General features: G+C 44.5%; 4 protein-coding genes and 1 long non-coding RNA gene across 8 annotated transcripts in view; 2 read left to right on the top strand and 3 right to left on the bottom strand.

Moving 5' to 3' along the window:
• Nucleotides 1–26,467: 26,467 nt before the first annotated feature.
• On the bottom strand, nucleotides 26,468–28,417 carry CCDC177 (coiled-coil domain containing 177). The gene has a single exon (XM_077818427.1). The coding sequence runs from the start codon at nucleotides 28,415–28,417 to the stop codon at nucleotides 26,468–26,470; it is 1,950 nt and encodes a 649-aa protein (XP_077674553.1).
• A 35,069-nt stretch (nucleotides 28,418–63,486) lies between these two features.
• SUSD6 (sushi domain containing 6) lies at nucleotides 63,487–174,613 on the top strand. Its single transcript, XM_077818737.1, has 6 exons — nucleotides 63,487–63,805; nucleotides 111,601–111,757; nucleotides 161,554–161,751; nucleotides 164,523–164,661; nucleotides 166,457–166,881; nucleotides 168,460–174,613. Exons 2-6 carry the CDS (start codon nucleotides 111,637–111,639, stop codon nucleotides 168,483–168,485), a joined length of 909 nt encoding a protein of 302 aa, XP_077674863.1. The 5' UTR covers nucleotides 63,487–63,805; nucleotides 111,601–111,636; the 3' UTR covers nucleotides 168,486–174,613.
• An 18,057-nt stretch (nucleotides 174,614–192,670) lies between these two features.
• LOC144265770 (uncharacterized) lies at nucleotides 192,671–197,718 on the bottom strand. 3 transcript variants are annotated; one of them, XR_013346356.1, is made up of 2 exons: nucleotides 195,679–197,718; nucleotides 192,671–193,894 (listed from the first exon to the last, which is right to left on the bottom strand). It is a non-coding gene; the product is annotated as an uncharacterized LOC144265770 (long non-coding RNA). The 3 variants fall into 3 exon arrangements; XR_013346355.1 differs by having other exon boundaries at nucleotides 192,671–194,209; XR_013346354.1 differs by having other exon boundaries at nucleotides 192,671–194,213.
• A 62-nt stretch (nucleotides 197,719–197,780) lies between these two features.
• Nucleotides 197,781–202,860, top strand: SRSF5 (serine and arginine rich splicing factor 5). 2 transcript variants are annotated; one of them, XM_077818738.1, is made up of 8 exons: nucleotides 197,785–197,934; nucleotides 198,621–198,772; nucleotides 199,533–199,603; nucleotides 199,798–199,896; nucleotides 200,185–200,254; nucleotides 201,445–201,518; nucleotides 201,823–201,933; nucleotides 202,094–202,860. In XM_077818738.1, exons 2-8 carry the CDS (start codon nucleotides 198,647–198,649, stop codon nucleotides 202,341–202,343), a joined length of 801 nt encoding a protein of 266 aa, XP_077674864.1. In that variant the 5' UTR covers nucleotides 197,785–197,934; nucleotides 198,621–198,646; the 3' UTR covers nucleotides 202,344–202,860. The 2 variants fall into 2 exon arrangements, with proteins under 2 accessions (XP_077674866.1, XP_077674864.1); XM_077818740.1 differs by lacking the exons at nucleotides 201,823–201,933; nucleotides 202,094–202,860 and having other exon boundaries at nucleotides 197,781–197,934; nucleotides 200,521–201,461.
• A 6,471-nt stretch (nucleotides 202,861–209,331) lies between these two features.
• SLC10A1 (solute carrier family 10 member 1) overlaps nucleotides 209,332–214,750 on the bottom strand; it is a 7,243-nt gene continuing 1,824 nt past the window's right edge. Inside the window, exons 2-4 of the mRNA XM_077819971.1 lie at nucleotides 212,392–212,602; nucleotides 212,118–212,296; nucleotides 209,332–209,650 (exon numbers count right to left, since the gene is read on the bottom strand). Coding sequence (XP_077676097.1) covers nucleotides 209,332–209,650; nucleotides 212,118–212,296; nucleotides 212,392–212,602 — 709 coding nt within the window. The remainder of the gene's footprint in view (nucleotides 209,651–212,117; nucleotides 212,297–212,391; nucleotides 212,603–214,750) is intronic.

The raw sequence follows: 214,750 nt of genomic DNA on the forward strand, positions 1-214,750 counted from the left end.
CTCACAGAGCTGGGCCCTGCAGGTTGGGGTTATGGCACATTGGCAAGCCAGCATGAAGGAACCATGATCTGTCACTCTCTGTACTGTACCTGTTTTGCAGTGGTTTACCCAGGTGCCACAAGGCTTTTCTGCACATGCGCAAAGTCGGGGAGGGAGGGACACATGGACCAATCACTTTCAAGCAGGGATCCTGTGCCCAGTCATTATAGCTGATGCTGGAGTTGTCTGGAGCATTGCTCTGGCTGCATGGTCACAACACCACTGAAATTTGACCCATCCTCCCCTTTGTCCAGATGGAGGGGGTGGCTGGGCCAAATAGCGCTGTGACCTGGTGCACAGAGAATCTGTTAAGAACATAAGAACAGCCATACTGCATCAGACCAAAGGTCCCTCTAGCGCAGTATCCTGTCTTCCGACAGCGACCAGTGCCAGGTGCCCCAGAGGGAATGAACAGAACAGGTAGTCATCAAGTGATCCAACCCCTGTCGCCTATTCCCAGCTTCTGGCAAACAGAGGCTAGGGACACCATCTCTGCCCATCCTGGCTAATAGCCGTTGATGGACCCATCCTGCATGAACTTATCTAGCTCTTTTTTGTTCCTGTACAGCAGACCTCAGGGGAGACATCAAGAACTCAACTACTGGTGGCATCAGTTCATGTGTGGCATGGTAAGAGAGACGGGAGACATTCTGGCTGAGGGAGACCTGGCATCCCTCTGTGTGTGTGGTGGTGGGGGGGGAATAGCGGGGACCACAATGGAGTCCCTGCTGGTGAGGATGGGGAAGGACCAGAATTTACCCCTCCCCCTACTCAAGAGATATGTGATTGGTGCCACTGCTGTTCTGTGGATAAATAGAACGTGAATCTCCAGGGCTTGTCAAGCCAGCATCTTTCACCAGCAATAATTTCACATAAATAAGACTAGTAAAAAGACCTGTTGTCAGGATTTCCACTTCCTGTAACTGATTTCTTTTTTGTATGCACATGGAGTTAAAAAAAACAACCACCACCCTTCGTATTAAAACACTGGAAAATTTTTGCCTCACACATGCATCAAGGGTGTTTTAGCATCTCTGAGTGTTACTTGGAACAAAATACAAGATAATTGGTTCCCTTCAGAATGTGTGTGAAGGGCTAGGAGACTCTGTATACGTATGTGGGGGGGTAGAGTTGGGTTTCTATGGCAACAACGCTGAGGGGAACAGGATTGGGTGTTGAAGGAAGATTTCATGCTTTTGAGGTGCTGAGTAGGCTGGGGCAGTTTTGCAAAGGTATTTGGGTTTGGCCTATTAAGGTTGCAGTGCAGTATCTACCAAAGTACAACTACTGGCTGCTTGTTCAGAAGGAGGGAAAGACATTATTCGGTGCATTCTGGTTAATTAACTCAGAAGGGCAGTAGGGGAGAGGATCTATAGGACCATATGCTGCTTTTTACTATGTGTCCCAAATATTTGGAAGCAGCAAATCAGTTGCACTCCTAATAATCTGTGGGGCCCCAGAGAACAATAAAATGAATCCTGTCTTCTTTCTAAGGGAAAATGGGTCAGCTTTTGCCATGCCTGTAGTCCTGGTCCACCCCCATTCCCCACGACAGACACTAAATATAATGGCAGAGCTGATTTCATGGCCCCATCTTTCCTGAATAAAGCATTTGATGCAGTTCAATATGAAGCAGCCCTAGACATATAGCTGCGGGGTCCAGGAGGAGACAATAGGAAGGAAGTAGGGAGTGAATCATCTTTGGATGAAATGCTATATCTGAAGATGATTCAGATTCTGCTTTCATTTCAATCAATCTATCTAATCTTTATAGATTTTTTTCATAGCGTTTAAGGCCAGAAGCAACCACTAGATCACCTAGTCTGACCTCTTGCATAAACACAGGCCATTAAATTTCACTCATTTATCCCTGTGTTGAGCCCAATAATCTTATACTGATTTATAACTAGGTTCTTTAAAGTCAATGGGATTGTGTGGATGAAATGGAGAGCAGCATTGGACTCCACTTCTGGGTGGCAGGAATGGAAATCAGGTGGATCCTGCCCAGGATATGGAAGCAGAGAGGGCTGCCTCTGCTGCGTTGTTCCCTTTTCACCCTCACCTTGAGAAGCCACTGCCCAGCTGGTCTGTGGGGAATGGGAGCCATAACTTGGAAGAGGGTGGGCAAGGGGCTGGAGCTGCACTGTCAGGAATTGTCTCCTGGACTCAGTGGGATTCCTCATGTAATTTAATGCTGACTGGACTGGCATGATCCTAGACAGGTTCCCAGTAGCAGCAGAACTAAGGGTCAGTGGGGGCAAGTGCCCCTGCAATGGAAAGATCATGGGAGATGATCTATGTTTTCATCCCCAGCCCACCCCCATGTTAATGTTCTTAAACAAGCTGTTCCATCACACATTCTGGAGACCAGCGTTCTCTGTCAACTGCGTGCACATACCGGGGGTAGAAGCAAGAACAGGCCCCAGAGGAGCTGGAGAGGCTGCCACAGAACCTGGGATCAGGCCAGGGGAGTGGGTAAGAACTGAGGTGATGGGAGCAGCTACCCCAGGGAGAGAGCAGATGCTAAAACCACTTTCCAGCCTGGAACTGACTTCTCCTTCCCCCATGTCTCACTAGCTTCCCTTGCTCCCATACAGAGTAGCAACCCTACTCCCTCTCCTATCTCTGACACCCCAACCTCCCTGCCCCCATTTGAGGAGTGGTTTGGTGGGCACAGGTTTGGGGAGTGCAGAGTGGGATGCATTGTATATAGAAGGAAATGGGCTTTGAGTGGCATACAGGCTTGGTAGCTTAGTATGGTGCTTAGTACATTTAGGTTTCAGTGGGCACCTCCCCCCACATTCAAAGTGAGCTTCTGTCATCTATGCACGTTCCTCATCTGCAACAGGAGCCCCCACAGCAGGGATTGAGGGGTGGCAGCCAACAGAAGAACCCAGGGGTTTATCATTAATGATTTGTAAAAAAAATTTGGTGGGCTAGGCTCTGTATAGACAGGCTAGAAGACACAGTCCCTACCCTGAAGATCTTACAAATTAAGCAGACAACACGTTGACAGAAACAAGGTGCTAGAAAGTAATAAAAGCACTATGTTTGACTGCAGGTATCCAGTATAGGTATTGGAAAAGTTTTTGGCTCTGCCCTTACTCAAAGTTTTAACATCGCTGGCTCCATGTACAGAGATGAGAAGGAAATGAATAAGCTGTTTGCTGATTTGCATAAGCAGCGCATAGGCTGAGCTCCTGATTTTCAGTGGCAGTAATGTTGTTTTCACTTTGTAATCGGCTTGTTCAGCTTTAAGCTGCTATGGGCTATTGATTCAGGGAGAGCGTGCTCTTGTCCAGACTTGTCACCCTCACATGTTAAGGTCTGCAGGAGAGTGAAGCCCACCCGGTAAAAGCCAACAAAAGAGATTTTTCTTTAAGGTAGTCATGGGCTTAATGTACTGGGGAGCCAGTTCTTGTGTCAGGAATGCTGTCCTGAAAGAAGTTATCTGGAGCTGTCCTTAGGAGAAGCTGGGCTGGAAAAGACCAGTTTTGCCCAGGGGCATGTAGCTGAAATAGGCCAGACCTGCCTAAAGGATGTAAGGCCAGGCTGGACCGAACCCCAACTGCTCAGAGGGAGGTACTCAGGTTGGATAAAACTGGAGCTACCCAGAGAGAGGCAGCTAGCTCAGCCCAGAGCACTGTAGTGGAGAGCTCAGTCATGTAACTGTGAGTTTGTGTTGCCAAACCTCACCAACTGAACACCTCCTGTCAGAGGGGAATTACCCTGGCTTATAGCGTGAACTCTATCCAATTTTGAGGTGTGAAGCTTGGGAGTTTCTGGTCTATTTTGTTGCTGTACATATCCAAACAGGTGTGTCTAGGTAACGAGGACAGCGTACAGTGTAGTGCCAATGTTTTCACATTGCTTCTGAAGCGTGTGAGTGGTGTTTGGCTGAGAGTCACTGGGGCGATACTGATGGATTCCTGAATGGCTTTGGAGTAAAAGTCATTGTGTTTGCCTAGGAAGAGACTGGCCAACTCAGACAAGTAGAGGAAAATGGAGGAGGGGAAGCACAAGAGAAACCTGGCTGCCCACTCCCAAGGGGACAGGACTAACTGAGCAAGGACCGACCGCAGGAGTTTACCCGCATGGAGAGATGGGACAGGAGAGTGGTCCCAGCATGGTCCAAGGTGCTCCACACAGAAACACCATTGAGCGTGGGAGCCCAAACAATTGAAGCACCTCTCCCATCAGGCAACTGTTTTGCAGGAGGACAGCCAGGCCACTTCAGACAAAATTGTCCCTATATGGACTGTCTGCAGTTACAGACAGTTCTGGGTAGCCAAATCCAGAGCCCACAAAAGGGGACTAGGGAGACAGGTGGTCCCAGTACAGGTTAATGGAGTCAGAATCCAAGACTTGGTATACTTGGGCTGTAGTTGGACAATGGTCAGAGAACACCTGGCTAGGAGCGAGGGAGAACCTTTGGGTCCTATATTCCTTCAACACATCTGTGGGGATTTACATCCATACACCATGAGGCAAGTCCAGCTAATGCTGCAGAATCACACAGACAGAACTCATGGCCCTCAATTTAGCCTCCCCTGTAATAACTGTGCAAGACTGGAAGTTCTCCCAGGAACTGATGGGATTAGGATGAGGAGATTCCCCACAGGGGAAAGAGGTGAAAAGCAGACAATGCAATGAGAGGAGACACCCCCAAGGGCTCGTTGTGTTTGGTGGAGATGATGATCCCAGAGAAAGGAACATTGACATCATCAGGTAATGGTCCCAACACTAGTCATGACAACTTCCATGGCCTCCAGCACAGCCACCATCTTGCACTTCATGCACAGGAAGTCCCTTCTGGCTTCTGGAAAGAAAACATTGCACAGTCATTGCAGATCATCAGCACTGTTCCATTTTGACATTTCACATGGAGCTGAACATGGAAGGAAACTCTCACGCTCACTCGGAAACTCTCCTGCTACCTGCCCCTGATTGCAGCCCTCAAGTTCTCCTAGCAAGTGACCTTTTATAGCAAGTCTCCCTGCTTAGCTCAGCTCAGCTCAGCTCCACCCCCTCACCACCAGACAGTGATTAACCACTTAGATAGTTCAGACAAAGCTCCAAGCGTCAGAGCCTTGTGGCCTTTACCAAGGTACTAACAAACAGACCTGTCTCAGCTTCCTGCTCACGGGCTGGGGCCTAAGCTTAGACCTACAGCCTGTACACAGGGAACAAACAAACAGTCAAACAAATGGACCAAAAAGCAGATGGACCGAAAGCATAAGGTAAGTGGTGCACTCAGCCTGAGACTCACATTTTTGAGGGATTTGTCAAGCTTCTAGTTCGGTGAAAATATCTGAGGAGTTTGGTCTGTGCCATGGCAGTGTGTGCTGCAGAGGCTGGGGCTGCAGGTGCACCGACTGTGCAAGGGACATTGAATAGAGGAGTCATAAAGACTCAAGGCCTGCTGCAAGGGAGACAGTCCTTGAACTCGAGCCCGGGCATTGTCCAGATGTACTTCAAGGAGGAGATAATTAGGACAAAAAAAAAATCCCAAGAACAATATTGAAATGTATTAAGTGTCTCTTATTTCCCCTAAAGTAAGCTGGGAAAGGGAAGGGAATCAGGAGAGGAGTAGCCAAGTGGAAAACATGAAGCTTTCAGTTTTCTACTGGAGGGAGCTATGGCTCTTTATCCTCCTTGTAAGACATGAGAGACCAGAGAAAAGAGCTTTTGTTTGCAACAACCACATCAGTCCCATTCCAAGCTCCATGCAGCCTGTTCAAGCTGCCCTGCAATGTTCCCTCTAATTTTTTGTTTAAATATCTAAATCTTATTCCTATTGCCCAAGAGAGCTAAAGGGCAGCAGCCTTGGACCTGTGTAATCTTACAGGGCCCTGCTGTTTCAGGATTCTTTTGCCCCCCCCCCCCCCCCCCACACACACACTGCCCCAACATGCCAACTAGAGAACTAGCCCCAATTCCCCCTTTGCAGTTCTGTCTTCAGTGGACTAGGTGACTGAATTCCTCAACTGTCTTTTCAGGCAGCCTGCTTAGAAAGCTGGGCTTCCAACTCTTCTTCCTGGAATCCTGGGCCCATGTATAAGTCTGTGGATGTGAGTGGCATCAACTGAAGCCACTGAGAATTGCACACATGTGGGGGAAAGGGGCAATTGTTGCAGTCAGGAGGCATCTAGAGAGTAGGGGTCTTTGGTAAGTAGAGCAAGGGAGAGCTGGATGAGGGTGCCATAGATATTATTTTACATAGGTCCCCACAAAACGTAGTAGATGGCTCTCCAAAGCACTAAAACAGAATGAGTTTAAAGAACAACAGAAGGGAGATGTGTGATGAAGGGCAGGCTGGATTGATTTAAACCAAAGCCATTTAAATCAGCAAGCAGGAAACCTTGATTTTAATAATTAATTTTAATCTTGTTTTGCATTTGTACTTTTTAGTTATTTTCCTAAAGAAAGGTTGATTCTCATTGGTTGGTAACTTTTAAAACACATTGATTTGCAACTAAGTTCAGCCTTTACACCAAATGTGCTGCTTTCTCCAGGTGGATATACGATACACATTTATTTAAGCAATCATATAGCCTAACTTTATTCAGATTCTTAATATTTACATTTTTTATTACGTTAGAAAATGGTCAGTCGTGCATTTCTTACTTAATAGACCAGGATTAATTTGTTACTTGTGACTTGTGTCAAGCTCTGTTTGGATGGACATTTGAATTCAGTTACAAATACACAAGGATATCTTTCTTTTTTTTTAATTAGTTAAAGCTATCTTAAATCAGTCGGCTATATAAGGGAAAAAAACATTTATCACAAAATGTATCTAAACTAACTGATGTATTAAACAAAGGAAGTATTCTCTGTAGGGAGTGAATTGACTGTTCCTGGTTACCATGGTGTTCAAGATTTTAGAACTAGTAGATTTCATTCTTTCACACCTACTTTTTATTCATAGGCTGGGAATGGAAAACAGGGTTATCTGCTTTTTCAACTCACAATTGGTTTCTTAACTTTGAATGAATTAGTCATTAAACTGAACTAGTTGAATAAACAGAAATGAAGAAAATATTCTCATTGCACCTGCAGAAGCGGCTATTGCTTCAAAAGCTGGTTTAGCACTTCAACAAACTCAGGTTCCTGATGCTTAGCTAGTAACTTCCACCAGTTCAATGGTTTCATTTGCTTTAAAACTTGGCAGCAAATATGTACTGTTTAATATTTATTTAAAATGTAACTTTTAAATGTTTTTAATAGATTTATAAGTTTAGGCCAGGGGTAGGCAAACTTTTTGGCCCGAGGGCCACATCTGGATGGGGAAATTGCTTGCAGGGCTGGGGCAGGGGGTTGGGGTGCGGGGGCGGGGTGTGGGAGGGGCTGCGGTGTGCAGGAAATGGCTCAGGGAAAGGGGTTGGGGTAGAGGAGGGTTGCAGGGTGTATGAGGGGGCTCAGGGAAGGGGGTGAGGGTGCAGGAGGGGTGTGGAGTGCAAGAGTGGGCTCAGGTTAGGGGGTTGAGGTGCAGGAGGGGTGCGGGGTACAGGAGGGGGTTCAGGGAAGGGAGCTGGGGTGCAGGAGGGGTGCGGGGTACATGCAGGGGGCTTAGGGCAGGGAGTTGGGGGGTGCGGTGCAGGAGGGGTTCTGGCTCCGGGGTGACAGCAGTGTGCACCAGGGCCAGGGCAGGCTCCCTCCTGGTCCCGGCCGCGCGCCACACCACTCTGGGAAGCGGCTGGCACCACGTCCCTGCAGCCCGTGGGGATGGGGATGGGCGCAGAGGGCTCCACGTGTTTCCCTCACCTGTGGGTACCTCCCCCAAAGCTCCCATTGGCCGCACTAACCTGTTCCTGGCCAATGGGAGCTTTGGGGGAGGTACCCACAGGCAAGAGCAGTGTGCAGAGCTCTCTGCCACCTCACTCCCACTCCCACCCCCACCCCCAGGGGCTGCAGGGACGTGGTGTCGCCGCTTCCAGGAGCAGCGCGGAGCCCGCGGCAGTGGCAATCCCGCGGGCCGGATCCAAAGCCCCGAGGGGCCGGATGTGGCCCCCGGGCCGTAGTTTGCCCACCCCTGGTTTAGGCCTTAACATTGGCTGTCATAGCTTCAAATAGGTTTATTTGTAAGAATTAACCTGCATTTAATTTAAATGTTTAAAAATCTGATTCTTTTGATTTTAAAAAAATCAATTCAGATTTTTATCATCTACCCTGATTGATGGCTAAACCTCTTCTTGGGGGAAACCTGATGAGAAGAGATGAAGCATCTCATTTTAAAAGAATATTACCTGAAGAAGCAGAAAAAGGCTGGAGGGGATTCTCCTGGTAGCACCTCCGTACCTACGACTGAATTGACTTTGCCCATAAAGCAGGGACCAAACCTCAGTCAGTGCATCTTCTCCAAAATTGCAGCACTTAAGAGCACTCCATGAGCACCAAATGAATTTACTGAGCATTGACAAGTAATTCTGTCAACGAGTTTGAGGTTCAAATTGTTTTTAAAGGACCCTGTTCTCTCGCCCTAACTGAGTGCTTGGTTAATACCTCATGACCCTCTTCCTGTGTAATGTTATCCTTTACAACACAGTGCCAAATACACTTAGCTGCCCAAGACTGGCAGTCTTGCAAGGTGGAGCTGGGTGTGCCAGGCTGGATTCCTGCTTATCGCAGGCTATCCTCAGGGAGGATGCTGAGGGCAGGTGGGGAAAGCCAAACTGTGCATTTCAATTGGATCTTACTGTGCATTGGGCTTCTAGCAACAGTGATAAGCCTAGAGATTGTTGGCTGACATTGAGAGTTTAGCTTTTCAATCATGTTCCAAACACTGGCTGAGTTATTTGTCAAGAGATAAATCCGTGACCGCGAGGTCAAGGGATAAACAGGGGATTTTGCTTAGTAATTAAGTCAATGCACTGGTTAATGTAACATATTACATCCCTCCAGTATCCATTTTCTGGGGGCTGCAAAAACAAGAGTCTAGCAATAGCTTTGTTACTCTGGAGGCTGCAGAAGGCTGTATTAACCCTTTGGAAATGGTTCCTATATGTGCTCGTCCTCTTAAGCTCATTGGTTGCTGTCTGCAATATCTAGGGCATTTTTTTTTTTTTTAGTGGATGTAGCCATATGGTGCATTTGAAGATTTAGGAACATCAGGAATCAAACAGTCCCTTTGTGCCTTGATCCTCAGTGCTAGCTGGCATATATAAAATGCATGTTCTGATTATTTTTCCTCCCTTTTTTTATTTATTGATTGAGTGAATATATTGCTCCTGAAAGTGAATGACCGATCAGACTCACTTGAGCTGGGAATAATGAAGGCAGCTGTTGTGCAAGCGTCCTATGCTGCTGACAATGGACCTCAATCATGACATATGGCACTCTTGCTGTCTCAGTCCTGGGCCTCCACGCAGCTGTCTGTATGTACCAAGTGCTAATCTGAATTCTCTCTCACTTGGTATCGCACTCATATTTGTGTGTGTGTACGCATGCACAGACTGACGAAGGGTGACTTCAATGGGAGTTAGGCGCCTAAAAGTAGCGTTGAGGATCTGGGCTAAAGTGCCCAGTCCGCCAGTGTGTCCTGTATGCCCAGTACAGTGATCGTTCCACTCAGTGACTCAAACAACAGACCAAATGCTAAAACATTTACACAAAGTCCACCATGAAATTTAATTCAGAAAAGTTTGTACAAGCTCATTCCTTTGTATCTTTATTTACAGCGTGAGGATTTTCTTACTAATCAGGGACACTTTACTGCAGTGGTGCAAGTAGAAATCATTTCTTGCCCGTACGCTGCACTCGTAGGAGGGACACAAAGGGAGTGGGGGCATGTGAGCTCCCCACATCACTCCGCCCCGCCCCGCCCCCATGCTCTGTCCTCCTTCTGCTGTGCCGGAGACTTCTGCTGTACAAACCCCAGGCAGGAGGACTCAGGAGAGGCAGCTGCGTGGAAGGGCTGGGGCCCAGGCTGGGGGCAGTACAGCCGTGCTGGAGGAGCTCCTGGCCTGGGGCCGCCCTTTCGCTGCTGTGGTTCCTGGGAGATCAGGGCTCTTTGGAACCGCAGTGGCGAAACGAGCAGAAGGACATGGGGCTGCCGGGTGGCCCCACGCCAGCAGCTCCTCTGACACGGCTGTACCGCCCCCAGCCCAGCCCCCAGCCCTTCCACGCAGCTGCTCCTGAGTCATCCTGCCTGGGGTCTGTACAGCAGCCCGGCCTGGGGGCAGTACACCTGCCCCTTTCCCCACTGCGGTTCCCAGTAGGAGCAGAACGCTGGCAGCTTCTCCAGCGGCGGGTACCACCCTCTGCCCCGCCTCCCCAGTCCTGTTCTCCGGCGGGGCTGCTGCTGTACAGATGGAGGGGACGCAGCCCATGGAAGAGCAGGGGGTGGGGCTGAGGGCGGGCTCCTCCTCTGTCTTTTCAGGATGCTGAACTGGTTATAAATATCGTACTGGTACAGCGTACTGGACCCAGTGGCGTAGCCAGGTGGAGAAAACAGGGGGAGTGGAGGTAAAAAAGGCACCACCCGCTTGACCGTACCACCTTACTTGCACTATTGCTTTACCGTGGTTAGGCCATCCACAGCCTCAGGATGGTGGGATGCTGTAGGAGTTGGGGCGAGGATGGTTCGGTGGCAGTTGTCATTTCAAAATAGCGCCAGGCTACTAAAATAGACAGATATGTCTGCAAAATAAGAGAATGGTGCTCAGGATGGAGCGGTCTTTCATAAAACTGATTCACACTTAGCGGGTGTTACACAATGGGGATCACTTGAAAGCTTGACCATCACATAGGGTCTTTACCTTGGAAATGCCAAGTATACAATGCAGGTCTATCGGTGGTGATACTGTACCTTGCTCCTAGGATGGTCACGTTTTTGGTCTGTCTTTGTTTAAAAGTAATTTCCCCCTTCTCTGCCCTCTGGTGTTCCTTACCCCTTTAGTTTCTTGGCATCCATAGAAAGCACGCCAGCTGAAGGAGGCCAGCTAGCCCTGGCACCCCCTCAGGTTTCGCACAGAGCAGCAGGACACTTCTCACCATGGGCGTCTCTCATGGCATCTTTGTATTCATGACCCCACCTGTGATAAACTCAGACCTAGGCAAACGGTTTGTTCACAAAATCTGAATTACTGTATGTACTGTGTCTAGGGTCCAGGCTACACTGGAAATTGGCTTAACAGAGAGACGCTCTGCCCCCACTCCAAACTAACAAAAATCAACGAATCCTGTATCGGCCCCAGTTTGCCACCCGTCGATTACAGTTCAATGTACAGTGTTAATAGCAGCAGGGAAAACAGCGGTGACATGAATCCCCAAACTCATAATTTTCATAATTGTTTTACCAAAACTGACTTTTCTAAACAAATGTGTATAAGCTGGCCCTGCATGTAACTGGTTAAACTTCAACCCCACATTATATGCCTTATGCACAGCATTTGACATGCAGGAGACAGGCACCTTAGAAGTAAGATGGCTAAAGCACCAGAATCTGCAGTAGCCCCATAGGCCTGGTTGGTGCAACTCACAGGATGGGAGTTTGGTCCCTTGCTCCCTACTCTAGCAGAGGCTGGAAGTAACACTAATGTGCACAGCCCCTGTCAGGGCTAGGGAACACCTGGTGTCACTCTCTATTGCCCCTGCTGGTGTACAATGGGAGATGGAGGGAGTAATGAGGGAAGGGGAAGCAGATCAAAGGGAAGTTGGACTTTATTTTAAAAATAAAATCTTAAATCAGCTGAACAAGCAAAACTAACAAGGCAAGCCTAGCAACAGCAGGGAGTGCTGCACGCGTGAAGGCTTGTCAGTGGGGTGGAAGTCCTCTGATCACAGAGCTGGGAGGTTCCAAAGGGCATTCTGTGAACTCTCACCTCTTCCAAACAAAACACCCAAGGAAACAATCACGATCCTGTAATAATTAAATAGAATTCCAGTCTAATATTTGTCAAATGAAGAAAGGGCAAGGAGTTAACTGCAAGGTTCAACATTCTCCTTTGTTTAGATCCTTCAGGGTTTTGTTCCAGCAACCCTATGCACCTTGCTTCCCTGTAGTCCCCGTTCCCATCACTCCCCTAGAATTTTCTTCTTCACAGGGTTAGTGTGAGAGCTGCCTTCTCTGCAGCTGTCTGGAATAGCTTTTCTGTATCTCTCCACTCCATTCCATCTAGTCACAAATCCCATCAGAAAACCTCTCTTCTCCATCACCTGCGCCTCTTGATTTCTCCTTTGACTTTTTATTTATTAATTCTATGAAGCGTTCTGGGATGGAAATTGTATGAAAGACACTCTGGGGAGAGCTCATTCCGAACCTGCTTACAACACTTAGGAGCTGCTGTGTATTGTATAGCTCTGGTACTTGGCAAAAACACACAACTTTCATTCGCTGTAATTTCAAGCCGATTTAAATATCCCACTTTATGGCTTCTCATTCTTCTCCCAGATGCTCAGCAATTCTTTTTCTTTTTCTCGGAATGCATTTCTTCACTTTGCACTTTCTACGTCTGGCTCCCTAGTGAAAAAGGGCTTGAGCTAAAACCATGCCCTGTATGTTCAACAGAGTGTTTTCCCAACAAAACTTCCCTGAACACAGCATGCCACAAGGCATTCTACGCCTGGGACACCACAATGTGCAGGGCTGGCCTTACCATGAGGTGAACAAAGTGTAGAAAATTGTGTCTGCTGCTGGTGCATATGTATTCCCTCTGCTCTAGATGCACGGAGATCGTGGAGTGCTGTGCTGGAGGAAGGAGGGCACAAGAGACGTAACAGACAGGCAGGAGAAAAGGTGAGAGGCACTAACAGAAAGCAGCAGGAGCTGCAGGGAGAGAGAGAGGAGGAGCCTCTTATGTACCTCTCTAGCACCCCCAGGAGCCTGGACTGATTAACACCAACTTCTCAGGGAGCTTCCTATTTCCTGCTGCTTCCCTGAACCCACTTGAGGAGAACAGGCAATCGACTGAAGTAGTAGGAGCCAGTTAGGCCCTTAAGACGCTGATATCTTCCCTCAGTCAGGCCCTGCTACCAGGCTGCTTATTTGTCCCCTTCAACTGAGTGTTGAGAGCCACTATAGCTGGCACAGAACAGCAGTCATGAGTGAAAGAAGAAAACGCCCCTCTGGGGCGGCATTCAGAAAAAGAGAGAAAGCAAAGGAAGCTTTTCTATCTAAGCAGGAAGGAGCTTTCCTGAGATACATAGACACAAATGTTCACGGTGAACCTTCTGGCCCCAGTGGGGATGTGAGTGGTGAGGAGATGCCGGATCTTCCAATTAGTCAGAGTGCAGATGACCTGGCAACTACTGCAGCGTCCATATCTTCATCTCAAATGGATCTAACCGGGCACATTCCTGAAGAAAAGTGTAGATCAGAGAAGAGTGTGGTGGAGGCTCAAACAGCTGCTGCTGAGTTTAGTTCCTTAAGTCTAGATGATCCAGGACTGTGGACCCACTTGAGCAGTAGCCTGAGGGACTTCCTTGTACTGCATGGGCCACAGCAAGTGAAAAACTTCATGTTCCCCAAAGACAATGAAAATAGAAGTGTCCATCCAACACATTACTGGTGTGAAATCCCCAATGGTGACAAAGTGGAGAGGCCATGGCTTATGTGCTCAAAAACCCAGAATGCTGCATACAGTTTTTGTTGCAAACTCTTCCAGTCTCATGTTCCAGCCACACTGGGTTCTACAGGAACAAAGGACTGGAAAAATCTGGCTAGAAATCTGGCATGCCATGAGAAGGCAGCAAATCACCAGAGAGCATTCCATAGGTGGAAAGAGCTTGAGATGAGACCAAGGTTAAAGGCCACCATAGATGATCAGCACCAAGAGAAGAGTGCATCAGAGTCTTTCATTGCCATTGTGAGAGTGCTTGCTACCCAAAACCTAGCACTGTGTGGCACTTCAGATCAACTGTATGTGCCAAACAATGGAAACTTCCTTAACATTGTGCAGCTGATGGCTGAGTTTGATGCTGTACTCCAGGAGCATCTAAGAAGAGTCACCACCCAAGAAATGTACGCCCACCACTACCTTGGAAAAACAATTCAAAATGAGATGATACAGTTCTGGCAACAAAAGTCAAACAGAAGATTGTGGCAGATCTGAAGTCAGCAAGATATTACTCAGTTATTCTAGACTGCACACCTGACATCAGCCATACGGAACAAATTACTTTAATGGTGCATTTTGCAGCAATAACAGAACCTAATGAAAATGTCCCTGCATTTTCTAGAATTTATTGACATTGATGATACTGCAGGAGCTGGTATGACAAATGTACTTCTTAAAAAGCCAGAAGATACAGGAATTGCAATAGCTGACATGAGAGGTCAGGGCTACGATAATGCTGCCAACATGAAAGGAAAGAACAGAGGAGTGCAGACACAGATCCGAGAGTTCAACCCTCGAGATTTTTTTGTCCCACACAGTTCTCATTCATTGAACTTGGTGTCAGTGATGCAGCATCAGCTTCTAGTGAGGCTGCTGAATTTTTTAATGTAATTCAAAGAATCTATGTATTTTTCTCTGCATCAACTCATCGATGGCAAATTTTGAAGCAACATCTGGGAACATCCTCTCTGACACTGAAACCACTGAGTGCCACACGATGGGAAAGTCGAGTGGAGGTGATAAAGTCTATCAAACACCGAATTGGGAAGATAGATGATGTCCTAGTTGCCATTATGGAGGACAATGCTATGACAGGAACTGTTCATGGGAGAACAGTGGCAGAGGGAAATGGAATCACCAGAAACATGCATCATTTCAAATTTCTGTGTGGCTTAGTGTTGTGGCATGACATACTGTTTTTGAAATAAATGTTGTAAGCAAGAAACGCCAAGGTGTTGACCTTGATATATCTGGAGCAATGGAAGAATTGGACAAAGCAAAGTCATACCTACAGTCTTTCCGGTCAGATGAGGGATTTCAAAACTTTCTGAAGAGTGCACAGAAGTTGGCAGAGGAACTTCACACTGAAGCTATTTTCCCACCCATTCAAGAGTCACCAAAGAAGAAGACATTTTGATTATGAGGCATGGGATAATCCCATAAGAGACCCCAAACAACAATTCCAAGTTGAATTCTTTAACCAAGTGCTAGGTTGTGCAATGCAGTCAGTTGAAGAGCGTTTCATGCAGCTCAAGGAACACAGCAATATATTTGGGATGTTGTAGGATATTCCAAAACTCCTCACTATACCTGAAGACGACCTACACCAGCAATGCAGGGCACTAAGACACTGTTGACACATGATGACATGTGCGATATTGATGCGAGTGATTTAGGTGATGAACTGAAAGCCCTTTCAAGATACATTTCAGCAGGATCAACTCCAAAGGCTGTTCTGGAATATATGTGCATAAATAAGATGACCGCCCTCTTTCCAAATGCTTTTGTTGCTCTGTGCATACTTCTAACACTTCCTGTAACAGTTGCCAGTGGAGAACGCAGCTTCTCCAAGCTGAAGTTAATAAAAACACATCTATGCTCCACAGTGACATAGGAGAGGCTGGTCGGCCTTGCAACCATCTCAATAGAGCATGAGCTGGCCCAGACTGTGGACCTTCAGCAGGAAGCAGTTCCAATCTTTGCAACCAAGAAGGCACAGAAAGCACCACTTTGATTATTCGAACAGATAAAAATGCCAGTGTTTACTGTGCAGACAAGAAAAGTTACATTTGCTGTTCCGGCCTTTGAAAGTTACGTGTTACTTAAAATTTTTGAACAAGGCATTTTAAGTTGTTAGTTTTCCTTTATTGGGGTAGGTAGCAGAGCAGTACCATGAGGTGTAGAACAGGAAGAAGGCAGAATTGAGACCTTTCAAAGTTTTGGCCCAAGCGAGGGGGCATGGGGGCGTCATTTGAGCTCCCCGCCTCAGGTGCCAAAATGTTGTGGGCCAACCCTGACAATGTGTTGTCATGAAGAGGAAGATTCAGAATGTAGTGATGATTCACAATGTATTTTACACAGGAGGGATTGAGCAGCTTTCCATGACCTCTATCAGAACGATCTGAAAAGAAGCAGAAGGGCTTGCAGATACCATGAGATGCTGCAGGAATCCCTTGGTAGCTGTATGACAGGCCAATGTCCTTGCAGTTGTGGATCTGTGATTCCTGCAGGATCTGACAGAATCTGCATTGCAACGCAATGTCCATACAGAGAGAGTTTTACAGATTTGATGAGATCCTGCAGGAAATATCTGCATTATAAGTAGAGTGTCTCCAGCAGGGAAAGTTTTTTTTAATATCATGAGACTGTGGGCACCACAAGAAATCTGTGGTATGGACATTGTCCCTTAAAGAGAGGAGCTTGCAAATTCCATCATATCAGTAGGAAGGTGTCTGCATTACAGCGCAGTGTCCCTGCACACAGACAGCTGCAGATTCTAGGAGATTCTAGTGGAATCAGAGCAAATCAGTGTTACCATGTTGTACTGAGCCAAGAGGAATGCACAGATTCTGGGAGCTCCTGCAGGGGTCACAGAGAGTCTCTATTACAAGACGGTTTCAGAATAGCAGCCGTGTTAGTCTGTATTCGCAAAAAGAAAAGGAGTGCTTGTGGCACCTTAGAGACTAACAGATTTATTTGAGCATAAGCTTTCGTGACCTACATTTGTTAGTCTGTAAGGTGCCACAAGTACTCCTTTTCTTATTACAAGACGATGTCTCTCCTGCACAGAAAGTGTCCCATACCTTGCAGCATTTAGCAGACTCTGTGAATCAGAGCATCAGCTACTGTGCATTCTCATGTTGAATGCATCCTTTTATTTAACACAAAGGCAAGTAAATACCAGCAGCTCCCATTAGTATTGCATAAAATTCTGAATTAATTTCTCAGTCTCTTTATGGGTGGAAAGACCACCTCTATCTCACTTCCATGCAAGAATCTTCTCTGGCCTCAATCCCAGATACCCATGTCTCATAGAAAGAAAAATCCTTTCCCTAGTTCCATTGGGTCAGCACACAATCCAATCCTCAGGAATCCTGTCCCCGAACTGGAGCTCTTAGATGTGTATGGGGAGAGAGTTGGATCTCTGAGGCTTCAAACATCCTGTGACTTCATGATCAGAAGACTTTCACTTCACAGTGTTCATAACTGCACTGTGATCTGAACACCACTTATGCTGTAGAGAAAAGGGCCTGGTCCTTCTCTGTGGCTGGACCAGAAGAACCCCTACTCTGGGAGCCTATTCTTGAGTCACACAGAAGATGTGGCATTTTGGGTACAAGTTTGCCTAGTGGTGTGAGCAGTGTTTGAACCTGTGCTTCTTTGGATACACCCTCCCGTTGCAGTTCTGATCCACACACAGCAAAACTCACCATCTTTAATTTATAAGAGCTGCTGCACGCTCTAGGGATTTGTGCAGGGCCACTTGTGTATTTCTCCTGTGCTGGAGGCTCCAGAACCACACTCTTAAGCATGTTCATATGACCCACTCCACACACCCCCTGGCTGAAATCCTGGCTCCACTGAGTCAGTGGGGCCTGGGGTTTCACCTCGTGTTTTGTATTCTGCCTTACATCAACATAAAATCTTGGCCTAAATGAATGGAGGCTAGAGAAGGGTCTGCACAGTAAACTTTTAACGGGGCAGAGCATGAGCTCCCCCTGAACTGGCTCAATTCTGCTGGTTGCTGTGGACAGGCTGTTTCCCCATGCTCACCCTACACTACTGATAAATCTAGTGCTACTGGTTGCGCTGGATCCCCAATTCTTGTGCTCTGGGAGCACAAAGATTGTGACTGCGGTTGGCCCCTATCCAGACACAAAGTAAGTGGAGCTCCTCTTGCACGCTCGTCTCCCATCCTCTGGGCACCTAGGGCCTAATCCACAGCCCACTGAAGTCTGTGGAAAGGTTCTCATTGACGTCAGTGGTCTTTTGTCAGTCCCCTACTCAGGGCCAAGGTGTTGTAAAAAGTTCCAGATTGTGGGGCTCACACTGGAAGGTCTTTGTATTCTAACTCTTGAGGGGCGATTTTTGGTGCTATAGAGTGGAATACCTTCATTGTGCACTTATTGGGAATTCCATTAATGTGGGTAATAAAACTAACCACTTGCTACTATTTAAAAGCAAACCCAAAGGACAGCATTGCTTTTCTACTCCACTTCTAATTCTCACTAAGGTGCTGATTTGAGCATAGATGCCACCAGATCTTTCCCAGTATGACTCCACTGTAAGGGCAGGGGGTAGATAAGGACAAAGTGACCGTCAGAGGGTGAGCTAGTTGGGGCTCAGCTGCACCCTGGGCTGGGGCCATAGGGTGGGATTTTGTGACTGAGAAGCAGGCCTGCAGACATAAAGAGCAGCCTGAGCGCAGGGAGACATAAAGGAGCAGAGAGACTCTCCTTAGCTCCCAGGCAGTGCACTTGGATAGGGGCCAGGACGTAGTTTATATGGTGCACTGTTCTAAGATGGAGAAACAAATCTCACCCTGAAGCAAGGGACTGGAGTCCTGACACTGCTGGGAGTAGCTGGTTGATGCACAGGCCAGTCCATTGGTCTACCACTTCCCATTGACCTTCACGTTGCCACGGCAAATGGCAGGCTCAGGCTGGGAATAACAAGTTTTTAAAGGACTTTTTTCCACTCTGTTTTTGCACACAAAAATTGTTGCTTTTTTTTGTTTTGGGTGATCTTGCTCGTGCCTCATCCAGTTCGCTTTTTTCCTCAAGCTGCAAGAAAACGGCTGGTTTTTGAATTGTAAACATGCGAGAATTCACATTTTGCAGCTGCTTGCATTCAGAATGGGCATTTTTGAGCAGGAAACTTGCAAATCGTAGTAAAGTTTTTTCAGTTAAGTGGGCCCATCTTTCAGTTTGTAGCAAAATGCAATCATCCAACCCCTGCTACTCAAAATAACACGGTTAGGATTTGTTTTGAGGGGAAAGAGAAGAGTGTCTTCTGGCTAAAGCCAGATGTCAAAAATTCAAGGCCCTGGCCTCCCTGCCGCCGCGCCCCCGCCCCCCCCAGGTTAACTTGAGGTTGATTAAGGATGTGGAGAAACAAATCCCCCAATCCTTCCCCCTCCAAAAAACCCAAAACATTCCCACCATTTCTACTAGCATCTGACAGAGTTTAATCTTTTGTCCCCTAGTTTCAGAGTAGCAGCCGTGTTAGTCTGTATTTGCAAAAAGAAAAGGAGGACTTGTGGCACCTTAGAGACTAACAAATTTATTTGAGCATAAGCTTTCGTGAGCTACAGCTCACTTCATCGGATGCATGCCATGGAAAATACAGTGGGGAGATTTATATACATAGAAAACATGAAACATGTTACCCATTGTTTCATGTTCTCTATGTATATAAATCTCCCCACTGTATTTTCCACTTGATTCATCCAATGAAGTGAGCTGTAGCTCACGAAAGCTTACGCTTAAATAAATGTGTTAGTCTCTAAGGAGCCACGCGTACTCCTTTTCTTTTTATCCTCTAGTGTTTCTCTCTCTGCTGTGTAAGGCACCTGTATACTGGTCCATCCTGCCCAGCTCAGCAGTGCTGCAACTGTTCGGTCAGAATGTCTGCCTTCCACACACAGCTCAGAAGGCAGCATGGAGCACATAGTATTGACAAACCCACCACTGCACCTAAAAATAAAAAGGCAGATATGCGACCCTCCCATCCCACTCCGTGGATAGAGTGCAGAGGTTGGAGAATGATTCCCCCTGGCGCTCCTGGAAAGTCTATCCGATAAGAACTAAATCAATGATTCACAGCAATACTCACAAACACGTCAGAGGTTAGACTGTGTGAGTCACACTGATCTGTGGTGGAACTCCACGGATGTCAGTGTGCTTACTTCTGGGATGAATTGGGTCCTGCACATTTAACAATTTAAACCCCACAAGGAGTGTTACTGTCTATGTTCATGAAAGTGGTGGCCTACTCAGACTTGGACAGGTGTTGGGCAATTGTCCTCCCCTTCGCCCTCCAAGCACTGCCAATGGACCTCAGTCCTGATTTGCTGCACCATTTCAGTCCAAGCCCCCACTCCCCTGCTAATGCATCTCACTCCTGAGGTGCAGTGGCCCTGCTCTTCTAGTCCAGGGCTCCCCACAGGGCTTTGCCCATGCAACTACATCTTATGGTCATAGAATCTCAGGGTTGGAAGGGACCTCAGGAGGTCATCTAGTCCAACCCCCTGCTCAAAGCAGGACCAATCCCCAATTTTTGCCCCACATCCCTAAATGGCCCCCTCAAGGATTGAACTCACAACCCTGGGTTTAGCAGGCCAATGCTCAAACCACTGAGCTATCCCTCCCCCACCAAATGGTCCCTCCTATATGGTCTTCCATATAGGAGTAGGGAAATCTTATATGCACCACAGGTGTTGCTGGACTTTGGCACAATGCAGGAGAGTGAACGATGGGAGCTTCACTCTAAATCCTTGATTCTCTAAGACAGTGCCACCTGGAAAGTAGGGTTCAGAACTGCGGCTATCATGTGGAGCCAGGCCTCCCTTAACAATTGGGAAAGTCATCAGTTAGAACACGGGTTGGGGAGGTCAGGAACTCCCAGGGTGATAATCCCAGCTGTACCACTAACGTCTAATAGCACCTTAGGCAAGTGCAGTAATTTAATTCTCTCTGCTTCAGTTTCCCCATCTGTAAAATGGGGACAATAATACTTACCTACCTCACAGGAGGTAGAGATTTGCTCTAGGAAAGTCTGTAAAGTGCTATAAGAATACTATGCATAGTATTAGTGGTATTATATCCTACTACAGTGATATTTGCCACTGAACACAGCTCTACAAGGGAGACAGGAGATGTATGCAAAATTACCTGGCAACTGGTATGGATCCTTTTGGGCTAGAAGCTGGCACAAACACAATCATGTTGCACAGAAAAGCTACTATCCTCTAAAGGAATAACAATTTACATGGGAATCAATTCAAGATGCAAAATTCAGATCCAGACCTGGCTTTTTAGCACCTTTCAAGGTTTAGGGGAATTTGGCATTTTAGGTCATCCTGTTATAAATGTTGCGACCCAGAGTCCTTACCTAGGCAAAAATCCCATTAACGTCAATAGGAGTTTTGCTGGGTAAGATCTTAGTGGTTTGGCCCAAAGAGGCTAACTGTGAATTTCACATCTGGATTTGTGTTTTGAACATCCCCTAGGTTAGGTGTGTTTGGATCTGGGTTGTTGGTTGAGGCCTATTTTGACACTATTTTAAATAGGGCTGGGTGAACTGGGCTGGGTGAAATATGAACAGCATACGCACACCCATTCTCACATACCCCTTTGGACCTGATTCGCCACCCACCCAGTTTGACACTGGTATCCGTTTGGTCCTGAACCTTAAACCAAACCCTGAACCTCTTTGGAAGGGGAAACCCGTTCCATTACCTTTTTTCCTGGTATTCATTTCTCTTTCTGATGTGCTACCTTCACACTCGCAGGTTCTGACCCGGTCCAGAAGGGCTGGAGTAGCATTAGGGCGATTTTCTTGACACTTCCACTCTGACCAAAACCAGGATGTGCTGGAAATATCAGGAGTAAGCCTGTTGGGGTAGATTTGCAGCCCAGTTTTCCACACTCCAGAGGTTGGGCTAAAGAGCCAACCCTTTGGGTATTGCCTGAACTGGCCTTGCTGAGATTCCCCCGTCAGTGGTTGTATGGCACACTCAGTCACATCCTGCTTCCACTGAAATCAGTGGGAGTTCAGTCATTTATTTCAGTGGGAGCAGGTTTAGACCCTATGTTCTTCCTTTATCTGGTTCTCTCAACCACTTGAAAAATGGGTTGCAATATATAAGCAGCAACTTTATTTCCTAAGTGTTTTGGGGACTATCCACTACCGAGGAGCCTCCCTTTTCTTGCCTCCCCGCTGTGTTTTCCCTTGGCTGCCCCTCCCCTTCAAAACCCCATGCCAGGGTAATCTGCTTTCAATCAAGGGAGGTGGACGGTTGCTGCCTGCCTCAGGAATTGCAGAATCGTTCTAATTTTTGCATGATGACTCAACATGCCGTATGTGGCATGTGCTACTTGTAAGGGGTCTGAGCATCCTGCAGCGACTTTCATAGCCTACAAATGCAGCAGGCTGTGAGGCTGCATTGCAACACAATGACATTTGTATGAAAGGTAACGATGTTGCACTAAAACGTCATCAGGTTGTACTGATGTAATGTGCCCGTGCAATGTAAATATCACGGGGCAATTTTCAAAGGAACTACAGGGGAGCTGGACACCTATCTGCCCTTTGTGCTTATGACAATCTCCCCCCACAAAACTGTGATGGCTGAATTTCTTTCCAGTCGACTAGCTCCCAAAGGCCTTGATTCAGCAAGTCACTTGAACATATGCTTAAAGTTACATACGTTGTTGAGTTGGGGGCCAAAGCTCGCAACAGTTTGCAGTCCCCTTCAGAACTCATGTGCACGTCTCCTAGGTGGGGGAGCCCTACCAGCCATGGGACATGCTGCTCGTGCCTCACCAGGGGAGCACTGCCTGCTGCCTCCACAGCATATCCAGCCTGCGCAAACTCCTGAAACCAGTGACTGAAGGCGTGCAGGAGAGTCTGCCATACTAGAGAGAAGAGAACTAGCCACAGGGCCGCAAAGCTGTATTCTGTATGGAAACTGGCATGGTTATTGGCTTTATAGCTTGGAGTGACATGATTCATCACTCTCAGGTAGTTACAGCTCTCTGCACCACAGAGATGGATATTTCATTGTTTTACTTTGTTGTTTCCCCCTTCTCTCCTGCTTTTTAAAAGGCTATTAAACACAGCATCACAAAATAGTGTTAGAACACTTACTTTCTGACAACCAACACAAGCAAGAAAATTCACAGACAAGTGGAAACTACCAAAATCAAATCTCCTGGCTGCAGGTGCAATCACTGGCAGGGGTCAGGGAGGATGGTCTTTCCCTATGTTCAGCACTGCTCCCACTGAAATCAACAAGAAGCAGGAGCAGGCTCTAGTAGCCTCTCTCAGGCCTCTGCCAAGCTTGCTGACATGGCCTTTGATGCCACAAGTTTGAGTACTTCTGAATTTGTACTATTTGGGGCCTTGTTTAAAGCCCATTGAAATCAATGGAAAGATTCCCACTGACTCCAACGGGCTTTGGATCAGGGCCACTACATTTAGAAAGTATATACATGCAGAGTAGAATGTGACCTTTTTGGACTGATTACATTTTCAGCTATTATTATGTATTTGTTCATTTTACTGTCACATTCAGCATCACTCACTTCCCCCATTATATCTGCTAAAATGATCAGCAATGGCCTTTAAAATTGACCCCCCCCACCCCCCACTGAGCTGAATAGGGGTAGAGGAGTTCCTACCTCTCAGTCATTGTTTTTTCTGGGACTGCAGGGAGCCTGAAACAACAGTGCATTAGATAGACTCACATCACATTTGGAAGATTTTCTTCTCAGCCCAGAGGGCTAGAAACAAGGCTGAAATCCTGGCCCCATTGAAATCAATGGACATTTTGTCATTGACTTCATTGGGGCCGGATTTCACCTTTGCTCTTTTTTTGTAATGAAAGCTTAGATTGTGCCCAGTTTGTATATGTCACTCGGTCCATATCAGCACATCAAGTGGGCTACATCGGGCTCCTATGTTTGAAACCCCTGCTTTAGACCTTTGCGGCCACTAGGGCATTGGTGGAGAACTTAAGTACAAAAAATAGGGTGCCTTGCTGGCCTGTATATGCTTGCACAGGAGAAATTCGGCCTATTTTCATGTTCAGACTTACACATGTACCAAGCAGTGGGGGTGAGGGAAGAGAACCCTTTCTGGGCGTGGCCATCCAGCAGCGTCCTCCCTACATTTCTGAATATTCTTGCCATTTGGTATAAGCTGGTGCTTTCCAAAGGCAAAAATAATTCCTGGCAAGTATGTTTTACTTTACTTTCGAACTAAAACAAAGACATGAAATAAATACATATAATTATAAATAAACATTAGTAATACTTTGCATTTCTTTAGCACCTTTCATCTAAACCTCTCAAAGTGATTTACAAAGTTTGGTGTTATCCCCATTTTATAGATGGGTAAACTGAGGTATAGCAAGGCTTACGAGCCTGATTCTGTTTCCTTTTAAATCAGTGCCATTCATTTCCATGGGAGCAGAATCAGGCTCTAAGGATACATCTACACAGCAAAAAAACAACAACAAAAAACAAAACCAAAAAACCCACAGCAGCGAGTCTCAGGCCAACTGACTTGGGGTCATGTTGCAGGCCTACAAATGGCCACGTAGACTTGGGCCTTGCGCTCTGAAACCCAATGGGGGAGCGGGGGTCTTGGACCCTGGACTTCAGCACAAACCTGAATGTCAACACTTCTACTTTTAGCCCCACAGTGCGAGCCCTGCAAGCCCGAGTCAGCTGACCTGGGCCAGCCTCGGGGTTTTTATTGAAATGTAGATGTACCATAAGCAACTTGCCCAGTGTTACACAGCGAGTCAGTGGCAGAGCTGGGAATAAAATCCACATCTCCTGACTCCTAATACCCTTCTGTTTATGCTAGACACTACTGTCTTTCTTCCCAGTGAGCCAGAGGGAGCAAATACCATCAGACTCGGTATAAACCACCAGCCTGTTCACTTCCATCACTGGTTTTTACACTATTTCCATGGTTCATACCCTGGTAACACTGGTCTAACATTATCATTGCCACTAACCTAACATCCTCTTTAAAATCTTTTAAGATCTGCTACCATCTCAAGGAAAACTTTGAAGAGCAATCTATTTAGAAATGAATCTGTGAAACGTAACACACATTTTGTCTTTCTCTTCCCCTGTATTTTGTATTATTAGAGCTATTTGTATGAACACAGGAGCTTTGCTGCTCCTGCAGCCTCTCCCCCATCTGAAGTGATCATGTTCTGTTTGTGACATCACCATTTCCACAGCAACCTGATATGATATCACAGACAGTGGATTATACCTCCCATTTGTGAACAAGCTACTGGTGCACCACAAACTTGTAAGAAACATGGCAACGCTTTCTGTATTGGAGCAGCTATGTTTTCATAACAATAACTAAGGAGAAAATAAATGCAGAAAATCTGAGCAGAATTATCTCTATATATAGATTGTTTTCCATGAGGTGTGAGCAGGCTTTTCACAGTCCCAGTTCCTTAACAGCAGGGCTCATTCCTCTGTACAAGATACCTAGTTAGAGTTGTGAAAATGCCACATTCCTCTGCTGAGTGAATCCACAACAAAACACAATTTGTCCCCGAATGTGCGTTTGTTGTTTTCTGTGCCATAAAGAACAGAACATAATTGTTAGCACCAATGGACAAATAAATATTGTAATGTTTAGTAAGTCATGATTAGAGCTGGGTGAACTATTCATTGCAAATAATTTACTTGACAAATTTAATCCCCTTTTCTTTTCACAAATGATTGTAAACAGGCAGGTTTTCAGAAGTTTGTTCATTTTCTGACATTATTCAGTGAATGGTTTGTGCAATCATATTTCAGTCTATGGATTGCTCATGAACCTTTCACCATAGCTATCATGTCAAGTAGTAGTTCGTAATATGCTATTAAAGCTGTGTGATTGGTCACCTAAGTCACATGGTATTATTTCTGCTCCCTGATTGGATAACTCTATAACACATATACAGAGCTTTCAAGAAGGCCACACAATCACTTCCTGTGCAAATAACCCAGGAATGCATATTTGCAATCGTATTTGTGATAATTTCCCTTTCTGCAAACATTCTTGCAAACAAAAATTCCTTTGTGCGATCATCTGCGGAAAGTGAATAAAAGGGGTTGTGAATACCATCATCAAAACGAACTTTGGGGGGTTATTTGAGTAAATGTTGATTTGCGGCAAATGCCCAGCTGTGGTTATGATATCTTCTTGCATGGTGTTAAAAAATCTTGTAATAGGCACCTCTCTTTCCACACTTTACATCAGTAGTGGATAAAGTGCAAACCATGGGCCAAATGCAACCTATGGAGTTCTATAATGGGGCCATCCTCATCTTTAGTATGGAAGCATGACACAAGGAGAAGACAGTTCCCAACCTCTTGATCCAAGCTGAAAGTCACTCAAATCAAAATGAAGTGTTACATGCTGAGATATGTACTCTCTATTGTGTGCCCTTGTCATAATAAAGATGAGGGTGACTGCAAATTGCTCCATTTTAGGCAAATTTGAGGTGGCCCACAGGTTTCTGGGAAGTTGCCTTTGGAACCCTCAGTTGAGTAAATTTGTGTGCTTCTGCTTTAATCCTTGCACACATCTTTGTGTAGAGTGGGGACAGGGTAACTTCTCTTCTGGTAGGGATAACAAAGGTCAGTCTCATAAAATAACCCTCAAAACAAAAGCATTTTTAGAAGTTATGTGAAATAGCTGCCACGGGGTTTGTGCTGTACCCTACTCCCAAAAATAATAAATCAGGGTTAAAACCTGAAATTTTCTAATATGAAAGGGCTTTCTAATGTTTTCTGATGGGCACCAGATGATGTATTCCCCATTTATCCACAGAAAGAGAAGGCCTTTCATTTTTTATCCAGGCTGGCGTGCAATTCTGCCTCAGAGACCATCTTGTCAAAGGTGCGCATGTTCGTTTCCTCCCGCACCTTTTCCCGGACGTGGAAGGATGCCCGGGCGACCGACCTGGCATTTTCCAGTACAGTCTTCTTCTCCTTGAAGATCTGCTCGCTCCTCTCCAGCTTCCTCTCAATGGACAGGAGGATCTCCCTGCGTCGGAAGTCCTCGTACTGCTCCACCTTCTGCTTGTTTACCTTCTGCATCTTCTCCTTCTCCAGGCGGCTTAGGACCACCTTGCGTGCTTTCTGTTGGACCACCTCCTCAGCCACCTGGGCAGCATGCTGGAGCTTCCTCTCTGTCGCTTTGGCCAGGGCCTCCAAGTGCTCCTTCTGCTCCCTCTCCTTCCTCTCAGCTGCCAGCTTGGCTCTCTGGATTTGCATCTCCTCCCGCTTAGCTTTCTCCCTTAGCTCTTGATTCCTCTTCTCAATTAGCTGCTCATAGTTCTCCTGGGCCTTGTGTAGGTTAACCTCCACAGAGGCCTTTAGCATCTCCTTCTCCTCTGCCTCTTGCCTGGCCAGTTCCTTGAGCAGGGCCTCATGCTTCAGCTTCTCAGCTTGGTTGAGCAACTTCTTTTCCTTCTGCAGCTGTAGCTCCTTCTTCAGCTTCTTCTGTGCAGCAGTGGACATCTTCTCCTGCAAAAGATGTTCTTCACGTTCCAGGAATTCTTTCTTGTCTTCTTCCTTTACCTTCAGGTTGTGCTCTTGATGGAGCTTCTTCTGCTTGTCTTCCAGGACGGCCCTCTCTAGCTTATCCCTTTTCATTCTGTCTTGCTTCTCTGCCTGCTCCCTCCACTTCTCTTCATACATCAGGCACTGCCTCTGCTTCATCATGGTAGCCTCCTTCTGCCCTTGGGTCAGCTTCCCACGGCGCTTCTCGACCTGGGACTCCCACATCTTCTGGCACTGCAGCAGAGCCCTCTGCTTCTCTTTCTCTTCCTGCTCCTTCAGCTGCTCGGCCCTTCGCCGCTGGCTGTCCCACTGGAGGTGGGCGGCATACCTCTGCTCATTCAGGATGTTCTCCTCCTGGTGCTTGGCTATCATCAGGGCAGCTATCTTTCTGTCCCTCTTGGGCACCTCCTTGAGACCCTTCTTCTTCACCTCCTTGACGATCTTCTCCACTTTCTTTGTGGTCTGTGGGGAGTGGCTCAGATCCCCCAGGCTGAAGCTTCTGCCTGCCAGGGAGTTCATGGCAGCCACTGTCCTAGTCCGAGGGGTCCCTTTGGTCCATCTGTCCCTAAAACTTTCTCCGCTGTAGGACGAGGATGCCCCTGATTCAGAGGATGTTTTGGTGGAGAACCCCTCTCTCCGTTTCTGCAGCGAGTCCAGGGAGTGGCTCTTGGTCTTGGTCCCAGTCGGAGCCCCTGCCCCTGGGGCTAGGGCGCAGCCCCCATTGGTGGTGGGTTTGAAGGAGATCCTGGCAGCTGGGGAGGAGGGGAGGCTGCTTAGCATGAGGGGAGTGAAAATCCTTCTCTTCTCCTCCCGGATAATCCTTTCTCTTTCCTCCCGGCACTGCTGCAGCTTCCTCTGCCGGTCCATCTCGTAGACCTCGTACAGGCCGGCCGCCACCCGCATGGACCTGCCCGGGGCCTCCCTCACCAGCTCGCTCAGGGCCCTGGGCAGCAGCTCCACCGGCTTGACGGCGCAGCGGGCGCAGGCTTCCAGGGAGCGGGGGCTGGTGAGCACGTAGCGGCTGCCCTCGGCCTCCGGGCAGTCGAAGTTGAAGAGGTCCAAGTGCAGCAGCGGGGACTGCTCCCGGCGCCTCCCCGGCTCCCCCGCGGGCGTTGGCGGCGGCGGACGCGGGGGCCCTTCGCCCGCTGCTGCCGTGGGCGCCCCATCTCCAGCTGCGCCGCCTGGGTCTGTGCATTTCTCCTCGCCCGGCTCCGCCGCCGGATCCACCATGCCTGACCCGCCGGAGACTCTGCAGTGAGAAAAAAACCCACAAAACCCACCGGGGGATCAATCGTACAATAAATACCCCGGCCAGCCGATGTACTCTACGCGGGGATTAACCGGGCTCTGCTCTCGCAAGCACACAAATCTGATGCAACCCTGAGAGGAAAACAGTCCGCGGTCCCTGGAGGCACAGCCCAGCCTGTGTGAATTTCATGCAGTCACATTTCTCCCGGGAGTTGCAAAGTCATAGCTAGAGGCGCGTGAAAGGACCTGCTGCCCAGACAGCATGTGGGAGGCAGGCGTCCCAGGCTGGGCAGGTTTATTTGGGCCGGGACCAAAGGCCCTGGCTTTCAAGTGGCATCCCCCCTCTCCGACATTAACCTTGGGCAGGGGGGCAGTGAGGAGGGCGGAGAGGAGCCAAGCTGCCCCTCCGTTTGTTCCCAAAGGAGCGGGCGGCTGCCCGCCGGATCGAACAGCCAGCGCCAGCCGAGCAAACGCCCCTTCGCTTTCTCAGCGCCACAGCTCCGCGGGGTACTCCGCGGCCGGGATGCAGCGCGAGGACCCTGGCCGTGCAGAGCCCCTGCTGAGAGACTGCCTGGCAAAAAGCCCCCGCGCTTTCTCCGCCGAGCTCAGAAGCATCATCCTGCGACGCGGAGAACCTCCCGCCCCATGCCTGTGAGCCTGGGACTCCCGGCTGATGCCCCTGCCTCCCCCCGCCCTAAAAAAAACAACCACCCCCAAACAAACGTGCATCAGCCTCCGCCTGCAGACAACATCCTGAGGCTTAAACGTCCTTCCTGGATCGTTCAGGATCGAGCGGAATCGTGGACGTCATTCACTTACTGCACTTTGCTTTGGCTCTTTCGGCGGCAGGCGGAACCGTGGGCTTTTGTCCCCTCGCCGCCTCCTCTTCAGTAGATGTAACAAGCTGTTTAGTGCTGGATCAGGTTACTGGTGCTAACAGCAGCAGCTGCCCCTCCATGGCTCCCAGCAAACCCTGCGCAGACACTTCACCTAAACACAGGAGGAGGGTGCAATCTCAGGCATTCTGTTAAGGAGACAGAGAGTTACACCGCTGACCTCTCTTCTCTGCAGCCTCCAAAATCTTGCAGTTTACCTCTGTCTCCTTCCCCCTCCCCTCACGCCCACCAGAGCTATCCTTGGTAGAGACTGGGATTTGATGAGAGGAAGGGTTGGCTGAAGAAGGGGGGGGGAAACAAACTACCCATAACCCCAAACTGCTTCTCTTTTCATGGGGGGAGGGGGGGTCAAAAAGAAGGGACTATGAATAAATGATGAGCAGTTCTCCAAGTAACACTGGGGTCATCCTGTCTGGCGGTTTTAGTGTGGGGTGTTTTAGGTGGAGGAGGTGACAAATTTCACAAACAAATTAATTAGCTTCCCCAGGTTTTCCCTCCCTCTTGTTTTAACCCTTTGGAATACTCTGAAATAAAAGGGCCAGGTGAATTCTTCCTCTAAGGTGCCACAAGTACTCCTTTTCTTCTTCCTGGAGAGAGTCTTTACCCTGATGGTAAAGCCCCAGATGCTATCCTGCCAATTCCATGAAGTGTATGTCTGTTTTTCCCTATGAATGTTATTATTTTTTTAATTGTATTACTGTAGTGCATACAGGTCCCAGTGGAGGTCTGGGCGCCATTATGCCAAGCTCTGTATATATACCTAAAAAGAGACAGTCCCCACCCCCAAGAGTTTATAGACTATACAGAAAAGACAGTAGAAAGTGTGGAGGAAAGGAAGGATTAGTAACCTTATTTTACAGATGGGGAACTGAGACACAAGGAGATTAAGTGACTTGCCCAAGCTGGAAATTAAACCAACATCTTCTGAGTCCCAGTCCAGTGCCTTGACCACAAGACCTTACTTCCCCTACTAAGAATGTTATCTACTGTTACTTTTATTCCATTTTTGCTTGCTGGGGAGAGAATTAAGGGGAAATAGCTCACTATGTGAATATATTGTAATAAATCTGCAGCCTCCTTGGACTTAATCTTTATCACTATTCAGCTTGTCTTGGCTATTCCACGCTTCACTGTCACCTCTGAGATAAAGAGTTTCCTGCTGTAAAAGCACAGTTGAATGTATGGGGAATCTCTGCTAGCTGTCAGCAGTATACTGTCTCTGACACATAGCTAAGCAGTTCTGGCTCTATCCAACAGAGTGCAGTAGTAAACATACTAGCCAGTTCATTACAACCATTAATGCTGTTAATCAACTTGCCATTTAATTGATACATTTACAGTTTAGGGTTACTTGAAAAAGAACACGTGACCGGTCAAATGACCTCTAGGACAGCCCCAGGTAAAGTGTAAGAGTAAAATGTAGCTTAAGGATCAAATATGGCCCACAAAGGCCTAAAATGCAGTCCGGGACTGCCCTCTCCTTGTAACAGCAAGGTAAGGACTAGTGGCCAACTGCAGGTTGTTATTGCTTATGCACTCAGATAACAAACACTTTTGACCTGTCTGCGTAGGGATTTCTAGCACACCCATACCGGAATATCAAGTAGATAGGTGGCAAACTCTACCAAGAAACAATCCTGATTTATCAAATTGAATGGATTTATCGTCATAGTATCTAGGTGACAATTGTAAAGGTCAGCAACCAGTCTCATGCGTCAATTGTCAATTCGTCAGGACACGGCGGTGTGCTCAATGCCTCGCCCACTGAGGATTGGGCCTGTAGGCGCTACCATAATGCAAATAACCAGTAAAACTAATAATAATAGACACCGATACTGCCTAACTAGAACTATAGTCTCTGCCTCATGGAAAATATTAGAGTTGCGTGTGTTTGTGTTTTGTTATAAACCTTATGTACATTGATATGCAAATGTATATGTGGTCCTTTGGCTCTTTGAAAGTTGCTATTGCAGCCTTCACTGTTGCCTAGTTTGGGTCTTGTTCCTTCTGGTTTACTTATGGACCTTCTTTACACAAGGAATACTAAAAGCAGCCTTCTGTGTCGTTATGAGGTATTAATATGCACAGTCTGATCACAGGGCTATATTAATCTCTCCCTAGCGGACTGATGCAGACCAGAGGCTGAATGTCCAAAGGCACTCTGGAGGGATTGAAGAGACACGGTTCTGTCACTGATCCTTATTTATTTATTTATTTATTTACAGAATCATAGGGTCTATTTCTCTTTTTCCCCTGCACCTTGAGGAGTCATTGATACACTAATCCAAAGAGGAGATAAAATGCTACTAATCTGCTCTGGTAGCATTTTACAGCACTTTGGCACTGGGATAAATCACAGCTCAAGGTGCAGGGAAATGCAGAATCAGTCCCATAGAAGCCAGTGTTGGAAAAAGATGTATTAACACAGCTAGTCCATCTCCCTGCCAGTGTACAGCTGCTCTTTATTGCACATCTATAAGCATTTTGTCCAGTCTAGTTTTAAATTTGCCAGCACATGGGGCTTCGACCATTTCCCTTAGGAAACCATTCCACAGAGATCTCCTTGTCAGGATGTTTTCTATTATATTCTGCTTAAATTTTCCCTAAATAAGTGCCCCTGTCCCTTTTTATTATGCTCAAGTCAGTCCTCGCCTCCTTTGTGTTTACACCTTTCACATATTTGTAAATTGCTTTCATGTTCCCTCTTAGTTGGCCCTTAGCCAAGCTAACCGTGTTAGCCTCATAAATCAATCCCTCCAGCCCCATATTTATCAGCTTTTTCTCTGAACTCCCTCCAATTTGTCAATATCTTTCGGATAATTAGATGGCCAGAACTGAGCATGGTATTCTATGTGTTGTCACACCAGAGCCACCTGGAGAAGGATGGTTACCTCCCTGCTCTGTGGCATGGTGCCTCTGAATGTAGAGCCCGCCGTTGCATTGGCCTTTTTCTCTCCGACATCACCCTCCAACTCAGATCTCATTTGCTGTGACTCTTACATTTTCTTTCAATGTTCCTGCCTCTCAGGTCTCTCCCTTCCAATGAATATTTGGTTTATGGTTATTTCCCCATTAATGTAACTCCTTATGTTTTCCGAGATGAATCACGTCTCAGTATTGTCTGGATTTTCTACTCCCCCTGGGTCTCTCTGTACTGACTGGGGTTCACAATTCCTCCCATCTTAGGCCCAGACTATTCCTGTCCCTTTCATGGGTATGTGGGGAAGGGTAGAAGGAGCCCCCTTGCCCCCTTATGCAGGGTCTAGTATGATTGCGCTCCTTGCAGTCTCCTTATACCCCCACAGGGACTAGGCTTCGCAACGGGGGAAGGGAGTACGCAGAGTCATTCCCCCATCCCTGCCTGGGCCAGCAGAACATCCTGCGTCTTCCTAAGGGGTAGTAGAGTGTGCACAATCCAGCAGAATCCCTCCTAGAGCTTCCCACGGGTGATACAACTGCACCCCACTCCCAGATGATCTATCAAACACAATCTAGCACTGTGTATCATAGGCAAGTTTGATTAAAACGATGCTTGCTCCCTTTTTTCTAGATCTTTAATGAAGATATTAAATAAGACGGGACCTCAGGCCTATCCCTGTGATACGTCAGCGCATGCGTGTGCCCACACACACACACACCACCCCCCCCCCTTCCAGTTCAATCAGTTGCTACATCTCATAACCCCTTGTTTACTGTTGTGCTGTCAGTTTTCAGTCCACGTAAGCTGCTTTGGGCTAATGTTGGGAGTGAGATTCGGTCAGACACCCCATGCATTGCTTTTCGGTCACAGAGGGGGGAAACTCAGCACACGAGAACACTGGGGTAGCCAGACTACAAAAAGGAAAGGGATAAGCTGCCAGGTTCCAGTTCGAGAGAATTTGGCTATGGTGTCTCCTTTTATTTACTTCTTTGGTTTGCCCTTTGTTTTTCTCTCTTCCCACTTTACATTCTGGCTCCAGTCCTGGCCGTCTTTTGCGTCCTCACTCAATGCTGGCAGTCTTGTGGCTGCTCACTACCAGTATACACTTCTGCCTCAGATAAATATGCACCGAGCTGGTTGGTCCCCTTTCCCTCCTCCCCTATGTCCCTTCCCCTTTGTCTGTTTCTCAACCCCCAGGCCAGTTTTCCCTATTCAGAAAGAGTCCATGTAATTGTGTCTGCAGGCTATGCCTGACTTCAAAGAGAAATTGACCAGCTGTGGTAACTGCTCTGTTCCCCTGCGCTCACAGCAGAGCGACTCCACATAGCAAGCATAAGCTGCGGGTGGCTAGGGCTCGAGGGGGCTCAGCTCCCTCAAATCTATCAATTCAGCTCACCCGCTGCCCTTCTGTGTGCTTGCCCATCTTGAAGCAAAGCCCCAACACTCATGAAGCTGACATCATGGGTGCTGCTGCATCCCCTGACTTGAAGTGGTTTCCATTATATACAGGGTTTACAGTTTGCTTCAATGGCTCTCAGCGCCCTCATTATAAAAATAGTCCAGCTCCCCAGCTGAGGTGTTACTGGAAAGTGTTGTTTGAAACAAATGACCGCTCCTCCCACAGTGCTTGCAGCTGTAACACTGCAGTACTGTATTACTGCTGGAGAACCTGAATGTGAAATGAGGAAGAGACAGTGAAAATGAGCAGTCTGGTTGTACTGTCCAAAGTGAGTGAAATGCAGAATGTAACCAAGCAGAATAAATAGTGTGATGGAGATTAGAGTTTAAGATTATTTTAGTTTTCAGTAATCTAAAGTGTTATTTATAAAACAAGAGGGGAGATTTTTTTCTTTCTTTTTTTTTTTTTCTTTCGAAATGATTTTAACCTGATTGGTCCATTGATTTTCCCATTAAAGGGACACCAAGAACCTATGGAGCTTTTGAAACTGAGCGGACACAACCTTCCTGCCTTCCACCTTTCATCATAGTTGTGAGGAACAGTACTAAAACTACATTTCGAGGAGGAGTCCCCAGCCAACAAGCCAGAATCCTTAGCCAGGGTCTTTGACTATTAACCTGCTCCTGAATGAGCAATGTAAGTCTGCCTTAATAAAAATAAAATAAATCATCCCTCCAACACACACTTTCCAGGAATGTAATCTGCTCTTTCTGCCTAACTCAGAGTTCTCTTTCATTTATGGATTCTAATTGCTCTGTCCTAGTAATCCGCACCCTCTTTGGCTGCATGCAGCTTCTCATATGTGTGGGGAAGAGGGCAGATACACACCTCAGTTCTCATGTTGGAGTGAGGGGTAGTGGTGGGGGGGGGGGGTTGATGACAATATAGGGCCTGATTCTTCACTGCTTTATATTGTGTGTCATCACTTCCATTTGTGTGAGTGTAAAATGCATGTAAACATGACCATATCACACAGGTAGCATTTTGCATAGCTGTAGATTACTGCATAACGTGAAAGACAATGAAGAATCAGGACCATGGTGCTTGCCTCAGGCATTCATGGGAATTTGAAGAAAAAAATGTAAAACCACACTCCCATGGGAGGAGTGATCCCCAGCAGGTATACTCACATCACACACACTCACCTCACACTGACACAAAAGGCCCATCTGCACTGCTTAATCGACTTGCTGCTGGAGACGGGGGTCTCACTTTTTCCAGTCCTGTCTAGCATCCATATGGACTAGAGAAGAATTGTGATGATTGGTTGAGTTACCCCTGCTGTCACAATGACACTGTTTAACAATTACCTGACCTACTGACTTGGCCCTCACTACAGGCATAATAACCATTACATACAACAACCATTCTTAATAACTTTGCTTAGGCACAATATGTATCTTCAAATGTAATCTGTGAGTAGTAATGATAGTAGTAAATATTTTCATTATGATAGCACTCACAGACCTGAATTGGGATTGGAGCTCTGGGCCGCTGGTGCTGTACAAACACAGAAGATGCCTGAGTTTCAAATGAGTTTTAACTGTATGTAAAGTTTGAGAGGCGAACACCAAATCTATCTCCTAGCTAGAAGAAAAGAAAAAAGAGATGACTCTCAGAAAAAAATGTTAAATGGCCCATTTTACATTAATTTTGACTAGAATTAGTGGATTTACTTGTTCATTCCCAGAAAATTCGTTCTGTCCAAGTGCCCTGAGCTTGGCAAGAATACGCTATGTTATTCATGCACAGCTAAGAGGTAGAATTCCTGTTTTAAGAATAAGTCAACTAATCCTAAACTATGAAGGTGCTACAAGAATTAATTCTGCCTTCATGCTACCATTTCCCCCCAACCTTTGAAGAACAGTGGAGCAATTCTACCTGAGCAATGAAAGACTATGGCTGGAGGAGATGCCAAACCGATGTTACGTCTCTTTTAAACTGACATCTGGGAATACTGCCAAATTGAAGATTGCTGGAGGGAAATCTTCCTAATTCTGATAATATTTGGAACAAAACTCTATGCCAGATGTTATCTCAGAAAACATGAAAGCCACTGGACAGGGGTTTTAATATGCTGCCCTTGCAATTAGCTTGTGCTGAGTTCTTATTGCAAAACTGATGATTTACTAATTCCTTGAGGCTCACGGAGTCATTGCATGTAGCAGCTCAGTACCAAAGGATCCAGCATCACATATATATATATATATATGTATATATATAACAGACTAGGTACCAAAGGGTTAACTGATGTAACCTAAAGAAAAATTGCTGTGTAATATAAAAGAGTCTAATAGCTACATTTAATTACAAAGCAGAGTAAATCTATACTATACATAAATGACTTTCTTAAATATAATTTTAAAACATAATCAAATGGGAAGCTGAAAGTTTGTCACTCTATTGATGTAAACTAGGACAGAGGGAATACAGCTCATGCCTGAGAGGAAGGATAGTCCAATGGTTAGGGTGCTAGCCTGGGGCTTGAGAGACTCAGGTATAATTCCCAGCTCTCTGACAGCCTTGCTGTGTAAGCCTGGATGAGTCAGTTATGCCCAGATAGCTCAAGGTATTTAGGTACCTAGTTCCCATTAACATCAACAGGAGCTTGGTCCCTAAATACTTTGAGGGTTGGACCATGGGCCTTGGTTGCTCTGTGCCTCAGTTCTGCATCTCTAGGGGACTATAGCACTTCCCTGTAATGAGGAATACCTTAAAGATTGTGAGCTGCTCAGATATGATGGTGATGGGACCTATATAAGTACAGTAGATAAATTTGAATGCAGGAGACTCTCAAAGTGGTTGGAAGGGAACTTCTGTTATTTATAGGTATTTAAAGAGAACTAGAACTTGCCTTCCAACCACTTTGAGAGTTCACCTCGTAGAAGCAGGAGCCACATAACATGTACACCTCCAGTCTAAAGTACATGCTGTGAAATATCAGTAAAATAGCAGCTTCCATTGCAGAATATCCCAGTGCTATTCATAGTTATGTAGTGCAGGGAAGAGTGACAGGGATTTCTCAAATCAGTTTTGTAGAATTCCATTTTAATATATATGTTTATATATGACACAGTTCAGCAACCCTGACTTGCTTACTCATGTAGCCCATTGGACTCAGTGGCCCTGCCTCTGTGTTCTGTTGCAGCCCTTTTCTAGAAGCTCTATTGTCTGTTGAGACACCTAAGGGTCTTCAAATGGCCAGCTGAAAACTGGAGCACTAAAATTAGGGTATGCTTTTGAAAATGTAGGTCCAAGTAACTTGCTCAGGGTAACACTATCAGACTGAAGCGGAGCTGAGGCTAAAACCCAGGTCTCCTGACCCAAAGGTCCATGTTTTCACCACTAGAATACTCTGTCTTAGACTGACAAATGAACCAGACAGGACCATAGATAAAATGTTGCCATCATTCACACCTGTGAAACCCATCTGAAGCAAGTTCTTTTTTCAGAACTTCTTAACTCCATTGACTGTTCAGATCAGTGTGGCTCAGATCAGAGTGTGGCTACTGTGTGTAACTGGGTGGGTGGCTGTTTTATTGTTAGAAATCAAGTTACTAGAAATTTCTCTTTTGCAATTCCAAGATTCAGGCCTGGATCCTGCAGGGTGACAATGAGTACTCCAGGAGTTGCTCAGCACCTTGCATAATCCAGCTATTATTGTGCATGTGACAGGTGAACAAATGCTTTGGGACCCCCCATGTCCTGGTTTACTTTATAAAATCAGGCAATGCCTCTCTCTGAGGGTGGAACCTAGGACCCAGAGGAATAGTTCCCAGTAGGAAGGAAAGCGATTTAGAAGCTGGAGTCTGGATCCAATTACTAGGAGGCAAAGGGGCCAGGTGTGGAGGCAGTGATTGTTACTCTAGGGGGAAATCACTCTCCGCAGTTTGGGTTTCTCACTGTGGGTATTTTATCCGGTGAGTTTGTTTTCTGTTGTGAGTCTTGTCTTTTGAGTAAGCTGCCCAAGAGGCTAAGGATTTTTTTTATAAAGTGTTTCCTGGCTATTGGCTTTCTGAGGTTAAACTGGCCTTTTTGCAGAAGAGGGCTTTTCCCCAAGCAGGCTGTTTCTTGCTAGGGTTCTGGAACTGGGCCCTACTGTAGAACAAGAGTGCCTGTTTGATGTTTAAGTGCTATGAGGTCTTTGGGAGTGGGTGTCCTATAGCAAAGGGCTAAGTTGTCTTCCTTTCTCATGGAGGAATCTATGGATGGAGCTCGACAGGCAGGTGGGTCCTCATGGCTAGCCTTGGAATTTCCAAGTAATTATCGCCACAGGTTGGGGTTGAGGGTGCAGTGGGGATAGCAGAACCTAGTTTTCTAGAGGCAAAAATATCTTTGAAAGGTGGGTGCCCCTCCACATTTTCCTTCCTCTACTGGAAGCAACATTAACTCCCACTTAGCCTTCTGACTGGGATATGGAGCACTCAGCATGGAACAGTTCCACAGAGAGTAGCTAGTACCTTGGGGTGCCCCTCTGTCATCTGTCTTGCCCCCAGATCCTCATGGAACCCTGGAGAGTGGGCTTCTGTGGGGCTCCATTGTGGGAGAGAAGAGAGATGGTGGAGAATGGAGGAGCCACCCCTTCCTGCTCCCTAAGAGAGGCTCATTCTCTTCTGCCTACAGAAACAGGGAAGGAGCTAGCCCTATATTGGTCTGTTTATTACATACTGAGTCAAATTCTCCTGGTTTCTATTCAGGTGCTCATACAGCTCTCATCACCATAGTACCTGAGTGCCGGGCCAACAATGCAGTTCCACCTGTGTCACTGAATGGGCAGTTTGGCCCTTGGAGTAAGTTATGCAGTTTCACATGTGATATCTTTAATTCCTGTTCATTACTGTATATAGCACTTGCTAAGATGCTGCCTATAAGTTGGGGCCCCATTTGGCTGTATTAACCTCATGATGTGCAGCACCATTTAGTATCATAGAGTTACATGGTACTTTATAAATACAGGCTCTGAAGAAACTTGCTCCCATTAGAGCCAATGATAGTTCTGTCATTGATTTAAATAGGTGAAGGCCTGTGGGTAAGTTCATGTTTCCTGCCCTGAACAGCTTAGCAGGGGTAGTCAGCTATTTTTTGTCAAGGTCCAGACTCCAGATAAAATAATGATAACAATAAGTAAATAGAAATATTTTGGGGTCCATTCAAAAGCATCTGGTGGTCCAGATTTTGCCCACGGTCTGCCTATTGACTACCCCGGCTTACAGTCTAGGTGACAGTCTAAGGTGAAGCATAATTCCTGCTGTTGCAGTATGGGCTTGAATCCTGGATTACTGGGGTAAAAATCAAATTGCTGTAATTATGGAAAAAATAATTTAAGGCCCACATTGCTCCCAGGTGGGACTGGCTCATGTAGCTGATAGGAGACTGCAAGATTTTTCTGAGGTCCTTTGGATTATTCCTGCAGGGAATTTTGCCTACTTGTTCAGAGCACATGGTGTGTGGTCCCACTCCTGCAAATCCCATGCGTTTCAGTGCTGTCCGCAGGGCCCCTTGGTTCCCTTTGTGTTTCTGGTAGCACAGTTCCTGCAGTGTCTGCTCGAGTGCCACAGCAGGGGACTTCATATCATGGAAGAGGAAATTGACTATTAATTTAGATAACGTGTCAGTGTTAATCGAGGAAGCAAATGCTCATGGACGTGGTGATCCACACAGCCTTATGCTTCTTCCCACCTGATGACCTGTGCTGGGGGTCCTGCCACATCCCCTGGCTTGAAGTAGTAGCAATGACCCAAATACATGGTTTCTGCCTTCAGCACCCCCGCTATAAAACTGTTCCTGCACCTCACCGCCATCAGCCGATCCCCAGCTCTGTAGAGAGAGGGGAGGGAAGGGGAGAAGAGGCTGCTGCTGCAGAGGAAAGGCTCTCTCCCCTCTGGTGTTCACTGGATAGTCATCCTCTCTGCCTCTGGAGCTATCCAGATAATCTAGGCCTCACAAATTACAATTCAGGAGATGGTGCCAATTTTCCCCAAGTTACTTTACTTTGGGGCCCTTTGGGGGATGAGTCTTCATATTTACATCTTCCCTGAATAATCTTTAATTAATGATTTATGCTGCACCAGTAAACATGTAACAACTCCCCATGTGTAAATTAATAACTCAGGAAGCGCAACAGTAAGTACTCAGGCTGAAAAGGATGTGTTGGGAGAACAGTTTGTGCACAGAAGAGAACTGGAAAGATTAGAGTGGAGTGAAGAGAGTGCCTGAGTGTAGAAAGGGAGATGTCTGAAGAAGCTAACAGGAACAAGAAGACTTTGTTCAAGCATGAAAGGAACAGGAAGGAAGTCGTGAAGTGAGGCCCCAGGGCCTATAAAAGATGGCGGGGATCCAAAAATATTGGCAAAAAGATTGTAATCATTTGACTACTTCTCAGTGCTCTGTGTACATGTGGGTAGCATTTACCTGCTGCCTTGTTAGGCATACTTAGGCCTCAGTCCTGCTGTAGTTCAAACACAAGTCCAATGGACTTCCATGGGCAAGGACTGCAGGATTAGGCCATTGCTGTGCTACTAAATCTACAAAGTATAGGCCTGATCCTAAGACGTGGTGAATGACTTCGACCCCCATTGGAAAGGAATGGCAGCTGCAGTGTCAGGTGTAACTGAGGTTGAAAACAACTCGCCATTAAGCACGCCACACAAAAAGACCCAGAACATGTGTGAGAACTGAACTTGGGAATGTCCTAGTGACCAGCCCTCTGACAGGGGTCCAAGTGCTGTACAAACAATAAGTCTCTCACTACCCGGGGCAGGTCGGCAAGTGCTGTGCTGTGGGTAAAGAATATCTGTTGCTAGGGCTGCTGTCCTGAATAGCCTGAGTGGTCTCTTGCTGCATTTAGGTCAGGGTCAACGGGCCGCTTTGGCTCTCTTGAACCTCTCATGAACTTTTGATAACACTGGCCGGGGCTTGGTGTTGCACTGATGGTGGGTGGCCATGTCTACAACTGAACCAGTGCTGACAACAGGGACAGCCAAACTGCTACGTGAATGAGGCTGCTGCGGTTGTGGGCTCAGAGGTTGGGAGACCTGGATCCTTCTCTCAGTTCTGTTACTGACTGTGTGACCGTGGGGAAGTTGTTAACCTCTGTCTCAGTTTCCACACCTAGGATAATGCTTGCCGTACTTCATAAAAGGGTTAGAGAACCTCCAGTGAAAGATGCTAAGGAAGTGCTAAGTAAGATAAGGCTATGGGGACTCCAGGGTCTGTGCCATTGGCAGTAGGTGAGCTAAGCCAGGCCCTTATTTCTAGTTTAGAAAAACTGAAGTGGGGGCCTTTGGAATTTTGAGGATCCTTAAAAAGCTGTCTGGCAGGAGCATGTTCTGGGCCTGAGCTACAGCTGCTGTCATGAATCTCACTTCAAACAGGCTGAAGACCGATGCGTCACATAACTGCTATCTGCAAGAGGACAGTGGAGAGAGCTGGGGCACCGGGGTCATGTACAAGCAAGACAGGAGAGGCTGGAGCCCAGATAAACTACAATCCCAAGAATGAGTAGCAGAAAGCATCTCTAGTGCTGCCCTGTGTATGTTCCCATTGAAGCGCTGGCTAGAACAATCCACTGGGGAGAAAGGAAACTGATGGGGGGGGCAGCAAACGGTGGGGTGAGGGGCTTCAGGCTGTATGAGTGAGGCTGTTAGTTGTGAGAGGGAGCCCTGTGAGGTTGTAAATTCCTCATTGTCAGCTCAGTGCTGAAGGATTTTTGTGTAAGCTTGTGACTAGAGTAAAGTTGTTTCCTTCTTTTTCCTTAAACACCTTGTCAGGCTGACTCTGTTTTGTGCAGGAGGAAGTAAATGCAATAATGGCATATAAAGAACTCCATCGCCACTCCTAGGAGCACACACTACGCTAGCTACCAGAACCAAGAGACTAAAATCAGTGGGTTGGGAGGGGGAAGATGATGTGGCACAGACCACTGACGTTGCAGACTCCAAGGACAGGAATAAGTTTGCATCTGCAGTGAGGTAACATTACTTCTGATGTTGGTTTTGCTCTCTGCCAGTGGTTAGACTGCTGTGAGATCCACTCCCTGCTGAGCTCTCCATCCAGTGTTGTCTATTTGTTCCTCCTTGGGAAGGAGATTACCCTGAAATTGGTGTCATGTTAACCTGCATAGCACCTCTTGTGGTGGAAGGTTTGACGTGGGTGCGTGTGTGTGCTTGTGTAAGCTTGAAAGCTTGTCTCTCTCACCAACAGAAGTTGGTCCAAGAAAAGATATTTCCTCACCCACCTTGTCTCGCTAAGAATTTACCTAACAGGCAGGGAGTGGGGAGGACAAAATCCCAGAAGGCTGTTGTTTGTAGTGGATATGTTTCTTTTCAGATGTCTTATTAAATGGAAGATGTTGCTGTGTCACGTGTAAAGGCATTCACTTTTGTAACCTAGGCCCAGCTCAGGTGACTGTAGTCAGGAAATAAAGCTGAGTGGTGGGAAGAGACTCCTGTGTCTCACCTTTTCTTCGCTTTCCCAGCACATAGAGAGTTCTCAGACCTTCTTTGATGGAAACTTAATTTTTTCTAAGAGAGAGGCCCAAACCAAAAAGCTTTGATCTGAACTCTTATGCACATTAGCAGAGGTGCGGGAACTATGTGCTGCAGCACCTCCAGGTTTTACACGGGGCGCTGCTCCCAGCCCCAAATGCGGGATATCGGCTCTCGGCCCTGTGCCCAGGGTCCAGGCGCCCAGCCCCGCCCCCAGCTGTGGCCCCAGCCTCAACCCCCTCTACACCTGTCCGTATCCCCCTCTCCCAGAGACACGGCCCTGCTCCCAACCACAGCTCGGGGGGAGGGGGTACGGACCAGGGTAAAGGGGCTGGTTTTCAGCATCCCCACTATTAAGTGTTCCAGCCCACTGCACATTAGTAACGTATGGGTCCTGATGGGCCCAAACCACAAAGCTTCTACCCCTAACATAGAAGGGCAAGAATCAGAGCTTGCATCTACAGGCTACCTTTTTATCTTGCGCACATTGAGAATACACACTTGGGTTTTGCACACACAGGTAGGTCCAGGTCCCAATTTTGCGTGCATATAAAGGGAAGGGCTTTGAAAATGTATCCCATTGGTGTGCCCATGTCCAGACTAGAGTGAAAGGATTTTTTTAAATGTGCCACCAGAGGGCACTCACTGATCAGCTCATGTTGTTCAGATTGTGCCATTGGTTTTACTGAGATCTGTCTCAGTCCTGGGGTTCTAGAAGTGGGGGAGCAGGGCTCAGTGTCATGTTGCCCATCTAAAACAGAGATGGAGACGCTACAGCTGTGCTAAGTAAAGTAAAAAGAACAGGAGGACTTGTGGCACCTTAGAGACTAACCAATTTATTTGAGCATGAGCTTTCGTGAGCTACAGCGCCTCTCACCCACAGAGCAGAGACTCTTGTCCACTGCTTTCCATCCTGGCCTGATTGGTTCTGATGCTGCAGTCCTTGCTCAGGTAAAACTCCCATTGATTTCAGTGCCCACTGAGCATGGCCCAGCAAGTGGAGGAGCCAAAGGTTTGCCACTCAGGGTGAGGGGGTGGTAGGAGCTGGAGCTGGACTTGGTGCCTTTGCCTCACTGCAGGGAATGAATACAGTGTAGGCCCCAGTGAAAGTAAGTTTGGGCTGATCCTAGCTCCTAATGGACATTTGTTTCCATAACACCCACCATAACCAAGTCAGTCCAACTGGCAGACTCTCCTCAGGAGAGGCCCAGGACTGATGTGACTGTATGTGCTTCAGGCCAAGCTTGAGGTGCATTGGCAGAGCTGTGTAGGATATGAGTCTGAAATAGTGGGGATGGGGAGACTGCCCATCAGGAGTGAGATGGCTGGCTCCTCAGTGATGCTGGCTAAATCGTACAGATTCACCTAGTTGCAAAGCACCTAGTTGCACCATGTTTAGCCCTAGGATGAGACTCTCACACCCAGAAGTTGACAGGGTGAAAGAAACTGCACATACATGGAAAGTATCGGTGCTCTTGGTATTGACTCTAATATGGCAGCTGTCACTGAGCACATCAGGCTCTCAGCCCTCTCTTGGTGGTTTGACTTCCCTTTGAATAAGAGGGTCACAAGCTCATAAATGGGTTAATAGGAAAATAATTCCCTGCATAGTACCAAATGACAGACCTCACCACATGAGAGCTGACTCCATTGAACCTGTGCTTCTGAGGCTCTTAGGGCACACACCAGATTGCAGCAAAGCAGTACTTCCTTCCATACTGGGCCTTAAGACAACTGATTAGAGCATGATCAGATGCTCATAAAAATCTTTGCCAAGATAAGAGGTAGTATATTGACAAAGTGGGACTGGTGTGGTATGGTATCACTAATGCTGGGTAAAAACAAAATCCCCAACCACTGGATTATGAAATAATTTCTGAATTGGGTTAAGATGCAAAAATAAATGTTCTTTGTATGACATGCAACTGGTATCACCCTGAAATATTTCAGTCATTTAACAGCAAACGCTTGAATCTTGCTAGAACTGATGGGGGAACAACAATTTCCTTTCACAGCAACTTTCCAGGCTTTGACGTTTGTTTTTGTTCTGCATTGGAAAGAAACCAAAATCTCTTGAATGTTTTTGCAAAAATTGAATTCTGTCTGTTTTTGTTGGACGGAAACCTGAGGTTTTCAGCTTTTTGATTTGAGAAGAGGTGTATGGGTGGTTAGATTTCTTTCTTTCTCTCCCCCCCGCCCCCCACCCCCCCAGTCCCTATCACTCTGAATCAGGCAAAGAAGAGAAGTGACTGTAAGTCTCCTGCATTGCAGACCAGTGCCCTAACCACCAGGCTATAGTGTGTAAGGCCTGGTCTACACTACGAGGTTAGGTCGAATTTAGCCTCGTTAGGTCAATTGTATAACACAACCTAGTTCCGTCGACCTAAAGGGCTTTTAAAATCGACTGCTGTACTTCTCCCCGACGAGGGGAGTAGTGCTAAAATCGACCTTCCTGGGTGGAATTTGGAGTACTGTAGACGCAGCGCTGTGCAATTTGATGCTATCGGCCTCTGGGAGCTATCCCAGAGTACTCCAATGTGACTGCTGTGGACAGAACTTTCCACTCCAATGCACTAGCCAGGTAGACAGGAAAAGCACCAGGCCCTTTTGAATTTCATTTCCTGTTCGCTCAACATGGCGAGCTCAGCAGCACAGGTGACCATGCAGTCCCAGAATCACAAACGAGCTCCAGCATGGAGCGAAAGGGAGACACTAGACCTGATTGCTGTATGGGGAGAAGAATCTGTGCAGGCAGAACTCCGATCCAGCAGAAGAAATGCTGATATATGTGCCAAAATCGCACAGGGCATGGTGGAGAGAGGCTACACCAGGGACACACAGCAGTGCCGTGTGAAAATTAAGGAGCTCAGGCAAGCCTACCAAAAGACTAAGGAGGCAAACGGTCGCTCCAGGTCAGAGCCCCCGATCAGCTACATGCTATTCTAGGGGGGGACCCTACTACTACCCCACCACTGTCCATGGACCCCTGCAAGGTGGCAGCCTCACACAACATGGAGGAGCATTTTGTGGATGAATAAGAGGAGGAGGAGGAGAATGCGCAGCAGACAAGCGGAGAATCCATTCTCCCCGGCAGCCAGGACCTATCAAATTACCCTGGAGCCAATACCCTCCCAGGGCATATTGTTCCTAGACCCTGAAGGCAGGAAGGCACCTCTGGTGAGTGCACATTTGTAACTGCGCTACAGGGATTAAAAGCAATTGTGTTTAATTTGCCCTGAAGAACTGGGATGCATTTGCGGCCAGTACAGCTACTGGAAAAGTTTAACGTGTCTGGGGATGGAGCGGGAATCCTCCAGGGACATCTCCATGAAGCTCTCCTAGAAGTACTCTGAAAGCCTTTGCAGAAGGTTTCTGGGGAGGGCTGCCTTATTTTGTCCTCCACAGTAGGACAATTTACCACGCCAAGCCAGTAGCAAGTAGTCTGGAATCATTGCAGCACAAAGCATGGCAGGGAATGGTCCCGGGTTTTGGTCGCATTCATGCAACATTCGGTCTTTATCTTTCTGTGTTATCCTCAGGAGAGTGATATCATTCATGGTCATCTGGTTGAAAAAGGGGAAGTTTTGTAAGGGAACCGTAATCCCCTCTGTTTGGTGATCCCTGACACATTAAACCCCAGTGTCATAAATATAAAGGGAAGGGTAAACCCCTTTGAAATCCCTCCTGGCCAGGGGAAAGCTCCTCTCACCTGTAAAGGGTTAAGAAGCTAAAGGTAACCTCGCTGGCACCTGACCAAAATGACCAATGAGGGGACAAGATACTTTCAAAAGCTGGGAGGAGGGAGAGAAACAAAGGGTCTGTGTCTGTCTGTATGCTGTGCTTGGCCAGGGATAGACCAGGAATGGAGTCTTAGAACTTTTAGTAAGTAATCTAGCTAGGTATGTGTTAGATTATGATTTCTTTAAATGGCTGAGAAAAGAATTGTGCTGAATAGAATAACTATTTCTGTCTGTGTATCTTTTTTTATAACTTAAGGTTTTGCCTAGAGGGGTTCTCTGTTTTTGAATCTAATTACCCTGTAAGATATCTACCATCCTGATTTTACAGGGGGGATTTCTTCATTTCTATTTACTTCTATTTTCTATTAAAAGTCTTCTTGTAAAAAACTGAATGTTTTTTCATTGTTCTCAGATCCAAGGGTTTGGGTCTGTGGTCACCTATGCAAATTGGTGAGGCTTTTTATCCAACATTTCCCAGGAAAGGGGGGGGTGCAAGTGTTGGGAGGATTGTTCATTGTTCTTAAGATCCAAGGGTCTGGGTCTGTAGTCACCTAGGCAAATTGGTGAGGCTTTTTACCAAACCTTGTCCAGGAAGTGGGGTGCAGGGTTTTGGGAAGTATTTTGGGGGGAAAGACGCGTCCAAACAGCTCTTCCCCAGTAACCAGTATTAGTTTGGTGGTGGTAGCGGCCATTCCAAGGACCACGGGTGGAATACTTTGTACCTTGGGGAAGTTTTGACCTAAGCTGGTAAAGATAAGCTTAGGAGGTTTTTCATGCAGGTCCCCACATCTGTACCCTAGAGTTCAGAGTGGGGGAGGAACCTTGACACCCAGTTATGCTGGGCTGTTTGTGCTTGGCTAAAAGGGATCATCCTAGAATCATAGAATATCAGGGTTGGAAGGGACCTCAGGAGGTCACCTAGTCCAACCCCCTGCTCAAAACAGGACCAATCCCCAATTTTTGCCCCAGATCCCTACATGGCCCCCTCAAGGATTGAACTCACAACCCTGGATTTAGCAGGCCAATGCTTAAACCACTGAGCTATCCCTCCCCAAAAGAATAGCCATGCTGGGGGGGAGAGCGTGCTGCACACCCATCCCAAAACCACAGCCCCTCCTTTTAAACAGCAACCACAGACTCTCCTTTTAAAAGGCAAACCCATTGCCTTTTAAACCCATTGCAGTTTGAAACCATTCCCACATGTTATGAATGCAGAAGAAGCCAACCCCGCGTACCCTTTGGCTTACCATGGCTGCCTGGAAACTGAATTCTGTTGCCCAGCCATGTGTGATGTGTCAGCATACCGGCAGGTGCTCAATAAAAGGCAAAATGCGACCTTGTACCTAAAACACATGTGCTGTCTGCTGTGAATTGTTTGATTCACTGTGAAAGAGTCTCCCTTTTGTTCTCAGAAATGTATCATCTTAAATTCTACTCTCCCTACCACCCCCCCCCCCCCCCGCAGCTGCAAATGTTTCTATGCTCCCCGCATTAACTCCGTCCCTGAGGTTATCGCAGATTAGAAGGCGAAAAACTGCACTCGTGATGACATGTTTTCAGAGCTCATGCAGTCCTCCCGCACTGATAGGGCACAGCTGAATGCATGGAGGCATTCAGTGGCAGAAGCCAGGAAAGCAGACAATGAGCATGATTGGAACATGCAGGAGGAGATGCTGAGGCTAATGGGGGAGCAAATGGACATGATGAGGCGTCTGGTGGAGTTGCAGGAAACGCAACTACAGAGAGACCCCCGCTGCATCCATTGTGTAATAGCCTGCCCTCCTTGCCAAGTTCCATATCCCCCTCACCCAGACGCCCAAGAACGTGGCGGGAGAAGCTCCGGGCACCCAGCCACTCCACTCCAGGGGATGGCCCAAGCAACAGAAAGCTGGCATTCAAACAGCTTTGATTTGTAGTGTGGCTACAATAAGCAATGTGGCCTCGTCCTTCCCTCCTCCCCCACCCCACCTGGGCTACCTTTTACGAGTCAGTGTTGTCAGTGATCTCAAGGTTTTTTTTAAAAAATAAATAATGAATGAATGGATTCAGAACAATAGGGACTTTATTTCCTGTGCCAGCTGTGGTTGAAGTGGGGGAGGGGGATTGGCTTTGCATCAAGGAGAAACACACACAACTGTCACACCATAGCCTGGTCAGTCATGAAACTGTTTTTCAAAGCTTCTCTTTGATGATGCACAGCATGCCTCAGTGTGCTCTTCTAATTGCCCTGGTGTCTGGCTGTTCAAAATTGGCCACCAAGCAATTTGCCTCAGCTTCCCACCCTGCCATAAACGTCTCCCCCTTACTCTCACAGATATTATGGAGCACACAGCAAGCAGCAATAACAGTGGGAATATTGCTTTCGCTGAGGTCTAACCTATTCTGCAAACAGTGCCAGTGCCCTTTTAAACATCCAAAGGCACATTCTACCACCATTCTGCAGTTGCTCAGCTGATAGTTGAACTGCTCCTTACTGCTGTCCAGGCTGCCTGAGTACGCCTTCATGAACCATTGAAGCAAGAGGTAGGTTGGGTCCCCAAGGATAACTACTGGCATTTCAATATCCCCAACGGCAATTTTCTGGTCTGGGAAGAAAGTCCCTTCTTGCAGCTTTTCGAACAGCTCGGCGTTCCGAAAGATGCGAGCGTCATGTACCTTTCCTGACCATCCCACGTTGATGTCGGTGAAATGGCCCTTGTTATCCACCTGTGCTTGCAACACCATTGAGAAGTACCCCTTGTGGTTTATGTACTGTTTGGCAAGGTGGTCTGGTACCAAGATAGGGATATGCGTTCTGTCTATTGCCCCACCACAGTTAGGGAAACCCATTGCAGCAAAGCCATCCACTATGACCTGCACAGTTCCAAGAGGCACTACCCTTGTTAGCAGAAGGTTATTGATTGCCCTGGCTACTTGGATCACAGCAGCCCTCACGGTAGATTTGTCCACTCTGAATTGATTCCCGACAGACCGGTAGCAGTCAGGCATTGTAAGCTTCCGCAGGGCTATTGCCACTCGCTTCTCAACTGTCAGGGCAGCTCGCATCTTGGTATTCTTGCGCTTCAGGGTGGGGGAAAGCAACTCACAAAGTTCCATGAAAGTGGCCTTACGCATGTGAAAGTTTTGCAGCCACTGGGAATCATCCCAGACCCGCAACACTATGCGGTCCCACCAGTCTGTGCTTGTTTGCCAGGCCCAGAATCGGCGTTCCACTGTATCAACATGTCAACATGCCCCAATACTGCCATAATATCCCAATTGCCACAGCCCGTGCTTTCAGGAATGTCTGTGTCCATGTCCTCCTCACAGTCTTCCTCGTGCTGGCAGCTCCTAGCTAGGTCCTGCACATACTGCAGGATAATGCGCAAGGTATTTATAATGTTCACAAAAGCAGTGTGCAGCTGAGTGGGCTCCATGCTTGCCGTGCTATGGCATCTGTACAGATAACCCAGGAAAAAAGGCGAGAAACGATTGTTTGCCATTGCTTTCAAGTGGGAGGGAGGGGAGACTGACGACATGTACCCAAAATCACCCGTGACAATGTTTTTGCCCCATCAGGCATTGGGAGCTGAACCCAGAATTACAATGGGCAGTGGGACTGTGGGATAGCTACCACAGTGCACCACTCCATGAGAGTGTAGAAAGAATAGTAAATATGGCAGGCGACCAGCTTGGCTTAACAGTGAAATCCTTGCTGATCTTAAACACAAAAAAGAAGCTTACAAGACGTGGAAGATTGGACAAATGACCAGGGAAGAGTATAAAAATATTGCTCCGGCATGCAGGAGCGAAATCAGGAAAGCCAAATCACACCTGGAGTTGCAGCTAGCAAGAGATGTTAAGAGTAACAAGAAGGGTTTCTTCAGGTATGTTAGCAACACGAAAAAAGTCACGGAAAGTGTGGGCCCCTTACTGAATGAGGGAGGCAACCCCCTAGTGACAGAGGATGTGGAAAAAGCTAATGTACTCAATGCTTTTTTTGCCTCTGTCTTCACGAACAAGGTCAGCTCCCAGACTACTGCACTGGGCAGCACAGCATGGGGAGGAGGTGACCAGCCCTCTGTGGAGAAAGAAGTGGTTCGGGACTATTTTAGAAAAGCTGGACGAGCACAAGTCCATGGGGCCGGATGCGCTGCATCCGAGAGTGCTAAAGGAGTTGGCGGATGTGATTGCAGAGCCATTGGCCGTTATCTCTGAAAACTCATGGCGATTGGGGGAAGTCCCGGACAACTGGAAAAAGGCTAATATAGTGCCCATCTTTAAAAAAGGGCAGAACGAGGATCCTGGGAACTACAGGCCAGTCAGCCTCACCTCAGTCCCTGGAAAAATCATGGAGCATGTCCTCAAGGAATCAATTCTGAAGCACTTAGCGAAGAGTAAAGTGATCAGGAACAGTCAGCATGGATTCACCAAGGGCAAGTCATGCCTGACTAATCTAATTGCCTTCTATGACGAGATAACTGGCTCTGTGGATGAGGGGAAAGCAGTGGACGTGTTGTTCCTTGACTTTAGCAAAACTTTTGACACGGTCTCCCACAGTATTCTTGCCAGCAAGTTAAAGAAGCTGGATGAATGGACTATTAGGTGGACAGAAAGTTGGCTAGATTGTCGGGCTCAATGGGTAGTGATCAATGGCTCCATGTCTAGTTGGCAGCCGGTATCAAGTGGAGTGCCCCAAGGGTCGGTCCTTGGGCCGGTTTTGTTCAATATCTTCATAAATGATCTGGAGGATGATGTGGATTGCACCCTCAGCAAGTTTACAGATGACACTAAACTGGGAGGAGAGGTAGATACGCTGAAGGGTAGTGATAGGATACAGAGGGCCTTAGACAAATTAGAGGATTGGGCCAAAAGAAATCTGATGAGGTTCAACAAGGACAAGTGCAGAGTCCTGCACTTAGGACGGAAGAATCCTATGCACCACTACAGACTAGGGACTGAATGGCTCGGCAGCAGTTCTGCAGAAAAGGACCTAGGGGTTACAGTGGACGAGAAACTGGATATGAGTCAACAGTGTGCCCTTGTTGCCAAGAAGGCCAATGGCATTTTGGGATGTATAAATACGGGCATTGCCAGCAGATCAAGGGATGTGATCGTTCCCCTCTATTCTACATTGGTTAGGCCTAATCTGGAGTACTGTGTCCAGTTTTGGGCCCCACACTACAAGAAAGATGTGGAAAAATTGGAAAGAGTCTAGTGGAGGGCAACAAAAATGATCAGGGGACTGGAACACATGACTTATGAGGAGAGGCTGAGGGAACTGGGATAGTTTAGTATGCAGAAGAGAAGAATGAGGGGGGATTTGATAGCTGCTTTCAACTACCTGAAAGGGGGTTCCAAAGAGGGTAGCTCTAGACTGTTCTCAGTGGTAGCTGATGACAGAACAAGGAGTAATGGTCTCAAGTTGCAGTGAGGGAGGTTTAGGTTGGATATTAGGAAAAACTTTCACTAGGAGGGTGGTGAAACACTGGAATGCGTTTCCTAGGGAGGTGGTGGAATCTCCTTCCTTAGATATTTTTAAGGTCAGGCTTGACAAAGCCCTGGCTGGGTTGATTTAGCTGGGGATTGGTCCTGCTTTGAGCAGGGGGTTGGACTAGATGACTTCCTGAGGTCCCTTCCAACCCTGAGATTCTATGATTCTATGAGTTGATGCTAGCCACAGTATGAGGATGCATGCTGCTGACCTAATGCACTTAGTAGGGACACGCACAATCAAGTCTATAAAATCACTTACTAAAGATTGACTTCCATAGTGTAGACATGCCCTAAGAGAGTCTCTGCTTTCCAGCCACTTCCTTTTTAAGTTCAGAACTGGGTTATGCAGAGGGAAGCGAAAGCAGCGAGGTCTACGACACTGTAATGTAGAGATATAGGGAGTATCCCTCTAAATAGTTTGTGAGCCCTTTAGTGGTGCTCACTGTGTTCCATGTTTCAGAAGCCCACAGAAAGTGGTCAGAACAGTAGTGTGTATATAGCTAGGTCTTGCATGTTTGTCTCTATTTAATGAACATGGTCATTTGGGGCCCAGCTGTGCCTGTGTGGCTTCTCCATATTGTTCTTCTTGTGTAAAGACCAAAAGAAATAACAGATACAAAGAGAGAATCTGGAACAGCTAAGATCCTGTTTTTGTTTCCCAAGGCCAAAAAGTGAAAGCTTGATTTAAGTCCTGCAGCTGCTGCCTTAATCTGCCATTTACCTCACCTGTCTGGAAACCACCAGGAATCTCACTGAAACTGGCTGATGTCACCCAAAATGACCTCTCTTGGGAAGAAAAACTAACTAGTAAACAAATCAGCTAGTTAATAATATAGATGTGCTGAAAAATAGCTGGATCCATCTTCCATTGTTAATTAGGGCTATCTTAGAGAGAGTCTGGATAGCTTTTTATAATCAGTTGGCCATGCTCACTAAAATGAGAATATGGGCAATCAGATATCATGCTTCAGAGTGTAAACTGATTGTCACAGAGGTCAGGAAGGTATTTCTAAGCCCAGCCACATGCTATGTACAATTGGTCAACAGCATTAGGAGGAAATCTTTTTTTACACTGAAGGATAAGCTACTGGTCAGTGCTGGAGGCAGGGTATAGTGCTAGATAGATCAGTGGTCTGATGTGGTATGGAAAATCGTGTTAAAAATATTAGTGAATGTCTGCACAGGGCTTTGAACATGTAAAGTTATATACATGCCAAGTGTTGTTGTCGCACAATAAACAAAACACAGGTGCAGTTAAATGTTAATGTCCAAGGCCTAGGCCCTCAAACAAAAATTGCAGTGGTTTTTTTACTACTGCCTTTGGTCTTGTCTACACAACCAAGTTTTGTTGCCAAAAACCGCCTTTTGGCAACAAATCAGCAAGAGAGTACACACTACAATGGGACTTTTGTTGTGAAAAATGCCCAGTTTTGGCTACAAAAAACTTCCACCCTGTCATAAATATAAAGGGAAGGGTAACCGCCTTTCTGTATACAGTGCTATAAAATCCCTCCTGGCCAGAGGCAAAACGCTTTCACCTGTAAAGGGTTAAGAAGCTAGGATAACCTCACTGGCACCTGACCAAAATGAACAATGAGGAGACAAGTTACTTTCAAAGCTGGGGGTGGGGAAACAAAGGGTCTGTCTGTCTGTGTGATGCTTTTGCCGGGGACAGATCAGGAATGCTCTTCAGAACTCCTGTAAAAAGTTAGTAAGCAATCTAGCTAGAAATGTGTTAGATTTTCTTTTGTTTAATGGCTGGTAAAATAGCTGTGCTGAATGGAATGTATATTCCTGTTTTTTGTCTTTTTATAACTTAAAGTTTTGCCCAGAGGGATTCTCTATGTTTTGAATCTGATTACCCTGTAAGGTATTTAACCATCCTGATTTTACAGAGGTGATTCTTTTACTTTTTCTTTAATTAAAATTATTTTTTTAAGAACCTGATTGTTTTTTCATTTTTCTTAAGATCCAAAGGTTTGGGTCTGTGTTCACCTATGCAAATTGGTGAGGATTTTTATCAAGCCTTCCCCAGGAAAGGGGTTGTAGGGCTTGGGGGGATATTTTGGGTGAAGGTGTCTCCAAGTGGGCTCTTTCCCTGTTCTTTGTTTAAGATGCTTGGTGGTGGCAGCATAGGGTTCAAGGACAAGGAAAAGTTTGTACCTTGAGGAAGTTTTTAACCTAAGGTGGTAAGAATGAGCTTAGGGGGTCTTTCATGCAGGTCCCCACATCTGTACCCTAGAGTTCAGAGTGGGGAAGGAACCTTGATACACCCCTACAAGAGACTTTTGTCTTTCCCCCTCCCTTTATTGTCGACAAAGAGCCAGTGTAGACACTGCTGATAGTTTTGTCCCCAGAACTGGCTTCCGCCAGTATCCCACAATGCCTGCCCTGATTGCTCAGATCAGTGTTTTGGTCTCTGCTGCCCTGCAGGCATGCGCCCCTCCCCTTTCAAAGCTCCAGGAAGTATCTGTGTGCTGCTCCCTTTGGGGAACAAACAAAGAGCGAATCATTGGAATGCTCCTGTTTTGCCCTGCACTAGGAACAAAGCAGCAGGCAGACTGCTGCTTCAGAGGGCAGGGGACAGACTGCTCTGCTGCTTTTGCTATTCCTCAGCACGAAGAGCTCACAGAGCTGCTCATGATGCTGCTCTCGGCAGCTGAGGGAACTGTGGGAGAACTCACGCAGTGATCAGCTCTTCCTTCCCACAACACTGCCCTGTGGGATACATACCCACGGTGCATTGCTCACCACATCGATGATAGTGTCCCCAGTGTGGACATGATCTGCCCACAGAGGGAGCAAGTGTGAACACCCTTTGGTGATTTTTGTTTTGTCGACTTTTGGGTGTCAACATAAGTTTTGTCAACACTTGGTAGCGTAGATAAGCCCTTAGATAACTACCGTGAAATTCCCTTAATTAGAATACATGTGTTAAGTACAAAATAGCAAATTTAAATACCTGAAAATATTTCAAAACCTCAGTTGATTAAAATTGTGCATCTTTCCTGCAGGGGGCTACTGTTTTAATGAGAATTACAACAGGAAATGCAGCTGTAAGGTCAGGAAGATCAAAGCTGTAGCCAGAGACACAGGATGCTCTTTTTCAGGTGACTGGGTGTTTTTCTCTGATTTATTTTTTCTCTTTGATTCAGTGGAGATATCCTCATTAAACAAAGAAAAGGTGGTAGTGGAAGGAGAGGGGAAGTCAGGGTCAAAATAAAATACAGAATTTGCACAGAGCAGCTATAGAAATCACCCTGTAGCTTTCAGTGTCTCCTGCACCAGCTTCTAACTTCCTGTCTTGGTGCATGTTTTCCATGTAGACGATGTGACTCTTTCCTGCTGCTTCTTTATTTTAAAGTGTCAGTAGTGCTGTCTGTATAAAGAAATGATTTGTCACGTGTAGTAGTCATGTCTTGCATTGGATCAAGTGATTGGAAACTATTTTTATAGCCCATTACAGTTTGTCTTTATGTTGTGATCCCTGTACTACTGCAGTCAGGAGCAAAGGTACAGCTAGATGATGATGATGTTTTGTTTGGCAATAATCTGAACTGTCCCTACCCTCCCATACAGGATATATCTGGTGATATTTTATTTTTCATATGGGGGGAAAGGACCATATAGGTCCATACCCAATAGCAAAAAATATGAACTAACAGCACGGCAGGTTGGGACTGATGATTGGCTGCAACCAGTAATCAAATCTTAATCTGAGGGAGAGAGGAAACCAAGGACGAAATCCTTCTTCCTTATCCATCAATGCCACATTGAGTCAAGATGACCGCATACTGCTGTCTTTGGAGAGGCAAGAAGCTGTGAATATAGAGAGGAAGCAGGGAGCTGTAGCGTAACCTCTGGAACCATGCCCCCTGCCCCGCTCCCCTGTGTATGCTCCCTACCACCTCAAATGTTGACTTGTGTTTGCAACTCTACAGCTGGTGATATGGAGGGTGCAGGGGGTCTGGTAGGGGAGAGTGCAGTCCTGGCTGGAGATCCCCAGCGGGACCTGTAGAGCTGAGGGGCCTGCATTTCCCGGTGAAGGTAATGTTGAGAGATGGCTGGGGGTAGTGCAGAGGGACTTATCAGCTGGTGAACTGAGGAAGCTGAAGAGATGCTGAGTGGGCTGATGGAGTTGCCAAAGATGACAGCTGTCAGAGGGGAGTGCACCAATTGTGCCTATGTGCTATGTCCACAATGGCATGCAGTCCACTGAGCCTCCACCTGTTTGGGCTACTGTGGTTCATGCCCATATAAATTCTACCTCCCCAACAATCTGTTAAGGCCATATCTACACAGTGGGGGCTACAGTGCCACTGTAACACTGTAGTGTACATGGTTCCTACAGCAATGGAAGGGGTTTTTCTGCTGCTGTAGGAACTCCAGCTCCCTAAGCGGTGGTCTCTAGGTTGGCCAAAGCATTCTTCCATTGACCTACTGTATCAATACCAGGGGTTAGGTTGGCATAGCTGCGGCACTCCAGGGTACGGATTTTTCACATCCCTGAGGGATGTAGCTATGGCGATCTAAATTTTAAGCATAGTCCAGACCTAACTGTGTGGACGCAAGGGTATGTCTACACAGCGTTTTGGAGTAAGTGGGACCAAGTCTCCCAGCCTGGGTCTACAGACTTGGGGTAGCAGGACTCACACTAGCTGTCTATAAGTGTGTGCTGTGGGCTGGAGCTTGGGCTCTGAAGCCTAGGAAAGGGGGTTGACCTGGTTTGGGAGGCGCCCTCTGGCTCCTTCCAAAATGCTGTGTAGACAGACTCAAGGTGCTTTTCAATTGATTGAGGGGGGCCAATTGATATAACTTCCTCTACAATAAATATTAGATAAGGCCTAAAATCCCAGAAAAGCTGAATGCTTCTCAAATGATCTGAAGTGAAATGATTAATAATGTTGACATATTTAAATTGTCATCTCAAAGCTTCAGTAAACACTATATTGAGATGAAAGGGGACAGTTCACATCTGCCTTCAAGCTATTGGTACAGGCTTTTCTTTTACAGACTCTGATCAGACTCCAACAAGAAACTGGAATTAACTTGCAAACTGGCCACCATCAAATTTGGCCTGAATAAAGACTGGGAGTGGGTGGGTCACTACAAAAACTAATTTCCCTCTGCTGATACTCACACCTTCTTGTCAACTGTTTAAAATGGGCCCCCTTGATTGCATTAGCCTCATTAGCACTACAAAAGTGATTTTCCCTCCCTTAGGATTCACCCCTTCTTGTTAATTGTTGAGACTAGGCCATTTCCACCTTAATTGAATTGGCTCATTAGCACTGACTCCCCACTTGGTAAGGCAACTCCCATCTTTTCATGTGCTGTGTATTTATACCTGACTACGGTATTTTCCACTCCATACATCTGATGAAGTGGGTTTTAGCCCACGAAAGCTTATGCCCAAATAAATTCGTTAGTCTCGAAGGTGCTACAAGGACTCCTCATTGTTTTTGATCACAGAAGGTTTTTGTCCCAACCAGGATCACTATAAACTTATGGGCAGATTCTCAGCTGCCAACAGAGGCCACATGTAACTCTTGATAGTGGGGGTGGGGGACACAATTTAAAGGTTCAGGGGGGCACATGACCACCCCACGCATTGCCTCTGCCTCCTTTCCCACTCCCCTTATGCCTCCCACACCTGCTCCAAGCCAGCACTACCTTGCCCCCACTCCCCTCACAGCTCCTTCCCAACTTCTCCCATCACCATCCTGTTGTGGGTGCGGAGCGGGCTCCAGACACCTACTGCCGAGCATCGGTAACTGCGGCTGCGGACGAGGAAGGGACGGGACTCAGTGGGCTTCCCTGCGTCCCCTCTGGCAGAGATCCGCTGCCAGCCCCTTCCCTTTTCCCTGCTCCGGGTGCCTCCTAGCGGGGCTTAGCGGGAGTGCTAGGTGCCAGTGCCTTTCCCAGTCATGTCCCTGCCTCAGCCACACTCAGCCCAACTTCCCCCCCGGTTGAAACACAGGGGTGGGGGTGGGGGTGGGGTGGGGCACATGATCCCATGCGTTGCCTCTGGCTGCCAGTGTAAATTGGCATAACTCTAATGAAGTTGGTGGAGCTAGGCCAATTTATAGCAGTTGAGCCTCTGGCCCTTTCTTTCTTTTCTTTTCTTTTCTTTTCTTTTCTTTTCTTTTCTTTTCTTTTTCTTTTTCTTTTAAAAGAAGGCTGAAATTCTGCAGTAATGGATGGGGGCACCAATGAAGTGCTGTCATGACATACCACAAATCACCAGATTGACTTGCTCCTGTCTAAGGTGCTGTCTGTAACAAATAGGTGAAAACACAGATGTTGGGGGGAGGGGGGGGGGATCTCTGATTTTGAACTAATTTAATGCTGCCTGATGCTTGATTGGATATTTGCTCTATCTAGCAACAGAAAGTCGTGGGAAGACTGCCTACTTGCCTTGGTTTTTCATCCACACAATATAAACAGATGGCAGCTGTGCTCAGGGAAGTCTTACACATTTAAAAAAGAAATTGGGGATGGCTGGAGATAGCACACTGCGGTGAGGTGCTTGTGTCCCAGACTGTCTTCTGTATGTCCTCTCTTAAAGAGTTGTTTATTTGTGGATGTTAGCTTTTTGGATTAAGAACCAAAACAACTTTTTTAAGTAGGGAAAACTATGAGCTGTTGCTGCCATGTGAGTCAGTCAATTTCTAACCTGTTGGTGCCTCTTGCATAACTACCTTGTTTGTTTGTTTGAATGAAGCTGTTTACTGCTGCCACCTTCACTAACTGACCACTTTCAGTTCACCACCTTTTTGCTTCTTTTCACTTCCTTTCCTTGCAAATTACTTATCCAGTCTTCAGCACTTCTCAGTTCCTATCCCTTTCCCCTCTCTGCAGTGCCTCCATTTCTGTCTTCTCTTCTATCTTCTGAGCTCGCGTCACAATTTTACCGTTTGCATCTCTGTCACCTCTTCTCCAGAGTTATATTTTGACAAAAATAGCAAAATGAAACAAAACCAAGCAATGTTTATCCAATTTTTAAAAAATCAATTTATGAAAAGAAAAACAAACAATAAAATAAAATAAACCAACCAGCCCCCACACCTCCACCGCCCTGACTAAAAAATTAAACTATGGGAACAAAAAGACGTGCACAGGAAAAGTGACCTACATGAGTGCAAATTGTTCTATTAATATTTGTATCACCATAGTGCTTAAGAGCCCTAGTCATAGACCAGAACTCCATTTTGCTGGGCCCTGTACAAACAGAATAAAAAGATGGTCCCTGCTCTAAAGCAGTTATAATCTAAGGCCTGGTCTACACCTAAAACTTAGGTTGACCTAGCTATGTCTCCCAGGGGTGTGAAATATTTACACCCCTGAGAGACACAGTTAGATTGACCTAAGAACCAAGGTATAGACCTTGCCAGGTTGACAGAAGAATTCTTTTGTTTATTATCTCAATACATGGGCGTCAACACCCTGAAGGCGGAAAACACTGGTAGGTGTCTAAGTGAGGATGAAAAAACCATGAGGCAGCTGTTATTTCCTGTCTTGGTCTGCCATGAGAGAGATTTTTTAAAAATATAATTATTCTGTAATGAAGATCCCCTCAACTCTGGGAATGCACCTTGAAGCTGGTGTTCTATAGGCTACTTCCTCCCCATGTAGGAAAAGGATGAAAGAGCCCAAATGGATGAAAGAGATGGGTCCCTGGTCCAAGGAGAGGGGGATTTCTTGTGATGTTTTCCTTAAAGCTTTAGGCCTGGGAATCAAGTGACTGGTGGTTTTTTTTTTCTTTTTTACATTTAAAAGTATGTTTCTAGCTCTCCTGGTTGCAGAGAAAAGCTTAAGTACATGTACTGAGTGTACTGTAAGGGCTCAACCCCAAAAAAATCCAAAATTTTTTTTTAAATCTCATGACTTTTAAGCCACTCATGAGATTTTTTTTTTTTTTTTAAAGTTTAACTTGTGATTTTTGAATGTGTGGGGCTGGCAATGCTGTGGGGCATATACTCCTTTTCCCTAAGCCTAACCCTCTCTAGAATTGTCTAGATTTAAAGCATGGTTCAGGGAGGTTTAATGGTTAAAGCACAGGTGTCGAAGTGAGGCAATATGGGTTCTTTTACCAGTTCTTCCATTGAGTTGCTGTGTGATCTTGAACCTGTGCTTCAATTTCTCTAAGATGGAGGTGCCTCAGAGGGCGTTGTGAGCTTTCATTCATTAGTATTTGTACAGTGTGTTGGCAGCCTTAGGGTGCTATACATGTGCAAAATGCAGCCACTATTAAAAAATCTTCTGTGGGTTTACTCTGAAATGGAACCCTTTGCTTCAGTTAGGTAGAATCCAGTGAAACAGAAAGCCAGCACAGTGGAGTTCATAAGTTACTGGCAACCTGGTCTTCCGCTGGTGCCAGAAACGCCCCATAAATATTTGCCCCAATTCCCACGGGACTTTTTTTAAGTACTGCTGATCCTAGCATAAATGATTCTGGGTTCCAATGAAAGACTCATTGTGCGTGGTTGAATGTGGGTTGTCATACCCAGAAAAATATTTTAACCCCTACTTAACACCACAGTTCCTTTAGCCAGTCCTTTTCTCATTACATGGTGACAAGGCTTAAATTAGGTGGGTGGGTATAACATTTTATTTTGCACCCAAATATTATTGAGACATTTCATGCCACTACCCCAGTAGAGACTGATCCATCAGAGGTTAACAATGGCTTGTTTATGACCAACTTGGAGATCCTTTGTTTTTACTCTGCTTTACCCTGAAGTGTTAACTCAAACTCCTTTTGGAAGTGCAATTGATAATTGCCTCCAGTACAGAACTCAAATCCCGTTCACGGTGGCTCTTGAGTGTAAATAGGCCATAACTGGTAAGTCCTCTGCAGTGTCATATCTGTCAACCCATGCCCAGGGACCCTGGCCAATTGGGGGGCCCTGGAAAATGAGCGCCCCTGCATCCCAACCCTCTTCCCTGGTAGAAGCACCGGACGTGTGGAATGGGGCAAGCCCCCGTGCCCTGACCCTGCTCCCTGGCAGGAGTGCTGGGAGGAGGGTGGGAGGGGGATGGGACTGCAGATGGAAGGGGTGGGGGAGGCCCCCATTTGCTCTGGCCCAGAACTCCACAAAACTATAATCTGCCGCTGGACCAAACACCTGAATTGACAGATGACTGTATAATACCTTTAACTGAATGATGTCTACAGGTGATACTTAAATTAGATATAAAAATAATAAGGCAACCTAAATATTGCTGAGTGGAATGTTGTAGATATGAAACCCATTGAGATTAATACTACAAGTAACATGAAGATGGAAACAAACTCTTCAGCTGCAGCCAAGAAGGCCAGTAAGGTCCTATACTTCATCAACAGGGGAACTGTAAACAAAACCAGGGGAAACTATTATACCACTAGCTGAGTGTCCATCATGTGATTGGATTTGAACAACTAACCATGGGCTACATAATGATATTCGGTATATCATATAATATTTCTACATTTCAGTACCAAGTTTTTGTTTGTACTTTTCTATCTCTTTAGCACTTATGTAAGTGCTGTTATAATAACTGAGGAAAAAATAAAATTCTACCTACTTCCACCAAATGAAGACTATGGAATAAGGGAATGAAGACAGAACATCATTTGCTCCATCTTCGGCTTTGCCTACGACAAAACAAACCAACCACCCCCAAATAAAATCATAACCCCAAAACTTCATACAATTGATGGGAATGTCTCAAGTTCTACAGTAGAACCTCAGAGTTACGAACACCTTGGGAATGGAGGTTGTTTGTAACTCTGAGCAAAACGTTATGATTGATCTTTCAAAAGTTTACAAATGAACAATAACTTAATACAGCTTTGAAACTTGACTATGAACAAAAATGCTGGTTTCCCTTTAGATTTTTAGTAGTTTGTGTTTAAGAGTGCTGTGCTGTATTTCTTCCTTTCTTTTTTTTTTCTTTGGTCTCTGCTGCTGCTTGATTACGTACTTCCAGTTTCAAATGAAAGGTGTGGTTTACTGGTCAGTTCGTAACTCTGAAGTTCTACTGTATTTTGAGGGTTTAAGTAGCATTGAAGTAATATGTGGGCTTTTGCTGATCCTCCGGTTAGGTGTGAATTTCATCCCAGATGTATTGTATGAAGTAAACAAATTGTCTTTGGAGTTTAAAAACAAAGAAAAACCCTGAATGAATGGTTTATCATACAAGCTGATCACAAATTGGCTGATCATGAACTTTCAATGGACACATGACATGTCCTGATTGATTCAGCAGAGAAATGTTTCTTCATTGGACTGATGGATAAGAATTTCCTTATAAGGTATATACAAGGCCATGGAGAAACCCCACCTGGAATAGTGGGTCCAGTTTGGGGCACTGGTCCTTTAAGGGGGTGTAAATTGTGAAGGAGTTTTGGAAAAGAGCTACTAAATTGATCAGTTATGTAGGTCATATACCAACTGAGGCTGAGGAAGTCTAGCTTGTACATTACAGAGAAGATACAGTTTACAAAGGTGGGTAATGCCGTGTGACGAAATGTGTACAGTGATTACAAAGACAAGCGTAGGGATCTATTTGAACTAAGTAGCAACAGAGAAATACAAAATTTAGGTTAAATACATAGATGTGTTCCTATTTACAAATGTGATCACTGTTTGAATTTCTCTGTTCCTAGAATCCACATAACTAGAATTCATGAAAAAAAATAGTTACTGTGACAAGACAAGGCTCTTGGTATAAATTAGCTTGGATTTTTAAAGGGGTAGTATTATTTCTTTTAATGTAGTGTAGGCTCAGATATTACCTTTTGATTAAAATATTTTTTTACCAAATCTTATCAGTATAAATGTTTTCGTATAATTTAGGAAGTAAAAAGTCAAGAAAAAATATTCGTTTTGGTTAGCATTTTAAAATAATACTGGGAGTGTTTTGAAGCTGAAATCCTTCAAGACTGAGTTACAGCAGGAAGAAATGAAACTGACTAGAACCAGAAAGTAACTGACTTAAACTTAGTAGACTTAAACTAAATGCAAAAAAACCCCAAACAGCATTCTCCATTTCCACATTTAAAATAGGGTTGATGATGCTTTACAGTGGTGGTGTGAGGCTGAATTCACAGGAAGAAGAAAAGGAGTACTTGTGGCACCTTAGAGACTAACCAATTTATTTGAGCATAAGCTTTCGTGAGCTCCAGCTCACTTCATCGGATGCTGAAGTGAGCTGTAGCTCACGAAAGCTTATGCTCAAATAAATTGGTTAGTCTCTAAGGTGCCACAAGTCCTCCTGTTCTTTTTGTGGATACAGACTAACACGGCTGCTACTCTGAAACCTGAATTCATAGGGTATGTCTACGCTGCATGCTATGCCTGGGCTCTAACTCAGGTTTGAGCCCATGCCCCACTTCTGTCCACACACAAATTAGTCTGACTGGGGTCAGCAAGCACTCCGCCCCAGGGCTTCAGTGCTTGGTAGGGGGATGGGTAAGAGCCTAAGTCCCTCTGTGGCTTGGGTCCAAGCCCTGTCATTTTGCAGCATGGATGCAGCTCAAGCCGTGGACCTGAGTCAGAGGGACGGTGTAGTGCAGCATGGATATGTTTTCTTGGCTGTGAAAACCAGGTGCAGCGATTGTAAACCTGGGTTTACGAAGCAGCGTGGAGTCTCAAGTGCGGGCATAGAGACATCCAGTCCACAAGCCCGAGTCCCACGGAGCTCGGTTTGCAATGCAGTGTGGCCAGACCCGGCCGCTGGGGACAGTAGCAGCCTGCTCCCACAATTGGGTAGCCCCCGTGCCGCTCCTGGGTGCAGGGCGCTGTGCTAAGTGGAGGCTGGGCAATGGCAGCTGAGCGGGTATCACCCTTCTGAAGCTGGGGTGCGGGACTGCTGCGTCGTGGGGGGCGGGAGGGATTCCACCTGGCCGGGCCCTTTGGCGTCCGCCCGCCCAGAGGCGCCGCTGGCCTGGCCCGGCCCGCGCAGTTCCCTGCGCTGCCTCAGCCCTGCCTCTCCGCTGGTGGGCGGGCCAGGCTCTGCCCCTTTAAGGTTCAGCCCCGCCCCCTTCCTCTCTTCTCCCCGGCCGGCGCTCGAGGTGAGCTAGCGCGAGAGCGCAGGCGGAGGCACGCGGGCGGCTGAGCCGGCGGGGAGAGGGCGGGGGCAGCAGGAGCCTCACGCTCTCGGCGGCTCGCGAGACGCTGGTGCAGACGGGACGTTCTGCTGCTACTTTGTATCCGCCTGCGGCCGCGAATGGTCCATTCCGCGAGCCCTGCGACAGGCTCCGCTCCCCGCCTCCCTCCCAGAGCCAGACAGCCAAGGGCACGCGGGCCTTGCCGCAGCCCAGCCTGCCAGCGCCTCGGAGGCGGGGGGGGAGGGGAGCCGGCTGCCGCCGCCGCCGCCTTCGCCCGGTGACCTGCCACGGAGCTGCTGGGTGAGTTGCCTCCCAGGGGCGTACGGTGGGGTGGGGTGTTCGGTGCCAGCCCCGGACAGGCACGTGCCTGGCGCTGGGGTGAGCGCTGACATCTCCGGGGCCGGCGGGCGGGCTCCCCCTTGCCCGCACGCCCCTCGGCCTTCTGAGCTCGCAGCGCGAAAGCACTTGGCTAGAGATCGGGGACCTTCCTGGGCGCCGGGACCTGTCACTAGCCTCTCGGGACCGCCCCGCTTCCACGCAGTCCCTGCTCTGATGTGCCAGCCTCAGCTGTCATTGAAGAGGGAGAGCTGCTGCCTGGAAGGGCGCCCGGGGAGCTGCGGCTTAAATGTGCCAGATCTGCTCCCGTGGGTACCAAGGGGTGTAACTAGGAGTTGGGCCAGGTGTGGGGAGTGCGTGACAGCAGGATCTCTTTCTGAGTTCATTGGGGTTGGATGACTATAACTGAGGATCACATTTGCCCCGTTGGCTGTGGGGTCGGCTCCCAAGGAAAATCCCATTGCTTGAGTCTTCTAAAACTACCCTGGACAAAGCGTCTGACAGACCAATCCTACAATGTCCCCTAGGAATGGACTAGATGACCTCATAGATCTTTTCTGTTTCTGACGTCTGTGAAAGAAAAGCTTTTTCTTTTAATTTTTTACCGTGGAAATTGGTGGAGAGAGACAGAAAAAGCTCTCTGGCGAAACAAACTTTGTAGGTCTTGGTAGTGTTTAGTTCCTTTGTGTCTCCAGCAGCAGACTGCTTGGGTGATATTTCAGAAATGGTGTATTTCCTGAGTAAAGTTGAAACTCTGTCTCACTGCTGTCTCCTTCTTGAAAATTGTCACTTCTTTTAAAAATTGTTTGTTTGCTTTTTGCTCTATTTGAGTGTAGTATTCTTGCTCACTAGCCACTTCCTGAAAAACAAAAATGCTTGTTTGTATTGGTACTAAATACTAATTTTAGTTCTGTTCTGCCAGTTTCTGTGTGAGGCTAGATTTAAAATAATTTCTTAAATAGAAAAGGGTGGGAGCAGCTAATGAAAAGAGCAAGTGGGATCAAAAGTTAATTGCTAGAATAAAAGTGTTTGCACCTCTCTGCTGCAACAAAACCCCTCTTCCATGAAACTTGACATCGGAATTGTTTGTTAATCGTGGAATGCAGACAGCATGTTGATCTTGATTCCTAACAAGTCAGCCTGCTAGTTGCTAGTTAATACATTCTGTAATTAATTTACCACATACAACAGAAACAATTATCGCACTTTCCTTCCCTGCCAAGGGAAACTTAACTGCTGCCTTTGGTCTGTCTTCCCTAAATTTTTTATAGACAGACTTTGGAATGGAGGTCTGCAACTAGTGAGTAATAGAAGAAAATGATTAATGCATTTGATGACTTTTGATTAGTTCCATTATGTAATGTTTTAAAAATTAACACAGCCGTGTAGGTTAAGCACTCTTTATATTTACTGTGCTATATAAATAATTAACAATTTTAAGTTGAATTTTCTTACTAGTCTACTATCTCTAAAGTTATCCTAGTCAGCCTTTCAGAATCCTTTCTAGTGTCGGGGGGACGTCTTGAATACCTTATCTTGGGCAATAAGATATTGGTACATGTATAGAACAATTTTAAATCTCATTCCTGTAAATTGGTATTCCCTGTCTTCTGTAGAGATTATTGATGTGCATTGAAATCTACTGATGGAAAATGCTATAGGGGAGCTGAGTTATTTATTAATTTAAATGATTTAGCTGGTCAAACAGATCTGACAACTTCCACCTCCTTATGTGAAATTTGAGTTCAGTTAGGGTGGGGGCCCAATAGGTTTCTCTAGTACTGTATTTATCTGTATTGCAGTAGTACCCTGAGGCCAGGGCATCATCGTGCTAGGCACTATACAAACATACAAAGCACTGGCAGAGTTTAGGCGTAACATTTTAGGTGGTGTTTATAACAAATAAGTCATAAGTTTTTAGTTGGTTATAAATATCCCCTAAAGAATTTGTAACAACTATTACAAGCTTGTAATATAAGAACCAGTAGGTGGAAAGAAGCTGCAACAAAAGTGAAACTGACCGTATTTAGGATCCAGTATAAGAGAAATGGAGAAAAGTAAATAACACAAACAAATGATTCAGTTATAATATCTCATTACTAGTGACTCCTGGGTTTTAAAAAAAATATTTTTGAATGATCATGTTCCTTTAAATAGGTCTCAACAAATATACATGGTTTTGAATGGGTTTATTCTTTTGGGAGGCTTAATTATTGTGACTGGATGGCTTTTATTTATAGTGTAGCTTTTGTTTGGTTGTGGCATGGGGTGGGAGATTTCAGAATATTTTCATCCTACATTTCTGACATGTTTAGAATTGCAAAGAATGGAGAAACTGAGAGGACTTGTCTACTCGTACTTCCTGATGGCTTTGTGTGTGTGTTCCCATAAATGCTATTGTGTAATAGTGCGTCTCTTGGCAGCAGTGTCTTTTCACAGTATTCCTGTGTGTTGTTTTTTGTTTTGTTTTTTGACAGATGCAGTTTGTTCAGGAGAGTTTCAGTAAGAACAATAGGAAAAGGTTCTTTATTACCACTTAGGAAGAAGTTTTTTTAACTTTTTTTTTTTTTTAATTTTTCATGCAGTGAGACTAAGCTCAAAATTTCTGGTTCAGTTCCAAGGCATCTTTACTCTCAGTTGTTCAGCCCTTTTCTCAGGCTGTGCTAATGACATCAGACACCAGCTTACTGCTTACATCCTGCGTCAGAACTGGGAGGATGATTACCTTGTCTCCTCTTTTGTAATAAAACCTTTAATACTTGCTTCCTTTTTCCAGTGCTAAAGCAGAAGTGTAATGGTTATTCTCAGCAAACTGAGGAATTGCCCAGGCAGTGTACAGAAAAGGGAGGGTTTCTCCCCTCAATCCGCATCTGTAGCTGGGACTTGTAGTGTGTCTGTGCTCATCAAGAGGAGACAAAACCACTAAGCAGAAGATGATTTGCATATTAAACTTCAATTCTCGAAGGTTAAGCGGCATGTAATACAAGCATAAATATGGTTTTGTGTTAGCAGTTGATGGCTGATCCTTCAGATGACTAGTTTAGAAGCAGATTTACAAACAGGTTTTTGCCTTTTTTTTCTTTCCCCACCCACTGTTTCTTCCACTTATATCTATGCAGAGGTAAAAATTCTTTGTGGCATCATAATTTATGGCTATACAGGAGATTGAAGGGACACTGGCAACTTAAAAATCACACTTCTGATTTTTTTTTTTAAACCTGATATTGTTACAATTCATGTCAAAGATTACTGTAACTGAAAGTTTGAGTAAAAAATAACTGTGCAATTGTCAGCACTCTGTTAAGCCAGTTTTTTTCCTGTTGCATTGACCTCCTACACAGCAGTAAGGGAGAGAACAACACTTTAAAAAAAAATAAAAAATTGGAAAATGCAATTTCTAAATCTCCAGAAAATTGGCAGTGGGTTTTTTGGGGAAGAAGGTATACCTGAACGCACTTTAAAAGTGAGCTACAATTATATAATAAGAAAAGGGGGACTTGTGGCACCTTAGAGACTAACCAATTTATTTGAGCATAAGCTTTTGTGAGCTACAGCTCACTTCATCGAATGCATCCGATTAAGTGAGCTATAGCTCATGAAATCTTATGCTCAAATAAATTGGTTAGTTTCTAAGTTGCCACCAGTCCTCCTTTTCTTTTTGCAGATACAGACTAACACGGCTGCTACTCTGAAACCTGTAATTATATAATACTTCCAACTGAAGAAAACCTGGTTTATGACAAGGAAATTGAGACTTTTATTTAAAAGGCCACTGCCAAAATGAACCTATCCTCGAAATATTTTGTATACAAATTTTTTTTTTAAAGTGAATTTAGTGTTGTTGAAAGGTACTGAGCCAGAAGTTTTCTGACCACAGAACAGTTGTAGCACAAAGTTCCACTATGACCCCCACCTCCCTTGCATGCTCATCAGTGTGACTCAGCCCTGGCCTGAGGGATCACTTCGAGGGAGAGTCTCCATGAGCCATTCAGTTCTTTGTCTCTCTGCTGAGACTGACACAGATGATGTTTAATTTATTTGAGCATAAGCTTAGTCTCTAAGGTGCCACAAGTACTCCTTTTCTTTTTGCGAATACAGACTAACATGGCTGTTACTCTGAAACATGATGTCTAATGTCAGTTGTGGCATGTGATGCTGGCTCAGAATGGGACTAAGACTGATGCCTTATTTCATGTAGGCCACTGAACAGCAGATAATAGTAACTATTTTGATCACTAGCAGCTTGTCTTGTATTCAGCATGGTGATTTAGAAGTGAAAGGCTCCGTCTCCCATGAGCAATCCAGTCCCAACGTTTAACTGTTTCTCCTAACCCTGAGAATCTTTTCAGCTCTCCAAAAAGTAAGATACTATGCTATTAATAACCTCTTTCTCAGCTGTGTGATCCTCCAACAACAAACCCAGGTTCTGTGTGTGTTCGTAGTTGTTCATGTTGCACCATTCCTCCTTAAATCTCTTTGTATTTATACTACATCCATCACTGTGGCCTCTGTGGTTCTTGTGAGAAGGCAGGTGTGGGCTTCTGGCCTGTTCCCTCAGCTCTGAAAGGGCTGACATCACTGCCTCCGTTTGCTTCAGGTCTTTTTCTCAGGGCTTCAGCTTTGTTTCTTCCATATAGAATTAGAACAGCACATCAGCTGTCTCCTCCCCATAACCCAGGGTCTGCTGCAGGGGCCTATCTTCTCTATGGGCCACTTTTCTGAGAGCAATGGCCTGCCACAGGAGCCAACTTGTTTCCTGTAGCTCTTTCCCACTACCCAAGAGTCTACTGCAGGAACTGTCCTACCCCCTCCAGCTCTCTCCTGACTGGCCTACTTGCTGGCTTTTAAATATGTTTCTAGCTGATCAGTCTCAGCTGGGGAAGTAATTGACCACTCACAGGTGAGGTTGGGTCCAACTCCCCTTAAATTATCAGCCAGCCTGTGACAGCAGGGCACTGACATTCTTATTTGTTACTCTTTTAAAAGCCTATATTTAAAGAAAAGCACACATCTCAGTATGGGCGGGGGGAACAATATAAGCATAATAAAGTCAAGGAAAAAGCTCTATACAGATTTTCCCATATCTAGCCAAATAAATGCAGTCAAGGTGCTTCTGGTAAGTTATTTAGGAGATCTTTCACACATTGCAGATCCCTTTTAAAAACTCATGGGTGTTGTCACGGCTGGCTGAATAAATGTTGGTTGTAAATGTCAAGTTCCGCTTTTTAAACATATAGAGTTAAATTCTAGTCTCTCTCACATTCAGATCTTGAAGTAATTCTGGATATAGATGGAATTACTTTGGATTTATACTAATGTAACTGGCCGCTGTACTAGAACTTGTGGTGGGTGAGTAACTCTTAAATATGCCATGTGTTTTTGTTCGCTTTTCATTGTGTCTGTTTGCGAGGCCTGTAGTATTGGTTCTGATTCTATAGCAGCTTCACAAGTAGAATTCCCTTTGACTTCAGGGGAAGACTTTTGTGTGCGGAGCAGTTGTGGAATCATTCTTAAGTAGGGAACAGCTTTGTGAAGTTTACTTCTACAGGAAGTAGACTCGCCTGTGCACCGAGAAGTGGAACCTGCTAACTTGGCCGCTGTTGGTTGAATAAAAGCATGAGTAAAAACAGGAAGCTGTTAGTGTTGTTCATCTGCCTTTGTGCTGCAGTCCTCAAACAGGATATTTGCACAGAACACAAATAGTCCTGTAGTTTCAGAATTAACCTAGCATTGCTAGTAACAAAAATTGGTTGGCAGTAACACTTTAAACATGCTTTGAGTTTTACCTCTTTGCTCCATGCCCAGACCATGTGTCTTGATACCCTGCGTTGTCTAGGAAGTGAGAGTCCCTCCCAAGGAGGGCCAGCCAGATGGCAGTGGAAGCCTGGCCTGTTTAGCTGTAATCAATAGGATTTGTTGTGCAATGCAGCAGTATTAACTAAGGGGCTCTCTGAAAACATATAGTCTCAGAAGTTAGATGTGAAGTGACTCCTGTCTCTTTGTCCGCCCCATTGCCTGCACCTTTCACTTCACAAGTGTGAAAGATGGCCAGGCTCTGGAAGCAAAGTATAGCACTGAGAACCTTATTCACTGCAGAAAGGATCAGTGTGTCTCATGCCACTTCAGTAATTCCTCAAGGGGGATTTCTATCCTGGAAACCAGCCCATCCACCAGTAAATCCTCTTCCCTAATGCAAGTGTGCATAAGTGGAATGTAGTGGTATTACTTGGCCATCACCTCTCTGACAATAACCTTGTACACAAGACAAAGCTGATAGGGCACAGTGAAGTGAAATTTGCTTCTGGAAGCACTTGTACATCAGAAGACAGCCACTTCAGTCTGAGTTCCTTGTGAAGCTCTTAGTTTACATTAACATTGGCTGCAAGCTTGGTAGAAAAAGTCCACTTTTTAAAGAGGCAGTTGGACTTGCAGTGCACCATTTTAAGGTAATCCCTAATGAAGGAAGTAGACTAACTAGTTTTAGCTCCCCATCTTAAGTTTTATAAAATCCTAATGTATTTGAGCATCTAAACGCTTTCACTGCATCACTTTTTTCTTTTTTGTTTTTTAGTTTACAAAACCGCATTTAAACCACTTTAGGAGGATGAAGTGAAATTGAATATAGATAGGAAGCAAAAGTAACCAAATTTAGTTTTGGTTTTTGTGTCTCACATATTTTGGGGCTAAGGTAAATAGATGGTGAAAATTTGAACTAGAATATTCTTTCTTTTGCAATACTCTTAATAACGTAGATGTAGGGGATGGCTGCATTGCAGCTGGAAGGTGTGATTCCCATCATGGATGGATGGACTTGCGCTAGCTCAGTTGGAGCTAGCATGCTAAAAATAGCCTTGTGGATGTTGTGGCACTGATGGTACCTTGGGCAGGCCATTCGAGATTGGATCCAAGGGGTCAGGCAGGCTTCGATTTGGGTGAGTAGCCTGAGCCACTGCCAACGCTGCAACAGCCACAAGTGCAATTTTTAGTGCGCTAGCTTGAGCTGAACCAATGAGAGTCTATCTGTCGGGAACCGCACCTCCCAGCTACAGTGTAGACATAGCCTTAATTTCTTTATGTTGTGGTCCTGTGTATCAGGGGTGCACAGTGAGGTTCTTACTCTAAGTAAGGTTTATGTCTCTTTCAACAAGATAATTTGTGCTTTGTGATGTGACTCTGAAGGGTTTTAAACTGTTTCAAGCTGGCTTGCCATGAAAGCTGTTACTGTTTGTATGCAGTATTTTAAATGTGCAAATAAATGAAGTATCTGAGCTTTGATTTTTTTTCAAAGTATAGTTTCTGATTTTTTTTATTGGTGACTTGCATCTTCAAAAGTCTTTGAAAAATAGGTATTCAATTAAAGCATGTGCTAATGTAATTATAGTGAGAGAGCTGTCAGAATTTCCATTAGACCGTGGAGCCCACTTAAACAAAATACCTGTTTAAAAAAAGTGATTGTTGTATGTCAGATTAGACAAGCACACCAATACCCTGAAGCTTGCTTAGATGGAAAAACTGTATAAAGAAATACACGTTTTAGATGTGGCTGTCCAGTAATCCAAAAGGTAAAAAGCAGAAGAAAATTGACGTGCTATGAAAAATACTTAAACTGGCTAGTTAGCAATCTGTGCTGCTTCAGGGTATATTGTTTTTTTTCCAAAGAAGAGAAACTGACGCAACAGTGTGGAAAGACTGTGTTAAATTGTGAATCACTTCACGAGTAACTCTTTTGTAGACAAAATACTATTCTTTCTGTGAAAGTAGATTGGGATATTTTTCTTTAAAAGCAGAGAACACAAAGAAATGTCCAAGCATTGCTCTGACATTGGATAAATTCCACACTGTTCTATCTGCCAGTGTATAGACCCTCTATGATCAAGCTGCCATATACAGGACCTTTTCACAGAAGATATACAACATAATACACCTCAAAGCAGCTGTTCTCTTGTGGGGAAGGGGGGTGAGAAGTGCATAGTGCAAGAGATAAAGGAGAAGGCAAGAGCTTTTGGGATACTCTAGCACTGCTGCTTCACGATATTGCCGGAACAGCACTGTAGAAGATCTGCATTGCCAAAAGTTAATGCCTGTGTAATGAGTACAAGGCCACAATGGAGATTACCTCATGGGCTGTGCGCTGGTTTCACTTCAGCAGAGCCTATTAAAAATTGCACAAGCTTCTTAAGTGACCCGCAGAGGCTTTTTAACAGATTAGGGGAAGGGGCTACTTCCTTTGTGATTGCTCTTGATGAATAAAGGAGACCCTGGTGGCCTTAATCTCAGTCACATCAAGTTTTGTGTTCCTTGGTTTTGCTTGAGGACTGATTTGGGGGTCTTGTGTGTTTCAGAATGTTCCAAAGGCATTGGGGTTAAATATGTAGTAACAAAAATAAGTTTTTAAACAGCCCGAGTTAAAAATTCTTCTTCTTCTCCATAGCTCGTCTTTCACTTTTGTGTCTCATGATGTATCTGTTGCAATAGTTCCCTGTTCACCATCAGATCTTTCAAGGTAGAGAAGACTTGTATTTTGAAGGCAAGGTTGGTTTTTTTGGTTTTGTGCTCTTTGGGCCTCCTTTATCCACCCTCCAGAAATAGAAAAAGGCACAAGCTTAATTTTTTTTCCTTTTGCAAGTCACTGTTAAACGTCTGTTCCTCTTACTCCCTGTTTTGAAAGAGTGTAGATGTTTTGGTGCTGCATGATTAAAAGCTTTCTAAAGTGATTGGGGATTTTTTCTTCATCTTTTTAAAGCGATTGGAAGTATAGTCCAGCAGTTTTGGGTCAAATCTTCAAGAGCACTTAAGTCCCATGGACTTTTTGGTGGGCCTTAAGTGCTCTTGAAAAATTTTACCCTTCAATGTCTATTTCGGAGGGAGATTGCAACGGTTTGTATCTCAATGATATTTTCCAAATCATTAGCCCATAATCTTTCATTTTAATATTTGCTATTTAAATATATTTCAAGTATCTCCATGTGTACCTCTAGATTTACTCTTCGCCCCTCCAGAAAACTTGCTGAGGGAATTTGAAATTGAGTGCTGAATTCTGTGACACAGGCCTGCATCTACAATGTACCTCCATAGTTCATGTTCCCCAGTTACTTTATGTAACAATTTCTACTACTCGTTCAGCGATAGGTTCCATTCTATGCAAATGTACGCTATTATCCCTTATAAAAGCACGAGGAGTCCAGTGGCACCTTAAAGACTAACAGATTTTTTTGGGCATAAGCTTTCGTGGGTAAAAGCCCACTTCTTCAGATGCATGGAGTAGAAAATTGCAGCTGCAGGCATAAATATACTGACACACAAAGAGAAGGGAGTTGCCAGTGTTGACAGGGCCAATTCAATCAGAGTGGACTACTCGTGGACCACATCCACCCTGATTGAATTGGCCCTGTCAGCACTGATTCTCCACTTGTAAGGTAACTCCCTTCTCTTCATGTGTCAGTTTATATTTATGCCTACATCTGTAACTTTCACTCCATGCATCTGAAGAAGTGGGTTTTTTACTCACAAAAGCTTATGCCCAAATAAATCTGTTAGTCTTTAAGGTGCCACCGGACTCCTCGTTTTTGTGGATATAGACTAACGTGGCTGCTCCTCTGATTCTTATCCCTTATGTATTCACAGCCTATGCGTGCCTGCTTTTTACTTCTCCCTGGTGCTTACATTCTCATTTTTACATATAATTATAAAATAACTGGAATATAAATATTGTACTTTAATTTCAGTGTATAGTATGTTGAGCAGTATAAACAAGTCATTGTCTGTATGAAATTTTAGTTTGTGCTAACTTTGCTAGTGCTTTTTACGTAGCCTGTTTTAATGTTACACCAATAAAATAAAAAACAGCAGGATCTTAAAGGGGAAAAGACAAAATGCCACATTCATTGTGAATACAGAAAGAATCATAGTAAGCAGTTATAGCTATAACATTCCATTCAATTTCATATTTATTCTCACACTCACACGGTTCTGCAAGGTTGCTATCATAGTTACCAGCCTTAGAGTTGCTCATGCCAAGCCACTGGCCAGATGGCTTGGACATGAGGAGGGAGCAGGACCTTGTCAGATGCTCATCTGATGCTCCTGGAAGTTGTTTTGCAGAATCAGACCCCAAAGTTCTCACTTTCTAGAGTCCATTTTTATAGGAATTTATTCCTATGCCTGTCTATGGGAATTGCTTCATCATGCTGTTGCTGAATCAATCAGCAGATGGCACATTCCTGATGGCTCTGTGCTGCCAGATGTTGTCTTGTTCTTTGGCTCTCCCATCCTTGAGGCTATTGGGTGGATTCCAGTCTGCCCTCCGGGGGTCCTCTGGTTGTTTCCACTTGACGCCTTCTTCGGCTGATGGACACTGGATTCTTAGGCTGGCACCTCTCTGATCATTCAGTTCTTATCCAGACCAACCATCCATCTACATACATCCTCTGTCTCTCTATGTTTAATCACAATTGTTTACAAAGCGAGATAAATACAACAAAAGGGCCGGGAGTCTCTGTGTGTGCTATTTCTGTTGTTACAAAGTATTGCTTTGAGAACAGACCCTGTGTCATAAATATAAAGGGAAGGGTCAACACCTTTAAAATCCCTCCTGGCCAGAGGAAAAACCCTTTCACCTGTAAAGGGTTAAGAAGCTAGGATAACCTTGCCGGCAGCTGACCAAAATGACCAATGAGGAGACAAGATACTTTCAAAGCTGGCGGGGGGAGAAACAAAGGGTCTCGGTCTGTCTGGGTGATGCTTTTGCCGGGGACAGAACAGGAATGGAGTCTTAAAACTTAGTAAGTAATCTAGCTAGATATGCGTTAGATTATGATTCCTTTAAATGGCTGAGGAAATAAGCTGTGCTGAAAGGAATGAATATTCCTATCTTTGTGTCTTTTTGTAACTTAAGGTTTTGCCTAGAGGGATTCTCTGTTTTGAATCTAATTACCCTGTAAGGTATTTACCATCCTGATTTTACAGAGGAGATTCTTTTTACTTCTTTTAAAATTCTTCTTTTCAGAAACTGAATGCTTTTTAATTGTTCTTTAAGATCCAAGGGTTTGGGTCTGTGTTCACCTATGCAAATTGGTGAGGATTTTTACCAAACCTTCCCCAGGAAGTGGGGTGCAAGGTTTGGGAGGATTTTGGGGGGAAATACGTTTCCAAACAACTCTTTCCCAGTAACCGGTTAAACGTTTGGTGGTGGCAGCGAAAGTCCAAGGGCAAAGGGTGATACAGTTTGTACCTTGGGGAAGTTTTAACCTAAGCTGGTAAAAGTAAGCTTAAGACGTTTTCATGCAGGTCCCCACATCTGTACCCTAGAGTTCAGAGTGGGGAAGGAACCATGACACCCTGTCTTAGATGGGAGAAGTTCGAACCAGGAGAACGCCTGCTCCAAACCACACCACCACCACCAGGGGAGCCAGAAATAGGGATGCCAGCCGCCGCTATGATCCAGCAGCAGCTTCAAGGATCCAAAAGCTTTATTGGGCAAACCACTCCAAGGCCATGAGGGAGATCCTAGACTGGCCCTCACCCTACTGCGTGATCGCATCTGAGGGTCTCTACAGCTACTTCAAGGAGGTATTCGACTGCATAGCCCAGGATGACGCACAGCGCCCGGAGCGCCTCCACCCCCTGCCCCGTGTCGACGAAGCAGGTGCCCTGGAGACTGACCGTACGCCCAAGGAAGCGATGGCCAGACTCTCAAAAACAAAAAACACAGCTCCTGGGAAAGACCGCATCCCCTACAGCCTCCTGAAAAAGCGAGATCCTGGCTGCCTGGTCCTCCCCACGCTCTTCAACCAGTGCAAACGATTCTGCTGGACTCCCAGTTCCTGGAAGAAGGCCATGACAGTACTGGTGTACAAGAAGGGTGAGCGGGATGACCCCAGCAACTGGAGGCCCATCTCCCTCTGCTCCACGATGTACAAGCTCTACGCCAGCTGCCTGGCATCGAGGATCACGGAGTGGTCGGTGAGCGGGGGAGCCATCAGCTCCATCCAGAAAGGCTTCATGTCCTGTGAGGGCTGCCATGAACACAACTTTGTCCTCCAAACCACCATCGAAATGGCCAGAAGGGCACAGAGGCAGTGAACGGTAGCATGGCTTGACCTGGCTAATGCCTTTGGGTCCATGCCCCACCACCACATCTTTGCCGTGCTCCAGGAGTTTGGGATGCCAGAGAACTTCCTTCATGTGATCCGAGAGGTGTACAAGGGATGCAGCACCACCACTCGCTCGGTCGAAGGGGAGACCGCCAAGATCCCAATCCGGAGCAGAGTCCCCTCAGCCCCATCATCTTTAACCTTGCCATGGACCCGTTGCTGCGAGCGATCTCCAATGGCACAGATGGCTTCAACCTCCACAGTGAGAGGCTGAACGTCCTGATTTACACGGATGACCTGGTCCTGACCGCAGACGACCCAGAGAACCTCCAAAGTATGCTAGATGCCACCAGTCGAGCTGCCGATTGGATGGGGCTCCGCTTCAGTGCAGAGAAGTGCGCAACTCTCCACATTGACGGCAGCAAAAGGGACTCTGTACAGACGACAGGGTTCCAGATCCAGGGCGAGCCCATCATCCCCCTGGCAGAGGGGCAGGCATACCAGCACCTTGGCACGCCAGTGGGTTTCCGTGTCTGGCAGACACCCGAGGACACCATCCAGGAGATCTTGCAGGATCGCTGTACATAGAAACCCTGAAGCGTAAACCGGACCGGGCTAAAGCCTTCGAACTGACCAGCAAGTGGGATGCCAGCAACCACTTCCTCGCCAGGGGCGGCTTTACCCGTTTCGCCGACTGGCGGTTCATCCACCGTGCCCGGCTCAACTGCGTCCCGTTCAACGGAGCCGTCCGTCACGGGAACCGAGACAAGCGTTGCAGGAAGTGCGGCTACTCCAACGAGACCCTGCCCCATGTCCTGTGCAGCTGCAAGCCCCGCTCCAGAGCCCGGCAGCTGCGCCACAATGCCATCCAGAACTGCCTGGTGAAAGCCATTGCACCGCGCCTGGGGAGGTCGCCATGAACTGCGCCATCCCCCGGTATTGACAGCCAGTTGCAACCTGACGTGGTAGTCACCGACGAGGCCCAGAAAAAGATCATCCTCGTCGACGTCACGGTCTCCTTTGAGAACAGGACCCTGACCTTCTGCGAAGCCCAAGGTGCAGATGGATGCCCTGATCGTCGGAGCCCTGGGCGCTTGGGACCCCTGCAACGAGCCTGTGCTGTGGACCTGGGGATCTGTCGACGCTACGCACGGCTCTTGCAGCGCCCCATGGTCTCGGACACCATCCGATGATCCAGGGACATCTACATCGAACACATCACCGGCCACCGACAGTACCAGGAGGTGTGAGCTGGTACGACATTGTGCATCAACTATGGGAAAGGGACTGAGAGACTTTTTCCATTGGACCATATGAACTGGAACCATAAACTCACTGAACATTAAACCCCACCAAATGAGGGTAAATCCATCCTCATCATGGTATCCACTCATTATACTCCACACCCAAACATAGCCATTATATGGACAACATACCCCCATATCTCAATGTGTGTACTTTGACATGTTAAACTTTTACCCCCAATTGGGGAGATTGCAGATTATGTATTCGTTATGCCACCCGTTCCTAAACCGAATTTCGCACCCTTTGATAATCTGTACCTTATTCCCTGATAACCAGAAACTATGCTTAAACTCTGTACCATTTTCTTTTTACTTCAACATCATCTTAATAAAATTATTAAATCTGTACTAACACAATTAGCAGCTTGCAAGTTTCACACAGAGGGAGAGAGACAGTAAAAATAAGAGACCAAGAGACCTCTTAGTTTAAATTCCAGGGTATTACTAATTATGGGGAATCAAACTTATTTGTGATTTTAATACAGAACTTCTTTAATATGATCCAACATAACAGTAAAGCTAGGCAAATATCTAGATGAGTTGATGTACCTCCTGGAACACCTCTGTATACCCCATGGGGTACGTGTGTATACCCCTGGTTGAGAACCACTGCTCTAATTTGAGCTTTTAGATCTCTTGTTGGATTCTTCATTGTCTTCTGGTGAGATTTTCAAAAGCAACTATGTGATTTAGGAACACAGATCTCATTGTCTATCAGTGGGACTTGTGCTTCTAGGTCATGTTGATACTTTTGAATTTTTTTAATATAATTTTAAAAAATATTTTGGAGACAGCTATAACTAGAAGTGGCTCTCAGGTGAGAGACATGTTAGGTTTAGAATTCAGTATAGTGGTATCTCCTGCTATGTGTTGGAACATGTAACTGAAAAATGCAGGTATGTGAGTAGATGAAACTCAAACAAAAGTAACTTCCCTCCCTCCTCCTCTCCCTTCGCCTACTGCTTGCTTTGGCCAGAGTGAACAACAGAAGGTGAGAGTTCTAAACTTTTATTACCCTTTAAAAGACCACACCAAGGTAACTAGACCTATGTGCTATGGAAGTTTTATTGTAGCTCTTAGCTTTACAGAATGGATGTGCACAAGTGTGATAGGACATCCTGATATTTTAACTTGCTGCAATTATTGGGGTTTTTTTCTCCCCGCCCCCAAGAGAAAATGCATAGCAGTCAACAGTGGAACCTGAAGCGTAGACATACAATGAGGAACACTTTGAATGTAATTTAAGATTTAAAATGAGTCAACTAAACCATCCTTTACCTGTAAGTAAGCCCTTTTGTTTTCAGTCTAAACTGATTTTTACCGAAAAATTCCCAGGTCTTACAGAAAGTATTCTTCAGTTTTTTCTGATTTTTCACCCTACTTTTGTGTCATTTGAATATATAAAAACTAACTTGTTTTATTAGAACAGTACAATATATTGCATGATGAGATATTGTTTTTATATATATAAACAATAATACATTAGTCTGTGTATATCACAGCTGCCTATTGAAGTAAGGCTATGTATTAGTCTAAAAGATACACACAATAAACAAACAGGCATGCATGCAATCTCTGAAGTGTGTGCGCATCTGAACGTAGTGACGAATCTCTCACCCACCACTTACACATTTCAAGCTATTAGCAGATAATTGTTCAAAGATTTGAGACACTAAAATGGGAAGAAAATGAAAATCTGTATCAGAGTACGTTTCAGAACACGAAATATTCACAAGGGTTTTTAAAAAAAATTAAAACAGGAGAAAAGGATGAAGTTGAGTGTATGCGCTGCAAATAATGTGCCTCAATTATTAAATGTAAATATTTGTAGGCTAATAGTTCTAAGTCTACAACAGTAAATGATTTATTCAAATGAAAAGTTTTATTTGGGGATTAGAGATATATCGTTGTCTTAAACTCAGAGGTGGCATTGTACTGTTTTAAGTTCTGCAGCAAACCACATTGATGAACGGAATTCAAAGAATTAATCTACTGAATACTCCCTCCCCCCAATCTTTTCATCCACCAAAATAAACCCTGATATTTACCCAGAAAAATTATTACAGTAAAAGCTTTTTTAACTGACATGCTGGGGGAAGGGGGGTGCTAGTAAATTAAAAATACCGGTTAACTCAGAGGGAGGGATTTGGAGTGCAGGGTGGTGATGGCGCTAGAAGGGGGCATGAGAGGGGCTGTGGGGCATTGGGTCCGGGAGGGAGCTTGGGGCAGGGGGTTGGGGCATGTGAGGGGGCTTGGGGTGCTGGATGGGGTGGGGCACTCACCTCCAGTGGCTCTCCGTCCCTGCTGCTCCTGGTGGAGGCGTGGCCAGGTGGCTCTGCAAGTGGGCATGCTGCCTTTGTCTGCAGGCATCGCCCCCCGCAGCTCCCATTGGCCGCGGTTCCCGGTGAATGGGGTCAGCGCTTGGGGAGGCAGTACGGAGGCAAAGTGATGGGGAGCTGCTGGAGGTGAGTGCCCCCCCCATCCAGCACCCCAAGTCCCTCCTACACCTCTGCCCCAAGCCCCTTCCTGCACCCAAACTCCTCCCAGAGTGTACCCTGCAGACCTTCCCGTGCCTCAGCCCCCTGCCGGCCCCGCACCAACCACACAATAAACTGGACTTTCAGTGCAGTTCAGAAATGCCAGTTTATAGATCTTGCTGGTTTGTGAAGTGCTGGATAAGAGCTTTTGTTGTAGTAATTTTTTTTGCACTGATTTTTATCTGTTTTTGTTATAAAACTAGGCAAATATCTAGATGAAAAAATCTAGGGAAAAATTAAATAAAATTAAAACTGAAAACAAAGGGCCCTACCTGTAAGCTACATTCCTGGCTGGGAAGGAAAGGAGAAGACTGAAGATGTACTTAATACAAGGCATTCCAATATAGACTGAAATGATCCGATTATTTTCCTCTCCATCTTATCTTTTAACAACTTTGCCTTGTTTTTATCTGTGTTTATCATTTCTGCGGATTAACTTGTTGAGGAAGGGGGGTAGGAGTTGATTGCAAATCTTTCTACCTCTTTTCCCCACCCACACCTTCATATGTTCCAAGGCCAGAAGGGACCACTGTGATCATCTACTCTGGCATCCTGTGTGACACACACCAGAAAACTTCCCCACAATAATTCCTAGAGCAGAGTTTTTTTTAGGAAAACATCTAGTCTTGATTTAAAAATCATCACTACAACCCTTGGCAAATTGTTCCAATGGTTAATTACTCTGTGTTAAAAATTAATGCCTTATTTCCAGTCTGAATATATCTAGCTTCAACTTTCAGCCATTGCGTCATGTTATTGCTAGATTGAAGAGCCAATTATTAAATATTTGTCCCCCGCTGTAGATACTTAAACTGTAATCAAGTCACCCCTTAACTTTCACTTTAAGCCAAATAGACTCAAAGAGTGCAATCTATCGCTATAAGGCTGTTTTTCTAATTCTTTGGTCAGTCTCATGGCTCTTCCCTGAACCTTCTCCAATTGTGGGCACTAGAACTGGACACAGAGTTCAGCAGCAGTTGCACCAGTGCCATATATAGAGGTAAAAATCTTTCTACTCCTACTCAAGATTCGCCTGTTTATACATTCCAAGAGAGCATTAGCTATGTTGGCCACAGCCTCACACTGGGAACTCATGTTCAGCTGTTATCCACCACTTCCTCCAAGTCTTTATCCTGGGAAGCAGTGACTCTGAAAGAGTCCCCCATCCTGTAAGTATAACCGATGTTCTTTGTTCCTAGAATATGCATTTACTTTTAGCCTTATTCAAACCTGGATTGTTTGCTTGCACCCAGTTTGCTTGCATCCGATGAAGTGAGCTGTAGCTCACGAAAGCTTATGCTCGAATACAATTGTTAGTCTCTAAGGTGCCACAAGTACTCCTTTTCTTTTTGCAGATACAGACTAACACGGCTGCTACTCTGAAACCAGTTTACTAAATGACTCAGATATATCTTAATCAGTGACCTGTCCTCTTCATTATTTACTGTTCCCCCAGTCTTTGTCATCTGCAATCTTTATCAATGACCTGGGGAAAAAATATACAATCATCACCGATAATGTTAAATAGCATAAAGCTGATAATCTGTGGGACCCAACTGGAAACACACCTAGTGACATGCTCGGTGACAATTACCTGTTTACAGTTACATTTGAGACCTATCAGTTAGCCTGCTTTTAATCCATTAATATGTGCCATGTTAATTTTATATTCTAGTTTTTTAATTAAAACATTGTTTGGTACCCAGCCAAATGCCTTACAGAAATCCAAGTATATTATGTCTACTCTGTTACCTTTATCAACCAAACTTGTAATCTCATTTAAAAAAAAAAAATGAAGTTTGGTTTGAGAGGATCTATTCTCCTTAAACCCATGTTGGTTTGCATTAATTTCATTACCCTCATTTAATTCTTTATTAGAGTCCTATATCAGCTGCTCCATTATCTTGGCTGTGATCGATAACAGGCTGACAGGCCGTTAATTACCCAGGTCATCCCATTTACCCTAAATTAAAAAAAAAAAAAAAAAATTGTTACGACACTAGCTTTCTTCCAGTCTTTTGGAACTTCCCCAGAGTTCCAAGACTTATTGATGACCAGCATTAACATCTGATGATGTGGCTGCCACTGCAGAGGTGGTAGGAGTGAGTAGGAAATTCAAGGGCAATGCTAAACAGAATGAATAGCTTCCCCCTCACCCCTTTGGCTCAGCTGACACTTTTTAGATACCTTTGAAAAACACTGGTAATAATTAATTGTGGAGTACTGCATTTAGTATGGATTAAATGATAGGCTATCTTAATGGCCTATGTGAAGGCAGTTATCCCCAGCCCATCATTAAACCCCAGAAAATGCCCAGTCCCATGGTAACTTAAAATAAAAACTAGTAAGTGTGTGTGTGTGTGTGTATTCTTTTTTTATTCTCAACTGGTATGTGCATGGCACTTTTAGAGAAGGTATATCTTGTACTTCACCTATTTATATTGAGTAATTTTTAGCATTCCATTAGTGGGTTTTTTGTAATTAGAAGCAATTATTCTAAAATATTACCATCTTATAGCTATTTCTCTTCCTCTGGGTGTGTTAATTATGAGGGACAATGGTGTTTGAAAACTGGATTTTTCATGTGTGAAAGACTACATCTCCAGCTGTCCCACCTAAAGTTTTAAGCTTTGATTGAAGAGATTCTAAACAATTCCACAACTAATTATCTTTCAAATGGAGGATCATGATTTCAAGTAATGGGGAGCAGCTGACCTCTTCAGAAACAAAATATCCTGTGGGTAATAAGGAAAGAGGAGAGAATACAGGGAAATATGGTACATAAGCAGAAGCATCTCTGAGACAATTCTATTTGAAGTTCCCTGTAAGGCTCTTTGACCTATGCCTTCAATAAGTGTTTTGTGTCCCAGTAATCTACTGTAACTATCAGTTTAAAGCAGGAAAATTTACATTACTTTTAGGACTCTCTCTCTCTGTTCTGTGATGTGAAGAAATTGGAGAACCCTATTTTAAATCTCCACTCCTCTGTGTAGATTTGTTTTTTATTTTCATGGCAGCATTCTCTTTTCAAAATGAAGTGCTGGGCCATGCAGCACGTGAGAGGGAATACCAGGGGCTATTTTGGGATGACTTTTAAAACTAATATAAATTAGTCAAAAGAAATTGCCTGTTTGGTGCCCAGGGGAGATTTCACCTGCCTGTTTCCTTAGGCAAAGAATGACTGGCTGGTTAGGTTCTTGTTGTGAGCCAAAAAACGGATAAAAATTCATGTAAATCCCAAGCCAGTCCCTGGTTTGAGTGGAAGGATATGTGCATATGTAAAGCTGTTTGCAATGGCCATGATAGATGTGTATATACCCAGTGTAATGGAACCAGTGTAATTTTTACTGATTTTAAGCTATTAGATAAGTTATTCAATGGTTCTGAACAACTTTTATTGTAAAAGGATATGACTTACGTTTGCCCATTGCAAGCAACTTTATGTGAATGAAAGTATTGTGTGCCAGGACCTCTCCTTTCATTAACTGAAACTGTGAGCTTGTCGGTTCTTCGTGTGCTGCAACTTTCTCTTTTTTTGCTGTAACGCTCACCTAGATTTACCTGTAGCGTGTGTGTGTGTGTGTGTGTATGCACGCGCGCTCTCTCAAAACATACACTTGCTGTTCTGGGGAGTGGATGGGTCTAGGCAACTGGTAATGGGATATAGTGTTGCAGGTTAGAATCCAGTACAGATTGATAGTGGCAAAGGTATTGCTCTTCGTGATCCTTTACACAATGTGTTTGTGAGAAGGTGGGAAGTTGGACTGTACTGGCAACTAGACACTTGTCCACTTCACTGATCTGTCAAAACTGGGATGTATTTGTTCATCTTGGAGTGTGAGTAAAAAGGCCAAGGGTTGAACGAGTTATGCAGACTGACCTGTTCCTTCAGGTGAGGCTTGAGGCAGGTGTGTGGGGAAGCCTGTGTTGCCTGCTGTACCTGTTCTGTGACCGTACCAGTCTGCAGGGCTGTCAATCTGACACTTATATTAGCATTACATTCACGTGACCCTCCCATGTGCCTGTGGCCCCCTCCCCCACCCTGCATTCTGTAGGAAGACCCATTGATTTCAATGGAGCTACTCTAGATTTACACCTATGACTGAGATCAGAATTTGACCCTTAGTTTCCAGTTCATGGAGAGCTGGTGCTGTGATATCTTTGGAAAAGACAGATATGTCCTAAATAGAAGAGATGCTGATATCCAATCTTTCAGATGTGTTGGGAAATTTGCAACTGTCCCAACATCCAGAGGAATCTGATACTGATAAAATTATTTTGAATGTTAATTTTACAGTGTTAGTGAAAGATGAGATTGAGGTCATCCATTGGTCTTCAAAAAATGTAGTGTGTGGGCACCAAAATGTAAGCCTCATTCCGTGCTGTGCTTATTTCATAATTGCTTTCTGCGGCATTCCTTGCACTTTCCTATGGATATCTTGTGATGGTTTTTTGCATTATGCAAGGTAACCTATTTCCCCTTGTTTTTTCCTCCCCCCCTCCCCCCCCCAGACGTTCTTGTTAAACTCTGGATTTGTGCTGGAAATGGCCCACCTTGATTATCATACACATTGTAAGGAGAGTGATCACTTTAGATAAGCTATTACCAGCAGGAGAGTGGGGTGGGGGGAGAGAGAACCTTTGTAGTGGTAAACACCCATTTTTTCATGCTTTGTGTGTATAAAAAGATATTCTATACTTTCCACAGTATGCATCCAATGAAGTGAGCTGTAGCTCACAAAAGCTTATGCTCAAATAAATTGGTTAGTCTCTAAGGTGCCACAAGTACTCCTTTTCATTTTGCTGGACTGAGGCAGAAGATGTGGGGAAGGCCAGAGAAAAGGAGCTTGCAATAATAGACGCAGGAGATGACAATGGTCTTCAGCAGTGTGTGTAGAAAGTAACATTTAGATCTGAGAAACATGTGAAGAAAGAAAAGTACAAGTAGAGCTGGTTAGAAAATGGCAACCTTTCCCACACTGGGCACCAGGGGTGTGAGATCCACTTGTGCAAAAGTTTTTAATGGAAACTTTGCAGGTTTTTGAAAAACGTCAGCCATTTCTATTAGCAAGATCTAGAAACCGCCTGGATGTGTGGGGTTGGGCAGAGGGCGGGGACAAAAGTAACCCACAGTTTGTATGGACCTGCATGATACAGAATGGTGCAGCTGTCAGCAGTAATGGAAAGCTGGACTGATATCACCTGATCTGGAAATCTTTTCCTATGGGCAGGTCTACACTACAAGCTTGCACTGATGCAGGTGTGCTGCAGTAACAATTCTGGTGGTGATGCTCTAAGCCAGTGGGAGAGAGCTCTCCCATCAGCTGAATAACTCCATCTCTATGAGAGGCGGTAGCTATGTTGGTGGGAGAAGCTGTCCTGCTGACATAGCGCTGGACACCAGGGGGAGGGGTTAAGGTCGGTATGATTGTCACTCGGGGTGTGGATTTTTCACACCCCTGAGTGACGTTGTTATGCTGAAGTAAGTGCGTAGAGTAGATCTGGCCCTTGAAATTTTGATCAGGGCCTATGTCTTGCTGTATTCAGAAAGTGTCAGTGTAGCTTATTTACTAAGGCATCTTTTGTAGAAGAGATTTATCAACAAGTTGAGGGAGTAGAGATTTTGGGAGGCTTAGTTAGCTGGTGAGATTTGTTTAATTTGTCCAATGGTAATTTGTTTAAATTTTGTGAGGCGGTGGATGCCATAAAAAATTAACTCTATAAAGGCATGGCCTGTGTGAAATGAAACATACATCAGATGGTAACAATTTCAGTCTCTACTAAAAATCTTGAGTAAGATTTGAACTGGTGAACTATAGATTAAAGGTAAATTGCAAAGAAATGGTTGTGTCCCTCCCTCCCTATTTTTATTTATTATGCTGCTGTGACTTTTCAAGAGTGATCAGATTTTTAATGCTGTCTGAATTCTTAATATAAAGAAACCTTTATAGTAAATTCTGCTAGTTTTGTATTTGTTCATGGTCTTATTAGGTGCAGACATAAACTAACAGCTGAACAACTGAGACGCAAAAGAGTTTTTAGTTGTGGAATGTGGCCAGAATTTGGCCTGGGGTTCTAGACTGGCTCTCCTGGGTGTGAAATGGCATTGGAAGTCTTGTGGATAATCCTATAATAAACCATTTTGTAGCTATAAAATTCATGCTTTGAAAGGTAGGCCTAATTGGGAACTTTCTTTCAAGCACCCAAGAGTAATCAGCCAGTCAGGAATTAAGTTTACCAAGTGGTTTTATTTGCTTTAGATTCTGTTGGAAGGGAATGTGAGTGATAATAGTTTATGTAATATATGTGGGTATTTTTTGTGTTTTGCATAGACTATCTGAGCTATAACTAGACATAGAACTTTTCAGTTGTTTAAATATCAATCCAAAACAAATGCCACAACAGGAATGCAGTGCTGCTTCTCGGGTTTTAAAAATCGTAATTCAGTGCTGCTTATGAAGAAGACTCTAGGAATACATTAGGGAGAGGAGAGAGACCTCTCCCTACCTTTTAATTACAAATTCTGTTCACCCAGTGTAGGCCTCTGGAACGAACCATTTAACTGTCAAGGGTGTTCCAGGCTGTACAGGTACAGATTTTGCTATACCAGATGAAATACAGTCTGTCTGCTTTACCTCAAATACAAGTGTGCAATGATGGTTTCCCTGAAACCCTTTTATCCTATAATTTCTGTATCTTGCTAGGTATGGATTTTCTGGTATTCAAGTCAAAGAACAAAGATGTGAAATAACTTCAAATCCCAGGATGGATCTGTCTCTGCTTTCATGAAAGCCCAATGTGGGAATCAATTGTCCAAAAATCAGAGAACCAGCCACATCCTCTTAAATGTTTGACTGTGCAGAACAGAATGGTTTCCTCTCACATGGAACATAATTGGACATTAGCAGGAGTGTGTAAATACTTGCCATCTAAGGATTTCAGATCACTTTACAGGCATTCACTAATTAAAACAATGGCTCAGACCCTAAGTCCCAACTTGACTTAAGTTTGGATCCTCCAGCCCTGACTTAGTGCAATTGCAATGTAGACCGAATGGGGGTTAGGCAGGTTCAAGCACGGGATTATGTTGCAGTGTAGACATACTGATAAAGGTCTCCCATCTAAGTGCAGACCTGCCTTGACCCTATTTTGGGTTGAGGCCTGACAAGAGTTCAGAGCGTGACTGTCTAGATGTGAGGGGAAAACGTGGCCCAAAGGATGTCTGAAGGGCACTTGTGAATTCAGGCAAGATTAAGTGGATTGGTTGCCCCAGATCCCTTGCTGTGAAGTACGGGCTTCACATTTATTTCCCCAACAGTCATCCTGCTCCCCAGAGGAGAGTCATGAGGCTCTGTGTCAGTGTGAGCCATGAGCAGGTTAAAATATGATTACAAGCAGAAAAGTGACTGTAGGAATTTATATTGTGGAGTTCAATGTGTAGTCTAATTCAGTGGCTTCCAGCTCAAATGTTCTTGGTTAAAGTCGAGCTGTGACCTTTCTAACTGTGTCAGTACCACAAACTTATCTCCTTGGGATATGAAAACACAGCTTAATTCTACCTTTGATGCCTTCACCAGTAATAAAAAATCTGCTTGTATGTGAGAGATCTGAATTTCCTGTAAGATTTACTTTCCAGAGCATTGGTAATTTTGCTTTCTGTCATGGAAGCTCCTGTATATGGCTAACATACAGCTGTGCATGTGAACCCAGAGTGGGAGAAGGCAAAAAAAAACTTCAAGTGGGGACCTTTGGACCAATTTTCAGTTTCCATTGGGCTACTGCCACCTCGATTGTATTTCTATGAGGGTTAGCCAGTCTATCTTTTTCTCTCTCTACTTCTGTTGGGTCAGCATATGTCTCCTCTAACAGAGCTTTCATTGGTTGAAAACAGTGGTAAGTGAAACAGAGCCCCCCTTCCATACTCCCCCACCAAATCTGAAAAAAAAAAAAATCTTGTTTTTCGTTTTTTAGCTAACATACCACATAAATGTGGCTTGTCATCAAAAGTTGGTTTCTTTAAAGGGTAAAGATGACCCTGTAATTTCAAAATGAGAATATTGACACCCCCTTCCTCAATAAATACTTTCGTGATGAAGTTCTGATGTCAGATTTTTTTGCACGTTTGTTTGGGTCCCCCACCCCAAATGGTGTTTGGCTGTGATGCCCCTGATCCTACCCAATTGCTGTCTTTCTTCCATAGGGCAACCCTTCTCACTTCTTGCTGTGCACACATAAGCAGGAACAACCTTGGCAGCATCACAAAACCAAGCATCTGGGCAGCTCAGAGGAAGGTGGTCCAGGTTAAAGCTGTGCTTGGTACCCAAGAGTCTTTGTTGATTGTACCCTTCTGTAAGCAAATGCCTGGCATTGCTAAAATAGTTCATTGGTTACTCTTGGTGTGGGGACAGCAGGAGGACTGATTTTTGGACTTTGAAGCATTTGGGCTTCTTGCCCAATCTCCCTTCTGCAAGTATGAAATTAATACAGGGCTACAAGTATATGTCCTGTGTACAAATCTGTTTTGAACGAATACTAGATATGTTAAATAGTGTAAACTTTAAAGGGAAGAAAGAATGTTTTGGATTTTGACTGCAGCTGTTTAAACAGGGGCTCTTATTTTGGGGTATGTGAGAGGCATTGGGGGGGGGGGGTGTACAACGCTGACAGAAGTTGACTTGGCCAGTCCTCTTCTGTTTTACTTCAGCCACCGTAGTTGTTTGGAATAGGAATTCCCTCTCTCAGCTTGTGCTGCTGTGAAATCCTACTAATCCTTTTCACGATCGCCCTCCTGTCTTGGAAAACCAAATTCACGACTTGAGCACTTCAGTTTTACAGAGTGAGTAGGAATTTAAGCTGGGAAGAAATAAAGAATTGACAAATATGGCAAGAAATGCAGGGGGGATTGTTATGAAAAGTGAATTGATTTGCATGTTAATCTTGATCTTTTTTAGAAGCCTTCATAAATATGAGGAGACCATCACTAGCTGTTGGAGCCTCTTCCCTGAACAAACTGAATTCACTGATGTACTCACATAAGGAGATTTTTTTTAAGACCAGAAGGGATTGTTCAGGAACTTTTATGCCTGCTTCAAGCCTGCATCAAATTCTAGCTCCATCTCGGGGATGTATCAGTGTTTTGGAATTTGATAGATTCTGCGCTGTTGGCTTCCTTTTAATTTATATCAAGTTTGTATCTGAACTCTCATTTCTAGACTTGCTGCACTGGTTCCGATTCTGTGTATTGCTGATTTAGGAATTGCAGCCTGACTGGAGAGTGGATACGTTTAAGATTTAGCGTTGCAACCATCCAACTTGTGCCAGATGCTTTGTGTGCGTGTGTGTGTGCTGAACGGTTCCACTGTAATTGGCTCGTAGCAAAACTAGTTGTTCAGTGCAGCAGCATTAAGAGCACTGTGGGTAAAACAAACCTTCTGTTAGAGCTAATAAAAATTTTGAAGTGAGTATTCTGATCCCGCTTACTCTAGCATCATCTCATGAAAAGGGCTCCTAGCTTTACTGCCTTGGCTAGGGTGTTGGCAACATTGGTTCTTCATCAAGCCAGATACTAATTTTGCGGTGGTAATGCTGGGGTCAGAGGAAAGGGGATTGACATTTCTTTTTATCTTTAAAAGCAAAATAGGTCACTTCTCTAAATTTGAATTGAGTCATCCTCAGAATGTACCATATGGCATTCCTGGTGAAACTAGCAGATGTTTCTCTGTGTGTATTTTATTTATTTATTTTGCTTTGTTGAATGGCTCTTCTTTGTTTCTTTCCTCATGTCCTGTCTGCAGAGGGCTATCGCAACAGCAGCTCTGGTATTGTAGGTTATTGGTGTGAATTTCTAAATGTGTACATTACAATTCATGTCAGATTGGGTGAAGGAGCTGTTTGGGATGTGGATCTGAAGCATCCTTTTGATAGAGTGCAGTAACTGGATAGTAGATTCTGGATCCAGGCTCCCAGTCAAAGATGTTCTCCTTTGTGTGACTGTCTCTGTTGGCCTCCTCAAACTTGGTTTCTTAATATATATCTGAGTCTTCCACCTTCCTTCTGCTTTTTGTGTGTGTGGTGAATTTAATCTCTATTCACAAATCTGCATCATTTTATATTCTGGAGAAATGTTGTTCTGAGGGGGTGGGGATGTTTTTTGCACATAAGCAATTGCTTCTTTTTGTATTCCCCCTCCCAGTCTAAGTGTTGGTTCATTCTGATATGAACCCATGAGTTGCTGTTCCAGCTTAGTAAGGTAGAGCAGACAGATGATGATGATAGATTGCTTTAGATAGGCATTCACATAAGAGCCCAAATACATGCTGCAGCATCACTTAGCAGTCTGATGTGCAGGAAATAAATGACTGGAGCCATAAACTGTTGTTTTTTTTAAACGATGGAATGTAGAGTAAGTGAGGAGGTGTCCTCTGTTAGGAAGGACTCAGCCCTTCATCTTTGAGGTACATAAACTGAATTTCATATGGGTTTCAGGAAACCCAGTAGTCAAGCTCCAGAAGATACCATGTAGTAGAGATTGCAGGCTCCATGCAGAGGAACCAAATCAGTCCAAATTAAGTCTCCTTAAATTGTTAGCATAAAATAAGAAGTGGATGGTGTGTGTTGTAAACTAGTAGATATAATTTTCTAGAGCTGGAACTGTGCACAGGACCTTGCAAATTGCAGAAAGCCCATACCTGCAAACCTTACCAACTCCTGTATGATTCTTGAAGCAGTTAGTTGTTCAGCCCTGGGAAGGCTTGGAAACCTTGTGGATGACCTCATTTTAGGAAGTGTCATGAAAAATGGATTTTGTAGAAGGATTTGGGGAAGATGAAGGGCTCTTCCTCACATGCAAGGAGTGAAACTGTATGTGCCAAGATGGGGTATTTAAGATAAGGAGGTGAATGGGGTGGGGAAATGTAAGAGGAAGTGAAAGTAGAAATGTAGGCAGCGGTGAAGCCTGTGTAGAATATTGAAGGTGAGGACAAAGTGCTGAAAATTTGAAGAAGAAAAGCAAGTTAAGGGATTTAAAGAGGAAAGTGGTTGGGGTAGGATGTCTGTCTCTCTAAATCTGTATTTAAAAATATTGAATTAATATCAGTGATTCTCATTTCAGCAATGAAAAGCTGAGTCAAATATTTACTGAACATTAACCTCAAACTCTGCTTTCTTTAACCTGTTCCTAAGCAGTCTCGTGCTATAACTTTTGCCTCTGTGCCAAATACTTTACGTGCTTTGGGACAGAAAGAGCACACAGGTCCAGAGCTGCCTTTCACATTATTTTTCAGTTCTCTGAATCCATATATTTAACGCTATCTATATCTATTTTTTTTAGTACTTACACGTTTTGTTGCATGTTAGAAACTTTTATTTGATAAATGTTTTTGAAAACTAACCTTGTCTTGAACTGGAAGAACCTGCTGAAGTAGGATCAGAGGAAATGGTTGCAAATCAGATTATATTTCTGAAATCAGGATCATTTGCTTGTTTTTTATTTAACAAAGCGCACACTAGTCTTCAGCAAGAGTTCATCCTCTGGCACATATCCAAGGCTTCCCATATGCTTCTCTCCCTTTGTACAGACTTACATAGCGAATCAGAAAAATTAGTCATAGAAGTATTGATGAGAATATTGTGATACGTGTGCTAGGGATGGAAAATGTGATAAGAAATGTCATTTCTTCTGAGATACTCCCATTGGGATGGGGAGGAGGGGAATGGCAGTGGGGGAGACTTGGAGGGCTTTTCTTATGCAGCCTGAAAAAGATTCTGTAGCTAAAACAAATTCATTATTTCTCTATGTAATAGCCAGCTTGTTCAGTGTAATGCAAACAAAGAAATCTTGCTGAAAGGAGTGGGGGCCTTAGTTCCTCCAAGTTAATACACTTCAGTGGCCACATGTAAGATAATAGGTCTAATCAACCAGTGATGGTGTATACCCCTACCTTTTTTATTGCCAATATTCTACTTCTAATAAACCTTCTAAATCTCAACATGTGTGAAATTTCAGATTTGCATAAAAGCCTATTCACTGCTTGTGGGGGAGGATGGAAAATCTGGGCACAGAATTAGGATTTTCCCAAGATGTGATGTTACCAGTTTAAAGACAAACATGAAACAACTTCAGAAATGACTTCACTAGATGTCTACAGTGACCTCTGTGGCTAGATTATCAAAGTCCCTATTTCTGAGTAATTTATCAACAAGTAGTTGCTATGCACTTTTGAAACCCCATCTTAACTATATTAACAGCTCTTTTGTTGTACTAGGTGATACCATTCTTACATAGATATCTGCATCAGAGTAAATAGTTAGCATTAAGCTTATCAAACTTTATAAAAGGGGCTCTTTCCAAAATATTCCTTTACATAGATCTAGTGTTAATCATCTGCCTCTTTTGAGACTTTGCTGTGGCTTGTCCAGCAGGTTTGGGGCAGAACTGTCATTCCCTAATGGCTATATTTTACCATTTATACTTGAATATGTCTGAGTAGAAGATTACAGGCTCTTAATCTTTAGAAGGTTTTCTTGATTCCTGTGCTGCTCTTTCCCCCAATTCTGGGTTGTTGGTGTGAGTCTCAAAGCAGGATTATTGTGTTTTCTTTTTAGAAGGTGGGTTTTTTTTGTATTGCCACAGTCATCAGGCTATTCCTTTATAGAATCATAAAAATGTAGGGCTGGAAGGGACTTTAAGAGGTCATCATCAAATCCAGCCCCCTGCACTGAAGCGGGACCAAGTAAACCTTGAGCATCCCTTCCACATGTTTGTCCAATCTGTTCTTAAAAACCTCCAATGGTGGGGTTCCACAACCTCCCTTGAAGCCTGTTCGAGTTTAGCTACCCTTATAGTTAGAACGTTTTCCTAATATCTAACCTAAATCTCCCTTGCTGCAGATTAAACCCATTATACTTGTCCTTACCTTCAGTAGACTGAGAACAAATTGATCACAGACCTCTTTATAACAGCCCTTAACCTATTTAAAGACTGTTATCTGATCCCCCTCAGTCATCTTTTCTCAAGAGTAACATGGCCAGTTTTTTAAGCTCTCCTCAAACCTTTTATCATTTTTGTTGCTGTCCTCTGGCCTTTCTCCAATTTGTCCATATCTTTCCTACAGTGGTGCTTAGAACTGGATGCAGTACTCCAGCTGAGGCCTCACCAGTGCTGAGTAGAGCAGGACAGTTACCTCTTGTGTCTTACATGCAACACTCCTGTTAATACACACCAGAACATTAGCCTTCTTTGCAACTGCATCACATTGTTGACTCCTGTTCAGTTTGTGATCCACTGTAGCCCCCAGATCCCTTTTAGCAGTATTATCACCTAGCCAGTTATGCCCCATTTTGTAGTTGTGCATTTGCTTTTTTCCTTCCAAAGTGTAGTACTTTACACTTGTCTGAATTGAATTTCATCTTGTTGAATTCAGGCCAGTTCTCCAATTTGTCAGTCATTTTGAAGTATAATCCTGTCTTCCGAAGTGCTTGCAACTCCTCCTGGCTTGGTGTCATCTGTACATTTTATAAGCATACTCTCTGCTCCATTATCCAATTCATTAATGAAAATATTGAATAGTACCAGACCCATGACTGACCCCTCCAGGATCCTACCAGATACACTTGCCCAGTTTGACAATGAACAGTTGATAACTGTTCTTTAAGTATGGTCTTTCAACTAGTTGTGCACCCACCTTACAGTAATTTCATCTAGACCACATTTCCCTAGTTTTCTTATAAGACTGTCATATGGGACTGTCAAAAGCCTTATGAACAATAAGTTGTTCTATCACATCTTCAGCTTCCCCCTACTCACTAGGGCAGTAATCTTGTCACTGTCATTATGAAGGTGCTGTGGGTCTTTCTTTAACCCATTCTGATAATTCTCTTTGTAGGTTAGACTCTCCCCCTATCCCCATACTCCCAAAAAGAAAAAAAACCCTAATCATGTTATGATGATGCCCTAGATTCCACCCTCCATTCCAGCTGCAGACTCCAGCAGTGGAACATTGTTAGCATGCATCCGATGAAGTGAGCTGTAGTTCACGAAAGCTTATGCTCAAATTGGTTAGTCTCTAAGGTGCCACAAGTACTCCTTTTCTTTTTGCGAATACAGACTAACACGGCTGCTACTCTGAAACCTGTTAGCATGTCCTGATTCTTAGCCATCTTAGTCCTTTGCTGTGTTTGTTGCATATTCTCTAGATATATTCTCTTTCCCCTCAGAGAATATCTCTTGTTTTGGTAGCCTCAAACTGTTTGTTCAACTCCATTCATTCTTTAATCCAATCTGTTCATTTTAGGTGGTATCCTGAATTAATGTTTTCTGAGCTGAGACTACCCTGCATTTTGTCAGCTGTAGTATTTGGGCCGTTTGCGCTCCCATGTAAGTTGACTGCTATGGTTAGGAGTGATGTGTTGGGGATTTGTTTACTGTATTTATTGTGTTCCAGAGTGTCTGACTGGTCCCACAAAGATGAGAAGTCACTGATTCTCTCTTCTTCCCCCCCCTCACTTTTTCCCCCTCCCCCAAACTTGGGTTTTTATTGCAGTATTCCCACGTTTGGGTTTTTTGTGATAGAGCTCCATGCATCTGGCAAGTTCATTACATGAGTGGTAAAGTGCATAGAAAGCTTCCAGATTTGGGGAATTTGTGCAGCTTGCAGCTGATTGTGCCGGCTTTGGGGACCTCCAGCCTTTTCGTTCCTCATTGCAGGTTGGAATGTCTGCACTTCAGCAAAGAGGTACAGCTAAGCACGCTCTTGTTGCTGAAATTAAAAAGGTACCTTTAATTTTAAAGGGCCTGCATCCCAAAGACCTTTTAAACCAGAAATAGGATCCCTTTGGAATAATACATATTGCATTATTAATTTATTTTTGAGATTGACTGAATTTTGCTATTCATTAAGCAACAGTAACCAAGCTTCTTCCAGCTCTGCTAGTGTATGTTTTCTTCTGACCAATAATGCCCTGTTTCACTGCAGCAGGGTGTGTGGGAGTGCTCTTTGTTGAGTTGCTGCTAAACTGTTAGGCCATCTGCAGCTATAATATTGACAGTGTTTAAACGGTTCTTTACTGAATATGTTAAAAAGACCATGGCTACAGCATGTCTAATTGTTCTCATCAACACAGGCATGACAAGACCCTGGTATAACAAGGTTAGCTGGTTCTCATCACTGTTTAAACATCAATTTCTTGGAGCCTGTCTACACTGAAACACAATTGCAAGAGTCCCAGTAAGAACACTGTTGTCCCTTGACAAGGTTAAGCATTGTCTTTGTTTTGTAGTGTAGACAGGACCGGGACTAGACTAAATCTTTGGACGGCCCTAATTATGCTGCGTGGCAAGATGGAACCAGGCTTTTATTGAGTCAAGTGATAACCATATTCTAACGGGCTTCCTTGACATAGTTGCTTGTGAGGTAGCCAAGTGGTGGTTTTATGAAGTGAGCAGCTATGACCTACAGAGTAGGTGGATGCCACCAAACTAGTTTTAATTTCATATCCAAGTATATGCACTGTAGTTTGCAAATATGCAGAGCTAGCATGTTAACTGACTGGCATGTAGAGAATTTTGAATAGAATGTATTAGGTTTTTTAAATACCCTTCATACTTCCAGCTTGCCCTTCAGAATTAGGTGTATGATTCAAAAGCAATAGAAAATACCGACTCTCCTTCAATGCCATTTCTCTTGAATTTGTCTCAATGGAGAGGTAAGTGATTGGGGGAGCTATCAGGGCAAAGGCTGCAGAAGTGTATTAGCAAAGGCCATTATATTGCTGTGAAAGAAATGGTTGTTAATCAGAGGTGGAGATCCTGTTAAGTGTGTGTGTGTGAGAGAACTATCCCTAGCACAGCTAAATATGCTTTTCTTCATCCCCTTTAGTTTACCTAGTTGGGCTGTTTGTTGTGCAATACTGCCCTAGCTAAGGGGAAAAAAACCCAAATCTCCTGAATTGCTGAAAGTAAAATACAGAATAAATGACTTTTTTTTTTTCTCTTGAACAATGGGCCTTAAAGTGGGAGGAACACAAGGAAGATATGTTGCTATCTGGAGGCCACTTAGGCTCAAGTATGAAAGTTAAACAGTAACATCTGTCTGCCAAGAAGAAGCACTCTTATCAGGTAGGCGGGGGCAGTGAGTATGTATCAAGGTGGCTTGGGTGTATGGTAAACAAAACTTTCCAAAATCCTGTCCAGCTTGAAAGGAACTGTCATTTGAAGACTAGGTGATAACAAATGTTAAGCCCTTTGCCCTTGTTAAAATTTTTTTGCCTTTACTGTTTGTGGGGTGTTTTAAGTAGGATCTTTCCAATTGCTGCCTAAACTGATTTAGAGCTACAGATGGTAGTGGTTCTTCCATATTTTTGTGTGTATGTGTGTTTTTTAGTTGACTCTTAAGAGGATGAGGGTAACTTAAGCCAGTAGTACTTTGAATAAAGACTCCTGTGGTGTGGCTTTCTGGAGGCTTTGCGTAAGGTTGCCTTCAAATGGTAGGGATAAGAGGCCGAACTAGATTTTGTGTGAAAGAAGCCTATGTGCAGCCGTTCCTCTCTCCAACAAAAGACAGTTTTTGCTTTTCAATTGTTCCATTTCTCTTGAGCACGTGACCAAATATTACTTTAGTGTCACCGCTCTGCAATTAATGTCAGTCTGCTGCTGCTTTCTCTTCCTTCCCACACCAAATATCCATCATGCTGGGTGTATTTTAGGACTTGAGACTGAGGGGCTAGCCTTGCAAATGTGTTTGATTAATTCCACTGGCCTGGAATTAATCAGTCATTTCAGTACACAAATGAACGGTGTCAAGTGGAGTGCCCTAGGGGTCGGTCCTGGGGCCGGTTTTGTTCAATATCTTCATAAATGATCTGGAGGATGGTGTGGTTTGCACTCTCAGCAAATTTGTGGATGATACTAAACTGGGAGGAGTGGTAGATACGCTGGAGGGCAGGGATAGGATACAGAGGGACCTAGACAAATTGGAGGATTGGGCCAAAAGAAATCTGAGGTTCAATAAGGATAAGTGCAGGGTCCTGCACTTAGGACGGAAGAACCCAATGCACAGCTACAGACTAGGGACCGAATGGCTAGGCAGCAGTTCTGCGGAAAAGGACCTAGGGGTGACAGTGGACGAGAAGCTGGATATGAGTCAGCAGTGTGCCCTTGTTGCCAAGAAGGCCAATGGCATTTTGGGATGTATAAGTAGGGGCATAGCGAGCAGATCGAGGGACGTGATCATCCCCCTCTATTCGACATTGGTGAGGCCTCATCTGGTGTACTGTGTCCAGTTTTGGGCCCCACGCTACAAGAAGGATGTGGATAAATTGGAGAGAGTCCAGCGAAGGGCAACAAAAATGATTAGGGGTCTGGAACACGTGACTTATGAGGAGAGGCTGAGGGAACTGGGATTGTTTAATCTGCAGAAGAGAAGAATGAGGGGGATTTGATAGCTGCTTTCAACTACCTGAGAGGTGGTTCCCGAGAGGATGGTTCTAGACTATTCTCAGTGGTAGAAGAGGACAGGACAAGGAGTAATGGCCTCAAGTTGCAGTGGGGAGGTTTAGGTTGAATATTAGGAAAAACTTGTTCACTAGGAGGATGGTGAAACACTGGAATGCGTTACCTAGGGAGGTGGTAGAATCTCCTTCCTTAGAAGTTTTTAAGGTCAGGCTTGACAAAGCCCTGGCTGGGATGATTTAATTGGGGATTGGTCCTGCTTTGAGCAGGGGGTTGGACTAGATGACCTCCTGCGGTCCCTTCCAACCCTGATAGTCTACGATTCTATGAACTAGAAAGCTGCGTGTCCATTATGATTCACTTTTAATTGCCCGAACTTAGAAGAAATGCCTATTGGGAATGTTGGAGGATTGAGGAGATTTTAGCAAATGAAATCTGTTGCCTTCCAGTAAATCACCTAGTCTAAAGCTGCAATAGTTTAGCGGTTTTGGTGAGAAAGGAGGATTTTTGTCTTTAAAAATAAAGCCCTGAGTTGCATATCAAATTCACAGATTGAAGAAAGTAATAATGGAATTGGGTAAGTGTCTTTGAAGAATGGATTCTGTGTTTAAAACTGGTTTTTGTGATTGCTGAAATGCTACATGACTTGAGTTATCAAACATTAACTTCCCATATGGGGTGGAACCTATTTGTCATAGTGAATCTTACAGTGCCTTATGACAAATAAAACAAAACCAACAAAAAACCCACAGTCCACTCACAGGTTCCACAAGAAACTAGAGTGGGCGATTAGACTTATTATCCTGGTCAAAAATTGGTAAATGATGCTGGTTCATAGTTTTCAGTATAACTTGCTTGGGTGTGCAGATATTCATAGCTCATCAGTATAACATAAGTGGGACAAAACTCGCCTCTAGCTTGCCTTTAATACTTCGCTCTTGCAATAGTGATCATAGTAATTTGTAACTCCATACTTGGTCCCTCCTAAACATGCTGCTGCTTGGAGTACAGTGTTACCAGCCAGAGATGGGAATGGAAGACTCATTAAAAACAAAATAAATTAGCCTGCTGCATACAAGTAGTGATCCTCTAATTTCAGTAGCTTTTGTACAATTAATCATTGCGACTGTGAGGAAGGAACCTAGTCTCTAAGGGCATGTTTACTTTGCAGCTGGGAGCAAGCCTCCCAGTCCACAGACTCTAACTAGCGAGCTAATAGTAGCTGTGTAGACTTTGTGGCTCTGGCAAGCCAGCCAAGGCCAAGCCACTCGATCGCCTACACTTGAACTTGGGTGTCCAGGACGAGTCTCCACCAGAGCTGCAGCATCCACACTATTTTTGTAGCACTCTAGCTCAAGCCCCACTAGCATGAGTCTGTCTGCCCAGCTGGGAGGCTTGCTTCAGCTGCAGTGTAGACATACCCTAGAGCAGGGGTAACCAACCTGAGCCTGAGAAGGAGCCAGAATTTATCAATGTACGTTGCCAAAGAGTCACAGTAATACGTCAGCAGCCCACCATCAGTTCCCCGACCCTGCTCTCAGCACCTCCTGATCAGCTGTTTTGTGGTGGGCAGGGGGGTGGGAGGGAAGAGAGAGCGAGGGCATGACAGGCTTGGGGGAGGTTGCAGGAAGGTGGGAGCAGGGCCTGTGGCAGAGCCAGGGGTTGAGCAGTGAGAACCCCTCCCTCTTCTCCCTCCTCCCCCTACCGGCACTTTGGAAAGTTGGTGCCTTTAGATCCAGCCCCGGAGCAGCATATTAACTTTTGAAGAGCCGCATGTGGCTCCGGAGCCACAGGTTGGCCACCCCTGCCCTAGAGGGTAAGGGACTGCTTTAGGATACCTGCCTAAGAAGGGAGCAAGGCGTGTGCAAATTCCTTGCTTCAGTTCTTTTTGCCTCTTTAACAGGGATTGCAGGCTTTGCTCACTTCCTGTTGAGCTAAGAACTTTCACCAGATAGATCTGACACCTCTCTTGCTCTTCCGCTTCCTGGTTTCCTCTTATGTGAATGGGGGAGTGGGAGAAGAGATTCTTGATCTATAATAAAAGGAGTACTTGTGGCACCTTAGAGACTAACCAATTTATTTGAGCATGAGCTTTCGTGAGCTACAGCTCACTTCATCGGATGCATACCATGGAAACTGCAGCAGATATTATATACACACAGAGATCATGAAACAATACCTCCTCCCACCCCACTGTCCTGCTGGTAATAATTTATCTAAAGTGATCATCAAGTTGGGCCATTTCCAGCACAAATCTATAATATAGACACAAACACACATTCTGCTAATACTGAGTATAAGAGCTATTGTGGTGCCATACAGTTTGCAGTGGGTTTTTTGCAGGTCCCGGAAAGCACACAAACCTATTGAGGACACTTTCCCTTTATTGCCAGTATTTCGGGTACCGTAATACCTGGAAAGTAACCTGGATGCTTGACAGCCAGCTTCACAGGAATTGGAGAGTTGGTGTTGCTGAAGAAATGCATATTACCACACTACCTTACAACTTACAGGCATGCTACCACATTCTGTTGCTATAGAAAATAGCACTATAGAAACGGGGGGAGTACCAGACGTATTAGGATGGACCAAGGGTGAGTTTTGCCCAAGTGTGGTATGTTGGGCAGCTCTGAAACAGTTAAATGGCCTGTATCCATGAGCAGCACGTTCCACCAAAAAACATGCCTTGCCATTGAACCAGCTTTTTAGTGTGTGGTGACAGGAAAGCCCCACCTTTTAGCTAGCTGCTCTTAGCAGTATTCAGGAAGTTTGGCCTATGCTATTCTCATATCTATTGTCTTTGTATTTTTGCATTAAAAGGGAAATCTAATCTTGGGTAACATTTGTGTGGAGGACATTGAGTCAACCTGGCTGTGTGCTCTTAAGCAGTCTGGTGAGAAAGCAAAACAGAAGTAGGAGCTTCAATAGTCCCTGCTTTCTGAACTCTCATGTCTCTCCCTGATCTTCAGAAAGATCTCTGGGACTGAATATTTCAGAGTTCTTGGGCTGCATGCAGAGTAACCTCTTGTAGCTACCAAATGGTGAGAGACGCACTCCAGGAATAAGCGGCACACACTTGATGAATTCACATTTGAAAGAGGGCAGTTGGAAATGTTGCTATTTCCTGTAATGCTGTTACTACTTGTCCTCCTTTGATGTGATCTTCTACTACTCAAATCCTCGCTATGTAATAATATAGTGGGGCACAGAGGAACAAACAGCGATTGTCCTTCTCTTCTCTGGTGTGGCCTGTTTTCTCTCATTCTGTTCTGGGTTTTCAGTCCCCATTTCCTCCCCTCTTTGGAAGGTAGGGCAATGAGAATTTGACCCAACTTCTAGGCTACACCTAGCTTATAGTGTAGGGGTGAGAGTCCCAGCTCATGTAGATCTACTCATACTAACTCTTATCTGAGTTTGCATGCTAAAAATAGTAGTGTAGCCAGGATAGCCTGGGCAGCGGCAGCATGGGCTGGTTGTCTGAGTTACATACCCGCAGGGTTTGCATTGATTTGTACTCGGGGCAGCTATCCTGTGCCACCGCTTGGTGCTGCCCATGCTGCTGCAGCTACAGTACTATTTGTAACGTGCTAGTTCGATGAAAGCTAGTGTGATTTTTTTTTTGTCTCCGAAAGCTCGGAATCACACTCCTAACTCATAGTATAGAGGTAGCCACCGTTGCGGGTCTGTGTAGAGCAGAATTTCAGGTAATTGTTTTGCTACTTCACAGTGGGTCCTCCCTGATTAATCACTGACTTTTTCATCTTTCTGGAGGAGCTGTACCAGTTTAACAAATTGAGACCTGTGGTGGTTCATCCAGGGCCTACCGGTCTCCTGTTCAGATCTCTTCTCCAACCTGCAGTGGTGACCTGCCTGCTCTAAAGCACAGCCACCACCTCTCTGCAAGGTTTGTGTTGGGAGCAACTCAAGCCTCAATCAGTCGTGCATGTGCTAATCACCATGGATTTGGGGCACAACAGGGCTCAGCACAGGGTCTCCTCATTAAGGAAGGAAGGGACAGTCCCAGTCACCAAAGCCTGAAGTACCAGTACAAGTTTGCAAAACAGCAGGTAGGAACCACTGGATTAACAAATATTACCAGCCAGTGCACTTCTGATGCCCAGAGCTCCTTTTAAAATGCTTGCCTAGCTGTTCAGTGTGTGGTCTGTCTTTTTTAAATTGCAGTACATAGTTCACATAGAAACACAACAGTTGGGCATCTTTGTCTGGCTTCAAAAGAGTTGAGGAATAATTTTCCCCTGTGACTCGGACTGCACTGCAGCTGTGGTGCACGCATGGGGTTTTTTCTTCCTCTTTTAGGTACCTTTTTTGTGTGTCTTGTGTTCATTCTGAAGCTCTTCTTCCCACTAGCTTGACAATTACATTTCATAGTGTCTATGAAGGGATTTTCCTTTTAAACTTCTACATGGCACAATTCTTTAAGCAAGTGAAAGGCAAGATTGAGCATAAATCTGCAGAGAACTCTTTTCAGATGCAAAATGAAGGTATTGATTAATTAAGGGCTTTTACCTTTTGAACTCCCGGGATGCTCTTGTTCCTCTTTCTGACATGTCTTTTTGGATGTTGGATGGGGAAGGACAAAGTGAGGGAGTTCCAACCCTGATCGAAATGAAGCTGATTGTTTGTTTGACCTGAGACTAAATGATGGCTTCTATCCTACCAGCTTAGATCTGCTGAGACCCCTGAACTGACTGTTCTTAATTTTTGTGTGCCTTGTGGCTGCAGCTTCTCTGTGGAAGGCACTTACCTCTGCAGCTTACTCCCTGCATATCTAACAGAGGCACACCTGCCTGAGCTGAGTTCAGCAGAATGGTATTGATTGCAGGTAAAAGGCTGTTGGGAGGCTCTGGGTTTTTTTAGTCTTAATCACAAATGCCTTGAATGACAATGCAAAGTTCAGTTTTCCCTTTTAAATGTGCTACACTGACAAGACAGCAAATTGGCTATGTCCAGCAAAGCCAAATATGTCAGATACTGCTATCATCACTCTTTATCACTATGTAGCTTGTATAGAGATTTGTGCATGCTAATAAACTGAAATACATTGAGTCATGAGACATGTACCTGTTCTAGCAGCAGCAGCAAAGGAAGGACAGTGCCAGGTAGTTTTTTTGCAAAATACAAGCCCTCATGAAACACTATTGTGTTTTTAGGTTTTTGTATTTTAAAAAAAATGTCAATGGAAGTTTTCATTAAAACATTTCCGTTCCGTGTTAAAATCCTAAACCAAGCTACGTGATCTCATGTTTGAGAACTAGAAAGTGAAACTCCTTTTCTCTTCTGCAATTCATTTAACTTGGTCAGTAAAACTAGATGGTGGAAAAACTGGATGTTTGAAAATTGCTTTTTCTGACAGTTGAAGGTAATGGAATTTGAAAGAACTGACTCCTGTGCTAACAATTTCCCTTTTTAATTGAGTTTGAAATATTTGATTTTTGAACATACTGTGTGAGCCTTTCCTAAAAACTGTATCTCCTCGTATTAAATTAAATACTCTTTGAAACATTTTCTCACCCTTTTAAAAAGTGAAGGTGTGGATGTTTTCTTGTCTGGAAATTGGAACAGCAGTCCTTAAACTCACTTTGTACTTAACTGTTGCTTTCAGTTGTAGCTTTAGTGTATCTATAAAGGAGTGTCATCCTTTCTTCTGGGTATGACTGATAACTAGTAAAATGGCAAGCTAGTTGTATGGGAAGCTTTGATAACAAAAGGATTTCCCAGTTGGGCATCCTCTTCTAGCTATAATGCTGCAGTACTGTGAAAGGATATTCCAGCCAGATTCATAGCATGTGGATGCTTTTTAGCCGTGTAAGTTGAAACACAAGTACAAAGTTTAAAGGGTGGCGAAGAGCATATTTAACAGTTCATCTCATAAAGCCAGCCTTCATTGCACACAGACCTTGTAGTTTTGTTTCCTAAAACTGAAATCAGCACAGCTGTATAAACTGGAAGAGCTGTCTGGGTAGGTGTATGCAAATCAGCATGCCAATCCAAAATTGCCTCAGAATCTATTTCCTGTTAGTAAGTACCTTCTCATGCTTGTATAGGCTTTCAAGAGGTTATCTAGCTCTTCTCATTGGCTTGTCTTCATTTTCCTTCCCTGAAGCCCTCTCAGTTAGATTGTGATTTTTATTATTGTTTTTTAGGTCTTACTGTTTTTGGAAAGTGCTCTGGAACATTTTGTGCATTTGGCCCTCTGCAAATGTTCTGTTGGATTGATCAAGCTGAAAATATGAAACCTAGCCTCTCTGATGCAGTGTAGTGCGGGGGAAAAAATGCTGAAACAATAGTTTCTAAAGGGAATTTTCTTCAAAATAAAGCATGTTTTAAAAGAAATCAACTGGAGAGGACTGCAACAATATTCTATATTGCTGCTCCTATCGCTAAATCAAGCCCCCACGTGATTTCATGCTTTTGCTTACATTGCTGCTCATTATATTAAATAAGGTGATTCTAGGAAACCACCTTAATTCTCTAGAAGTTTGGGTGCTGTTCATTTGTGGGTATAATCCCTTAGTGTAGTGTTCTTGTAATTGTTTGTAATTATGCAGTGATCAGAGGCTTCTTTTTATGAATCATACCATCTATATCTCCATACTGTTTGCCCGTAACTTTTCACTTCCTCTTATCACTAATACTTGTAAGACCACAGCAGGACCCTGTTGGCTGTAACTTCGCACTCAAGTCCTATGAAATTACTCTTGAAGATTAGCTGCTTGTAGTACCAGACAAAGCTTTTCCTTTCTAGTGCAATGTTTTACAAATACCTGTCACTATTTTAGTAACTCCATTCAGTGATTAGGGAGGCTGTGGGTATGTCTACAGCCACTGTGCACTGTAGCACCATAGTGTAGATGCTTCCAAAATTGACAGATGTAGGTAATCCACCTCTGAGAGGCAGTCGCTAGGTCAATGGAAGAATCCTTCTCTTGACCCAGCCATGACTACACTGGGAGTTAGGTCAACTTACCTGTGGTGCTCAGGGTGTGAAACTTTTCACAGCCCTGAGCAACATAGCTAGGTTAACCTAAGTTTTAGGTATAGACCAGGCTTGTGTCCGAATGGGGACTGCCATCTGAATTGAATTAACATTGTAGTTGGTGGTAGGGTAGGAGGTTATGCCTCATGAAGTAGTTTAGGATCGAGTAAATCCATGTTCTGTTACAAACTAGTGAAAAATCAGACTATTTTAAAGCTGTTTTAAGGTAACTATTGGTTTAATTCTTACTGTGGTTTAATTAAACAGTTTTAAAGCAACTGTTCAATTATCTGAACTTTTAAAAATAGAATTGTTTTAAAAGCTTTCAGTTAAATTAAATTGGCTTAAGATATTAAATAAACCACAAAAATTAAACAGGTAAAATTATCTTAAGCAGCTTTGAAGCAGGTTTTCTCCCCCTCTCCCCAAAACATTCCTAATGGGAGTTGATTTTTTTTTTTCCCCAGTCATCTCAGCATCCTCATGAGGCAGATGGTAACTTGCGTTTTGCTGTTTAAATTCTTATTTTGGGCACTTACTTTTAAAATAGCTCGGTTTGTGTTTTTTAACCACCACATTTAGTTACAATCTTCTGTACCGCATTTCAGTTTGCTCTAGGTGTCACCTGCAATGTGGCCATAAGGCAAGAAGGGTCTTTCAGTTTGTTTTTTCATAATGACTGCTGTGCACAACCAGAATTCATACATCAGAAACATACTCTCCGCTATGTGCCTTCAAGATATACTTACGTTATAAATATTCCTTTTGAAGGAGGCTAACTGGTTAAATTAGAGAATTCTGATGTGCGTGAGGATGTTGTTCGCTTTATCCATGTGAGTCTCACATATGGTATTGAAAAGTGGGCATTCCAGACACACCAAGTGCTTCTCCAAACCAACATGAAGATGGAATTAAGGTTTAATACTCAATCTATTTCCAGTGTTCCAAAAACAGTGATGTAGAATATATCCTTATTAGACAGCCCAAGCAACCAGGAAGTCTCAAACTCCTCCTTCCCTCATGTCCTCAGAGCATCAGAACTGCTTGCATCTGCTTGGGTCCTTTTATCTTGACCTGTGATCACATGGTAATTCAAAGAGCACTGCCTTTGTGAAGTGGTGAGACTTGCAAATGATTCATAGAGCTAGGACAGCATGTAAGGGGAGATGACTGTAGGGGGTGAGGGATAAGAGTTGGTAGCTTCCAAAGCTTTGGAGGAGAAAAGACAGGCCCAGAATGAACCAGCAATTATCTCAGCAAAGCTTTTGCCACATGTGGAGTGTATACGCCACTGGAAATAGCTTAATACATTTTTAAGAGCAGGAAATATGTTCTCCCTAGTTTTAGTGGAATTAAGTGCCTACACTAGGAGCTGGCTCATTGTAGCTGCTGCTACTGTACCGCTACACAATCGGTACAGCTGACTCATTTTGATTTAAGTTCATTTAGAAGCGTGCACATGTATGTGCAGGTGAGATTTAAGTGCAAGCCAATGGGATGCTGCTTGAAACTGAAGTTTTAGACTCCAGCATATTCAGTCATGCACTGCAAAAGATCGTATGATGGCTGGTGTGGAACTATAACCAGGAAGTGGCAGAGATGGTTTGGTTTCTGTTTTTGTTTTTTTTCCCTTCTGGGTGCATAACATTACTTGCAAGGGTGTGTAGATGTTGATTTCATAACTGTGGAAGACCGATTCCTATTTTATTCATTTTCTGTAACTGTTTCTCTTTCAAGAGGCATATTAAGAAGCCTATATAAAGAGTTGCTGTAGTGTACATTTCAAATTTAAATGGTCCTATTAAAGATGCACAGCCCACAGCTGTACATGTTACAGATTTACAGTTTGTTTGTTTGTTTTTTTTGTTTTTTGTTTAAAGACATAGCTAACTGTGAGCAACAGCAGCATTTAGCATAATGCATTTGCTCAACAACCCTGAAATGTTTACTGCAGGGGCCGGCAACCTTTCAGAAGTGGTGTGCCGAGTCTTCATTTATTCCGTCTAAGTTAAGGTTTCGTGTGCCAGTAATACATTTTAACGTTTTTTTAGACTGTCTCTCTATAAGTCTATATATTATATAAGTAAACTATTGTCGTATGTAAAGTAAACAATGTTTTCAAAATGTTTAAGAAGCTTCATTTAAAATTAAATTAAAATGCTGATCTTACATCGCCAGCCCGCTCAGCCATCTGCCAGCCTGGGGTTCCGTTCACCTACGCCAGCAGTAGGCTGAGCAGGGCCTGCGGCCGGGACCCCTGCTGGCAAGGGGCCAGCAGCCACAACTCCAGACTGGCAGCGGGCTGAGGGGGCCAGCAGCTGGGACCCCAAACCGGCAGCGGGCTGAGCAGGGCCAGCCCACTGCCGGTCTGGGTTCCGTCCACCGGCTCCTGCCAGCCAGGGTCCCAGCTGCCGGTCTGGGATCCTGGCCCTGCCCACATAGAGTGGGTACCTACCTTCTCCCTGGTTCTAGCCCATTCTCTCTCTCTCTCAACTGAGCTGAGGGTGCGAGTGCACTGAGCACAGGGCTGGGGGTGAAGGAGCAGGCTGGGGGTTGGTGTGTAGGGTCTGGCCAGGAGCTAGAATGAGGGAGGGAGCTGGGTGTGGAGTGCTTACCTAGGCAGCTCCCATTTGGTGCGAGGGGTGCAGGTGGGAATGTATGGGTAGTGCAGGAGCTCCTGTTTGCTGCTCGGGGGACTGGGGGGGGTGAAGGAGTCAGGGCAGAGGGCTGGGTGTGTGTCAGGGCAGAGGGCTGGGGTCGTGGGGCCATGCTCTGATTCCACCCATGGCCCTGTCCCCACCTCTTCTCCGCCTCCTCCCCAAAGCATCCAGCCTGCTGCAGCTCTGCTTCTTCCCCTCCCTCACAAGGGCCATCAACTGATTGGCGGCAGGGAGGGAGAGGAGGGGCAGGAACCCAGCATGCTGGGCGAAGAGGTGGGGGAGGGGGAGCTCGTCTGCTCTGCAGCAGCAGCTGGCAGGACCAAGCTTCTTCACCTGGCCCAGGGGGTGGGCAGGATTTTTAATGGCACGCTGCTGCCTGCCGGGGTCCTCGTCTGGATTCAGCAGCAGGCTGAGCGGGGTCGGCAGCTGGGACCTGGCAGGCAGCAGCGGGCTGTCTTTGGCACGCGTGCCATAAGTTGCTGACCCCTGGTTTACTGGGTGTTCAGGGTGTGAGGCTTATTTAGAGCCATTGTTTCACTTCCTGCTTGTTTTTTTCTCTTACAACTCTCCCTCCACCCTGCAATTAAATTTAACCAACATATTCATACAGTAAATATCATCCCAATAACCAGATTAGCATACAGTATTCATAAATCAGAGCAGAGCAGCACCAGCTTGTGATGCTTCCTGGAAGTACCCAGGGTTCTGAGTAGGGTGACCAGATAGCAAGTGTAAAAAATCAGGACTGGGGGTGGGGGGGTAATAGGTGGCTATATAAGAAAAAGCCCCCAAAATCGGGTCATCTCGTCACCCTAGTTGTGAGACACCTCACTACCACCTGCCCTCAGTGTGAGGAAGCCTTGTCTGTACCTTACAGGACTGGAGGTTGGCTCCCTGACTCCACCAGCTACATGCAACACAAGTACTCCCCTCTCGGCCTACGCGGGCTCCTTCTGCAGGCAGCAAGAGGCACACCCCAAGCCTTCCCTGCATCTGTAGAGTGTCTAGCCCTGGCTCCACTAGACACTCCCAGAATTCCCAGATTCTCTGCTCCCAGTGAAACACACCTGATCACCATATTCCCTTCATATCACCACTTTGCACAACACTTAGATATGTTTGTAGTAAAAACAAGAAGCTTATTTAACAAAGCATGGAGATTCAAGTGATAGCAATAGAAATATTTGAAAACAGCTAGTTACATGCAAAATAAAATCATAACAGGCATACTAGGACCTAGACTTCGTTAACAGGACATTTTCCTGTCTGATGAAGTTTTGCTCACCCAAAGTCTGTCTTTCTCCCAGTCCTTAACAACGACGTTGGCTGTGACCCTCCGTTCATAAGACAAGAATGCTGGCAGCTTGTCCCCTAGATCAGTGGTCTCCAGAGTGGGGTACGCACACCCCAGGGAGTGCATGGCAGGAGGAGCGCCGCCGGACGGCACTCCGCCTTTTTTTTTCCTTTTGGCGGCAGCTCTGCATGCCTGCAGCAGGTCTTCCCCTCTCCTTTCTTCGGCGGCACCGTGGGGGTGCACGATCCAAAAACTTTGGAGACCACTGCCCTAGATCAGGGGTTCTTAGACTTCATTGCACCGCGACCCCCTTCTAAAAACAAAAATTACTACACGGCCCCAGGAAGGTAGGGTCTGAAACCTGAGCCCTTTTGCCCAGGGCTGAAGCCCTCAGGCTTTGGTCCCGGGCAGTGGGGCTCTGGCTTCGGCCCCAGTCACCAGCAAGGCTAAGCCAGCCCTGGCGACCCCAATAAAATGAGGTCGTGACCCACTTTAGGGTCCTGACCCACAGTTTGAGAATTGCTGCCCTAGATGAAGGATGCAGGGTGTTTGTCTGCCTCTAGTTACAGTTCCAACAGTCCATTGTCTTTATTCCAAAACAGCACACCCCCTGCTGCTTGTTTTTTCATGTGGAAAATCTTCTCTGTAGCTTTTGCAATCTTTTGATTAGCATTTTGCTCCGTTTGTAAATATGCAGCCATTGTGAAGCACACAATACTCAATTTGCATATAGCCAGACAGATAAGCATTTCCTTCCTAAAAGCAATTCATTTATCATCTTTTGGAGACCAGCCCCAATTCACAGGTCTTAAGAACATATTTTCAGTGCGTGTGTGCGTGCATACATTTCACAATGGTTATGATCGCTGTGACACAGGCTTTCAGCAGAGACCTTACATGCTGCCCTTTGGTGAACTAGTATATAGATATCAGATCCAGGAGATCCCAGTAACCCTTTTGCATGACTGTGCCCCCTTCCAGTTGGCACCAAGAGGTCCCTGGGTCACACAGATACTTCCCCAAATTTTCAGCACTCGTATGAGACGTCTCATCAAAAAGTGACTAAGAGAAACTGTAGTGCCTGATCCTGTGAGAAAGGAGACATGCAGCATTGTGCTATGCAGCAGCCTGTCACCAGAGCAGCAATAGGTAGTAACAAACACATATCCAGGAGCTTACTCCTGCGTCAGTCTCCAGTGCTTTCCTGTGAGGAAGGTACCTATCCTTGAGGCGGTAGTTGCCTCTTTTCTTTTTTTCTTTTCTTTTTTCTTTTTTAACATTTTGGAAACACTTGCGTAGCTCATCATGCCAGTACAATCTTCTTGAGTTGGGGAAAATTGCAGTGCCTCATCTTGATGTAAGCAGAAAGGATACTTGGCTCAAGATGAAGCATTGCATGCTGGGGTCTGTAGTTTAGCCCAGAGCAATGGCTCATGGAAGAATGAAACTGACTATAGGCCATATGGTAGAGAGTAGCATATATTTAGGCCTCCTTCTTTAATATAATTCTAAAATCCTATGCAATAGATCTGACTGTGTTGGGGACAAACACATTTGTTTGTCATCTGGTTTCTGTTCCTTTGTTTAGTGTGTCTTGGCTTTCTGCGTCGGTAAAGATTTTCACTCTAAATGTGGTCTAATCTTCACATAAAAAAAAATTTACCAGTAACTGGCAGCAACTATCTTCTTAATCCTTTTTCGCACTGTGGAAAGAATGAGTTGAGTGAACAAAGCGTCATAAACCCATTCTTATACTGCAAGTGTGACATGGTGGTTACACCCCCACAGGTTTATTCTCATGGTTCTTATGGCACAGACAAATATTCTCTCACTAGCAGCCTGCCCTCCAGAGATGCTCCAAGCGTCTTGTTAATGTGGTGGTTTAAATGCTGTTTTAAGCCCATGCTTGAACTATCTGACAGAAAGCTCAACTAATGTTCCTCCAGTTTTCTCAAGTGATCCCCAAGTTTATCATTTCCCTTCGTTTAACAACTACTTTAGTATTTTCTCTGTGGCAGAATAAAAAACTGAAGACAGGATAAAACAAACTTCAGTTTCTGGCTGTGTTTATTTGCTGTGTTACTAACTTAGTATCCTAGATCTTAGAGACAGCCAGATTTATTACCACATATGCATAATAGCAAGTTTTAAAAATCTTATACTTTTATTTTCTTCCTTCTTTCCTCAACCTCAAAACAGAAAAAGGATTTTTCCTTAAATGAAGACTAATCAACCTGAAAAATCCAAATTCTGAAGCTGAGCTGTTTTGCATAAGCAAAAAAACCTCCTACAATGAGAACATCCACTGAACTGAAAAATCATAGCAGAAGAGGGCTTTTTTGTTTGTTTGGGTTTTTTGTGTGTGTGTTTTCCCCCCTCCCCCCAAATTTAAAATTCCTTAGTTGGGACCAGGCATGGGAAGATCTTATCCCCAAAAGAGAATCTCTCTCTGAAAGTCTTAAGTATATGGAAGAATAGAGGGGCTATAGTGAGTGTCCGTATAACCTTGACTATAGCATTAGCTACCTGGCAAAAAATGTAAGCTAAATATATATTTAGTTTAAAGGGTAACTGGGATTTTAATTCTGACTTCCCTTAAGGGGATTTTTTACAGATGCAACCTGAGTGGTGTATTAACTCTAAATTTACATAAACTGTAGTAAACCTTGGATCTCTGGAGTCACGCCTATACAGCCTTTCCCGTCACATAAATGGGGCTTTGACTTGTGCTTCTTTGGTTCTCTACTGATTTTTGTCATCAGGGCAGTTCTTGTTAATCTGGTTTATGTTCTGAGTGTGGAAAAAGGTGACAAACTGTTGGCTGAATTCACAGGTATGATGATATCACATCCTTGAATTTAATTGGCTGCACTCTGTAATCCACAGGTGTGATGTTTTGACCTCAGTGTCTATTTGACATTCCTCCTTAGGTAGTCTTTAAGTGTGTGCATGCAAGTGTGCTGTTGTGCCTCTCCAAGTAGCTAAGGAAGCATTTGATTTATCCCAGCTGTCTAGTAGTCAGACTGCTGTTTCCTTGAGACATTCTTAAAATCAGCGACTGTCTAGCAAAACTGGTTTACCTGAAATCTGCTTTAACATCTCCAGATGCTGCAGTCAGTCTGGGTGCCTTAAAGGAAAGAGAAAATGTAAGCGCTGTTTTTGTTGCCTTTATGTAAAATATGAGTGGATTACAGCCAAAAAAAGCTCTGGCTTAGATACTCTAGCCTTTTGACACTTCACATGGAAATCTTTCTGCGATCTCCACCCCCCCCCCCCACTAAAATGCAGATGAATTCACATGGTGGAATTCCTAAACATTAAAACAAGCAGCAACTTTTGCTTATTTATTTCTCTTTTATTCACTTCCCCTCTAATAGTATAGAGATCTGTCTTCTTCACTTGCATTTTTCTTCTGTTCTTGTGTTGTAGATTGGATCACTCCTAGACGACCAGAACTCTTTTAAGATGTGCCATGGAATGGTAGCACCAAAGAGCAACACAGCATCACCACTTGCCTTGACTGGTCATGGATTATTTCTTCCGTTAGTTATCTTCAGTACTTTCATCTTGGAGGGACTGGCCTCAGGTAAGTAAAACCTTTTACAGCACCTACTTACTGTGTGTGCAAGGTAGATGCATTTTAAAATACACAAGTAGCAAATTTTCACCTACATAGTGTTAGGCAAAATACAAGAGACCACTTCTTCATATACAGAGATCTTATAGGCTCTGTTCCCCTTCTGTTTGTGATTGTGCTTTTTTCGCTATCCTAGATGATCATATAACATCTGTGTGGCAGCTACAGCTTACATGGAAAAATACTACTGGGAAGGGCCTTAATGTATTTTTAGTGCTGCAAATGTGATTTTAAAATCTGGAAACAAAGTAGAGAGCCAGCACCAAATGACCAGCCAATGCTCTGCAGACTGCAGTTTGGGATCAATTGATTTCATTTTGGTCTCTTATTTGGTAACTTCTGACATGTCACTTGACCTGCTGTTAGCCACTTTCCAGCTTCTCCCCCATTCATCTCATCTCTCTTCTTGTCTCTTGTTCTTGATGCTCTTCTGACAGAAGTGTGTGGTGAGAGGTGCAAATGTGGACAAAACTGGCTGATGGAGAAAGTGCCAAACAATACATCGCTTCCAACCCTTGAGGGTAGAATTTGTATAGGAAATGCACAAATAAGACACACACACTTTATATGTATATTAGTGTGTGTGTGTGTGTGTGTGTGTGTGTGTATACACATATATACATGCACCAGGGCTCACTGATGAATTAGCATTGTATTGCATTTACTTACACACATATTTATATTTATATATTTATATTTACATAGTGCATGTTGAAAGCTAATAACCTCTCTGTATTACTAGCCTTCTTGAGATGCTTTTTGATATGCGCCACAGTGAACATCTGCAGTGGTGACCACTAGAATGAGAAATATTGGGAATGGGGGAGAGGAGGGTGTTCTTGTTCCTGCACAGCGATGTTAAATAAGACTTACTACAAAAAAGAAAATGTGTTGACTTCTAATAATTGCTGCTATGTATGGCAGTGGCTTCCTGCTGGAAATGAAGTATAAATTCCAAATAAGTGTTAAGCCTAATTATAATTTATAGTCTAGTAGCACCCAATATATACTAGAAGCCGTACACCGCTGCACTGAAAAGGTTACAGTTTTAAAGACTAAAAACCTGGGATGAGATGTGGGAGAGGGATGCAGCATACAAGCAAAGTAGTGTAGGTAGTGGCTGGTGCTAGTCTTGTTAGTGGTTCGTGGCTTTTAAAAAGAGCGAATATTCAGTTTCTCTCTAGGTTTGGGGGAAGGACATTATGGAGTAGAGGTCGGCACAAGGAGGGGTTGAAAGTCAAAAGGAATAGAGAAGGAAGGGAAGAAGGGAACAAAGAGGGTGAATGAGGTCTTGAGTTCAGTAACTGGAGACAGGATGATATAAGCATTGCAAATAAAAGTTTAAAATCCGCAAAATGTGAAGGTTGGAAGCTCAATTCTGGGGCAGGGACTGTCACTTCCTCTGTCTTTACAGAGCCTAGCAGTAGTTATCTGTACAGTGCCTAGCACAGGGGTGGCCAGCCTGAGAAGGAGCCAGAATTTACCAATGTACATTGCCAAAGAGCCACAGTAATATCTCAGGTTTCAGAGTAGCAGCCGTGTTAGTCTGTATCTGCAAAAAGGAAAAGGAGGACTTGTGGCACCCTAGAGACCAACAAATTTATTTGAGCATAAGCTTTCTTGAGCTACAGCTCAAATTCCTCCCCCCCCCGCCCCCCGGGGGGCTCCCAGCGCCTCCGGCCCACCAGGAGCCCCATTGATCAGTGCCTCCCCCTCCCTCCCTGCATCTCCCAATCAGCTGTTTTGTGGCATGCAGGAGCCTTGGGGGAAGGGGGAGGGGCAAGGGCATGGCAGGCTTGGGAGAGGGGGTGGGAAGGGGTGGAGTGGGGACAGGGGTTGAGCCGTGAGCACCCTCTGCACATTGGAAAGTTGGCACCTGTAGCTCCAGCCCCGGAGTTGGTGCCTATACAACAGAGGTGGGCAAACTATGGCCTGTGGGCAACATCCGGCCTGCGGGACCGTCCTACCCAATCCTTGAACTCCCTGCCCGGGAGGCTAGTCCCCGGCCCCTCCCCTACTGTCCTCCCTCCCCCGCAGCCTCAGCTCCCATGCTGCCAGTGCTCTGGGCGGTGGGGCTGCAAGCTCCTGCCGGGCAGCTCGGCTGCGAGAGCCACTGCTCGGTGTAGTGTATTAAATTGCTCCCCGTAGGAATGTGCTACTTACTGAGCGCCAGCACTGGCCGCTGTAAGTAGTACACCATAAGTAGCCCATGGCTATGGGGAGCGATTTAATACCGTACAACTGTGTAGGAAGGCTGTGCTTCCCCAAACAACCTGGCCCTGCCCCCTTACCATGCTGCTCAGAGCACCAGGACTGGCAGCTGTAAGTAGTACACTGTAAGTAGCACATTCCTACAGGGAGCAATTTAATACACTACACCAGCCCACCATACAGTTTCGGAACCTTGATGTGACGCTCAGGTCAAAAAGTTTGCCTCCCCTGCTATACAAGGAGCCGCATATTAACTTCTGAAGAGCTGCGTTTGGCTCCGGAGCCACAGGTTGGCCACCCCTGGCCTAGCACAATGAGATTCTTCTAGATACTAGAAATGCCAATTATAAGGGATGCCCAATTGCTTCTGGAGGTGGATTTGGCTAGAAAAGCCTATTGATGTTGGGAGCTACTGACAAATGAGGAGCCCCTCTTGTTGGCGCATCTGGCCTTTTCTGGTGGGGAGGGAGCTGCTGGGATCGAGAGACAGACAGGAATGGGTGACCACTATCTACTTTAAAATCTGTAGTTGTAGATGGAAAAGACCTTTTAAAATCATAATCCATCTCTTTCCAGCCCCTCTACCCCCAATAATAACCCAGCATAGACTCTGTAGCCACCAGCCTGTCAAGTACTCTGTGATCTGGGACTGAAGCTCCACCATCCCTGAAACTCCAATTGCATATTGAAACATCTGTAATTGAGACTGTAATCTGTATGCAAATGACCACTGCTGTACAGGGCTGCTGAAAGGGAAAAGTCAACCATGACACTGTTAAGTTTTTACAGTGTTATTTTTTAGAGATATCTAGTTGTGTGTTACACACAACAGCACTAGAGAGCATTCAACTACCATGCCAGAAAAGCCTAGAGTTGTTCTGAATTGTTTCCCTTCTTCCACCCAGTACTCTGGATTAGTCTACAACAATTATCTTCTGTCCCAGATGGATTCATTTTTGACCAGGTATGAAATGGTGAGAAAACAACCCAGGAGAAGAGTGTTTTTTATCAAGATAGGTTTGTATTTCCTATGGGAGGAAAAGAATCTCGTGTTTTGGGAAGTGAGTGTTTCCAAGTTCAGATGCTTTGTTGCAGTAGTTCTTGGTTGAGATCTTGGTGTCCGATTTAAAAGATAGTTGCTAGGAGGAGAAGGCAATGTGGCACATAACCAAGGGAGTGCACTTGCAGCAGCTTGTCAGCTGAGTCACGCTAGTGAGTGAGTCTGCCAAGGAGCTGAGATCCAGAGGTATAAACCATGAATACAGGCAAATCAGTTGGAAAATCATCTCTTCCTCCCCCTGCTCCTCTTTCAAACTCCACTTAGTTCACATAAATGCTCTGGAGGAACATGGGTGTGTGTCATGGTATAAGCTCTTGCTTCGTAAAGACTCCTGTGTTAAGACTGTCTTGAATGCAGAGCTATAGCCACATGGGTCGCAGCTGCCACAAACGGTACAAGAATTGCCTTGGTTGTCTTGTTAGAAATGTAAAAACAATGGGCTTCTTTCTGGTCAGAGAGATTGAAGGTAAAGGCTGTGGCTAGTGCAGTGTTAAATGTAACAAATGTATATAGGACTGTGTAATGTGTATAATAATGTAGAGATTTGCTTTGTATAAGCTGTAACCTAAATTATTTCAGCAGCCTGTAGGTTAGATATTCCTATCTAGACAAACATTTTCCTTGCCGTGTGGGTAGATGCAGAGGACAGACCCATTTCCAGTCAGCTGGTGTCTGGTCTCTTCTTTGTGTGTTAAATGGATATTATTCATATATGGATTTTGAGAAAAATCCTCAGTATTGTCTCAAGCAATCTTTCTTAATATCCTTGATGTGCTTCAAGGTGAAGGTGATAAGTTGCTTAGTGACTGAGGATGTTGCAGTGTTTGGGGAAAGCAGCTTTGAACTTTCAGGGCTTTCAGTCAAGTGAAATTCAACTCCAGCAATACCCTTAACACGTAAAACAGTACAACTTGGTGCTGATAGATTGGAAGCCATGCTCAATCAATCAGAAGAGGGGGATATTCAGAAATATCTATCGTACTTCACAGCTCCATGTCTTTGGCTTTGAGGGAAGAAGAGTGGACTCCTAAGGATACTCTTTGGGTTTATAATAGGGAAAGTCTCTTCTCTTTTCTGCTTTTTTTGTATCTGTGCTCATACTAGCAAGCTCTCAAAGTCTCAATGAGAGAAGATGGTGGAGGTTGGAGACAGAAAGAACATTCTGAAAATAGGGGCCAGAAATGTTGCAGTTGAATTCCTGTCCTACCTGATTCCATTTCCTTGTAGGATGCATCTGTACTGTGGCCAAGATACTGTGTGTGTGTCATTGACTAGTCACTAGTGAAATATGCACTGTACAACAAGCTACTTGTTTTTAAGGTCACCACTTACAATTGTATATTCAGGCTCAAACACCTAGGAACTGAGAAGATCCCATTCCTGTATGTTGCTTCTGATGCAAACATGACAAATGTGATGTTTGCTGTGCTAAGGCCTATTCAGTGCTAAGGTTGCTCCATGCAGAGGCTCTTGGATAGTGCTGAGTGATGTTTGCATCCCATGGAACAGCTAGCTCACTATTCCTGCTCTGTCTTGTGAGAACACTCCAAGGCACTGAGGGATTCTGTTTGCTTTATATACATTCCAGAGGAATAGCAATCTGAGGATTGCTTTTGCCTCTAGAATTATGCTAGATTAAAACATGACGTTCATGTAGTTGTGGGTGAATTATTTAGTGGTTGTGATAGCACTGGCTAGACAGACAAGTGATTGGGCTGATTTTGTAGTCATCTAAAATCCAGAGAGGGGATATAGCACCTTGGAAAGAGAAGGAAAATTGGCAATGGGAAAAGAAGCAGAGGAAGGGAGGAGGGTGGGTGGTCGATGGGGTGTCTCATGAAGAACACACAAATTGGAAGTACAATGCAGAGGATTAGAGTGTATAACAATGGAGCCATTGGTCACGCACGCATGATGGTAACAATGCAGTGTTTATAGTGGCTTGGTTTATGTGGAAACTGGTCCATATGGAACCAGAACTAGACCACTCAAACATACTTTTAGTGATGAATCAAGCAAGACTTCGATTTTAGTAGAATTCTGTTAAACTGAACCAGCCACACAATTTGCTGGGTTTTGAAAATTCAAATTGGAAGACTTAATAAAACCATGATAGCGATCCTTTGTATGTGAGCTGATTTGTAATTCTTGCCCCATTCTAATGAGAAATGGGGAGTGGCTTAAATAGGTGCCTAAGTGCCAAGGCTCCTACCTCTTTGTTTGTGAAGCACTTTAAGCTCTTCAGATGAAAAGTGCTGTAATAGCACAAAATGTTAACTTGTGAGTATATAAATAGTGTATCCGAACACACAGAAATTAGTGGTCTGTAGGGTGGCATGATCCTTTTTTTACTCTATTCTTTTTTTGTACCCAGCATCTCAGGCTGCTGCAACAGGCCTCTGGTGAGGCACTCCTGAAATTGAACTGGCAGCCGCCTGAATTCCTTCCTGAACATCAGTAAACAAGGTTGTCACTTGCTCCTCCCTTCGCCTGTTCAGGGAAGAGGAGGCAAATGATGAGGTCTCTGAGACTGACCGTCTGTACTTCCCAGGAGTATGTTATAAGTGGGGTGTGTGGGTGTGTGTGTGTGTGTCTCCCCCAAAACCCTTCAACAGGAAAGTTGGGAAACTTGGAACTGTGTATACACAATCTGTGGCAAGACTATGCCAATTAGGAAACCTAATTTAGATTAGTAAAAAGAACTGAAGGATAATAAGAAAATAGATAAGAAACGGTAACTATAAATTAACCTTTAGAACTAAGTGTCCAATTCTGACTCACTCCTGAGGAACCTGCCACTGTCTTCTCAGTTGGAGTCTTCCTTTTCTGGTCTCTTGAGGCTTTGGCTTTTACTATATGGCAACTATTGGCCTGTTCCTAATAGTTTAATCTGTATTTACAATTTTTAATTTTGGAACATTAGTGACCATATGTCTTGTGTTGTGAACCAGTCCTCTCCAGGGTGTGAGGGGGTGACCTTCACAATGAAGGCTTCACTGATTTGTAGCTGATCTTTAAGGACTGTCTGTATGCAGCTGCTTTTGGCAGAAGAAGGGAAAACAATGCTCTGAGGCTGCACAGAAGATGGGGGTATGTGAGTGGTAAGGACAAATTGAGGCAAAAACCCTTTATTTCCTTTAATCTAAGCAAGAAGGGCAAATTGCCAGAGGTGCCAGGTTATGTAGATTAACTGTGGGTTGTTGCTTTTCTTTACTGGGGATCAGAACTGGTCTTTCTGGTTGAACCTTTCCCTCATGCAAATTACAGAAGGTTTGTTATTATGGTAAGTAGATAAATAATTGAGCACATGGCCTGGTCTCTATTGGAAGACAGATTTTTGACATAATCGCTTTCCCCACCAAACTCTCATTAAAACCTGAGCCACTCTGCCTGAAATTTCTCCTGATTCTTTGTATGTAGGGTCCAAAAAGATGGTCTTATTGCCCATCCTGCCATGATGTTCAGGGAGAAGGAGTGGGAAGGAGGGGAACATAGAATGGGCTCCTCAAATTCTTAAGTTTGACTTAATAAGATATTTAAATTCTTGCCCCCAGAGTAATTGGCTCAGCTGTAACTGCTGGCAATACCTGTACTGGCTGAGGATCCTGCCTCTCTACACTATCACTGAGCTAATGAGATCAGGACCAATGGAGCCAGCCTGTTAGGGCTCATGAAATCGAGAAACTGGTACTCTAGAGGGAGGCATGAAGGCTTCCATGTCCATTTTTTTTTTTCTCCTGGTTTTCTTGTGAGAAGATGGCAAATCAGAATTGCTTTTTCCTTGATGTTCTCTGCAGACTAGGTTGAAGACACTCATCTCCCTTGTAAACTTTTTATGCAGAAAGAACGAGGAGTAGTTGTGGCACCTTAGACTAACACGTTTATTTTGAGCATAAGCTTTTGTGGACTAAAGCCCGCTTCATCAGATGCATGCAGTGGAAAATACAGTATGAAGATATAGATACACAGAACGTGAAAAAATGGGGGTTGCCATACCAACTCTAAAGAGACTAATCGATTAAGGTGGCCTATTATCAGCAAGAGAAAAAAAACTTTTGTAGTGATAATCAGGATGGCCCATTTCAAACAGTTGACAAGAAGAATATGCAGAGTAATCCTGGCACTTGGCCCAGACTCTTAGTTATTGAGCACTGCAGTTTGAAAACATTCTCAAGTTTGGGTTTGTTTCTGGAACTTGTGGGACCATATCCTGCCATTGAAACTCGAAACAGGGTAATCCAACTTGGACAACTTTTTACATGTAATTTGGTCACTCCCCTGTCACTTCTCTCCCTTTTTGATGCCTGAATTGCCTCTTCTGGCAGCTGAAGCGCTGGGTTTATGATAAGCCTGCTTGCAACAGCAGGGGACTGGACTCCATGACCCAGGAGATTCTTTCCAGTCTTACATCCTACGTTCCTATGTTTCAAGTAGGATAGATTCCCCCCCCCCCCCCCCCAAAAGAAAAATGTTGGCCTCTTTCTTCCCAATTACCTGACCGATTCTTCCTCTTCCCCAGTCCCCCTCCTTCCCCTGATCTCTTTAAGCTCTCTGAGGGTGGGTTAAGCACTAGCAGCACTGCTAGTGATCCCCAACTCTACAGTGTGGCTGTCTCAGCTGGGGAGAAACACTTGGGTCACCAGATCAAGACTTCGCTTGCGTCTGCACTAGGAAAATTGAAACCTAATGCTAAAGGCTGTAGTGTAATCAAGGTTCAAGTATCTTTACCATAAGTATCAGTCTCTCTCAAAAAAAGCAAAAAAACCAAGAAAAACCTGGGAGAGCTTTCAGACTTCTTTTCCTTAGGCAACTGAGCCTCTGGTTGCACAGGGAGCTGAGTTGTATCTGGAGAATGAATGAATTGCAACTTCAAGCACTGAAAGGAATGCTATGGAAGCTTTGGAAAGGGGAGTGAGTTACACCTGTAGGTACAGCAGCATGTTAGAGCACTGGATAGAGTAACTGTAGGGTACACTCCTTGGATCACACTGAAATCTGTTGTATCTAAGCAGAAAGAGAATTCATGGGCTGTGCAGTCTCCATTTGTTGGAACAGTTAGGTACTGTTAGAAAGTTAGGAACCTTTAGGGGAGGGATAGATAATAAGATGAAAAAATGTCAGAATGTCATTATATAGTACGCCCACACCTTGAAGACTGCATTTCTGGTCACCAAAAAGAAAAGGAGTTCTTGTGGCACCTTAGAGACTAACCAATTTATTTGAGCATAGAGACTAACCAATTTATGCTCGAATTGGTTAGTCTCTAAGGTGCCACAAGTACTCCTTTTCTTTTTGCGAATACAGATTAACACGGCTGTTACTCTGAAACCTTTCTTGTCACCCTATCTCAAAGATATATTAGACTTGGAAAAAGTACAGAGAAGGGCAACAAAAATGATTAGAGGTATGGAACACCTTCCGTATGAGGAGAGATTAAAAAGATTGGTACTAGTCAGCTTGGAAAAGAGACCACTAAGGAGGGATGTGATAGAGGTCTATAAAATTATGGGTGGTGTGGAGAAAGAGAATAAGGAAGTGTTAATAGACAGGTTTAAAACAAACATAAGGAAGTATTTCTTCACACAACGCAGTCAGTCTGTGAAACTTGATGCTGGGGATGTTGTGAAGGCCAAAACTATAAATGGGTTCTAAAAAGAATTAGATCAGTTCTTGGAGGACAGGTCCTTCACCATCTTGGCTAATAGCCATTGGTGTTCCTAAGCCTCTGATTTCCAGAAGCTGGGACTGGATGACGGGATGGATCATTTGATTAAATTGCCTTGTTCTGGTTTGCTCCTTCTGAAGCTTCTGGCACTGTCGGGAGATAGGATACTGAGCTAGATGGACGATTGGTCTGACCCAGTATGGCTGAACTCTTATGCTCTTTGTGTGAGGGAAGGAGGGGGATGAGTCTGTTGGAGGTACGGAGCTGAAGAAAGAGGTTGGGAAAAGAGAGAGAATGCTTTGTCACAGGGCTTGTGCTGCCAGCATTTGAGGAAGCTTTCTCTTGTGCCCCAGTGTTTTTTCCATATATGGGAGCTGCCAACAGGAAATGCTTCAGTGCTATGTACTTGCATGACTCCCTTCTTTGCAGTCAAGATGTTCATGGAAGCAAAGGAATGCTGTGTTTGTGTGAACCGTAAGACAAAAAAGGTCTCGGGGGAAGAGAAGCTAGGAAACGAAGCAATACAGTAACCAAGGAGCCTTAATTTAATCTTGCATGCTCTGTTTCCTATACTCAGCCAGGCTTATTTCGGTGGGGCAAATCTTTACTCCCTACTTGAGAGCAGAATCGAGGACTGATCTCTGTAGCATAGCTGCTGCTGCTTATTGATGCTTGTCTTTGTATTTGATCCTGTTTTTGTTTCACCTTTTAAAGCAAAAAGGGATCACCACCCTGTTTAGGCCCCAGAATGCTGTTTTTTTTTTTTTTTTTAAAGGAAGATAAATGCCATCACTGGAGGATGCCTTTGTGTCATCACAACCCAAAGATAGGATTGGGAATGTGGTGCTGCTGGCACATATATAAAAAGCTAGACCCTGGAAAACCAAGGGCTGCTGCTGTTTCAGTGTGAAGCTGCATTTGGCAGGATCCTGTGGAAAAGGTTTGCATGGTGTCTTGCACCGTTCTCATGAAGGCTGTTGTTTTTTCATTGGCACCAGTTTCTCTCCTCTGTCATCCTCATGCCCCCTTTACCACCTATGCTAAAGAAACAAATTAAGATTATAAAACGTAGCCGCAGTATTGAATCCATTACTTGGACAATTTTGCATTTTTTTCCATCAACTTCCACTGGCAAAGGTGTCACATTGCTTTAGCCATGGGTAAAATTTTTCTGGGTTACAGGAAAGCAGATTATTTAAAAGAGGGTCAAAAATAGGACCAAGAATAGATAGTCTCCTGCAACGTTAGCTATAGAGATTCACAGCTATAATATGGCCGTAAAATAAGACTGGAGACGCATTTGGAGCTCCAGGGAGAGGAGAGAGTAGAATGAAGTTGCAGGAGGGAAACTGGAAAGATAAGATGCTAGGATGGGCAGAAGAAGGGTGGGGGAGGAGTATGTGGAGGTAGAATGTAAAAGAAGGTTTAGGTTTAGAGTTGCAAAAAGGACCAATGGTTTGACAAACCAATTAATGGCTCAAAGGGTGAGTAGTGAAATGAAGGGGGTGTTTAGGTGTCCAAGCAGAGGAGTAGAGTGGGAGGGATAAGAATAACATGATGCTCTTGGAAGAACTTTAACACTTTAATGGTTAGGTAAGGTTTACTTCATTACAGCATCATACTTAGGAGAGCTCCCTGCTCACGGTCTCTGCTGCAGCTGCAGTTAACGACACCTCTGTTAGAGTATTGTAGGGATTTTAAAAGTTGATCTGCGGCCTGAGGGTTCATAGTACGTTGTGGAATTAAGGGAGACTCCCGAGGGATGGAAGCCTTTTATCAGTAAAAAGAAAAGGAGTACTTGTGGCACCTTAGAGACTAACAAATGTATTTGAGCATAAGCTTTCGTGAGCTACAACTCACTTCATTGGTTTTTCATCCTAAGGTGTCACAAGTACTCCTTTCTTTTTGCGGATACAGACTAACACAGCTGCTCCTCTGAAACCTGTCATTATGCAAGGCACTGAATTTAGCCGTATGGAGTGGAAATTTATCAACTTCATGAAAACCGATGAAGTGAGCTGTAGCTCATGAAAGCTTATGCTCAGATAAATTTGTTAGTCTCTGAGGTGCCACAAGTACTCCTGTTCTTTTTGCGGATACAGACTAACATGGCTGCTACTCTGAAACCTTTTATCAATAAGCGGCACAGTGTGGTGAGAATACTGATGACTGGAGCATCTGCTGTCAGCTGCCTTTGTAAGTGCCCTGAAATCATTGGTGTAGATCAGATTGGGGAGGGTTTGAAATGCATGGCCATGAAATGAAGGGGGTGGAGGGGAATTGTGAATAGAAGCCATTGCTACATTTGGAGGGATGCTCTCTACTTTTCAGAGAGGTTTCTAGTTTTTTTTTTTCTTGCTCATATTAAAAGTTTTGAAAATAGCTTTCTGACCTGCTTTTTTGGGGTCCCTTTTCTATTTGGCCACCATTGTGACTTTGTCTGCGTTGGGGAGTTTTTCAAAAGAAATAAGGAAAGAAAACAAAATTCCCACTGGTCCAGTGGGAGCCTTAGTGTAGACAAGTTAAAACTGTCAATGTGGTGGTCTGAAAACTCCAACAACCACTGAAACCTTGTCAAAACTAAGGCTCCTGCTAATGCTAAATTTCCCCAGCGTAGACAAGATCTGTATGGGTTTTCAGTGGAGAAGGGTCTTTCCTAATGCAATAGGGTGAGGGGAAAAAGTAACACAAACTGTAGTGGCCTACTTTCCTGGGCGCCAGCACCACCAAAGATGTGAGCCAGGAGAATTGTGTTCTCTGCTGCAGAGGGAGTTCTACCTGGAACTGGCTTTTGGTGTGTTATGCCACAAAGATGGCTGTTGCTTACTCTCTAGCTGCTCCTAAGAAGAAACTTGACTATAGCGCTGGGAAAACTGTCCACCAGATTGTAAACTTTAAATAGTTCTTATTTTAGGCCCAGTGTACACCAAGAAGAGAGCTGCTTCTGAAAACTGCTAGTGCTGTTTTAGAGGTGGCTTTTGCTGAGCCGTGTGCTGACATATTTCAGACACTTCTTCCTTCTCTATTTGGGATGGATGTGGAGAGAATAGACCTGACATTTGACAGTCCCAATGACTAGTGCAATATTTCTTCCTCTTTCTGTTGACTCTCTTGGCTTCCCTAAGGAAAGTAACTAGGCACTTTTTTACAAGCTGTGGAATGTATTTTTCTGTTGACTGGTTTGGTTTCAGTGTAGCAGTCTTGGGGCACAAGATGGCAATACTGAAATCTGAAGCATATTCCAAGCATACGCTCCTATCTACAATGTGTAGGGAAAAAACTGCGTGATCATGGGGGACATCAATTTGAGTGACATGCTGGAGGTTTCATGCTGCCAAAACTTAAAACATCCTTGGAATTTCTAAACATTATATGACAGTTCCCTAACTCAGTGTTCCAGCCTACACAGGGGAATTCTTTTAGACCTTGTCCTAACAGAGTACCTGATGACAGAACTAAAAATTAATAGTAGCTTAGGTACATGTGATCATGACTTGATCATATTTATAATGTGGAAGCAGAATAAAGTCCATATCAGTAATATAGACTTGTTGCTTTAATAGGGCCCATTTCACAAAGCTGAAAATGGGGTAGGAATGAATGGTCAGTTTTCACAATGGAGAGAGGTAAACAGCAGGGTCCTCCAAACTTCTGTTCTGGGACATATGCTGTTCACAGTTCACTCCCTGTTCCGGATCAGTAATGAACATTTTGAAGTGGCAAAGTCTGCAGATGTTGTGGTGGCCAAAAGTATAACTTTTGGTTCAAAAAAGAACTAGATGAGTTCATGGCAGAGGGTCCATCAATGGCGGCTGTTCTGTACACTTCCCCTGAAGTTCTGGCACTGGCCACTGTCAGAGACAGGATACTGGGCTAGATGGCCCACTGGTCTGGCCCATTATGGCAGTTCTCATGTTCTTCATTATGAGCCAAATCCGCTAGGAGGAAGAACGGAGTCTCAGAAAAATGTGAATGATAAATGAATTCCAGTTAAGAAAACCTGACTACATGCCCAAAAAGCATCTTTTTGATTGAGGAAGAAGGCTGTGCTGGTTAAGAAACCAACCTGACTTAGAGGGGAAGAGAAGTCAGCCATAATATACATATTTTTTTTTAAATGTAAGAAAGGGGAAGTTGCTAGTAATGAATATAAATCCAGAAGGTAGGAATTTTAGAAAACTAATAGGGGAAGCAAAAGGGAGAAAGGAGAAATCTGTGCTCATCAAAGTTAAGGACAATGAGAAGGCATTTTTAAAATATATTAGGAAAAAAAGAATCCTGACAATGGTATTAGTCTTTTACTAGATGGAAATGCTAGAATTATCAGTAATAATGCAGAAAAAGGAGAAGTGTTCAATAAATATTTCTGTTCTGTATTTGGGGGGAAAACATGACGTTGTCTCATCATATGGTGATATCAGTCTTCAACTAATGTCTCTGGAGGATGTTAAACAGAAGCTACTCAAGTTACATATTTTTAAATTACTTTTGAAGGAGCTGACTGAGGAGTTTTCTGACTATTAATGGTGACTTTCAGTAAATCTTGGAACACTGGGGAAGACTGGAAGAAAGCAAATGTTGTGCCAGTTTTTAAAAAGAGTAAATGGGATGATGGGTAATTATAGTTCTGTCACCCTGAGATCAATCACAGGCAAGATAATGGAACAGCTGATACATGACTCATTAATGAAGAATTAAAGGAGGGTAATGTAATTAATGCAAATCAACATAGTTTTATGGAAAATAGATCCTGTCAAGCTAACTTGATGTCTTTTTGTGATGAGATTATAAGTGTGGTTATTAAAGGTGGTAATGTTGAGGTAATATACTTGGACTTCTGTAAAGCATTTGACTTGATACCACACATTTTGATTTAAAAAAAAAAACACAAAAAAACCCCCTAGAACAAGATAAAATTAGCATTGCACATATTAAATAGATTAAAGGCTGGCTAACTGATAGGTCTCCAAATGTAATTGTAAACAGGGAATCGTTATCCAGTGGGGTCCCGCAGGAATCGGTGCTTAACCCTATGCTGTTTAACACTTTTAGCTGTGATCTGAAAGAGAACCTAAAATCATGACTGATAAAGTTTGCAGATGACCCAAAAATTTGGGGAGTAGTAAATAATGAAGAGGATAGGAAACTGATTCAGAGTGAACTGGGTGCAAGCAAACATGCATTTTAATGCAGCTAAATGTAAATGTGTACACCTAGGAACGAAGAATGTAGGCCGTACTTACAGGATGAGGGACTCCATCCTGGGAAGCAGTGACTCTGAAAGATTTGGGAGTTGTGGTGAATAATCAGCTGAACATGAGCTCCCAATGTGATATTGTGGCCAAAAGAGCTAATGCAATCCTGGGAGGCATAAATGGAAATCTCAAATAAGAGTAGAGAGGTTATTTTATCTCTATATTTGGCACTGACGTGACTGCTGCTGGAATATTGTGTCTAGTTCTGGGGCCCACAATTCAAGAAGGATGTTGATTAATTGGAAAGGGTTCAGAGAAGAGCCATGAGAATGATTAAAGAATTAGAAAACATGCCTTTATCGTGACAGACTCAAAGAGCTCAATCTCTTTAGCTTACCCTTCTCTTTGTTAAGGGGTGACTTGATTAGTCTATCTACATTGGGAACAAATATTTAATAATGATCCTTTGGTATGTGAGGACCAGACCAGAGGCCCAAAGTAGATAAGCGTGATCCCCAAAATGATGGGTGTGCATCAGCTGTTTTGAACTTGTGACCAGGGTGTGGCATTACACCCCATAGTCTTCATAGTCTTATGATATGATTACGGCATAACTGATGTATGTTGTGCAAGATAGGTCATGTAAGATATCATCAAAAAGGTTATGATTCACTGAATATGATTATCCTATTTATATGCATGTATCATTTTGGTATCTGAAGTCAGAAATATTGTCTATGCATCTATTACAAATGTGTTTACACCAGGGGAATGCCCACTAGGCAGAATGTAATCAGTCTAGATGGCTGGCTGGGAAGGGCCATTGGGGAGAATAGTGGGTCTTCGAAGATGCTAATCTCCCACCAGAGAGCCTTCCTGAGGACTCTACAAATGGCCTCATGGCTGCTGTGTCCGTACAGGGGCATGTAACCAAGTCACTTGGTACTAAGCTCCATCTTGGAGTACCAGTGTTTTTCCACTGACTGTGTGTGGGAACCAAGAGGGGAGAGAAAGGGTTCCCACCATATGCAAAAGCTAGTTACGACATGGGAGTGATGTCATCGTGGTTCTTCAAGAAGATTGCTGGAAACACCTGAGGAATAAAGACTGGACTAAAGGAGAAGGGCTGAACCCAGGCTAGAAGGATTTCTAGCCTCTGAAAAGAATATCTGGGATTTTAAACTGCAAGCAAATGCAGCTTACCCTCAAGAATCTCTGCAAACTGCCTAAAACAATTAGGGTGAGCATTTGCTACTCATATCCAATCTCTTTAGTATATTAAGCTTAGATTGCTTTTTGTTTGTTTTGCTAGGTAATCTGCTTTGATCTGTTTGCTATCCCTTATAAGCACTTTGAAATCTATCTTTTGTAGTTAAAACCAGTGTGTGGAAAATAACTAGGGGCAGAAAGCTGTTGCATATCTCTCTCCACACTGAGGGAGGGGGTGAATTTTATGAGCTTACACTGTACAGTTCCCGGTGCAGCACAAAATGGTATAATTATGGGCTTACTCTCCAAAGGGGGGTGCGTGCCTTAAGAACTGGGAGGTGCTTTAGCTGAGCCTTCCCATGCAGAGCTGCTCCCAAGCATGCGTGTGTAGCTGCAGCTGGACGTGTCCCTACCTGTGTGTGTGCTGGAAGGGGCTTGAGGGCCTGTCACAGCAGTACAGTGTAAAGGGAGCCCAGGCTGGTGAGTCAGGCTGGCTCAGTGGTACCCCAGTTTCAGGTGGCACCTGGGGGGAACCAGTCACACATGGAATAAACCCCTTGGTGAGGTTTGAAGGACTGTTCACTGGCCAAAGCCCTTGTTGGAGTAGAGATCTCTGGTAAGTTTATTAGCATATACGTAGGTTCTCCTATTGTTCAAAATGTTTTCTGCAATGCTTTTACCTTAATGTATGTCCTGTGTTTAGAAGGAGCTTTTTTGCAACCTATAACTGTGGCAATTACATGGTTTATAGCCTTGAAGAGTAAGCAAAAGCAGAGCAGGCCTTCTTAGGCAGTCTGTCTTTGCTGGGGAATTCACATTGAGGTGATGGCTGCGGGGCTGGAAGCCTGAGAGTGAGTGCCCTGGCTGGACTAGGAGAGGAAAAGAGAGGGGTAGTTCCCCTGAACTGTGATACATCTTCAACCAAAGGAGACAACACTGTGGCTGGAAGTTCTTCCAGATGCTTTCTTCTGCCCAGCAGCATCACTTCTGTCTTGCTCGGTTTCAGCTTCATCTAGCTGTCCTTCATCCAGGAGCTGATTTCCGTACATTGGGTCATCTTGGCGGTACTGTTGTATGTGGTGAAGGATAAGCAGAGTTGTGTCCTCTGCATATTGATGGCACTTGAATCCATGCCATCTTCCAGTTCACCTGGACTGCACATAGATGTAGAATAAGGTCAGAGAGAGAATTGATCTTTATGGACTCTAATAATGCAGGTCTAGTGGAGGAGGTGCAGTTTCCTATCACAACTTGTTGGGTTCATCCCTTTAGGAAAGACTTAAACCATTTTAGCACTTACCTCAGGACACCTGCCATCTCTTTCAGGTGAGACAGCAGTATCTCATGGTTGGCAGCACTGAATGCTACAGAAAGCTCCAGGAGGAGGAGTGTAGCTATCTGCCTTTCTCCTGCTGTCAGCAGATGGGTGTCCATCAGTGCCACTAAAGTGGTTTTCATCCACTGAAGTTTTTAATTAGCTGCTCTTAAAGGTATACGTTGCATTTCCTGACTCTCTTTAGAGAGTGTAGTTCTGATGGCAGGTCCCTGGAGAGTGAAGCTCTGTTTCTTCGCAAAATAGCCTCAGTTCAGAGCTTCTTGCTAGTATCCCATTCTACACAAATTGCATCTAATGCAGCCTCCTCTTTGTAGGGGCCAGGAGCCTCCCTCTGTACCAGTGGTAATACAGAATGGCCGCCTCTCACTGTATGCTGACACACTGCCTTGCTGAAAGAGTAGAAGTTAAAGGACTCCTAAAGCAGCAAGCAAAGCTGCAGTGATCAAACTTTCGTCTAATGTTAAAGGGCCCCTTTGTGTGAATCCTCTGTGTACAACTGCTGCTCTGGCAAAAAGATATTTTCTTTGTCCGTTAATTACAGCCAGTCTGCGACAGTGAAGTGGAAAACTCTATGAACGCAGCAGTATTCATGAACTGGATATAGTAGCTTGGACTGTAGCATACTCTTCCAGTTAATGTGTGTGTTCACCTGTTTAAATATGTAAAACCTTAGCCTGTTTACACTTGAGTGGAGACTGAACCGAGCCATCGTGTATGCGGTCTCACTTGTTCTGTGATAATTTAGATTTTGAGAAATAACTAAATTGTAAGCAGCTGGAAACGTTACAAAAAATCTTTAAATGTATTTGGTATATTTGGTGATCACCATTACGAAGTCAGTATTTGCCATCAGTTGCCTCACAGTGGTATCAGAGGGCGAAAAAACCCATAATCCTTAGAACAGCCATAACCTGTGACGGCTGTATGCTAACAATTGGTAAATATTGCATGGGGACATGAAAATTGCCATGCTGGATCAGACCTGTGATCTGTCCACTCCAATATCCTGTTTGGCTTTGGCCAGCACCAGCTGCTTTTACAAAAAGGTGCAAGAAACCCTATGCTGTAGGTAGTTAGGAAACTGATTTCACTATTGGCAGGATTCTGCCTAGCTGCCCTCAGTTAGAGATTGGCCTGTGCACTGAAGCATGAGGGTTTATCTCCCTTCCAAAATTCTTGGTTTTTAATCCTTACTCTTCTGTGTCTGATTCTCTTATGTTGACTTTTCAAATGTCTTGCCACAGTTCTGTAACCGTATTCTGCTTCCCCATTAGCAAGAGAGGGGAAGCTTTTTTGCTTTGTCTTTACAAGCGTTGCCCAAACCTCTCTCTCATTCTGAGTCTGTTTGAAAGAACAATACCCATGTCCACCACTGCCTGTTCACAAGCTGCTCACCACACATGTATTCATCACCTTGGAAAAAGCCTCTTTCCACCCTCATTTATCAGAAGTGTTGGATAGCATCTGTCGATCCTGTTGAGTGTGATGCCAGAGAGATGGCTTTGCGGGAGGAGAGGTACAAAGGGCCCTGCTTAAATCATATGTATAAGGGCACAGCTGGAGCTTGTCTCCCAGCTCCCTGCCATTTGTCCTCTGGTGCTGTGGTTGTAATGACATTAGCATTTCAAAAGGGGGATTACCACAGCCCCCAAGTTCTAAGAGGGAGGTGTTTTGGCTGCTAATAGAAAAGCTGCTTTATGGCTATCAATATTGCTGATTTACATAGGTAGCAGATGTAGAGGGTTGGTGGAGGAGGCCACATCATGTTGAAAACACTCTTTTGTTGAGGAAGAAAGTTTTGTTTTATAGGACTAAAAATTTAAGCAATTAAACATGAAGTTATTTTATTTTACTAATTTAGAGTGGGTGACAGTTACCTACTGGAGAAGTTCAATTAAAGGGACCAAATCCTATTCAAGGGAGGCATCCTTAAATCAGGTAAATGTGACTAATTTTGGAGAATTTCAGGTTAATTATCTTATATTCCTTTGTTTTTGCACCTCAAACAGTTAAAGTAGAATGATCTGATGCTTTCTGTTGATAGTCTACCGTCCTGGTTATCATGCACTGGCAAAAAAACTGTTTGCATCCAAACTCATTATTTCTACTGACGCACTTCAGAATTTCAGGAAAATATTTCTGTTCATCCTGGGCCTTGTAACAACCCTTCTTTTAAAAAATCACCTGAATCTTGGGGTCTAAAACTACCTGAGCATATCTGATTAAAAATGTAGAGTAAGAACTCATTAATCTCCTCAGTAGGACACTAGACAGTTTTCCTCTTTTTTTATGACTGAGGAGCCCAAAATGTTTTCTTCATTTCAGCCTTATATTAGGGGCTTGTGCACACTGGGCTCTCTGTCCAGAATTTCTCACAGTTGTTACTAACATTTTGACCCCATCATTGGTAGCGATAGCCGGAAGCTCTAGGGAGTTTCTGATATTCTAACCACTGTGTGGTCTAGATCTACTTTGCGCATGATCAGATGTTATAGTGCCTAAGATGCTGTTGGCTACCACAAGCTGTGTCTGCACTCGTACTGATACCGCTGATGGCTTTGAACTGGTAAGTCCGTAACTGGTGTTCAGAGTTCAGACCATATCACCTCTCTTGTTGCATCTCTGCAGGGGGTACTCCTTCTCGGTTGCATCAAACATAAGCTACTTGTCTTCACAGTCAGAGGTTCTACTGCATGTGCTTACCCAGCAGATATTATCAGACTATTTCTACCAATCTTGTGTAAGTGTTCTCATTTGTTTTTGAAGAGTCTAATACTGTGACCAGTCATATTTATGTGACTGTAAAAATATTTTGACAGGACGGGGTGGCATCAGCTTCACACCCACAAACTGAACTGCACTGAAGACTGGATTTTACATACTATAGATGGGGAAAACCCAGCTGCCTTTGGTTCTTGTGCACTCAGCTTTCTACAAAGCTGTGATGGATGGAGAGCTCTCGATGCAAAATCTGTATGTCACTATGCTCACATTGTTTGTCCTTCTGTTGATCTGATTTGGTCTCTTGTGCAGCAAGCGTGCCAGCTGAGATTACTATGGAAATTTAGCTGCTGTCTTGCCAAGAAGCTAAGGCTGAAATAGTCTGTTTACCATTGTGCCTGAATTAGGCTTCTGGAAAACAAACACAAAATTCACTGGCATTCTTTTTCCTACCTGTCTATGGTGACAAAGATGGAATGAGAGGAAATATTAAACTCCGCTAGTAGGGAAGAATGTTGGGGAGATCCTAAAACCATAAACAAGATGCAATGGACTTCAATTCTGGGAAGCGAGGAATGTAAGAAACAAGAAATAGCCATTGTGGCTTCTGAGAGATTGCCCAAAATTGTTCATCTTCTTTGGTTGCTTCCTTTTCTACTTTCAGGACATTGATATACACTTAATGTTTGCAGGGGAAGGATAAAGGCAGCAAAAAGTAGAATGAGTTTCCTATCTCCACACAGCTAAAACTCTCGTTCAAGCCATCGTCCTCTCTCATTTCAGTTACTGCAGCATTCTTTCCACTGGTCTAGACAAATGAAGTCTTGTCCCCCTCCTATCTATTCAGAATGCTGCTGTGGAGATTGTTTGTCTAGCCTGTCACTTTGACCATGTCACCTCTCTTGATGAAGTGAGCTGTAGCTCACGAAAGCTTATGCTCAAATTTGTTAGTCTCTAAGGTGCCCCAAGTCCTCCTTTTCTTTTTGCGAATACAGACTAACACAGCTGCTACTCTGAAACCTCTCTTGTTGCATCTCTGCACGGGCTACTCCTTCTCTGTTGCATTAAACAGAAGCTACTTGTCTTCACAGTCAATTCCCCCTTCTACATAATGTTTCTCATTCATTATCAGTGTCTGCTCTTGCTTCTGTTTGGCCCATGATGCCAGCCGCCAGGGCCTACTTGTAAAATTTTCAAACAAGTGCCATCATGCTTTCTCCCTTGCTGCCTCTCACTTGGGAGAAACATATTCATTGTCCTACTTCCGATCCCTCCTTAAAATTCTCCTTTATATGCCTACAAAAAACTTAACAGTTAGGCTGCTGGTGTGTAGAGACCACTGCTTATCATGCTAATTGTTTCTTTGTGCTACCCTGTCAATCCATATCCATCTGTCGTCTCTTGTACATTTTAGATTGAAAACTGCTTGGGGCAGGGACTGTTTTTATTCTGTGTTTGTACTTCACTTAGCACAGTGGGATACTGGGGCTCCTAGGTGCTACAGCCGTACAGATAATTAAAAATAATAGTTCACGCTGGCCAAAGGAGTCAGGGGAATTGAAGGCTTCTCTAAAATTGCTGGGGTGAGAGAAAAGGAAAACCACTAGAGATAAATTAATTTTATCTTCTTGCCATTGTAAATTTAATTAATTTTAATTACTTAAATGGCTGATACCAAACATTTTTTAATCTATTTTGAACAAGACAAATAAGTCTGAACAACTATAAAGTAAGGAAGACCCTGAAAAAATAACTTAAGAAGCGAGTAAGGAAAAAATTTAACGAATATAAACAAATTAGTTGGTCAAGCTAATTGTAAGATATTAAGGGAATTTAGTTATGCTACCAATACATTTGAAAAATCATGGGCTAGTAGGCACTGACTCAAACTGCAGGAAAGAAATTGTGGTATTAATTTTCAAACAAGAGACTTTATACTTAAGATCGTCCTTCTAGCTTCTGTCAGTGTAAAGTAGGAAGACCTACTGAGAGAAAATTGCTAAATATCTAGAGGGTAGTGGAACCATAAGTACTAAGCAGCAAGAGTTTATTAAAAGAAAATTGTCAGAACTAAAAATATATGATAAAACTTGACAGAGTGCTTGTTTTGATAGAACCACAAAATATAATAGCATTGGATTCCAATAAATCATTTGATACATCTCAATTTTATGATACTTCAATTAATTTAAATTGACTTATGTAGTAACATGATCACATAGATTGAAAGTTGTCTGATTAACCACGCTGCCATTTACCATTATCCTTTATCTACTTCAATTTAGGAAAGGTGTCTAGTGGAATAGCTGTGATGTCTGGATTTAATTAACATCAAGTAAAATTTGCAAAAGCATCTTGTCTCATTGGAAGTAAATGGGGTTTAGGCTCCTAAGTCACTCTGGCACTTTTGAAAATGTTACCCATCATCTTTAATGGTCTAAAAGAGCAAGTAAGCATCACATAGAGGAAATTTGCAGGTAATAATGGATTGGGATGAGTTGCAAATACCTGTGAAGGTAGAGAAATAATACTAAGAGACCTGAAGAGGGTAGAAAAATAGACAGAAAATCAAATGACTCAAATGTCAAGAAAAGGAAAGCATCTCAGAGGAAGAATAATCCAGACTTCAGAGGAGAAACTTGGAAAGCCTTCATTCTGAGAGATTTAAGGATTATAATGGGCTGCAAATGAACCTTGAGTTTGCAATGCAGTAAAGCAGTAGAAAAGTCCAGTGCAGTTTTGGTCTAAATGTAGAGGCATTACTTCATGAAACAAGGAAGTGGGAGATGAACCCTATCGCTATGATTCTAATGTGGAGATCTATCACTGTTCATGTAGTCATGGATATTCATTAGAAGCATTTGGGTTCCCTTACATGTTTCCTATTACTATTGTGCCCTTTATTCCAAAAGATCCCAAACTTCCCTTCTCCAAAATCATAATATAGAAGTGGGTGGTCCAGTTAAACAGCTAAAACCGGGGGTGGGTGTGGGGGGTGTGGCTGGGAAGGTAGAGGTTGGACCAAGCTGCTGGCAGCACAGGGATATAGGGACTGGAATTTCACCTGGAGAAGCACGTCCCCCCTCCTGAGGATATAGCTATCTAGGATTATACAATTTGATCCATTTCTGGAAGCACTTGCTGCTCTCTGTGCAGAATTGCAAGAGGTGGGACCCACCTCTTGGCTACCGTAACTGCGAATAGTGTAATAAGCACAAATCCTTTTTTGATGTCCATGATACGTTTCTCCTTCAGCCTCCAGTACGTAGCTAGTTAACAGTTGGAGGGGATAAGAACAGCGACATGTTTACAAATATATGGTAATGACTTTTGGAGAGCATTGCATAAGATATTACAGTGTTGGTTGTCTTTGTTCTAGTGCCCTGATTACAATTCTCATGGGCACTTCCATTACCAACCCCCCTTTTAATCCTAAATCAAAATACAAAGAAGTGTAAGAGGTTACGGGAGTGAGGTGCAATGCTGTTGGTTATTCTCATCCAAGACCTATCAATGGGACAAAATATCCCCAGTATTCTGTTTAATACACTGCAAATCTTGTCCTACTGTGGCTAGTGACATGTGAAGATTTATAAAGCCATGCAACAAAAGTAACTACTAGGTCTTGCCCTTGGAGCACTTTTTGTACAACCATCCAGCCTGTTTCTGTCAGACACTGAAAGTCAGTTTTCACTATAACAAACCTTTGTCTGCTCAGGTATTTAGCGCTGCAGTTCCCTCTGCGGTTTTACTTCTAGACAGGAACTTATTTGGGTCGAGCCTTCATTATTCATGAGGATTTCCAGGTTACATTCCCTTTGCCACAAGCCCTTGTTAATAGCTTCTAGTGAGTAATATAAAGGCAGTCTATGTTGTAGCAAGGATTAATATGTCCCAGTCCTCCTCCGGTGTGTGTTGGTTTGGTCCCTCAGAATACAGCATTATGGAAAAGGCTTTTCTGCTTTCTGTGATGTCTAGACTGTAAATCTGTTGTTGGTGACTAGGTTTGATAGCATGCTGGAATAATAGCTATAGTTCAGAGGTCCCCAGGGTGCATGCTGACAGCACATGTAGTGGTGGCTGGTCACATGGTGCTGACAGCTCCTCCTCATTTTAGGCTGCTAAATAGCTTTAAAATATACCTAAAAATAAATTGCCTTCACTTTCCCAAAATAAGCAATTCTTGTAGTAGCCACAGGTGTTATGGATGGTGAAAAGGAGAGGCTAAGGTCTGTGTGATCCTTGAGAACTTCTCTTTATTGGAATGCCTGGGAACTGAAGGCTTTTAATACCTATGAAAATCAGGCCCTTTATGTTTGGGAGGGGTAGAAGGAATGGCAAAGAAGCGTAATTTCCAGAGCATTGATCATGTAGGAATGAGCATGGTGTATTCAGGAGACTGATTTTATTTTACTGTTACAGGGAGTAAAATAGGGAATGAAGAAAAATAACATCCTAGTAGAGTGGCTGCAGCAGTACCTCATGCTGCTTTCTGAAGAGGTCTAGGATCACTGCTCTGTGTGTTTGGAAGCATGTCCTAGAGGTGATCCATCTGAGGGACGGAATAAAGGAGGCAAAGAACCAAAATGGCAGTGGCGGCTTTGTGTACAATAACTTGTTGGAGTGACTAGCCCCTGAGAATTTGCTTAAGCTCTGCTGTTTTTTGTGGGTAGTAAGAAGGTAGCTCATCTACTGTATATAAAACAACCCCACACACATCTGTAAAAAAAGGAGCCAACCGATGTACTGACCTCTAATAAAATAATAATAAAAAAATCCAGTATCATAGTGACCTTTGCTGGTTTTCTGGAGGTCTTTGTCCTCTGTTCTCAAACAGGGTGCCAACAAAAGGGCAAGGAGGTGGGTGATACAGAAGCATGGGTCCAGCACCTCTCATAAATAACAGAGGGCTTTGTTGTCTGAAGACTTACTTGTTAATTGCTTAAATGTGGACTGTTTCTCCACTCTGTGTGAGTGGCCTTTTTATTTGGTGGGGAGTGGGGGAGAGATTATTCGATTAAACTGTTTGCTGTTCTCATTAACCCTTGTATACAAAGGTTGGAGCTCTTCTTCAGTCACCCCAAACCTCTCTTGTGGCCCTAGAGGCTCTCCATTAATGGACGATTTGATAGTTTGCCACAGATGTCGGCAGTCAAACCATCGTGGAGACAGTAGAATGGTGGAGGACCCTCACAATAGCTCCCCATTTCATGTTTTAGTAGCCTATTCATGGAATGGGGTTCATGGGGATAAACCACCCATGTTAACTTGACTACATGTCAACTTTGCTCTTTACCTGTCCTTACAGAAATGCCGCAGTTTGTTTGGATTTTCCCCTTTGGCTAATGGCTTGAATTCAATAATAATAAATAACCTCCCAGATATTAGAAAGGGATTATTTCAAAGGAAAAAATAATTTTCTTAGATTTAAATCTCCTCTTCGGTGTCCAGCTTTCTTTCAAGGGAGAAAGACATCTAGCCCAGTATCTTCTGAGAGTGGCCAATGCTAGGTACCCTAGAGGGAATGAACAGAACAGGTCATCATTAAGTGATCCATCCCCTGTCACCCATTCCCAGCTTCTGGCAAACAGAGGCTAGGGACACTATCCCTGTCCAGCCCTGGCCAATAGCCATTGATGGACCTCTCCTTCCAGAACTTATCTAGTTCCGGACAAGCAGAGAGTACAAGCAGGGTGATGGAGATGAACCTGAAGAAATAATCTAGTGGGTCTAGACCCAGCCTCAGTAGTTCTAGACAGCATACATCACTAGCTCTACCATGGCCCAGGGTACATTGCTGTGGCCTGTGGCTGGTGGTGGCTAGGAAATGACAAGGGAACATAGTATACAGTCTCCCTTTTTTAAAAGTCTTCTCTAATGGAGACCGTTTTACGGGGGGGGTGGTGCGGGAAGCTCTGCAGTTTCAATGCCAGTTTAGTGGATCTTGTGGTAATAAGTGAGAGTACTAGCATACACAAGGCTCCAGCAGTTGGACCTATTTTTATTGCTGTGTCAATTGGACTTGCTTTCAGAAGACGTAACTGATTGGTGGTCAAATAGGTCCAGCTGCTGGAGCTAGTCTACATGAAGGCTCCCACGGGTGTTCTCAGCCCTTCTGCTGAACTGGCATTAAAGCTGGTGGGAACTAGGGACTTCTCTTGTACACATCAGGGAAATTTACACACACAATGTTTGGGGAGTATTTCCTTTAACATTCAGGCATGCTGATGCTGCCTGTTTCTTCCCCAGAGAACATCTGAAATGTTCCGTGCATGAGCAGTTTTTATAGATTGCTTTTTTTTCCTTGACACATTTTTGGAAGTTAGCTAAAGTGGCACTTGTCATTTCTCTCAAACTCCTGGCTGCTGTTGCTAAACATTTCCCTTAAAAGTTTGAGTCAGAAGGAGATTATGAAATCTATTGTCTGCTGAGTGAAAGTCAGTGGTGGCAGTATGGAGACGTGTTCGTGTGTGTGCTGACTGGGGAGTGGGAGGGAATTGCCATGTTCTAGGAAATGGCCAAGCTGGAAAAACAATCCTTTCCTTTTTTAAAAATAACATTCTCTTAAAAGTCTCCATCAGTCTCTTTCTTCCACTTCGGTTCTCAGAATACCATAGCATCAGATTTTTATGAAGGGATCTTTCATGCTCAGATGTCCTTGAAAATAATCACATGACCCTGATAGCGCTGGTTACCTGCAACTTCCATTTGAAGCTGATCACAGCTGAGAGGGTTCAGCATGTCTCAAGATCAGACTCTCAATATTAGTTGTACATTGCCCAGAATGATGATCTTGCTCTGTTTAGAACTGTATTTATATGACCAATGCAGATCAACTGATGCACAAATAAAGACATAAACAAGGGACACACAAGAGAGCCTGGCAGAGAAAGAAATGATGTTAAGCATTAAACAAAATTTAGTGAAATATTACAGCTAGTGTATAAAACCCACTCTTAACCTCGTACAATGGATGTCTTGTATCATGTTAAAACTAGGTCGTAACATTGACAGGTGGTGATCCAGCTCACCTCTTCCTCTGATGAAGTTCTGATTATGCAAACAAAAGCTTTAGGTGAGTTGGAGAACTGGAAAAACCAACATAAACAGGAATAACAAAATAGAGGTATCATTTTACATTTATGCTTCCCATTTTAGGGGGGAGGCACACAACACTTTAATCTCTGGTGTTAAATCCATTGATAACATTGATGAAATCATTAATGTTGTGATTTCAGTCTCTCGGGAAAAGGACTAACCCACTGAAACACCAACCGACAGATCCTCACCTGGTGTAAATTGTCAGAGCTTCATAGCAATTTATACTGGCTAGGTTCTGTCCTGTGCAGGATTCATCATGCCAGCCACACTCCAAAAGCCACAGGAAAAGAGCAGAAGCAGGCAAACTGTGCAACTTGCACAAATTGTTAATGTATTTTGATATCTAATTTGGTTTAAAACAAATATGCATTTCCAAAGGTGCTAAAGAATATAAATATTTGACATACGACACATGCTCATATTTCTTCATGTGTAAAAGCATTAAGGTAGGGTAGATGAAAACTGAAGCTTAGGATTCTTGTGGGGTTCTGGGTCTTTTTCTGTGGATTTTGTTTTGAAAATAGTATACTGTGTTTTTAAAAAAAACAAACCCCCTCTTCCTGATGAACAAAAGGAATGACAATCCATCTGTTGTCACTGTTTCTTGAGATTTAGATGTGATTACAGACAAGTTTATCTCTTCTTGCAGGTCACGTCACCTCCAACCTTTTTATTATATACTTTGCAACTAGGTATTTTGACTTTCTTATCTCTGGCTCAAACCAATACTTACCAGTAAACGTGTCCAACAGCAAGTGGAGTTTTAAAGAACAATAAAATATTTTTTCACCATCTACTTCGAGGTTACTTTTACTGCCAGCCAAGGTCTTGAAACTGGTGGTATAGCTTGGGGTTAACATCCAGCAATGTGCTAAGATTTTGCAAAATTTGGCCTTTTCACATGTACATGTATACTTACTTACCTCAAAAACTACTTTTAGAATGAGTCACTTTAAAAAAAAAAAAAAAAAAAAAAAAAGAAGCAAGAAAAACAATCATGGTAATTGTCCCAGTCTTCCCACTGTCCGGTAGGAATGTCCACCCAAAATGCCCATATCAGTACATGTAATAGGCAGATCTGTAGAGCTTTTTTTATTTGAACAAGACAAAAATATAAAATATGCTTCTGTGCCAACAAGCTAATAAATTCACAGATCGTTAGTGAGTCCATGACCCAGCACAATGAACACCGTATCTTTTTGGATCCCAAAGTGACCTCCTATCCTCCTCCTTTTATATGGCAAGGGAGCTATTATCAGTGTTTAGATAACCAAGTCCAGATGAGTGAGCCAGTGAACAGCTTCAGAAGTGGCTTGGTGAAAGTCTGAGATGCCACCAGGAAACGATTGAAGTGGGCACAGTTTGCAAGGTGGTCCGTAGTTTGCAACACCATCATAGGTCCTAATCACATCAGCCACACTATCAGAGGCTCGTTCACCTGCACATCTACCAATGTGATATATGCCATCATGTGCCAGCAATGCCCCTCTGCCATGTACATTGGTCAAACTGGACAGTCTCTACGTAAAAGAATAAATGGACACAAATCAGATGTCAAGAATTATAACATTCATAAACCAGTCGGAGAACACTTCAGTCTCTCTGGTCACTCAATTTCAGACCTAAGGGTCACAATATTACAACAAAAAGACTTCAAAAACAGACTCCAACGAGAGATTGCTGAATTGGAATTAATTTGCAAACTGGATACAATTAACTTAGGCTTGAATAGAGACTGGGAGTGGATGTGTCATTACACAAAGTAAAACTATTTCCCCATGTTTATTCCCCCCCGCCCCCCGACTGCTCCTCGGGTGTTCCTGTTAACTGCTGGAAACGGCCCACCTTGATTATCACCACAAAAGGTTTTCTCTCCCCCCCCCCCCCCCCGCTCTCCTGCTGGTAATAGCTCATTTTAAGTGATCACTCTCCTTACAGTGTGTATGGTCACACCCATTTTTTCATGTTGTGTGTGTATATAAATCTCCTCACTGTATTTTTCCACTGAATGCATCCGATGAAGTGAGCTGTAGCTCACGAAAGCTTATGCTCAGATAAATTTGTTAGTCTCTAAGGTGCCACAAGTACTCCTTTTCTTTTTGCGAATACAGACTAACACGGCTGCTACTCTGAAACCTGTTGATTTTAATGATCCATAAGTTCTCATTGTGGAATTAAGCTGCATGTCCAGAGATTCGGTAGGTGAGCTACCCACCCAGACTGGTACCCAGTATTCAGTGGTCAAGTATACCAGTGCTAGAGTCGCTAATCCACGTTAATGATCTCTGTTCCTCCCCATCCAGATTGGAGCCCTTCAGTGCTTCTGCATATAGCCACACTATTACATCTGAAAATTTTAATTTCAACAGAAATATTAGGATTTGAATGATGTGGGTTGAATTTTGAGCAGAAATAGTGGAAGACTATTTACATTTTATTTTTGTTTCAGAAATTATCTTATTTTTCATGTTAAAAATACATTAGTCATGAACCTTAAATTCTTGTTGGAGTAGTTTAGAGGCTTGAGCCATTATGCAATATTTCGTCCTCTGGGAGAACTATGGCACAAGACACTAGAGCACAATATCGATTGTATGGCACATTCCTTTTGGATTCCCCAGGACAGCTTGGCACACTGTAGTTGTTCCTGTGAGGATTGCCCTCAACACTAGTAGAGATGAAGTACTTACTGCTAGAAAACAGAACTCCAGTAATATTAATAATGACAAGATGCCAAGTAGAACGAGTGACCAAGTGAGTGTGAGTGTGAGATTAACGGTTTAAGGATCATTTCTGACAAAATGGAGGTAATGTTGGTAGGATGGGAGATGTCACTAAAAGTCTGCCATATTATTGCCACCCTTGAGGTGAGGGAAAGAATCTATGGCTTGCCCCACAAGTTTGCAATTTGGGGTGGTTGTTAGATCCAGGCAGTAGCTGCTTGCCTTTTTTTAATCTACTCTTGGCAGGAGTGGTGCAACTGTTTCTTTCAGGCATGAACGTTGCAGTTTCTTTTGTCAGTTCAAGATTAGAGTAGATGTAATGGGATCTACCTGGAGATCTGTACTGAATTTCCAAATGATCTCAAGCTAGTACAAAATGTGATTGCCTGCTTAATAAGCAGAGTGTTGCTCACAACACCAGTGCTCTGTAATCTCCCACTGTTACCCCACAATTTGGACGTAAGGCACTCCAATACTGGCTTGCCTGTAACTGTAAATGACCCTCAATTTCCTTGGCCTTTTTTTTTCCTTCCAGTTTTTCCTATGCCAGTCTCTGTCAAGGTGCTTTATGGTTTTTCAAAACAGCTAAAAGCAAAATCTCCCATTATACCACTGGCTGGCTTCCAGGTGGAATCCAAGGGATTGGTTATAACCTCTAAAGTGCTTAAATGGTTTGGGATCTGGTTACCAGGGTGACTGCCTTTCTCCCACTGTGATGATAGCCTAATTTTGGTCAGCTGAGAGATGCCCCACTGAAATGGAGGAGGATGCTGACCTGCCTCACCCTGAGAGGTACTTGATTTTGGAACACTCATCTACCTTGGTCTGCCACATTAAGGATTTGTTAACCACCTGGGCACTCACTTGGAGGAGATGAGCTGAGGGGCTGGAAGGTCACCAGGGGTTTCATGTTCATGACAACAGGCGGTTTTTAAGTGGTGCTTACAAGTGTTGCATCTTGTCTGAAATATTGTTTGTTCTTAGTTATTTGAACTGCTTAGAGTCATGAGTAGGCACTGGAAAAACAGCAATTAAAAATATAAAGGAAAATACAGAATAATAGGGAGTGTATTTTATGTATATAGTTAAGTTTTTACAAGAAATGGCTAGAAATAGGGCTACTTCTATGTACCACATATTTAGGGGTTGTAAAAAGTCGCTACGTGTCCAGTAGACTTTCAGTACTGACACTGTTTGGTCTAACAGCAGACTTGCCGACATCGCTGGTGTGGGTGTGGGAAGACAGTGTGGGACTTTGCCTGTGGGGTAGAGAATCTCTTATGGTTCATAAGACAAAGCAGTAGCATACTCTTCCTTGATTTCTTATCCCTTGTCAGGTTTCAGAGTAACAGCCGTGTTAGTCTGTATTTGCAAAAAGAAAAGGAGTACTTGTGGCACCTTAGAGACTAACCAATGTTCAAATAAATTGGTTAGTCTCTAAGGTGCCACAAGTACTCCTTTTCTTTATCCCTTGTCAGTCACTTCTTAGCCTCTTACTCCACCAATTGGTTACCTTAGTGGGATGTTCTTTGGGTATGTCTACACTGTGATTAAAAAACCAAGTCTGAGCCTGGGTCAATTTACTCGGGCTTGCAGGGCTAAACATAGTGGTGTAGACATTCAGGCTTCGATGGAACCTGGGTTCCGAGACCCTCCCACCTCGCTGAGCCTCAGGAACCAGGCCTGAACACTTATCCTGCAGTTTATGTTATAGCTTTGCAAGCTCAAGTGAAACTGACAGCGCAAAAACTCTGCAAGTGTAGACATAGCCGAAGAAACATCCCTGCTGGGAAGAGCATAATTCTCCGACCACTCTTTGTCCTTAACAGCCTCTGATGTGAGAGGCAAACCTCAAGTGAATTCAGCATCACCTTGCCCTTTTGTTAGGAAAATGCCTGTCCAAAGAGCCACATCTTGCAACATAACCTGAAGATAGCAAGAGTGAGTCACTCTCAGCCTGATCTCTTCTGGGAGCAGATTCACAGGCTCATGCCTGTTACTGAGAATACTTAAGTCTCTGGACTCGGCAGTGTCCCCTGAACTCTTTCTGATGAAGTGACCGGACTGAATACTGATTCTGTGCCAGACTGCGTAAAGTGGTTTGAATGGTGTGGGGGACTCTGAAACCCTTTGGGAAGAGGGCACAGGAGTGAATGGCTATACCAAACTTTGGTTCCAAAAGGTCTGAATTTGTTTGTTAAAAGCAAATGTTCCAGTGGGTTTTAAGGAGTTACTAGTCCTGCTGGTGGTAAATGGTTGAACATTTGAATGGACAAGTCCCTTTCCAAGTTTTTTTTAAATAAATAAAGGAGAGAAATCTACCCAGCTGTTAAGATGTCAGTCTTGCAATTACTCCGAGCTAAGACAAGGTCAGGGTATAAGTAGACTGTCTCAATGAATCAGAAAAGGAGTACTTCTGGCACCTTAGAGACTAACAAATTTATTTGAGCATAAGCTTTTGTGAGCTACAGCTCACTTCATCAGATGCATGTGATGCATCCGATGAAGTGAGCTGTAACTCACGAAAGTTTATGCTCAAATAAATTTCGTTAGTCTAAGGTACCACAGGTACTCCTTTTCTTTCTTTTTGCGGATACAGACTAACACAGCTGCTACTCTGAAACCTGTCAATGAATAAGGTTTCCCCACTGCTGGTAAGTATTGCTGGCCTTGCTCTATTCGACTCCTCCCGTGGAAGCTGTCATTAAACCAGCTGCAGAAAGAAATTTCTATAATCGGGGCTTTGAATTCTCCGGGTGGCATTTCAGGGTAGATGGAAAATAGACACTTGAGCAGACTGCGAACTCTGTACTGTAAATGCCATTGCTACAACTGGTCCAGACAATTTCCAGATTAGTACTTTTCATGTAGGCTGAGTCAGCATAGCCAACAGCTGCTGTTGCAGAAGGGATGAAAAAATGAATTGGCTTAAACTCCCTCCAAAAGGCTATTAGTAAATGAGAATTCTATGATAGGTCTTAAAGTTACTTGGCTGGTAAGAGTCTTCTCGTGCACAAGTATGAAGGGTTCATTTGGTTTCTCTCTCAACTCTGATGCCCTAAAGTACTTAATACCCTACATATGTTAATTAATCGATACAACCTCCCTGTGAGATAGGTATCACCTTCCTTGTATAGGTGCGGCAACAAAGACCTAGAGATGTTAAGTAACTTGTACAGGGTCACATAGCAAATCAGAGGTAGAGCTGGGATTAGAACCGACAAGTGAGGTAGACTCTCGTATAGCAAGGACTAAGGTCATGTGCTTTATGGTTCAATGGCAATGGCTTGAATTACACTCGGCAGTGAAGAGAGATGTTGTAATTGTCCAACTAGTATAATATTCACACTGCTTTTAATGTTACCAGGCAGATGTCCTGCACCAGCCAAAGCTTGAGTGAGCTTCACAGCACCATGGTAGAGCTCTGGAGTTCACAAACCCCAGAACAATTGTGGTGAGGTCTGCACTAGAGAGCAATGGTCATGACCACCATACTCAACATAAATGTTGTGTAGGGTGGTCCCTTTTGGACCTCTGAAAATCATGAGCAGCCAGACGTCCTTCAGTCAATGGTGGAGGCCGGGGTTGCCGCACCATCCTCTGAAGATGCTTTCCTTCAGTTGGCCAACCTTACTACTTTTACCTGTACTGAGTGGGGTGTCTGTTACAGCAAAAAAGATGGCTTCTTGTCATCCAGGTTATGGCCTCCAGTTGAGCAGGAGTGCTTACAGATCAGAACCCCGTGGAACACCGTATCCTGCAGAAGTGCAATTGCCCCCACACCAGTTTCTGGAGCTTCCTTAAGCAGAGACCAGAACCAGTGGAACAGTAGCACTTATTTCAGCCGGGATTTGGACTAATCAGCTCAACCTAATGGTCAGCAGTATCAAAATCTGCCGACTGATATAAAACACCTGATCTTTCTTCATTGCTAGATCGTCAGCATTCATTGTTTCTGCATATTTGTCTTGAACAAGCATCTATCTGCCTCCGATCAGGGCCCCCTTGTCCACGATGTTAGGCCCTGAGGATACTTCGCGTTAAAAAAGGGAACACTATGTTGTTACTATACGCGGACTGAACATCAGTCTGGAAAAAGATTAAGGGAATGATGTAGCTAACATGCCAGTAATCTCTGAATTAGTTTTGCAGGGGATTCTTCACCGGGGGGGGAGCCACTAGGAAGATATGGAGTTGAAGTTCAAAATCTGTAGGGGGAGGAGGACACAGGACTTTGTTGAAGGGCAAGTGCCCTGCTCAAGAATTCCCCACAGAATTACCCCCACGCTTTAGGTCCTAGGAGTTCCCAATTCATCTGTGCTCAAAAAAATTACCTGCTGTTCATGACAGCAGCAGTGTGTTCCATCTTATTGCTGGTCAGATGGTGCTGACAAACGTGACATTGCTAATGCAGAGAGCACAAAACAGTTCAGCACACTTCTTGTAATGGTGATTGAGGCAAAGTTACCCCAGGCCGTAGTCATGCCTTTTGTGACTGCGTGGTCCGCTCTAGCAGCTAAACTATTTACAATATCTGCTGGGCAAGGAGTTAAGTGACTTGTTGCCTACAGGTCGTTTTCTAGTGTAGCAGATTCTTAGTGTCTAAAGCACCACCTTGCTTTCAGTAGTGTCTTCTAGACTAGAGTGAGTAGTAATAGCTTGTGAGCTTCCTTTGCTATATGTAAGAGCTAGGTGTCTAGGAAAGGAAACTGTCAAAACTTGCCCATGAAGCTAAACCCACCACCTTCCCAGGGGATGGGCAGACTTTCTGGGTTTGTGTGCTGTTTGAAGACTGTGTAGGGACTGCCCATTTATAAGGGCTGGCTATGCACATTTGACCAAAGCAGGTTCTTGTGATTAAACTGAAGTTGGCAGTTTTGTAGCAGTGGTGCCCACCACATCTCTTATGCTGTCCTGGTGCTGCTGACTAGGCCAGTCAGCCTGCCTTGTTCACAGAGCCAGAGCATGTCACATGGTTAGTGCACTGGCTTTCATATCTTTGCACATGATAGTACCTTTCCTCCAAAGATATCTAAGCCCTTTGCCAGCCATTAACGTGACTGAAAACTGCCTGTGAAACGGCCAGGATTATCAGCTCATCTCTGTTGAAAGACCTCCCGTTTTTTGTTTTATTATTTATATTCCTATGGTATCCAGAGGCCCCAATCAGGGTTTGGGCTCTAGGAACTATACAAACACATACAGAGGCAGTCTCTGCCCCAGAAATCTTAGTCTTACAATCATGGCAGTTGCTTGACTTCAGGTCTGTCAACCCAAGCAAGTTGTGATTTTATGGGGGGAATCATGTTAGCATTATAGTATCCTGACCACGTAGGAACCATGGTCCGGTCATGCCTTTGCATGGCTGTAACAGTGTTTGGAAACCTGATTATAAAATTGTTTGCTCTACTTTAGAGGCAAAACCAAACAGCACTATATTACTGCTTGGGTCGCTGCTGTATTATAACACGATCCCTCATCATATAGACCTTGCCTTGCAGTCTGGCTCTTATGTCAGGCCTGGAAACTCCTGCGTATTCATTTGTGTGAGATTTTTTTTCTTTTACTCAAAAGGAGTGGTTTGGGAGCTGTTTGTTTGTTTTTACAGTATATTATTCCTTCCTGTTCCACATGATGGAGTGGGAGGAGGAATTCCCAAAGGCACGTGTAACTCCCATTGACAGTCCCGTGAGCGAGGTGTCCAACTGCCATTTGTCTCTCTAAAAGTCTCCCCCATAGTCTGTAAAACTTCATTTTAAATAAAGTTGTAGCAATCGAGAAGCACAACTAGCCACCTGCATGTGATTGTAAAGCATTTTGACTTCTTAGGGATGGAAATAAAATTCAGCTTTAGAAACAGGAACATGGGGCAGTACTACTGGCTGAAGCCGATGGTTTTTGTTTCAGCAGAGTAATACACCACTGGAAAAAATAATTTCAAATGGGAAAGACGACAATATCCATAATTATAGTGGCAATAGCAGGCTTCCTCCATGGTTGGCTAATCATGGCAGAGTGTTAATAAGCATAGTGTTCTTTTTTTCTAGTGTTGCAGCATGTTAATTCAGTTAATTTAACTCTGTGCTTCTACTGAGTCACCAGCTGGTGACTGCATTGGTGGAAGACTGCAATTAGTCTCTTTTCTTTTTCTTTTTCTTTTTTTGTCTCTTTAAAAATTCTTTGGCATGCATGGAATGTCTGTGAGGGGGTCCATTACTGTACACAGCGTAAGTACTTGTGTCTAATTATATAAATACACTGCTATATGATTATATATACAGATCTCCTTTCTTCGGTTTCATCTCATTTGCCACATTAGTGCATGAAAAATTAAGCCTCCTCTTCAAAATGTTTTCTTGGTAGGGAAACTGTAATTTCCCAATAAAGTTTCCAGTCCTCCTGCTATTGATTTAAGTTGTCATTGATTTTCACTAGGAGCAGAAACTGGCTCAAATAAGGACAGAGAGCTGGTTTCCATTGGACTTTGTCTTCCATGCAATACATTGTAGTCCAAAGGAGATTACATTTTGGGATTATTATTTTTTTTAAGCCCCGTCTGTTTTATGGGTTGAGTATGTTGGAACTCTGCGTGTTCACATTTGAGTCCTTTTGTTTTTGTCATTTGCCTCTTGCAAATAAAATATAAAGAGGTTCTTTAACCCCTGTTGTGAGGACTGGCACTGGTGGTAGCAGTTGTCTTCTTTGACTTGCCCTTCTGGGAGATGAGCCATCTGCTCGTGTACTAGAGAAAGCTGAACTGCTGAAGAGAAGATGGCCAGGGGGCTCTTCCCACACCACAAAACAATCTTACTGTAATAAATCTGAGGAAGGTCTGGACTGCAGATGATTTCACTGCTATCATGTGGACTCTGGCTTCAACTAAAAGCATTTACATAGCAATGCTCAAGCAGCTTGCTGCTGTTGGAAACAAAATGGTCAGTCATCAGCAGCAGGTAGCTGATGCAGTTTAAATAACTTCTTAGACATTTCAGATGCTGCTCCCAACTTTCTATTTATTTTTAAATAACCTAGGTTAACAAAGTTGGAGGCAACATATTGTATCGGAAGGGGAAATGAAAGAGAATATACAGTATATTTTATTCTTTCTAGCCAGAGACTGCATTTCATTGGAGACAGCTATGTGTGTTGAGGGTTGCAGGACAGTACAATTTACCACCTTGTGGAATTACATGTGTCAGAGCCAACTAGGGTGACCAGACAGCAAGTGTAAAAAATCGGGATGGGGTGGGGGGTAATAGGTGCCTATATAAGGAAAAAGCCCCCAAAATCAGGACTGTCCCTATAAAATCGGGACATCTGGTCACCCTAGAGCCAACCCTTCTGGAAAAAGAGGATAAACCTGTGTTGTAATGTCACTACTGGCAGAGAAACCTTTGCATGGTGGGCTGTAATCACATCAGCCAAAAACGTGTTTAAAATGTTGGGTGGCAACATGTACACCACCCAAAAGTCAGGTAGTTGGTGTCTGGCTCTTACGCCTGACCTCTTAAGTGACCCTTTGTTAGTATAGGACCGCTACATGAGCAATCGTAGTTCTTCTTCAAGTGCTGTCCCTGTGGGTGCTCCACTCCAGGTGATGGTGTGTTCCAGTGCCGTTGATCGGAGATCTTCGGTAGCAGTGCCTGCTCGGGACGCACGTGCTCAGCTGCTGTCTCGCGGTCTCGTTTAGAGTCTGCCTGAGCGTTCGCACCTCGTGCACCCCTCTCTTCCTTCTCAACCATCCTTGGCTGAAGACGGGACTCAGGGCAGTGCTGATCCTCTTCCCTGCTCTCTAAGGGAAACAATTACAAAGAATATAGAAATAGTTGTTTCCCTTCCCTTAGGATAGTTACTTAGTTTAAAAGAAGGGAAAACAAACAAAGAAAACTTTTTTCCTCAAGCTTAGCTCCCGCAGAGACACTCTCCCCCGGCACTCCAAGTTCAATAATGCCAGGGGGTTCAGGATTGAAGAAATGTGATTCCTGTCAGGACTGTATGCGAAGGTCCGATGGACACTCACGTTGTGTGAAGTGTCTCAGTGAGACACACGTCTCTGCTAAGTGTGTCCATTGCACGAGCCTCAAAACCAGGGCTCGTCATGTATCAGGTATCCCCAAGAGATCCGCTTGGAAAGTTGTGTTTAGAAATGGCTGCACCCTTTGATCTCTCAGTAGTGGAGACAAATAATCACAAGGACTTATGAAATGGCTTAGTCCTGTCTAAGTAGAAGGCAATGCTATCACGCAGGATACCATGGCAGACACCATAGTGGGCCATACAGTACTGTCTACGGTACTCACTGCCGTAACGCCAAAGTCCCACCAGCCATATTGGGTACTGCTCCACATTCATCTGGAGTGGAGCACCCACAGGGACAGCACTTGAAGAAGAAGAAGAAGAAGAAAACGTTACTCACCTTGCAGTAACTGAGGTTCTTTGAGATGTGTCCGCCTTGGGTGCTCCACTCCCCGCCCTCCTCCCCTCTGCTTTGGAGTAATAGTCTGACTTCTCCATGGTAGAGAAGGAACTGAGGGGGGCGTAGGACGCGTGCGCTCAGGCAGACTCTAATGAGACTGCAAGACAGCAGCTGAGCGCGTGCGTCCCAACCAGGCACTGCTACCGAAGATCTCTGATCAATGGCGCTGGGATGCAGAGTCACCTGGAGTGGAGCACCCACAGAGGAACACATCTCAAAGAACCTGTAGCTGTAGTAGGAAGCCACCACATTAGCAAGCTAGAAGGGCACAGCTCGGCAAACACCTATTGCTGGGAGTTTCAAGCTATTGGAACCCTAAAAACCAGGCATGGAATTATGCGTGACCTGCTGTGGTGGCCATTTCTATGGCTAACAATTCCTGCATCCCCAGCCCTATCCCTTGTCTATGGTTTCTGAGTCAGGTGGGTTGGTGCCATTTCCCTGCAAGCCAGAAGCATGGGGAATAGTTTCCTGCGAGGAAATGGGGAGTGTATTAGTTTGGTACAGCTGGCATAAAGAGGGCTGTTGATTTCAGATACATCTCCCCACTCAAACAGCTTCCTGAGGGAGGAATTCCTGAGGCGGCAGCTTTGCTTTGCTTTTTGCGGGTTGATGGGGGTGTGTTGCAGGTGTGGCGTGAGACACGCAATTGTTTAACACCGAGGACAGATGATGTCTGGTCCTCTTTGCTCATAATCTCCTTCTCTGTGAAAGAATTTTGTAACCAAACACAAGTGTTGCCTGAGGAAGGAAGGAAATGTGTGGGTTATGGACGGCCCTGTATTGTTTAAGCAAAGAATCCTGACTGAGATATCTTTGGAATTTGTGTTGTGTAATCGCTGTTTCAGATGGCTGAATTGGTGATAGGTGCAGTGCTGGCCTTCCCACAGACATGTTTCCAGTCAGTGGTATAGCAGAAGGCTTTGACCAGAGGAGCCCTTCAAAGGTCTAGTGAGATAGTAATTGGAGTGGATATCTTTACCAAGACAGTAACAGCTGATTAGCCAAACCCTTTTGGCACATGACCTTCTCATGAGAAAAGGAGCTAGGCTAGACAATGGATTTCCTGGCGGCCAGCTGGGAAGGGTTATATAATAAAAGCTTTCAGTGCTGAAAATGGCATTTGCATTCATTCGTTCTGTACCAGTGCTTTAGGTTCCCTTGTTATTGTGAGCCTAGAGCATATTTTAGTGCTGAGTGGGGAGCTTTCCCTTGTGAATGTGGGATCTAGGTGATCAATTCCTGCAGAATTTAAAATTAAAAAAAAAAAAATCTAGCCCTTATGAGACCTTTTCAAATGTGATATCAAATGTAAACTAATACAGTGTTGTCTGACTGCAGACTCAGGGAGACGTCTCTGGTGTTTTTTGCTGCTGCTCATAGCTTTGCCAAGCAGAACAAAGTGAAATCAATGTTCTGGTCAGGTTCCCTGATGCTGTTCAAAACCCTAAGGGCAGTAGTGACACTGTTAAATGATCATGTGAAGTTTATGCTTCTCTGCTTTGGAAATCTCTGGGTACCAGAGGCAGGCACTGGAATATGTTCAGTAAGGAGTAGGGACCCTAAAAGGAAGCCGAAGTAGGAGTAAACTAGCAAAGTCCTCTTGTTCTTTCACCTGCTCTCAACTATACTCTCAAAACAATCAGGAGGCGAGGGAAAGGGTGTAAGAGTGGAGACCTGCCCCCCTTGTAGACAGAACTCTGGAGGAGAGAGAAAAGACACATGCTCCTTCTTCCAGCAGCTGAACCAGGGGCAGCATCTCTAAATATATCAGTCGCTTGCTAACTAGCTGGCTGGTACCTTTTGGGAAATCTTCCAGAGCCTAGGATTTCTACTTTCTGGGAAAAGCTCCTATGTAAAATACATAGGTACAGAATTCTAATTTTTTTTGCCATTCAGCTCGTGTGAGCCATATCCCCTGGGGTCCCTGCCGGCTGCAGACACCATTTTCAGCACCATGTCAAGCCTCTCTGCTTGGGCTCTGAATGGTTTAGCTCAGTGGTTCTCAACCTGTTTACCTGTGTTATGTGGGCTGCAGGTTAAGAACCACAGCACCCTCCCAACCCCCTCCACCATCCCCTATGCCCAGCACCGCTCCCCCCCCCCCGCTCAGACCCCTCCATAGAGCAGGGTGAGGAGTGGAGCTGGGCAGCTGGAAAAGGGACCCCGTAGCACAGGACTGGACCCTGCCAGCCAGCACTGCTGGGCAGCCATAGCTGGACCCCATCTTGTAGGGCTGGGCAACCGGCAGCCCGACCCAGACCCAGGGGGGCACAAGGCCAGCCCTGCATAGCTGTGCTCAGGGAGGGAAACAGGACCAAATGGAAGGCAGTGTTGCCTCTGGCATGTATCCAGTATGTGGGGGGAGGGGAGCACCGCCCCATGCTCCCCCAATCTCTGTCCACGGGGGAGGGGGAAGAGGTGCCAATTAATTGGTTAGTCTCTAAGGTGCCACTAGTACTCCTTTTCTTTTTGCGAATACAGACTAACACAGCTGCTACTCTGAAACCGCTCATAAGAATGTATTTGGTTAGAAGGGGACACAGTTTTCACCATAGCTGTGTAAAGTGCTAAACTGGCAGCAGAATTGTATCTCTGAGCCAGCGACTGATGGAATTGAATTCTACAGCCTCTGCTGCAACAAGCACGCTGTAGGATCTATGGACCTGGCCAGCTGAGGAAAGGAAACTTTTAAGTTAAGCACGTACAAATTTTCCTAATACACATTGTGAAAGGAACATAAGACTTTGACCAGGTGCCTTTCTAGCATCACTTATGGCGTCACTACTGGGCAATAAGAAGATAAATGCCTATGGGTTTTATAATCCTATGACAAGCTGCTAATATTAGCCTTCATCTAGTTATGTGGATTTAAGTGTTTAGTTTGTTCTTTCATCCTGCATGTAAGTGAATTGTGCTACACTCCTTCATTGCCACAGCAGATTCCTTATCTGTTGTGTAATTGTGGAGGTTATTTCTGTCAGGTTCAAGTACTCTATTAGTTTTTGGTTATGATCCTAAAACCTATACTATATGTAAATCCACATTGTGGCAGGAGACTGTGCTTTTCTCCATTTGTTCTTTGGTATCTAAGGGCATTGGAGAATCCAGTCTTTTGGGAGTGCTTTTCTTCTGCTGTGGAAGTCTGTCTGTGATTTAAGAAAAGGAGTACTTGTGGCACCATAGAGACTAACAGAGGCAAATTTATTATTTGTTAGTCTCTAAGGTGCCACAAGTCCTCCTTTTCTTTTTGCGGATACAGACTAACATGGCTGCTACTCTGAAACCTGTCTGTTTTGCTATCTAGTGTGCTTGTGTGGGTTTCTTGGTTTGTTTCTGATGGTCTCTGTTGTAATGTGACTTTACCACTTCGTGGGATGATCTACATTTCACAGCAAAATAAAGAGAAACTGTGTGCTTCGTACTTCTATAAGGAGTGACTGAGTTTTTAATGCTTTATTCCTTCACTAAGTGGCAACTCCGAGGTCCACTAACCAAACTGAATACACAGTTGAGAAAGTTACAAAATTCTCTAATTGCCAGTCATAGCTATAATCTCTTCTTTAGCATATAAATCATGCTTCATCATGAAGGGGCTCCTAAAAAAAGGAAGAATTGCCTCACCCACTGCTGAGGGCCACTGTGGGGTGGAACAGGGCAGCTGTAGTAGGTAGGTATCCCACCGTAACAGAAAGTGCCATGGGATACTTAATGACCACACATGGTCTGGGCTTCTGTTTTACAACTCATCAGAAACTCTTTACAGCACCATCTTTGATCAGAGTTCAGAACTTGAGCATATTCCCAGGCTAGCAAAGGCCAAGGAACACCTATATAACACTTTGGTAACCACACTACCTTACTTTACACATCTTTGATCAGCTCCAAAGGAAGCTACATGTAGCCCCTCTTAGCTGGAAGGATGTCTGCCTATGAGCTTGGCGGAAAGAAGTAAATGGAGAAGACAATCGCAGTCTTCCTTGGGGTAGGGGTCTAGGAGGGTCATTTTGTGGTAGCTTTTCTTGTCCACATGATAGGAGAATATTTCCTGCTCTTTTGTCCTATTAAAAATGTATTCAAAGAACATTACAGCTTGGACATGAAAGTGGTTAGTTCCCTTCTAAGGAGAGCAGAGTTCTCTTGAGAACATCTACTGACAACATGGGGTTAGCAGCAGTTTTCTGTGTCCCATTGGTTATTGAGAAGGAGAAATGTGATATAAAGCAAAGAAAGACTTCTGTCACTTTTTATTTTACAAAGTGAAACCAAACATCCTACTTGTCTTGCATTTTGATTGACAATGAATAACAATGCCTGACACATTTAGAACTGCCCTTGTAGAAATCCTGATACATAGATTAAACCTGCCCCTCGATCTGGAGATGGCAATTCTCTCCTGCTGGGCTGATTTCAATGATACGCAAATGCTTGGCTTTCTCACCTTGTGATTCTTCCCTGTTCTCTCCCCCTCTGTCCCTTCCCGGCTGAGAACAACCTCTCTGAAGAGATGTGTAAACCTAATATCGGACCTTGGCCCCTCGCACCAGTAGGCTGTGTTCAAACCCTATTCTTACACTAATAAGAGAATCTTAAAAGAAAGCTGTGCCAAGGGGATAGGCATAGCTTTCCAAACAGCTTTTACTCACCCAGGGCTGTAATATCCCCTTGGAAAGCTTGAAATTACGATTACCTAGAGTTATTTTATTTCCCTCCATTGCTTGGGACAATGCCATAAGTGTCTCATCAACAGGAGCTCCATCCACTGTTCACACTTCTATGAACAAGAATTAAACCATTATGGCCTGGGATGAGGCAAGAAGTACATAGGAATTCTGTTAAGGTTTCAGGTACACAAAAAAAGCCAGTGAAAATGGGGGTGTGCCATTTATCTTGTAGAGATGGCTACCAGCTCCCCCTGGTTTTAGGTTGCTTAATACTTTCCATTATAAAGAATTCCTGTTACCTTTTTGAGACGCTGGTGTGCAGCAGGCCTTTGAAATTTGGCAGGAAGTAAGCCTGGGGGCCAGAGAAGGGCCTTTTCTTTGGCTGATGAAATTCTGTTCAGGTTTGATGGAGAGAAATAACTTTGGGAAATCACCATTTCCCTTCTGTAGTTTGTGTTCGTGGGGAACATGTGGGCAACATGCCATGTTGAAGGTGAGTGTTCTAATGTAAGGCTGGGCCCCCACACTGCACTAAACCCAGCAGCGGAGAATGTCTCTCTGCAAAGAGAATTAGGCCAAACTCTTCCTGACCACTGTATTCCAGACACAGCACACAGTCTCAGTGGCCCATTTCCCCTCTCTGGGGCACTACATGAAGAAGGGTTCCAAGGAATTTCACACACCCATACACTTACATCTACATACCTCCCAGGAAAAGGGGGAGAGAGAGACAAGCTGGGCTTTCCCCCAACCAAGTCTTCCTTCTGGATTCAGCACATAGCCCCAGTGGCCCACCTGGAAACCCACCCCTCTGGTGGCACCACATAGGGAAGAAGGTCCCCTAGATATTCAAGGAAGGAGTGGGAAGAAGCTGGGATGGTCCTGTAGCTCAAGGCATGCTATGGTGCTGAATGATCGGGGCTCAAACCTTGCTCCTGAGGCACGATGAGGATGGTATTGCAGTTGCACAAAATAGATTCCCCTGCCCCTTTTTTAAGACCTAATGAGTTACATACAAAAAACTCAAACATTATTTATATTGCAAAATCAAGCAGTCAAAAGCTAGGAAATTCCAGAATTTAGATGCTAAGTCATTAAATGCGAAGTCTGGCTTATAGCCACATGTTCTTCATTTTCAGGGTATCCTCTTGAGACACCCAGTGCCTGGTTTGCAGAGGTACTGAGCACTCAGCTGCTATTAGTCATTGGGAGCTGTGCATGCTCAACCCCTGTAGCATTAAGGCTGTGTGGGCTGGAAGAAGGAGCAAGGGGTTGGGAGGTGCTTAGCTCTAATTCTGCCTCTGCTACTGAGTCACCATTTGGCCTCAGGCATGTCTCTTTGTGTCTGTTTCCTGGGGTATAAAATGCAGGTGGTAATACTCTTTCCTCACAGTGGAGATGAATTATTAATATTTGTGAGGCACTCAGATCCCATGGCAATAAGTGCCCTAGAAAAGTCAATGAGGAAATGACTAATTCTGTAATCATTGCATTGTATGCAATAAACAAGGCAGGGATCACTGAATGATGAGGATAACAATATTCAGCTGCTTCATTCTGTGAGCATCATCCATCTTTTGCACTGAATGAGACCAAGAGTTTCTGGAGGGAAAACATGTGATCACGTAATTGAGGACTCTCTTCATTCTGATTCATACACACAAGGTTCCTTAGGTAACCTAAATTCTGGTATTTGCAAGGTTATGATCAAGCAGTTGAAAGCTAACATTTTTAAAGTAAAGCTTTTTGTATATAATTTATATAGCATTGCTGGTGTACATAGTATAGCCCTTCACAATAGAGAGCACACCAAACAAAGAAGTACATCCCTGCCCAATAGGGCTTCTGATATAAAAGGCATGCATGAATACAGTGCAAAAGAATGGAGACTAGAAGAAACATTCTTAGGCAGCGAGGGTACCTCTACATTGGAATAAAAGACCCCTGGAATGTCTGTGGCTGGCCTGGGTCAACTGACTTGGGCTCACTGGGCTCAGGCTCTGAGGCTAAAAATTGCACTGTAGATGCTCGGGCTTGGAGGCTGGACTTTGGCGTCCCAGAGCTTGGGTTCCAAAGGTCTACAAAGCAGTTTTACAGCCCTTCAACCCAAGCTGGCCGAACAAGGGTTTTTAATTCCCATGGAGATGTACACTTAGTGCAGGAGTGGGCAAACTTTTTGGCCTGAGGGCCACATCTGGGAATAGAAATTGTATGGCGGGCCATAAGTGTTCACAAAATTGGGGCTGGGGTGTGCGAGGGGGTGAGGGCTCTGGTTGGGGGTGAGGGCTCTGGGGTGGGGCTGGGGATGAGGAGTTCGGGGTGTAGGAGGGTGCTCTTGCCTGAGATTGAAGGGTTTGGAGAGCGGGAGGGGGATCAGGGCTGGGGCAGGTGTGCGGGAAGGGGTGTAAGTTCCAGCTGGGGGGGCGGGCTCTGTGGTGGGGCTGGGGATGAGAGGTTTGGGGTGCCGGAGGGTGCTCCAGGCTGGGATCAAGGGGTTTGGAGAGCAGGAGGGGAATCAGGGCTGGGGCACGGAGTTGGGGGGGTGTGGGGAGAGGCTCAGGGGTGCAGGTTCCAAGTGGTGCTTACCGCAAGCAGCTCCCAGAAGCAGTGCCATGTCCCCTCTTCGACTCTTACATGGAGGTGCGGCCAGGCAGCTCTGCACATTGCCCCATCTGCAGGCACCGCCCCTGCAGCTCCCATTGGAGCACCAGAGGGGGTCATTGGAGCGCATAGGAGCTGGAGCATGAGGACCATGTGGCTGCTTCCGGGAGCCGCGTGGTGCGTCCCCCCGACCCTGCGCCCCGCCTGGAACTCTGGAGCAGGGCCGTGCCATATCATGCGGCCCCCAACCCTGCGCCCCAGCTGGAGTGCCGGAGCAGGGCAAGCCCCAGACCCCACTCCCTAGCAGGAACTTGTGGGCCAGCTTTAAGCGGCTCGTGGGCTGAATCCGTCCTGTGGGCTGTAGTTTGCCCACCCCTGCCTTAGTGGCTAGAGTCCAGATGAAAACTGCTTAACGATACCTTACTTCTGTCACCAGGGGTTGTACTGAGCTGGTTGCTTCTCAGCAGTATGTTCCAATAGCAGATTTCTGGATCTATCAGTTTAAACTTCCATTTAAAAAGGTGGGGGGGGGGGAAAGGAACTTTGCTGGGAAAATACTTAGAATGTGACCCACTGCAGTCCTCAGTATGCAGACAGACATGACGAAATAGCTTGGTGGACAAGATGCTTAAATCACCTCCCCCTGCAGATGAAGCAGGCCCTAAACTCAGCAGAACCACTGTGATGGTGCTGTGCAGGGGAGGGGGCAGGCTGCTTGAAGGGACTCCACATAGAAGAGTCTGGTGTGGCTAGGGCAGTGCAGAGCAGTGGCTGTTTAGCCTGCTACTAAGTGACTCTATACAGCTCCTGTGCAGTGGGTGTACAAGTGTTGTGCCATCTGCTCCCAAATTTCAGGGTTGTAGCTATAGCACACTGTATTACTGGACTGGAGGGAGGATTCCTTCTTCCCATACTCCCCCTCTCCTCCTTCAGTCCTCTGTACAAAGCATCTGGTCCTAAGAGAGATGACCTGCCCTCCCTCATCTCACTGTGGAGTGTAAGCTGTCACTTTCCAAGTTACCGTATATACTCATTCATTAGCCCGTTCATTTATAAGCCAGCCCCCCCAAGATGGATAGGTAAAAATTGTAAAAACTGTATGACCCTTTCATAAGCCAACCCTAAATTTCAGGGGGTTGCAAATGTTGGCTCCCGGCCCGTCAGGTTAAGCCGCTGGCGGGTCGGACGTTTTGTTTTCCTGGAGCGTTCACAGGCACGGAGCCCCTCGGTTCCCAGTGGCCGCGGTTCTCCGTTCCCAGCTAATGGGAGCTGTGGGAAGTGGCACACCACTTCCCACAGCTCCCATTAGCTGGGAACAGCGAACCGCAGCCACAGGGAACTGAGGGGCTCCGTGCCTGTGAACGCTCCAGGTAAACAAAATGACAATCTATTAGATATTCAATTCAATGATGTCATGGAGTTTAAAATCATCAAATTTTGGTGTAGACCCATTTATAAGTTGACCGCTGCTCTTTGATGCGTCACTTTTTTACTAAAAGTATTCGGCTTATGAACGCATGTATACGGTATGTCAGGATTAACTATTTCATTGGTGATCATTTCAGGTAATACCATCCAGTTACCCTGGGATCATGGGTGGAACTGTAACACCATCACTCCTCTGCATGTGTCAGAAGATACGTGTATGCCAGAGATTACAAGAGAGGGTGTGGGTAACCCACTGTGGTAAAAAGTAAAGCACCTGAATTTATTCAAGCCCCAAAGTGTTTTATTAAATATGAACAAGCTTCCTCACTAGGATTGAGATGTTGATCTGGATTTAAAGGGAGAAGTGATGGACTCTTCTCCCCTGCATTCAGTGTTTGAGTAATGTAAGAACATTCGCTTCAGTTTGATATTTTTTTTGCTATCCAGATTACTGGAGGAGGAACACCTTCAGAATAGGACGGGTTCCTCATTTGATAAGTGGTGGTAGTGGAGAGCATATCAAAGATTCTGCATGCTGCCAGCAATAACTGTAAGCTGCCAGAGGAGATGAAATCATAAGCAGCAAAGATCCTGTTTTCATTCCGATTTCCTCATTTTCTGTTTTTTTTCCCCGTCCATGGTTATTGATTATACTGGCAGAAATGTAGCAGAACTGTCTTCGGTTTTCCACGAGGCCTTGAAATGCATTTGCCCCTTCTAAATTGACAAGTTACCATGTTGTCAGTTTGCTGCCCCACCTCCTTATGAGGCACCGTGCTTCAACTGCTCGGCCTTAGTTTTCCCCAATAAGGTTTTCAGGCAGCTCTGATGGCTTCCAGCAGAGCCTGTTGGCCAGGTTACTACAAAAATACACTCTCACCTCTCTCTCTCTCTCTCACTCACACACACAGAGCAGGGTCCAAAGTCAGTACAAAAACAAACACAAAATAAGACTTTCTGCCAGCTGGGTTTAGCTTTGAGGCTATTTCATCTGCCTTCCTCCCTTCTCTAGATTCAGCTCTTAGAGCCTGCTTTTTCCCTCAAATGAGACAACTGTTTTATCTGAGGCAAAGGTCCCCAACCTGGGCATTGCTCTTATCAAATTAGATGTCTTTAAGTCACCAGGGCCTGAAGAAATGCATCCTAGAATACTCAAGGAGCTGACTGAGGAGATATCTGAGCTATTAGTGACTATTTTCTAAAACTAATGGAAGACGGGAGAGATTCCAGAAGACCGGAAAAGGGCAAATATAGCGCCCATCTCTAAAAAGGGAAATAAGGACAACCCGGGAAATTGCGCTGAAGTTATGCTGACTGGTCTGTAACCTGAAAGATAATGGAGCAAATAATTAAGCAATCAATTTGCAAACACCAAGAAGATAAAGTGATAAGTAACAGCATGGATTTGTCAAAAATAAATCTGTCAAACCAACTAAATAGCTTTCTTTTGATAGGGTAACAAACCTGGTGGAGGGGGAAGTGGTAGATATGGTATGATGTTGATTTTCGTAAGGCTTTTTGATACTGTCTCGCATGCCATTCTCATAAACTAGGGAAATCCAACCTAGATGGAGCTATTATAGGGTGGATGAATAACTGGTTGGAAAACTGTTCCCAGAGAGTAGTTGTCAGTGGTTCACAGTCATGCTGGAAGGGCATAATGAGTGGGGTCCTGCAGGGATCCGGTCTGGTTCTGTTCAATATCTTCCTCAATGATTTAGATAATGGCATGGAGAGTACACTTATAAAGTTTGCAGAGGGGTTGCAAGTGCTTTGGAGGATAGGACTAAAATTCAAAATGATCTGGACAAACTGAAGAAATGCTCTGAAGTAAATAGGATGAAATTCAATAAGGACAAATGCAGAATACTCCACTTAGGAAGGAAAATGGGAAATGACTGCCTAGGAAGGAGTATGGCAGAAAGGGATCTGAATCATAGTGGATCACAAGCTAAATGAGAAGAGTGTTAACACTGTTGCGAAAAAAACATCATTCTGGAATGTATTCATAAGAGTATTGTAGGCAAGATAGAAGTAATTCTTCTGCTCTATTCTGCACTGATTAGGCCTCAACTGGAGTATTGTGTCCAGTCCTGGGCGCCACATTTCAGGAAAGATATGGACAAATTAGAGTGAGTCCAGAGAAGAGCAACAAAAATGAATAAAGGTCTAGAAAACATGACTTACATGAGAAGATTGATAAAACTGGCTTTGTTTAGTCTGGAGAAGAAAAGACGAGAGAGGACTTGATTAACAGTCGTTAAGGACTTAAAAGGTTGTTATAAAGAGGAGGGAGAAAAATTGGTTCTAGTTAACCTTTGAGGATAGGACAAGAAGCAATGAGTTTAAATTGCAGCAATGGTTGGACATTAGGAAAAACTTCCGAACTGTCAGGGTGGTTAAGCACTGGAATAAATTGCCTAGGGAGGCTGTTGGAACCTCCATCGTTGGAGGTTGAGTAGGTTAGACAAATGCCTGTCAGGGATGGTCTAATACTTAGTCCTGGCATGAGTGCAGAAGACTGGACTAGATGACCTTTTGAGGTCCTTTCTAGTCCTATGATTCTATAATTGATTTGAGTGGGAGGAAACCATGTTATCTCTCCATATCAAGTTGTGCAGGCTGACTAAGCCATCTGGACCTTAGAAAAAGAAGAAAAGCAATAATGAAGTGACCGTGTGGGGAGACATAGGATTAAGGACTTTATGGGCCTGTCTAGAGAGGTGTCCACACTTGAAGCAATTTACAAGTGGCACTGCTATGGATGTGTCTTAGGGTATGTCTACACTGACAAGAAAGAGGGGGAAAAAAACCCATGGCAGCATGTCTGCACCCAAATTTCAGTGTAGATGTTCCTGCTTGGACTGGAGCCAAGGCTTTGAAACCGAGCAAGGAGGGAGTGGGTCTCAGAGACCAGACTCCAGCCTACATGGGAACATCTACATTTATTTTTAGCCCGGTAACATGAGCCCTCAGAGCCCAAGTTAGTTGACCCATAGTTTTGGTTTTTGTCTTTTGCTGCGTAGACATGCTCTACTTACCTTATTTTCTAAGTCTGTTTCTTTTGACCCTTCCTCAACTTGGTGGCTAACTTATAGTATTGGAATAAAACCTAGCATTCAGCAACTGCACTAGATTTAGTAGGGGTGAAACCCAGGCAGTGGAGCGTCATTGCTGTATTATGGTGTTTCTTCCCATTTCTAGAAACAAAAGACTTCTCAGAAGCCAGCAGGAGGAACTACGAACATGCGCCACATTTTCAGCTGATTTTTGCAAAGTCAGTACTTGCACAGTTGGAGTCTTCCTCTATACAACATCTTCATGATGGTTTCTCTCCTTTCCCCTTTTCCTCCAGTTTGCCCCCGTCCGCCGGAGCCTGAGAATGGAGGCTACAAATGCCATCCAACTCCTTGCAGTGACCCTCTGACATCTGACAGCGTCATAGAGTATGTATGTGATGAAGGCTACATGCTAAAGGGAGATTACAAATACTTGACATGCAAGAATGGAGAATGGAATCCAGCCATGGAAATTAGCTGTAGGCTAAGCCAAGGTGAGTAATGCATTACAGCAAGTAAGGAAGGTAGCTTCCATTTTAGACTGTCTTCTCTTATTTATTATATATTTTAATATTTGATACCTGTATTGCGGTAGTGCCTAAAGAACGCAACAAGATTGGGCCCGTTGTGCTAGGTGCTGTACAAACAAAATCAGTGGTAATCCCAGCTCACAGTGTAAAAGCACAACACCTCTCCTACATTCCTCCTTTCAAAGTCCAGCCCATGTTCTTTAACAGAGAAACATGGCCTGTGAAGATGTGCTTCTGGATGCAGATCTCTGTCATGGTTTGAGTGGTGTATTAGCCTGCTGAGACAATAGATTCCATCTTGCCGTATTAGAGATAAGGGGGCAGTAAGCTGCTCTATCATGTGCACTTTCAGTGCTGCCCCTCTGGCTCCTGGCAAGCTGACAATACATCATCCACCTCGTCTTGTCTCTCTAATATCCTGGGGACCAACAGGGCTACAACAATATTGCAGACTGTGGCTGTGTCTCTGTTTTTTCTTCTTCACCAGTGCTTTCTAACACCCATTTTTGGAGGGGCTGCTTTATTTGCTTTTGGAGCTTGCAGTCTGCTGCAGCGCAGAGCTCCATGGTGCTGTTTGTTTGGCCTGGCCTGATGGATGTTGCTGCTGATTTCTGTTTTCTTTCTTTCCAAATGGAAATTGACAGCTTTTGTTATGTGAGGCTTTTCCAAGCTGGACAGGAATTCCTCTCCCATGACAGGAAAGTAAAGCAGTCTGCAGAAAAATATTTGTTATACAGCTGTAATTTTATTGTCTATGTTTAAGGATTTCTGGTTTTAAAAAACATACATACCCAGTAAAAGCTGATGGAGGGAGGAGCCCATATACTGGTGGAATGACTCAGCAGCAACAATTGGAGTCAAATTTTTCCTCCGGGATTAGTGTTTATAACACATCTTGCTTTCTGGCTTAACTTAATCAGAAAGCAAACAGAAAAGCACCCCTTCTTGGAGTTCACCCGAGCTCTGTGGCCACTAGAACCTACTGTACTATTCCCAAAGATGCCCTTTTCCCTCCTGACCACTCTTACAGCCCTTACTCTGAGCATCTGTGCCAGGGGAGGGGGAAGTGGAATTCACCTGCGACCAGGTAGAACCTGAAAGCACTCTGAGTTCAGTGTGGGATTGTAAAAATTCCTCTGTTCTTTCCCATCCCACTTCCTCCCCCAGTCCCAGTCCATGCAAGAAAACCCTTCACTGTGACAACTCGCCATGCTTGGACAGCATTCCTGCATGATGGCATTTTGCCCACTCCAGGACTGCAAGTAGCAATGTGAATGGCAATGACCATGTGGCTTTTCTCTAGTATCACCGGGGATGGGTTAATACCACACATGGCCTGGGTTGACCAGAAATATAGGGCCTCAAGTCACTGGTGGAAGGGTAGTGACTTGAAAAAGCCAGTGAGAAATGAGGAAACTGTGTTAAGACCATAGGCTTCAAAGCAAACAATCACATCTTAATCCATCTTCGGGTGTCGCACCGTTTCACAGAAAATGCAGCCATACAGGAACATGATGTGAAGATCTTGTCTACACTAGTACCTATTGCTAGGTGTGACCCTAGAGGACATAGTGAATTGTAGCAAAATGGAAGTTTTGCTTAACTGGGATTCAGTTAAATGGGGATGTCCTGTATATGAAGCATGTAAGAGCATTGGCCAGTGAACCTACAAGCATTGCGGGGCGGGTTAGTACAGAAGACTTTAGTCATCACTTAAATGGGTTAGGGGATAGAAGCAACATACAGGCAATTAATTACACAGTCTAGAGAGGGAGAAGACCTCTTAGGCTGTCTGAGTTCATCTCCCTGCCAGTAAAGGATTATTCCCTACTACATGTTTGTTAGGCTATGTCTACACTAGCACTTACTGTGGGACCTACCTAAGCGCCAGTGTAGAGAGCGCTATGCTGGCTTCTCCTGCCGACATAGCTACCCCTGCTCAGCTCCCTTGTCACACTTTACCTGTGCTAACACAAGCCATGGGGATTCCACTACTTTCCTTGGGGCAGACTCTTCCACTGGCTAAGAATTCCTATTAACAGGGAGCTTTTCCTGCTGTTCAGCCTAAAACACCCCTTCTGTTACGCTAAACAATTCTCTTCCTTCCTTATGGTCATCAAGCCTCTTTGTAGTTGTTGTCACGGAGTGTGAGGAAGTTTGGGCCCTTCACCCCTCTTCCTGGGATTCACTGTGATTCTCTCAGCCAGCCAGTAAAACAGAAGGTTTATTGGACAATAGGAACACAGTCTAAAACAGAGCTTGTGGGTACAACCAGGACCCCTCAGTCAAGTCCTTCTTGGGTGGCAGGGAGCTTAGACCCTAGCCTTGGGGTTCCCTGCTTTTCACCACTCAGCCCAAAACTGAAACCAACCCCCCCCCCCCCCCAGCAGGCTCTCTCCTGCAGCCTTTGTCCAGTTTCCCGGGCAGAGGTGTTACTTCCCTCATCTCCCCCGGCTCAGGTTACAGGCTCTCAGGTATCCCATCTCCAATGAAACTCCCCTGCCACATTCCCAGGTCAACACTCCCCCCTCCCTGCTTCGTCACAGTTGTCACTTAGCCAAACTAAACGTATGCATTTAACTCATCCTCTCCTAAATCAGCCCCTTTAGCCTCCTTCCCCCCTTCTATTGCTCTTCCCTGACACTCCCTCCATTTTTCAGAGTACCCTTGTATGTACCTTCTTCACATAATGGCTGTTCTGAGGCATGAACCGTTTGTTTCTTTTGGCTTTGTAGATAAAGATTCGCCCCCGACCATCGGGGTCCCCACCCTCTCCATAGTGGCCTCCACAGCAAGCTCAGTAGCTCTGATCCTTCTCTTAGTTGTGCTGTTCGTTTTGCTGCAGCCAAAGCTGAAGTCTTTTCATCACAGCAGGTGAGCTCAGTGGGGGAAAAGTTTCAGCTGAGGGCAGGGGCTGGGGGATGTAATATTTATTTACATGTACAGTCCACAAGGGTGTTGGGTTTGTCTCCCCTTTCTGTCATCTTAACCCCATCACTCTTCTTTCCTTTCTCTGTCCTGTTCTTCTGTTTTTCTCATTTCCTTTTTTCATCCTTTTGTGCTTTTCTTCATCACTCTTCCTTCAAGTCTGTTGCTTTGTTGGGGTCTGCTGGGTTTCTGTATAATCTCCTCATGTCATGTTGAGCAGGGTCTGGTTTTAATGGCCATAACTTCTCATCCCTTTCCTTTAAATAAATTTACTGCTGGCAAAAGATGCCATCGGGTTGATGACACAAGAAAAGAGACTGTTCTTCTCATTCACAGAATAGATGGGATACTGGCAATCTTACCACAGGCTTCCACTGCCCTGCCAATGTACCTCAGCCCTTATCTGGAGAGGGTTTAGTCTCCAGCTCCTGTCAGGCTTTGGTCTGTCCATTAAAACTTCCCGTTGTTGACATCAGTCAGCACTAATGTGTGCTGGTGTTTTTTTGTGATGTGAACATAGTCTATTGGAAGCTTGGCCTGACCCCCCCAGATTCACTTCCCGTAGGACAGCATACTGAATAGAGTTGAGGAAAGGGCTATTCCCTGCCTTATTTAAACCATGGGCCTCACAAACTCAGGACATAGTGGAGCTGTGATTTTTTTTTTATTTCCCCCCACCCCCCATGCACCCCTTACTTTTAGCTGCCCCACTTACGCATCTCCAGTGACGAGGCACAGGCAGTATTATGGGTGAGAAGAGGTCTGTGGGTGGCACAGAGTGTCTATGGGCTTCAGGAAACACAGCATTTGTGCACTGTGAAGCAGTGTGCCCAGCACTTGTGAACGGCTCCTCCTGGAGACCCCCTGAACTTGGATACAGCATTTTCTGTGGCTACTGTTCTCCCATTCCACCTGATCTATTTGCTATTCTATTTCTGTGCTTCTAAATTTTAAATGTAAGACATTATCCAAACCCTATTGGACTGTCCTCTACTTCAGCCTCCTTCCTTTTCCAGTGCTGGATGATTACCAAGGTAAGAGCCTGTGGATTTACATCTGCCCCTTTCCCTGCCAGTGCCCAGCTCATTTAAGAGATCCCTCCGTTGCTTCTGTGGCTGTGAATTGTGCTGATATCACTAAATAAAGGTACTGACCAGCCAGAATAAATTAATTATTCAGGAGCTTCTGACGTATGTGCACATCTCTGATTATCCCTGCTGCGGGGAGGGTGGGGGGAATAGAAAAAATACAGGACATTTGCCCACCTGACCTGGGAAAAGACAGCTGTACATGGAGGAGGGGAGGGTCCCACATTTCAACTGCTGCCATTGCCGGCAGTGTGTACTGTGCTCTGCTGCCCTTCCTCCGGATGGGCACAGATTGGTCTTCTGAGCCAGCCATTTCTGCTCCTTGAACAGCTGGTGGGGTGGCTGTTGAGCAGCAGGGCATTGTCTCATTTGAGGGCACAGTTCTGGAGCATGCCCCTGTCTTCCGCAGGGCCAGCCACTGTTAACAGGAGAACTAGTGTGTGGTCACTGGCATGGCAGCACAAGGAGGTGACTGCTTTTCATGGGGTGCTGGTAAAATTCAGTCCTTCTCCCCCTGAACAGGTCACTGTTGAGTGGTGGAATTGGGTTAAGGAAAGGTTACTTCATGGCTCATTGGCGTGGTGGGGGGCTCACAGACACACAGAGCTATCGGTCTGTGTATACACCCTAAATTAGCTTTTTCCTCTTGCAAGACGTGATCAAGGTGTATCTGGGGATCAGGTCTCCATGATGGTGGATGGTGTCCAGGTGGCCTTGCCGTCCTATGAAGAAGCAGTCTATGGCAGCGCAGGGAACTGCATTCCGCCCTCGGATTCACGAGTACAGATTGTGCTGTCAGAGGGAGCTGGGCAGAGTGGAACAAGTGAGATGCAGCAGCAGCAGGACCAAGGGGCTCGGGACTGCTTCGTTGGAGAGGACGAGGCCCCAGGACACTCTGGACTGTGTGAAGCCAGTGGCTCTCAACGCTCTGAAACTGTTCTCGTACACCAGGCCACCACCTCTTCCTGGGTAGCTGGCATGGCTAGCAGTAGACCTGTGCACAAAGATGCTCAAGACTCAGAAAGCAGTGATCTACAAAGCCTTTTATCACTTACTTCCTCGGAGGAATACACAGACGGTACGTGATATGAACAGGGAATACTGAATGAGACACTAATGTGCATAAGAATAGTCGCCACAGTAAAGCTAGCTAGGATGAGAATTACAAGGGCCATTGATTCTTCGGTTTAAGGGCACAAGCTGGTCACCAGCTGAGTGTCAAAGAAATTTCCCTACCTCCACTGTGTTACGTAATTAAATGCATACTGGGGGCTGTACATCTTCCTCCAAAGCATCCAGCATTGGCCTGCATCGAAGGCAAGATGCCAGACTAGGACCACAGGTCTGTTCTGCTCTGCTCTTGTGCTTCCTCTGGTCTTTATCAAGTCATTGGCAAAGAACTTTCTCCCCATCCCCAGCAGTGCCATGAAAATGCAGGGCAGTCCTATTTAGGGGCAACTGCTTGTTGGAGGGGGGCACTTTTTTGAAAATGAGCAGTTTACAGTTCTGGGGCTCCTCCATTTGGGGCACTGTAACTGACAAGGCAAGGGACTGTCTAGCGTAGTGCATAAAGCACTACAGACCCAGAGCACAAGTCTAGTTTGAAGTCCTAAGAGGAATGAGTTATGATGGTCTTGTGCCTCAGTCCTGTAGCGGACAGGAGTCCACATAACATGGACCAGCTCTCTGAGTTTTCTGGACTCTGCGAAAAGAGAGGCCTTACAAGGACAGAGCTGATATGGAGACAGAACAAAGCTTTGCTTCTGTAGAGGTTAGACCTGCTAGGTCAAGAAGCATAAATGGCTTATAGATAGCACAAAGCAGAACTTTATTTTCCATTGCTGCAAGCCCTATAATAGTCAGTAACATGACTTGGAACCCTACTCAACAATAAAACCCCAAAGGTTATTTCCCCTACAGGGAGGGAAATACCAGATTCCCAGATATGGGAGGAAAACCTCAAACATGGGTAGCAGAGTTTGGGGATAGTGTTGCCAAAAGCTGATCCAGTGGGCCTTTCAGACTGTGCAGAAATAGGCAGACAATCCATGTGTTCTGCAATGTATAGCACTGCTTTTAAATCTCTGTTTAAAGCACCTCTCAGTGGGGCAAATTGCTATAATCCAGAAGCTGGGAATGGGCGACGGGGTGTCTCACTTGATGATTACCTGTTCTGTTCATTCTCTCTGGGGCACCTGGCATTGGTCATTGTCAGAAGACTGGATACTGGCCTAGGTGGACCTTTGGTCTGACCCAATATGGCCGTCCTTATGTTATAATGAAGACTAACCAAAAGGCTAGCTTACTGGGTCAAGATCATGCTGAAGCTACCTAACTCTCACCTACATGGGAACTTGCACTGGCTGTAGTTAAAGGTTAACTTGCCACAGGCCTATTTGCAATCACCTGCTGCTGCTAGGCTAAGGCAATAGGAAACTCCTGATCTGTAGGGAGGCTGCTGGAGGGCTTGGGGAGAAGTGCTGCCTGGTGTCAGAGGGCAAATGCTGCACTACCATTGTCGGAGAGTGTGTGTCTGTACTGGGATGTGGGAGGGGCTGTAACATATGCCCTGTCTGTGCACTTTGCTGCCACCTGTTAGAAGTTCCATAGAGTGACCCGTGTAAAGTCTGACCTCTCTTTTTCTTTTCCCTTCCAGATACTCCATTGTTGAAGGAAGCATGAGGCCTGCTGCACTTGTTTAGCCTTCTCCCTCTTGGTTCCCCCTCTTCTTTCTTGGGATGCAAGCATTCTGTGCAGCCTTCCCCACCTTCACGAGCTGGGCCCTGGATACCTCCAAGCAGAGACCCTTCAGCTGAAGATCCAAAGGATATTGCCAGGTTGTCTCCTCGATGCGCCGTTTGGTGCGGTGTCAGCCTTCCCATTTCATCTACATTAGGGGCTTGAATAATGTAATGGATTTGAGCTCCTCCCTCTTCTTCCCTCCCCGTGCCAGATGTTTTACAGCAGCGTCTGGAGAGCTGCTACTTACTTGTGCCTTTCTCCTTCTCACACTGGCTTGTCGCAGCTTCTCACAGGCCTCACTAGCTGTTCAGCAGCCCAGAGAGCAGGGACCAAGAACTGCTTGCTCGTTGGGTGCAGACATAGTTTATATAAAGGCCTTTCTTCCAGTATCCTCCTGGTGACTAGGGCAGGACAGAGCTCTCCAAGAGGGATGAACCTGGGCTTGGGAAAAGTTCCAATATGGGTAATTTACACTATCCAGCAGTGCTCATAGTTTTTAAAAAATAAAGTGGTATGTTCTGTAACTTGACTGCATATTAACAGTTAGGCATTACTGGGTATTGTAAAGGCAGAGAAGTCTGACATCTTTTACAAGATTTTTGGAAACGCCTGAAGATTTTTCTCTTCCTCCCCTTCATGCCTTTTTTGTTATCCTTCATCTTCCCCGCAAAATATACATACACCTTCAATGTAGCAGACTGTCTCTCTGCAAGATTCCATTCCAGAAAATCCCACTGTCTCGTTCTTTCATTGACCTCACACTCAGTTTTTGTGTTTCCTGAAGTCTAGGGCTGTCTACTCTGAGGAAAATTTACCAGTTCCTTTCAGTGCTGGTCTAGCATAGGGGCAGCTCCTGGTGCTAAACTCCTGGAGAATTTCTTCAAAAGGCTAGTTGTAAACAAGGCCTAGAAGCAAGAAAACTTGCAGTACAACCCTGATTTTCTGATCTCCAGTTAACCAAGCCTGTGTTAACTGCAGGTTAGTCACATTCTGCTGACATGGTGTGCCATGTTCGTGGCCAGTTTATCCAAAGGCCTGTTCTTTTGCAGGTGTCGGGTGTCTGACACGGTTTTAAAAATATCAGGTTTTCCTGGGTAACTGCTACGAACAACTTTTAACTTGACATGACAGCAAAAATGGAAAAGTCCTTTAGAAACATTGTCCCTTACTCCCTCAATTTTCCAGGGAACGTAAGGGCTTTTTAAGATGTTCTCTGGATTCACTGGCCCTTTTTTATGTTTGCGATTTTGTCAGCAGAAATATTAACATTGTCAGCTAATGCTGGGGTTTGTGGTTAGCATCTTCGGTTGCCTGGCAAGAGATACCAGGGTACTCGAGTACAGCATCACACTTTCTAAATAGTTGCACCATGTCTTCAGAACCTTAAATGGAAAGAGTTGTGCTGCTGTTTTATCCTAATGGGACCTCTTTGTGCATTTGGAGCTGCTCCCACATGTGGGCCTCTTCTTCATGGGGATGGGGAACAGTGTGTTCGCTAAAACCCCTCCTGAAGAATGGAGTTGACACAGTTGGGTTGCGTGGCCATTGTGGAGACAGCAGAGCAGTTTTTAAACAGTTACCTGGAACAGGACACTCCCTAGTCCAGATCATGAGTTTTAATGACTCTCTTGACAGGGCTGTCTTAAAATAAGCCTAGGAATACATTTCTTGTCCCTTGTATATGTAGGGCCTGGTGTGACATACTGGAGGTTGTTACATGTCGTTTCCTGAATGGTGCTGCATAGGGACAACTGTGTCCCATGGCCAAATGCATGTTTGGGGCTTGGTGGTGGATTTAAAGGAGTTAAGCAGGGAAGACAAGGGAACAGCTTCCCTAGAGTTGGTTCCAGCAGCAGTGCTTAGCCCCTCAAAAAAAGGTCTATGCAGCTCATTAGTTGGACTAAGGCAAAAGGGGCCGGGGGTGGAGGTGTGCATGCTCACCCCGTACCTTAGTCAAGTGGTCAACCAGCAGTTGCCCCGAAGGGAAGCCAGTGAATTTGTATTTGAAATGGAGGGAGCAATGAGACGTGGCTTTATTCAGCAAGTTGTGACTTCTGGGTGAATACCTCAGCCCCTCTTTCTCTCCCCTTTTATAATTGTACTCCCTACCCAGAGCAGTGACTATATTAGAATACTGAGTGTTATATAACACTTTAAAATGGATTATTGCTACAGTAACTGAGGTTAAGCTCCAGCTGCAGTGGGCAGGGATTGGCTGCAGTGTATAGCCAGCAACCTGCCTCCCCTGCTCATTAAATTCCCTAATGCATTTGCCTGTTAATTCCCAGGACGGCTGTAACAGTGTGCGCGTGTGCGCGTGTGTGTGTGTGTGTGTGTGTGTGTGTGTGTGTGTGTGTGTGTATATGGGGGAACAGCTCTGTTTTCCCACATCCCTTGTATCTCTTAAATTAAGTCACAAGAATTGTTTTAAAGAGACACTGTCAAGTTAAAAGTAGTATATTTTAAACAAACTTCTTTACCTGCTCAACACCCGAGGTTACTGCAAGAATTTGACAAATCCAACTTTCACTATCCTTGGTGGTTTTGTTTCTGTCTCAGTTTGGACAATAAAAAACAAACTTGTTTCATTTCCAGCTTAATGGTGCTGCAGTATTTGGCTTTCAGACTGCAGGCATAAATGTATTAGTTTGTAAACCGTTTCCATTGGAATTTAAAGAAAATCAACATGGAAATATTTCTACTCTTAGTTTTAAAATTGTTCTTCTACAAAATCACATGTTTGAAATAAGTGTCCCTATAACCTGGTCTCTCACTTCTTATCGAAGTGCAAACACTGACCTTGTTTTCTTCTCATCAAACAAATAGAAAATAGAATGAATTGCTCTCTAATTAGCTTAAGGTTCCCTGGTAACCAAAGCTGACATCCAGCAGCCTGGGTGCAAAGGCCAGGTGCCACACTTTTCAGCTGACAGAAGAGCATTCTCTTAATGAAGCTGGAATTTGATCCCAGGGCCTGACCTTGCTCTGAATGCTGAAACTGACAGCCATGTACCTAACAGAGAGCGCATAGTGGCTGTGTCCACTAACCCCGACTCACAATAGTGTGGTTAGCCACCAGTCTGAGGGAAATAATCAACTGGGGAAAAACAACAGAAGAAGGGGACCTTAATTTTGTTTGAGTCCCCGCAGAGTTTCTTTCCCAGGAGGGAGGGGTGTGGGGAGAGGGAAAAGATGTGCCTGTAATCTTAATAATCAGCAGAAATAGACAATCGATGTCTCTTTGATTTTAAGAGGATAAAATAGCAGCTACTGATGCTGGCTTTTCATGGGGGGATCTAATTGTAGCCTGCTGGCTGGAAATCTCTGATGCCCCTGGATGCCTTGGCGGTTGCAGAAAAGTAGCATGTCACTTTCTTCTGTGGAAACATCCATGCAGACTAGAGACATTAAATCCCATGCAAGCCAGAACAAGCAGAAACAGCTTTTGGATTCTTGTGTTTCACCTTCCCAAGCATTCAGCTTTAGAGTTTACTTTCATATAAAATGAGAGAGAATGAGGAGGGGAAAAACCTGTTTAAAATCCAGCAGATAAGTTTTCAAAAAGAAAAAACAATGCTTTTTCTTTCTCTTTACTGAGCAACATGTGGACCATTACCTGCATACCTTTAAAGTCTTAGGGAGACTTGAAGGGGCAGAAATCAATTTCTGGGGAAGGAAGAGAGCTAGAAAGATAAGTGAGATACTGCACACTCAGAACTCCCATTTTAGTCAATGGGAGCAAGAACTGCAGAACTCAGCCTTAAAGAACCCTTTCTTATGAGCTCTCCCATAACTTGTTAGCATTAAGTTGGAGTGAAGAATACCGCATTTCGTGCTGGAATCATAGACCAGAGTAGTCAAAAGGAAACAGTCCCCCTATAGCATTCCCAGCATGGTGCAGTTTTATGTTGTCTTACACATTCTGTACCCTGAAATGCTTAACAAGAATATTCAAATGATTTAATTATACCTGAAAATTAAAAATAGCACTTATTAAAAGTATAAGGGGGTACAAAACCTAAAGGGATGCTGTCAGGAGAAATTTACAAAACACTATGTGCAATAAAAACTCTTCCATGATTTCTTTGCTATTCCAATTGAAAGGGTTTTTGTAGTTGTTTTTTAAACAAGGATATTCCTCTGCCCTGTTTGCAATTCAGATATTACAGTACCAGGCTAGTGTGAGAGATCCAGAAAGTGAAACTGACTACAAATGAAAGTGAATTGGATTGGTCTCTTCTCAGTGCTGAAATTATGAAGTGCAAGGTGAATTAAAAGCAAACTTTAATCATGTCAATGTTGGAATAATGTAAAGGGATTAGTAACAGGTAAGGAACTTTGGTGGTTTGTTTTCGGTTGTTTTTTTAAATAAGGGCCTGACTCCTGCGGGTGGAAGGAGCAAGGTTCTGTAGCGTTCTCCTCCTTTGTAGGACTGCTGCACAATTAGAGCTTTGTGGCTCTGGGACGGAGCAGAGCCAGAGGATTCCTATCCTTTTAAACCAACAGCAAACTTGCAACATAAAATTACACTCTGTGAGCATCATCTTACGTACTTCCTCTTGGAAGTGAACTCTCTCAGGGTTTCCCCATTTAACAATTCAACAACTTAGCAGGGTTTTTATGCATCTGGAGGGGTGACTTGCCCTCACAGCACATGGAGTAATTTGGAGAGAAATATTGACATTATTCCAGAAGGAAATACAAGACTCCCCGAAGTGTGGAGAATTTGGGTTGATCTGAATTGGGACTCAGTGAGCGCAGTAAGTTCTGCTGTAGGACGTAAGCTGGGCTGGGAGATCACTGCTGTGAGTACAGAAGAGAGAGCACCTAGAAAACTTGGGGTGAGTGAGTAGGAGCTGTTATTAAAAACTCCGGCAGGCCCTGTAGGTGGCTCAAACTATTGGGTGCAAATGCATATAATGGTGAGCCCATAAAGAAGGGTTCACTGTGCCTAGATGATCAGATACTAAAAACCAACGACTCCGCCATGTAAAAAAGTGGAGACGCAGCAAGATAGAGATGTTTAGATTTCCTTGCTGATCTGTTTACAACATGTCATGTTGTTAAACTAATTTTTCAAATTAGTTTTTATTTTTGGACAGCAATTGTTTTATTAATATTCTTTACTTCATACACAGCCTGGACAGCAGAACTAATATAATCTGTTTCATTTCCTGGTTCTCACACTAGCACAATAAATTTCATCCTGAAAAGAAGGAACTGCTGATTAAATTTGAAAACATTTGTTCACAGAAACTTGTAGTTAAGAAACTTCAGTTCTCTCTGTAAAAGGCCTTGGGAATGCAGAGAGGCTGCCTAAGGCTGGCTTCATTTGAGGGAGTGTTTTTATATTGGGAATGAATTTTCTGCCAACGTTTCAGAACCTTGTGAAAAAAACAAAACAAACCCCAAGAATGATTGTCCTGCTCTCACTGCTCCTGGGACAAAGCATGTAAGTCTCTGGGCCCTCTCTTCAGAGAGCTCTGTCCTACATACTGCTTCTAACTTGGCCTTCTGGAGAACTTTAAGAGGTTACATGTGGTTGCACCAGAGTGGATGTCTGAATTAAATTGATGCTCTTCTATTTTAACATATGCTTTTTGCTTCTGTCCAAGGGTGAGCTAAGGAGAGGGGCAATCTAATTCTGCTGGAAAGTAATGCTTTATTTTTGATTCTCAACTTTACATAAGAGTTCAAACCGAACACGAAGCTGAACTGTCTGTGGAGCAGACACTGTGTGATGCAGTGAGCACACTGCAGGTAGTTACAGATAGCGAAGCTTGGTTGCCTTCAATGCATTAATTTGTTTTCTGGTTTTTGTCTGAGTTACACCACTATGGAATTGTGTGCGGAATGGTACTCCTAGATGTGGGATTTTAAAACAAATGAAACGTAATTGATGCTGTGCAGGATGTCACTCAATCAGTTTTATTTTTGCTTTTCTGGTCTCCTGTACATTGCAGTGGGTGTGAAGATAGTATTTTAATATTTGTACAAAGTTTAATTTAATTTTAATTGTTCTATGTATATAACTGCATTTCTAAATTAAAAAAGTTCTTTTGAAGTGAGTGTCTAACCTCTGGGGTGTGCTTTTTTTTAAAAAACATGCTGTCCTTTGGTCTCGTGCTGTTTGGCTGGAGTGGAGAAACCAGCCAGCAGGTTATCTGATGATACTCTACGCTTCTTTAGCACCTTCCATCTGGGGATCTCAAAGCATATTGCAGACAACGAATGAAGCTTTACCGCAAGTGGGAGCTAAGGGGTATGTCAAGGTTCCTCCCCCACTCTGAACTCTAGGGTACAGATGTGGGGACCTGCATGAAAAACCTCCTAAGCTTCTCTTTACCAGCTTAGGTCAAAACTTCCCCAAGGTACAAAATATTCCACCCTTTGTCCTTGGATTGGCCGCTACCACCACCAAACTAATACTGGTTACTGGGGAAGAGCTGTTTGGACGCGTCTTTCCCCCCAAAATACTTCCCAAAACCTTGCACCCCACTTCCTGGACAAGGTTTGGTAAAAAGCCTCACCAATTTGCCTAGGTGACTACAGACCCAAACCCTTGGATCTGAGAACAATGAAAAAGCATTCAGTTTTCTTACAAGAAGACTTTTAATAAAAATAGAAGTAAATAGAAATAAAGAAATCCCCCCTGTAAAATCAGGATGGTAGATATCTTACAGGGTAATTAGATTCAAAAACATAGAGAACCCCTCTAGGCAAAACCTTAAGTTACAAAAAAAATACACAGACAGAAATAGTTATTCTATTCAGCACAATTCTTTTCTCAGCCATTTAAAGAAATCATAATCTAACACATACCTAGCTAGATTACTTACTAAAAGTTCTAAGACTCCATTCCTGGTCTATCCCCGGCAGAAACCACCATAAGACAGACCCACAGACCCTTTGTTTCTCTCCCTTCTCCCAGCTTTTGAAAGTATCTTGTCTCCTCATTGGCCATTTTGGTCAGGTGCCAGCGAGGTTACCTTTAGCTTCTTAACCCTTTACAGGTGAGAGGAGCTTTCCCCTGGCCAGGAGGGATTTCAAAGGGGTTTACCCTTCCCTTTATATTTCTGACAGGGTACTGTCCCCATGTTACATTGGAGCAGACTGAGGCAGGGAGTGGTTATGTGTCTTACCTAAGGCTACACTGGCTCTGTGGCAGTCTCACGAATTAGAGTCCATAGCTCTTGAATCCCAGTCCGCGCCTGTAAATAAAGACAACCCACAATCTATAAAACTGACACAGTGGGTTCTATGCTCTCAGCCTAAAACTGTACAGAAGGAAGCCTAGATCTGCACAGCCTTTTTGCACATACTTCTGTCATGTCATTCTTCCTAGGTGGTGGGAGAGCAGTGGAATTCCCAGGGGATGTCACCAGTTTCTGCCCAGCATCCATGGGCAAATGGACCTATTCTCACCAATTTTGTCCCGTTTGTATTCCCCCAAGGCCTCATTGCTGCTAGTGTCTTCCAGGTACCCGCTCATATCCACTATAAATTCTGCTGCCCAGAACAAGCCTCTGCCATGGGGAATGGATGTTCCTAGCCTCCTCTCCCTGTCCCCACCCCTTTAGCTGAGTGGAGCCCAGCTTGTGCCTAGCGGCCACACGTGGTTGTGGAACTGCACAGTCGCCTTTTCCATGCATACAAATAGTAGGGCCTGCTGGATAACTTTCAAAAAGTAGGGCCCGGTCTTTGCCCATTCACCTTCCACCCCCTATGTATTATTTAGGGGAAAGTGACTCTGGAAAGGTGGAGGGTGAAGGAGTGGGAGGAAGGAAAATTCCAAGAAGAGTGTGGTGTTCATTGAATGTAGATGGGTGGATCTGCCAGTGAAACAACTGTTGGTATTGAGTGGACTTGGTTTGGGAGAGATGTAATGAGCTTGCCTGGTATAAATTAGCTTTAGCCTAAGAACAGGTTGAGATATCTTGATCCCAGCACCAGATTCTCTTAATCTCCTGACAGATTGGAGGGGGCCTAGATTTCCTGAGACAAACTCCAGGGCCATTGTCTGGTGCAGTTATTATATATACCCATCCCTATTTGCTTTCCGCATATGCCATGTGGTGTAGAGTTCTGATCCTGCACGAGGATGCCCTGCTCTAATCCCATCTGATTTACTAACTTGCTGCATGATCTCGAACAAGGCACTTTGCTTCCCTCTACTATTAATTGCTTTAGCATCATGTGTGTTCATGCAATTTACAACTGCATGGGAACACTGGGTTAGGAGCCTAGGGAGCTTCTACATCCTAAATTAGCAGATCAAAACCCATTAAAAACTGTGGCACAAGAACAGGAAGCAGTGACAATCCAGCAATGGAGGAAAGACACTTGGTGTGATTGGCTGCCTTTTCCAAGATACAGAGGACAACACAAAAGGCCCAAATCCACAAATGGGGAAAAGAGAAAAAGGGAGATAGGCAGAGTGTTTTGCATAAAGTAGGACTGGAAGAAATCTGGGTGAGATGTAAGCAGGTTGGAGCGGGTCAGAGTTTGGGGGATGAGGTTGTGCTTACATGGGGCGGAAGGGGACAGTAAGTACTTGAGGATGGTGGCGTGTTTGGAGTAGCAGCAGAGTGGTTATTTTAAAGTTTCTCTAGTGACTAGCACAGGGGAGCTAGACCCTCTAGGCACTATTGCAGTGCAAAGAGCAGTAATTACTGCAAGGTTTCGATAGACTGGAATGGCGAGAGTTGAGAGGAGGAGGGGGTTCCAATAAACCAGACGCTAAGGGTTTAGCAGTTGGGATGAAGGAAAGGGAGGATGTTCGTGCCGATGCAGGGAGAGAGGATTTGGAGGGGAAGGATAAAGAAGAGCTGAACAAACGACAAGGTTGCAAGTCTCAGGGACAGAGAAAGCGTCAGGGTCATGGACAATGGTGGGTTTGGTAGTGAGAAGGATGAGAGAATTTCTGGAGGAAAGGTAAGCTCATCTGCTGAGATCCTGAACTGGAGATAGCAGTGGGACAACAGGAGGAGATATTGGAGAGGCATTCTGAAATGCAGGCAGAATACTAGGGGATATGCAGATCTGATTGAGTCCCAGAGTAAGGACTGGCGGTGTGACACCCTGTCTTAGGGCATGTTGCCACTTTAAGACAGGTTGCAGGACCAGCTCTGCCCTGTTCTGGGTAGAAACTAAGAACAGAAGGATTCTGGGACTTGTGGCCCAAAGGACCATGAGAGTTAGAGAGACTCCAGGAATTCTGGGAAGGGAGCCAGCTGTATATAAGCTTTCAGCCTGCAGTCCGGGGCATTTGGGGAAGGAATGGTCTCTCCATCTTGACCTGCACTGAGAGCCAGCTAGAGAATGGAAGGCTGGAAAGGGAGGCATTTTGAAACTGTTGGCATGGGGAGCCCCTGAACAAGGTGACTTGAACAACTGATGCAGGCAATTGCTTCCTTCTTCAGGGCCACAACTACAGCACAGGGGGGAGAAAAGCTCTTCTCCACTTCCCCTGGACTGAGAAGCTAAAAGCCTATGGACCCTCCGGAGATGGGTTTTGTGGGCTCCTCTTCCACATTTGTCCTTGAAATTTTGTTACCCAAGAGAGGGAGGAGTTTCTGGTTTAGCTGGAGGGGCTACCAGCAAGGGGAAATTGAGGCAGTGAGCACAGTCTCCTGGTAATCTAGGTAAGACTCCCTCGCAGGTGCTTACCTGAACTTCCCTGAAATCTCCAAAATGATTCAACCATCCCAGACCAAAAAATGAGACTTGAAACCATACTGGATACATACCCAAGCTGAACTTTGCTGGGCAGCTGCCTGTCTGACCAGTGGAGTCTCTTGGCCAGGGTAAGATTTGGGATTTCTCAATCCTGCAAATATCAATGGTGTTTCCAGGAATCACGATCCTTGCCTCAGTAACCTATATTATGGTAGACTGAGGTCTTGCATCCTTTGATCTATGCGAAAATACAAAACAGACGTGAGGAGGGAAAAAAATTCAGAAACCACAGAAATGGAGACCATCAAAGGTTTTGGCTTTGTGACATTCCCCCGGGTACAATCTGGACTGTTGAACAGCTGTGTCTCCTTAACTCTCTAGCCTGGGGTGCCTTTTACACTGCTTTGCTGTCAGAACAGCCACTCTTGGCCTGCTCACGCAGCTTTCAGCATGCAAATTCACTCTCAGATAAATACATGAGCACTCTGACCAGCCACTTTTGAATTACATACAGGGTGACACGCGCAAAGTCCTAGTCCCAGTCTTGTACCCCCAAATATGCATCTTGTACTGCTCAGTTCTGAACAGTACAAGCTCATAGATCAGCATTTCATCAAAGGAAAATGATAATGCACCAACTTTGACATCCCAAATGGAGTTTCCCCCACACTCTAATCCAAACACACTGGTTAAAATAAAACAATAATATAAATTTATTCACTACAGAAAGATAGTTTCTATAGAGTGATAATTTTTGTCATGGATTTTTCTGCATCCCAAATCCCAGCATAGGAAGAAGGGTTAAGTGGGAAGAAGAGGTGACATCTCTGCTTATTTACCACAATGCATTCTCAAACATAACTTCCGGACACCACATTGATGCTGTAACACTTGATGTTCTGACATGGAGGATCCTTTCCCTGACTCCCACAGCATCTGTGGGCATTCTTGTGTCAGACGGGTGGGTGGGGTTGATGCCTTCTGGGTACAGATTTACAGGCTATGGCTGCTTGCTGCTGGCAGCAGCTCTTGCAGCCAGAAATATGTGGCGTTCTGCAGCTTTTATCTGCTAAATGTATCGGAAACAATTTGTCATTTTGGGTTTGTGCCTGTAGCAAGTGAGGGCCATATGCAGAAAAGCTTGACTTAGCTGGGCTGCAGTGGGGAGAGAAAAGTCTGGAGTACTAGGCACCTCAAAAGTCAATACTCAAAGGAGGAGTTTAGTTTGCAGAGGCAGCCAGACAAAAATGCCCCTGCCATGCAATTGGTTTGAGGAAACCTGCTCAAAAGAGGGAACAGACACACACAAACAAGACACCCTCCTAGTTCACCCGGCGTTAAGCCAGGCATTTCAGTGTACTGCCCAAACCCTGGGGATGGCATTCTGGTGTGTGTGGATTATCCACCGATACAAAACCACCAGTACATCCACTCCATCGTAACTGTCTGCGTGAATCCTGTAACAAGTGCACATCAGCACTGGCCTTGCTGAGCGCAGCAACCCCATCATGCCTTCCAACAAGATTCCAGCTCCCGCCCACCAGTTTGCCCTCCAATAGGTCACACCTTTCCCACTCCTTGGAATCTCCCATGAATCTTCAGTTCCCTCACAGCCTCTGACCCACCGTTGGGGCTACCCTAGGATATGGAAACAACTCCCACCCCCACACTGGTATGTTCATTGGGGCTAATGGTTTTGTGTTAGAGGGCATTGAGCACAGAGCTTGCTTTATATTAGGAAGAGGGTCTGTTAATGGAAACCTTCCAGGGCAATGCCCTGGGGAGCAGCAGAAGGGATTATCACTAGAGCTCGGTAGTGGCTTTGTCACTGGAAGGCATCACCGACCGTTGTTAGCTGGGAATTATATGTAGCAAAATATGCTGTCACACTGTTAATGCAATCTCTCTCTGCCCTGAGCCCTGGGGCACTATGCGGGCCTCTTCAGCTTCATCCCATTTCATTCTGGAATGACAGTGACTAGCTCAAGCCACGTTCCTGACATTTCAAACGCCCAAACTGGACAACACGCCATGAGCCCAAAGAGCGGACAGTGGAGCTGAAGAGCTCAGACAACATCAGTCTACACAGGAGCCCAGCACAGGGCCCCAGGGCACGAAAGACCATGCCTTCGTCCAGTCTGACAAGCCACAGGAGCCTGGGCCACGAAGAGCCCAGACTGTCCCACATCACAAAGCACAGGATCCTCAGAGTTGCAGGCCTGAAGCTGCATTCACAACAAAACCCAGGATCCAAGGGCACGAAGGGTCTAGGTTCCCTCCACCAGGTCAATGTGGCACAAAGACTCATGTTTCCCTGGTACTCCTGTCTGTACCCATCTGCTGCCGCTTGTCTTCTAGTAGATTGAACCGCTTTGGGGCAGGGACTGTCTTGTTCTGTGTTCATACAGCGCAGTTCCTGGGGGTGGGATTCCATCCAGTGTGAAAAGAACTTAACGCCTTCAAGTTCTCTCCCGCCCTCCCCTGCTGATCCTGTTACACCGCCTGGTAACTCTCGTGCATGCTCCCTGGCGGCGGGACGGTGGCCGCTGCTGGCACAGTGCAGGGTGGCCAGGCCAAGCAGGAAGTGGGGATGGTGAAGGGGAAACTCACCAGCCTGCTCTGTTCTTCTCAGCCCTGCTTGGCAAGCTGTGTTTCCATGGCAACTGGGAGGACAAGATTCCCAGCTCATAAATCTGAAGTGTGGTGTGGGTGACCTGCCAGGTGGGAGAGACATGCTCTTCCTGTCCCCAAGCTGGACCCTGGGAGCCGGGGTGACCATGCAAAGGGAGGGCGCCAAGCTGCATAGGCCGTAAAGCCAGAGGCCCAGAACGAGGGCGGGTCATTTTGGGCAACGATTCAAGCAGCTGCCTGACAGCCAGGCAGAACTTGTGCTGGACAAGAGAATCACCAGCCGGCTGGAAATGACACGTAAGGGGCAATGGGGCAGTCTCAGAGCACCAGCAGGTGAGCAGCCTTGGGAGCTGGTTATGGCTGTGAGGAGGACACAGTGCAAATTGGCGCAGAGCAGTCACTTCATGGGTCACTGGGAGACGAAGCTCTGCAGCAAAGGGGCTCTCAGCAGCATTTCACCCACTGCTATCACTAACTCTATATGCTGTAATTGGGGTTATATTCCTACATCCCTTCCATTGGAGTCAGTTACCTGTAAATGCACCCCCTAATGTCAGTGTAGGACAGCAAAGGGCTCCAAAGGAAGGATGTGGGACAGAGGAAAAGGATGGGCATAATGGGCTGGCTTTCAATGCTTGACTTTCTTTCATGTGTAAATTGCAATCTGTGAAACTGCCTGGGCTGAGGAGAAGCCACAGGTTCCAGCAGAGGCGTTCAGTCACGCACAGCCAGCTTTTCCAGTTCCCCTCTGTATGCTTCTTAATCAGGCTGCACATGTGGGCTGGGCCTGAAAGGCAGCTCTTCCCTTAAAGGAGCTCAGCTCCCTGCCTATTTTTGGAGCTGTTTGTTTGTGTAAAGTCTTAACAAAATAATACAGGTAAACCCTGATCACCTAAATCACTCAGAGGTCAGACATGAATGCTGCATGCTCAGGGAAACAAACCTCTCATTTCACAGCCCTCTCAGACCATGGGAGTTTGGTTACTCAGAATTTGCCTGTCCTAACAAACAACTTGACATAGACCCAAAACCAGGACACTTGAATTTGGGAGATGAGAATAAAAGGGGTGAGGGGTTGGAGGTGGGTTTCAGTTCTAATTCCCTAGAGCTCATCCTCTCCCTGCAGTTTGGGTTTTGTTTTAGTTCCCAAACTGTAGGAATGCACATCTTAGCTGTGGTTCGTGTGTGATAGCAGTCTTGCAAAAACAACTGTTCTCTGTTCCCATAAGATGTCTGGCCAGGAGGGCAGAAACTGCACAATAACAGCTGCTCTCAAGAGATTTACAACAATTGGGGCTGAAGTCTCATCAGGATGGTTTCTGAGATGTTAGCACCTTCCTACATCCCAAATCATAGAACACCAGGGTTGGAAGGGACCTCAGGAGGTCATCTAGTCCAACCCCCTGCTCAAAGCAGGACCAATCCCCAATTTTTGCCCCAGATCCCAAATGGTCCCCTCAAGAATTGAACTCACAACCCTGGGTTTAGCAGGCCAATGCTCAAACCACTGAACTATCCCTCCCCACAATTAATCCCAATCTGGAGCCACGTATTGCTGCCTCTGCCAAACTGTAAAAAGAATCATTCTGTGTATTAATAAGAACACTTTGCACTTCTACAGTGCCTTCCATTCCAAAATCTCCAAGCACTTTGCAAAGTCATGAATTCATCTTTGCAACATCCCATCGGGAAGGTAAGTATTATCTCCATTTTGTACATGGGAAAGTAAGGCACAGAGAGGTTAAATGTCTTGCTCGAGGTCATACAGGAAGTCTGGCAGAGCCAAAAAGAACACAGTCCTTCTGAAAGCCCTCCTATACCCTTGCAGCCAAGGCCTGTGCTTTAACCATGATGGAATCATGCTTCCATCACTAAATAACATGCATACAGTGAGTTGTTAATAATGCACAACTGTTGCTCCAATGATTTCAATTACGTCCAAATCCAGGGTGTATCACATATGGGGGTGAGATGGATGGCAGCTTGAAATATTATCACTCTATTCATAGTGCAAGTAGGTTAATGAATGCAACACCTCGCTACACAGCTTCCAAATTACTACTGTGCTATCCTGCTTCTGGGTTGAATGATCCTCTCCCAGCTTGAGATGAGACCATTACAGGTTCCTATTTGGAAAAGAATCCTTCTTCTTTGTAGTTCCGGAAAGGTCAACGGAGCCTCAGGAAGAGTTGGAGCCTCTAGAGAGCCATCCAGGAGCGTTGAACTAAACAGCTTGGAATCTTCCCACTTGCAGCATTTTGGTAGCAAAATTAAGACTTTCCCAAAATGGTATAAAATGTAGCAACTGCTGAATGTGGGCATCTGGGCAGTGCCAACACTTGGTGCTGGGACTTTCTGAATTTTCCCCACTTCAATAAGGATCAAAAGTTCTCATCACTTGTTGACTAGTTGGGGTGTGAGTTTATCATCACAGTTCTGGTTCTGATGGCCTGGGGTTCACGGTAGAAAACCCACCACCACAGTTCTCCCTCTTGTTGGCAGTCTTGGCAGAGAGGCCAAAGACTGAATAGGTCACAGTGACTGAATCAATTTCTCCCTTCCTCACGCAGACCTTCTCTCTCTTGCCTCCACCCCAGTTTACCACCTCTGTTGTGCATTCAGAGTCATTCTATGGTGGGAATCTTCATTTGCTTTTGATGAGACAAATCAGTCACATCTCACCAATCATAGTTGAAAAAAAATGTTCAGATCACGATGCATTACCCCCAGCCATGGTGCACTGTGAGGGGAATGCCAGTATCTGTCGGGATGTTAACCCCCTGGATAATATTACAAGATGTTAACCCCTGGATAATATTACAAGAGGTTGAAGGCCAGGGTTACCTCACCTCTGCTGGTGGTAATTTCTTTGTTTTGCATTTCTAGTGATAATTAAAAACCATCACAATAAAAACTTTTGATGACTACAGCTGGATCAGCTTCCCCAACACTGTACTGTGCCTTGGCCACATCTGCTGTGCTCAACCGTGCCCTGGCAAGGGCACCAGGAGGACAAGCAGATGGTAGTAAAGTGCTCATGATAGGGTTAACTGGGCTATCCAGTGTATTATGGGATTGATCCATGCTCCACCCCTCCCTTACTACATGTTTAATCAATGGAAGTTTTCCTATTGTGATTCAGTTAAACCAAGTCGTGAGTTATCAGCCTGCAGTACAGTGCATAGACTTATTTTTGTTGCACTGAGTGGTCCTCTTACAAAAATGATAGCTCAATTACCAGATCTGTTTGGTCTTTGACCTCTTTGCTGAGACACACCCACACCCTCCTCCCCAGTTCATTCATTTCCAGATGTTAACTGTTGGACTGGTGACCAAGAGGTAAATGGTTCTAGCTCATTACCACTCACTTAAATCACCTAGTCCTCCTTATCATGCATAGTAAATCCAGACCTGAAGGTAGATTATCTATTACTACTGTACCATGAGATGATTACTGAAAATATCTGATCCTTGAACGCCTAATTATATTAGCCAAAATGTCTTGTGAAACATGACTCATTAGCCCAGAGGCTTATGCATCACCACCCATGCTATGCAAGAGAAGGTGGAAGAGCTAGCAAACGAGAAAAAGCAGGGGGCAGAGGCAGCCTAGAAAATGGTAGATTATTAACCAGAACATACTTCCTTGGAAATCAGTGCAAGAAAGTTAAAAGCAGCCTGCATAGGACAAGCTATTACTGAAGAGCTCTGATATTGGAAGGACTTTCACTTCACTGCCATTCTGAATTTGTTATTAAGCTATTCTAATCAGGACCAGGAGTTACCAACAGATCCTTCTGAGGTCTCCCTAACTTTAATGATGGTAGTAATCCCCGATTTAGTGATTCTATTTATATTGTGTTGGTTGAGAATAGAAAAACCTCTGACAGAGAAGCCACTGTGATTAAATAGCACCATCTCCTGTTCAAAAGGAATGTTGTCCACAGAGAAAGCGAGGAATGGGAGGATATGTTTACAATTTTGATTGGCAAGTCAGGTGACCTATGATAAATTCATTTCACAGCCCAGCAGAACAGGAGTTTGGGAGGCCAACGTGTAGCTTAGGCAAAAGCATGGCCCACAGAGTAATACAGAACACAACAGTCATGTCCCAGTCTCATTTTAAGTGTGGAGATGGGGTCAATGGAGCTACCAGAACCAGTTCCAGCCTGCAATCCTTAATGTTGACCTAAACTGAAGCAGTGCAAGCTGGGCCCAGCAGCCTTGTAGGTCTTCTCTCAGTATTATTAAAGATGAGGGTGGCTGAAAACTGCTCTGTAGGTGAATTTTAGGTAAATTAAGTGCAGCTCCTCTTGGTAAATGGCCATGGTGGTTTTTATGGGGGCAGTGTTTGGGCATCCCTGCTTTTAAGGTTCTGAGATGACCTTGCCCAAAATGGGCTGCATGAGACTATCAATGGCTGGCTGTAACACAAAACAAAAACATTTCTGCTGTGTATGAGAGAACAGTTGCAGGAGAAGGACCTGGGTTGCAGTACAGAGCTGTCATCCTCACAGACAGCTGATCTGGTGGCTTTATCATGGAGATTTGTCAGACATTACAGGAAATGGTGAACAGTGTAACAAAACCATGACTTCAGATGACTAGATTATTAGATAAACCATACCCAAGTGGAGAGCTGAAACAAGAACCCTGTGTCTGCAGTTCCATAGCCTTTGCCTCAACCACATAACCTACTGAAAAACGTACCTAGTGTTCTTTCACCTATACATCTCAAAGAGGTATCAGCATTAGCCCCATTAAACTTGGTCTAATAAAGTATAAAGATTTAAAGTCATCTATATCAAAGCACTATGCCCCAGTGGATGAGATATTGGTTACACAGGTTAGACCTCTGTTCCCAGCACTACCACAAACTTCACCTTTGCACATTACTTAAACACTGTGTTAATCAGTTAAACATGAAACTATGCAAAATTTCTTCTAGACAAAGAAAGCATTTTGGCAGGGACAGAAGGAGAAATTGTTTGAATACTAAATCAAAGTAACAGACAAATTAAAAAAAATCAGTTGACATTGAAAACTGCCTCTCACAAGACCTAATGAAAAAATTACCTAGGTTTTATATGTTGTCACGTAATGTTTAGGGGGGGTTTTTTGGTTGGGCACATCAAGGGGTGCAATGAAATGTTAGGTTTCAGAGTAACAGCCGTGTTAGTCTGTATTCGCAAAAAGAAAAAGGAGTACTTGTGGCACCTTAGAGACTAACCAATTTATTTGAGCATGAGCTTTCGTGAGCTACAGCTCACTTCATCGGATGCATACTGTGGAAACTGCAGCAGACTTTATATATACACAGAGAACATGAAACAATACCTCCTCCCACCCCACTGTCCTGCTGGTAATAGCTTATCTAAAGTAATCTTCAGGTTAGGCCATTTCCAGCACAAATCCAGGTTTTCTCACCCTCCACCCCCCCACACAAATTCACTCTCCTGCTGGTGATAGCCCATCCAAAGTGACAACTCTTTACACAATGTGCATGATAATCAAGTTAGGCACTCCAAAAATCATTCTTTCAATATCAAAACAAATGCATTAAATATAAACAAAAGTTCTGGAAAACAACTTTAACTCTGCTCCCATGGGAAGGGGAAAATGTGATGGAAGGAGGAAGTGATAGAAGTGTGGCATCTCTATGGGAACAGAATTAAGATTCTAATGTTAATGAGCAGTACAAAGCAGGCACAAGGAGTGCTGAGAATCTGGCTGTGTGTTCCAAATACACTGTTTGCATAACATGCTATACAAGTGTTGAAAAGGTGTAAAGGGAACCAAAGACCTCGTGTCTATCAAAACCAGATACTTCAAGCAACTGCCCACCATAGGGCTTCACAGGAGCTGTCTAGCCTAAACATTCTTAACATTAAAGGGCAAACCAATGGAAGACAGTTGGCAGTTTCTCAAAGACACATTATTAAGGGCATAAGAGCAAACTATCCCACTGCGTAGGAAAGATAGGAAGTATAGCAAGAGGCCATCCTGGCTTAAACAGGAGATCTTCAATGATCTAAAAATCAAAAAGTCCTACAAAAAGTGGAAACTACGTCAAATTACAAAGGATGAATATAAACAAATAACACACGTATGTAGGCACAAAATTAGAAAGGCCAAGGCACAAAACGAGATCAAACTAGCTAGACACATAAAGGGTAACAAGAAAACATTCCAGAAATACATTAGAAGCAAGAGCAAGACCAAGGACACGGTAGGCCCATTAGTCAATGAGGGGGGAAAAATAACAACAGAAAATGTGAAAATGGCAGAGGTGCTTAATGAATTATTTGTTTCAATTTTCACCAAGAAGGTTGGTGGCGATTGGATGTCTAACATAGTGAATGCCAGTGAAAATGAGGTAGGATCAGAAGAGGCTAAAATAGAACAAGTTAAAAATTACTTGGATAAAGTAGATATCTTCAAGTCACCAGGGCCTGATGAAATGCATCCTAGAATACTCAAGGAGCTCACTGAGGAGATATCTGAGCAATTATCTTTGAAAAGTCATGGAAGACGGGAGAGATTCCAGAAGACTGGAAAAGGGCAAATATAGCGCCCATCTATAAAAAGGGAAATAAGGACAACCCAGGGAATTACAGACCAGTCAGCTTAACTTCTGTACCCGGAAAGATAATGGAGCAAATAATTAAGCAATCAATTTGCAAACATCTAGAAGATAATAAGGTGATAAGTAACAGTCAGCATGGATTTGTGAAAAACAAATTGTGACAAACCAACCTGACAGCTTTCTTTGACAGGGTAACAAGCCTTGTGGATGGGGGGAAGCGGTAGATGTGGTATGATCTTGATTTTAGTATGGCTTTTGATACTGTCCCACATGGCCTTATCATAAATAAACAAGGGAAATGCAACCTAGATGGAGCGACTATAACGTGGGTGCAAAACTGGCTGGAAAACCATTCCCAGAGAGTATTTAGCGGTGGTTCACAGACAGGCTGGAAGGGCATAACGAGTGGGGTCCCACAGGAATCAGTTCTGGGTCCGGTTCTGTTCAATATCTTCATCAATGATCTAGGTAATGGCATACAGAGTACACTTATAAAGTTTGTGGATAATACCAAGCCGGGAAGCGTTGCAAGCGCTCTGCAGGATAGGATTAACATTCAGAATGATCTGAACAAACTGGAGAAATGGTTTGACGCAAATAGGATGAAATTCAATAACGACAAATGCAAAGTACTCCGTTTAGGAAGAAACAATCAGCTGCACACATACCACATGGAAAATGACTGCCTAAGAAGGAGTACTGCGGAAAGGGATCTGGGGGTTATAGTGGACCACAAGCTAAATATGAGTCAACAGTGAAACGCTGTTGCAAAAGAAAGCAAACAACCTTCTGAGATGTATAAGCAGAAGTGTTGTAAGCAAGACATGAGCAGTAATTCTTCCGCTCTACTCCATGCTGATTAGGCCTCAACTGGAGTATTGTGTCCAGTCCTGGGTGCCACATTTCAGGAAGCATGTGGACAAATGGGAGAGAGTCCAGAGAAGAGTGACAAAAATGACTAAAGGTCTGGAAAACATGACCTATGAGGGAAAACTGAAAAAACTGGGTTTGTTTAGTCTGGAAAAGAGGAGATATGACAACAGTTTTCAAATATGTAAAACGTTGTTACAAGGAGGAGGAAGAAAAATAGTTTTTCTTAACCTCTGAGGATAGGACAAGAAGCAATGGGCTTAAATTACAGCAGGGGAGGTTTAGATTGTGCATTAGGAAAAACTTCCTGTCAGGGTGGTTAAGCACTGGAATAAATTGCCTACGGAGGTTATGGAACCTCCATCACTGGAGATTTTTAAGAGGACGTTAGACAAACGCCTGTCAGGAATGGTCTAGATAATTAGTCCTGCCACGAGTGCAGAGGACTGGTCTAGATGACCTCTCGAGGTCCCTTCAAGTTCTATGATTCTATGTCTACACCCATCCCACAGGGTCCTAGACCCTGGGCTCCACCCTGTGCCCAGAAGTCTACACAGCAATGAAACAACCCCGCAGCTGAGCCCTGCAAGTCCAAATTGGCTAGCACAGACCAGCCGTGTGTGTCTAGTTCCTGTGTAGACGTACCCTCCATTGCTATTGTGGGGAGACTTTACTGGTACTAGCAATGGCGGAAGTACAAGAGTAGCACCATTAGCTGCTAGTATTTTAATCACTGTGTCCTCTAGCCCAGTTCAAAGAATTTCTAGAAGACACACCTGTTAAAATATCAGTGGCTATAGGGTAAACTAGATCTCCCACCTTGACCTCTGCTAAGTTCAGTGGAGCTGTAGTGGTGATAGCAACAGTGGGAAATCCTAAGAAAAGAGTCCCATGGAAACAAGACTTGTGAGATCCCTTATCGCCTTATGTTTTAACACAGTACACGAGATAAGTTGGGGCATTTGAGCCAACTCATAAAACTTGTTCATCTGGGGTTGGGGAAGGAGATTCTCAGCAGAGGTCCTCATCTCTGGAACTTGCTTCCTTGCTCAGTCTGACAAGGAGTTGTCTTAGCAGTGTTCACTTTTGCATTGTAGTTGTAGCTGTGTTGGTCTCAGGATATTAGAGAGACAAGATGGGTGAGGTAATATTTTTTTTATTGGACTAACTTCTGTTGGTGAAAGAGACAAGCCCTCTTTGAAGATGAGTTCTGTGAAGCTCAAAAGCTTGTCTCTCTCACCAACAGAAGTTGGTCCAATAAAAGATATTACCGCACCTACTTTGTTGTTGACTTTGACAGTTCATCTAGTGTATAGTTTGTGTCAGTAACTTAGACATGACAGTGTGCCCAGTGAATGCCAGAGCTGTGCAATATATAGTGCAAATACATTATTTTGCTGTTGTGAGCAATTACCTGTACTGCCCTGTATGGCAGAACCAGCCCTGCCCTATTTGTTTTGCCAGACAACTCTGAGCCATTCTTTACAAGAAGAAGATATAAACTCAACAGATAGGGACTGGCAACCCTTTTGGGCAACTTTTGCTACTGCCTTTTAATTTTGAGCAGCCAAAATTCTAATGTTTTTATTTTTATTTTCAAAAAATATGTATATCAAGAAAATGTAGCTGTCAGGATCCATAACCCTAAATAACTCTTATGTGGGACCAGCAAAAGATTGCTAAAGAACTGAACTTGTCTTTTTGTTGTTTTGGTTTTTTTTCTGTTTTATTTTATATAATGAAGGCATGAAAAAATGGTTTTTAAAATATCTTCTACCTTAAAAATATCAGGAATGTAAGGTCTGCCTTTGTGCCTCACAACATGTTCTCTGTGAGCTCTTAAAAGAGTAAAGTTGCTGAAGCTTTAACAAAAGGACCCTTTGCCCATTAGCAATTTAATCTTATTTAGCTATTGAAGTTAAATACATTTAAACAAAAGAGAGTCTTAAATAACTGGATGAAATATATATTTCCCTCTCATTAACACAGCTTCTACCATCTTGGTCCTATAGATGATCTCATTTCACTTATTCTCCAGTTAGTCTTGCAAGGTAGACCACAGTATATTTCTTCTCTCTCTCTATCCTCCTGCATACTAGATATCATAGTATCTGAGTGCTTTAAATATCTAATGGATTTTATCCTCACAACACCCAGGTCTCTTGAGTCCCAGTTCAATTATTTAACCACAGTACCATCCTCCCTTCCCCTAATGTAAAAATAAACAGCAAAAATCACCCTCCCAACCCAAATCACCTTTTTTTCCCCTTTACAAGTCACCTTTTAAAGAAATGCAGTAATCCTCTACAATGCTCCAGTTTATCTGAGTTTACTAGTGTATGTTAAACCATTAATATGGATTCCCGTAGTTTTTTACTAGGGGAAGCTATTCTTCCCCATGTCAAATAGTGTCCCAGCGCCTAGTGACATAGTACATATTTTTTAATCTTTCAGATGTCTGAGGGTAGGGTTCATGTATCTCCCTTTAACTAGAGAAGGAGCCCATTTTTATGCCTATGTTAGCAGCACAGTACAGATTGGCAGTTTTGTCAGATCTGCCTGGTAACATGAATTCACAGTTTTCCCTCAAGAAAAGCAGTCAAAGCTGGTAGCATAGGCACCGACTCCGTGGGTGCTCTGGAGCTGGAGCACCCACAGGGAAAGACTTGTGGGTGCTTTGCACCCACTGGCAGCCAAGCTACCCTCACCCCCTACCCCACCTCCTCCCCCTCCCTTGAGCACGCTGTGTCCCTTCTCCTCTGCCTACCTCCCAGGACTTCCTGTCCAGCCGCCACCAACAGCTGTTTGGCAGCATTAGCACACTCTGGGAGTGGGGGGAGGAGCGGGAACATGGCGCGCTCGGGGGGGAGAAAAGGCAGGGCTGGGGCAGGGATTTGGGGAAGGAGTTGGAATGGGGCAGGATTGGATTTTTGTGTCCTAAGAGGCTTGTGCATATGTTGTTTAATTAGCTGGTGGCAACAGCTGGTTTTCTTTGTCAGCTCTTCCCGGAGGGGGTGAAAGGGCTTAAGGGTACCCCACAGGTAGAAATTCCCAAGTGCGCCTTCCTGGGTTCTCAAAGGGGTTTTTGCACTTGGGTGGTGGCAGCATCTACCCATCCAAGCTCAGGAAAAAGCTGTAACCTTGGGAGTTTAATACAAGACTGGAGTGACCAGTATAATTTTTAGAATCCTTGAGGGCCCCCACCTTCTGCACTCAAAGTGCCAGAGTGGGGAAATCAGCCTTGACACCATGTATTCAAAGCAAACCAGTATTTATTTTTGTATATCAATAGTGCTGTTCTTAAATCTAAAATCCAGACAAACTTGGAGAAGATCATAGAATAACATTATCAAGGGCTGGAGAGACTCACCCTCCTACACCCCAAACTCCTCACCCCCCGCCAGAGTCCTCACCACCTCCCGTACCCCAAGCCCAATTTTGTGTGCATTCATGGCCCGCCATACAATTTCTATTCGCAGATGTGGCCTTCAGGCCAAAAAGTTTTCCCACCCCTGGGCTAACTGTATCTGCCCTACACTCAAACACGAAGCCTACACCATAAAAAGAACTCCACACCTATTTCATTTTACAACCCTTTCACCCTTTTGCCCAGGATGCCATTTAACACTATACATTCACTTACCATTCATTAATCTCACAGATCACACTCATCTCTCACCTAATGTCTGACAATCCCCATGGCAACAAGACCCCTGTACCCTGCTACTGACAATACCTATACACCACAGTTCTGAAATAATGCATACTGAATCTCTCAGGGTACATATGCACCTCTTTCCTTTGATCATACACATTGATGTTAGCCCCCCAGATTGCCTTTCATAGCTCTGCCAAGATGCTTCACAAATTCCTACACCAGAGGTTCTCAAACTGTGGGTAAGGACCCCAAAGTGGGTTGCAACTGTTTTAATGGGGTTACCAGGGCTGGCATTAGACTTGCTGGGCCCAGGGGCAGGGGCTGAAGCCCGAGCCCCACCATCTGAGACCAGAGCCAAAGCCCTTGTTGGCAAAGCTCAGGTTAGAGGGCCCCAGCCTGGGGCTGAAGCCCTTGGGCTTCGGCTTTGATCCCCCTGCCCGGGGTGGTGGGACTTGGGCAGGCTCAGGCTTCTGATCCCCCATCCTGGGGTCGTGCAGTAATTTTTGCTGTCAGTAGGGGGTTGCAGTGCAATGAAGTTAGAGAACTCCTAACCATTGTATTCCCCAGGAATTGAAATTAGGGGTGGGTGGGGGGAGGTGTTTGAATTTCCTGGGGGGGGGGGGTTGGGGTTGTCAGGGTCAATGAGGGGTGAGACCGTGAGAGTGAAGGTGGGCTGTATGGCACCATAGTAAAAACTGAAAAAATGTTTCATGACCATTTATTAGATTTAACTCATGTTTCAAAATCACACAAATTAAAGTTGGCTACTCAAGCCTTCTATGAAGCACTATGCCTACATCCTTCTTGGTTTCTTGTTATAATTTTGCACAACTCTGTTAATGAATTTCTTGAATGTAATGCGTTCATCTTCGGTGGCTTCTCGTGTGTCCGGTACTTCCATTCCTTCAATTGATATGCTTATTAGTTCATTCACATGATCAGGCAGAAGGCGACTACTTTCAGAACACAAAATTCTAGTCAATGATGAAAAACAACACTCAATTGTAGCTGTTGTGACTGGAAGTAGCAAGAGATGAATTCCTACTTCTTTCATCCCAGGAGACATAGCACAAAGATCAGGTCGAGCCACTAGTGATGATAAAAAAGAAGTTGAAGTCAAATCATTCATTCATTCATTGTATGATATTCCACTGTGTTCAAATTCTCTATTCTGTCCTGAGCACACAGCAGCCCCATTGCTGGTAGTGCCTTACTCCACTCAACTTTTGATGTTTTATGGGACAGGCATCTGTAAGTCTGTGTATGTTTTCAGTTGTCTTAAATACTTCTTGTCCTCTTCACTTAAGGATTATTTTAAGATCATAGAATATCAGGGTTGGAAGGGACCTCAGCCGATCATCTAGTCCAACCCCCTGCTCAAAGCAGGACCAATCCCCAATTTTTGCCCTAGATCCCTAAATGGCCCCCTCAAGGATTGAACTCACAAGCCTGGCTTTAGCAGGCCAATGCTCAAACCCCTGAGCTATCCCTCTATAAATGCCTTCATTAGTCAGCTTCTGGACTGAAATTTTTGCTTCTTCCAGTACTTTTTCAATGGATAGCTCTCTGATTGATCCAAATGTAACTTCTATTGCTGGACAAAGATCTACTACTGTTGTAGTAGATGCCTGGATGGCATTGTTTAATGACCCAAGAGGTTTCAACAGTAGACTTACGAGGGAGAGAATGGCAATAGTCTTCTCTGAATGTAGTAGCAAAAGTAATCCACCAGCCTCACTACTTAGATCCATTCCATCTTGGTAGGTACTTTCCAAAGCCAGCAATAATGGCTGGTGGAATTTTAAGACAACAGCCAAGGATCACTCATGAGAAAGCCAGCGGGTTTTCCCAGGTTGGACTAATTTGAACTCCAGTCCCAGTGTATCTTCTATATTTTCCAAGATATTCAGTCTTTTTGGACTCTTGCTGAAAAAAGAATATAATGAAGACATTAAATTTATAGCTTTTTTAATGTCTTCAGAAGATTCTGCAGCTCGTACTAGTGCCAGTTGGAGTAGATGGCCTCTGCAGTGTGTATAGGAGAGATCAGAGTTACGCTTTTCTCTGAGCAAAGCTTATACTCCACCACATCTTCCAGAGAAGTTTGCAGCTCCAACAAATGCACAAGCAGCCATCCGTTTGGGGTCCAACTGACAAGCATTTAACTCTAAGATGTGGGTTGTAACAGATGCAGCTGATGTGTCTTCTATAACTTGAACATCTAGGAATGCATCTACCGGCCTACCTGACATCAAGAAAAGTTATGGTTATGGTAAGTGTTTTGTTAGTCCAACAGGTTTAAATATATCAGTTCTAAACCAATATAGTTATACCAGCTATACCAAAACTGTGTGTAGGCCAGCCCTAAGACACAATTCCATGCTGCTCAGACTGTATAGGAAATTGCATCTTGATTTTTTTTGGAACACAAGACCTTGGGTGTTGGAGGGCACAGATAAAAATAGACACCACCTATGCATGTGAAAGTCCCTCTCCGCTATGCAAGTAGTTCTGCTTTGCTAACATTTGTATGGTAACAGTGTTTTATTAGTCCAGCTGGTTTAAAAATGGTTCTTGTAATCATAACCACAGTTTAAACACAGTTTGTCTGGGCTGTGTAGTGGAAGCATGATCACTTTAGTACTGTGTTTAACGTTTCTCTAAAATTAGCACACAAAACTACAGATAGTTAAGGCTGTGGCAGGACACAGTCTATCAACCCAAAACCTTAAAAGCACAGAATTTAGGGACTATCTACACTAGAAATGCTAGTGGTGCAGCTGGAGCTACAGTGCTGTAGCACCTCAGTATAGACACTACCTACACCAATGAGAGGGGTTCTCCCGTCAGTGTAGGTAATTCAACTCCCTGAGAGGTGGTAGCTAGGTTAATGGAAAAATTGTTCCATCAACTTAGCAGTCACTATCTACACTGAGTCTTAGGTTGGATGAATTATGTCACTCAGGGGTATGGATTTTTCACACCCTGAAAGACATAGTTAGGTGGATCTAATTTTCCAGTGTTGACTCTAAGGTGTTAAAGGGAAAGCTCTGCACGTTCCTTTCCACCTTCACTACTATTACACTGTTGATAATGCTCTCCCAACATTCCCTTTGCTTCCATCTCCAACAGATACCAAAAAGCATTATATACGCCCAACTTCATCAAACTTGTAGTCTAAGGCAAAACCTGAACAGTGACCTCATATGCTTATCAACTGTCACACATTCCATGTCTTTGGGAAGTTATTCTCCATTAACGCTGCTGAGGTCACTATTATTATGGGTTGAGTTAAACCTAGTTATGCATTGGGTTAAACCTCACTGAAACTTGTGTGAATGAGCCATCCACTGAAGACAGCTGTCAGAGACAATTAAGGAACCAGGAGGTTGCCAAAATAGCATGCACTAAACAAGGCTGGCTTGTTTTTATGAAGTTGGGTGGCAGTTTTCATGCAGTCGTGCTCGCAGGTTTTTTCCCCTTGTCTCTGGAGCTGCTCTTTTTTCTTAGACTATGCTCCCTATTAAGGTTTGCCCTAAACAGCAAGTCTGATTAAGCTGATGTTAGTTTCTCATTTGATCTCCACCTCACAGCAAATTTTTCATCAAATTAAAATCTAGAAGTTTAGCTTTGTGCACATATTTTCTACGATGGCTAAAGAGTTATAAAATGTTCTGTAGACAAACACTATCAATTTATATCTAACTTACCAGAAATCCAAACAGGAACTGGCAATGTGGATAAAGGACTAGTGCAGAGGGTTTTAGATTTCTTGCAAAATGAATAAAAAAGTGGGAAATCCAGTGAAAAATTGCCAGGATTGATTCTTAAACATACTATGCTCTCTATCAATTCATTTTTCATCAAATACCATGAAAAATTCAAAGAGCGTGCGAAGGTTATATTCTGTGTTTTAATTTTTGCCATTTCAGTAACACTTTTAAAACAAGAACTTCATTATTGCTCTCACCAGTGGAAGTACACCAGTGGTAACAATGGAGTCTAGTACACAGAGATTAGGGAAAAAGGACAAAGTATGAACAGAGGAAAACAGGAATGCAGAAAAGAAGGAAAGAAAGGTATGGAAAAACAAAGAAAAGAGAGGAATGTGAAGAGACAGGAAAAAGATGGAATAATGAAGGAAAACATGTTTTTCAGGGAATTCAAACATGTTTCTGCTTCTGTTTCCAGCACCATCAAAAAGAAGTGAGTTCTGCCTAACATGTCCATGTAGTCTTAGTTTTTACTCCTATCTTTCAAGGTTTATCCAAGAGTTAAAGGGCCCATCTCATCATCGCAGTCTCATATTTTAGCTTCTCACATCCCCTCACCAAAACCTCCTCCCCTCTCCCACAATTAATTCAGTTCAAATTAGAAGAAACAACCAAACTGCATTATTTTTGTAACTCCCAGATTTCTTTCACTTTTAGAACCCAGTAGGCCATTTGTTATCTTGACTGCAGCCTTCCTCTGGAACCAAACTAAATAAAACAATCCTAGGCCAAATTAATCTCTAAAATCAACGGAGCTAAATCAGGGCTGAAGTTGGCCTATGTCTTTAGTCTGTCACTATTTGCTTGGTTCTGAATTAACCTTAATTATTTAGATCTCTGGTCTATTTTTATTGTTTTAATAAGCTGGTGGGCAACAGCACACTGCTTTTCAGTTCCTGCAAGCCTCTGCTCACTTCTGTCAGGGTCCTGAATATGAGATGCTCAACAGAGGTGCAGTTCTTAATTGATATATCATTAGATAGATAGGCAATATTTTGTTAACCCTTCTTGCTATTAGCTTAGCACCTTATTTCAGATTCAGGTACGCTGCTGTGCTAGGAAGCATGATGAAAACAGAGTTGTTTGTATTCCACCGCAGCCCCAAGATGGCTTCCTGGATGATGCAATGTTTAACCCTTTCTGTTCCAGACTTTATGATGTCAGGCCAGTTTTTTACAGCCCTTTCTCTCTCGCGCGCGCACACAGAGACAGCTTCAAGTTACTGTTGATGTCTGTAAAGGATCTTGCGAAATAAACGCTCTTTTTAAAGTGCCGGCTGATCCTGACCTTTGTGTGCTAGAACAACACTGGATTTGATGAGTTGATCAGCGGCAGCTTCACCACCATGCTGCATTGAACAGACGTTGGTCCAATAAGAAGATATGACCTCGTCCCCCCACTCTCTCTCCTCCACCAGCAGTAGGGCCAGCCTGGAGGCAGGAAGTTTGGGAGCGGGGAAATATCACAAAGGGAGGACCCAGGGCAGCCGGAAGATTTCACCACCCGCGAGGGCTTCCCCAAGCTGGGAAAGGGGGAGATTTTCGCCTGACTCATGTGCCAACCGTGCGGGGAGTCCCGAGCTCGCTACCGCGCTACGAATGCGGAGGCTGCGCTGGCATTGATGGGCCCCCGCCGCGGTCCAGCGGCCTCTCCCAGGCCAGCCCGCAGGCTCCTCCAGGCCCTGGAGTGAGTCACGGTGTCAAAACGCACGTGACCCAGCAACTGCCTCCGGGGGTGGGGTGGGCACTGCACCGGGCCGGCGGTACGGGAGGTGTAAAGAAATGGGGGGACTGGATGTGCCCGTCCCGAGTTGCTCTCCGCGGGCCTGGAGCCGCCCCACGGCTCTACGGTGCCCAGCGCCTCAGCCCCCCGACTAACAGCCAGGGCCGCGCCGGGCCCGTATCGCGAGACTCAGGGACACCTGGACAAGCCCCGCCTACCCGGTGACCTAGCTTCTCTCTGCCACGAGGGGCCCCACCCCCCCTCGCCTCTCCACCCATGGGGGAGCCGGAGATGGGTCACGTGACGCCAACGTCACGTGCTAGCAGCCTCCATTTTGTGGCGCAGTTACGCAGCGTACTCGCCAGTCGGGAGCTAGACGCCGCAGGGGGAAGATCGGGCGAATAGTTACTGATCATCTAACCCGCGCACCCGTCTGGCCTCGGCACGCACCGCGAGACCATCGTAGCGCAGGTTGGCGAGGGGCTAGCGGGCCGCACGACGGACAGGAGAGAAGGGAGCTGAGACAGGAAATTGCGGGGAACGCGGGACGGGGCTGGGGAAGACCGGGGTGGGGAGGAGGAGCAGCGCTACTCGGGGAGGCGGTCTCTGGTCTGTGGGAGTGAAGCGGGGGAAGGGCTTGGTGCTGCTGTCGCGTTCTCGCTGCTACTTAATTCTACCCTTTGGGAGCTGGGCGCTAGTGCCTTGGCGGGGGTGCTTATCGTTGCTGTTCTCTTTGGGCGCGGCTCGGGCGGCCATTTTGTGGAATGGAAATGGCGGCGTCTACTGCCTTCTCCTCTAACTTGGGAACTCTCCGCGCATGCGCGGGTCGCTTAGCTCCGCAGAAAGTCACCCGAGCGTGGGGCGGGAGCGCTCTTGGCTCGTCCTCATTGGTGCAGGGAGGGGTGGTGTTTGTCTTGGCTCGTTCTCATTGGGGCTGAGCGGGAGGGGCGGGGCTCGCCGGTGCGATGTTCTCGGAGTTTCTAGACTGCGGCACAGGGCTGGCGGCTGCGCAGTGAGGGTGGGGTGGGCGTTGCGGGGCGCGGCGGGGGAGAGGCGGACAAAAGCTGACTGAGGTGGGGGGATGTCGGGCCCCTGATCCCCGTGACCGCTGCAGTTGACGCCTGGCGCGGCTGATATTCGCCTTGCTTCTCTTACAGCCGATTTAATCGTGATTAACGACACTATGAGCGGCTGCCGCGTATTCATCGGGAGGCTGAACCCTGCAGCCAGGGAGAAGGATGTGGAGCGATTCTTCAAGGGATACGGACGCATCCGGGATATTGATCTGAAAAGGGGCTTCGGATTTGTGGTAAGAGCTGTTGCCGCAAAACTCAACTCCCTGCAGAGGTTGTTGCGTGCCTTCAGTAGCTTGTAATGTCTCTGAAATATAGCTGCTCTACCTCATAGGTGAGAGTGAAATAGGCAGATTCATCCCTTGGGTAAGGACTGACCTAATTTATGCCCTTGTTTCCTTTTCGTTGTAGTGGGATAAAACATGTAATTTTTCTTTTTATTTGGGGTGGCTGGAAGTTGGGGTAACAGATTTTGCTTGTCTGGGTTGAGAGTTTATGGTGCAATGTAAACATGCTGTAATGCAGCCTGTAAGCTTCCATTTCCATTAAAATTTTTGTCTAAAAAGTTAAGATTTCTACTAGTAATGCAATGTGTTGTAGTAATTTTTGCTGTAGTTTAAGATTTGTATACATTTTAAAGCACTGCAGTGGTTCAGTGACGATACCATCTATGCCAACTGCAGGGCTTCTGTCAGTGTAGGTAATCCACCTCCCTAAAAGGTGGTAGGTCGGTCAGTCTCCTGTCAACCTAGCCCTGCTTACACTGGGGTTAAACTTGGTTTAACTGCATGCTTAGAGGTATAGATTTTTCACACCTCTCAGTGGTGAAGTTATACCAGCCTAATTTCCTAGTGTAGGCTAAGATTTAGTTTCATAAACTGGAGAGCTGCTTTTAATGCTTTCTTTTATAAGGCTGTAGTAGTCTAATAACTAGGCAGTTTGCATATGTTTTTCTATTAAATGTAGTATCAAAGATGGTGTTTTCTTATGAATTAGGAATTTGAGGATCCAAGGGATGCAGATGATGCAGTCTATGAACTGGATGGAAAGGAGCTCTGCAGTGAGAGGTAAATGTCTTGATACTAGTAGCATCCAGTATGCTGTTTCATATGCACCTTTAAAACAGTTTGATTTACTCATCTAGTTTTATTTTAAACTTATACTCCATATAAAATGTGAGTATGCGTTCTCTTGTATTTCTCATTAACAAAAGCTTGTCACAAAGGGGGTACAAGTGAAATGGAGTCCTGTTTTCTTTCAGGGTTACAATTGAACATGCACGGGCCCGTTCCAGAGGTGGCAGAGGCAGAGGGCGATACTCTGATCGCTTTAGTAGCCGCCGTCCACGTAATGACAGGAGGTATGTATAGTTGAGTAGTCTTAATGTATATGATCCAGTTAAGTGTGTCATACTACCATCTGACTGACATCTGACCCCCCCCCCCCCCGTACTTCAATTGATATAGCAGTGGCAAAGAAAGTTACTACATGAAATAGGCATGTTCTGCTTATTTTATGGAAGGTTACTTTGTAACTTATATTTTTAAATCCTTGACCATCTTTTTTTCATTGGTCCTGCAAAACTTAGTGAAATTGTAGTGTCCTTAACTTGAAATACTGAAGATGACACTAAATATTTTCCACACAGAAATGCCCCACCTGTACGAACAGAAAACCGTCTGATAGTAGAGAATCTGTCTTCCCGAGTCAGCTGGCAGGTTTGTTAAAACATAATTAACTATTTTGATTTCATTTAATAGGTATGTAATGTAAAATTATATTTTAATAAAAATATTGTAATAAAATATATTTGAAAACATTATTATTAATGTAAGTTTAAATAACATAACTTAGGTATTTTCAAATTAATGTAATATGTAAATACTCAGTGTAAATATTTGAGGAAATTTATAAATATATATATATATATATTTTTCTTGTTCAAAATCAATTTTAACCACATATTAAACCCTTTATTTGCCAGCCTATCTGTGTCGTTGGCCTTATGACGAGGAGTGCCTGTGGGTTATCCTAATCGTTGTCTTGGTCACTCTTGGTTGGGCCTGGTTGACTTTTCCAGTCAGCTCCTACAATGTAGCAGTTGGCCACCTCTAGATCTGTGTTTGCTGGTCTAGACGTAATCGATGCACTTCCTTAAAGTGCCAGTTTGCAGCGATCCCAGAGAGTTAACGAGATCTGATCCTTAAGTTGAGAGCTGTTCCTCCTGTAACGCTTCCGAATAAGAGGTCCTGGTCGAAAAGAGTTGAAAGATACGAAATTAGGTGGTCGGTCGTTGGAATCCTGATCGCAGTAAAGTGGTCCTTGGTAACTCCACAAGAGTAGAAAATGTCTGCATCCGTCAGTAGTCTGCTAATAGGGAGGGCTGTGCGATTAAAGGCTTCCATCGACTGGGTAGTGTTCTTCAAATGGGTGGCGAAGAGCCAGTCGGGCATATATCATGACGGTATCTTCGATCGCTTAATGCAGTTTGCTGCTTGGCTAGCCTAGGGAAATTTTAATGAAGGTAAAGTAAACTATATTTTTATGACATATGGGGCACAAAATAACTGGTGTATTGTAAACATTCTGTATGAACATAAGGCTTATTCTATTGCAATATCTTTTTACACTTCAAAAATATGTAGGTAATATGCCCTCAGCTCCATATATAGACTAATACTTTCTTTTAATGTTAAAACTATCAGCATTTTGCTTTAAGCAAATGTGCTATTTTCATTTATTTCGTGCCCTGATGTAGATATTTCAATTTTGATAGAATACAAGTATGGCAAGTGCCATGTTTGTAATTTTATCTAACATCTTCTCTTTCAGTAGTCATGTTCTTACCTTTTTATATATGTAAACATTAGTTCTGTTTCTTTGCATAACAAATTTGGTCTCGTGTTAGGATCTCAAAGACTTCATGAGACAAGCTGGGGAAGTAACCTTTGCAGATGCACACAGGCCTAAGCTAAATGAAGGGTAAGTATCTGGAACTGTTGTCAAACTTGTTTAGCATTCATTACTAGATTCAGATATTTCTAAATACTGAATGTAGTTTCAGCACTCTTAATGGGTGCCCACGGCTTGAGTTGAAACATAGCCCCATCGGATTTTAGCAAAAGCAAATGAGTGCTATTTGAGGGAGAAAAACATTAATTCGCTGTTCAGTTACTGACATGAATGAGCCAACAAATCTTGTAGCAATACTTTAAGATCTGTCACATGGGCTAGGTAATTCCTGTCACTTAATGTGAATCATGGTTGTTTTTTTTCTTTTTTAAAGGGTGGTTGAGTTTGCCTCTTACAGTGACTTAAAGAATGCTATTGAAAAACTCTCTGGCAAAGAAATCAATGGAAGGAAAATTAAACTAATTGAAGGCAGCAAAAGACACAGGTATGAGTTTGTTTTTTAAATCTCCAAATGATGCTGAAGTACAGACTGAAATTTCCTTGTGAACACTCCTCTCCTTGACAAAGCATTCAGAATTTTACATTGCTATTAACTACTACGTATTGACATAGGAGTATAACATCGGTTTGTATAACTTCATTAGTAGGTCCAGAAGCCGGTCTCGTTCCCGTAGCAGGAGCTCATCCAGGTCTCGCAGCCGTTCTCGTTCCCGAAGCCGCAAGTCTTACACCAGGTCCAGGAGTAGGAGCCGTAGCAAGTCTCGTTCAGTTAGTAGGTCTCCAATGCCTGAGAAGAGCCAGAAACGAGGTTCTTCTAGTAGATCAAAATCTCCAGCATCTGTGGATCGGCAGAGGTCTCGGTCAAGGTCCAGATCTGTTGACAGTGGAAATTGAACTATATAAGTAACATGCTTGAAGGCCTTTTTTAAAGCATACTTGCTAAAAACTTATGGTAAGTATGTGGTGGTTTTTCTGTGGGGAAGGGTTTGGATGTGGGGGAGGGACAAAAAACTTTGTAGATATGGACCACAGCGGGGTATGAATTAAATGTATTGTCTTTTGATAATCTTTTTCTTTCTTGCTCACATTTTTGTGGATGTCAAGTGTATAGTTTTGTGTATATGGGCAGAGCTCTTTATAACTAAAGCTAATCTCTATTTTTTTTGTACTCAAAAAAAAAAAAAATCACCTGAACGTTTTAGTTCCCAGTGTATTCAAACATGTGAATGGTAATTCAAGATTAGTTTAATGTCTTCAATTAAACTAGTAGCTTTAGACATTTAAGAGCTCTACATATGTGCTGTACATAAAGCTTTATATCGGAGGGTTTTTTGTGCTTCAGTTGTTTCCGTTGAGTCAGCAAAATAGACTACGCTGTTCAAGATTGATAATAAAACCTTAATTTTAAAAATTGTCTCATTTCATTTAACATGCATTTTCACTCAACACTCGAAAAGAACCCAAAACATCTATATGCTGTTCAGGTCTCTTAATCACACAACTCATTTAAAAAAATTCACTTTGTCTCACAGGCAGCAGCTTGTGGGGGAGATTTTGTGTCGCTCCCCTGTGTTGGAGTAGAAACAAGCAGACTCATAATAAGGAAATGGTTTTTGTCCTCTACCTAACACTTGATAGTGCATATCTTCAAGGAACAGGTGGTCATGAGTAAGCACAATTAAATGGATCTGAAGAAAGGAAATCAAGTGTGACTATAACAACATTGGGAATCATTAGAAAAGAGATTAGACACAAAAATTGTCTCTATATAAATCCAGGGTATATCTACATCAAATACTACGTGCTCATGTGGTCGTCCCAGCTCCAAGATATCTATTCTTATATATCAAAACGGGCAACAAAATGATTAGGGAAGAGCTCAGGGCTTCGGCGCAATTAATAAGACTGGGACTTGTCAATTGTGACAGATGACTTCAGGGGGATGTGATAGAGATCTATAAAATCATGACTGGTGTAGCAGTTTTCAGACTAACAGCTGTGTTAGTCTGTATTAGCAAAAAGAAAAGGAGTACTTGTGGCACCTTAAAGACTAACCAATTTATTTGAGCATAAGCTTTTGTGAGCTACAGCTGTAGCTCACGAAGGCTTATGCTCAAATAAATTGGTTAGTCTCTAAGGTGCTACAAGTACTCCTTTAGTGGAGCAGTGTTGTTCCTCATAACACAACTCTTAGGACTCACTAAATGAATAGGCAGCAGATTTAAAATAAGGAAGTATTTCTTCATACAACACGTGTGGAACTCTGCCAGAAAATGTTTTGAAGGCCAAGACTGACAGGGCTCACAAAAAAACAAGATCAGTTCCTTTAGGATAGGTCCATCGATAGCTATTAACTGGGCTGGGCAGGGATTGTAGCCTCTGCCAGAAGCTAGGAATGGACAATTGGGTGGATCACTTGATTACCTTGTCTGCTCATTACCTGTGAGGAACCTGGCATTTGGTCTGACCAGTATGGCTGTTCTTAAAGCCACCTTGCCTCTTTTTAATGTCATGTGGTGTCTACCCACAGTAGTATATTTGGAACCTAATCACGAAAAGCAGTCTGCCTTTTTATGTTCAGAGAGGTTTGGTCATTGAGAAATTAGTGATAAAAGTCGGGGGTGTAAAATGGACTCTTCCTTGCTGCTTTCAATCTGCAAAGGTGGTAACAGGAAGAGGCCATTAAGAGTGCAAGCTTGAACTTGATTACAGGGAAACACTTGAAATGTGGGTACTTGTAGTAATTTGTATTATTTACATGCCCCAGTACTTAAAAAGCTGCTAGGAAGCAAGAGTGGTTCTTGAGGTAGTCGGGGCCTTGTTTTAGGATAGGGAGGTGGAGCTCACTGAGGACGTGAGTGGTATTGATAAGAAACTGGGAGCCTTTTCCAGAGCACTGTAGATTTCATAAAACCTGAGATTGTTAGCTGACATGAAATCTCTGGGTAATATTTCATTGTGGGTTAGGGTCTCAGCAGTAGCAGAGCATGTTGGCATGGCCTAGAAAGCTGTAGTAACTTGACAACTTGCCAAGTAGGCTGAAGTCTGCTTTAAACTCAAGTGATTTGTGAATTTTTGTTTTCTAACAATTATCAGAGTGCCCAATACTAGAAATAATGGCAGGTAGTTATGGATCATCTCTTGGGGTGCAGTCATAACAATATAGGACGTTCCGGGGAAATATGTTCTGGTAAATGGTTGTATGCAACTTGTCCTAACCGCTCAATTGCATGTAATAGAGGCTATGTACTGCTAACCAGTTCCAGTTGTAGGTTCTGGATCAGAGTTCTGTCATTGCTACCATTGCTATTTTATGTGTCCACAGGTCAGTGACCGTTCTAGGTGGTTACAGTTTTGTTGCAGTTAAGATTCTGGTCTGTGCAAAAGCAGGACTTGCCTTATGCTTTAAAACAAGTGATACCTTAAGTACGCTTAGTTCTTGTTGCAAGGAGTTGACATTTTCAGTGCCAAATATCCCTGTCCCTTTAAATTATCAATTCAATGTGAGGCAGACTTTGTTTTCTACTTTTGGTTGGCTTTGTGTTTGGGGTACAAGTGGTGGGCATGTGCAACTTCTTCCAAGGATAGTATTACCAATTCACAATGTTATTTCAAGTCTTGCAATATATTGTTGGCTTTGGAGTCACTTGGCAGGTAAGTCTAATCTTTATTAAGGCAAACACTCACAAGTAGCAGTCAATTACAAATGGGAAGCTCAGTCCGATGACCTGATCGGTTGCTTCCAGCACTAGACTATACAGCTTTAAACTATCTTTTGTTACATAAGCTTGTTATCTCTTATGCATATGTATTGGTTTCTCATTTCCATGTTAACTTTCTTCCTCTCGGTACAGGTTTAGTGTTAGTTCAAACTGGCCTTCTAGCTTTTTAGTCACTTTTTTCTTGGTCTTGCAAACATGATTACACTGCAATTTTTTACACTTACGCATACATAGTTCTACTTATGCTTACACTGTTATGTTAACAGAACAGACTCTTAAAATCCACAGCAGGCTTCTGTCAGGCCTCATTATGCCTCTGCTCCCAAAGTATATGTAGTGTTTTATAAAGGTTTTCCTGACTGATTCTGTTTTTGCTTCTATGAAGCTTATTTCTTCACTAATATGGCCGCTGCTAATGTGAGTGGTGCTAAAGACCCAGCTGGTCACAGTCAGGCTGCTACCAGTGAAGACAGGAAACACTGTTTCCAAGGGGCTGAAATCAGTCTGCCCGCAAGGAAGATGGTGGCCCACCATGAGACGTCATGTAGGAGCTAAGTAGAGGCCGGGACAATGTAGAGGGGATGGTGCTGCTGAAAAACGGGTTTGAAAAACGACCATATTTTAAGGCAATCCCATGCTTTGTGGGAGGGGTTTTGAACGGTGGGGGTTGGCAGACTTACAGTGAAATCTTTAAACTCTGCATCCGAGGATATTCTAGCTATTAGAGGAACATTACCCATATGCAATTGCTGCATTTTGGAAAGCTTTATCCAGCAGTGTAAGGGATAAAGGTCTTTGGAATGCAAGTGAGACAGCCATTGAATAAATGGTCAGTGGCTAAAGATACTTGCTTCTAAAGAGCTTTACGACCATGATGGGTACCAGCATAATGGAAATCAGTGGAAAGGCTCTGATTCACTTCAATGGGGTCTGAATCGCACTAAGCGTGCAAAAAGAGTTTTCTCATCTTTGCATCACCAATGACTATTGGCCTCTTGCCAGGAGCCTAAGGCCTACATCTAATTTACATAATGTAGCAAAACTACAGCAATTGTAAGTCAAAAGTTTGTGGCTTTATTGAATGGTGGTTTTTTAATATGCTCAATGTTCTTAAATTATTTTACTCTGAGGTAGGGTGAACCACTGGTGTGAGCACAGAACTGGGAGCCTGGAGCTTCTGAGTTCTAATGCTGCTTTGTTACTGACTGGCCTTGTGCCTTAGTTAATGCTTTATATGATGCTTTCAGAGTGTTCAGTATTATTACTTCAGATGTTGGGAGTGTTTCTATAAAGCACGGCGCTTCAGGACAGGTGGTCTTGTCCTTGGGCAGACCAGTCCAGCGGTTAGGGTACTAGCTTAGGATGAGGCAGACCCAGGTTCAGTTTCTTACTCTGTGATTTTGGGCAAGTCAGAGCCTCTGTGTGCCTCGGTTCTCCATTTATAAGATGTGGGATAATAGCTCTTAAGTGTATGAGGCAGTCAGACACTAGGGTCAGCCTTATAAGTATCTTAGAAACCTCCCCATGTTAAATTATAGACAAGCTAAGGTTGGCTGCAGGTCATGTTTTGGGGCTTCAAGGCCTATGGTTTGGGGACTTTAGATGTACAAAACTGCTGGGGTAAAGGGGAGTGCCTGTGATTGATAGTAAAGGACTCCTAAACTGTACATGTGGTCACTTTTCATTTGTCGATCCTGTTATGAGAAAATTCCAGGATACCTTTTAGATTCTAATGAGAGAAATTAGTTTTGCTGGCAAGTGTTAGAGGGGGAGGTAAAAGCCTTTCAGAAGTTCAAGCTATGTGCCCAGAAAAACAACTCAAAAGAATGGGTCTGGCTGCATTAATGGTAGCAATCAATAAGCTGTCATGCTGTTAGTTCCAAGGTGTCTGGCACAGAGCTCGTGGGAAACTGGGAGAGAGCTCACTGGGATGGACTGCACCATTTCATCATCAGCCAAAATATGAATGTTTTGTAGATGACCAAAAATTGGTTAGTCCAATGAGTCTCAAACTATAGCCTGTGGTGCTTGGTGCCCTTTCTGGAGAACGTCCAGTGGGGATAGAAGTGGGCCTGTGAGAAGATCTGCTCACCCCTTTGTTTTAAAATCAACATTTCATGCAAAACTGCTGGAGTGCAGCAAACCAGGTGCAGAAGATATAACCTGGAGCATTGGTGGGTGTATCTGAGGTGTGGAGCTTCTGTAGTATCCCCCTATTTTGCTGGTGTTTCTTAGGGGCCTGGGTGGCTTTGTTTCTTGTGCAAGATCATCCACAGCTGTATAGATCATCTTTGCTGTATCTAAAGAAGAGGTGGGGAGAAAAAAAAAGTCCATATGAGACCACATTGTCCCTAACCCATATCACTGGAAGGTGATGCTGCAGGAAAGATGAATGGTTGTTGTAATGCAGGGATTCCGATATTGCACTGAGCAATGCCTGGTCTTCTTTAGATCTCAAAGAAGCTCAAGGGACAGAGCTGTGCAAAATAAAAGTGGCACCCCTGCTCCTCCCCCGTCCCCCAAACAAATAAAAAAACCTGCAGCTATTTTGTTTCAAGTCACTTCATGAACCAGACTTTGATTTGCATGGAATTTTTAGAGAAGAGTCCATTTAACAGTAAGTGGAAAATGTCACCTTTTTGTATGTTTCCAGTGCACACTGCTTTTCCATTTAAAAGAAAGTGTCTATCAGCAAACTAGCTGCATTTACAAAATATGACAAACCACCACTACTGCACTCCGTGGTGCAAATCAACCTCTGCTCTGCCTACCAAAGTAGATGGAGCCAGCTGTCTAGGGCAGGGGCAGGCCTAAGATGGCTGCTAGATGTTCTGCTTGAGTGGCTCTCCCAAGCAGCCCCTGCCTGTAAGGCTCAATGGGGTTTGAAGCTGTTCCCCAGCTGAAGCCCAGAGAGAGAGCTGCAGTAGTACTGGACTAGAACAGCTGTCCTGATTGCTATGAAATTGGCCTACCCTTTTTTTTTTTTTTTAACCACAAAGGCAGCTGCCAAATTTGCTTATACATCCAACCAGTCTCCCCTCTCAGCTGCAATACTTGTTTGCAACCTCACCAAAAAGCAATCCACTCATTTGGATTAAGCATTCTTCACTTTCTATCCTAAACTATTGTATATTGGTCCAGAAGAGCAGCATCTGGCAGAGGTAAATGAACTCATGTTCATTAAGAATTTCAATGACACAATCAACTCATATTTGTAGGCCACTGTGATAGGGTGAAACTGTCCTATCCTGTGCTAGAAAGGGTTAAAGGCCAGTCTTGGGCTCAGGTATCCACATTTGCTGCACTTATGAAACTGAACTATTTGAGCGATGCGGAGCTAGCGTGTGATGGCTGGCAATTACAGCACTGGTAGAGCCTGGCTGGGCAGATGATACCTTTGTTTTGTATCGTTTGAAACTTTGTTTTTGAACGATCCCTTTTCCTGGAAGAGGCTGGATGCTTTGAGGTCACTTGGCTGGAGGGCTGGCTGATACTATGGTTGGATAGGCCATAATATGTATATGAGAAACTGAGGCAGAGCAGTCATAGGACCATGTTGTACCACAAAGGGGTGCACGCAAGAGTTGCACCCTGTCACAGTGACCTGACAGTTGTCAGATGGTAATGAGTATGATGTTACTGGCGAGGGCTGGGTAACAAAATATGAAGGTGAAAATCTTCTTATCCTACACTACAGAGCTTCCAGTCTTGGAGCCTCTAATTTCTATGCAGAAATGTCACACAGGAAATGTCTAGTGGGCTGCTCCCAGCATTTACCTTCTAATGACATGCCTTATGTGACTTGCATATGGGGGGGGCTCGTTCCTTTCCCGCCCGTCACTCAACAACGTGTAGTGATACTCAAGATGTGTCAGGCGGCTGTCTACCTCGTATTCCTCTCTGTTTCAAATAGACACGATATTCTTCTCCTTAGAGTTGTGTCAATACAGATTCCCTGCTTTTGGGGTGTGCCTGCACACTGAAGCACAGGACCCTCTGGAAAGCTGTGACCGTTGGTGGGTTGCATAGTCAGTATCTCACACTACTAAACTTTTGATATCAGAAGTTGTGGCCCCTAGTATCCTCAATTCCCTATGCAGTATTATATGGAGAGGCTATTTTTCACTTCTAGCTGCTGAGTTTCGTTTTGCTGTGTCCTGTTACGCAGCAACTGAGTTCCACCCCAGAGATAGCAGCAGGTCAGTGATACCAGGATATGCACTACTTTTGAGATGAAAAGCATGTAGGAACAGGAGAGAGGTTTTGGTTATACTACACTTGCCGTTTGGTTTCTTTAGTTTTTCATGAACCCTGAAGGCCAGTATCAGGAGAAAGCCCTCTCCAAGCTGAAATACCATGTACAGGAAAGGGAAGAAGAAAAGGGGTCCAATGACATCAGGGGCAAAGGCCACTTTGAGGATGGTAGAGCAGAGCTGTACATTCTGGCAACCAGTCTCCATGCAGACTGTCCGCCTGCACCTGTACAGGAAGGAGTTAAACACAGGCATGAATTGCAGAACGGTTACATTTCTATACAGCTTAAAGTAGACATGGTGCCCAGATGTTTATGCATTTGACTGTGGTAAAAGAAACTGCAGTAGGAGCAGTGCTGAGAATTCAAATGAGATGCTTTGCCCAGCACTCCTTTGGGAGTGTGCAAGGGTAGGTAGTGACAGATGGTGTGCATGGGTGGAAATCCTGCCTAGTAATGCTTGGCGGTCATGAATCTGAGGTTCTCCAGGAGCTGCTGCCTCCACAAGAGAAAAAAAATCTGGTTCAAAAGTGAGGAGAGGGAGAGAGCGCCACCCGGGAAAGGTAAGGGGAGGTTTGTGTGTGTTAGGAGGGTTATCTGGGCTGGGTTACCCATGGGCTCAAGGCATGATAAGGGATGATTCAGAGTTGTGTAGTGGGGTCCTCGCTTTGAGTCTGTGTTGGGGTCTTCAGCTGAATATTGTTATGCCCTTTGTGATGTGAAGCAGTTATCAAAATAGGAATAATTGTTTGAGTTTTGGCAGTTCTATCAGCACTCACTCACCCTTGTCTCTATCACTTTCTACTTGGGAGTTATCCTGACTTTTCTCTCATATTTCATTGTCCGTAACTGAGAATTCTGAAATGAACAGGTCTGTAGTGACCAAAAGTCAAACCATCCATCAGCTTGTTCAGAGGCCTGTGTGAAATAACTTGGTGGGTCTTCAGGTCCATTTGACAGAATTGCCTCTGCCATTGGTTCCACTTTTGGCAGACCCAAGATGGCCAAAGAATGAATTGGTCCATGAGACTCTACTCATCTCTCTTCCCCGTAAGGATTGAGGCACGTAGGCTAGGGACAATACAGAGGCAATGCTCCCTCTAATTTTTTACATCCATGTGCAGAATTAATTTTGTCATGTGCACCAATATGGAGGTGATGTGGGGCCGAGGGGTTTGGAGTGTGAGGGTCTCAGGGCTGGTGCAGGGGGGTGAGGGCTCTGGCTGGGGGTGCAGGCTCTCGAGTGGGGCTGAGGATGGGGGGTTTGGGGTGCAGGCTGCGGGAAGAGAGGACTTCCCCCAGCCCTCTCTCACTGCAGCAGCTCTAGGACCAGGGGAGAGGCACCTCTTCCCGCCTGCGTGACCCTTGATAGCCTGCTGCGCAGCCATGCAGCTTACAGGGAACTTGGTACAGAGGTAACTTGCAGTGTCACAGCCTGTATTCATGTGTATCCTGTAGTTAAATAACAAGTGTCAATATCAGGGTTGCTGCTGGCACCATTTTATCACTACAAAATCATATTTTTGGGGGGTGAGGGTGGGATCTGTGTAGACAACTTCTCTCGTCTGTGCTCAGACTTCAGCATCAGCACTGGGAGATGTTCAAAGTTCAGTTGTCAGAGTGCGTCAGAGCCTCCATGCTGAAAGCAACTCATTCAGCACCTCCCAAGATTTCAGTGTCATTCTTTTGTACTCAATCCCCTTTCTTAGAACTCCTAGGTAAAAAAGGAGTGAGTGTGATAAGGGATTGTGATGGGGTGTACTTGCCCCACACTGGACAAGAAGGGGTTAACCCCACACTCTGGACAGAGGAAACCATGCCCCCTCGCCCTGTTAGACATGCTCCAACAGCTGCTGCAGTATTAAGGGGAGCAGCCCAGCTCATTCTAGGCTGACTGCCTGAAAGGAAGGATGCACCTCGCAGGCTCCAGCCCGGGAGCAGCTAGAACCCCAGACGGCGGGAGCCAGAGGCACTGAGATCCAGGCAGATGCCTGGATACCTGTGGACGCCTAAGGGAGGCCAGAGCTGTCGGGAACAGTGCACACTGAGGAACCGGGAGACCCCAAAGACGTCTAAACCACAGCATCAGGGAATATGGTAGGAAGTAGCCATAGGGAACTAGACAGTGGACTGGTTATCAAACTGGATCTTGAACCAGTGTGTTTTGGTCAGATCCCTGCTGACTCAGTGGCAATCACACTCGCCACTGTCAGGGCCCTGGGCTGGGACCCAGTGGAGCCTGGAGGTCCCAGGTCCCTCTATCCTGGCTGCCACCTACCCAACTGGTGGCTGCCTATTCCCCCACCTGGCCACTAGACCACTCAGCCCTGCTGAGGAGGGCAGCTACATTGATTCTGGCCATCAGGCCACACGACTCCACTGGGGAGGGGGTTCCGTTGACTCTGGCCATTAGAACATATCACCCTAAAGGCAAGGGCAACCATACTGACTCGGCTCCCCTGACAGCAAAGGTGACCATATTGACTCTGGCCATTAGGCCGTGCTGCCCTGACATCGACAACTATATTGACTCTACTACTAAGCTGTACTGCCCTGATGACAAGCATAAGCGTACTGACTCTGGCCATTGGGCCATACTGCCCTGAGGCTAAGGGCAGGCAGGCAGACTCGCCCCTCCCCCCAAAGGGGGACGGTGGTGTAATTGCCCCTCTACATGGATGTAGAAAGACCTACCTGTCATTGAGCTTGAAAAATGAAGATAGCATGTAGCCAAGCAGGAAACCAATAAAAGGCATCAAGGCAGACGTTCCCAGTAGGGGTGGCGAGAAGATGATCAAAATACTGTTTCCAACACTTGTCACAAACAGAGCGATTATTGGAACAGATGATACAAGCAGCACAATCATCCCTGCCTGAAATAAAAGTGGATCAGGAGTTGGGAAAGACAAGACAAAAAGTTTGTAAATTGTTTCGAGGCCCTTAGGGAAAGGTGATTACCACTTCTTACCTTGATGATGAGGCGAGCATACTGTGGCTTCTTCTCATTCAGAAAGATGCCAATGGTGCAGGGAATGAGCATCATGGCCAAGGAGATGACTATTCCCTTGTAAGGCACTTTGCCCTCTAGGTTGCCCTGGTACAGCCCTCTTGAGTAAAGATACAGGAGAAGAGGCATCAGCCCAAGTGCCAGGAGCGTTGAGCATGTGGTCATCACAATGCTGAGATGAAGGGAAAATGTAATAGCAGTAGAATGAAATTATTTGTTGGAATATTCTTCTCTTTATCTAACTTGGACACTTACGTCCATCTACAATTTCAGCTCACTTTTCCCATTTCTCCCCTTTCCCGCACAGAGGTTTCAGCATTACCAGGTGATGAAAGGACCTATGGCAATGGAAGTAAGGGAAGATTGAGTAGTTTAAAGGACAGTTCTATTTTAGGCTCAAAAAGTAGTCTTAAGTATGCATCTTGGTTCATAGAAATTGCCATACTGCATCATAGTCCAGTATCCTATCTCCAGCAGTGACTGGTACCAGTTGCTTTAAAGGAAAGTACAAGAAACTGCACAATAGGCAGTTATGGAATAACCTGCCCATAGGGAAAATTTCTTCTCAACTCCCATTAATTAGAAATTTGGCTCTCCCCTGAGACATAAGGGTTTATATCTTCAAAGGTCTTGGGTTGGTTTGTTTCTAAATACTTACTGTTATAACTCTGGATGTTCTTGTTATCCATGTACATAAAGTGCAAAAGTTCAGCTGTCTTTCCCTTGCTGTTGTTTTCACTCTTATCTTGGACAAGGGCCACGGGACTGAGGCAATGCTTGTCTCTTTTTTTTTGGGGGGGGGCGGCTTACCTTTTTCTATTTGGGGTAGCCCCTTAAGACTTGCTTGATTTACATGGAATAGAAAGAGGTCTCTTAAGTACTAATAACTGGAATGGTGAAGGGAATGTAGGCATTGCCACGCTGGAACAAAACAATGGTCCGTTTACGCCAGTATTCTGCCCTCAACGGTGGCTAATGTTGGGCACTTCAAAAAAAGGTATAAAACCCCATTATGCATCTGATGATGCAACAGTAATGCTGTAGTGCTAAACTGTATAGTGCAGGAGCCCCGCAGAAATTCCCTCAAGTTGGTAATTCTATCACGTGAGAGAATCTCCAAAATCCATCTTTCATGTGATGTCACCATAAGATAAAGCAGCCATTTTCAAAACCTAACTAACATTTTACTGGTAAATTTTATCTAATTGAAAATCGGTGCAACAGTAATTGTGAGACTTCACACATTAGTAATAAATACACACATTGTTCTAATATAAACGTGTAGCTCAGCTCCTATATCAAACTTTAAGTAGCAATACACAGGCAAAGCACACATGTAATAAGTCAAAGAGGCCATCGGCAGAACATGTAAAATACTCCTTTTATAAAACATATGCTCTGCAAAATTCAAATAAAGCATTTAAGATGCTAGAAGAATATTTTACATGGGTCTTGAATTTTACTCAGATTTCACATCCACTGATTAAATTGATCACATAACCTTTTAGAAGAAAGGTAAATTGGATCTACTGCATAAGATTTTTATGATGGTAGCTGGGAAAGAAGTGTGACTCTCAACTTGAAAACTTGGTGTGTTTTAAGGGAATTCAGACTATAATGATATCTTAAAAATAAACAAAAGAGCTGAGGAGAGAAGTGCCATCTACTGCATCTCCTGTCCTTAATTTGTAGTATTTTCCTGCTTATTCTATGAAGCGTTTCACTGTTTTCATAAGACCCTCACAGGATATATTCCTTACTGTGACTTGCCTCCTGAATTTCTGACCCTCTCCTACTATTGCTTCTAAATCATCTCCTTAGGAAAAGTAGCATGAAATGTTAGATCAGTATTTTGCTGCTTGGTGGGCTTGCATGGTCGTCATATGGGAAATCTATGCTGAGTGGATTCTAAATCACAGGGTGCACAAAAAGGTCCGCTAGAAAGTCTTGTCATTTTGATGAGTTCATTGATCAAGATGCACTATGGGACACTTTGTTTAATGGCAGAGAGCTAACAGGGAGAAATGCCACTTTTCCTTAGTTAATTTCAGCATTTGCTCATAAACCTCTGTGGCATGTGAATTTATGCTGAATTGACTGAATTTTCAAAAGGGTCTCAGCCATGGCCATGAATCACCATTGTGTTACTTCAGATTCAAGTTGGTGTAACTCTACTTGAACTAAATGAATGGAGTTACACCACTATAAAAGGGAAGTTAATGAAATGCAGGATCAAGCCCCAAATCTTTATATCTGAACCTACAGTTTTGCCCATGGACAAACTTGCAGTTTTTGAGCACATACAGCTTTTGCTTTTCTG

Source organism: Eretmochelys imbricata, chromosome 6, assembly GCF_965152235.1.
Source record: "Eretmochelys imbricata isolate rEreImb1 chromosome 6, rEreImb1.hap1, whole genome shotgun sequence".
In the NCBI taxonomy this organism is placed as follows: domain Eukaryota; kingdom Metazoa; phylum Chordata; order Testudines; family Cheloniidae; genus Eretmochelys; species Eretmochelys imbricata.

Bases quoted from the DNA above. Each gene is read 5' to 3' on its own strand.
- CCDC177 (XM_077818427.1), bottom strand. From the start codon at position 28,417: ATGGTGGATCCGGCGGCGGAGCCGGGCGAGGAGAAATGCACAGACCCA.
- SUSD6 (XM_077818737.1), top strand. From the start codon at position 111,637: ATGTGCCATGGAATGGTAGCACCAAAGAGCAACACAGCATCACCACTT. The intron at 161,752-164,522 runs GTGAGTAATGCA...TTGGCTTTGTAG, and splicing joins TAGCTGTAGGCTAAGCCAAG to ATAAAGATTCGCCCCCGACC. The intron at 166,882-168,459 runs GTACGTGATATG...TTTCCCTTCCAG, and splicing joins CTCGGAGGAATACACAGACG to ATACTCCATTGTTGAAGGAA.
- SRSF5 (XM_077818738.1), top strand. From the start codon at position 198,647: ATGAGCGGCTGCCGCGTATTCATCGGGAGGCTGAACCCTGCAGCCAGG. The intron at 199,604-199,797 runs GTAAATGTCTTG...GTTTTCTTTCAG, and splicing joins AAGGAGCTCTGCAGTGAGAG to GGTTACAATTGAACATGCAC. The intron at 201,934-202,093 runs GTATGAGTTTGT...TAACTTCATTAG, and splicing joins GAAGGCAGCAAAAGACACAG to TAGGTCCAGAAGCCGGTCTC.